Source organism: Pelodiscus sinensis, chromosome 6 (genome assembly GCF_052426305.1).
Source record: "Pelodiscus sinensis isolate ZL-2025 chromosome 6, ASM5242630v1, whole genome shotgun sequence".
Classification (NCBI taxonomy): domain Eukaryota; kingdom Metazoa; phylum Chordata; order Testudines; family Trionychidae; genus Pelodiscus; species Pelodiscus sinensis.
The window spans coordinates 19,548,035-19,808,149 of record NC_143057.1 but is presented as its reverse complement, the minus strand read 5'-3'; the positions used below and the strand labels follow the sequence as shown (position 1 = coordinate 19,808,149).

General features: G+C 43.8%; 1 protein-coding gene across 1 annotated transcript; it reads left to right on the top strand.

Annotated features, from left to right (window-relative positions):
* The first annotated feature begins 25,691 nt into the window (after nt 1-25,691).
* Nucleotides 25,692-256,823, top strand: FOCAD (focadhesin). The gene is made up of 45 exons (XM_075931485.2): nt 25,692-25,839; nt 26,218-26,267; nt 35,299-35,388; nt 37,640-37,714; nt 48,756-48,910; nt 54,114-54,218; nt 69,348-69,449; nt 76,643-76,847; nt 80,124-80,330; nt 81,234-81,321; nt 82,041-82,243; nt 91,898-92,155; nt 112,491-112,595; nt 113,049-113,150; nt 120,167-120,297; nt 125,557-125,683; nt 155,888-156,022; nt 157,389-157,439; nt 158,012-158,095; nt 159,103-159,232; nt 162,864-163,052; nt 163,584-163,705; nt 176,508-176,600; nt 182,650-182,738; nt 189,910-189,951; nt 199,922-200,030; nt 204,873-204,989; nt 207,446-207,684; nt 209,895-209,984; nt 220,622-220,769; nt 224,100-224,219; nt 226,674-226,796; nt 228,726-228,803; nt 229,166-229,237; nt 229,447-229,549; nt 234,529-234,609; nt 235,557-235,685; nt 240,200-240,315; nt 246,947-247,204; nt 247,887-247,976; nt 249,189-249,366; nt 250,529-250,626; nt 251,524-251,775; nt 253,623-253,698; nt 256,441-256,823. Exons 3-45 carry the CDS (start codon nt 35,332-35,334, stop codon nt 256,512-256,514), a joined length of 5,406 nt encoding a protein of 1,801 aa, XP_075787600.2. The 5' UTR covers nt 25,692-25,839; nt 26,218-26,267; nt 35,299-35,331; the 3' UTR covers nt 256,515-256,823.
* The last annotated feature ends 3,292 nt before the right edge of the window (nt 256,824-260,115 follow it).

Below are 260,115 nucleotides of genomic sequence, written 5' to 3'. Positions count from 1 at the left end.
TTATAGTCTGGTATTTTTTAATGACCTATACCTAAAGCCAATTTGAAATATCCTCTCTGGGAATTATACATAATACCAGCAGATGGCGCAATGTGACCTTGAGCTGACGTCCTCACTTGACCCCTTTTTTTAAAAAACCTAAATAATCTCATATCTTTTTTATCCTCCTCTATATTCAACCTGAGTTAACTACATGCATATCATTAACAATATTTTACAACAAAAGCAGATAAATTTACCATATAATCAATATAAAGTTGAAACGAGTAGCTAAATAATTTATATTCATTATTTAAATTTTCACATACACATTTAGAAGGAAAAGTAAAAACAAAAACTACCACTTGCTAGCTTCATTCTAAAATGTACTAAAAAGATCTTTTAGCTGTAACAATGAAATAGTAAAATCAAGAGTCAAGAAGGAAATAGATTAGCTAAATCACACTAACCACAATATGGATGATGATAATAATATAACATTTATTTATCAACAGTACATACATATTTTGAAAATTACACTCTTTGTACTGTGTTATATCTATTCTATACTGTTTGAAGAGCTGGATCAAGGGGTGAAAGTAACTTAAAATTTCTTACAGGTACTGTCCTATTGCAACCCGGGTCCCTACCAGATCTTTAAACAGCTTCCTGCTGGCTTTTGCCACAGCTCACCCAGCTCTTACTGGAGCTGAGCACCAGGGCGCACCCACTTTCACCCTCTGGCTGGATCTAGCAAGCCATCCTAGAAAGAACTCTCCCTGATATCGGTAAAGTGCCGAATTCGGCAACCTGCCTATAATGCCAGTGATCCTTGCAAGAAAGAGACTACTCATGTGAGTAAGAATTCTTAAGCCAATGAATTTGATGAGGCTTTACATGAGTACAATGGCCCATTTGATTAGATAACATTGCAGGCTTAGGATCCTGGATTGTAAATCTTTTGGGACAGGAGGTCCTATGTATTCTACATGGTGCAGAGCATCCCTTCCAAAGTGCTAAGTACCTCCATTGTCTTCAATGGGATTTGGAGGCACATAGCACCTCCCAGAAGACACTATTGGTGGAATCCATGAAGAGATTTAGAAGGTATAATGCTGAGCATCACACTGCCTAACTTTCAGATACCTAGAAAAATCACAGGAACTTCATTACTATCTACAAAGGCAAATTAGACACCTAACCTCCCTGGGCAATGAATGGGGAGAGATAGGTGCCTTAGGCTATCATCCACACAGCCAATATTCTAGGCAATTCCCTGTCTAAACAAGCCAATGGAAGATGCCAATGTACTAAGCCTCATTCCTTTCTCAGAGATCCACTCATGGCTTTGCTAGTGATCCATGACCAGGAAACCCTCTCCTGACTTAATGCATTCCCATAAGAAATTACATAATTGTCTAATTGCCTACCTCATTCCACACAAAACAGCTGACAGAAGTAGTGGTAGTGCCAATCTTATAAATTTTAGGCCAGAGATCTCATAAGGGGTATGGGAGACTGAACTTCAATTGCTCCCTTTTTGCCAGAGAGGGAGAAAGGATTCAAACTGGGGGGGGGGGGGGGTTCACACTTCCCAGAAAGGGTGGTCCAATCACTGAGGTATGAGATAGTCTGATGTGGGGCTATCTAAGTGTCTCCTGTTGAAGCTGTTCTACTGTGAGCAAATAATGGAAAAGTTGTCCAGGGATAGGTCATCCACCTGGTGGACAAGATACCCATTCAAATTCTCCTGTTTCACTCACTCTTTTACCAAACTCTGTAAGCACTAAGGGTGCATCTACACTGCACCCTTAGCTCAAAATAAGCTACACAATTTGAGCTATGCAAATTACGTAGCTTATTTTGAGTGTATTTCAAAATAGCGTATTTTGTAATTTGGCGCTGTCTACACAGTGCCAAATTTCAGAATACAGTAAATGGCTATTTCGAAATGTCCCTTAGTCCTCATGGAACAAGGTTTACAGGGACATTGGAATAGCACGCCTGTTATTTTGAAAGATATTTTGAAACAACGGGCTTGTTCAAAAGACACGGAATAGCTATTTTGGGATACCAGAAGTATCCCGAAATAGCACCACAGTGTAGATGTACCCTAAGTTGAATTTAGGCACCTACATGGTTCAGCAGGAGTTGTACGTATTTTTCCCTTCTCTCCCATATTCATTTTCTTAATAGAGAGGATTCTTGAAGTCTGACACTATCACAACAAACATATATTATAAAATATAATAAATCATACAAGGAAAGAAAGAGTTCTTTCTGTTCTAAAAATACCGTGTCTACGCTAGATGTTTCACAGAAGCTCACCATTAAGGAGCTTAAATCAGCTTCAAGTTTTTTTTCCTGAAAGCCATTAAACTATAACCACATTGATGGTAGATTGGTCTGCTTCCTATTTTATGATGCCTTAGGTATTATTTGCTTTATGAGGCATGGAATGTAGACTTATACAGCACTTTTTTCATATGCAAGTCACTTTACAAGATAATGAATTGGCTTCTGTGTAGGCAAACAGACTAGCAATTAGGCATTCAACAATAGCTTCCACACGGTCTGGAATATCTGAATCTGTTTACTGAGAGGAGTATTACCAAGACACAGGGGATATCTTCAATCCTTTTTGAAAAGACCCTTGGGATATTTAATTTCTACCCATAGAAACAATAGAGAGGTAAAAAGGAATCTGAGTATCATGTTTCACTTGAAGAACAGTGAGCTTTATTTCCAATGATTCCAATGTTATGTGTCTTCTGTCAGGATGAGCTTGGGTTGCTAGAGAAGAAGATGAGCTGAAGTAAAGATGTGGAGCATTGGGAAAGCAGTAATTGAAATACTCACTGGCTGTGTCTAGATTGGCCAGTTTTTCCAGAAAATCAGCCGCTTTTCCGGAAAAACTTGCCAGCTGTCTATACTGGCCACTTGAATGTCCGCAAAAGCACTGACGATCTCATGTAAGATTGTCATTGTTTTTGCGGAAATACTGTGCTGCTCCCGTTCGGGCAAAAGTCCTTTTGCACAAAACTTTTGAGCAAAAGGGTCAGTGTAGACAACCCAGATTTGCTTTCCACAAAAAAGCCCCGATTGTGAAAATGGTGATCGGGGCTTTTTTGCGGAAAAGCACGTCTAGATTGGCACGGACGCTTTTCCGCAAAAAGTGCTAATGTAGACGCTCTTTTCCAAAAATGCTTTTAACGGAAAACTTTTCAGTTAAAAGCATTTCCGGAAAATCATGCCAGTCTAGACGTAGCCACTAATTTTAATGGGTATTAGTGAAACAATTCTCTTTATGGCATCCCTTTAAAAGATACTGTACCAGGGTGTCTTACTCCCATGGTCTGGAGAGCAAGGACCTAAGCCAACCCTGATTACAGAATGAATTCCACGTGAGAGGAATCAAGTGATGTCAGTATAAAAGGAGCGGGAAGTTACACTAAAGGGAGAAAGTCCAGAAAATTACATCTATATCTGCAAACACTGACGGGATTGGAAAGAAGCCTGCTGCAGGGTCCCAAATTGGTGTTGGAAAGTCACCAGCTAAGAAAGCTGTAGGAGAAAAACCAACTCCAGGAAACGGGTGCAAGAAAGCAGAAAGTCAGTACCTCAGGGAAGAGGAGTTGTGCCCACTTGAAAGTAGGGATAAAGACTGTATAAGTTAATGTTCTATTGGAAAGACTTGTTATTTTTGGAATACCTGGAGAGACGCTGCATCAGGGTCAGCCAAGAGGGCCAATATGTTCCCAAGTACAATAAATTGAACCTCCAGGAGGGCCCTGTTCTGAACTACCTTAGAACTGAGGGTAGGTCTACACAACAGCGTTATTTCAAAATATCTTATTTAAAAATAACGTGTCTAGACACAAAATGTAATTTGAAAAAGCGTTTTGCTATTTCAAAATAGCGCATCCACACTAATTGGATGCTGAATCGCATTTAAGGCCGGCTGGAATGAGTTCTAGCAGGGCATCAGGTCAGGAGTTACCTAGTGTGGCTGCTACCTGAGGCTGAGGCCTATGCTTAAAGGGACACCCACCCCCCGCCTACCTCCCACCCCAGACAGCCAGTTCTCAGGTTTCCCTGCTTGCTTGCCTACCTTGCTTAGGGACAGCAAAGCATTTTTTCTCTACGTGCTCTGGTTGCCCTCACTCAGGATAGCACAGCACTCTGCAGCATGGAGCCAGAGCCACTCCTGGGCCCTCTGGTGCTTCTCCTGGACATGTTGCTGTGAGCCTGGCAGCACATTGTGCAGGCAGTAACAGTCTTCCTGGTGTGCCCCACTGGGGGCTTATGCCTCATTCCTCCCTCACATCCTTCCACTTACCCCTCCCTAGCCCCCTTTCCTGCTGTACAATAAAAGACACGTGTTCATTACAACAAAGTCTCTTTATTGAAAAAAACTGGGGTGGGGGGGAATGAAACTAAGGTGGGACTGGGGAAACAAGGTGGGAGAGGGAAGGAGGGAGGGTGGGAGAGGGGAGGGGGAAACCTGAGAGGAGGGAGCTGACAGGGGAAGGAAGGGGGAGGAGAAGCTCAGGGCTCAGGGTTGGGGGTCTCGCCAGCCCAACTGTCTCCCAGCACCGCGGGTGCGGGGGCCTCGGCATCCCCGGGGCAGTGTGGAGGGTGTGAGGGAGGAAGCAGGTGGGGGATAAGGAGTGGGATGATGAGCAGTAGCAGGGGGGGCAGCAGGGGCTGGAGTGGCAGGAGGCTTCAAGCTCTGCACCAGGGTCTTCAGGTGCTCGCAGATGGTACGGCCCTGGGCAAGCTGCTCCCGCCAGAGCTGCAGGTCTTCCTGCACCCAGTGGTCAAGGGTGCAGTGCAGGGCTTGCAGTGCCCCCAGGTGCTCCTGCCGGTACCCCTCCACTGCACGGATGGGCCTACGGAGTCCTCAGGTGTAGGAGGATGTCCCAGGTGGTGTGGTGTGCCCTGCACTCGCAGCTGGTGCAGCTGTGGAGAAACAAGAGAAGTGGTCAGTTCTCCCTGGGACATAGGGGGTGAAGCCCAACCCCACTCTGCAAGGCGAGGACAAAAGTTCTCCGCACCATCAGAGCTGATGTGCTTGCACAGAGGCCATGTTCAGGATGTCCTGCTTTCCCCAGGAGTGGGAGTTGCCCAGGATTGCACCCATGCCCCTGTGCTGTATATAGTATGGGTGTGTGTGGGGAGCAAAGATGTCCCCTGCCTCTGTGTAGAGGGGGCTTGTGGAGGGAGAGTGTCCTGCTGTGTCCCACCCCGGGGTCAGGAGCATGTCATTTCTCTTCTCATATGCGTGTGGCTAACAGGCCAAAGCCCCTGTGTGGCAGCCAGCTGGGGCCACGTGCTCAGGGGTGGCACAGCATGTGCTTGCACGTGTACAGGTTGCTGCATGATCCATGGTCAGCAAGGCCCACACGCATGGTCCCTGGTCTCCCCTTCCCCCCCCATAAGGAGACAGTGATGGCACTCACATGTTGTTGCCTCCCCAGATGACACCGACAACAGGTCCGCTGGGATGGCTCGGGGGTCCTGGCTGCACAGCATGCTCCCTCCAGGCTCCTGCGGCTTCTGGTCCTCCTCCTCCTCCTCCATGCCCTGGTCAGGGCCCTCTGCCTCAGGGTCGATGACCACCTGGGGAGGCACAGACTATCCCACCCACCCAGGATGCAATCCAGGGTGTTAAAATAGGGGCAGCAGTCTGGGTCTGCCCCTGTTTGGGAGCTGCCCCTGTGACCCTGGCATAGGCCTGCCACAGCTCCTTAATTTTCATCCAAACCTGTTCCTGGGTTCAGATGCGGCCTTTGGTGGCCAGGCTGGCAGCCATCCTGCCATAGACGGCCACGTTCCTCCATCTAGTGTGGAGATCATGGATGTTGGAGGCATCCCCCCAAACCTCAATCAGATCCACGATCTCCACACTGGACCAGGAAGGCGCCCGCCTTCTCCGGCCCCTGGCAAGCTCCTGGGAGCTGGGGGACTGGCCCCGGGGAGTGGTGGAGGGCTGACTGGCACTAGCTGCCTGGCTCATGCTGGGGCCACTGGGTCAGTGGCAGTGAATACTGGCTCTGGGCTGGCAGGCCTGGAGCTGGCACAGACACTGTGGCCAGACTCTACCCCTTTAAGGGTTCCGGGGGGCGGAGAGGGGGAGGAGAGGAGTTTTCCTGGCTGGGGCTGGAGTGGCCAGCAAGGCACCCTGGGAAGGGCTGGAGGCCTCCTATTTCGAAATAGCCCCTATTCTGCATCTACACAGCACTTATTTTGAAATAGGTGCTATTCCTCGTGGAATGAGGTTTACAAAGTTCGAAATAACCCCTCCGCTATTTTGAATTAATTTCTAAATAATGGTTGGCTTGTGTAGACACTGGTACAGTTATTTCAAAATAATGGCTGTTATTTCAAAAAAACTTTGCTGTGTAGACATACCCTGAGTTACTAAGGCTCCTTGGCCTAGGCCCTTAAAGAAACAGTAGTGTCAGCAGGATCTGAACCAATGCTTCTGTTACAGCCAGCTGGAATGGGAAAGAAATCCTGGCTGTGTTTAAGTAAATACAGTTTGCCCTTGCTTTGCTTAGATGTGTTACATAGTCAGCTGTTACAATGGTGTTTTGCTCATTGTAATCAACTTGGCTGGTGTTGGGACATAAACTGTGTTAATACTAATTGTAATGTTTGTAATTATTGGGGAAATACAAAAGAAGAAAGCCTGTGCTTAACCTGACACTAAAGAGGGAAACATTCTCAGTTTAAAGAATGAGACTCTGGGAGTGTGCATGTAAATACAGTTCACTTAGTTTACTTAGGCCTGCTAGCTGTTCAACTGTTACAATGGGGTTGTGCCCATTGTAACCAATTTGGCAGCTGTGGGGTCACAAAGGGTACATCTACACTACAACGATATTTCTGGATACTGGAGTATCCTGAAATAGCTATCCCGCATCTTCACAGCAAGCCCGTTATTTTGGGCTTCCTATTCCAACTTTATAAACCTCATTCTACAGTAAGTAAGAATGTGAATGACTAGTCAACTATCCAATAAGCAAATGCTTATCGGATAGTCGACAAACTAGTTGACTAGTCACTTCCCCCGCCTTTCAGCAGGGGGGAAGAGAAGGTGGTGCTTCAAAGCGGTAGCACTGCATGGCGCTTGGGGATTCCCCCGCTGACCCTGGGCTCCATGTAGCTCTTCTGCTTTGAAACACCGTGTGGAGCCTGATGCTGGGCTCTCCACAGTGTTTCAAAGTGGCAGCACTGCATGGAGCCCGGGGGCAGTTGGGGACTTATTGAGTCCCCTGCTGGCCCTGTGCTCCCCGCAGTGCTTTCACCTGTGAAGTGTAGCTACACTTCAAAGGTGGAAATGCCATTATCAACTAATCGAATAGTCGATGCAAATTGCATCGACTATTTGGTTAGCTAAATACTCAAAATTTTACATCCCTAAGGAAGAGTAAGGGATGTTTCGGAATAGCACTTCATTTCGAAATTTGGCACTGTGTAGACAGCGCCAAATGATTAAATAAGCTTTTTTGAAATACCATCGAAATAAGATACGCAATTTGCATAGCTCAAATCGTGTATCTTATTTTGAGTTACAGGGCAGTGTAGACACACCCGAACTGTGTCAACACTAAATGCAGGAACTATGAGATATGATCACCAATGCTTGCAGTTATTGTGGGAATGCAGAAAAGTCAGACTATGTTTAACTCAGTTCAAAGGAGAGAGACTGTCAGGCTGTGTCTAGACTGGCAAGTTTTTCCACAAAATCATCTGCTTTTGCGGAAAAACTTGCCAGCTGTCTACACTGGCCGCTTGAATTTCCGCAAAAGCACTGAAGATCTCATGTAAGATTGTCAGTGCTTTTGCGGAAATACTATGCTGCTCCCATTTGGGTAAAAGTCTTTTTCCGAAAAACTTTTGTGCAAAAGGGCCAGTGTAGACAGCAGAGTTTTGTTTTCCGCAAAAAAGCCCCGATCGCAAAAATGGCGATCGGGGCTTTTTTGAGGAAAAGTGCATCTACATTGGCCACGGACGCTTTTCCGCAAAAAGTGCTTTTGTGGAAAAGCGTCCTGCCAATCTAGACACGCTTTTCCGAAAATGCTTTTAACGGAAAACTTTTCCGTTAAAAGCATTTCCGGAAAATCATGCCAGTGTAGACGTAGCCTCTGCGTAAAGAACCTCAAATTGACAAGGGTTCCCCTGCCAAAGCTCTGTGCAGTGGGGGTGGGAGGGGCAGGACTCTGAATCAGCAGGCTGCATGCCCTGCAAGCATGAGCTGAAAGGCTGGTTCAACCTGTTTCTCCCCCCTGTTCTAACGATAGAACTAGAGCAGACTCCCTAAGGAGTCTTTTTATAATTTAAAATTTACTCCAGTGGATGGTGGAATCTCTTGTGGCTGGACTGTGCTTTGGGCCAAGAGCTGAAATCACTGAGAGTTGAAATCACTAGGTTTGGCCCAGAGGCAAATCCACCACAAGCCAGTGGAAGACGCAACGAGTGGCCAGCAGGGTGGCTGCAGCACAATGAGCAGAGAGACGACAGAGGCAGCGGCCAGCAGGGCAGCGCTGGAGAGGTGCAATGAGTGGTCAGCAGAGTGGCAGGAGTGAGGTAAGACTGCCATGGAGTGCGTGGGGCCACCGGGCTCTGCGCCCCCATCTGCAGTCAGATGTGACTCTCAGCCAGCAAGTAGAATAGAAGGGCTATTGGTTCACAGGGACACAGCGGAGAACAGACGTGTAGTTACAGGAACCAGGAGCATTCATTACAATCCATCTTGAGGATAAGGGGGCCCAGAGCCATGGCTCTAGACCCCTGCCTGACCCCCCCCTCCCAAGCCAGCTATACTCTCTTCTCCCGAAGCCACCCAAAAAACTAAACTCACACACCCAGCAACTGGTCACAGCCTGGGGGCAGCTCCATCCCCTCATTTGTTCAGATTCCCAGGCAAGGTGTTGCTCCCCTGCCCTGACCCAGACTCAGGTTACAGGAGAGCCTGAGCTATTGTTATGTATGTGCCAAGATGGGGCAGCCTTGGACAGCCTTCCCTCAGTGAAAGCCACACCCAGTATTCCCATCCCCAGCCGGGTTCCAGTGCCCTGCCCAGGGAAACTGAGGCACACACAGCAGAAAAGTACAGGGAATCACATATAGCAAAACAAAGCAAAAAGAGTGAACACAATCCCCACTATGTCACAAAGACAAATTGCCAGCAAGGTGGTAGCAGACAGCAGCAAGCAGGAGGATGGCAAGTGCCCAGCAGAATGAGTAAGATGCCTCCTTACCTTTCCCCCACTCAAGCTCAGAGGTGAACTCTGCAGATGCACCTCAGAACTCTGGATCTGCCCTGGCCAAGGGCAGCAACTGTGAGGGTATGTCTAGACTACATGCCTCTGCCAACAGAGGCATGTAAACTAGGCTACCCAATAAAGTCAAAGAAGCCAGGATTTAAATATCCCCGGCTTCATTAAAATAAACATGGCCGCCGTGCTGTGCGGGCTAAGCTGATCGTTGGCACAGTGCGCGAGTCAAGACGTGGATCAGTTGACAGGGGAAGCCTTTGTCGACTGCTCCTGTAAACCTTGTTTCACGAGGTTAAGGGAGCGGTCGACAAAGGCTTCCCCTGTCGACCGATCCGCGTCTTGACTTGCGCGCTGTGCCGACGATCAGCTGAGCCAGCACAGCACGGCGGCCATGTTTATTTTAATGAAGCCGGGGATATTTAAATCCCGGCTTCTTTGACTATATCAAGTAGCCTAGTTTACATGCCTCTGTTGGCAGAGGCATGTAGTTTAGACATACCTTGAGTGGGGTGCAGAAAAGGGTGGGGCATGTGAAGAGGGCATTTACATTGCTGGATTTAAGAACCTGAGAGGAAAAGGACATTACCTAACCTACTTGGGGTGGGACTTTTACTCATGGTTTTGGTTATGAACTCTGTTTGTGGTGTTTTCCCAAATTAATGTCACATTACTTCACTCCCCTTTTATTAAAGATGTCTTTTCTACACACAGACGCTGTGCTTGTGACTGGAGAAGGCATGCAGGGGTATTGTGTGAATTTCCAAGTTACTGGATGGGTACTTTAACCACTTCTGTGTTGGATGGATGAAGAGGATATTGAACCTGGGCCTGGCTGATGCCGGAGCTGACTGGCAAGAAGGGTTACATTAGCATAGATTTTTTTCAAGCACTATTTCCCCAGGACATCTTCTCTTCAAGTACCTTGTCTCTGCCCTTTCTTTAGACTTTGTCAATGCAAGACGTCACAGGAACTTTAAAGGGAGAGACACACTATTGTCCAGGACTGACTGACCTATCAAAGGCCTACACTGCGGAAGTTTTCTGGGATACCAGAGGTATCCCGGAAAAACTTGGCTGTGTCCAGGGAACACGTTTGCTCTTCTGAAAAAAAAAAAGTGCAAACGCACTCTTTCAGAAGCCCTGTCTTCCTCATTCTATCAGGAAGAAGGGATCTTCCGAAAGAGGGGGATTTTCTGAAATTTGGCCCAGTGTATATGGGCCAAATTTCAGAAAAGTCTCTTCCAGAAAAATAATCAGAAAAAGCTGTAGTGTAGACCTAGCCTCAATGAATGTCTGTTCTGTTCATTCCCTCCAAAGAACTTGGCATTGGCCCCAGTTGGAAGACAGGATACTAGGCTAGACAGACCATTCTGACCCACTGTAACTATTCTTATGAACCCAAGTCCTTACTAGCCTGCAAGGGATCAGTCACCCTGTTACAATACAGTAGTTAACTCTGGCATTTAAAAGAAACATGAAATGCCTTTTAAAGATATAATAACGGATTTTTCCCATAATTTAGATCTTTGATTCCCTTATACAGACTACTTGTAAATTCACGGACTGGTCTAATTACAAACCAGATACTTTGATTATAGAACTAAGACACTGCCTTATGAGCCAAAACAAATTGAACCTAAAGATTCGATCATACATATAAAACTAAGAATCTGTGTATATTGTCACTGCCTGTCAGGAAGTAATGGCAAAATATTCTAAGAGGCTTGGCTCTTCCTTTAATTCGGGGGTGGGGAACCTGAGGCCCAAGGGCTGGATGTGGCCCTTCACTTGCCTCTGGACCCCAAGGCTCATGGCCCCTCCCACCTGCTACTAGCATTCCCTCAGCATTGGAGAGCCTGCACTGGTGCTCCAGTCCCACAGCTGCCCCATGTCTGGGCTGGAGCACACATAATCCACTAGACTAGGCCCCTTAGGGGACACTTTTTTTTTTGCTTCGCTTTTCACTTGTGCCCGGCCCCCAACTGATTTTTTTCTATGGGTCAGCGGGTTTTCTATGGGTTTTCTCTGCCCCTGCTTTAATTAGCCACATTTACACACACTGATCTAAATCCAGATAGCCTGGGCCAGGCTTTGGGCCTGTTTAGAGGTTTTATTGGCTTGTCCACTTCTAATCATAAGTAAAACAGAAAATTAACATGTTAGTTGTTAACATTTAAACCACTTGTCAATGGCAAAGACTTTCACAAATGATATCTGGTTATTTAAGAAAACAATGTAAAACGGTTTATAACTCACCGCCAACCACTTGAGAGAAAAGACAACACTTAAATGCAAAAGGAAGTCATAACTATGTATGATAACACATTATAGATTGTAAAAAAATAAAACTGTTAGAGGACTCAAGGGACATATAAGGAAACCTGTTCAGAGTAGAAAGTCTTGTTGAGAGACCTACAAGGAAGTATTTTGTTTTTGGTTTCCTCACAATGGTATAGACCTAAGAGGAAGTATTCTTGTTAAACAAATAAAGGAATGCAGGGTGAAATTCTGCTCTCAGTTGAACCACTGAAATACCTGAATTCAAAGGAGTGATTGAATTTATACCAGCGTAGATAGGCCTGATTTTGGTAATACTGGCACTGAAGTTAATGTAGGGTAACTACACTGAAGAATCCTTGATTCTGTTCCACATGGAAATCTTCCCAGTTCTGGAAAGAGGAGAGAATGCTGGAAAGAGCTGGATACAGCTCCCTGATTATCATCATAAATCTATGTCAGCCCATGTCCTGGCTTGCCCTTACTTAGAGCTGTCTTGGGGCTTCTCTAAATTTGTGCCAGCTAATATTGTTCCATATGGAACTGTAAACCAGCTGAAGATAACTGGAGTGGTGTACTCTGGCCTCAGCCTTTATATTCTTTCTTTGTTGGGGGATATCACAGGGACTGGGTACACTGTCTCTGATCCAGGTAAGCACTCCTCTGTATTTCTGAAATTCTCAACTGGCTAGTCCCAGATATTTTTCTGCGCCACTGGAGCAGGACTATGGGAGTACTGCACAAAGAAGAATATGGCTTTCTCGCATTACACTGGTATAAAGCCAATCTGGGCCCAATGAAAGTAGAATTTTGCCCTAAAGGAAAAAAAAGTCAAGAAAACAGGTACAAACATACAACAAAAATTACACAAGGAAAAAGGTTGTACAATGGACTATTAATAAAAATCTGTCAAATACTGGATTAAAAAAACATTGCAATAGTTGGTGAATATGAATTTGTTATGTGTTTGCAAGATCAGGGCCTCAGAGTTTAGAAAGGCACAATTCAGAAATTTAAACATAAATCATCAGAATGGAAAATAGCTGCATTTACATATGAATAAGCTATAAAGCAAGGCTGTTGAACATATGGATGTTTAGGAGCCAGTTTGGAGTCACAGCAGTACAAGAGAGCTGGAAGTAATTTTATGAAGGCACAGAGGGGGGCAAAGCAAAATAATATGGGATGGAAATGCTCTGCAAACTGTTGGAAGGGGAATTGTAGCTCTGCAGCATACAGATTTCTCCCTGTCCCAGAGATTTCAGCTCTGTGTGGTCCATGAAATCCAGTGGACCTTGGGAGCGGAGCAGCTGCACTGAGTTTACACTACTCCTAATGGTATGCACCTTCAATGCATGCTAGATTTCCTGTCAGAAGACTTCCCTCACCACATGACTTTAATTCCAGGCACTTTTCCATATATTAATGTATTAAAACACTGGAGCTAACAAGATACAAATGTAACTAGCATGAGCTCATTGCTTTTCCCTATTATAACTCATTCTCCAATACCCCCGTCTCCTTTTCTTTGTCATCCCGCACCATCTAACATCAGATTCAGATTTGGAACTGCTCAGAGCAGAAGCCTGTCAATTGTATTTGTCTGTTAAGTGCCATAAATGCCTAAGTTACTACATAAATAACAATGGCGATAATTAGAGAACCATTCATTCCTTTGTGGTACCTGTATCCTTCTTGGAGAGAATGGTTCTGAACAGTGGCGACAAGAGATACCAAAAGGTAGCACTGTTCCTAAGGAATCTGGGCTGGCAGGATGAGAAAAGGGAGGAGCTAGGCAATATTTTGAGGTGGCTGCTCATTTGAGAGTATCTGGTATCAGGTGTTCCCTCTAAGATTTTCCATTCATGAGTGAGTTTTATCTTGTGCACCAATATTGAGGTCATGTGTGTTTGTTCAGATGTGTGCCACTGTGGCACCCAAGTTATTAACAAATATATATGTTTTGTAAAATGTTATGGAAGAAAGAATACTAAAACAAGGGATAATTAACAAAGCCATAGCCAGCTTCCTCTGTTTATAGCCCACTCCCAGGCCCTCCCCCAGATAGATGTAGATTGGATGATCTCCCTTCCAGTGCTATGATTCTATGATTACTGTTGGAATTCAAAACACTAAAAGGATGTCACCAGGGCCTGATGAAATGCATCCTAGAATACTCAAGGAGCTGATAGAGGAGGTATCTGAGACTCTAGCTATCATCTTTGGAAAATCATGGGAAACAGGAGAGATTCCAGAAGACTGGAAAAGGGCAAATATAGTGCCCATTTATAAAAAGGGAAATAAGAACAACTCAAGAAACTACAGACCAGTTAGTTTAACTTCTGTGCCAGGGAAGATAATGGAGCAAATAATTAAGGAAATCATCTGTAAACACTTGGAAGGTGGCAAGGTGATAGGGAACAGCCAGCATGGATTTGTAAAGAATAAATCATGTCAAACCAATCTGATAGCTTTCTTTGATAGGATAATGAGTCTTGTGGATAAGGGAGAAGCGGTGGATGTGGTATACCTAGACTTTAGTAAGGCATTTGATATGGTCTCGCATGATATTCTTATCAATAAACTAGGCAAATACAACTTAGATGGGGCTAATATAAGGTGGGTGCATACCTGGCTGGATAACCAGACTCAGAGAGTAGTTATTAATGGTTCACTATCCTGCTGGAAAGGTATAACTAGTGGGGTTCCGCAGGAGTCTGTTTTGGGACCGGCTCTGTTCAATATTTTCATCAACGATTTAGATATTGGCATAGAAAGTACGCTTATTAAGTTTGCAGATGATACTAAGCTGGGAGAGGTTGCGACTAATCTGGAGGATAGGGTCATAATTCAAAATGACCTGGAGAAATTGGAGAAATGGTCTGAGGTAAACAGGATGAAGTTTAATAAAGACAAATGTAAAGTGCTCCACTTAGGAAGGAACAATCAGTTTCACACATACAGAATGGGAAGCGACTGTCTAGGAAGGAGTACGGCAGAAAGAGATCTAGGGGTTATAGTGGACAAGCTGAATATGAGTTAGCAGTGTGATGCTGTTGCAAAAAAAGCACACATGATTCTGGGATGCATTAACAGGTGTGTTGTGAGCAAGACACAAGAAGTCATTCTTCTGCTCTACTCTGCGCTGGTTAAGCCTCAGTTGGAGTATTGTGTCCAGTTCTGGGCATCACATTTCAAGAAAGATGTGGAGAAATTGGAGAGGGTCCAGAGAAGAGCCACAAGAATGATTAAAGGTCTAGAGAACATGACCTATGAAGGAAGGCTGAAAGAATTGGGTTTGTTTAGTTTAGAAAAGAGAAGACTGAGGGAGGACATGATAGCGGTTTTCAGGTATCTAAACGGGTGTCATAAGGAGGAGGGAGAAAACTTGCTCATCTTTGCCTCTGAGGATAGAACAAGAAGCAATAGGCTTAAACTGCAGCAAAGGAGGTTTAAGTTGGACATTAGGGAAAAGTTCCTAACTGTCAGGGTGGTAAAACACTGGAATAAATTGTCCAGGGATGTTGTGGAATCCCCATCTCTGGAGATATTTAAGAGTAGGTTAAGGAATGTCTATCAGAGATGGTCTAGACAGTATTTGGTCCTGCCATGAGGGCAGGGGACTGCATTCAATGACCTCTCGAGGTCCCTTCCAGTCCTAGTATTCTATGATTCTATGTTGTAGAGTTTGCCAGCAATATCAGAAGTATGAGATCCAGCAGAAAAAATTGAACTACAGCATCTCTCAACTTTAATTAGGATACCAAGGCATGACCACAATGCATCAATGCAGGAATGCTGAAAGGTGTTGCTAAGCCCCCTTTGTGCCTTTTGTATTTTCCATCTTGCCTGAAGCAAGTCCAGCTGCTGCTGTATGTTAAATTAGCCTCAAGGCTACTCTAAGTCTGCATTGCCCATAGTTTCATCGAAGTCATAGGAGGCCAAGAATAAGCACAGTGCAGCACTACTCCAGTTTCCCTCCAAAATGTCCCTATTTTGGGAGCTTTATGGAGTGAGGGGTACTACAGAACCATTTCATTGGCTCTAAGCAATATAGGGAGTCCCCTTCCTACACTGGGGGGTAAGACCCAAGTAGAGAAGTGAGATCACTGCTTTTAGAGTACCTTTGTGCCACTGGAGTGCAAAATGGCCACACTGCATAATGCTGCACAATGGACACTCACTGGTACAACAAGGAGGAAGCCAGAGCAGGGCGCTCCTTTCCCGCCTCTGCAGCGGTGCTGGGAGCCTGTGGCACGCTGCTGCGGGAGTCGACATCACTCCCCTCTCCCTGGTTGGGACCCTGCCCTGGTTACCTCCCACCCGGTGTCTGAGCCATGTTGTTGCCGTCTGCACAGAGCAGCAGCATTCAAGCAGTAGAAAGCACTGTGTGGGCTGCAGTGGGCTCAGGTGCTGAGCAGTGATGTTATGTACCTTTCCCTTGGGAAAGCTTCGCACCCCTAAGGCAGAAGGAAAGGCAACTCAGTCAAGGGCTGGGGATGACCCTCCATTTTTTAGCTGTTTTGCTTATCATTTCAAGCACCAATTACAGCCAAGTTCTGTCTGTCCTCTATGGCCAGGACCAATAGAATTCTATTTTTGGCATCTTTGCTGAGATTTCTACCTTTTTGATTGCTAGCTCCTGAATTTTTGGGCACCTGGCTCATGATTGTTAATGTCTGGGTTGGGTGATACTGTGCCTGGTAAGAGGCACAGATTCTGGCCTTGAAAGTTAGAAAATCTGAACCATTCCCCCATCCCTCAAGTCATGGCACCCTGACAGCACGTGCTAGATCACCCCAACCATGTACATGGCTTTTGCTGTGTTTCCTTCTCCAGCCGTGAAAGTAACTTAACATTTCTTACAGGTTCTGTCCTACTGCAACCCAGGTCCCTGCCAGCTCTTTAAATAGCTCCCTGCTGGCTTTTTCTGCAGCTCTGCCAGCTCTTGCCAGAGCTGCACACCAGGGCGCATCTGTTTACTTTCACCTCTGCTCTTCCCTCTGTCTGTACATTGACTGCTTAGATTGTCAGCTTTTGAGGAGAAGGACCTGCTCTCTTTTCCTGTCTATAAAGTCCATGCATGCTGTCCATGCTATACAAATAACATAGCAATGTATTCATAATTCATGTTTTTTAGCATTCACACTCTTCCCGCGTTAGCCTTTTATATACACACTTCAGCCGAGTGTACCGAGCACATAAATGGGAAGATAATAATAATTACTATTGTTATAACATAATAATAGTAATGATTACAATTATAACCAACTTCTTATAAACTTAGATGCTCAAAGTGCTTTACAAAATATAATTAATTAATTAGTGGTTGCATCATTGTTATTATCTTTATGTTTCATTTTTTAAAACTGAAGCATTAGTGCTAAGGATTTTAGCAGAGCTGAAAATAGAATGGCAGGGTCCTGAGTTTGTGTGGTTTGATTTATTTTAGATCGGAGGGAAACCAGGACACTGCAGAGAGACTTAACCACTTTCTTCTTTATTGTAAGCTTTAAACAATGAATATAGTTGTTTAAGTTTAGGAGTAAATTGCCTAGGAAGGTTGTGGAATCTCCATCTCCAGAAATATTTAAGAGTAGGTTAGATAAATGTCTATCAGGGAAGGTCTAGACAGTACTGGGTGTAGCCAGACAGGAACCCCCTGCCACATTCATCTTGCTTGCCCCTCTAAGATGCCTCAGAGCACACAGTGCACACTAAGCAGTAAAATCAGCATAGTCTTTGATGCCTTGACAGAAGGCCTGGATATGCTGGCTCATCATGACCTTGGATAACTGTAAACACAGATAAGAGGGTGATGAAGCCAGTCGTCGACCAAGAGGCTGCAGAAACTGCCCTTGGCTAGCACTGATATTGATAGAATCACACAACCGTCCCGGGAGAGGAATCTCCCGCTGAGCAAAGAATGTCCAGTACTCCTAATTTAGTTATGTCTCTCTTACAAGTGTAAATTACGTTCACAACTCCCTTGTAAGAACTGGTGTCACAAAGGCGAACCAGTACAATTTGGCACCATAGATAAGAAAGAGAATACGTGACCCCACAGGTATAAAGATGGGCCCAGCAGCACACTCACTTTGAGGATCAATCCATCAGCTGCCTGCTGGTCAGGCTGGGTGATTGACTCCCGAGGTCCACATGGGGATGCCCTGCCTCATATTCACCTTTCCGAGGAATTGAGTGACAGATCCTGGCCTGATACGCTAGAATCAAGAGACGCAGAAGGGGGTAAAAATTGTACCTGTATATGTCCTTTTCCTTTGTCATTGTGCATGTATAGCATTAGAGCTCTATAAGGCTAAGTTGTCATTTTGGTACCATTATTTTGGTGTGTTTTGTTTTCCCTCCTTCCCTTGTAACCATTTAAGACCTGTATTTGCTAGCAGTTAAGAAGTAGAGCAATAGCCAATACGATTATAAGGATCTACTGGTAGATCTTGGAGCCTCTGTCAGGTGATCCTGACTGGTCTGACCAAGAGACTATCAAGTGCCAGCACTTCATCTGGCCCTTCCCCTACTGCTGCTCATCTCCTGCCCTTTGCCTTGGAGCTGCCTCTTCTCACTTCCGGGAGCCTCCTGGTTGCTGTGCAGGGCAGAGGAGAAAAAAGAGAGGCACTGATGTCAAGGTGTCCCTCTCCCACCTGTGGGAGAAAAATCAAATAACTCCAATTGTGTCTAAAGGGGGGACTGTACAGGAAATCAAAACTCTCTAAAAGAAAACTGCTGTAAGGGTTAAAAAGTTTTCCAGGCCTCTCTCCCTGTAACAGAGAAATCAAATTAGCTCTAATCAAGACCCTTACAATGCCTATCTCAAGTTCATGGATACTCCTAGTCTGTCACAATTTGTCATGTAAACCTTTATCTTTGTCACAGTTTGCCTTGTAGACTTCTCCACTCCACATTCTCATGTGCCTTTGTTTTGTTAAACTTACTTCTAGCACTCCTGGGGTGAACAGAAGTCTCAGAGTACTTCTGCTGAGACTTTGATATGTTAAAGAATAACAATCAACAACTGAACTGTCTAAGCATTCTGTATATAGGATACCTAAATCTGTCTCTCAGCGCTTTCACTCTTGGTGTGACAGCCTGCATGCATGCATCATAAAGTTTTTCCTTCTAGATTTCTCTCCTGCCTCACTGCTTTGACCTCCGGCCTCAGACCCTTCTGGGGGCTCTGTACCCCAGGGGAGCGAGATTTCCCCCTCACACCCTGTATTCTGTCTTCACAGAGCGGGAGGAAGAGGGAGGGGCACAACAGGGCTTGGGATGGAGTTCGCTGGCCGCTTTTGGGAGTGGTGCAGAACCAGGGCAGGAGTGAACCTGCCTTAGTCCCACTGCACCACCACCCAGAAGCCACCTGAGGTCAGCAGTGCCCAGTCGGAAACCACATCCTGAAACCCTACCCCAGTCATGAACCCCCTCGTGCACCCCAAACCCCTGCCCTACACCCAAGCACCCCTGCATCCAAACACCCTCCCAGAGCCTGCACCTAGAACCCCCTTAAACCCCAACTGCCTGCCCCAAGCTCAGATCAGAGCCCCTCCTGCACTCCAAATCCCTTAATCCAAGACCAGAGCCTGTCCCTCCCCCCCTCCCCCCACACAACCTGCTGTCTCTTCCTGGTGAAAGTGAGGAAGGATGAGGGAGGGAGAGAGGGAGGATGGAGTGAGCAGGGCAGGGCCTTGGAGAAGGGGCAGGAAGGGGGTGGGGCAAGGGTATTTGACTTTGAGGTAGATCCTGGACTGCACTTAAATTCAAAAAGTGATTTCATGCTTTAAAAGGTTGGAGACCCCTGGCTTAGATAGTAGTAAATGGGAAGAGGAGGCATAGAATCATACAGAGCAATTCAAACCAAACCACAAAATACAGAAAAATTACCCTGAACATGACTGAAATCACATTTCCCCGGTAGTCACTTCTAATTTTCTCTTGTTTAGTCTGCTCCCATGCCCTGAATTCCATGGGGGTGGGGGCTTGGTAATCGTGGCTGGGTTTAAATCATTCTGTGTGTCTCAGCTCCTGGTGTGACTCTCTCCCACAAAGAAAGCAGTCAGGGAACCTATATCCAATTCAAATTTCAACCCTCTATCTTGATTGGCTCTCCCGGCCCCCTGTCTGACACCTGTGCTAGGTACCTGAGTTAACCTCTTAGTCACCGGGTGCTGGTCAGCACTCCCCCTGTTCATGACAGGCTGTATCTGGAATTTTGGCTTATCAAAAATATAATGTACCAGGACAAGGTATCTCCTGATATCCTTGACGTGGTCTCATGTACCATGCTGTAGCTGCATGATGAGACAAAACATTCTTGCCTCTCAAAGCTTCTCCCTCAAGACTTGCCTGTGTGCTTACAAGCATCAGACTTAAGATAGCCCTTGGTTTTGCTTGTTAGAGATCCGCACCGTGGACAAGGCCGACATTATTGTCAAGGCAGGTCCGCCAAGGCGCCCCTAAAAAATAATTAGTAGGACTCTGTTTTGGGAAGGTTACCTAGATAGTCGGAGAAATAGCTGTGGAAGTACAACATCTTTGAAGTGGCTGCTGCTCTGGTGACTGGGTGCAGGACCACATGTCAGTGGTGGGTGCTCTGGCAGCCGGAACAGTCACTGTGGCCATGCACTCCCGGCTGACCCTAGCCACTGCAGTGGCCATGCAACCCCGGTCCCAGCCCCGGCCACCAGAGGAGCAGCCGCTGTAGCTCTGCTGCATTCTCTTAACAACTTGAAAACTGTTCATCTGAAACTGGATATCTGATCTTTGACTGGAATCTGGCTGTCCATTGAAATTCAAATTCAGCCCAAGTCACAAAGATCCAATACTGTAGGACAAACTCTGTAATAGTATCAGAACATCATTCCTCAACTTTGTGGTTCTCTATAGTTACCCACAGATTTGATGATGCTTGATATCTAAGGTTTTATAATAAAAAGTTGTAGTGTTTCTTTACTCGTATGTGCATTCTTCCTTTTCTCTTCCTTTTTCTACTTCTTGCTTGCAACTGGAAAGAAATAAGTAGTCATGTCCCCAAAAATTTACTTCTTAAGCTGCTTGTAATGTATTTTGGAATTAATGGGATTAGACTATCATTAATATTTGAAAACTCGCCACTTAATACAATACTGTAACAAGGGCATGGCAAGTGGGGTGCTCCATAATCAGGGCTGCAAAGATGCAATAAATTAAAATAAGCTGCAAAAGTAAAGAGTGCTGCACATGCCAGCCTAAGTCCCAGCTTACATGAGTTTGTGTTGAGGCCTGACATAAAATGAAACAAGCATGCTGAAAAGGCTTGTAAAGTCTGTTTACATGTTTTCTTTAAAGCCATCAGGCTTTGGCTTGCTTCACTTTAAGCTGAATTTACATGGAGCGTTGGGCATGTTGAGCATTACCAACACTGAATCCAGAAAACAGTTTACAGTGGACGCAGTGGTTTTTCAATGAGCGCGCATGCGAATACACTGTCAACAGGTTCAACACTGCATCCAATTATTAGAGGTACTTTGGGGCTGGCATAGATATTCGATCCCCTACAGAACTTTTCCATTCATAGGCAGTATAAAGAGTTTGGTTTACTTCAAATTCCCTAAACAAATGATGTATTCAGAAACTTCTCAGTTACCTGTGAAAAGTAACTTTCAAAATTCTAAAAAATATTAAAACAATATAAATTAAATAATATTTTTGGTAAATTTGTGTCTAAATTTAATCTATTTTACACAAAAACACTTATTAGTAAGTTAAAATAATGTTTTAAAGGTGTAGCCATATTCTGAAATGTAACAATTTATATTTTATTAATGTGTAATAAGTATATTTTATTAAAATACCTCTCAGACTGATGGTGTCACAGCATCCATCTGGACCCAAGTTTCATAGGAGAAAAAGGGCAAAGGAAGAAGAAAATAAAGAAAAATCAAAACAGTGGACAAAATGGTTGACTAACAATGTGAGTACTAGTCAGCAATTGGGTGAAATCAAAAGATGCAACTGCAAATACAATTACTTGAAGCTGAAGATAAAGATCCTGAGGTATATTTGGAAGAAGAAACCAAAGATTGTTTAAAAAACAACTTGGGAAAACAACAGAGTTCAAGAATCTTTGCAACACCAACAGGAAAATACAGATTAAAAGAATCAACATGTTACGCCAAATTTTATTTACAATAATCACACATCCTGGCCCAAAATTAATGATAAAATAAGATGGTGGCTTGTTGAGCATGGTCCCGATCAAGGGAAAGATGCTGATTTTTAAAATTCAGTGTCTGAAGATAGACAGCAGTTTTCACTACACTGGTTTTTGAAAAAACTATCAAATGGAGAATCTGCAGAGCGAAACTGGTTAATATATTAAAAAACGCAGAATTCCCATTTTTGTTTTTCTTTTATATTATTTGGGAAAGTGATGTCAAACATTGCTAATTCTCAAAAAGGTTTTACAGACTGGAAACATTTACAGGCAGTCCCCAAGTTACACGGATCCGTCGGATCCGTACTTACGAACGGGGCTTTTCTCGCCCCGGGAGGACGCGGGCGGCGGGACTGCCCAGACGCGCCGCAGTCCCGCCACCCGTGTCCTCCGGGGCGAGAAAAGCTGCTCTGCGTCTCCCTGGTCTGCTGGGGGCCCCCTCCCCCCAGCAGACCAGGGAGACGTGGACCGCCCAGACGCGCTGCGGTTCCGCCGCCCTGGTCCTCTGCGGCGCGGTCCCTTAATCCGAACTCCGTGCCCGCAGCTACACGCAGCACAGAGTAGGTAGTTCAAATTAGGATCTCTAATTCGAATTACCGGTACACCTCGTTCCACCTCTTAGTATATTACAATTATTATATGACTACTCACTTGTAGAGTCATATCCAAATTTATCACTTGCTCTCAGGATATCCTCACTTTGCCAGTAGCTATGGCTAGCAATGAATGAAGCTTCAGTAAGCTACAGCTCATAAAAAATTACTTAACCTCTGCTGCCCAATACTAGAATATATCAGGACCGTCAGTTCTCTCCATCGATCATGAAATATATCAAATAGATTTAAATGATATAATTGAGTTTGCTGCACTAAAAGTGTGTAAAGTAACTTTATAATAAATATTAGAATTATTTTGTCATTTACATGTTCCTTTATATTGTTAAGAATTATATTTTATTTATTGTGATAGAAATGTAGCCGTGTTAGTCTGGTGTAGCTGAAACAAAATACAGGACTATGTAGCACTTTAAAGACTAACAAGATGGTTTATTAGATGATGAGCTTTTGTGGGCCAGACCCACTTCCTCAGATCAAATACAGTCAGTCCCCGGGTTACGTACAAGATAGGGACTATAGGTTTGTTCTTAAGTTGAATTTGTACGTAACTCGGAACTGACTCCAGATTCAGCCGCTGCTGCTGAAACTGACCAGGGGCTGACTACAAGAAGCCGGAGGCAGAGTTGCTCTGTCCCTAGTTTCCTGGAATCAGCCACTGATCAGTTTCAACAGCGACTGAATCTGGAGCCTGGGACAGAACAGCTGGGAAGCTGCCAGGTAGGTCTCCCCAGGACCAACCCGGCAGCACCCCAGCTGCTCTACCCCAGGCGTCCACAACAAAAACCTGGTCTGCTGGGGGGGGGGGCAAGCTAGTGCCCCCCCCCCCCCAGCAGACCAGGGAGACCCGGAGCAAAGCCGCAGAGGCGGCGGAGTCCCGCGCCTCTGCGGCTTTGCTCCTGTCTCCCTGCTGTGCTGGGGGAGTCTCTACACCAGGGAGACCCGGAGCAGCTTTTCTCGCCCCGGAGGACGCAGTGGCAGGACCGCTGCGGTCTGGGCGGTCCCGCTGCCCGCGAGCTCCAGGGCGAGAAAAGCCCCATTCGTAAGTGCGGATCCGACTTATGTCGGATCCGCGTAAGTCGGGGACTGCCTGTAGTGGAAGAAAATAGTCACAACCATATATACCAAAGGATACAATTAAAAATCATATGTGTTCTCCTTTTAGTTAATTGGACCCGATGTCATGGAGACCATTCTCCTCCTGCCAGAGGTCCAGGAGGGTCTCCAGCTCCCTGGGGGTCCAGGATGGAGCCTGCCTTTCGTGGCCCCTGGGGGCCTCCTCCGCTGGGGGTGCAGGGGGCTCACCAGCTGGAGCTGCCATTGCTGCTGAGAGATGTGGCTGGGCAGCACAGGGGTGCCGTGGCAGAGCTCAGGCTGCAGGGTCTGAGGCATGCTCCTGCCACGTGCGCCCAGCAGCCTGCGCGCTCTTTAAGCGCTCGGGTTACCAGGAAGTCCAGGGCTCCTACAGGGTCTCCAGGGGTCCAAAGCGCTTTTTTCCATTTCTTCTGCTTTTTCAGAAAAGCTGTCTACACTGGCCCTTTTCCGGAAGAGTTTTTCCAGAAAAAGGACTTTTGTCCAAACGGGAGCGGCAAAGCTTTTCCGGAAAAGCAGCTGATTTCATACAGTAGATCGTCATTGCTTTTCCGGAAAAGCAAGCGGACAGTGCAGACAGCTTGCAAGTTATTCCGGAAAAGCAGCTGCTTTTCCGGAATAAGTGGCCCAGTGTAGACATAGCCTAGGTGAAGTGGGTTTTGCAGAAAATTCTGCACACAAAGCTTTGCAGAAAATTCTGAGTTGAGGGCAGGCTTGTCCCATAAATGGAATTATGTAGTGCAGTGGTTTTCAACTAGGGGTATGTGTTTAGTTCTGAGTCTTGTCTCTCACAGTGGCCAGTAAGGTCTCTTTTTTACAGTACAGAGTCATGGTTTGTGGCAATCCCCACCCTCCTGTGATCTCGGTTCTCAAATTCCCCCTGATCTGCATTCCCCTCAAGGTCAGATGTTAAAGCTCTCCAAATCAGTGGCAGTATTGGGTGCTGCAGAGGAAGAACCCAGCAAAAGGCAAATGGTGGATCATCTACCCACGTCATATTTTGCCCTGACTTTTAAGAGAGATTGGCTTGCTCCCTGAAAGTTTAATATCCCTTTCAAATGTTTGTTATATAGATTCCTCTGTAAATTTTTGGACCTTACAGACATTAATGTAAAGGTTGCTTCATTTTGGGAAAACGCTATAAAATAACTTTTAAAATATATTTTACCTATTGAGGGATCTGAACCATAAACCTGGCTAAAAAAAAAATCCAAATTTGGGAAAGTTTGCATCTGGTTCACCTTTTTTGGATACTGGTGAGGCCACATCTGGAGTATTGCGTCCAATTCTGGGCCCTCTGTTGTAGAAAGAATGTGGACACATTGAAAAAAGTCCAGTAGAGGGCAAAAAAAATGATTAGGGGTCTGGAGTACATGAATCATGAGGATTTGGGCTTATTTAGTCTACAGAAGAGAAGAGTGAGGGGGAATTTGATAGCAGCCTTCAACTACCTGAAGGGGAGTTCCAAAGAGAACAGAGAGAGGCTGTTCTCAGTGGTGACAAATAACAGAACAAGGAGCAATGGTCTCAAGTTGCAGTAGGGGAGGTCTAGGTTGGATATTATGAAAAACTATTTCACTAGGGATATGTCTACACTCGTGGCTTCTTGTGCAAGAACATCTTGCGCAAGTGTTCTTGTGCAGGAACTCTTGCACAAGAAAACGTCCACACTGCCATGTGCGAGCTGTGCTTTTGCGCAAGAGCGCCCACGGCAGTGTGGACGCTTTCTTGCACAAGAAAGCTCTGAGGGCCATTTAAGCCATAGGGCTTTCTTGCACAAGAAATCCCTTCTGAGCGTCCACACTGCCCTCTTGTGCAAGAGCTCCTGCGCAAGAGGGCTTACACCTGTCAAAAAAGAGCGTAGCTCTTGCACAAGGAGCCCTCTCTTACCGCGCCGTACTGTAAATATACTTGTGCAAGAGCGGGCGGGCAAGTGTGCACGCTCTGCAGATTCTTGCGCAAGAACGGGCCAGTGTAGACGTAGCCAGCCAGTGTGTGGCGCACACACGGCAAAGCTGAGTTTGAGCGTCGGGCGCTGTGTGGACGCACCCTCCGGCGCTGCAGGTCTAGTGCTTGCTGTCAAAGCCACCGACTAACACAGCTACCCCTCTGAGCCTTAAAACCCGGCGCAAGGACTGTTACCCAGGGCAGCAGGGGCCCTTAGGCTGTAACTCCCAGGCAGGAAGCAGAGGTTCCACCGCAGACACGCTCCGCCCCACGCGCGGCTTGCGGCCGGGCAGAGAGTAAGGGCAGCGGCTTCATGGCCGCACGTGCGCATGTCAGGCTCTCTGGAGTCGGCGGAAGGCGCTGACGCTGCGGCGTGACGCGCCAGGGCCACGTCGGCGAAGGAGGCTGCTGCCGGGCCGGGAGGCCGAGTCAGGTAAGCGGCGCGGCGGCCCGAGTGCTGGGGCAGCGCGGCCAGGTCCCTGCCCCTTTGGCGCGTTCGTCGGAGCGGCCGCGGCCTTCTCAGGGCGCCGCGGTTGGGGCGGAGGCTCCGCCCCCCCCCCCGGGCTGTGCGCACCTTGCCCGGGCGCGCGGCGCTGCCGGGGTGCGGGGGGGGGGTTGCGCCCCGGCTCTGACGGGGGCGGGCTGGGGAAAGGCGGCTCCTCGGACGGGGCTGCATCCCCGCTCAGTTTCGCTTGTCAGCCTGGGGGGGGGGGGGGGGGGGGGGGGGGGGGGGGGGGGGGGGGGGGTCCCGTCGGGGGATCGGTTCGGCTGCGGGTGGCTTACGGGCGCTCTTGTCATCTTCCTCCTGCAGGTGGCCACGTGCCCAGACGCCACTCGGGCAGCGGTGTCGTTGGTACCCAAGTGAGTGCCCGACCCTGGAAATGTGCGGAGAGGCCTCAAGTCGGGAGCCAGCACTTCCTCTGCCAGGCCCGGGTCCCAAATCCCGTTTTCGCAAATTGCCAGTAACAGGAGGAGAGCACATTTAGCCTAACCACTAGAAAGCTTTACTATTGTCCTGGGAGCAATCTTTCTGTTAACCTTTTTGTTGCTGTATTCCCTAGTCCCATCCCACCCTACCCCTCTGATCAGGGCAAGCTGTCAAAGTCAAAACTATTAGCACTCTGATAGATGCTGTGGGAAAAACAGTGAGCAATAAAAATCACTCTGCTTTTTAGAAATATATATGACTATTAGTTAGAAATATAGCTGGCCATTCATAGTGTTTTCTCCCTTTCCCTCTCTGTGTTGTATGGCTGAGGACATGGGACCTCTTGAGTGTTTTTGAAAAACTCACTTGTGGCTGTTACTTATTGTCCATCCTGTACCTGTATTTGTGATACAGTCATTTCCACAGCAGTGTTGACACATGCGGATTGTGAGTTGGAGTGAGGAGCAGGTGACCGGAGCAAACAAATTTCTGAATTCTGAGTAGTCGAGACTTGAGAATAAATGGCTCTCAGCAATGGGTTCTATTGAGCTGGAGTTGAAAATGGCTTAGCTGAACAGTAGATGGGACAAAATATATGTTCAGCATTGTTTGTGAAACCATGGTTCAGACTTGGAGATGGATCCTCCACTGTGATAGGGCTGCTTTGTGATACTCTGCTGGTAAACCCCTTTAAACTAGCTACTTGGGGGTTTCCCTAGTACAAGGAGAACTCCCCAGATGGCGCACAACCAGTATAGTGCTTCTACACTCCTCACATCCACAGGTCTCTTAACATAAGAGTGTTCATATCAAAGAGGGACAATCACAAGTGTTGCATTTTTTTCTTTTTTTTCTTTTTAAAGCCAGAAACAGATGGGCACAATTTTGCACAACCCTTGGTTCTGGTTTACTGATGGGTGCTGGCGCACATCCTCACCTGCCATGGGCAGGGGGCTGCTCCTGCCCTGTGGGACCTGCCATGGACAGGGGCTGTTCCAGGTGTTTGGAGCAGCCCATCTGTGGTGGGCCCAGGCGTGTCACAGGTAGGGGCTGCTTCGGCCAGGCTGCATTTAATCTGGAGTGACCCCCTTCTTAATCTGTTAAACTTCACATTTAATTGGTTAATCAGTTCAATGGGATTTTACATCTCTAGTGGTATCCAAAACTACTTTTAAACTTTATTTTTAGATCAACTGCTTTTCAAGTTGTTTGTGCCACTAACTCAGGAGCAAATCACTGACATGATTGTAGAGTAACCTTGTAACTCCGTATTGCTCAAACTGTGGGTCCCGACCCCCCAAGGGGTCACAAGCAACTTAGAAGGGGGTTGCGGTATCACAGAGTTTGAGAACCCCTGTTGTAACTTCTTTTGAAAGTCAAATTGGACTCCTTATTGTTTAAGAAATGCAGGACTGAACTTTAAAGTAATAAAGACCTTGATTCTGAGTTTATTCAAATACTCCCGGTAAGTAGAAAGCAGTATGAGAAATAACAGGGGAACTACTATTGGAATGGTTCAGATATAAAGTTTTCTAAGATGTCATTTACTTTTATTTAACTTGCATACTGTGGTATTTATTTTTCAAATAAAAATCCAGGTCTAGATGGCAGAATCCTCATTTCTATTAGAGCTCCTCTAGTATTAGACGTCCCTCACAGTTCTACCAATGTGCTGATATATTAAATATTAGGATACTTCTCATGCAAACTGTTTCTCCTAATGAAGCCAAACAGGAATCTTTCCTATATCCTGTGTTCTTAATTTATCTTTTGTTCTTGTGGGAGTTTCTTTATTCCTGCCCTCTAGCTGCTTGATGTGTGTAAAGTGCCTCTTCACTAGTCAAGATTAGGAAAAAAATCCCATTGTCCAGTAGCTAAGGACAAACAAAATCCTAGTCAAGCTGGTTGAAATTTAAAGTTACTGCTAACAGGACAGACTCCTGCTGACTTGCACTTAGGAGGCTTGGGAGTGTGTTTAGTGCCCCATGTGTCTAAATTGAGACAATTTTGGGTTTAAATTGCTTTTCCTCCTTTTATTTCATTAATGTAAATTATGCAAAATTACCTATTTTTAAAAGAATAGTATCGGGAAGGGGAATACTTCTTTGTGTGTAAAATAAGATGGCATTTTTGTTTCCATTTTCTGGAGAAAAGCATGGGAGGACAGTAATTTACAACTTGGGCAGATGCTTTATTGGAGCTGAGGTGGATTTGTTTTAATGAACTTCTGTTCTCTTTATTTTAGTATTTTTGTGAAATGATCTATGCAAGAATTGAGCATATAATGTGATGGGATTATAAATTAGATAGCATTTATGGTATTTTCAAGATTGAAACAACTGAGTCATTCTATTCATTTGAGGTGAAATGCTGCCCCGAAGGCATAGTCTGAAAACCTTGAGTGTGTGTTAGTACAGAGGTTGTTAAATTTGTTGGTCCACAGAGACCTGACAAATCACTTGATGTTGGTTCTCTTACTTTCTTCCACATGAGAAGGCAGCTAAAATATATTAAACACTTTTGTAATGTTGTTTGGCCATATAAGCAATTGCTGTAGTTGCCATGTAGATGTTACATTATTGGAAAAGGAGGAAGTAGTGGTTCATATGCACCAAAATGAGAGGGGAGTGAAGGTGCACTCTGGGAAAGTGCTGATTAATTCTTATGCTAACATGATAAGTGAGGAGGAGGGAATCCTTGGCCATGCAGTGGTAGTGGAGCTGTTCTGTGATCTTAAGCGTAGCCATCATCCTGTGGCTACAATATGCCCTCATGGCTAGCATGTGGGTATGGAAAGTAACTCTGATGCACATAGTTGTTACTTAACCACAGAGTGAAAGGGACATATTAGATTGCTATATATTTTCATGCTCATTGGCCCCTTGATAGCAGTGGTAGATGATGAATGACTGCAGTATCTGATATGACTTATTTTTAAGCAGGAACCACATGATAATGCCTATACACAAAGGAAAGTGTGTGTGTTAGGGATGTAATAGTGCAGTGGTCTCCAACCTTTTTACACTCAAGATCACTTTTTAAGTGTCAGGGCAAGCTAGCCCCATCCCTTGTCTGAAGCCCCAGCTCTTTCTTGAGGCCCTTCCCTCTCCAAACCTTTCCATGGACTACCTGTTCTTAATGGAAACTCACTGTTAATTACGTAACTACACCGGAGCCATTTTGCTAGGGCTGCAGCTGGGGAGAACAATGTAATGTAAATTATTAAACAGATTAAGCATTTTAACTGTCTCATGTTAGTTTATTAAACTTCATTTTAAATAAAGTAAAACATTATGTCCAACACACAGGTTTCAATGTTTATTTATGGCAGGTGTTGGGAACCTTTTTTGGGTTGGGGGCCACTGACCCACAGAAAAATGCGTTGGGGACCACACAAATGAGAAGCAAAAAAGCTCCTCCCCTAACCCTCACTTATGTGACCCCCCCCAACTGAGTCACCTCATTCTTCTGGCATTCCAGCCCCTGTAGGGCAAGGGGAAGGGACAGAGAGGACTGAGGTTTAGGGCTTCCCAAAGACCAGATTTATTTTTCTGAGGTTCCACAGTGGATTTTGTGGTCCCCTTAGGTTCTGGGGTGGGAACAAAAACGAAGGGCTTGATGTCTGGTGCATGGCTACCAGCGGGTGGGATAGGGATGAAGGATCTGGGTGTGAAGTGGGGTGCAGGATGGGGTAAGTAGGGCAGGGTCGAAAAGTGGCGACAGAACAGGGTGTGGGGTGGGTGTACGAGAGGGAGTTTGGGGGCAGCAGGAGTAACACAGAAAAGGTGAAAAGGTGAGAATGCAGCCAAATGGCTAGTTGGAGAGGGAGTCAAAGTGGGGAGTAAAGGGAACTGCAGCTTTTGCAAATTGTATTACCCCTCACATTTTCCCTTTGCTCCAGCCTCACTCCGCTGAACCCCATGACCCCCCCCAGCCTGATCCCCTGCATTGCCCCATGCTCCTAAGATGAATTCCTGCCCCTTCCCATCCTGCCCCCGCATCCTCCTTCACCCTTTTCCTTTCCCCACATCCCTGTGCCACCAGCGTGAACACCAACAGAGCAGCAGCGATGGAACTCTCAGCCTCCTGGAAGTAGCACTGGGGAGAGGAGAGCAGGGGGAAGTCTTTTCCCTGCCCAGTCCTTTGCCTGGGGTTGGGGCTGGGACAGGCCGACTCTGTGGCTGCCCAGGGCTGTCTTCAGCCTGGCAGGGCGCAGTGGGGCTGGGGAAGCCCGTGGAGAACAGTGCAGCATAGCCTAATCTCCAGTGCACTCCATGTGCTGGCTCATTGGAGCAGGCGCAGCCCTGCCCCACCCGTCCTGGAGCAGAAGAGAAGAGGTGGGGCCGTGTGCCTCTTTTCCCCCCCACCCCTGAAGCTGGCAGGTTAACAGAGGGGCAGCTGCTCCTCTTTGCTCCAGCCCAGCTGGCTGCGGGTATTCAGCCCTCCGCGGCTGCATTGCTCTCCAGTGGGGTTGGATCCAAGACGGGCAGCTGAGAGACTGCTGGCTGGGCAGCTGCCCCTGTTTAATCCAACCCAGGTGGAGATGGGCCTTGGTGGGTTGATCCTGTGGCCAGCTGGCTGTGTGGCTGCCCCTCTTTGCTCCAACCCAGCTGGCCTTGGCATTCAGCTTGCGGAGGCTGCTCTGGGTTCCAGCTGGGCTGGAACTAAGAGGGGCAGCTGCCCAGCCAGTTGACTGTGGCGATCAACTCCTAGAGGCATTGCGATTGACTGGTTGATCGTGATTAGCACGGTGGCCACCAACCCGTCATATAGTTGAGAGAGTTTGTCTGTCTGTTCCCGAAGTCCTAAATGGTAAGAGTGAGGACCATCAAATTTGGTGTACAGCTTTCTCTTATCATAACTTAAAGCAACGTTGTGCCAGTAAAATGGGATGTTCCTGGAATGGGATTGCTTCTCATAAAACCATGCAGAAAAGAGACAGTTACCAGGCAGGTGAAAGGGGCTGCCTGGGGGCACCTCCCTAACCCTCTGTATGGGATTGCCCCAGCACCAGTCCTCCCATCCCCAGGCACTCTTTACAGAAAATGTGGGGACTTAAGCTCTCTCGTTTTTGCCCCCCCCATTCGGATGGGGAAATTGCTGGCTGTTATCTTTTGGGAGGGAGTGAAGGAAAAGTTCACAGATTGCTGCATTCCTCACTCTGGTTGGGGAGTGCAGGGGACAGATGATCTGTGCGCTTTGCTCTCACTCCCTGAGGAGGATAGGAAGGCGAAGAGCAAGCTGAGGCGGATATTCGTGGCTCAGTTTTGCAGATGCACATATGGATAAATTTGGTTTTATGCAGGACTTGAGTGATTAGCTAGAAGTAACATTTCAGTGTTTGAAAGTGAGGCAGGTTGGGATAAAATCCATTTTTTCACAGAATGTTAAAATTTAGCACAGAATTAAAAAAACTCGGAACCTTACACTGCATTATATAGCAGTGGCCTTATCCTCAGATAATATTTTTTCTAAGATAGCAGCACAGCAGTGATCTCTTGACTGGAAGAATGAAAATGAAACTTAAGTCTCATACTTAACTGAAGTATTTTTGGCATTTTTCCTTATGAAAGATGCTAATATGTTTTAGAGACTCTACAGGAGTGCTGGTGTGTGTGTGTGTGTGTGTGTGTGTGTGTGTTTTGTCATTCCAGTTGTTTCTTTGGTCACTAGAATGACAGAAACCCTAGAATGGATTTGCAGCTTAGCTAGTCTCTAGTAGCACCTATCTCTCACCTTTGAGGAGGTGTAAACTGATAGAAAGTTAAGTTAAACTCTTAGTTTGGTAGCAGATAATTTCACAAATTAGAATTAGGCCAGGACACCAAGGTTAACAATTCTATGTGAATAACAAACTTCATGGGATCTAGAATGGCCATAGATGGCTGGCAAGTTTTAAATTTAATTTGAGAATTGAAATCCTGCCACCTTCTAGAATGCTGAGATGTTGGCTTAATACTAAGAAGGAAGAGAGCCATTAGCTGAATCACTGGTACCCATTGTCTTTTAGTCTGATATCCCAGTGCCTGGTAGGCTTGACCTTGCTTAACTGGTGAAATCTGACAGTGATGCTGGGGAATAATTTGGTGTAATTGTTATCGTCTAAGTATGCTGTGATTGTACTGGGCACAGTGTAGATAAGGCCTAATTGTGGTGTTCGTGTTTGCAGGTTGGTAGTGACGCTAGTGATGTATTTTGCTATTGATTTTTCTAGCGTACTCCTCCTTTCAGTTACGTTTTCTGCTTGGTGTCCCAAGAATGCTAGTGGGTTTTCTACTTAAACTTTGGAAAAAATAATTCATTTTTTTGTCAGTGCCGGGAAATTGGCACCTCAGGGTTACAGCTGAACAGGACTGCAGTCTCCAGAGCCCTTAGTCCAGCATCTATCATACTTAGTACAGGTTGAACCTCCCTCGTCTGGTGCCCTTGGGACCTGACCATTTCCAAACAAGAGTTTTCTGGACCACGGGAACTCAATATTTTCTAGCAGCGTTACCAACACTTTCACTGTTTATTGTGATGTTAGAGGACATCTAGGGTTAAATTAGAGTTAACTATCATAACACTATGAAAGCCAGGACTGGTGGCTGTAAACAAACTTTCTGGGACTGCAGGAAACATGGCCATACCCATGAAAAGTGGACATCCAGCTAACTAAAATAATTCTAGACAATGGGGCTACGTCTAGACTGGCATGATTTTCCACACATGCTTTTAACGGAAAAGTTTTCCGTTAAAAGCTTTTTCGGAAAAGAGCGTCTAGATTGGCATGGACGCTTTTCCACAAAAGCACTTTTTGCGGAAAAGCATCCGTGGCCAATCTAGACGCCCTTTTCCGCAAAAAAGCCCCAATGGCCATTTTCGTGATCCAGGCTTTTTTGCAGAAAACAAATCTCAGCTGTCTACACTAGTCCTTTTGCACAAAAGTTTTGCGCAAAAGGGACTTTTGCCCGAATGGGAGCAGCATAGTATTTCTGCAAAAAGCACTGATTTCTTACAGTAGGAAGTCAGTGCTTTTGCGGAAATTCAAGCGGCCAGTGTAGACAGCTGGCAAGTTTTTCTGGAAAAGCGGCTGATTTTCCAGGAAAACTGGCCAGTCTAGACACAGCCTGGATGTTTCTGGACAAGAGAACTCTGTATTAGAGAGGTTCAACCTGTAACTTTTGAAACTTGATTTCCTGAACTGTCCATTTGGATAAAGCATTAGCTTGGGATTTGAGACACCTGGGCTCAATCCTTCCTCCACCAGAGACTTCTTGTATGACAGTGGACTTGTCACTTAGGGTAGGTCTAGACAGCGGAGGTGTTTCGGAACAAGCCCATTATTTCAAAATATATTCAAAATAACAGGCTTGCTGTTGCGACGTTCTGGTAAACCTCGTCTACACAGAGCCAAATTTTGAAATAGACGGTCTTGAAATAAGGTATGCACTTTGCATAGCTCAAATTGCATAGCTTATTTCGAGCTACGTGGCACTGTATAGACATACTCTTAGCCTCTCTTTTCCTCAGTTCTCATTGGTAAAATGCGAAGACTAGATTTCTACCCCCCATAGGGGTGTTGTATGATAGAATACGTTGAAGATGGTGAGGTACAAATACTACAGTAGCGGGGACCATATAGGAATAGAAATTCACTTCATCAGCATGGCTTGATTCTGAGAATTCCTGAGCATCTACACTTCTCACTGTAAAAGAGATATGTGCTCAGCACTTCCCAGGGTCAGGACCTTCACACTTTGAAATGTGCAGATGCTTGTCATGATGACCTGTAATCTGCAGATAACTACACTGTGGGCTACTGGTTCATCCAGGGGGTAGGAAACTGGGACATCCCTCTTCTGCTATTCACTCTTAACCATTCCTGTGACCATGACATAGTTACTTATCTTTGTTGTGCTGCTCCTTACACATGTGCCAGATGAATAAGGTCCTACCAAATTCATGGCCTGTTTTGGTTCATTTTACAGTCAAAAGCTTATAATCATCCATCGCATGGTTTGAGATAAAGTAGTTTTTCATGAGTCGTGATTCCACAAGTCTCGGATATCTCAAACCCCGCCCCTGTTCGCTCCCACTGCACCCCAGCCTCTGTCCTGGGCGGGAGAAGGTAGCCTTTGGGGAGAGGGGCTTATGGTGGGGTGGCAGTAGCAGTCAGTCCTCCCCTCCCACCCACTCACACTCTGCTTCCTCCCCATCCGCAGAATGGTGATTTTCACCATTTGTGCTGTGTGGGTGTGTGGGGTGAGAAATATATCCACTGTGAATCATGAGTGTTTACTGCATTGCCATCTGATATTTCAAGGTATTATAATCCAAATGAGGATTGTGGGGAGGGGTCATTGGGCCTTCTTAAGAGGCTTGTGGTATTGCCACTCTTATTTCTCTGTTGCTGCTGATGGAGGCACTACTTGCAGAGTTAGGCAGCCAAAGAGTAGAAGGCAGTGCAGATATGAGGGTTTCATGATATGGAGGGTCTTTACTTTTCTGGGGTGCAGGAGTGGCACCATTGGTACAGAACAAAAAGGGTGTCAGAACCTTTGCATACATGGGGGGCTCACCAACAACAGAACCAGGGAGGCTGGGGTCATGCCAACCTCTTTTTAATATGGGCATAGTTTGGGAGGCAACGGGCAACATTGGCATACACCTTCTCCCTCCTAAAGTGTAGAACATGGTAGCCCTGTCAGAACTAGTAGCTCGAGTATGACACATGATAGGACCCCCAGCCTTGGCTCTCCTCAACAGATTTCACATGGGAGAACAGATAGATTTTTTTTTTTCGTGGCCAGAAATTTGATAGGTCCCTACAAACAAACATACTTGTGGTTGATGTTTGTAATCCTAAGTGATCCTTAGATCTTTCAAAGTGCAATGTTATACATTTGTAGCACTGTTGATTCCTTCTGTCTAATTTGCCTTCTTGCGTACTCCTAAACAGCATGTGTTTATTCTATATTGCAGAGCCTAAATTAATATCATGTGAAAGAACCAGAAATGTCAGACGATATTAGGAAGCGGCTGGAATTTCCTAACACGCTTATTCAGATACAGGTAATTAACTCAATACTAATGTGATAAATGTTCACATTGAAACTTCTCATTTTATACAAAAACTTTTCTCCATACACCCATGTAGTAAAGAAATAAGAACATCCCCCCCTTTTGCCAGTACAGTATAACTATAAAACCAAAGCCCAGCAACCCTTTTTCATATACATAATGGCTAATCAGCCTGACTGCACAATCCAAACATCAAATCTAGTCACCCATTGCTGTAAAGAGAACTCCTCTTACTTTGTAGAAAAATCAAATGAACATGACAGGAATTCTCCAAGTCTGCAAACTCTGTGAGGCTAGGTGACATTAACCACCCTATAGCCATGACAGAATTTGCTCCTTCTGGATGCACTTGTAACTCTGGAAATCTTTGGGGATATTTATTACTAAAACCAGATCCTTGCTATACCTGGCAAGTTGGTGCTAGTGGAGAACAGCTAGCTGCCCCTTTAAGATAATGTCTGAGAGTACTGATTATCAAAAGTTATATTCTGATTGGAAAGCCTCTCTTATCATGTCACAGCCACAAATCAACTGCCAATGATGTAGAGTTGAAATCTCACCATGCAGGAAAAAAAAATGTCCCTATGCCCTTTATGTTTAGTGGGTCATTAGTAGTAATAAAATATTAGTTAATGGCACAGGCCATTAAACCTAAAACCAGCTTCTGCCATTACTTTTGCTTTTTCTCTTCTTCCCACTGTTCTGCCTTTAAAAATTGAAATACTATGCAAAATTCATAATTTTTGTGGCAACCTGCTTCCTCAACAGGACAGTTGACTGTGAACACAGTCCATACAACTTTAAGCTTCTGCATTTAACCCCCCCAGCCACTGATTTACAGTACCACTATCTGAAGGAAATGTGTTTAGAGCCATGTGGCTAGATCTTGGTGTTGAAGGAAAGGGTAAAGTTACCTAGCAAACTGGAAATAGAGGGAAGAAAGATATTTTTCATCACTGAGGAAACCAGTTCACTGAAACTTAATGAGAAATCAGACATGATCCTGACTCTTTGAATTACCTGATGAACTAGTAGCAGAAGTCAATGGAAAAGGACAGTATTCTTGTTAGTTCTGCGTAGTATTTTCCCATTTGAAACAGCAGTTAATTTGTTCTCTTCTGCTATCCATTGACATGGGTGAGTTATTTTCTAAGTTTACTAGGATTGTGTTTGTGCTGTTGTTTGATTAGTCCACTAGCTCCCACTTCGCTTTTGTTGCCTGTTCTAGAGCTTTGATCTGATATTCCAAGCCATAATCAATCCATTAGGAACCAGCTTTCAGAACCCAACTATAGAAATAACCACATCTGTCTGTGACTCCTCAGAAGAGCTGTGAAATGAGGCACTCCTCACAAGAGCTGTGCCTGTGAAATGATGACCAGGAGGAGACTGTTGATTCTTCCAATTATTTCCAACCAATATTGTACGCTGTAAAATCTTCTATTACTGAGAGCGCTTTCCTATCATACACAGTGTCATTTGGGATCAGTGTTTCCTCTAAGCTGGGCGGCAGCCCTGCCCCGTCAGAGGCTTAGGGTTCCATGCACGTGGTGCTGCTGCTTTTAAATGTTGCGAGGAGCCTGATGCCAGGCTCCCCATGACGTTTCAAAGCAGCAGCGCCGCACGGAGCCCAGGATCAGCGGGGAAGTACCCACCTGATCCCGGGCTTCATGTGGCGCTGTTGCTTTGAAATGCTGCATGCAGCCTGGGGTCCGGCCCCAGTCTTCAAGAGGTGCTGCTGCTTTGAAGTACCTCCCCCCCCCTCGCTTCCTCTTTTACTTAGAGGTAGCAAGGGAGGGGGAAGCAGCTAGTTGACTAGCATGTCGACTGTCCAGAAAGCATTTGCTTATTGGGTAGTCAGCTAGTCCTTCACATCCCTAGAGATGATAGTCTAAATATCACCAGCTCTTGCTTAGATGTGAGAGTTTAAGCCCCAGACATACATGCATGTTCAACGTGGATAGACCCTCATGTCTATGCAAGCCCTACTGAGATTAATTTCTATTATGATAATAGTGAAAGGTTATATGGCTGCAGACTGGAGAGTGACAATTCTGTGATACACTTCAAATTCTCTAACACATGGTTGTTTGGCATGTCTTTCTACTCTGTTTCCTTAACAAGCTCTTTGACTATCCTAGAAGTACACCTGCAGCTTTGATATTCGTCTCCTTACTAAATGATTGTGCCAGAGTGAAGCTTTAGCTGCATATTTTAATTATTTTCATGTTTTTTTATATAGGCTGCGGGTCATCTTATTGCTGCAGTGCTAAAAGAAAATGTTTTATCAGACAAGATCAGACAGTCCACTAACCAGGTCTGTGTTACTTTATTTTCAACTTCTCTCCCACCTCAGATTCCAAGTTTCTTCTGCTGTCTCCCATCCTCAGTGGTTTAATAAAGTTACAAATGTTAGACAAATGCTGTGGTATGTTTCAGAGCATACAGCTGAGTCATAGAACAATAGAATCCTAGGGCTGGAAGGGACCTCAGGCGGTCATCAAATCCAGCTCCCTGTCCAAAACAGGACCAACCCCAACTCAATCATCCCAGGCAGCTCTTTGTCAAGCCAAGACTTGAAAACCTCTAGGGATGGAGATTCCAGCACCTCCCTAGGTAACCCGTTCCAGTTCTTCACCACCCTCCTAGTGAAATAGTTTTTCCTAATATCCGAACTAGACCTCTCCCACTTAAACCCTTGCTCCTTATTCTGCTATCTGTCACCACTGAGAACAGCCCCTCACTTCAGGTAGTTAAAGCCTGCTATCAAAGAAGATTGTAAATCTTTGTGATCTGAAGGATACCTTTTTCCATTTTGAGACTCAGTGGCTAATAGTAACCAACAAAAGAGAGATACTATTTGTCTGCTAAACTCAAGCTGAAGACGCTTTTTTCTAACGTTTTCATCACTGCAAACAAGAATTTCATTGTGGGAATTGAGAATCTAATGAACTTTTCAAACAGATCATCCTGTAATGGCCCCGCAAACATCATTACTATTTGTATATTAAAATCTTGCAAGTTAGAATGAAAATGGTCAAAGTTAAAATTGTAATACATATGAACTTTTAAATCTCTGTAGCTAAATGTTTCCTTTTGTAGTAGCAAGTTAGGGCTCATAATTCCTTGTGGGACAACGTGACTGAAGGCCATAATTTATTTTTCAGGTTGTCCAACCATTTGTTAATTGAGCAGCATATAAAATGCCAGTCATGATGAGTGTCACAGAGGAACATAGGAGAGGGATCAGTTTTGGTATTTCCTTTTCTCTGAAGGTGGCCTGTGAAAGTGGAGAAGGAAGGAATGAGTCTGTGGGGGGTTTTTAAAGTTTGTTTTAGGATATATAAACACCTGAAAGATATCATTTAAAAAGGTGGGGTTTTATGTGTTTTCCTTTAAGCTGTCAGGAATGTTAGGGTTTTTTTTTTTTTTGAGTTCTTAAATGACTAAAATGTTTTAGTTAAATTGCTCTGAAGAAATAGGTAACAGAATCTAAAGAGTTTAATAACCTGAATAAAATGATTTCCCCTTTCCTTCTCCCATAAGACCCTTATTCAGGAAGTTACTTAAGCATGTTTATAACTTTAAGCACATAGGTAATGCTCATAGGCTTAAAATGTACATATGCTTAAGTAACTGAATCTGCGTAATTTAAAGGAAAAGACACTACGGAAATGGGGCTTTAGTCAAGGTTTGCTTGCTCTTAATTGTAGTTGTGATGACACTATATTGTTAGATATCCAGCCAGCCATCCATAGAAATTTCTGTAGTAGACAGTGAATGTCTAAAGCGTAAAAAACCAAAAACAACTTTTTATTTTTAGTCTCTTCCCTCTCATTTGGAAGCATCTTTGTTAGAGAAGAAACAGGTGATCCAGGAGCGGATGGGGTAAACGCAACTGCTTATTGCCTATGCATGTTTACCTTGGACACTCAACACAATGTCCAAGTGGCCCTGAATTGGCAATAGTCATAACCTTTTATCTATTTTCCCTTAGCAAGGTATCTTTAAAATGAAACAGACCTTCAGAGATGTCAACTGTTTTTTTTTTCAGAGAGATCTAGGGGGATTTTGATGGATGTATTCCTTTATTTTATGCTAGCCCGTGTATCTTGGGGCCTTAACTTATTTTTTTCTTTTTTGAATAAAAGGAAAATGTACATGCTTTATTTAAATGATTGTGTTTTTCAGAAATACAGTGTTATTTTTATCGAGTTAATTTTTATTTTGGATTTCTTAAATTGGATTATTAAAATGTCTTCATTTAATTTTTTAGTTAAGTTTAAAATGAGAATTGCATTAAGTATACTTTTTTCTTCATCCCTATGAACTCTTAACTTTCGCTAAGTTCTAGCAAAAAGGGGTATGATCAATTTGGTTTCCAATAACATTGTCTGATAGTTTTCAAATATTAAGCATTAATTTAGCTGTGCCAAAACAGAGCACTGCTCCAAATCTCTCCATTTTATATCTTTTCTATAAAGTTTATTGTGAAGTAATCCTATTCCATGTTCACTCTGTGTATTTGGCTCATCTTGGTTCAATTTCTTTCAGCATTTGCTCAGTCATGTTAATTTTGAGGACTGTACTTGATTTGGTGATTCTCTCTTCTGTTTTGTTGTATGAGAAGCAGTCCCATTCCAGGCACATCCCATTTTCCTGTCACAACCAACCCCTTATGTTACTTGAACTTATGATAAGAGGAAGCTGCATATTGAATTTGGTGGTGCTAGCTCTTACTGGTTAGGACAGGGCAGTAATTTTTGATGGGAGGGCACTCCACAATTTTGGTAAGTGATCAAGGGCTGCACTTTTTTATGAAGGGAGTGTGGAGTCTGAGACAGAGGTTGGGTGCATAAGGAAGTCTGGGGTAGAGGATAGGATGTTGGATATCAGTTAATTCAATAATCCTGTAACTGCACAAAATCTTAGCGGTTATATGATGATTTGATTGTCCCTGGGGGTGGGGCCAGCAGCCAGTGCATTCCTGGACCCACTCCTGGGGGGTCCCTGAAGCCATACGCTGCTGCCTCTATATCAGAGACAGCAGCATGGGGCAGCAGGCAGGAGCTAGCTTGCAAGGGAAGTCAGTTGGAAAGCTGGTTCCCTGTACAGACTGGCTATTGCCTGCTGCCCCATGCTGCAGTCTCAGATACAGGGGCAGGGGTAGAGAGCGGCAGCAGCCTCTGTCCACGGGGGGCCCGAGCTCCCCACAGATGGTGGCTGCTCCGGTGTCTCATGGAGGGGCAGATGGCTCCATGGAATTCAGTGCTTGTGCAGAGGCAGCAAGGGAGAGGGGGAGTCCATGTAGTCAATAGGATTAACCGATAAGCACAGACTTATCGGTTAATAGGCTATTTGACTATATGCTAACATCCCCAGTAGAGGACTGGGGTGCAGGAGAAGGTGTGGGGTCTGATAGAGAGTTTGGGTGAAGGAGGGTGTAGTGACATGGTGCAGCGTCCAGGAGGGGGTATGGGTGCAGGAGAGAATTCTGGGGGAGGGGTATAGGAGGAGATACAGGGAGTGTGTGTGTGTGTGTGTGTGTGTGTGTGTGTGTGACACACCTGGGGCTAGAGGGGGATTCTGGCTTTGGGGGAAAATATAGGAGGGGGTGCAGAGTCTGGGAGGGAGTTGTGACTTGGGAAGGGGGGTGCAGAGAGTTGGGGTGATGACCTGGGTGGGGAGTTTTGGGGTGGGAGGGTGGAGTGTCTGAGGTAGGTCTGGCCGGCAGGCAGGTCACGGTCAGCAGCCTAGCGGAATGCTCCAGCCCCAGGCTCAAAGAGGCTGGCTGCTTCATGTGACTGTGCAGTGCCCTAACCCCAGCACAATCTAGCTCCCATTGGTCAGTTTCTGGCCAATAGGAGCTGAGAGATTGTGCTGCGGAAGGGATAGCACATGAAGACACCCCCCCTTGTGTGCGGTATAGAGAGCCACATGGGGCTGCTCCATACCTGAGGGTCCAGGCAGGGCAGGCTGTGGGCTGGTTTAATAGGTTTGGACGGCCAGATGTGGCCCATCGGCTGTATCTTGCCTGCCCCGATTTAGGAGGAGTTCTTGATCAAATAGACAAACTCCATAAAATATATAGTATATTGATGATACATATCTGATTGCCATAGACTGCTCTGAAAATGTGCCTCATGTGCTACTTTCTGTAGTCTTTACACTTTTATAAGCTTACTAGAAGATTTACTCAGCATTGGTGAGGTCCTTCTGGGCTGGGGCCTGGTGGTGTAGGGGGTGATGTAGGAGTCTGCGGGGGTGAGGGGGAGAAGCAGGGAGAGCTCAGGATATGGGGTTGGGTGTGGGGAGAGCTCAAGGTAGGGGGTTGGGTGTGGGGAGGGCTCAGGGTATGGCGTTGGGTATGCAGTTGGGGTTTAGGGCAGGGAGTAGGGGTGCAGGAATCAGAGCAGAGGGGCAAGTCTGTGTGGCCCTGACCCTGTTGTGCTCTTCAGGGATAGTGGCACCCAAGGTTTTCCTTGGGGAGGGGCTGTGCAGCCCAGCACCAGCTCTGGTGGTGTTCTTGGGAGAGGGGTGGCCCCAGCTTCCGGTTTGTTTGGCATGGGCTGGGGCTCCTGTGCTTAGCCTCCAGGGCGGTGGGGATGCTGGCTGGTGGGACTGACTCTCCCTCTCCGTCTAGTGCTGCAGCCAAGGGCTGAGAAGAGAGGGGTTTGAGGCAGAGAGGACACTTACCTGGGCTGGTAGTCAACTGCATGGAGAACTCTGGCCTCAGCTGGCCATTCTCTTTCTGGTACAGCTGCCCTCCATGGTAAACAGGAGGAACTGGAAATATTAGTACATAAACTACATTCTGACTCAATTGTAATGGCAGAGGCTTGGTGAAAGAAATCTTATGACTAGAACATTGGTATAGACTCAGAGAGCAGCTTTTTCAGGAAGACAGGCAAGGTTAAAAGGGAGGAGGTGTTAGATCAGGGGTCGGCAGCCTTTTCAAACCAAAGAGCCAAACTACAGTAAAACACCAATGGTCCGGCATCTGATGGTCGGGCACTCCTGATGGTCTGGCATCATTAGGAACCCGGAGGTGCTCCAGGCAGCCGGACCATTGGAGCTGCTCTGCCCCCAGCTTCCCAGATTCAGCCGCTGCTAAAACTGACCAGCGGCTGAATCGGGAAGCGGGGGACAGAGCAGCTGGAGTGCTGCCGGGTAGGTCCTGTATCGCTGCCCTTCGGGGCTGTGGAACCAACCTGGAAGCACCCCAGCTGTCCCTGATTCAGCCGCTGCTGAAACTGACCAGCGGCTGACTCCAGGAAGCCCGAGGCAGAGCTGCTCTGCCCCGGCTTCCTGGAATCAGCCCCTGATCAGTTTCAGCAGCAACTGACTTGGGTACACCTGGGACAGAGCAGCTGGGGTGCTGCCGGGTTGGTCCCACAGCGCCAAGATGCGGCACTGCGGGGACCAACCCGACAGCGCCGCAGCTGCTCTGTCCCAAGCGTCCCGATTCAGCTGCTGTTGAAACTGATCATCGGCTGACTCCAGGAAGCCCGGGCCAAGCAGCTCTGCCTCTGGCTTCCTGGAGTCAGCCGCTGGTCAGTTTCAGCAGCGGCTGACTTGGGAACACCTGGGGTAGAGCAGCTGGGGTGCTGCTGGGTTGGTGCAGTAGCGCCGCTCCTCGGCGCTGTGGGACCAACCCAGCAGCCCCCACAGCCGCTCTGCCCCTGGCGTCCCGATTCAGCCACTGCTGAAACTGATCAGTGGCTGACTCCAGGAAGCCCGGGGCCAAGCAGCTCTGCCTCGGGCTTCCTGGAGTCAGCCGCTGATCAGTATCAGCAGCGGCTGACTTGGGGATACCTGGGGCAGAGAAGGTGGGGTGCTGCCGGGTTGGTCCAGTAGCGCTGAGGAGTGGCTCTGTGGGACCAACCCGTCAGCACCCCTGCTGCTCTGCCCCAGGCATCCCCAAGAGCAACTGGGGTGTTGCCAGGTTGGTCTCGCCGCGCCAAGGGTCGGCGCTACCGGACCAACCGGGCAGCACTTCAGCTGCTCTGTTGCAGGCATCCCCGATTCAGCCGCTGCTGAAACTGACCAGCAGCGGCTGAATCAGGGACGCCTGGGGCGGAGCCGGACTATCAGAAGGAGGGGCTATGAGGGCTCTGGGGTGGCACCCCCCTCCACCCCAGACCCCTCATATCCCCCCCTTCTTATAGTTCGGCATATCTGATAATCCGGCACCCCCTGGGTCCGGATTATTGGAAGTTTACTGTACATCAAAATTCAGAACATGTGGTCAACAAAGAGCCAGTATAAGAGTGTATTTTCAGTCATGCAAATGGACAACTTAATATTACTAATAATTGACATGATGATTAATAATAGCATAAATTAAATATTGTACTCAAGGACTTTATTTAATGGGACTTCTGCTGCGGCATCTTTTCACACATTTCTTTGAAGTTTACATCATAACTAGCCAAATTCAGCTTCATGCACATATTCAGGCTGTCTTCTGTCAATCTTGAGGGCAAATTACCTTTGATCTGATTCAAATGAGAGAGAGAGAGAGACTGCTCACACATATAGGTTGAGCCAAAACTTGAAAATAAGGCCAAGCTGACATTCTACATGGTGTTGTATGTGACAGGAAGTTCTTTCCAGGTTTGCAGAATCAGATTATCATTATACTCCAATTTCTTCATGTCAGTCCATTTGTGCAGTTTCACGTTGAGTAAGGCATTGTAAATCAGTATTCAGCTTGACGAATTTTTCCACCCAGATATCTGACTCATCAAAATCTGCTATTTTAATTTCCAAATTACTGACTGAGATGTCTGGAATGACGGTCAAATCCAGTTTTTCAATGGACGTTTTATGTGGATGAATTATTAATTTAAATAGAGCACCATGTTTTCAAAAGTCAACAAAACGAGACTTGAATACCATCAGGAGCTCAAACAAACCCAGCAAACTGCTGGAAATCAAGGCTGTTACTTGGATTTACTCTGATACGAATCATGAAACATTCATGATCTTTCAAAATGTGCAGTCTGCCTGTGTCGATATTTTTGATGAAGACAATCAGTTTTGACTCAGATCCAAACACTGCCTGCTGCAGAGTCAGGACTGTATTTCCTTACCCTTGTAGCTTAAGGTTCAACTCATTCAAATGACCGGTAATGTTGATGAGCTAGTAAAACTTGAGCAACCAGTCAGTCTGAAAGCTCGTTGCATTTGACATCCTTCATATCCAAAAATGACTTAATCTCATTAATGCAGGCAGTGGTGGAAAAAGTACCAAATAAAGTTACTTGAGTTAAAGTACTGCTACTTTGAAAAAAATATGTGACTAAAAGTCAAAGTATCCTTCTGGAAAACTACTTGAGTAAAAGTACAAAAGTATCGCATCTTAATTGACTCAAGTATCTACAAGTAAAAAGTAGCCATCATATGGAAATCGATGGTTAACCACCTGAGTTATCATAAGGCACCATTATTTTTCATACACGCATGCACACATGTGCATTTATATAACCTCATATATACTTATATGCGTGTGTGTGAGACAACAACAGCCGTTGATGAAGAAGATGCTCCTCGGGGGTGGGGAACCTTTTTTGGTTTGGAAGCCGCTGACCTATGGAAAAATCAGTTGGGGTTACACAAGTGAGAGGCATCTTCCCCCCCCCCCCAAAAAAAACCCTCACTGATATGGCCCCGATAGCTAGCCAATGGGAGCAGGGGGGAAACTCTCCCACGAGCAGGGCAAAGGATGAGTGGCAGTGTGCAGCGCTGTGCTACCTCTCCCCCACATTCCAGATCTGTCTCGTGAGGCTCGGGGTTTCCCACTCCTGCAAACGGGGCTGGCCTTAAGGAAAATGGTGCCCTAGGCAAACTTGCATTTTCGTGCTCCTGCTCTCCCTACCCCGGGCATAGTGTCCCAGTCCATTATCCTTGGAACCTGCTCAGTCCCATGCTCCCCTGATTACAGGGCTATTGTCTCTCCCCGTTGCAAAGCTCATAGTTCTCTTTGGCCAAGCCCTTCCTTTAAGAGCTACATAAAGAATGGATTATTTTAGCTGAAATCAGAGGTGGGGAACCTAAGACCCTGGGTCTGGATGTGGCTCCCAGCTTGCCTAGATCTGGCTGCCGAGGCTCAGGGCTTTCCTCCTGCATTGGGGAACCTGTGCCAGTGCTCCAACCTCCTCCCATTCCTTTCCCCCACCCATGGGGCTGGAGCACACAAAATCTACTAGCCTGGGCCCCCCACGGCTTTAGTGTGTGAGGGGAATGTCTGTTGTCTGCTCCATAATTTTCCAATAACTGTGAAAATTATAAAAAGACAAAAAGCTTAAAACATGACACAGTTACAAAACATAAAAAATGCATTCCACCAAGCCTTTTTATAAGCCAGAGCAGCAAGGATGAAGCATTGCAGAGGGGATGGGGCAGAGCACAGCCTATATTCCCACTGAGTTCTTCTGAGTTTAAGTGCCTCATTGAAACAGCAAGTTACAACAATCACATCTTGTCTTCAGATTCTCACACTACGAACCCCTGTGACTTGCAAAGCATAAAGAAGGTTTGCAGGTTAAGATGGGAGCAAAGAAAATTTCCTTAATATTAATCTTGATGCAAGAACATCACTGCTCAAAAACACCTTCAACAAGGCCCCCGAGCAGAGAAATTCCGTCATACTGATAAGTACAACTTGTAGTGAAAACATGAACAAAACCTCAGGTTGTGGATAGGTCATTAAGAATTGAATGGAAGGTAAATATGTTTCAACCATCCAGCCAGACATCATCCATTGTGACTCTTTTCCTAGGCGGCACATGGGAGAGCTGATTTCAGTAACAGTGCTGATGTGGCAGTTAAAGGCTTCTTCCTTGGCAGGGTCATTGTGCTAGTTGATGGTTATTTTTTTGGATGATTGGGATGCTTGCACATGTAGCTGTGCTTTAGCAAATTATAATGATGAAAGTAGTGAGTAACTAAGTGATTCTGGAAATGGTAGTGGAGTAAAAAGTACAGTATTTTCTAAAAATAAAACTACTTGAGTCAGGTATCACAAAAATAAATTACTTGAGTAAAGTACAAATACCGAAAAAATGTATTTGAGTAGTGTAACAAACTATTTCTACGTAGTTACTTTTCACCTCTGAATGCAGGCGGCAAAGCGAAACACAACTTTGTCATGAGATAACCAGCGAACATTGTGCATTGGTAGATCGGGGTATTTGGAATCTACTTGGTGGAGCAGTGACTGAAATTAATGGTGATTAAGAGCTGGGCAAGAATCCAATTTACAATAACAACCAATCCCATTACATTTTCGAGTTCAATTCCACAAGATTGCACACAGAGTGCCTCCTGATGCACAATGCACTGAAAGTTCAAATGTAGGCAATTCATCTGTTCTGACGAGTAAGAAATCACCTGTATTTTCCAACCGTGTTAGGTGCACTGTCCATACGTACAGACACAAGATTATCAAACTGTATTTCTTTCTCGTTTACAAAGTTGATTACAGTTTTACGAATGTATTTGCTCCTTGACTGATTTTTTTTATTGGTAATATCTCAATCATTTTGTTATACACAGCATTTCCACAAATATATTGTCCCAGAATACACAACTGATTAATGCCATGTATGACAGTTGTCTTGTCCAAAGCAAACGAAAAGCAAGTAGCTGTACTCAGATTGTGCATTTGTTCCTTTTCAAGTTGATGGGCCATTTTCACAGTTTTTGTCATGAATTATTTTTGCTGATGACGGCATGTAAGATTTTTGTCCTTGTTGTGAAACTTGTCAAATAGTTGACCACTTTTTAGCATGCATCTCTTCACGTAATCCCTGCCAGTGAAAGCTTGAATAATGCTGTATGAGCCTGCAAAACTTGTGGAGTTTAACTCCCATCTTTTTTTCACTATGCCAGCAGGCTATTTTGTCCATTGTTGATTTTTCACTGCAGCTCCTCACGGGCTTTTTTGTGCCTCCTCCTCGGGGTATCTTGTAGCAAATGCTGCAAATTTTTGTCATCAAATTCGATTTTGTTCGTTTGTTTGAGAACAGTCTCTCACTACAAATGAGACCATGTGGAAATCCAGACCTATTCACAAATGTATACAAATCTGTCCACTCCTTTTGAAAATTTCAATACTTGTTATAGCTCATTGTCTTTGCCATTTTTATTGTAAGGAGATTACAGAGTTCACCATCACGTATGATGATGGAAGGTTTTCTTGAGCAATTAAATAAAAAGAGAATCTGCATAACCCCCAATGCTGAAGAGGATGGATGGTTGTTCAAATGAACAGTTAAAGGTGAAATAGACCAAAAAAAAAAAAAAATCTTGACATGAGTAATTACACGTTTATAATTTTTTAAATTAATTTTTCATTTTAATTTAAAATTGTGTGTATTTTGGGAATGACAAAAGAGCCATATGTGGTTTTATAGGTTGCAGACCCCTGTGTTAGACTATATACCCAGAAAATAAATACATAACTTAAATAAACACACACACACATATATATGTATATAAATATTAACCAGTTCACTCACACTCTCTCATACACGTATGAATATAAATATCAACCAGTTAACACCTATACTTAACTAAATAACAAAGTGCCTGATCCATAACAATAGATTTTGGATTTAGAACTCCAGATTGAGAACGCATTTTGCTTAGCACTGAATTTTAAAGTCACTTCTACAGAAGGATTGTTACCAGTCTGTAAAAAACAAAAACAAAAAAAACCCCAGACATTTAGAAAAGCAGCAATTCTTAATTCAGTGGTCCCCAAACATTTCCCATTATGTTGCCTCCTATAATGGAACCTGTCCATGCCCTTCCTCTATCTCTCTCCTCCCCCTGTATTGAACTGAAACTTTTCATGGGAAAATGTTGCTTTTAACAATTTTTGAACAGGGATTATTCATTTGAAACTTCTTATGGGAAAACAGACTACACTGGTAGCAACACATACCTCACACTTTATCAAAACTTTCCTGATTTAGCAGTCTAAGATAGTAGTAGTAATGCAGATAAGGAAAATGTTTAAGACAGTAACATGACAATGTTGTTTTTGAAGTTCGGCATTTCTGTGGGTTTATTAACAGAAAGTAAAATGTTTTTTTTATAAATGACCTACTTTGTCAGCTTCATTGGATAACAAAGGTTTGGTTGGCTTTGTCTTGTTTTTCTGTTTACTAAATGTGGTAATATCCCAAGAAAGCAGAGAACTAGATCTTAGTTTGACTTACTCTCTGTGTTAAGCTCCAGGTCTGGGAAGGGTCTGTCGGGCAGGATTTTTACTAATGGAATGCTGGGAATGAATAGTATTTAACTTTGGTCATCATCCTAAATGTTGTTCCCCATACTTTTGATTTCAGACTCCTGCATTGAACTTGCTCTGGGAGGCATGCTGCAGTGAGAATGTAGCTGTGCGGACAGCCTGCTGCCAAGGCCTTGTGGCCCTTGTTGCACAGGATTATGCAGAATTCAATTATATTCTCAATACAGCTCTCAATCTGATTCCCTCTGCCAGGTAATCATTCATTTATATATATTTGTATACGTATTTGGGATCTTTGGCTTGCCTGTAAAGTTGTAGGTCTCATCTCTTGTCCTGTACTTAAAGTGTAAGTTTCATGGGCCAGGGACTGTCTTTCTTCTGTGTGCACAGACATGGTTTCCCGATACAGGAACTCTGAAGCAGGGTGAGGTCAAGGTAGGGTAGAAAACATGGAACCAGTGTCTGACTGGTGAGAGATGTCATATGCAACAGTCCTGCAAATGATAAAGCTCATATGAAATTTGACCCATGTGGTAGTCCATTTATTTTATATGCAAGAGTAATTTTGCATATGTGAATAATTCCACTGCAATGTTTAGCATCTTGTCTGAAAATATTGTTGGGGAAGTAGGAGAGCTAGTTTATAATTCTAGTGCTGCTTCACATTTTCTGTGCAACCAAGGGCAAATCAATATACCTCACTGTGTTACTACTTTTCTGCAATGGGAATAATAAAACTTAGCATCTCTCGAGGGTGTTTAAGGATCAATGTGTTACATGATGCAGAGGTATTGTATTGCTGAGCATCCTAAGAACTCTGCAAATAAAAATGTGTGAATGTAATCATGTACATGAGCGTAATAGTGTTTGAAGATGTATTTTGTTAGTCTCCTAGCCTTGTGAAGTTCAGTGAGATACTATTTTGGTATAGCAATTGTTTGGTTTTTAGCACTAAGCCTTTATGCGTAGAGAAAACTATTTTCTTGCTTAGGGCTACATTATGAGGCCATGGTAGCGACCCCATAGTCAAGATTGTAGGAACTATGCCATTGAAAACATTTCTAAACTCTTCTAACTTTCACAAAATTTCTTTTAGGTGGAAATTTCTTGTGCTTAACTCAAGCCAATGGTGATTTTAAGTTTGTGTAAAGTCAGCTAAACCTTTTTTGAGTTCTTTGGGCCTTTTAAATCAGAAGAATTCATAAAAAATAATTCATTGCTTTTAAAAATTACATTTCAGTCATTCCCAGCAGATAATTCAAAATCAGTTTATTCTGAAAATTTACTACAAGGATGTTTGTTTAATAATAGGGATGTAAAAGAGTAGTCAAATAATTGAGTCAACTACTTGAATTCCTCCCGCCCTGCTTTGCTGCCTCTGTATCTTTGCTGCCGGTTCCTTCCCAGCACCATCTCCATGGTGCAAGGCACTGGGAATGCAGAAAAGCAGCAGGGAATGCAGCACAAGCACCTCCCCCGATTGACTAATCAAGTAGTCGATGGAAATTCCATTGAGTAGTTGATTAACTGATTCATCAAAATTTAACATCCCTACTTTATACCAGGTTTACAATAGTTTTGACTGGAATTCTTGGACAAAAATATTGTAAGTATGTATTGCAGTAAATTAGCTATTGTAGGTACATGCTGCCCTCAACAGTATAGAAGCTGAACAACTCAGCCGTGTGTCATAGCTAACTAACTATAACTGTGCTTTTGGAACATGATGATCTCAGTCCAACTATGGCTGCTACTATAAAGTTTTCATTAGTTGTGCTCCACAATCTAGTGACAACTGTGAAATTCCTATATAGTTGTGAGTTTGCTACACTAGCAATAATTTAAGGGGAATATAAAATCATAGAATCTATAACACTAGAACTGGAAGGGACTTAGAGAGATCATCAAGTCCAGTCCCCTGCCCTCACTGCAGGACCAAGAACCATCTAGGATGATCCCTGATAGATGTCTGTCTAACTGACTCTTAAATATTTCCAGTGATGGAGATTCTACAACCTCGCTAGGCAGTTTATTCTAGTGTTTAACCACCCTGACAGGAAGTTTTTTCCTAATGTTCATCTCTTTTTGAACCTCCCAGAACTTTGGCCCATTGTTCCTTCACTCTGATCCCTGACAGATTTGTATTCAGATTTGTTGTGGGGTTTTGAAACACTGAGGGTATGTCTAGACTACTTGGCTCCGTCGACGGAGCCATGTAGATTTGTTTGTTCGGCAAAGGGAAATGAAGCCATGATTTAAATAATCGCGGCTTCATTTAAATTTAAATGGCTGCCCCACTCTGCCGATCAGCTGTTTGTCGGCAGATCGGGGCAGTCTGGAAGCTCCCCTGTCGACATGAAAGCCCTTTATCGTCCTCCACGGTAAACCTCATCCTACGAGGCATAACGGGGAGGTCGATAAAGGGCTTTCAGGTCGGCGCGAGAGCGTCCAGGCTAGCGCGCTGAGCCGACCAACAGCTGATTAGCTGTTGGTCAGCTCAGCGCAGCAGCCATTTAAATTTAAATGAAGCCGCAATTATTTAAATCGCAGCTTCATTTCCCTCTGCCGATCAGCCTAATCTACATGGCTCCATCAATGGAGCCATGTAGTTTAGACACACATTGAGTGTGCTGTATCTTTGAAGACATGTCAATACAAAATTGACTGCGAATGGGAGCCCAACATAAAGATCATCAAAACTCTGGGCCTCCTCCTAAGTCTGCTTAAGGAAATGTGTATTGTGACAGTGGAGAAGGTTATTTACTTTCTGCCTTTTCAGCAACTCTGCATCTTCTACAGTGATCTTGGCAGGGGTTTAGCATAACCTGGTAGGAATGTTAAATTTCAATTAACCAGCTAATTGAGTAGTCAATGGAATTTCCATTGATTACTCGATTAGTCAATAAGGGGTTGGGTGGGACGCTCACTATCCCAGCTGTGCCTCTGTCTTTTAAATGTAGTAAGGGCTGCCTGCGAGGCTCTTGCTACATTTAAAAGGCAGAGGCACAGTCCCCACTTGCCCTGTTTCCCACTGTGCCTCTGCCACTGCGCCTGTGGAGATAGTGCTGGAGGAAACTGGTTTTTAAGGTGGCTCCTGCTTCCCCTTGTGATGGGCTGGGCTGGGCCGGGTCTGGGCACATCTGAGGGTGTCTGCTCAGGGCAAATTGCTCAAACTTGGGGCTCCTTACAGCCCCAGACTGGAGGGGTTTTGCTCGTGAGGCTTCAGGCTGGCCAGATTGGTAGCTGAAGCGCTCGGTGTGACTGGTTTCTGGCCTATTTGGGAAGGTCTCCAATCTGGGGCTGTAAGGAGCCCTGAATTTGAACAATTCACCCAGAGAGGATGCCCTCAGCTGTGACCAAACCCAGCCTGGTCCGTCATACCCCTCCCTTGCTGCCTCTGATACAGTGACTCTGCCTGATATACCTGTGTTGTTTATCAGCTAGTCAACTAGTCGCTTATATGCCTAATATCTGCTGGTCGTTCTACTGTGTTATCCATTTCATATACCATGAAGGGCAACCTCTGATCTGGGATGGGCACTCCAGAGCTCACATGATTTTGTATTTTGTATGTGACACCTAATCAGTTCATTCAAATGATCATCCTCACTTCCCCATAAGTTTCCTCCACAATCAGATTTAAAGCTCTGCTTATTGCCTCTGATCCTTTAATGCTACCTCTCTTGCAGAATACTCATATGGAAATTCATCTTCAAGATTTTTTTAACAACATGGAAAAAAACTCGTTTTCTTGTATGGAAATCTAAAATGGGCCTAAAAAAACACTCTTGAGAGACCTATCAATGCTTCACAGAAAAACCATTAGGTTTTAGACCCTTTTGATAATACATAGTGCTATTCAGAAAATATAGTCTTTACTAGGAGTCTGAACTTCATGGACTATCTTGAGGTTTCGTAAGAATATCATTGTTTTACAAGAAATATTTGTTATCCCAAGTTTCCTTTCCCTTCCCTCTTTATGGGGGAGCTCTTTAACTGTTGTATGTTGTCATAGCTCCATTGACATTAGTGGAAGTAAAATTATTACACCATCTGAAGATTTTCCCCAATAACAGATGAAATTCTATGGCTTGTATAGCACAGGAGGTCAGACTGTGATCGTAACGGTCCCTTATGGCCTTAAAATCTATGAATCAATGCCATTGTTGTTATATATTTAGGAAATTATTGTAAATAAATACTTGTTTGCATTCTTTTACAGTTTTTTTCTCACTATAGGATTAATGCACACAGAACAGAACCTTCCTTTTTACATTATTTAGTAAGGAGATCTTTTGGCATAGTTCATAAATTACATACACATCTGTCCCTGAATCCCAAGTTGAATGTAAGATTGGATATTGTTGATATTTTGTTATGAAAAGAGAAGCCTGCCATTAGATTTTGCTCAATCACTTCACAGTTATTGTCATTTTATTCCTTTTTTCTTATGACTTTAATTTGTCATGAATTTGCTATTCCTTCTCTTTCTACCAGTGGATATTTACTTATCTCATAATAACTGAAGTAAGATGTAGCTAGGGCACCTGGAAACGTTGGTTATTCATTTAACAATTTTTTCCTCCCCTGCTTTATTTTAGTCAAGCACTTAACATTAATTCTATTTACCTGAGATGGAATCAGGTTGTTCCTAGCATATTCTTGTTTTGAAAACTCTGGAATATTTATTACCCAAAAGTAACCAAATCAGTCAGGATTACCTCTCTATAGAACTCAGCCAATGGGCTATTGAAATCATGGCCTAGTATATGTTTCTGATTGCATGGCCAGTTTACTTGTTTGGTTTTTTCCCCCTCTAGTCTAGATTATAGCAGCTTCCATTAGAATTTTTCAAACAGCTCTTGGAGATTATAGGAAATCCTATAAGCCTTCCAGAAATCCCATTGCTGGTCAGTTGATTTCAATGACTAGTAAATGAGGTAAGGAGAATAGAAGGAAATTAAACAATGTCATTGAAGTACCACTTACTGCTCCAAGCAAAAATCAGAAGAGATAACCCGTTGTCTTGAGATTGTCTTGAGTTAATTTTTAGTTCGTGGGATTTAGATGCATGATAGTTGACAATTGTAGTTGCTTGGTAAAATCTGTGTTTGCCATTTTGAATACCTTACCTTTTTATTCTTGCAGTCCATCAGGAATATATGTTGTTTTTAACATTAGAATAAATTACATTATTGCTTTCAGAAGGGTTTTCATCTTCAAAGTACTTCAGACATGGATTAATTCTCCATATAGGTGAGTAATATCTCTATTTTGCATATAGGTGAAGTGGCTTGCCTTGGAGGCAGTAACTATCAGTTCAGGGAGTGGAACTCTGGAGATCTGAGATCTGGGTGTTGTGCTTGGATCACTAAATCATACTTCTCATAGCAGACCAATGAATCCACTGTCCTATAAATGATGATAATGTTATCTATTCATTGTGTTTCAACAGAAATGTACATGGTTTGATCAAAATTATTGGGAAATTACTACAGATGCAGGCCCTTACAGTGGGCAAAAATGGAGACGAAGCTGTTTGGGATTTGTATGCAATCAGGTGAGATTCTTGTGCATGGAGTTATGTGCATTTTAATAATCGCTGTTTTTAAATGACAGACGCTTACACACACATTTACTAACTTGTTTATTGGCGACCTTTTTATGCAAAAGTAGCGAGTTCGCCACTGAGGCTCAAGAAGACTTCATATTTAGCTAACGAGTAGTAATAATCTTAAAAGCAAAGGTTTCAATCCTTGGTCAAAATCTTGAAATAACATCAGCCCCTTTCTTTAAAAGGAGAAAGCACAGTAGAAGCTTTAGAGAGCTTAATGCAAGAAATGCATAGTAATCACTGAAAGAACAGGAGATGAGACATTCAATGCCTCTGAGAGAATCATGGAGAAAATCTCACTTTATACTCACTAGTCCACATAATATACTAAAGCCAATATATGTGTGCTGTATTGCTGCCAGAATTGGTATTCCTAGAATATGGTCCCACAATAATAATAGTTACTTCGAGTTTCTAGAGCCATTATCAAGTAAATCATCTTATCTGATCTACTGTATATTTTGGAGAGTTTGTCTGTGTGTGTGTGTGTGTGTGTGTGTGTGCATCTGTCTTTTTTCAAGAACTCCTCCTAAAAAGTAAGAGCTAGAACCACCAAATTTAGTATGCAGCTTTCTCTCCTGATCATGTAAACCAAAGTAAGGGTTTGGTTGTGCCAGGACAATGGGCTGTGCCCAAAATGGGATTGCTTCTCATGAAACCATAAAGAAAAGAAACGGAATCTCCTGGGAGGTGGAAGAGGTTGTCTGAGGGGGGTGCCCTCCTCCCCAGTCATCTGGGACTACCTGATCCCTGAGCCTCCCAGCCCCCAAGTGCCCTCTAGAGGGGGTTTGGGAGGAGTTGAAGTCCTCCCCCTCACCCCAGTTCGTATAGGAACATTATTGACTCTTAACCTTTGTCAGAGAGCAAAGGGAAAGTGCTCCCTGCATTCCTCACTTAGGCTGGGAAGCGCAGGGAGCAAATCAACTTGGACCTGCCCCCACTGGGTGACATGCACCCCTTTCCTGGCTGTGTCCATTGCAGCTGCAGCAGGCATGGACGGGCACTTCTCACCTGTCCCCATACTGTGATGCTAAGTGAAGGGTCTGGGGTTCTCCTCTCTCCCTGGCACAGCCTGCGTAATGAACCCTCATCCTCAGACCCACCCCAGAGCAGTGATTTCAATGAAGAAAAACAAAACTTATATAAAAACAATAAGCAGTCCTGTGGCACCTTAAAGACTAACAAATATATTATATGATGAGTTTTTATGGGTGAAACCCACTTCATCAGATGTGTTGGAGTGGAAATTACAGAATCCAGAGGATATCCCTCTAAATTTATTTGTGTTAAGGAATCCGCGGAGATCTTCTAGTACATATATAAAATGCTTATAGCCATTAAAGTGTAATAATGTGATTGAACAAAACTGTATCTATAGAATCATAGAATTGGAAGGAACCTCAAGAGGGCATCAAGTCTAGTCTGCTGCATTCATGGCAAGGCCAAACACCATAGAGACTGGAGTCAGCGACCTTTCAGAAGTGGCATGCCAAGATTTAACTTACTCACTTCTATTTATGGATTTGCGTGTCATTGATACTTTTTAAAGCATCCTACTTACTTTTAGAAGCTTCATTAATGCATAAATTAAGATGCACATCTTACTGCTTAGTGTGATCCTTAGCCTTGCTTTCCCTTGCTGAGTTCTCCAATCTTGGGCTCGTAGTTTGATATTTTAAGCAGCATAGAAGCCTCTGTCTTCAGCACCACTCCTCTGGTGATGATGGTAGAAGAATGGCTGCCTGATTTCACACTGGAGAAGCAGCCACCGCCACAGCAGCTCCCTGACACTCCCATGCCACACTGCAGCCTCCCCCAAAAGCCACTACTGAGCACCTAGCCCAGCTCCAGTGCTTCGCCAGAGCTGAAGCTGGGCCTACGGCCGTGTGGTGACTTCCCAGCTATCCTGGGTGGTGGCCCCGGCCGCCCTAGGAGCCATTATCACAGCCACTCAGTCCAGATGCTGGAGGAACCACTGAGGAGCTGCTGCCCCAGCGCCGCCACCTCCCATCGCTGCTGGGCATGGCATAGCCTAACCTGCGTCTGGGGAATGCGGGGGGGAGGTGCTGGCTGCTCGCACACCATTAGAGTCCCACTTAGCCCAATCTGCAGCCTCTCTGCCTGAGCCCCGGAGCAGATGCATGGTAGAGGAAGAGGGGCTGAGCTCCCGCTATTGACCATGCGAGTACCACTCAAAATTGCATGCTGTATGTTGCTGACCCTGATCTAGACCATTCCCGAAAGGCATTTGCCCAGCTTACTCTTAAAAGTCTCCAATGATGGAGATTCCACAATCTCCATAGAACATTTATTCCAGTGCTAAATAACCCTGACAAGAAGTTTTCCCTCGTGTCCAGCAGGGTTCCTTGTAATGTGCATGCCTGTGCAAGAACTCCCGCACACCACCTTAGGAGAACTGCACAGAGGTTGCTCAACTGCCTTGGGGTTCAGCTGCCTGGTGGGCGACTGCCCTGCCCCAGAAGCAGCTGGGCAGCCAACACGGGACCTTGGCCCTAGCTTCAGCTCTTTCCCGGGGCTGGAGCTGCAGCCAGGGTGGGCCATGTGGCAGCTGCAAGAGCTGGAGCCTGGACCGTGGTACTAAAAATAGCACTGTGGCCCGAGCTCCAGTCCTGGCACCCGGGGAAGCCACCCACCATGTGGCCATGCACCATATGCTGGGACTGGAGCTGGGGCCATGGTGATATTTTAGTACTGTGGTCAGGGCCCCAGAAGTCGCCACACGTCCCCGGCCCCAGCAGCTCCTGGGAAGGGATGGCGTGGCTGGTTGCTCGTGGCTACCCCATGTGTTAGGACTGGAGCTGGGACCTGGCCCTAGAAGCTGGCAGTGCTTTTGGGGCCTCCCACAGAGTGCTTCTGGGGTTGGGACCATGGTATTAAAAATAGCACTGCAGCTCTGGCTTCAGCCCCCCACATGAGGCATCTGCCCACCAAGTTGAAGGCAGAATGTGAGGGAAGGGGCTGGTAGAGAACCAAAGGGAAGATAGGGGTAAGGTAAGGAAGGGGCTTGTGCTGAAGGGAAAGGAGGGGGCCATGGCAGGAGAAGAAAGGGGAAGGGAACAGGGTGGAGGAGAGAGAAATGCCAGGGGGCCAAGAGGAGACAATGAGGGGAAAAGGCGGTGGAAGGAGACAGGGTGATGCTGGGAGAGTCAAGGGGAAGAGCAATGGGGGGCAAGAGGGAAGAAGAGGAGAGGGGATGAGTGGGTGCCGGGAAAAGAGAGGTTGGAAGGAAGGGTGGGCATGAGGAAGGTGAGAGATGGAGCAAGTCATATGCGAGGGCTCAGAGAGGTGTGAAAAGAACTGGGGCAGAGGGTAGTGAGTGGGGTGGTCACCAGGGAGGAAGAAGGCAAGGGGGGCAGGTGTTGAGAGGGGAGGGACAGTGAGGGAATGGGGAGGCCCTAGGAGGGTGCAGGGGGTAAGGGAAGGTGCAGCTACCAAGGGGATTGTGGGGTTGAAGCAGAAGGGCAGACAAAGAGAGTGGAGTGGAGAGGAGGACCTGGCGCCAGAGGAGAGAGGCAAGGCAGGTGGGTAGAGGGAGATAGAATCATAGAATCATAGAATAATAGGACTGGAAGGGACCTCGAGAGGTCATCGAGTCCAGCCCCCCGCCCTCAAGGCAGGACCAAGCTCCGTCTACACCATCCCTGACAGATGTCTATCTAACCTGTTCTTAAATATCTCCAGAGAGGGAGATTCCACCACCTCCCTTGGCAATTTATTCCAATATTTGACCACCCTGACAGTTAGGAATTTTTTCCTAATGTCCAATCTAAACCTCCCCTGCTGCACTTTAAGCCCATTACTCCTTGTCCTGTCCTCAGAAACCAAGAGGAACAAATTTTCGCCTTCCTCCTTGTGACACCCTTTTAGATATTTGAAAACCGCTATCATGTCCCCCCTTAATCTTCTTTTTTCCAAACTAAACAAGCCCAGTTCATGAAGCCTGGCTTCATAGGTCATGTTCTCTAAACCTTTAATCATTCTTGTCGCTCTTCTCTGTACCCTTTCCAATTTCTCCACATCTTTCTTGAAATGTGGCGCCCAGAACTGGACACAGTACTCCAGCTGAGGCCTAACTAGTGCAGAATAGAGCGGCAGAATGACTTCACGAGTTTTGCTTACAACACACCTGTTGATACAACCTAGAATCATATTTGCTTTTTTTGCAACAGCATCACACTGTTGACTCATATTCAACTTGTGGTCCACTATGACCCCTAGATCCCTTTCCGCCATGCTCCTTCCTAGACAGTCGCTTCCCATCTTGTATGTATGGAACTGATTGTTCCTTCCTAAGTGGAGCACTCTGCATTTCTCCTTATTAAACCTCATCCTGTTTACCTCTGACCATTTCTCTAACTTGCTAAGGTCATTTTGAATTATGTCCCTATCCTCCAAAGAAGTTGCAACCCCACCCAGTTTGGTATCATCTGCAAACTTAATAAGAGTACTCTCTATCCCAATATCTACATCATTGATGAAGATATTGAATAGTACGGGTCCCAAAACAGACCCTTGAGGAACTCCACTTGTTATCCCTTTCCAGCAGGATTTAGAACCGTTAACAACAACTCTCTGACTACGGTTATCCAGCCAATTATGCACCCACCTTATCATGGCCCTATCTAAGTTATATTTGCCTAGTTTATCAATAAGAATATCATGCGAGACCGTATCAAATGCCTTACTAAAGTCTAGGTATATGACATCCACCGCTTCTCCCTTATCCACAAGGCTCGTTATCTTTTCAAAGAAAGCTATCAGATTAGTTTGGCATGACTTGTTCTTCACAAACCCATGCTGGCTATTCCCTATCACTTTATTACTTTCCAAGTGTTTGCATACGATTTCCTTAATTACCTGCTCCATTATCTTCCCTGGGACAGACGTTAAACTGACCGGTCTATAATTTCCTGGGTTGTTCTTATTCCCCTTTTTATAGATGGGCACAATATTTGCCCTTTTCCAGTCTTCTGGAATCTCCCCTGTCTGCCATGATTTTTCAAAGATCATAGCTAAAGGCTCAGATACCTCCTCTATCAGCTCCTTGAGTATCCTGGGATGCATTTCATCAGGACCTGGTGACTTGCTGACATCTAACTTTCCTAAGTGATTTTTAACTTGTTCTTTGTGTATCCTATCTTCTAAACTTACCCTCTCTCTGCTTGTATTCACTACGTTAGGCACACCTCCAGACTTCTCGGTGAAGACCGAAACAAAGAAGTCATTGAGCATCTCCGCCATTTCCAAGTTCCCTGTTACTGCTTCTCCCTCCTCGCTAAGCAGTGGGCCTACCCTGTCCTTGGTCTTCCTCTTGCTTTTAATGTATTTATAAAAGGTCTTCTTGTTTCCCTTTATGCCTGTAGCTAGTTTGATCTCATTTTGTGCCTTTGCCTTTCTAATCTTGCCCCTGCATTCCCGTGTTGCTTGCCTATATTCCTCCTTTGTTAGTTGTCCTAGTTTCCATTTTTTATATGACTCCTTTTTTATTTTGAGATCATGCAAGATCTCCTTGTTAAGCCAAGCTGGTCTTTTGCCATATTTTCTATCTTTCCTACACAGCGGAATTGTTTGCTTTTGGGCCCTTAACAACGTCCCTTTGAAATACTTCCAACTCTCCTCAGTTGTTTTTCCCTTCAGTCTTGCTTCCCATGGGACCTTACCTACAAGTTCTCTGAGCTTATCAAAATCTGCCTTCCTGAAATCCATAACCTCAATTGTGCTGGTCTCCCTTCTACCTTTCCTTAAGATCATGAACTCTATTATTTCGTGATCACTGTCCCCTATACTGTCTTCCACTTTCAAGTTCTCAACTAGTTCCTCCCTATTTGTTAAAACCAAATCCAGAACAGCTTCTCCTCTGGTAGCTTTTTCAACCTTCTGAAACAGAAAGTTGTCTCCAATGCAGTCCAGAAACTTATTGGATAGCCTGTGCCTCGCTGTGTTAGTTTCCCAACATATGTCTGGATAGTTGAAGTCCCCCATCACCACCAAATCTTGGGCTTTGGATAGTTTTGTTAATTGTTTAAAAAAGGCCTCATCCACCTCTTCCACCTGGCTAGGTGGCCTGTAGTAGACTCCTAGCATGATATCACCCTCGTTTTTTACCCCTTTTAGCTTAACCCAGAGACTCTCTACACAGCTATCTCCTACGTTCATCTCCACTTCAGTCCAAGTGTGTACATTTTTAATATACAAGGCAACCCCTCCTCCCTTTTTTCCCTGTCTGTCCTTCCTGAGCAAGCCGTACCCTTCCATACCAATATTCCAATCATGCGTCCCATCCCACCAGGTTTCTGTAATACCAATGATATCATAGTTGTATTTATTGGTTAGCAATTCCAGTTCTTCCTGCTTATTACCCATACTTCTCGCATTTGTATATAGGCATCTAAGATACTGATTTGATCTTGCCTCCCTGTTGTGCCCTGACCCTCCTTTCTCCTTGCCATTATAGGCCGTAGTCCCCCCCATTTCCAACCCATCTCCCAGTCCCGCACATTCAGCACTTACCTGTGGGCTTTGCTCACCTGCCCCCGACAAACCTAGTTTAAAGCCCTCCTCACAAGGTTAGCCAGTCTGTGTCCAAACAAGGCCTTCCCACTCCTGGAAAGGTGAACTCCATCTCCGCCAAGCAGTCCTTCCTGGAAGAGCACCCCGTGATCAAGGAAGCCGAATCCCTCCTGGCGACACCATCGTCGCAGCCAGGCATTCACCTCCAGGATGCACCTCTCTCTGCCCGGGCCCCTACCTTTGACAGGAAGGATAGAAGAGAATACCACCTGCGCTCCAAACTCCCTCACCCGTACTCCCAAAGCCCTGTAGTCACACTTGATCCGCTCAGTGTCACACCTGGCAGTATCATTTGTGCCCACGTGGATGAGTAGCATGGGGTAGTAGTCAGAGGGCCGGATAATCCTCGACAATGCCTCCGTAACATCTCGGATACGGGCCCCTGGCAGACAGCATACCTCTCGAGATGAGCTGTCAGGGCGACAGATGGGTGCCTCCGTTCCCCTCAGAAGAGAGTCTCCAACCACCACTACTCTACGTTTCCTCCTCGCAGTGGTGGCAGGAGACTGCTCAACCTTGGTGGTGCAAGGCCTGGTCTCCTCCACTGTGGGGGGTGACTCCTTGTCTCCTGCTGAAAGTAAAGAGTAACGGTTATGTAACAACACAGTGGGAGGGTTAGGAGCAGGGGTGGAACACTGCCTGCTGCCGGAAGTAACCAGCTGCCAGTGCTCACCCTGCACCACTGCCTCCTCCATAAGTGGCTGGTCAACAGTCCCACATCCTAGGACAGTGACCTCCGTGGACTCCACAGGAATACTGTCCAGGAATTCCTCATGGCTTCGAATGCTCCTCAGCCTGGCCACCTCCTCCTGTAGCTCTCCCACCTGCTGCCTGAGAGATTCTACCAGCAGGCACCTTTCACAACGGTTGTCTCCCCCAGCCTGGAGATCACTCAGTGGGAATTGCAAGCCACAAATACAGCAAGACCACACCAGGACCTGGGTAGAGGCATCCATGCTCAGGTTCTCTGTCTGGATACAGGCACAGGTGGAGGAGACAGGAGAAGTACTGGCACAAGCGCTACGGGTCTTCATCACCATTAGTCACTCCCTCTGCCCAACTCCCTCTTCAACTCCCCTGTCTGCAGTCCCCTGTCCGCTTCGCTCTGTTAGGAGAGAGGATGGGGAGGGATAGCTGCATATTATCAGAGTGGGGCTAGAGGAGGGCTTGGCACAGGGGGAAGAGAAGTGCAGGTGTAAGGGTCAGAGAGGAGGTGGGAGGGCAAGTCCCAGGAGGGCTGAGGGGAGTGATAAGAGCAGGAGCCAGGATAGCAGAGAATGGTGAGGAGCAGCAGCACACACCAGGGTTGTAGATGGGGTGAGGTAGAGGTGGGTGCTAGGCAGCAGAAGGGGGATGAAATGGTGGGAGGGCTCCAGGGTGCAGAGGGTGTTGGGGAGGGAGCAGGTTTCAGGAGGGCAAGGAGTCAGAGGGCAGAGTGGATGTAGGGTGGGGACATGTACCAGGGAGGCCAAGTGGGGGACGGAGTCAGAGACCCAGGAGAGCAGAAAGGATGAGAATGGGCAGGAGGGAAGGGGAGGGGAAGGATAGAGGCAGGTACCAGGTATGAAGGAAGAGTAAGGAAGGGACAGGAGCCAGAGAATCTCTGTTGCTTTGGGGCTGTGTGGTGCTGGTTTGTTACTAAGAGCAGACCAGTGTTGGCCCTACACACACTGGATGGGCAGCTCTGCCCCAGAGGCATAGCTGTGACTCTTGCTCCCAGCTGGCCAACAGACACCACCTGTCAGTCAGGTGAACCCCACAGCCAGCACCTTCCCTCCCCTGGGCCAGTCCCTCCCCTAGGGCACAGACAATATGTTTGGGCTGGACTCACTAGGAGGGGAATAAAGTAAAGAATATTACTTGTCACCTTTCTTATACATTATTTTTAATAATAGACATTCGAGCTTTGAAGAATGCTTATGAGTGGATCAAATCAGACAATTAAGGGAAATCTATATTTGAGTCATTGGAGAGTTTTAGCTCTGATTGATGTCTTGTGTGCAGAAAAAGCATTCCATGTAACTACTTTTTGTAAGTTTGTTGGCTATTGATCTGTAATAAAAAGAGCTGTCTAAAAGTGTACTGGATTGACTTAACCTCTGATACAAAATAAAATATAGCCCTGAGACACAATGTGAATGGGTAGAAATATTCAATACATTGTTGTCTAGGTGTACAATGCAGTGTATCCCACACACGCTCAAAAAGGCCAATTAATATAGTTTCCTGAAAAGATAGCCAGATTTAATTGAAGAGGAAGCTCAGGTGGGTTAGGGATTGGGGGAGGGCTATAAACAGAGGATGTTGGCTACTGAAAAATTTTCAGTATTAATTTTCTTATTTGACTTTGTATTAAATAAACATTTAAAGTCATGCACCTTGTTAATTATCCCTTGTTTGAGTATTTTTTTCTTCCATAACATTTAAAAAATATTTGGAAGATATTTTTTTATAACTTGGGTTCCGCAGTGGCACACATCCAAACAAGCGCACAAGACAAAACTCGCTCGGCTCATGTATGGAAATCTTAGAGAGAACTGAGGTGTCCAGCCTAAACTTCACTTGCTGCGATTTAAGCCTATTGCTTTTTGTCCTATCAGAGGTTAAGGAGAAACATTTTTCTTTCTACTCCTTGTAATAACCTTTTAGGTACTTGAAATACTGTAGTGTTAGTGTAGGGAAATGCTTTAAGATTTCATTTAGCTGTGTAGTAACACTAACTAAGCGTGCGTCTACACAGCAGAGCTTAACTCAAAATAAGCTACGCTAATTGAGCTATGTCAATTGAGAATCTTATTTCGAAATAGGGAGCATCTACACAGCACTTATTTCGAAATAGAGCACTCTTCCTCTGACTTCCCTTATTCCTCATACAATGAGGGTTGCAGGAGTCAGAGTAAGAAGTCCTCCAGCTTGACAGTATTTTGACACTATGGCTACGTCTAGACGGGCATGATTTTCCGCAAATGCTTTTAATGGAAAAGTTTTCCGTTAAAAGCATTTGCAGAAAAGAGCGTCTAGATTAGCACAAGCAAAATGCAGGACAATGTAGCACTTTAAAGACTAACAAGATGGTTTATTAGATGATGAGCTTTTGTGGGCCAGACCCACTTCCTCAGATCAAATAGTGGAAGAAAGTAGTCACAACCATATATACCAAAGGATACAATTAAAAAAATGAACACATATGAAAAGGACAAATCACATTGCAGAACAGGAGGGGATGCGGGGTGGGGAGGGGGGAAGGAAGGAAGGTAAGTGTCTGTGAATTGATGATATTAGAGGTGGGGAGAGTGGGATGTTTGTGAGTTAATGGTATTAGAGGTGATAATTGGGGAAACTATCTTGGTAATGGGTGAGATAGTTCAAATGTTTGTTCAGTCCTTTTTGGAAAGTGTCGAATTTTAACATGAATGACAGTTCAGAGGATTCCCTTTCAAGTGCAGATGTAAAAGGTCTTTGTAGCAGAATGCAGGTGGTTAAGTCATTGAGAGAGTGTCCTTTCTGGTTAAAATGGCAAGAAACTGTTTTTTCTTTGTGATCTTGTCTGATATCTGTTTTGTGGGCATTAATCCTTTGGCGAAGTGTCTGAGATGTTTGTGATGTTTGTCCAATGTACAAAGCACTTTTTGTGGAAAAGCGTCTATGCCAATCTAGCCATGCTTTTGCGCAAAAAAGCCCCGATCGGCATTTTCGCGATCGGGGCTTTTTTGCGCAAAACAAATCTGAGCAAATTTTGCACGAAAAGACTTTTGCCCGAACGGGAGCAGCATAGCATTTCCGCAAGAAGCACTGATTTCAGACAGTAGGAAGTCAGTGTTCTTGCAGAAATTCAAGCGGCCAGTGTAGACAGCTGGCAAGTTTTTCCAGAAAAGCGGCTGATTTTCTGGAAAAACTGGCCAGTCTAGACGCAGCCTATTAAGAAATAACTATCTGCTGTGTAGACATGCACTAAGTTATTTCAGAATAGCGCTAGTTACTTTGAAATAGTGTTGCAGTGTAGACCTACTCTAAATGTTTTTCTAGTGGCCACCACTATATCTGATTTCTCAGACAGGGATCTTGGGTTTGTTAAATCCTGTGATATGTGCAAACTCCTTTTGTAAAGAAAGTAAGATGTTGACAGGAGTTTAAATCAGGAGAGAGCTATAAGGGATAGATGTGGCTGACCTTAGAAAATTGATTTGCAGCTTAGTGGTAATTGGGATTATTGCATGCAGATGGAGAACACTCAGTTCCCAGTTTCTTTGTCCTTAGCCAGCTATAGTGACGTTGTCCAGCCCTGAAGCCTCTTGGGCTAAAATTATATTAATGTAAATTAGTGTGAGAAGTGATGGTTATAGCTTCTACAAGAATGTAGAGCCTACCTCTCTTCAGGCGGGAGGACTTCCAAAGAATTAGAGCTGCTGACAGAAGTGTGGTATTTAAAAGTAGTTTTAAAGCTGTTTAATTAAGAACTCGAAAATAGGTATGACGACTCTTTAATTAAGAACTCGAAAATAGGCGTGATGACAAATCAAGCCTTGCAGACTCAGCTAGCATCTTGCAGCAGGCTTTTGTTCTTGCTAGTTAATTTCTTGGAGAGGCAGAATCAAACAGGAAAATTGGATCTGAATTTTGAACACACAGGAGTTCAAGGTGTTGAGATTCTGGTTTTTGGTCTAAATCCCTTCTGTACAGTAGGAATGAACTTTTTTTTAAAAAACTGAAATACTTGCCAGGTTATGTTTTCAGCTGCACAATTTTATCAAGTGCTATATTATATTTCCAGCTTGTAATTATTGTGTTGCACTTGAGATTAATTTGAAGCTGTCACAAGGCTTAATTTCTTAAAGAAATGAGAGATGATACTGAATAACCCCTGAAGGGGTTTAGCTGTCAGCTATGCAAAGATATTCAATGCTAAAAATCACTGGAGGATTGATGGAGTACCAAAATGTGAAACATAGTTGTCCTCTTTTTTGGCATCTTTTTGAAGTAATGGCACAAGTTAAATAAACTTTAGAGCTTATGATATTTTCTGGTGACGAGGACCAACTTATGGCCTTGCTTAGAAACATTTCACTGTGAAGAGTTCTTGGAAGGAAATTGAAGAACCTGATGGATTGCAGTTACATTTATTTTGTTTCTTTATTGTTTAATGTAACCAATCTGATAGCTTTCTTTGATAGGATAACAAGTCTTGTGGATAAGGGAGAAGTGGTGGACATGGTATACCTAGACTTTAGTAAGGCGTTTGATATGGTCTCGCATGATATTCTTATCAATAAACTAGGCAAATACAGTTTAGATGGGGCTACTATAAGGTGGGTGCATAACTGGCGGGACAACCATTCTCAGAGAGTAGTTATTAACGGTTCACAATCCTGCTGGAAAGGTATAACAAGTGGGGTTCAGCAGGGGTCTGTTTTGGGACAGGTTTTGTTCAATATCTTCATCAATGATTTAAATATCAGCATTGAGAGTATGCTCATTAAGTTTGCAGATGATACCAAGCTGGGAAGGGTTGCAACTGCTTTGGAGGATAGGGTCATAATTCAAAATGATCTGGACAAATTGGAGAAATGGTTTGAGGTAAACAGGATGAAGTTTAATAAGGACAAATCTAAAGTACTCCACTCAGGAAGGAACAGTCAGTTTCACACATACAGAATGGAAAGTGAATGTCTAGGAGTACGGCAGGAAGGGATCTACGGGTTATAGTGGACCACAAGCTAAATATGATTCAACAGTGTGATGCTGTTGCCAAAAAAGCAAACATAATTCTAGGAAACAAAAAAAAGGACTATGTAGCACTTTAAAGACTAACAAGATGGTTTATTAGGTGATGAGCTTTCGTGGGCTAGACCCACTTCCTCAGATGAAATAGTGGAAGAAAGTTGGCATGACCTTATATACCAAAGGCTACTATAAAAAAAATGAACACATATGAAAAGGACAAATCATACTTCAGAACAGAAGGGAGATGAAGGAGGGAGGTAAATGTCTGTGAGCTAATGATATTAGAGGTGATAATTGGGGAAGCTATCTTTGTAGTGGGTAAGATAATTAGCATCCTTGTTAAGACCTAGGTGTAAAATGTCAAATTTAAGGATGAATGACAGTTCAGAGGATTCCCTTTCAAGTCTGGTGTTAAAATGTCTTTGAAGCAGGATGCAGGTAGTTAAGTCCTTGAGACAATGTCCTTTCTGGTTGAAATGGCAAGTAACTTTTTTTTCCTTTGTGATCCTGTCTAATATCTGTTTTGTGTGCATTGATTCTTTGGTGAAGTGTCTGAGACGTTTGTCCAATGTACATAGCAGACAGACACTGTTGGCACATGATAGCATAAATTATATTTCTGGATGAGCAAGGAATATGTGTTCTTGATCTTATAACTCAATTGGTTAGGTCCAATAATGGTATCAGCAGAGTGAATATGTGGACAAAACTGGCAACGGGGTTTGTTGAAGGGAAAGTTCCAGGGTTGGTATTAGTGTGGTATGCCCTGTGGTTGTTGGTAAGAATCATCTTGAGGTTAGGTGGTTGTCTATAGGAGACTATGGGTCTGTCTCCCAGAGCCTCTTGGAGTTTAGTATCCTGTTCCAGTATAGGTTGTAGTTTATTGATAATGTGTTGGACGGGTTTAAGTTGGGGGCTGTAGGTGATGACAAGTGGTGGTCTATTGTTGGTTTTCTGGGTCTGTCTTGAAGTAGATGGTTTCTGTGTATTTGTCTGGCTCTTTCAATTTGTTTTTTTATTTCTCCGGGTGGGTAGTTGAGGTTTATAAATGCTTGGTAGAGATCCTGAAGTTTCTGGTCTCTGTCAGTGGGATTAGAGCAGATGCGGTTGTATCGAAGGGTTTGGCTGTAGACGATGGATCGTATGACGTGTTCTGTATGGGAGCTGGAGGCATGTAGGTAAGTGTATGAGTTGGTGGGTTTTCTGTAGAGAGAGGTATCTTATTTACCATTGGTGATATGTACTGTAGTATCCAGGAAATGGATCTCTCGTGTAGAATGGTCCAGGCTGAGATTGATGGTGGGGTGTAGGTTGCTAAAATCTCTGTGGAATGTCTCCAGTGTTTCTTGGCCGTGGGTCCAGATCATAAAGATGTCATCAATGTAGCGTAAGTAGAGAAGGGGTAAGAGGGGACGGGATCTGAGGAAACTTTGTTCTAGGATGCATTAACAGGTGTGTTGTGAGCACGACACGTGAAGTCATTCTTCCACTCTACTCTGCGCTGATTAGGCCTCAGCTGGAGTATTGTGTCCAGTTCTGGGCACCACATTTTAAGAAAGATGTGGAGAAATTGGAGAAGGTCCAGAGAAGAGCAACAAGAATGATTAAAGGTCTAGAGAAAATGACCTATGAAGTAAGACTAAAAGAATTGTGCTTGTTTAGTTAGTTTGGAAAAGAGAAGATTGAGAGGGGACATGATAGCGGTTTTTAGGTATCTAAAAGGGTGTCATAAGGAGGAGGGAGAAAAATTGTTCTTCCTTGCTTCTGAGGCTAGAACAAAAAGCAATGGGCTTAAACTGTAGCAAGGGAGGTTTAAGTTGGACATTAGGAAAAAATTCCTAACTGTCAGGGTGGTTAAACACTGGAGTAAATTACCCAGGGAGGTTGTGCAATCTCCATCTCTGGAGATATTTAAGAGTAGGTTAGATAAATGTCTATCAGGGATGGTCTAGACAGTACTTGGCCCTGCCATGAGGGCAGGGGGCTGGACTCGATGACCTCTTGAGGTTCCTCCCAGTCCTAGTATTCTATGATTCTATGATATTGTTGGTTTTAAACCTGCTATCTATTAATTTCATTTGGTAGCCCTAGTTTCTTATTGGAAAAAGGAAATAACTTTTCCTTATTCACTTTCTCCAAACCTGATGATTTTATAAATCTCTATCATAACTCCCCCTTAGTCTTCTCTTTTCTAAGCTGAAAAGTCCCAGTCCTTTTAATATCTCTTCATATGGCACCTGTTGCAAACCCCTAATCATTTTTGTTGCTCTTCTCTGAACCTTTTCCAATGCCCATATATCGTTTTTTAAGATGAGGCGACCTCATGGAGGAGTTTTGCCTCCTGCGGACGGGAGGTAGTAGGGGTTGGCAGTGGCGGCGGCACCCTGGCTGTGGAACTCAGGGTCGGGCCCTAGTTTCCACGGCAGCTAAGGAGCTCCAGTCAGGAGAGTCATGGCTGGGCAGCAGCAGCAGTGCCAGGCTGGAGCCCTAGCTAGGGGAAGGAGTTCAGCACAGACCATGTTGGGAGGAACCTCCCCTGGTCCTGCAAATCCCCTTATTTGGGATTGGTCAGGTCCTGAGGGTGTTGGAGGAGGGAGGTCCAGCCTGTGGTTTGATGTATAGTATTTTGATGAAACTAGTGAAGGAAGTTGATAGAGGCTGGAGTTCAACTTTTTATGTCTCTAGTTATTGTTCTGAAGATAGTTACTTTACATGTTTGCCTCCTGAATTACAGATCCAAAGTATGATTTCTCTGCTTTTCAGGTATCCTCCTCATCCACTAATCAGTGTACTTGAAAACAGACCTGATTGCTGGCCGGTTCTTCTGCAGCAAATAACAGTATTTTTCCAGCAATGTCCAGAGAGGTAAATTAAATATCATTCAGTTGTTTATACGTGTGGAATGTGTATCAGTTCCACAAAGAAGTGCTTCCTGAAGTGATAGGATAAAATATATGATTGTGTATTTTTAGAAAAGAACAATAAAATTTCTTGGGGTATGTTGAGACACAAACAGAAAACCTGTGGTTCTAGCCGGAGCCCTGACGTCTGCACAGCCAAGAAATAGCCTAAGTTAGCTGACTTGATCTAACCACAGGTTTTTCTTTGCTATATAGACATTCCCTTAGACTTCTTTGAATAACATATACTGTCAGCTAAACCTGGTTGAAAAATGAATATTGTTTTACCCAAGAATTATATTTTTAAAGTTTGTTTCCAGGGGTTGGAAAATTTTGAAATATCTAAAATTGCTTAATTTTTAACTTGGTTATTGTAATATTTATAATGCTTCAGAAATAGTACCTGAATTTTTTTTATAATTTCAGTGTTTTGCATGATGTCTTCAATTTGAAAAAGTTACTAACTTTTCACATGAAATGTAATTTCTGAAAAAGGTCGTTGTTGACTAAAAACTCATATAATTAAAAACTTCATTCAATTCTGTGGTATACTAAATAATAATAGAAACCAAATATTAAGGATAAATTTGGAAGAATGTAACGAATGGTTTATCCCAGACAGGAGATCTACCTTAGCGAGGAGATTAATGAAAAAACTAATAGTTCACTAAACCCACCAAAAGTTATATTCCTCTGTTAATTGGTTAGTTGATTTTTGAATGGATACTAGATTTGCTCAGGAAGGTTTTGATTGCTTAGTTTAGAAAGGAGATGAGCAGGGACATCCATTAAATAAAATAGTGAATGACGTAGATACAAAGAGCACAGGAGAACATTAAATTCATTAAGATTTAAATGAGATAATAGGAATTACTCATTTTTTCCTCAACACAATGAATCTTAGAACTTCCTGTCTAACACCATCCTTGAGTCCAAGAGCTCCGAAAGATTTAGAAAGAGTAGCTCTTCCTATGACTAATGAGAAAATCCTTTCCCTTAGATCAGTGTTGCCCAATTTTATTTGGCCACGGAACCCTTTTAAACTTGAAAGAATTTTGTGGAACCCCTAATAACAGTCTTATATATGGAGCTGACCACAAATAAGTAAGGATAATAATAAACAAATGCCTAACAAGGTCATGAGATCGACATTTAGTTTAATTGCACATATTTACGCGGATAAATAACAGGCGATCGCACCACTGACTGTGCACGCAGTGCAAACACAAATAAAAATAGTTTTCAATACAATTCATAAATGCTTAAATATTAATAATTATTTTTTAAATCATAAAATGTTACTGTAATAGAATTTTCTCATGGAACCCTTATTTTCACTTCCCGGAATCCCAGGGTACCATGGAACACCATTTGGAAAACACTGCCTTTGATACTTAGGTAGAATTTGGAATTATAAACCCTCAAGACAACTGCCAATACCAATGCATATGAGTAGGTCGGTTTTCCTTTGAGGCATCTGGTATTATTGTTGCTGTTAGAGACAGGATATTGGAATAATATCCAGTAATTTTCACTGTGGGTCTGGACCCCATTTTAATGGGGTTGGCTTGGCAGGGCTGGTGTTAGATTTGCTAGGGCCCAAAGCCAAAGCCTTAGGGCTTCAACTCTGTGCAGTAGACCTCAGGGTATAGATCCCCTTATCTGGGGCTTAAGGCTTTAGGTTTTGGCTTCAGCTTTCCTTCCCAGGATATCATGGCTCAGGGTTTGGCTTTGGTCCCCTTTCCTGGGGTCATGAAGTAAGATAGAAATACATATCCACTGAACAGCAGGACTTTCTTGGGAACCACAGTAGTGAAAGGAGCAGAATGCGGAGCTGCTGCTCCTGGGTTAGGAGCTGTGGTTCCTGGGATTGAAAGCCCCACATTCTGCTCCTTTCACTGCTGTAGTTCCATGGAGATCCCTGTAGTTCAGCAGATACCGATTTCTAACCACAATTGTAGCTGTAGATAGAAATTTGTATCCATGGAGGACTCTGGTTATCAGTGCTTTTGGAAGTTCCTTTGGATGTTCAGATGATGAAAAGTCTCAGTTGATTTCAGATGCTCAGCAAAATCCAATTAAGCAAAATTGAGACCAGGGAACCAGAACTTCTTTTCTATAAGGGTATGTCTACACTTGTACCCTAGTTCGAACTAGGGATGCAAATGTAGGCATTTGAAATAGTAAAGGAAGCCGGGATTTAAATATCCCACGCTTCATTACCATAATTTCAGCTGCATGCTGTTTCGGAACCCAACTGATTCGAAAGTGAAAGTGCGCTCCGGGCCATGCTGGTGTGAGTCAAACCCCGTGGTTCGAACTAACGTTACACCTCAAAAAATGAGTAACGTTAGTTCGAACCAAGGTGTTTGATTTGCACTAACGCGGCCCAGAGCACACTTTCACTTGCTAATCAACTGGTTCTGAAACAGCGCGTGGCTGAGATTATGCTAATGAAGCGCGGGATATTTAAATCCTGGCTTTATTTACTATTTCGAATGCCTACATTTGCATCCCTAGTTCGAACTAGGGTGAAGGTGTAGACATACCCTAGGATACATTTAGTTTCATGAATTTTAAACTTGTATTTGTACCGTTAGCCTATATGGAAAGTAATGAAGTCTTTTTACTGTCAAAGAATTCTAATTATATCTAGGCCTCATCTATGGAAAACATTTCAAGGATCATAAAGAACATTCAGGTAAACAGGTAAAGCAATACATACATGTGTTCTCTTCTCAGCGTTAGAACCATGAAAATCAGGTTCTGCCACTGTCTCACTTACGGTTTGGCTACACTGTGGGGAGTTTTTTTGGAAGAGGTATGCAAATAGTGCTCTCATTTGCATACCTTCTTTTGTTTTTTTTTCCCCCCAGAAGAGGCTTTTTTGCCTTTTGGTCCCGTCTACACCAGGCCAAATGTCAGATAACTTCCCTCTTTCGAAAGCCCCCTTCTTACTCGTAAAATGAGGTTTACAGGGGTTTTCGAAAGAGGGGTTTTTTTCTGACATTGGTGGAAAAGACTCTTCCGGAGAAAAAAATAGCGAGCGCTATTTGCATACCTCTTCTGAAAAGCCCCCCACAATGTAGCCATACCCTTAGTTTTTGTTTGTTTGTTAGAATTGGTAGGGGAGCCAGTACTAGTTTGAGGATTGTTCACGTTAAATGCACAGCCGCCATTGTCCAGTGGTTTGAAACTCAGATCTGTTAGCTCAAGTATTTCAGTCACTGCAACCCCACTGACTGAGGCATTTCTTAGGAACCTAAGGACCCAAATTATTTAATAATTTGTAGCTCCAAGTCAACACTTTTAATTGCATCTGGAAGCAAACAGGGAGTCAGAATAGTGTTTAGCATAGAAATGATAGTATGCTTTATTTGGCTAACTCTGCCAAGCAGCTGCATTCAACTGTAATTCTAAGTGGTCTTTGAGTCTGGACCCATACTGTACACATCACAGTAATGAAATCCAGAAGTCACATAGGCATGAATCATCGTGGTATAATCCAGCTCTAGTAATACATCTTTAAACAAGAGCAGTTTGTAAAATGATCGTTTGGTCCCCTGGTGCCACATGTACATCCAGGTTTCAGTGAGGATGCAGCAGCACCTGGAAATCTTAAATGAAAGAAAGGTGGGAAAGACAGTCATTCCACTTAAGACATACTTAGTGCCTCTATCTTGTCCAAATTAAGCTTCTACCAGCTTGCCTTTTTTCTAAGCATTGCAGTCCCCCAGGCACTAGGAAAGCTAGGATGCTACACCATCTGGGTTTGATAGATATAGAACTATGTGCCATGTGCATTTTGATAGAACTACAACCCAAGTTGTATTGTTTTCCTCAGCATGACATACAGGAGGGGCACTCAAAGTCAATCTGGAAGAACATACATGAGAACTATTTGGACAGATAAGCAATTGATCAAAAAGTCACATTCTTTAATGACTTGGAGCCAAATCCTATTCCCATTGAATTCAAGACAAAACTCTTGTTGATTTCAGTGGGAACGGGCTTTGACATTTGGAGAGGAAAGAGCAAAACCACTCAAGAAAGGGCTATGTGGCTCACCACAGGTATCAAAGGCTGCTGACTCATGAGAAAGTCAGTGGACATCTGATGTTGCAAAGGAGAGATCAGCAATCAGTGAGCCTAGAATAGTCTCTGTATCATGTCCAACACAGAAATCTTTCTGCAGAGGATCAAGGAAATATGAAAGCTCCAGATTACCGTGAAGTTGTTTGATCACCATCTTCCTTCTCAAGGGTACTAAAAAGGGAAAATTAGAGACAGGGTGTGTCTGCAGGATTGTACTGGGAAGCACAGTAGTGAAAGGAGCAGAATGTATGGCTGCTGCTCCCAGGAACCAGTGCCCCTAGTTGCCAGCTCTGGCATAGTTATGTCAGAAAATTTCAAATGAAAAAGCCCTCCAGCAGGATTTTACAGACTCTAGACAGAAGATGCAGCAGTAATGGAGGAATAGAAGGCAGGTCTGGGAGTGGTTTGGCTGCATTATAAGAGCTCATGGCGTGAGGTGCTGACTCCTGGGAGCAGCAGCCCTGCTTTTTGCTCCTTTCAATGCTATGGTTCCTGGGAGAGCCCTGTGGTTCTGAAAATGTCTCTCCGGTATGTTGTGCTAGCAATAAATGTCTTAATGGTACCTCATTGTACTGGGTTACTTGCACTATTGCTTGTGATGATGGAAGCTAAGGAATTTTCAGCCAGAAGTCTGAGTTTTAACATATGAAATGAAAAAGGTGGGTTCATCTTAAAGCAAAATATTAGCAAGCCAGATCTTCCAGTCACCTTGCAGTTCTGGAGTTCAGAACTGTTCAGAATCCTTCCACAAATGGGTATAGTATAATCTGTCATTGAATAGGCTGAAATCCCACCCCCAAAAAACGCTGCATGAAACCGTGACCCTACTGAGGTCTATGGCAAAACTTCCTTTGACTTCGGTGGGACCAGTATAGATACAAGACCTGTCTGTTTCCTTGAGTGTGAGCCTGCACTTATTAAACTAAACAGGACTTCTCACATACATAAAGCTGAGGGGGTGTTTGTGGAATCAGAATATTAGTGTTAATATTAATGCCTACTTTTATAATTCATAGAGCTGGTCAGAAAACAGGGAGATATTGTGAAAATTTCACATTACTTGTTTTTTATGGAAACTTCATTTGAAATTTTCTTAAGTGCTGTAATAACATTTAGATCTGGTGCTAGAGATTTATAATTAAAACAAAGTTGTTGCATGCGAATAACTAAAGGAGATTTCAAAATGCTACAAGTTTTGGTCCAATCCTTAATTAGGCGAAACTCTTACTGAAGTCAAGGAATAAAATCTAAATAATGAATATATGCATTATTCACTACTGAGATGATAGTATAATATTTTAAGATTTATTTTTATAAAGTGTTTAGAATGGAGAGCAACAGATAGCTTTTCATAAACAGGGAGTCAAGTCCTGATTTTAAGTCAATAGAGAAATTCTAATTAACTTCAGTAGGATTTAGGTTCAATATGAAATAATTATGGCCCTCCCACTGAAGTCAGTGACAAAGTTTGCAGTGACAATGGAGGGATCCAGAAATGCTTTCTTTTATATGGTATTTGGTATATAGGTGTACAGTAGGTATTTTATGTGATGAATGGGAAAATTGAGTGATAACTGGTTACTTTTTTTAATAGCTGCGTTCTTGTCCTGGCCTTCCTGCCACTTTTGTATCCAGAGTCTTTTACAGTAATTCCTGATTTAACACTATAGATATGTTTCAGAAAATGATCATGTTAAGTGAAAACATGTTATGCGGAGTCAATTTTCCCATTAAAAATAATGGAAAAGATGGGGGTTGCATTTCAAGCAGTGTCGTCTGTTGGGACTGGGACATAAGGTTGGGGAAAAAAGGGGACTGGGTTACAGCAGGGAGGGGAGGTGTTTGGCTCTGGAGAAGATATGGGGAGAAGAGGGGAGGGGGATTGGTTTGGGAGTATGCCTCTGTGACGGGTCTACTGGGATCCACACTGTGTCCTGCGAGGGGGGTTCGCCAGGGAACGGTGCGGCGAGCGGCAAACCCTCCACCGCTTTGCAGGGAGGCAGGGGAAGCCCCGCGCAGCCGCTGGTGACGGGATGACTGGGGAAACCCAGCCGCCGGCCTGCAAGCGGGGATTGAGGAGAGGAGGGCAAGGCGCCAGGCAAGGGGGAGTCAGCAGGGAACGGCGCAGCGAGCGGTGAACCCTCTGACGCTTTTCAGGGAGGCGGGGGAAGCTCCATGCAGACACTGGCAACAGGCCGGCTGGGGAAATGGTGTTATTCCTGGGACGGTTGTGTAATTTAAAAAATATTCCCTAAAAAAAATTGTACTATCGTGAAAACGTGAGGAATTACTGTATAGCATAAAATCATAGCTCTAGAATGTAGTCATCTAGATGGACTACTGACTTTGAGACAAGAAATTGAGGGGAAAAAAGGGTTTCTGAAGATACTTAATGCTTTGACTATATCCAGGTGTTAGGACGAACATTCTGTCTGGAGACAGTCATAAAGGAATCAGCAATTATTTTTTTTAACAAATGTATTGAGCTAGCTAAATGAATCCAGTGAAACAATACAGTGATGCATTCTTTCCCAGACAGCAACCTTGGGTTAAGCAGTGCTTTGTTCTGAACACTGTTGGTGGTGTAGCTTTCAAAGGATGAGTTGTTTTTTTATTTGGTGTATAGTGATAAAATGTCAGATTTTTATAATCGTATTTCTGAATAACATTGTGTAGATACTGAATGATCTATCATGACGTAGCACAGAAAAAGTCTTCTAAATTGTTGAAGAAAAAATGAAATATAAAACGCCATTGCAATATGTAAGAGTATCAAGTGAGGAGGTGGTCATGCAAAAGTACAGGGTTAATATATTGGCAGTGCACTTTGATTGCACTGTTACTATAGAGGAGCGTATTATACTCTTGTATAGCTTATTATTATGATGCCAGTAAATCAAATTGTTACTGCTTATTGTGAGATTTAGCAATGACTCTCATGGTGCCTTTTCATAATTACTATACATGCTGTATAATGTTGATACCGATAGAGGCTGTGAATGTTATATTACGTGGGTTTCATTGTTTGCTGGCTTTTACTATTAACTTCTTTTTGAACTGCAGGGCTCAGAGTTCATGTGTCTGTATAATGACCCCATTTCTAAGATACCTGTATTGTGAACCATCACAATTGCGGGAGAATGCTGAACTGCGAATGGGTCTACTTAAAATCATACTTGAGCCACGTGGTTCTGAGAGCAGAGAAGCACCCTCTACACTAGAACACCTTATTCTTCAACTGCTTTGTGACTTCATTCCACATTTTCAGGTAAAAGTTAATTCACTGCTTGGACTTGCCATTTGCAAATAAACCTTGTCAGAACATTTTTTGTTGTTGCATTTTTGTGTGTTCACACACAATAGTGTATTCCAACTCTCACAAAGTAGATTTGATCAGCAGCTTGGATATCCAGAGCCACTAAGTTTGGTGTTCCCAAGGAAGGTGATATAATGTTATAAAGTGATTAATTCTGATCATGCAAGGTCTAAGTGGAAACAAGTTTTCTGTTGAGTTAGTAATTAATAATACTGATGACCTTTTATGTAGTTCAGGTGGGAGAGTTAAACATGGAAGAGCTAAACTAATGTTGTTGTCTTCAACCAGTCACAGTCTGCTGTTATGGTCCGTTCTCAAGATTGAGCTTTTTTGAGAAAACTCGTAGCACTTGAATTTGGACGAGAGGTTTTAAAATATGAAATAGGCTAAACAAAGTGCTTGTGTTTTAATAAGATAATTTGGGGGGCAAATTCTGCCCTTACTTAAGTGTGAAGCGGAAGCCAGAGGGACTGTATACCTGAAGGTGGAAGTAGACTCTGTTGAATTAGGGTTGTAGCCTAGGAAAGAACTCTAGTAAAATGTGGGTGAATAAGGCTCGCCAATCTGACCAGAAATTGTAAATTCCTCCCCTCTATCCCAGGTTACAATGTGCTGGAACCGTAAGATTTCCCCTCGTGAGGGTCTGCCAACGACCGACAACAAGTAAACTTAAATTCAGGAAATGAAAGAGAAAACAATTTTATTGCCAAAGGGAAAATAATGGTAACAACCACAATGAATATGGCAGTCTGGACAGAGATTAACTGGATACTTCCCCCAGATGGCATTAACAAAATAAAACTAAAACTTATCTAGGTATACAGAAATTAATCATTTAGCAATATCTCATACCCACAGGATCTTAATGCTCCCAAGGCAGGGCATGAAGAGCCAGCCTCCCTTTGCCTAAAAGGCCTTGGAGCAGGTGGTATGTGAGATATGTAAAGCAAGCTTAAACAAAATTTAAGAAGCAAGAAGGAAATACAAAGATAGATTAAATATAAGTATATGATTTCTGATCTTAAGTACTCCAGAGTTGGCGCTGTCAGCAACTGTTGAAGCAGCAGCTCCGATTTCCCAAGTTCCTAGGCCTAAATACCCTTTTTGGCACCAAAATGTTCAACCACCTGCCTGTAGTGGGGCTTGGTACCCTAAGATTTCTGTGGGTGCTATCTCTAATTGGAGAAAATACTGGGGAACTCATAAATATGTATCAGATATAACGGACACTTTCTTGGGCTCCATCCCAGAATTACTTAAGAAAAGGCGGGAAATTGCGGATTTGACTTGGGAATCTGTTAGCTGTTTATATAGGAAGTACGGAATGGCAGTTACCAACAAGTTAGCAGATTTTATTGCTGATTCAGAGAAAAATTAACAAAATAACTTATCACACCAACTGCAGACTCTTCCCTCATACATCTTTTGGAAAATAACAGAAAAAAACCATAAATCTTAACCATATCAGCTCAGCTAACATTTTCCTGCTAAAAGCAATCCTACAGAAAATTAATTCTGCAGGTACCTTCTGTTGCTAGCCTATTTAAATCTATATAAATACAGAATAAAATAGGACAGGTGCAATTTAGCAGGCTACAGGCTGGGCTTATGAAAGGAGCTTATCTCTCACTGAATTTCAATGCACATTAGAGTGCCTAATTATCTTGGGCTGCTTTCAAAATATGGGTTATAGCTCACTGGTGAGAAGAGGGGAAGAATGTTCCAGTAGTTAGATTGCAAGCCTGAGACTCAGGAGATGCTGGAGGGACTTCTCTGCTCTGTCCCAGACTTCCTGAGGGAGCTTTGGCAAGTCCCTTAGGTCGGATCTGTGCTATATGATTAGGTCAACATAGACTGTCTTACATTGACCTAGTAGGGGAAGTGTCTTCACATGCATTTGGATCCCACCATGTATATGTCTCTTTGTGCTGATGTAGTAACACCACTTCCCTGAGTGGTGTTGTCACTATCAGTGCAATTAGATTGACAAGCATCAGTGTAGACATAGCTTCAGTGTAGTTTACATAGAATGTTACTGACTTTCAGGAGCCATACCACAATGCCACGCATTGACAATATAGTTGATACAAGTGCTCCTTTTATCATGTACTGCCAACACAAGGCGCCAAATGTGTACATACAAAAAATGTAATAACTGCAGTGGATGTATGCCAACAAATAATTCTGTAGTGTGAACATGGATGTTGTCTCTGTGACTTAGTTCCCTTTCTGTAAAATGGGAATATTAAGTGTGGAAAGGATTTATGGGATACATTCATTGTGACACGGATGTGGGCAGCTCTGCCCAGTACGGGGTGAATGAGCCCATCTCCCTTCTTTGACTCTCGTGTAATTTTTAGCTTTTTCTGTACCTATAGCTCTGCCCACAATTCTTCAGCTGAGTGGCCTACCCACCGAAGTCAGCAAACTCAGCCTCATCCACAGGGCAGGTTTTCCCAATGTCTGGATTCAGCAAATCTGCTTCTATTTGTAGGGTAGTGGGACACAATAGAGAGAATCAATGACTTGCCCCTATTCGCAGGGCTGTGCAGCACAATAGCTAGGGCCAATAAAATGCCCCTATTTGTGGGGGGAGGAAGGGGGAACTTGATAGCAAGAGTCAATAACTCACCCTTATTCACAGGGTAGTGCGGACCTATGGCTATCCCTCCCCCTCCTTCCTTTTCTGATCCCCAAACCCTTTTTATCCTTTATTTAGCCACTCCCTTCGTCCTGCTACTGTGTATTACATAAATGTGGAAACACTTTTTGTCTTATTATGGTGGCCTCTGCTGGTGAATAGTTCACTGGTCACCTGCAGACTTTGCTCTTGATACATTCAATAGACACAAGGCTTCTGATTAGAGCAGATAGTTCATTGTTCTTAATCCCTTGGAATAAATGTCAAGGTGGGAGAGATCAAAACCTTATCCATAACACTAGCTCCAAAATTTTCCCCCCTGTTTTTACTACTGAGTTTCCAACTGCAGCCAGACAGATCATGCCATCAGCCATTCAATGTTAGCATTGGTTGTTTATCCGTGAATGTGTTTCTTGCAAACTTCTTAAAAAGTTTGCAGTGAAAAGGTTATACAACTGTTAAGGCCAACTCTAGAAATGAAAACTCTTCCGTGTGTGTGTGTGTGTGTGTGTGCGTGCATGCACGCGCGTGTGCGCTTGTGTGTACATGCTTAATTATGTATATAAATTATCTTTTTTTTCCTTCAGATAAAGGACTTGCCACAAGTAACGGAAGCATTGTTCTTTCTAGAAGAATTATTCCGGAGTTTGCTTCGCTACCCTGTATTTTGGAAAGCCCAGTTATCTCGGCTTTGTCTGCAGATGTTGTGCTTCTGTGAGATTTGTCTGAATATGACAGGGGAATGTTCATCTACAATTTGCTTAATAGAGCAAAATGTGGAGATCTTGCATGAAGTAAGAATTTGAGAAGATACAAAAGCTACATTTAAATGCTAAGTTTGTTGCCATTCTAAGGGTGGTTTATCATAATGCATGTAGGTACTCTTGTTAAGAATCTCAGATTAAAAAGAGTTTCATATAAAAAAGCTCATTCTGCATTGAAAAAGTGAAAAGTGCTCAGTATTGTTCTCATGTAGAGACTAACACATACTTAATACCAAATTCACAAGCGAATAGCATCCTCTATTTTTGCAACAAGCACCAACTTTCAGTACAAATTAAGAAATCTGATGTGTTTGGATCAGACTGTAATACTCCTTCAGGGTTGGCAGTTGCAAATCAGAGGGTCTTGTGCCTCTAAGTTGCATAGATGCTTTTTAAATCTCAACCTTCACTGTCTGTATATGGCCGCAGGAGCCTAATGGAGTTTTGAAAAATTTGATCTATATTTCTAAAACAGTTCCCAGTTAACTTTTAATGTATTGAAAATGTAAACAACTTTTCATATTAATGCTGAAGTAGTTTTATTTTGAAGTGACACAGGTTTTTTGCCATCTAGAGAAAATTGCTTTAGATGAAATCTCCATATATCAACAACTATGTTTTAGCACTGACTGGTTGGATTAAATGGAGACTGTAATGTAAGGAACTTGGCCAGTGTAGCCTAAATCAAACTGTAGAAAACTAATCAGAATCTTGTGGCTATTTAAAAAAAGAAGACTTAAATTGTATTGAAGCTCATGCTTTCCAGTTGATTACCTTTACTGAAAGGTTGCTGCTTTTAAATTTCGAGGTTTGATCAGGTACACTGTGTTCAGTGTACTATGTGCATTAAAAAGATCTGTAATATTGATGTTTTATTTTGACTCCATCTGGCTCAAAACTAAAGTCTTCAAACATTTTTTATTGCCTATTTAGGACTTTCCAGTTGAACAGGCCATAATTGGATTGGGTTTACTTCTACTCCAGAGTCCAGCATGTCAGCAGAAACCCATCTTAAACCTAGGTAAAGTCTTATTTAGAATCTCCAGTTTTCAAAATCCTGGTTTCTTGTTAGTGTTTCCTTAAACTTAAGATATTGTCTTTATGTAGTTGATGGTCTTTGAAGTTAGATGCAGAGATTGGAATGTTTATTGAATTAAGCTGTAATTTTTTGTTAATTAAAGTAAAAGTTTGATATGGGGGAGCCAAAGGTGCAAAGATCCCTCCTCCCCTTTTGTTTCCTGTCATGTATATTAGCATCTACTGTCTTGTTCTTTCTTTGTATCAGGGTTTAATTTTTTTATGCCATCTGCAGAATAGTCTTAGCATAGGTTTCAGGCCTGCTGTACCTGTTATTTCTGACAGTTCTTCTGATCTTGTGTTTGATAATCTTGAGAGCACAGAGTATAGCTTATTAGTTAAGCTGGGATTTTGACTTATTGTTTTGGAAAGAGAGCATAGACGTTTCCTGCTGATATATTAGAAAGGAGTTTCTATTGCATTCTATTTCCATGCTTCTTGATGTAAGATAGTCAGGTAGTTTGGTACAAAGGAGACATGAAATGTACATTTGGTGATGGAGTCCTTACCAGGAAAGTAATTTGCACTGTGGCGGTACAATGTATATTGCAACTCTTTGCAATTGTTACTATGCTTGACCAGGTTGTTGGCTAGAAAATACATATGTCGTGTTGAAAATCATAACTTTTTTTTCCATCTGTTTTTTTTCTCATGCTCAAATAGGCTGCAAGCTTCTTTCCTGTCCAGAAACTCAGAAGATTCCAGCCATGGCTATCATCTTAGTGATGCCTGTGTTGCAGATCTTATCGTCAACAGCAGTTGAGGATTGTATATCAGAGGAAGAATCTGCCCCCACGAGGCAACAGTTGGCTATAAATCTTTTGGAGATGGTGCAGCAGGAAGGCATAAAGGATAAAAAGAAACAGGTAAAGGTTTAATTCAGGGTTTTCCCTTCTTTTGGGTGCAGGAGAATGTAACCGTTTTTCTGCATCATTACATGCAGTAATAGAGATTATTAAAGGTAGTGTGTATTCTTTTTAAATTTCACATGAAAACTGTCACAATGTGCATTAAAGGTAAGTAAAATCGAAGTGCTAGGAAGGCTGCAAAAACCACCTCTAGGTTTTGGCATTGCTTCTACCTGTATGGTGCGCTTTTTTTTTCTTTTTTTTAAACAACTTTATATCTGCATATACAGTTTTAAGGGTATAAGTACGTTTTCATCCTGTGTTGCTTTCCAAATAGATACTCTCAGTACATCAATAAACTTTGGTCTCCTTCAGATTCCTGCTATGGTATTCTCATTCATCTGCTTCCTCCCAGCAATATAGTCGCATTAATTGCTACTCTTTTCTTCTCATTCTGCCTTGTTGGGGATAGGGAAGGAGAACAAAGTAAAAAGGGGCATAAAAGTGCTACATATTATGGTATCAAATGAATCTTTTTGTTAGTTATTGTTGCTCCCCTCTTATTTACTGATGCAGGATCTTGAGCCTGAGAACTCTCTTTCTCCCTACCCCCACAGAATCGGAGAAATGTAGGGCTAAAAGGAGCCTTGAGAAATCAAGTGCAGCCTCCTTCACTGAGAGAGAACCAAGTAAACCTAGTTAATTCCTGAGAAGTATTTGTCTAGCCTTTTTCTTAAAAGCCTCTACTGGTAAGGATTTCCATCATCTCCCTGGGAAACCTATTCAAGTACTTTACTTTCTAACTATATGAGCTGTTTTTCCAGATACCTCACCTAAATCTGTCTTCCTGTAGATTCAGGCCATGTCTCCGCATGCAGGAAGGTGGATGCTGGAGCGGTCAATCTTTGGTTGTTCAATTTAGCGGGTCTAGTAAGGACCCACTAAATGAAACACTGAAGGTGCTCCTGTTGGTGCCAGTAGTCCTACTTTTTGTGAGGAGTAAGGGAAGCAGACAGGAGTGTTTCTCCCTGTGATCTCCCATTGTGAGGCCAGTGCTGAAGCTTGGTTTTACGTAGCTAGAATTATGTACCTTTAGCCAACCTTCCCCTGTAGTGTGGGCCTGACTTAAGCCTATTACTTCTTGTCCTATCTTCAGTGGACATGGGAACTGACTGTAAAAGCTCTTAATGTATCTGAAGACTGTTTTCAGATCGATCCACAGTATTCTTTGGTCAAGATTAACATGATGGGTTTTTTAACCTTTCCTCATAGGTCAGGTTTTCAAAATCTGTGTCAAGATGCAGAGTTTGTTGTCTAAATCATTGAAGGCAGATGATGATCCAGTCTCCTTTTGACAACTTCCATCCAAATGTTCTAAGGATAGGTGAGAGTTGTCCGTCTTTTCAGCATTGTGCAAGTTAGGCTCCATGTGCTTCTTGACAGCTGTTTTCAACTCTTCCTGGAGGTTAATCGGATTGGTGGTGCATTTGAGACACCAAAACATAGCATTTTTTTCTCCTTGTTTCCACATCTAGAGTCCAACTCCCCGTTAGTGGTTTTTTTTCTTCAGAAGTCCATAGATGTCAGCCCACAAAAGGTAAACCATATTATAGGATGGATAGATGGGAACTCCTTAAATGAAGGCACTGTGATGCAATATTAAAGTACATAATTGTGAGTTTAAATGCTTATCACTGCACCAGGTAGCTGTCTTCTGGTCATGGGGATATAGGGATCAAAATGCTATAATTTCAGTTGTCTGTAAAGGAAGCTGTACTATCTAGTCATTCAAGTTATCTCCCAGGAGCCCAAACTCCAAAACGTGAAGGCTTTTCTCAAGTTGAGCTAGAGATTTTAGATGTTATATAGCTTTTACAGTCTTTTATTTCTAACTGTTTAATCTGGGTCCCTCAATCTTCCTAGGGAGATGTGTTTCCAGGATTTGTATCCTAGGTTTCCCCCTCAAAGTTCTGGAAACCTGGTTACTGTAGTGACTCATGAACTATGAAGAGGTGTGGTAACCCATGGTTCTGAAAATCACAAGAACAGCCATACTAAGTCAGACTAGTTGTCTGTCCAGGCCAGTATCTTGTGTTTTTAATAGTGACCTGTGCCAAGTGCTTCACAGGGAATGAAGGGTACGTCTACACAGCAGCATTATTTCAGAATAACTGACGTTATTCCGAGATTACAAAAAGTGCATCTATATTACAAGCCTTTATTTCAACATCATGTTGAGCTGGAGGACTTCTTACTCTGACTCCTGTAACCCTCATTTCACAAGGAGTAAGGGAAGTCAAAGTAAGAGTGTTTTTCCTTCGACTTCCTGCTGTGTAGACAGTGCCAAAAGCTGAAATACGCTGTTTTGAGTTGAGTTATGTGTAGCTTATTTCAAGTTTAGCTCTGCTGTGTAGGCGTCCCCAAGAGAACAGGGCAATTATCAAATGATCCATTTCCTTGAGTCCTAGCTTCTGGCAGTCAGACACTTAGGGTACGTCTAGACTACCGCGTTTTGTCGACGGAAGTGTTGTCGACAGATACTGTCGACAAAACTTCCGTCAACAATTTGCGTCCAGACACATGGAGTTCTGTCGACAAAGCAAGCCGCTTTGTCTACAGAACTCCGTAGTCTGGACGCAGTGTTACAGGCAATAACACCTGTCGACAGAGTTCTGTCGACAGAAAGTGTTATGCCTCATAAAATGAGGTATACCAGCGTCGACAAAACCGCGGAGTTCTGTCGACGTTATGTCGACAGAACTCCGCAGTAGTGTAGACGCTGGTATTGTTTTGTCGACAAAAGTGGACTTTCGTCGACAAAACTAGGTAGTCTAGACACACCCTTAGAAACGTCCAAGTACAAGGTTGCTAATAGCCATTCACAAGTCTTTTTCCCATTGACTTGTCCCGTTCTTTATAGACCCTATTTATTGTTTAGGCCTTCACAACATCCTTCAAAAAGTTCCGCAACTTGACTGTGTTGTGTACAGAAGAACTTCTTTTTTGTTTGTTTTAAAGCTGCTGCCCATTCATTTCTTTGGGTGACTTTTGCTTCTTGTGTTACGTCAAGGGGTAAATAACACTTGCTAATTCACTTATTGCACTCTGTTCATATGATTTTATAGTCTTCTATCACATTTCCCCTTAGCAGTCTCTTTTCTAAGACAAACAGTCATCTGATCACACCTTCATAAAGTATTACACGATTCCACCATGCTCCATAATCAATACTGTAGTAGTCACTGCGTTTCTCTCCGTAGTCTGTAGCAATTAACTGAAGCCCACCTTTCATCTAAATGGGCACTACTGCACAGTCACCAACAGTGGAGCACCCACGGGAACATCTCTTTCTTCGATTGAAGTTACTCATTCTGTGCAGTAATGATTGTTCTTTGAGATGTGTGTCCCCATGGGTACTTGATTACCTGCCTCCCCTCCCAACTTATTCAGGCAATAATAATAGCCCATGAGGGCGTCAAAGAAGAAACCGAGGGGAAATGGGCTGTGCACACTACTTCAGAGGTGGAAACACCACTCTCTGCTTGTACATGCTCAGCCCTCCCTATCTCAGCTTCACAAGTCTCCCATCTGTGGAGCCGGGACAAGCCCAACACAGCAGTGGAGCACCCGCAGGGGGACACATCTCGAAGAACAATTGTTATGCACAGAGCGAGTAACTTCTCTTTCCCGGCTCATACCCAGTCCCCACTACTCCCCTATCTCCCCTGCCCCTCACGGAGACTGTACTTTTAAGCTGACTCCCCCCTAGCACCGGCTCCTGTTCTGCCTTCTTTCTACTTCTGATAGAGGCAGCAGGGGGGCAGGAAGCGACTAGTTGAGGGACTAGTCGACTTTCTGATAAGCTTTTGCTTATCAGATAGTTAACTAGTCACTTACATCCCTATGGAGAGCTGCCGAATTAATTCTAGTCATAACTAAACTTTGCTGGCAATTTGTATACGAATAAACAATAGTACTCCCAAATATATGGAAAGGAAAAGGGCATGATTCTTTAGAGAGGGAAAGGGAATTGTGGTCACCTACACTGCTATAAGAACCTTGTGTTTTTCTAGCTCACTGTATGCAGTTAGGATGTAGAAATTATTAACACCATACTCGTTCATTTCACTAAAATGCACAAATACAAATGAAGTTGTTCCGGTTAAATACTGAGATTCTCTCCCTTCTCTCTTCTCAAAGGAACAATGTGTCAGAAATGGAGTAAGTCATTGTAAAAGAATGTTATATGCCTGTGTAGGTTACTACTGTACCTGCTGTTTAATGGTAAGGAAATTAAACCTATCTCCACAGAACAGTCTCTGAATCTCACAATTCAGTGGAATACATGCCTGAACTATTGTTTGAAAAATGCAACAAAAAAACTGATCTGTCTCTGCCACCAAGGGATACATTTTCTGTCAGTGCTGGCACAGTTCCAGTGGAATTTGCTTGGCGAAATTTCTCTTCAGGACATTTCTCAGACTGGAATTGCAGTGGTTATGTGTTTTTCCTTTGTAATCCTCAAAACACTTATGGTGTTGCAGCTTTTTCTCAGCATTTATTTTCCTTTATTCATGTTGCAGTAGTAAGACATTTGAAGTGTAGGTGTAACCAACCTCAATTCTAGTAGTGGTTTCAGCTATGTTGAAATTACCTCTTAGGGACTGATCCTGATTTTCAGATGCCAGAGAGAGCTGAAATAAGCCACTATCCTGCTGGATAAGACCTCTAGCAATACCACCTAAAGATCCTGAGCTTATTCATCTGCCCACATTCTGATTACATTAGCCTTTCTCTGACAAACGGACAGTGGATTGCAGGTTGTTGAGTTTTTCACATAGGTGTTGGAATCCATATTGGAATAAGAACTAATTCTAATTTAAATGCTATCCTAAAAAGGTCATTTAAAGTATAGAGACTTTATAGTTCTCATTAATCAAAATGAATTTGTTACATTCAAAATACCATAAAAATTAAAGTTGAAGATTTATTTAGAACTGCTATGACTGCTGATAGAGAATCTCTCTTGTGCTTGGAAATTTAAGAATGAATGTCCCTGACTAAGAAGTGTCACTTTCTACTTTCCTGCTGGAAATCTTTCAAATTCATTCCTTACTTCATCTGTAACACTAGAAGATTTACTTGGTGTTCCTTGAGTCCTTAACTCATTTTTTTTTCATGTAAATTGTTGCTCTGGGGTGAGGCTGTGGCAATTGATTGCTGCTGAGCGAGAAGGGACATTCAAAACAGGGCATTTGAGTTATGTTGCTCTTTAGTGACAGAACCGATGTACAAGCAAATTAGGGTTTTGGTGATGACTGAATGTTTGTTCTTCTTCGCGGAGTCTCCCTGTGAGTGCTCCACGTTAGGCGTTTCAGTGCCTTGTACTTACAATCAGAGATTTACAGCAGCGGTGCCCCGGGTGGTGACATGCGCACAGTGCCATCTCACAATTCTGTGAATGGTAATGGATGCATGTTGTTAACTATCCCTCAGATCCTTCACTACCACCTTTGGCATAGGTTGGAACACGGCAGTTCTCTTTGTTTCATATTTCAGATAAGATTCCCTTATTCTTCAGACCTACCCATGGTCTCTTCTTTTCTTTTTTAATACCCCAGTTGATATTCCTTCTTGGAAAAAAAATCCTTTTGTTATCCTTTTCTCAACAGGATTTTCACTATGCCAGGCTCACCTGGTTTTAAAAGATGCTTCACTTGCAGGCTTTCCATACCTACATCATATGGCCAAACTCAGAAATGCCCTAAATGTAAAAATACAGGCAGTCCCCAAGTTACGCGGATCCGACTTATGTTGGATCCGCAGTTACGAATGGGGTTTACTCCGCGTCTCCCTGGTCTGCTGGACTCCAGCAGACCAAGGAGATGGGGAGCAAAGCCTCTGAGGATGCCGGCAGTGGGACAGCCACGGCGCGTCTGGGTTGTCCCGCTGCCCGCGTGCTCCGCGGCTTTGCTCCGCGTCTCCCTGGAGACCAGCAGACCAGGGAGACGCGGAGCAAAGCCGCAGAGCACGCGGGCAGCGGGACAGCCCAGACGCGCCGCGGCTGTCCAGTTGCCGGCGTCCTCAGAGGCTTTGCTCCCCGTCTCCCTGGTCTGCTGGTCTCCAGCAGACCAGAGAGACGCAGAGCAAAGCCATGGAGGACATGGGCGGTGGGACCGCGGTGCGTCTCGGTCCGCCGCCCGCGTCTCCCTGGTCTGCTGTGGGGGGAAGCGCAGCTAGTACACCGCCCCCCCCCCCCAGCAGACCAGGCTTTTCTCTGGACGCCTGTGGTAGAGCAGCTGGGGCGCTGCCGGTTGGTCCCGCAGCACCGCTCTGGGTGCTACTGGACCAACCCGGCAGCACCCCAGCTGCTCTGCCCCAGGCGTCCTGATTCAGCTGCTGCTGGTCAGTTTCAGCAGCTGCTGAATCAGGACGCCTGGGGCAGAGCAGCTGGGATGCTGCTGGGTTGGTCCAGTAGTGCTGAGGAGCGGTGCTACTGGAGCAACCCAGCAGCACCCCAGCTGCTCTGCCCCAGGCGTCCCCAAGTCAGCCGCTGCTGAAACTGACCAGCGCTGACTACAGGAAGCCCGAGGCAGAGTTGCTCTGCCCCGGGCTTCCTGGAATCAGCCGCTGATCAGTTTCAGCAGCAGCTGACTTGGGGACACCTGGGGTTCTTAAGTTGAATCTGTATGTATGTCGGAACTGGCATCCATATTCAGCCTGTTTTAACTGATCAGCAGCTGATTCCAGGAGCAACTCTGCCTCGGGCTTCCTGTAGTCAGCCGCTGGTCAGTTTCAGCAGCGGCTGAATCTGGACGCCAGTTCCGACTTACATACAGATTCAACTTAAGAACAAACCTACAGTTCCTATCTTGTACATAACCCGGGGACTGCCTGTACCTCAGTGAGGTCTCTTAGACTACAATTAAAATAGGTCCTCTTGGAAAAATCTTTGAGACCATCTTCAGAACCAGAAGCCCAGACTCTGCAGCCTCAAAAAACACCCACAACTTCGGATTAGGGTTCCTGCCTGCAGGACCCTTCAACTAAAAAAACTTCTAAACAAAAGTGTGTATTCTCGCCTGGGAAGGATTTCCCCTCAAAGTGTTCACCAATGCCAAAGTCCACTTCGATGCCAGCATCACTGTCACCGTCCCTTGGACGCCGGGCACAAAGGTTCTATTAGTCAGGAGTCATAATTTTTCCATATCTAGATGACTGTCTAGTAACAGCAATACAAGGTACAAACTTGACACTCAAGCTCCAAATAAATGATCAAGACACAGCAACTGGAGTTGATAGGAGCTATCCTAGACTACACACAAGCATACACCACATTCCCACACCATCACTTCTTCGCTCTCACCACCCTGGCCACTACCGTCAACAGTCGGCAAGTCTTGGCCAGAAAATGTGTTCAACTTCTAGGGCATGTGTCAGCATTGATTTGCATAGTCAAACTGGCCAGATATCACATGCATTGTCTCCAGGATGGCTCTGGACCTGGTACATTTCACACAAACATTGTGTGGACAAGTCCCTTGGTGTCAGCAATCACACCATCCAAGGCAAATGGCTGCTCTACGAGACATCGACCCACATCAGTGTGCTTGAGCTGTGTGCTGTCAGAGGTGCATGTGCGTATTTCCTTCCCCTTATTTAGAACATATCAGTAAAGATACATATTGTGTACAGTATGTATATTCTATTTAAACTGCCAAGAAGAGGGCACTTAATCACCTATGTGCAGAAGCCATCAACCGGTGGCAATGGTGCATAAATCATTAAATAGATATTTCAGCCGCTTACCTGCCAGGATGCCCAAACACAATAGCAGATCACCTAAACAAGCACTTCCACTACAAACACGAGTAGGAGTTGCACCTGCAGGTCCTTCAATACATATTCCAGGCCTGGATCTATCCACACATAGACTTATTAGCAACTCATCACAATTCAAAAGGCCCCAAATATTGCTCCAAGGCGGGACTAGGGATGAACTCCAAAGGAGATGCTCTCCTCATCAAATGGGACTATCCCCATATGTATGCTTTCCCCCCAGTCCCACTATTCAGCAGGATCCTTCAAAAAATTATATGGGACAATTCATGAGTGATACTAATAGCACAAACTTGGCCAAGACAAATGTGGTATCCTTACCTGAATCAACTAGCCATAGTACTTACCTTTAATCTTCCTCACACTTCTCATCTTCGTACCCAAGACGAAAGGTTAATCTGCCATCACGAGATTCTGCTCTTACACCTCAAGGCATGGCTGCTGAAAGGCTAGCTACTTCTCATCTGTCTGCCTCAGAAAAAGTGAAACAAATAATTCTTAACAGCTGTAAGCCTTGCACAAGATATATTTACTCCCAAAAATGGAGTCATTTCCTTACCTGGAATCCCAATCCATCTCTCCACATTCTGCACCACTTCATAAGATTCTGGACTACATACTCTCCTTAAAAAACAAGGCCCTGACTAGCCCCCTCAATTAAAGTACACTTGACTGCAATCTCTGGAGAACATAACAGGGTAGATGGCCATACAGTGTTTGTGCACCCGATAGCTAAGCTATTTCTCAAGGGACTGAATAACATCTTCCCTCCAATAAAGCAGCCAACATCATTATGGGATCTTCACCTAGTTCTCAGAAATCTTACAGGACAATCTTTCAAACCCACAGCCACTTGGTCATTATTGAATCTTTCACTGAAGAATATCTTACTCGTCGCCATCACCATGGCCAGGAAAGGCAGTGAGATAGTTGCCCTTATGGTGGATGCATCCTCTACCATGTTTCTAAAAACAAGGTCATCCTAATGCCACATCCAACATTTTTCCCCAAGTGTCTTCTTTCCACCCTAACCAACTGTTGTACTTACCTGTCTTTTATCCAAAGCCTCCTTCCGATGCCAATAACATGTAAGTATACAAAACCCTTGAGAAAATCACCCTTACTTTTTATTTCGATATCAAGAATGTTTCATGGGCCAAACCATATCTAATCAAAGACGATTGAAATGGATTTCATCATGCATTCGCCTCTGCTACCCTAAACATAGTATTCCTGTACCTAGAAAAATACAAACACACTCTACAAAGACAATGGCTACTTCTATAGCATTCCTTAACAATGTCTCAATTCCAGATATATTCAAAGAAGCCACATGGACTTTCATACACACATTTATGAAACATTATGCCATAGACATATATGCCAACCAGGACACACAGTTCAGCATGTCTGCACATTGACAGCCTCCGAAGCCCTTCCTTCCAGTCCAGTAAATTACTGCTCCATGGTTACCTACAGTGGAGCACCCTTGAAGAAAAAGAGGCATTTATTCTCTTTGTGCAGTAACTGACATGTATCGGTTACCATTTATAGCATTGTGAGAGAACACCACGTGCACATTGCCACCCATGGTACTGCTGCTGAAAATCTCCAATTATAAACACGGGGCTCCACAACACCTGCAGCGGAGCACCCACAGGAACAGTCATCTCAAAGAACATCAGTTACTGCAGAAAGTGAATAATCTCCCCTGTTTCTTCAATGAATAGGGTACCTCAAAGTTCAGTTGGGCAAAATTTGGATTTATTGCATTTTTGGTTTTCAAGCTTTAGATTTGATCTTTCATGATACTAATTTGTTTGTGTTTTCCAGTCAGCCTTGAAGGTCAACTTTCCTATAACCAGTACATACAATTTATTGTATACAACGTGGAGGATCCTAGAGCACATGGAAGAGAAGTCTGCAGTGTCTGCCTGGTTATCTTCCATTAAGTCAGTATTACCATTTATGACTCAAGTTCCCACTCATGTTTTCCTTTTACTGGCTTATCTCCTGGTTCAAGAAAATGGAGAGAGTCTTCGTGGAGTACTGAGTGCCACTGTGGACATAGCCAAGTCAGATTGCTCTCAGGTAAAATCTTATTATTTTTGTATTCTATATGGGTGGTATGCTTCAAGGGCTCTTAGTGTAAAATCCCACATTAGCCTTTTTTATTTAATGTTGGTGTAAAGAGAAATATTTTACTGCTGTGCAGTGAATTAAGAATTATTAATTTTTTTTTTCAGAATGTTTTTCAGGGCATGGTTTGCAATAACATAAGGGATAGTTATTTAAAAAAATAGCACTCATTTCAAGAATGAAAGAATTTTGAGAGTTGTGATTTTTTTCATTCTGATAGCTGCACAGTCAGGGCCGGCCTGAGCCATTCGTGCACCCTGAGAGTGCGGCGCCACCCCCGGGAGTGCGACGCATGTGTGGTTCCGCCCCCGGGCACGTGGCGTCACCCGCCCCCAGATGCCCAGCGCATGCATGGTCCTGCACCCAGTGCACGGTGCATGCGTAGCCCTGCCCCCGGTGCGTGGCGCATGCATGGCCCCGCCCCTAGGTGCCCAGATCATGTGCCGCCCCTGCCAGGCCTGACAGCCCCATGGGGCGCCCCGGGTGGTAGCCTGGTTGGCCCGTACCTTAGGCCAGCTCTGTTCACAATAGTGACAGTATTGATTTTGTCCATCGGAAGTGTTGAATCATTGAGGCTATATAAGTATTTAGTTATTAATGTGTAACTGCGTTGAAAGTAATATTATGCTTGTCTAACATGGGTGTGACAGAATGGAGAATTAATGTCTGTTTTCACTTGGTTTACTATTTCGAGCATATTATGGGGAAGTGGAAGATATATCTTCTATTCCTGGCTCTGTCGTTGACTTTCTGTACGAACTAGAACTGCTGTACTTTTTCTAGTCTGTAAAAGGGAGCTAATAACTCAGCGGGAGTGGAAAGGATTAACTAATTTTGTGAAACATTGTGAGACTTTTAATAGGAACTGTTATGGAAGAGCAAAGTAGTAGTACAGGTATATGATTTTAGGTTGTCTGTGTGAATTTTCTGGTGAGTAAGCCCAAAATAGTTTTAAGCATATTCCTGTGTAGCTTTTAAAACTTTTATTAGAAAAAGGTTCAGCCATTACAAAAAAGTGAATGTATATCTCTCTTACATTGTTTTTCTCTTCTTTTTTTAGTTGTAAGATGTACAAGTTTGGAGAGAGGACCTATATTTGTGGTCTTACCGTGTGTGTATATATATATATATATATATATATATATATATATATATATAAAGAATACAATGCAAGAAAATTGAGAAAAGTCTATTAAGCCATTTCTGGCATCTCATGACCTGATAAATCAAAGCCTCCCTGTGGTTGCCATGCTGGTCTCAGAATCTCTTGATGTCTGTAGACTTAGATTACAAATTTACCTGAATAGTCTATGCTATCTTTTTTGTCTGCTTCACTCTTTCTAAATTCAAGGCAGATTTTTCACACTCCCTCTAAATTCAAGCCATGTTTTTCATGGGATCCGTATATCTATATATATTGAAAGACAAAGATAGGTACTGGGCTCTACAATTTAGCAATCCTAACACTAGATAGTTAAGTGTCCCTGACTTATTTATAGACGTATGACTAAGATAATACAGTAGATTATAAAATATTCATATTTATTTTGGACAAAATGGGTCACTCATGCTGTCTCAGCTTAATTCTTACCAGTTCACTTAATTTAGATAGGGAACTTGATGCCCAAATCAGCAAAGCTTAAGTTAACTTGGGCAAATTTACCTCGTGTCTTCATAATAATAAATTGCTGACCCTGAACACAAAGATGTCTGTTTATCAGGCTTGTGCCCTTAGAACCTTCTTTCATATTTGTGAAAGGTGGGTTGTATACCTCAAGCGGGAGCAGGGAATGAGCAGTTTCACTCTCCATCCTTGGAGTTGCTTAGTATCAACAAATGACCAATAATGAGATCTTTGAGAGAACCTTCTTCAGTCTCTGCAGACTATGCTGTCCTTTTGCAGGCTTTGGTGGTTGGGAGTGTGGAGTGCAGCCTCAAGATAGTTTCCCCAAATTGAGCTCTATTGCCAACTTGAGAGCTGCCTGTGATGCAGAAGAAGGTCAGCAAGGCCACAAGAGTAATAGAATACTAGAACTGGAAGGGACCTCAAGAGGTCATCAAGTCCAATCCCCTGCCCTCATGGCAGGACCAAGCACTATCAAGATCATCCTGATAGATGTCTATCCAACTTGCTCTTAAATATCTTCAGGCCACAACCTAATAGGCAGTTTATTCCAGTGTTTAACCACCCTGTTAGGAACTTTTTCCTAATGTCCAATCTAAACCTCCCTTGCTGCACTTTAGGCCCATTTCTTCTTGTCCTGAAAACCACATTCCCACTGACAACTGGGAAAATCCTGCTCACAGTAGTTCATTTTGGAGAATCTGGGTTAAGACTGGTGCAGTCCCTGTGGAGAGCAATCAGAGAGCCTAGGCTGAGGCTCTGTGGTGAGCCAGGAAGCAGAGCATGCTTTAACTTCAATTTGGCAAGTGGGCCAGATATGGGAAGATGTGCCACTAGGGAAAAACAGGCTCTTCTCCAATACTATTGCTAAGTGCCACTGATACACCAACTTTGTCTCATCTCCTTTCATCCGTTAAGAAGCTGGGTGGCCATTTGTTGGACAGCAAGGGAGAATCCTTAAAAGTTTGAGACAGTCCTGTAACAGAAGACCAGTTTTATTTGCCTGTTTATTAAATGGACTTCTCTTCGAAGTGCTAGATTGCCCACTCTTTAGAGCAGGAGTTGGCAATGTGTGAATAAGGAGTGTGAGATTGGGTTTTTTTTGGTTTTATTTTTGTTTTGTTGTTTGTTTTAAGGTGCTGGGTTAGAATGTGAAAGGTTAACCAGTTAACATCACACTTACCAGGGGCCCATCATGGACAAAGGCTACTCAGGCATTCAGATCAGCCTCTGTCCATGCTGATCCAGGTGTATCACAGGCTGGGGCTGCTCCAGACGTCTGGAGCTGTTCCTGTCCACAGCGTCCCAGACTCATCACAGGTAGGGGCTGTTCTGAATGTCCAGAACAGCCTCTGTCGATGTTGGGCCAGGTGGAGGCATAGACAGGAGCTGCTCTGTCTGGGCTGGAGAAGCTCCTGTCTGTGGCAGGGAGCCGCTGCAGCCTGGCCATGGCAGGGTGATGTCAGGGGAGTACTGCAGTGTAGTTGGGAATTGGTTAACAGATTAAACTTCACCTTTAACTGGTTAACCAGTTAAATGGGATTTTATATCCCTAGTGCTGAGTGCTCTGGACCTGATCCACTGAAGCTTTAGTTGGACGGAATTTATTGGGATTATGAGAGTGCTTTATTTGGTCAGGGCCATCATGCTACTTGCACTGTGTTGCCAATTGAACTTCTGCTACTCATTTTTTCCTCTCCTTTTTTCAATGTTCTGTGTGCTTATGGCTTTTTTTTGTGAGATAGTTGGCAGTGGGGCTGTATATATACATGGGTTTGGAGGATATGTATATAATTTTTAATTTTTTTAATTGAGATTTTCCTTTGTTTCTAATTTTCCTAGCATTTTTATGAAACTTTCTTTTTTTAAAGTTTAGGCTATTGTTCCTCATTTTTAAACAGGCTTTGTTTGTTTTTTTTTACAAATTTAACAGCATTGGGCCTCAAATATACTGCCCAGGTAACATGGAAATATTAGTTCAACCTTTTTCTTATCAGACATATAACAATGTAAGATCATAAGAACGGCCATACTGGGTCAGACCAAAGATTCATCTAAGCCAGTATCCTGACCTCCAACAGTTGCCAATGCCAGGTGCCTCAGAGGGAATGAATAGAACAGGTAATCAAAAAGTGATCCTTCCCCTGTCACCCATTCCCGGCCTCTGACAATGGCTAGGGATACCATTTTTAGCCATCCTGGCTAATAAGCATTGATGGATCTATCGTCCATGACTTTATCTAGCTCTTCTTTGAACCCCGTTTAAAATCCTGATCTTCACAACATCATCTGGCAAGGAGTTCTACAGCTTGACTATGGGTTGCATGAAAAATACTTCCTTTTGTTCGTTTTAAACCTGTTACCTATTAATTTCATTTGGTGACCCCCTCGTTCTTATGTTATGGGAAAAAATAAATAACTTTTCCTTCCTTACTTTATCCACACCAGTCATGATTTTATAAGCCTCTATCATATCCTCCCTTCTCCCTTTACTTAGGCTCTTCTTTTCTAAGCCAAAAAGTCCCAGTCTTCTTAATCTCTCCACGTGGCACCTCTTTCAAACCCTTAATCATTTTGTTTCCCTGTTTTGAACTTTTTCTATGCTAAGCTATCTTTTTTTAGATGAGGCAACCACATCTGTACGCAGTATTCAAGATGTGGGCTACCAGGGGTTTATACAGAGGCAATAAGATATTCTCTGTCTTACTTTCTATCCCTTTTTAAATGATTCCTAACTTTCTGTGTGCTTTTTTGAGTGGATATTTTCAGAGAATGATCCACAAAGACTCCAAAGATCTTCCTCTTGAGTGCTAGTTTAGTCTCCATCAATTTGTATGTATAGTTGGGATTATTTTTTCCAATGTGCATTGTTTGCATTTATCAACATTAAAATTCATTTGTCATTTTATTGCCCAATCACCAACTTTTGTGAGAACCTTTTGAAATTCTTGAGAACCTTGGAGGGAGGCGGGAGCTGAAAGTGGAAGGAGAGGTGAGGAGAGTCTCGGGGCTGGGAGTGGCACCTGACTCCAGTGATCCCACCGCCACGGGTGCGGGGGCCATGGTATCCCTGGGTGCATGGTTGGGGAAAAAGCTGGAGGATCAGGAGCTGGCACAGGCAGCATGCTGGCAACAGGGATTGCATGGCTGCGCATGTGGTGCAGCCCTGCTTCAGCATCTCCCAACAGGATTCTTGGTGCAGTGGAGCTGGATATCTTCCTGAAGTCTGCAGTCCAGAGTCAGCTCCATGAATCGGATTCCACAAGGTGCTCCCTGTGGAACTCGTCCATGTGTCTCCAGTGCCTGTTCCATGTGTCTCCAGTGTCCCCGGTTCCTCGGGATCAGGAGGCTGCCCCGGGTGGTGTCAATTGCCCCCCTCTAGCTGCTGCTCCAGCTGTGGAAAACAAAGAGAGACAGTCAGTCATCCCAAGAGACACTGTGCCTGGAGCCTAGCCCTCGTCTCTGAGCCAAGAGTGACAGTTCTCGGCTCAGATGAAGGCGATGTGCTTGGAGGAAGGCCATGTGCGCCCTAGCCAGTGGGCCTTTGCCTGCAGGGATGCAGGTGTCCAAGGGGGGGAGCCTCACTATTCCCTATGTCTAAGGAGGCATGTGAAGGTGCTGGCCAGACTGGTCCCCTGGGGGTGGGAGGGAGGCCATGGGGCGGCAAGGCTTCCCTCTGTGCCACGTACATGCCAGGTTTGGCAATGGTGGTGTCCCGCAGGGAGAGAATTTGTATCCCTGTCTGCTAGAGGAGAGGGGGATAGGGTGTTGCAGGGGAGGTTTGTGTGAGTGGCAAACGCACTGCTCCAAGAGTGCAGGCATGTCCATATATAGGACTGCGGAGAGTGTGTGTGTGTGCGTGCATGCTCATATTTCTGCATGTCCCCAGCTGTCTTCTAGTGGTGGCTTGTGGAGGGTGTCCCACCTCCCTGGTGTCATGAACATGGCCTTTCCAGACACCCTCTGGCCAATAGCACAAGGGTCCTCTGGTGCAGCCTGCTGCAGCTGTGTGCCCAGGAGTGACGCTATATGTGCTCCCACATGCGCAGGCTGCTGCATCAACCCTCAGGTGGCAAAGTCCGAGTGAGAAGTACGTCCCAGCCCTTCGCCCACCAGTTCCACCCTCTGTGTGCAGAGAGCGTGATGGCACTCATCTGATGGGACTTCCCTGGCCTCATATGATGCCTGGGACACATCTAGGGCGTGCGGTACCAGCTCTAGGCTCAGTATGATCACAGAGCTGGCCTCTTCCGGCTCCTCCTCTTCTCCTCCTCGTCCTCAATGGTTCTGTCCTCCTGGGCAATGGCATAGCGAGAGGGGGCCGTGGGGAGCAACTGCCCCCGGGCGCCACCAATTTAGCCCCCCTCCGCTCCCTCTGTCATCTCTCTGCTCACCTGCTCCTCCTCTGCCTGCTGCCCCCAGCTGGAGCCTTCTCCGCACCCAGTATGACTCTCGTCCATCTCTGCCAGCAGGTTTGTGCATGTGGGGGCCTGGCCCCAAACTGGAGGGGGTGGGAGAAGACGCAGTACAAGCTCTCCCCCCCCCCCCCCCCGGGGTCGGGCTCAGCCATGCGCCATGTTCAGGGCCTCGCTACGCGGCGGCAGTGGTGGCAAGGGGGTGCAAATTTTGCCATTGCCCTTGGGATCATAACACCCTGTCTATACCTCTGCCCCTGAAGAATGACAACAGGTGTCTTGAGCACTGAGTCCACTACTGGGGAGGGAAAGGGACACCCCCACCCTTAGGATGCAATCCAGGTCCTCATAGTAGGGGCAGGTGTGTGATTCTGCCCTGGAGCAGCAGCTGTGCTCTTGGGCCCTAGCATATGCCTGGCAGAGCTCTTTCACTTTGATCTGCACTTGCTTCTAAGTGCGGATGTGCCCCTTGTTGGCCAGGCTCTCAGCCATGAGGCCATACACATCGACATTCCTGACCCCAGTGTGCAGATCTGGAGGTTGGTCTCATCATCCCAAACCTCAATAAGGGCCAGGATCTCCGCACTGGACCAGGAAGGTGCACATCTCTTGCATCCCTAGACTAGTGCTTGGGAGCTGTCTGACTGCACCCTGGGAGCAGTAGAGGGCTGGGTGGGAGCAGCAGACTGGCTCATTGTGGCCCATGGGGAAGCAGTGGCAGCTCTTGAGTGGCTCAAGGCTGTCAGGGCCTCCTGTCTGACACAAGCCCTTCCCCTAAGGCTGCAGCTTTAAGGGTTCCTGGGGAAGGTGGGGAGGGGTATTACAGAGTTTTGCTGAGTGTAGACAGAGCGGCCAGCAAGGCATTGTGGGAAGGACTGGTGGCCCCTTATTTCAAAGTAACTTCAGCCGCTCTGTCTACATAGTCACTGTTCCAAAATAATTATTTCAGAAGAGGCGTTATTCCTCATAGAATGAGGTTTACAAAGGACGAAATAAGCCACCTGTTGTTTTGAAATTATTCAAAATAACGGAATTGCTGTGTAGACACTTGCATAGTTATTTTGGAATAATGTCGCTGTGTAGACGCACCCATAGAGGCTGTGAGTAGCATCCTATGTTTATTGCTTGTAAAGTCTATGCTACAGCTACATTAATCTCTTCCATAGGTTCTGTATTTATTTTAACTCTACCTCATGAGTGGCTCAAAAACAAGTCTTCTATTTCAGTCTTTAAATATCTTTTTTACACAAAACTGTAGTGTCAATAATAAATTAATGGAGCATTACAGAAATTTTCTTAGTAAAAAATATTTGCAATAATTTGGTTTTGCACATAGCATCCCTCTTCCCCTCCACCTATGGGGAAGCCTATGGATCACTTTTGTGTTGGCTTTTTCTGTTTGTTTCCCCTCTGCCCTAGTGCAGAAGCCTGAAAGCCTGTTTTATTGTTCAAGATGAGTGATTGTATTTGATCAGTTTTTAGCTATTTTACCAGCTGAAGAGTGTTAGAGTAATAGTCTGAAACATTATGGAAAAAAGTCCAGAAATCTTTTTAAAAGGTCAAAGAATTAATAGCAGTGCATATATGATCAGGTTGTCTTAAATCAAGTCATTACTGAGTTACATTGACACATGCTGTTCATGAAAGACTTTATACAGTCCTTTTAATTGGATGAATTGTCTTGTTGTGCAAAAACTGTTTTTATACTGTGTGTGAAACCACCCGTGCTGCAAGGGGAAAAAATTAAATGGTCTGACTGAGAGTTCACTTGTGAATAGTAATACAAGATCTATTGCCATTATTAGGGGATTATGAGGCTCTAGAGGACATTCAGTCTTTTATGGGTTTCAGCTGCTGGAATGAAATATTTTAGTGGTAAGTGACACCCTTCTGGGAAATTAATCTGAAAATGCATTATCTTATGTCTTTGGGAGAGGGAAAAATTTTGGGGCGGAGGTGGGAAGATGACTAACAGCACAGTGTGTTCGCCTTATTCATCTAGAAGTTCTGTGTAAAAATCCAGTGAACTTTATTTGGCTCTCTGAAAAGTGTCTTAAGTAATACTTGATGGCACTATTTGACGGCACTATTCTGTTGCTCATATAAATACCAGATAATGGCCTTAGGAGAATGGGTATGTTACAGTGCATTCGGTGGACAGATTCTTGGAGCGATGTTTGCTACAAGTTTATTAGGATACTTAAACACATGCAGTTTTATAGAGCATATGTGGGCCAGATTCTCTTACATGCTCAGAACTACTAATCAAAATCCCCACTTATGTAGGCACCCAGATGAAGTGGCCAGATTGCTCAGCCTCCAGCAGCTCTCGTTGTTCTTCTTCGAGTGCTTGCTCATGTCCGTTCTGATTAGGTGTATGCGCGCTGTGTGCACGGATTCCGGAGCTTTTTTCCCTTAGCAGTATCCATAGGGCCAGCAGGGAGCCCCCTGGAGTGGTGCCGGTATACTGGTGCATATTATACCCCTGCTGGCCCTCCCACCTCCTCAGTTCCTTCTTACCACCCGTGAGGGTAGCTGGAGCATGCTTCAGGCTATCTCTTAGCAGCTTATTTCTTATCTGTTGTATTATAGTTCTAGTTGAAGTTTTTATCTAGTTAAGTAGTTGTCAAGTGTTGTAAATATTTAGTTAGAGAGGGGAGCAATGGAACCCTCCCATGAGGGGAGGGCATGCCAGGGCCCCAGGGCTTTAAACCCTGTGCTTCCTGCTCCAAACCTATGCCCTGCCGAGATCCCCACTCCGACTGCCTAAAGTGTCTGGGTGAGGCCCATGGAGCTGAAAGCTGCTCTATCTGTAAGAGCTTTAAGCCCCGGACCAAGAAGGAGAGGGACTCCCGGCTGAAACTCCTGCTAATGGAGTCAGCACTGCAGCATCAGAGCGAGGAGCGGCCTTACTCTGCCCGCAGCACACCGTCGGCAGCACCCCCGTCGGACAGCACGGCACCGAGGCACAGATCGCAGTCCCCGGTGCCGAGGGCCTCCAAGAGCTCGAGGGGACGCTCGGTAGAGAGGAGTGCCCAGAAGGTGTACCCTAAGGAGGGGCACCTTTCTTCTAAGTCCTCCAAAAAGAGGTGTAGCCCGGACAGGGGCAAGAGCCCGGGGCAGCCTGTGGGGCTAGGAGAGGTCCGTCGGCCCTCCACCCCAGAAACTTTTGAGGCAGCCCGGGACCTCATTCACGTGGCTGTGGATGAAGGGGAGGGCTCAGTGCCGCAGGAGTGGACCGCGCCGGCACCGGCCTTAAGTGCCCCCCAGCAGGCTATGGCCGGGTCGTGGGACCCTCTGGGCGAAGGGCAGGCCTCGTCCAGCAGCAGATTTTCTCGGTGCCGGGAAGAACACCGGCACCGGAGCCGGGATGAACATTGGCACCAACCCCGGGCCCCTTCCCGACGGCAGCGGCACCGGGAGCGAGTGCGCTTGCGGCGCCGACGGCACCGGCACCAGTGCAGGGTCCGGTGCCGCAGACGGCCCCCTGGACGGTGCAGGGCCCCGCACCATACTATGTGCCATCTGCGGTGCCGCAGCAGGCACCCCACATGGCACCGACGCTGATGCCTCTCCCAGCACCGATCCCTGCTTACACCTTGGGAGCGCAGCAGCAGGGTGCGGCGCCGCTGCACATGTTGGCACCGGAGGGTTATGTACCGGCCTATCAAATGCAGCTGGGCGCGGTACCGCCGCAGCAAGGACCTCCACTCATGCCCCCACCGGCACCGTGTGCGGTGCACAGGGGCAAGCCATCGGCCATGGCAGCCCAGCGAAGGGTGCAGGCTTCATCGGCCCCTCCCTGGTCAGCATCAGAGTACTCTTCGGAGTTGGAGGCCGTGTCGGTGGCATCGGCCAAGTCTTCATATAGGTCGCGGCCCCGTCATAGGTCCCACTCATCGGTCAGATCATCTCACCGGGAGCCGGTGGACCAGCAGCAGTGGCAGGGGCAACCCCAGTGGGCTTTCTGGACGCCCTAGGCATACCACCAGGCCCAGGGGCCTCCCCCTATGGGGCCGGCAGCGGAGTCGTCCCGAAGGAGTAGCACTCCGTCTGCCACCCCCTTAACAGCCCCCCTGCCTGGAGACAGCTCGTCTATGGTGGCGATGCCAAGACCCCCGGTTATTGGTCAGGGGCAGGGGGCTATGTCCCAGCCGGGCTCAACCTATGTGGACATCTCTGCCTGGGGGGAACCAGGGGCACAGATAGCTGAGGAAGAGGCAGTTCCCTCAAGGGAGTTCTCGTCGTCTTCACCAGACGAGGCCCTGGCCGACCCCGCGCCCCAGCCCCCGTCGATGGACTCCAGGGCGCACCAGGAGCTGCTCCGGAGGCTGGCAGTCAATCTTGCGGTCCAGCATGAGGAGATTCATGAGGACCTAGATCCTATGGTGGACATCATAGCGGCAGCGGGCCCTGGTCAAGTGGCGCTCCCACTGAATAAAACGGTGGATAAGCTGTCTAAAACTCTGTGGCAGATGCCGGCTTCTATCGCGCCGACCCAGAAGGGGGTCGAGAGAAGGTACTATGTACCCCAGGAGGGGCATGAGCATCTTTTTACCCACCCGGCTCCGGGATCCATAGTGGTTCAGGCTGCTGGGCAGAAGGCGCGCCAAGGGCCTCCAGGTCCTACTCCGAAGGCGAAGGAGCCTAGGAGATTGGATCTACTTGGCCGGAAGGCCTACGCCGGGGGCCTCCAGCTGCGTATAGCTAACCAGCAACTGATGCTGGGACGTTATGCTTTTAACACATGGGCATCTATGCAGAAATTTGCCAGCCAGCTTCCTCCCGAATCCCGCCAGGAATTCGGGGCCCTGACGGAAGAGGGACAAGCAGTGGCGCGTACCTCTCTCCAGGCGGCCTTGGACGCAGCTGATTCGGCAGCCCGCACTATGGCCACAGGGGTTGTTAGGAGGCGTAGTGCCTGGCTGCAGGTGTCTGGCATCCCACCCGAGGTGCAGACCACCATTCAGGACCTGCATTTTGAGGGGCCAGCCTTGTTTTCAGAGCAGACTGATTCCAAGCTGCATAGCTTGAAGGACTCGAGCGACCCTGAAGTCGCTAGGGATAGATACCCCAGCACCTCAGAGGCGCTCTTTCCAGACTAGACCATATCCTAGAAGGGGGCAAAACAATGATAGGGGTCGCAGGAGAGGCCGCAACAATAGCCGCCCTGACCTCCTCAGGCGTAGGGGCCCTCAGTCAGACTCCAAGAGAGGCTCAGGTCCGTCACCCGGTCACCAGACTAAGCCCTCATTTTGAAGGTATGCCAGAGAGCAGAGTACCAGTAGCGCCTATCTGTCCACCCTTTGGGGACCGTCTTTCCCTCCTTTACCAGGAATGATTAAAGATCATGTCGGACCGTTGGGTCTTAGACCTGGTGAAGCAGGGATATACTATCCCCTTCCTTTCCTACCCTGCCTCCCACCCTCCATCCCCTTCCCTTTTCAGGGACCCCTCTCACGAGACACTCCTTCGGCAGAAGGTGTCCAACCTGTTGACGCTAGGGGCCATAGAAAGAGTGCCCCCAGACGTAAGGGGAAAGGGTTTCTACTCCCGCTACTTCCTAGTACCCAAGGCGAAAGGGGGCATGTGTCCCATACTAGACCTCCAAAACCTGAACACCTTTATAAGGAAGACAAAGTTCAGGATGGTGACGCTAGCCTGCATCATCCCATCGCTCAGAAAGGGGGACTGGTATACTGCTCTCGATTTAAAGGATGCGTACTTCCACATTTCAATTTTTCCAAGTCACAGAAAATTCCTACGGTTCACGGTGGGACAGGACCACTTCCAGTTTACGGTCCTCCCTTTTGGACTGTGTACAGCCCCGAGAGTCTTTACCAAATGTATGACGGTGGTAGCCGCGTTTCTGCAGCAGCACAGGGTCCAAGTGTTCCCATACCTGGACGACTGGCTCATAAGGGGCAAGTCTCGAGAACAGGTGTTGGATCATGTCTCAAGGGCCAGGGTTTTGTTCAAGGGTCTCGGCCTCCTCATAAACGAGGCCAAATCACTGCTAGAGCCCACGCAAGTCATAGACTTTGTGGGGGCCCATCTGGACTCGCCTTTGGGCAAGGCGTCCCTACCGAGAGACAGATTTATGACCATTCGCCCTCTGGTAGTGGGGCTGCAGGAGTTCCCGACTACGACGGCGAGGACCTGCATGAGGCTCCTAGGCCATATGGCGGCGGGCACTTACGTGGTCCAACACGCCAGGTTGCGCATGCGCCCATTGCAGGGGTGGCTCAAGGTAACGCACAATCCCTTGAGGTCGCCGCTAGACGCGGTAGTGACTATCCCTCAGGACATACTTCGTTCGCTGGACTGGTGGAAGGACGAGGGCACGGTGTGTGCGGGGGTCCGATTCACCAAGCCGTCCCCGTCAGTGCAGCTGGTCACGGACGCTTCGGACGTGGGATGGGGCGCTCACCTGGGCAACCTCAGGACGCAAAGTACGTGGCCAACAGAGGAGGCTCACCTCCATATAAATATCAAGAAGCTGCAGGCGGTCAGGTTGGCCTGCAGGGCGTTCGTTCCCCACTTACAGAACAGAGTGGTGGCGGTGCTGACAGACAACACTACGGCCATGTTCTATATCAACAAGCAGGGTGGGGCGCGTTCCTCTCTCCTGTGCCGGGAAGCCCTAGATCTATGGGAACTGTGTATAGCCCACGGTATTTTCCTGGAGGCATCTCACCTTCCGGGAACCAAGAATGGGCTAGCAGACAGGCTCAGCCATTCGATCCAGGCGCACAAGTGGGTGCTAAGGTGGGATGTACTTCACCGGGTCTTCCAAAGGTGGGGGTTTCCCCGCCTGGACCTGTTTGCAACTCTGAGCAATGCCAAGTGCAGGGAGTTCTGTTCGTACATGGGGCATGGTCTGGGCTCTCGGGGAGATGCACTGCAGGTCAGCTGGCCCAGGGGCCCACTCTATGCCTTCCCCCCCGTTCCCTCTGATCCACGACACACTCCTCAAGAGTGCAGAGGTTCAGGGCCCGGATCATCCTGATAGCGCCAGTATGGCCTCGACAGTACTGGTTCACCACCCTGCTGGATCTGACTGTGGAGGGCCCGCTCAGGCTACCCCTAGTGCCAGATCTAATCACTCAGAGCTGCGAGGCCAGGGTGGCGCTCCGCCCAAGCCTTCCATCTCTCCACCTAGCAGCATGGCTTCTCAGTGGCTCTCAGTGACGGAGCGAGCCTGCTCCAGAGCAGTCCAGGAGGTCCTCTTAGAAAGCAGAAAGCCGTCCACTAGAGCCCTTTACGAGGCTAAGTGGAAGAGGTTTACTTCCTGGCTGGAGGGCAGGACGCTCGCTCCAGGTGAAGGGGCAGTTCCGACTGTCCGGGAATTCCTTCTCCACCTGCGGAAACAGGGCCTGGCCACAGCCTCCCTAAGGGTGTACCTGGTGGCCATAGCGGCCTTCCATGCCGGGGGGGCCAAAGGTCTACCTTTGCCAATCCCTTGGTTAAAAGATTTCTAAAGGGAGTCGACAGGATGATGCCATATGAGAGACCTCCAGTACCGGCTTGGGACCTTAACCTGGTCCTGACTGCCCTTATGAAGCCCCCGTTCGAGCCCTTGGCTTCATGCTCTTTGATACATCTGTCCTATAAGGTAGCTTTCCTCGTGGCCATTACCTCGGCCAGACGGGTGTCAGAGCTTAGGGCTCTCACCTCAGAACCACCTTACATAGTGTTTTTTAAAGATAAGGTGAGGTTGTGTCCACACCCAGGGTTTCTTCCCAAGGTGGTCTCGCACTTCCACATGTCCCAAGATATTTACCTGCCAGTGTTTTACCCCAAGCCACACGCGTCGCCCAGGGAACAGGCTCTGCACTGCCTGGACGTTAGGAGGGCATTGGCTTTCTATATAGATGGGACACGAGAGTTTCGTAAGTCAACTCAATTGTTTATTTCAGTGGCGGAAAGTATGTGTGATCAGCCAGTCTCGGCGCAGCGTATATCCTCGTGGATTACTTCCTGCATTCGACTGTGCTACGAGGGTGCGGGTAGACCACCGCCGCGCATACCAGCACATTCCACTAGAGCCCAGGCAACGTCGGCGGCGTTCCTGGCCTGCGTGCCGATCTTAGAAATCTGTAGGGCAGCAACCTGGTCATTGGTGCACACCTTTGCCGAGCATTATGCAATCACTCAGCTGGCCAGGGAGGATGCTGCCGTCGGGACGGCAGTTCTGTGCTCTGCAGAATAATAAAATAGTAGTTAGTCACCTTCCGACCCCGCCTCCGGAGGGGGGACACGGCTAGGGACTCACCTAATCAGAATGGACATGAGCAAGCACTCGAAGAAGAAGAAGAGGTTACTTACCTCGTAATTGTAGTTCTTCGAGATGTGTTGCTCATGTCCATTCTGCATCCCACCCACCTCCCCGTGTCGGAAGGAGCCGGCAAGAAGGAACTGAGGGGGTGGGAGGGCCAGCAGGGGTAAATATGCACCGGTATACCGGCGCCACTCCAGGGGGCTCCCTGCTGGCCCTATGGATACTGCTAAGGGAAAAAAGCTCCGGAATCCGTGCACGCAGCGTGCGTACACTTAATCAGAATGGACATGAGTAACACATCTCGAAGAACTACAGTTACGAGGTAAGTAACCTCTTCTTTTCACTGGAAACTGCTGCCAATTTGTTTAAATGGGAAACATAAAGGCGTGAACTCTGGAAAATCTAGTTCTATGAATCCATTGTTGTAAACTTTTGAAGTACAGGTTGGACCTTCCTGATCTAGCACCCTTTGGATCAGATTGATCCCGAACGAAAGGATTTTCTGGACCATGAGAGGGGATCTCTTCCACCAACCCCATGGCCTTTCCCAACCTCTAGCTTTGCTTCCAGCTGCCAGTCCAGGCTTAGCTTGCTGGACACCAACCAAATCTGCCACAGGGCTCCAGGTTGTGCTGCAGGGTTCCCAGATATGCCACCATCCACTCTCCTCTGCCTCCCCCTCCCGCTTCTGTCACACCGCCGCCTCACTATGGGGTTCACAGCCATGTTGCTGGCCCCCCTTGCCACAGGGCTTTCAGCTGCACTGCTGGCCCGCCTGCTAAGGACTCCTGGCTGTGCCATGGGGATCCTTGCTGCCCCTGGGCCTGCCCATGGGCTTTCTGGTCCAGGAATAGCCATGATCCTGCTGGACATGGATGTTGCCAGATCAGATTGTCCTGGTTTACGGAGGTACAACCTGTAACACCTCACTGCGGTTCCATTTGCTTTTTGTTTGGAGGTGATGAGGGGATCTGACTCTCTAATATTGCATGATTAACTTCAGTGAGTTTTCTCATGCAATATGTGTTTAGGGTAAGAAAGTGAGACATTAACACAAGTTCAGGGTTCTTCAACGAGGTTGTTAAATTGAGAATTGATTTTTTTTTTAAATTGTGGATTGTAATCTTTGTAAAGTGTTGTTCTGGTGGGGTATAATTTTATTATTGAGCTAATCTTAAGATATTTTTATTAGGAACTGCTTGGGGAAAAGTCTATGTAAAAATTTCAGACAAGGAGAAAGGGAAGAAGGCATCATGGATTCTGTTTCCTCTGTAGTCTCTCCAGTCAATTACAGCATCTGCTTTTGTAGAGACTAATTGTTTTGTAGGTTACAAATAAATGACCAAATTGCAGGTGTTGTGCATGTAAATCCTGTTGGTTTGGAGAAGTGGCTTTTGTTAGTTACATCTTTATAGCGTATTTAAATTTATTTTTAAAGGAGGGGTTGTCGGGGTGTTTGAACATGTTTTTCAAATATAATAATTGAAACCCGAAATAAACCAACCTGGAAACCTTTTGCATGGCTGCTAATGAGAGGCTTAACCCAATGGCTGCATCTTCTGGGATGAAGGATGTAAAATGCACTGTTGCTAGGCAACAGATTTGTATGCTTTCTAAGCATGTTCATATGCACTAAGAGTTAATGAATCTTCATGTTGGCTTTTTGAAACTGTTCAACTAATGAGTTAATACTTATTTCCAATGGTTACCCAGGCTGCTTTATTTATTTATCCATTAAATTAGGTTGTGGGTTTGTTATACCAAAGCAGATTGTTTCTCTAAACTCACAGTGTATAGCGAAATTGTTTAAGTGTAAAAAGTTGAACTGGAAATAGCAATAAAGGATTGTGTCAATTATATCTATATAGGTATGTTAGCAAGTGCTAAATATTTTCCATAGCACTTCAGACAATGCAGTATTTCAACAATTACTAACAAAAAAATCATTTACTGTGAGGATCATAATTGTCACAGAACACAGTCTTCTCCAGTTCATACCACTCAGATAATGAGTTGATATCAGACTCATCAGTTAATGAGTTAATGCAGATGCTGGTACTGAAAGTCAACTTCTCCTGGCCTCTGCAGAGTGAGGATGGGACAGAGGAAACTGACCTTTCAGAACTTGTATACTACTGTAACTGAATGTCCTGACTTGTATGAACAACTAGATGGGGCTCCACTATGGATGAATAACATGAACTGTAATGATGATAGAGAGTCATCTTCCAAGAAAGGGGATGGATGGTCCAGTGGTAAAGGCACTTGTTTTGGACTTGGGAGGTTTTGGATTAAAGTTCCTCCTGCATCACAGTGTTTCTATGGGCACATCTATGCAGCAGCGTTATTTCGAAATTACAAAGAGCACATCTAGACAGCAAACGATTATTTCAAAACATTTTTAAGAGGGAGGACTTCGTACTCTAACTTCTGTAACCCTCATTTCTTGAGGAGTAAGAGAAGTCAAAGGAAGAATGTTCTTCCTTTGACTTCCTGCTGTGTAGACAGTGCCAAAAACCAAATTAAGCTATTTCGAATTCAGCTACACAATTGATGTAGCTGAAGTTATGTAGCTTAATTCAACTTGAGTCCTGCAGTGTAGACGTGCCCTATATATGACTAAGGACATATAGCTTCTTTGTGTTCGTTTCCCAGTTGTGAAAGGAGAATAGTAGCTGGCTCTCTCAGCAATGTTGAGAGTAAGATATATGATGAAAGACTATAGGGTAGTGGAGTCATATAATTATGACAGATAGGATGTCCATTCCAAATTTCCTTTTCAGTTTTTCATAGCTTTCCCAAACAAATTCCTCTGAGGCTGCAATTGACCAGACCTAGAGTCATCCCTCCTCAGTCAGTTCAGTAGCTCTGAACTGTGCCAGGAGCGGTGGGAGACAGAAGCACTGCTGGAGAGCACAAACAGTAGAGACACTGTTACAAACCAGAAGGAAACCCTGTAGGTACAGAGCGAGAGGTGGGTAGAGCCCTGTCCAGGGAGCACCCAAAAGGGCCCCAGAAGTCTGAGAAAATTAAACCCCAGTTAGAGCAGGAGAGACTGAGTTAGAAAAATTCACTCTGGGTGTCTACACATAGGGAGAGGCCACAAGAGACTAAGATTTATTTCCCTTCATTTCCCCATGATATGCCAGTGATGAGAGTGGCTAAATCAGACTATGAAATAAAGGAGTTAGTCGCTCACTACAGAGTTCAGTCTAAGATGAGCAATTAGACTGGGAGTTGCTGTTCTGTCCAGATGGAGATAATGCTCAGCCTACTGCAACCTAGAAGTGCATCATGACACAGCAGCTGTGTGGAAGTAGGAGCCTCATCACAATATTTTAAAATTTTGATTAAAAATTACCCTGAAATACCATATTTTCAAGATCTAGTCTATGCAAGATCTCATTTACAGCAGAAATAATCGTGCATGCAAAAAGTGAGATTGTGAAAATGAGGGCTAAAGTATTAGTTTGCACCAAATCAGCACAGTTCTAGCTTGCTATCTGCCTAAGCCTTCTCCCTTCGCTTGTTCCTTTTTCTTTCTGTTTCACTCTTCTCTGCTACCTTATTCTACATTACAATTATTTCTATTAAAAACATAATTCCTATAAAAGATGAAGAGCTCTTCTTTTAATTTTTACAGACAATTGAAAGCATAGAACAAGGGAAAAGAATATTATCAGATTGGCACAGCAATCAGAAAGAGAACAGCGCACTAGGAAACTTGCATTACGAATGCCCCTTTGGGTGACATTCTACTCCAGGGGTCAGCAACCGTTCAGAGGTGGTATTCCGATATTTAACTTATTCACAGATCTGTGTGCTGGGGCAAGGCAGGGGGAAGGGAGGCAAGGGCAGGCTGGGTATGATGACCTTATTTTCTTAACCAGCTGCAGCTAGAGAGAACAGTTTTATTTAAATTATGGAACAGATTAAGCATTTTAACTTTCTCATGTTAGTTTATCAAACTTCATTTTAAATCAAGTAAAATATTATGCCCTACACAAAAGGTTTCAATGTTTCTTTTATTTTTGGCAGTGTTGGGTTGAGGTCACTGACCCACAGAAAAATCAGTGGGGGACCACACAAGTGAGAAGCAAAAAAACTCCTCCCAAAATCCCGAAGGCTCACTGATGTGGCCCTGAGACGCCACACTCCTCTAGCATTACAAATACTTTCTTACACTCTCAGCAGAGCTATTTTTATGTCTTAACTTATCTTAGGTTTGCTTTCTTCATTGGAGGTGGGTCCTCTTAAAATGTAGGAGAGAAATTATAGTACTTCAGTTAAAATCGTGAGAGAAAACTCTTAACAAAAGGGAACATTTTGTTAAAAGATTTCAGATAAATCATTTGAGTTGTCTTTCTAGGCCAATTTACTCATTGCTAATAAGTATTGGTTTGAAATTATCTTCCTGTTTCCAGCCAACAAAATTGCCCTACTTGGCATCACTGAAAAGTTCTGAGGTTACCTTAAATTTCTGTAACAGAAAATAATTCAAACAGTGATCCACTGTTGAAGAAGCAAATACTAAGACTGAAATGAAGAATGTTGTGTACTCCAGTGAAAGTATAATTAAAATAATTGCTTAAAATTCAGAAGACTTGGAAATAATCAAGTTCAGAGAGGAAATTCAGTATTTTGTAATAACTTGCCTTACTATTCTAGGAGCATGATGGGATTCCTTGATATAGTTTGTTACATGAAAGGCAAACTCCTGTTATTTAATGTAAGACAGTATTTTATGGAAACCAGAATCTGAAGGAAAGGGGAAGTGAGAAGAGTTAAGTAACACTCCTTTTCTTTATCGGTCACTTTGTAGTGGTAATACTTAGATGAATATTATCATCCATTTAAAAATGCAGTAAATTATGTTCTGAACTCTCATGTTTAGAGCTGTGATATAGGGCCATGAGAATTCTGGTAGAATGATAGAATCAAACTTCAGTTCTTTCTTCATTGATGTGGTACGTGGACTTTTTTGACATAACTTCAATGAAAGTTTGGAATGAAAGTTTTAAACTAAATGAACGTTAAACTAGATGGAGGGGAAATTTCTATGGGTTACTCTAGATCTTTGTGTTCAAGATATCTAGGCCATTTTATTGTAAGAAAACAATGGGAAGTCTCTAAATCTTGTGATCAACAAGACTGTAAATCTGTTACGAAAACAATGAAATATAAACTGGTGACCTTTAAGCTTGCTAATTTTGATGTAAATATATTGCTACCGTTACCTCAGTATTTTCAGTATTCAGAACACAGATGTATTGGGAATATGAAGAATACTAAGACCTCAGCAGGTGTTCAAGACTGACCTATGTAAAATGTTGTGCTATGTAGTATAATATAGGTCATATAATATATTTCAGCTAAGCTTTGCTTTTGGAAATGATAGGCTATAGTTGAGAAGCATTGTTGTCAAGTGGTTGGAGCATGAGATGAGGAATTGAGACATGGCTTCAGTTCTTGTCACTTTCAAGCTATGTGACCTTGAGCATGAAATTTAACCTCATTTTACAGATGGGGAATTCAGTTTCCCTCTGTAAAATGAAGCTTATTTTCTACTTACTACCTCATCAGTCTTTAAGCCTTTTTAAGATCTATGGATGAAAATGGCTGTGTAAGGGTTGCTTGTGATTCTTACTATTTTATTATTTTGTCCATATTACTCAATTTCTTAGCATAATATTTATTGCTAAGAGTTGGATTGATATTTTCCCCCTCTGAAGTCAGCAGAAGGTATATATGTCTTGCAGGTTCCAACAAGGCAACAAAAAGTACTAAAAGAATCCTGTGACGAGCCAGTCGTTTTGATTCCTTTCCCTTTTGCCCATTAACTTAATTTGAATGCATGGAAAGTGTTGGGGTCAATGTCAATTTATTACAGTTGTTTACACAGATTATTAACAATGTCATAACAATTGGCTGCTTTAATATGTATTCAGTGATTTCCATTTATTTTAGGTCCCAAATCTAATCCCAGTTCTAATGTTTAAGTTGGGAATGTCATTGGAGCCTTCTTTGTATCGGGATATTTTGTACACTTTGCCTGCTCTGGCTGTACACAAGGTCAGTATGACTACAAATCATATTTCATTCCATAAAAGGATTATTTTAATAAAGTGAATATTGTTTTAGTAATTATCAAGTTAAATTGAATGAGTAAATGTAGACATGGACACCCATAACTTGCTTAAAATTATAAGTGATTTGTGAGCTTCTGTGTAACTGGGTCCTTAATATTTATGATGGGAATATGCCACTAATTTTAAGGGATGAATTGTGCAGTGTGCTGTAACTGTATTATATTAATATATCTCATGATGAAAATTTCCTTAGGATCATTATGCACCAACATTTATTAGAAAATGAATCCCTATTTCTTCTTTATTCTGTAATGAGCTTTGAGATATTTGACACAAGTGAAAGCGTTGTCTTGTTCAGGGAGACCTTTACTATTAAATGTTGTTGTTATTAACTCTTTGCTACAATAACAAATGCATGTGATGAAAAATCTTTCAGATCTGCATATCTCAGATTCTACGTGTGATACAGGTGCTGGGGAGCACTCCAAAGCTTAGACCTGTTACTTTACGTCTGATGACATCCTTATGGGAGAAACAGGTTAGAAAAATCATGCAGTCTGATGTTTTGGAGATCATCCTTACTAATAAAGGGTTCTTTCACTGTCTGCCTTACGTTTGTGTGATTAATGCTGTGATGCTATGGCTGAGATCTTTGACACCATTAGCCAGTCTGTAAACATAAAGATTCACTGTGGCCTCGGCCAGCCTGTTTACTCCTTGCAGGGTGACCTCAGCAGCCCTTCTCGTCCCAAATTTATCAGCCCTTAGTTCTTAACCACAAGACCCCTCTGCTTTGTCAACCATCAAGGAGGGAAACCTGCTTCAGTTACCTGTACACTTGAGAAATACACTCTACAGTTTGCACAACAGAGATCTGCTTGGGGGTAAAAATAAATAATTGTTAATTTAACAGAGAAATCACAGACTCCATGATAAAATAGCAGGAGAAACATATAAGTTACTCAGAAAATCAACATAAAGATGCGACTTCAAGTTTTACACTTCTACATTAGATATTCTCCCCTTTCTAATATAAGTTACATATTGCCTTTGAGCAGTTTCCCTGTGAGCCCCCAGTCACAGAGGGAATCCAGCACTTCACAAACTGCATCTTACATAGGTGTTGGCCCACAGTTTCTAGATGCCAAAGCTCTGATCAGTGCCGGACCGAGCCATACTTGCGCCCCAGGCAGCGGGCATATGGCGCATGCGTGGCCCTGCCCTGGGCGCGTGGCACATGTGCATCCCCGCCTCCGGGCACCAACCTACGGGGGGTGCCTGATTGAAGTGGTAAGGGGCGCTGTGTGCCCGGGTGTGCGGTGTATGCGTGGCCCCGCCCCTGGGCGCGCGGCGCCCCTTACCACTTCAATCAGGCGTCCCCCATAGGTTGGCGCTTCAGGCAGCTACCCGGCTAGCCCCCCCCCCAATCCAGCCCTGCCTATGATACAAGCCTGCTTTAAAAAGATTCCTTCTCCCTTATTTTCCACTCTTATTGGTCTCACTCTAATGAGTTATCCCACTTCCTTCCTTTCATATTTATCCCAGGATGTTGTTTTCTTTCCAGTTTCAGTGTCTTTCCATTAATTTTAATGCTCTATCATTTGCATTTTCCTGGATTGTACAATTCTAGGTGCTTGGAGCTAATCTTGTCTGCTTGGGGAGGCAATCTTTTCTGCTTGGCTGACAACCTCACTATTGTGAGGAGGAGCTGAATGATAGAGCTCAAGTTATGAATGTAGTTATTTATCTACACAACTACATAAACTGATTACCATTGTCTTATATCTATCTCATTATGACCGTCATGTTCAGAACATTGCAAGTTTCCATGAAAGACCATACTTGACACATTTTAGACTCAATAGCATTGCATTTAACCAGTTGGATTCTATTGTTTTTCTTCAAGTGCTATGCCTCTGGGTGTTCCACTTCAGATCTCTGCATCCCTGCGTTCATAGTTGGAAACTTTTGGTAGCAGTACCCATTTAGATTGCATGAGCATGTTCCCTGCCTCATGTTGTTCAAGCAAAACCAACACCCCCACAGTAGAATAGTTCCTTCTCTACTGCCCTGTGCTGTGAATAGGAGCACTCAGCAGGACCTTGCTATTTTGTAGTTACAGTAAACTTCCGATAATCCGGCACCTTTAGGACCCAGGGGGTGCCGGACTATCAGAAATGCCGGACTATCAGAAGGGGAGGCTATGAGGGGCCTGGGGTGGGGTGAGGGGATGCTACCCCAGACCCCCTCATAGCCCTCCCTTCTGATAGTCCGGCTCTGCCTCAGGAGTCCCTGATTCAGCCGCTGCTGGTCAGTTTCAGCAGAACAGCTGGAGTGCTGCCGGGTTGGTCCGGTAGCGCCGACCCTTGGCGCTGCGAGACCAACCCATCAGCACCCCAGCTGCTCTTGGGGACGCCTGGGGCAGAGCAGCTGGGGTGCTGACGGGTTGGTCCCGCAGCGCCGCTCCTCGGCGCTACTGGATCAACCCGGCAGCACCCCAGCTTCTCTGCCCCAGGTGTCCCCAAGTCAGCCGCTGCAGAAACTGATCAGCGGCTGACTCCAGAAAGCCAGAGGCAGAGCTGCTCTGCTCCGGGCTTCCTGGAGTCAGCCCTGGTCAGTTTCAGCAGCGGCTGAATCAGGACGCCCGGGGCAGAGCAGCTGGAAGGCTGCTGGGTTGGTCTGGTAGCGTCAAACCTCGGCGCTGTGGGGACCCACCCAGCAGCACCCCAGCTGCTCTGTCCCAGGTGTACCCAAGTCAGTTGCTGCTGAAACTGACCAGCGGCTGATTCCAGGAAGCTGGGGCAGAGCAGCTCTGTCTTGGGCTTCCTGGAGTCAGCCGCTGGTCAATTTCAGCAGCGGCTGAATCCGGGACAGCTGGGGTGTGCCGGGTTGGTCTCGTAGCCCTGAGGGGCAGCGCTACTGGACCTACCCAGCAGCACTCCAGCTGTTCTGCCCCCTGCTTACCGGATTCAGCGCTGGTCAGTTTTAGCAGTGGCTGAATCAGGGAAGCTGGGGGCAGAGCAGCTCCAATGGTCCGACTGCCCGGACCATTGGAGTTTTACTGTAATTGGTTTACAGTTGTTACTTAGCTCCCTTTTAGCAGATATTTAGGTCTGGTCAACACTAGGAGTTTAGTCCGAATTTAGTTGCATAAGATTGATTTTTTTTTTTTAAACAATGTATCCATAATACCAAGCCTACTCTGCCAACGTTAAAAGCCGCTGAAGTCAATGCCATGTACTTCTGCTTTTATGAGGACTAATGCAATTTTCAACCTTGCTTAGTCGAATTTATGGTAGTGCAGACACAGTTTTGGCAAAAGTTGAGCTTCTTGGTCTCTGGGAGGCATCCCAAAGTGCACTGTTCTGGCCAGGGTTTGTGCTTCTAGTGCCGACAAGTTAAACAGGAAAAGCCCCAGGAAATTTTGCATTCCATTTCCCCTATGGCCAGCATTGTGAGCACACCTGAGAGTGAGCAGCACATGTGGCTGTGACTTCCATGACTTCAGTTCCCAGGGGTGTCAGCATGGAGTGTGCAGGAGGTCTTTGGACCTCATTAAGGTGGAGAGAGAGAAATCCATTCTTTCTGAGCTCCAAATCAGCAAAAGAAATGTTGATGTCTATGCAAAGATCGCAAAGGCCACGATGAAGAAAGGTTACTTCAAGGACCCCCAGCAGTGCAGAGTTAAAATAAAGGAGCTGAGGCAGTTCTACCAAAAAACAAAGGAGGCCAACGGACAATCTGGTGCATCACTGCAAACATGCCATTTCTACGATCAGCTGTATGTGATTCTACGGGAAACCCGACCAGCTTCCCAAACCTGACTATGGAGTCCGGCAAGCAACTCCTGGCATCAGTGTGGAGGACAGCATGGTGGTGGAAGCAGAGGAGCAGAAGGACAAGGAGAATGGCCAGCTGATGATGGATGAGAACCAAGAACTTTCTATAATATTGGAGTCAGTTCCCTCCTCCCAAGATGTCTCTCAGGCAAGCACAGATCCAAAGGAGGGCACTTCTGGTGAGTTCACGATTTTTTTTTTTCCTTTCTAAAAGTGGGTTAAGGCAAATGTGTGTGATGCACAGCGTGCTCTGTGCCTACACAGCAGGGAGGGCTCAGGAAAGCTTGTTAAAAACATGTCTGGAGATGAAGTGAAAATCATCCCTGAACATCTCCAGGAAGCTTTCAGATAGGAACTCTTTGATCTTTCTCACAAGGCTTCTGAGGAGGCCTGCCTTATTCTGTTCTCCAAGGTAGGACACCTTCCCACATCAACCCAGCAGTAAGAGGTGTAGTGTCATTGAAAACAAAGCATTGCAGCATAAAGCCCAGGTTTATGCCTATATTCAGCCAGCATATGCTCCCTTAACACACTGTATGATTTGAAGAAGACTGATGTCTCACATGGCAACCTAGATGATGGAGAACAAGCTATTTGTTGCTGCCTTTGCTGTTAGCATGGTTTCAGCCTCTGGCACCGTCTCCTGCCCTCCCTCACACAGGCTCCTGCAGGATGGGGAAGTAGCACTCTCCCAGGAAGTTGTGTATGTCGGATGCTGAGGGAAGACGTCCAGCCCTGTCGGCATGACCAGATCCTGTCCCCACCCCCAGCTGCAGAATCATGCCCTGGCAGGCTCCTTTACCATGCCTGCCTGCCAGCTTCCGAACCACATAAGTCCAGATGCTCTCTTGAGAACTCTGAGTACCTGCTGTGCAGTGGCTACTTGAAAGCAAAACTTTGGCTTTGCTGAGAAAACATTTCCATTGTCTTTACAGAGACCTGCACTGCATGTAACAGATATTGGTTAGGTTTAACACACTAAATCTTCTGTACTGTGTCGCCTGGTAACTTTTCTTGCTGAAAAGGCAGGAGTTCCGAAAGATGTGCATGTCATGCACTTTGCCTGATGATCCCACATTGATGTTGCTGAAATGTCCCTTGTAATACACCAGCCACTGCAGAACCATCAAGAAGTACCCCTTGCAGTTTATGCACTCCTTTACAGGGTCGTCGGCTTCCAAGATGGGGATGTGCATTTTGTCTATTGCCTCACTACAGTTAGGGTACCCCATTGTGGCAAAGCCATTCATTATGGTATTTACATTTAGATGTGGGTTCTGCATTTATAAGGTAGTAGGAGCTAGGGATGTGAAAGACTAGTTGACTGTCCGATAAGCAAATGCTTATCGGATAGTCGACAAGATAGTCGACTAGTTGTTTCTCTCCCCTCTCCCCCCCACTGCCTCTGTCAGAGGCAACAAGTGCAGGGATATTGCAAAGTGGCAGCGCCACACGGAGCCCGGGGTCAGCTGGGGCCTCCGTAGCTGACCCCAGGCTTCGGTACTTTCACTTGTGAAGTGTAGCAGCAGCCCTAGGGGCAGCAGTGGAGAAGAGGGGGAGCAGGCAGCACCGCAGAGCTGGTGCTGTAGGGAACTGACTTTTAAGCTGGCTCCCTGTAGCACTGGCTCTTGGTCCTCCCTCCCCCTTGCTGCCTCTGATACAGAGGCAGCAATGGGGGAGAGGGGAAATACGAGTAGTTCATTCAACTATGCAGTAAGCCTAGGATTATTGGTAGTCAACTAGTTGGCTACTCGCTTACATCCCTAATTGATTTCTTTGGCTCCTATGTGCTCCTTGCCCCATTTTAGATTTTCCCACTCCAAATTGATTCCCAACTGATCAGTAGCTGTCGGGCATTGCAAGCTTCCACAGGGCAATTGCCATGTGCTTCTCCATGATTAGTCCGGCTCTCATTCTGGCATTCTTGGGCTTCAAGATGAGGGAAAACCATTCACAAATTACAAGCAAATGTGCTTGTGCAGTCAGAAGTTTTGCTGCCACTGCTGATTGCTCCGGACCTGCAGCATGATGTGGTCCCACCAGTCTGTGCTTGTCTCACTGAACCAGAACCAGGATTCCACTGCGTCAGTAGGATTGAATGCCAGCTACGTTCCATGTCGCTCAATGCAAGACTTGCCTGTACAGTGTGCCTGTGGGACCCTGAGATGGAGGAGATTGCTGCTGCTCCTCCTCCTCCTCCTCTTTCTGGAGTGCTCTGCTTACATTTTCAAAACACTGTGCCATTAGACTCATCAAGATAGACGTCAACATCAAATGGTTTGATGCAAAACAGGATCCATGTTCGTGTTGCTATGGTGTCTGTGCAGGCAACCCAGGGCCAAAAACGGTGCAAAAGGACATTTTCCTGTTGATCTCAATCAAGAGGGGAGGTAGTGGATGAACAGCGTTATGGGACACTGACGACATGAACTCAAAACCATCCGCTGCAAAGTTTTGGTCCCAGTGTGCACTGAGAGCATGACACAGAGTGCAAAGTGTGGGATAGCTTAGAGACTTAACAGATTTATTAGGTCATAAGTTTTCATAGGTGAGTCGGAGTGGAAATTACAGAAGCAAAAGTATATATAAGGAAGGAGTGGAAGTGGGTCATTGCCAGCATTTGGCGTTGAGATGTGAATATCCAGAGAGAGGAAGTTGTAATGTGCTAACCAGTTGAGATCCTTAGTCAGTCCTAAGTTGATAGTGTTGATTTACAAATGAATTCCAGTTCAGTGGTCTTAATTTAACTGGTTTTCAGCTGGTTATGGATTCTGGTGGAGAAGGTTGCTTCATGCTCTTTGTTCTCCCCCATGTGTGCTGAAATGCAGATGTGCTTTATATCCTGCTATTTAACCTCTTGTCTCAAAAACCCATTTTGCTAATTGTATGTAAAATGAGATGAACACACAGTCCTTTGTTTAGGATAGAACTTTGTAACCACTTTTGTGTAGTCAGGGCTGTGTCATGTGAATGTATGGTTACCTCATAAGAGGGAATTCAGAGCTTTACAGATACTATTGCCACATATATTTTATTATGATATTATTGATGAGCAAGTTACTAGTTTTCAAATAATACCTCAGTGCATATTTTGTACAAAGATTATTATAGTGGTGGATAGGCTATGGATACTGGGGTGCTTTTGGTCATAGATGCGTGGACTCTGCTTGACACACAGCCTTAACAAGATAAACTGCAGTGGATATCATTTTACATGTGTCCCCTTGCTAGGTAAAGTACATCATTTTGGATGATTGATTATACAAGTGCCTATTTGTTGGCAGGAGAAAGCAAATTCTGTCAGTGATGCATTTATTAATTCTGATGTATTGAACAACTTGTACAGTTGGTCTTTCATGGAGACTGTTGTACATGTCATTGAATCTTGGAATGACATTATGAAATAATTAATTTCTGAAGGATATATTTATGCTAGTTCGCATAATGCATTGAAAGTATCAGTATCAATAAATCTTTTCTATTTGGTTCCATATTCGTAGTTTCCTTTTAGTTTATGCAGGAAAAAGTATAGATTCTGTGCAAAGAAATGACTTAAAGCACAGCATAGTATTCTTTTCCATTGGTGAACCAAAATGCAATGTGCTTTGCAATGTAATTGTTCTTTTACAAGCTGTGTAAACGGTTTGGCAGCATAAAATGTTACCTGCATTTAGAAACTTAATTGTAAATTTTAAAAATCAAATGTTATTTCTAGGATCGGGTTTACCCAGAACTGCAGAAGTTCATGGCAATGTCCGATATGCCCTCTTTGTCCACTGGGAAGGATACACAGTGGGAAAAGGTGATAGCTAAAGCTGCATCCATCAGAGATATATGCAAACAGAGGTAAGAATGCGAGTTCATTATCCATCTTAAAGAAGGTGCAAGGTGTTTAAAGGAAAGCTGTACTGGTTACTTCTGATAAGTCTGTTATTTAATTATGTGGTGTGTGGTATTGATGACTGTAATAGATACACATTTTCTTAGGCAATACATAATAAATGTAAAAGTCATAAATGCAGTGTGTATAGAATAGAATAAACTACATGCAGCAGATATAAATAAAACACCCTGCATCAGAATTTACAAAGACATTTTGCTTTTTCAGGCCTTTCTGTAACAGAGTTTACTTGAGGCATCCCATTTGTGCAAAATGTACTTGGAGTCCACAATGGAAGAGCCAGAATCATATAGCTAGGTTCAACTGTGTTTTGTTAATACACTGATACAGAACCAGTGTTTGAAGGTCATATCAGATATGGAAATTATCAAGCCATGCAGCTAGCTGATACCCCAGCTGCCCTCTCAGGCCTCAGCCTAGGTCTATTCAGAGTTCTCAAACTCCTGGCCCGCAGGCCAGTCCCAGTTGGAGTGATTGCGCAGTCTGGCCCAGGACTCTAGGCATCCCCCAGTCCCATCTTTTTTCGCTTTTGCCCCAATCTCTCTCCCCATGGCACCCTGTCCTCTGAGCATGTGGCTTTGGGGATCACTGGGAATGGTCTGGCACCACATGGTGGCAGCAGTTGTGTCCCCCACACTCTCCACATAAGTAGGAATCATGTGGGAAGCATCAGGCCCTCCAGTGATCCCCAAAGCTGTGTACTCAGGAGGGAGGGGCTAGGGAGGAAGAGGGCTGGATGAAGGTGGGAAAGAGCAGGGCTTGGTGGCTGGTAACTGGCAGCCTCCTCCCTTCTCCTGCCTCCGCCTGCAAGAATCCTGGGACAAAATTGTGCAATTGCTCCAGCTGGGACTGGCCCATGGGCCAGGAGTTTGAGCCCTCTGGTCTATAATGTTATACTAAGGCTGGGCTCTATCTCAGGTTTGACCCCACCCTCCATTCTATGCACACATATATCAGTCTGACTTGCTGAGCTTATTCTGAGGACCGTCACTTCTGCGTTTCCTGATTAAGTGGACAAAATTATAATCTAACATTGTATCAATGTAAGATTCTGATTGCATTGTATTCTTTTATGTCTGCATAACCAGCGCTGTAAATGGGAGTTATACATGGAAGAATAATTGTATTAAAAGGCTCCTTCTTAATCATTCCTACTTGGTATGTAAATTTAGACACATAGCCGCTTACTTCACTGACTGCAATAAGATTTTAATTACTTTTGATTTTTAGTTGCACTGAAGAGCCAACACAGTTTTGGAAAGTGAGATGGATTCTATTTTGGCTTAGGCATCACATAATATATTCTGTTAGTCCAGTGTCTGAGTCCGTAACGCCGAAATGCTGGCTGTTCCCTCTGGGCGGCGCTGTTGCTGAAATGCAGGCGGTTCCCTCTGGGTGGCGCTGTTGTCCAAAATGCTGGCTGTTCCCTCTGGGCGGCAGTGTTGCCTCCTTGGCTGTTCCCTCTGAGTGGCGCTGTTGCCTGAGTCACGTTCTTCGCCTCCCACCTTGGCACTCGGCTGACTTCTGCGCTGCTCAGCTGGGCCGCCGCGAGGGAGCAAACAGCGCAAGCATCCGTTTGGGCGCCGCGGTCACCATGCAGCATGGGGAGCGTGGGGCCCAAATGGCCTCTTGTGCTGCTTGTTCCCCCATGGTGGCCCGGCTGAACGGCGCAGAAGTTAGCCGAGCTCCATGGCGGGAGGGAAAGAGGGCGGGGCAGTGATGTACACGGCCAGGGGGCAGGGCCTTCCCGTGTATGTCACTGCCCCGCCCCCTTTCACATTCCCCTTCCCCTTTGCCTGCTGCCATGGCGCTCTGCTGACTTCTGTGCTGCCCAGCCAGGCCACCGCGGGGAAGCCCAAACGGCCGCTTGCTCTGATGCCTCAGCCTGGCTGAGCGGCGCAGAAGTCACCTGAGCGCCATGGCGGGAGGTGAAGGGGGACAGGGCGGTGACATACACGGCCAGGGGGCGGGGCCTAGATGAGTGTTCATCCCCGACAGAGACAGAGGAGAGCCGGGAGAGAGTGAGAGGCAGGAGGGGGAGAAGAGAGAGAGAGACTGAGAGATAGGCAGAAGGCGGAGGAGAGCTGAGAGAGAGAGGGGGAGGCAGTAGGAGGAGGAGAGAGAGAGAAAAAGACACAGAGTGAGAGACTGGAGGCTCAGGAGAAAAGACTGACATGGAGGAGAGACCTGAAAATCCCATCTTATGACGGGCTAATTGGCTAGTTGTCAATAAAATAATGAACTAAGTTGTGATTGGAGAATCTTTAGCAAGTTGTTTTATCATAAACCAGAAGGATTCAATTTTTTCTGTCAGGTTCCACGGTTTTTTGACAGGTCTGACAATTTTTAACTTATAAACTGATAACATTAGATGGAGAGACATTTTCAGACATAGGACCTGCACAGGGCTATTTTTTAAAGTCACATTTCAGGGTAGAGCCACTCTCCTTGGTTCTTCAACTGTGTGACATTCAGAACGTACGTTTAAAGTGACAGAGAAAGACATAATAGAACTAACGGCTGGAAACTAAAGCCAGACAAATTCAGATTAAAAACAAGGCTCCCAGATGAGGTGGTGGTTTCCTTGTCTCTGGATATCTTCAGTCGAAGACCCAGTGTGTTTGTGTAAAATTTGCTTTAGTCAAGCACAAGTTATTGGGTTCAGTACAGAGGTAACTGGGCATATGTCTACCTGAGCACAAACTCAGGGGGTTGCGTGGGCTTGGATTCAGGTGGCTAGCCCATGCACCATCAGTGCTGCATCTTCCATGGTGCTATTTTTATTGTGCCAGCTCAGGAAGAGCTATTGCAAGTCTGTCTACCTGAAGTGGGAATCACGCCTCCCAGCTGCAGCAGAGACATTCCATGGGTGAATTTCTTTGGCCTGTGTTATGCTGGAGATCAGAGTGGATGATCTAATAGTTTCTTCTGTCCTTAAAATCCATGAGCATAGTATTATATATTTACATTATTCCATAGTCCTGTAAATATTTGTCTCTAGTCTAAAGTGGTTTTTAACTTCTTCCTGCAAAACTAGTTTCAGTTGCTTCTAAGCTTCGTGGTCTTTTCCAATGTGGCAAATAAGCAAAATTTCTTATCAGTGGAGGAAGGGGGACACAACTGTTAAGGGGGGGACCGCATGACTCTCCCCTGCCACCAGGTCAGGACTCCCATGCTCCTCCTATCCCTGTCGCATGTTACTTGGGATGAGGTGGGCTGGGGGTGGTAGGACAGCCAGCAGTTCTGCTCCTTTCCCTGCTGCTCTTGCCACCACAACCCTAGGATGATGCCTGCTTCTTGTGACATTCAGTATTGTCTGAGTTATGAGTGCCCAGGAAAAACAAAACAAACCCTTACTCTTTGTAGACGAGAAAATGTGTCATCTGTTTTGATCATGATAAATTTCAGCCAAGAGAATATTTTTGAAGTTACAAGCAGGTGAAACCTGGGTTATAAAAAGCAGTCTCAATGTAACTAACATTTTCTGCCAAATGAGCACTATAATTAAGTTTAAATGGGATTTGTAAACCACAGTGGAAATGATTTAGAGCTGGGATGGGCAAAAGGGCTTCACCAGGTGGGATCTGGCCCACCAAGCTGTTTGATTAGGCATGGGAGGCCCTGTCGCTCCCTGGCTTCCAGGCCAATCAGGGCCTTGGGGAGGAGGGAAGCACACAAAGTTTCCTCCACCCTGCCCCCACCCTGCAAGGAGCGCACGGAGCTTAGAAGTGCCGTGCGCTCTTGGCAGGGCAGGAGGAGGCTTCGCATGCTTCCCCACCCCTAAGCCTTGATTGGCCTGGGGGCAGAAGGGGGAGCGCATTAAGTCTCCTCCCACTGCCAGGGGCACGTATGCCTGGGGAGAACCTGGGAGGGCAAAGACTTCACACACTCCCCCATCCCCAGACAGTAATGGTCTGTGGATGGGAAAGCAGGGAAATATCCTGGCCACGCCCCTTCTGCTTCAAGCCCCACCCCTTCCAGTACTTCCTGGAGCTACTTCAAAAATTTCTGAAGTGGCCCCTGGCAAAAAATTGTTGCCTACCTGTGATTGAGGCATAGAAAGAAACTTTAAAAACTTAAACAATGAATAGTCTTGCAGCATCTTAAAGACTAACAAAACATGTAGATGGCATCATGAGCTTCAGATGAATGGAGTTATTAAAAGGTCCAGTTTCTAAATAAATAGGGGATGGGTGGGGGAAGAAAGAAGGAAAAAGAAGGGGGGAAAAATAGGTTTAAAAAAAGTCAGTTAGGCTATGTCTAGATTACATTCCTCTTTCGAAAGAGGAATGTAAATGAGGCAAATTGAAAGTGCAAATGAAGCACAGATTTAAATATACCATGCTTCATTTGCATATTCGTGTCCGAGCATTTTTTCGAAAAAGGGTTTTTTGAAAGTGAAAATGCAGTCTAGACGGGGTTCTTTTGGGGGGAAAAAGCCCTTTTTCGAAAGACCCATACTCCTGAAAAAATGAGGAGTACAGATTCTTTCTAAAAAGGTTTTTTTTTTTTTTTTTTTTTTTTTTTTTAAAGAACCCTGTGTAGCCTGCGCTTTCACTTTTGAAAAACCTTTTTTTGGAAAAACGCTCGGATGTGAATATGCAAATGAAGCGTGGGATATTTAAATCCGTGCTTCATTTGCACTTTCAATTTACCTCATTTACATTCCTCTTTGAAAGAGGAATGTAGTTCAGATGTGCCATTAGAATGTCCATGCTACATGAAGCATCTTCTCTATCAGTTTCATGTAACATGGCCACTCTGACTATTTCTTTTCCCATCTGTCTTCCCCCATCCGCTATTAATTTAGAAACTGGACTTTTAATAACTTCATTGAAGTGAGTTATGTCACAAAAGCTCAAGATACCACCTACATGTTTTGTTAGTCTTTAAAGTGCTGCAAGACTTTATTTGTTGTTCAAGTTTTCCCAGTTATAGACTAACTTGACTACTCCTCTGAAGAAAGTTAGTCTAAATGTGCTGTACTTAAATCACCTGGCCAGATGATGCATTAATCCAAATTACTTAAAGAAATACAAGTTTAAAAATTAAATGGTCATGTGGAGAAGAATACATTCTTCCAAATCATGACTTACTTAGTTAATGCCTATTACGCCTGCTGGCGTGTAGGGCAAGAACGAATACATGAGTGGAACTGAAATTTTTGAAGTACTCTGCTTTCATGCAATGTTGTTTTCCACTAGGCCATATCAACATGGAGCTGATATGTTGGCTGCAATTTCCCAGATATTGAATGAATGCACAAAAACTGATCAAGCCACACCAGCTGCTTTAGTGTTACAAGGTCTTCATGCACTTTGTCAAGCTGAGGTATGGTTAATTTGGACTGTCCTTTTTTTGTTTTTTTAATACTGTTTGCATTGCTTGTTCCATTTCCTCTTTCTAGTAGGCATTGCTATACAAATGTATCATGTTCCTTCTAAATTAAGCTTCTGTCTTTTTCAATTTATTAACTATTCACTGGAAAATTTAAATCTGAGTGTTTCTGTGATCATTTGCTATGATATCGCTCCAAGATGAGGCCAGGAGTTTTAAATCACTTCACAGCCCACTACTAGCTCGAAACATGCTGAGCTCTCAGGGAGCTAACTCCCCACCTTGGGCTATTTCCTACTGAACTCACTGAAGGAGTCTTTCTTCTTTGTGACTTTGCTCTGGACTGGAAGCGTCTCCATCCGTTCCTCATGGCCAGACCTTTGTGGCTTAGTTTGTTCACAGCTTTAACTCCAAAGCTCTGGCAGCACCTCCTCCTGAGCTGCTCCAAGGCTGTGGGGGTGGGGATCTCTTGGCCAGGTAACCTTGGTTAACCCTTATAGATCCAGTCAAGGGTCAGTGCACCCTTTCGCATTGTTGCTTTGTGCATTGTCCTGATTGGCTAAGTAGGGCACACAACTTATTATTTTTGTTACACTGTGCCCTCCTTTGAGGTCCGGTTGTCTCATTTACTTATGTTGTTCATTTGTTACAACTGTATGCTCTTTTGGGCCAAGACTGTCAGTTCTTGTGTTTTTATATAAAGCCTAGGATGGAACTCTGATCTGGGTGAAAACTCTAGGCTCTACTGTAATAGGTACATGTTAAATAATACTGTCAGCAGCCTTCATTTTAATTAATAAACACCTTGATAGAACAGACTCCAGACTGCTGCTAAGAACCAACATCTGATTCAAGAAAACTCTTACAGTACTGAGTTTTCTGTTAGTGACCCAACGAACACATGTTCAACATTATACTCAATTACTATTCAAACGAGCTTGCCTCTTACTGAAATTCTTAAATCGTTTTTCTCTTATGATTTTGAGGCAGGAGTTATGAATAGTGCTGGGCCATGCAGGATACAGAGTCTCAAAACAGACCTGTGACTCTCTCTATGAGAAGTGCTCCCCTTGACCCATACAGGCTGCCCCAAAGGGCAGCTATGGGAACCAGAAAGCACTCTTGATGGTTTGCCACAGCTGGGAGACGGTGGGGCCATGATACTGCCGGGTACTTGAAAGCGAATGCATTATTTTTGTGGAAGGAAACATTGTGTGGCACACTGAAATCTTCCTCTCTGCTGTTCTTATTGTGCCTTGGTCCTGACACTTAAGTTAGTCTACACTACCACTTAGGCTGGCAGAACTTACGTCGCTCAGGGGTGTGAATGACGTAAGTTACACTGACCTAAGCACTGGTTTGGAGAGTGCTATGTTGTTGGGAGAGTTACTTCTGCTGATAGAGCTTCTGCTACTTGTTGCTGTTGATTAATTAAGTTGACGGGAGACCTCTTTCCCATTGGCTTAGAGTGGCTTCACTAGAGAACTTGGAGCAGTGCAGAGGCACTGATGCAAGATCTTCAGTGTAGCCAGAGTCTTAGTTTCATGAACTTCACACGAGTGTCATGGATTGGGGAATCATAGAATACTAGAACTGAGAGGGACTTGGAGAGGTCCGTCGGGTCTGGTGATGGTGGACTTCCCAGTGTTGATGGTAATAGAGGCGGGCTTTGACCTTCTCTCCATACTGGACATGTTTGAAGTTGTGCAAGACCTCACTGAACTGATGGCGACAGCACCACTAGAGGTGCAGCACATTCCTTTAATGACACCGGCAGCTCTGGTCTCAGTGATGTCAACAGTACTGCCTTCCGCACCCTGTTTCTGCCACCAGTAGGTAAGTGTACGGGCCCTACCAGGCACTGGGCCTGGCACCAGTGGTGCTACCAGTCCTGGAGACAGGATGCTGATGGCGTTTCCACCACTGGCACCAGCTATGGCTCCACTGCCTGTCCCAGCACTGGCGTTATCTTTGGCACCTCAGCACCATGGGAAGCTTGCAGCCATGAGTGTCCATGTTTGCTCACCTTGATACTCATCTCCAGCACCGTTGAGGTCAGCCCATCCATAGCTGGTGTTGGATTATAGTTGGGAGTTGGAGGAGAGTCCCTCATGTCCAGGAGTGCATGGTACTGCTTCCGTTCCTGGGACTGCTCTCTGTACCAACATCGAGGCACTGATGGTGCCAATGCAGGCCTGGCCTCCTATGGGCCCCATGGGTCTATCAGCAAGGCCAGGGTCAGGAACTGCTCTCTCGAGCTATCTTGGTAGCATCTTTAGGTTGAGGAGAGTCTATCCCAGATCAGTCTCCTCCATTTGGGAACCATCTATCCCTCTTCTACTATGCCTGGGCCCAGATTATCTGAGCCCGCGGGTCCTGAGCCTAGTGGGTGAGGGATAGTCTATCCAGTTCTGTACCTTCCCTGTCTCCTGCCCCGTCTTACCTGTCCCTTTTCAGGGACCCATCTCAGGAGCAACCCTTGATCTAGAACATGAGATGACTCCTTGCTATGGGAGCTCCTTCAGGAATTCAGAGCAGGGTGTTTTACTCCGTGCACTTCTTATCTTGAAGGCCAAGGGTGGTCTGCGCTGTATACTAGATCTCAGAAACCTAAATGCGTTTTTACGTAAGCTCAAGTGTTGCATGGTGTCCCTGGTCTCTCTCATCCCCTCGCTGGATTCAGGGGACTAGTACATTGCCTTTGATCTTAAGGACACATGCTTCCATATTTCAATTATCCCTGCCCACCACTGTTTCCTCCATTTTGTGGCAATGGATTGGTGTTACCAGTCTGGATGCTGCCCTTTGGCCTGACCATGTTGCCTCAGGTATTTACAAAGTACATGATGGTGGCGGTGGTGGCTGTTTTCAAGCACAGGGACTGGGTGCACGGCTTTCCTTGGTTGGACTACTGGCTCATCAAGGGCAGGTTATGGGAGCAAGTGCTCAGGGACGTGGAACTGTTCATAACTTGAATCTGATCTTCAACATGCTGAAATCATGCTCGTTCCCATTCAAAGACTCAGGTTCATTGGAGCCCTTCTCGACTACCCGGGCAACAGCTTCCCTGCCTAAATTTATGTTCCAGGCTATGGCAGACCTCATCTCTGTGCTACAGCAATGCCTCACCATGACGGTGTGCAATTGCATGCAGTTTCTTGGACACGTGGCCTCCTGCACTTACGTCCTGTGACATGCCTGCCTGCGCTTCCACGTGCTCCAAGCGTTGCTCGTGTCGGAGTTCAAGCCGACCAGGGACCCCTCAGTTGTGTAGTCACCTTGTTATTGGTGACTCCGCAGTCCCTTGACTGGTGGATGCAGCTGCAGATGGTATGTGCAGGGTTCCCTTTTGCTGGCTTGCAGCCAGAGATCACCCTGATGCCTCAAACACGGGATGAGTGGTAATAATTTGTAAATACAAGTTGTGTCGTCTTGCAAGAAACTGACATTGAATATCAGTATCAGGGAACTCAGGGCAGGCAGTCTCACTTGCCAGGTGTTCAGTTCAAGTGTGTCCTGGTGATGATAGACAACATCACAGCAATGTTTTGTTTATATCGATCAACAGGGTAGTGCTCGCTCTTCTCCGCTGAACCTGGAGGCCATTGCCCTGGGAGACATTTGCATTGCTCACGAGATTGATCTTGTACCTGCTGGGTATGCAAAACAACCTTGTGGATCGCCTCAGTTTGTCTTTTCAATCCCACAAGTGGTCCTCAGGGCAAATGTAGCTCTCTCGTCTTCCGTGAGAGGGGTCATCCCTGGGTGGACCTGTTCACAAGCTGCCTAAACAAGAAGTGCCTACTGTTCTGCCCTTTTCAGGGCCACAGCCAGGAATCCCTGTCAGATGCTTTCCACCCGTCATGGAAGGAACAGTCTCTGTGTGCCCCTTTCCCCTTGTGTTGTTGATACCCAGGATCCTTCTCAAGATTCGGCAGGACAAAGTGGTGGTGATACTAATAGCGCCTTTGTGGCCATGGAAAACTGGTTCACCACACTGCTGTCACTGTTGTGGCCAAGCCCAGGATGCTCCCTTTGGTTCCCGACCTGTTGACACAGGAGTTCAGCAGGCTCCGAACCTGGAGTTGCTCCACCTTCTGGCATGGAAACTCCTTGGCTGAACCACCTTGAACTCCAGTGCTTTGAGTCAGTCAGGGAAGTCTTAATGGGCAGCCATAAGCCTTCTGTTAGGGCTTCTTATCTTGCCAAATAGAAGAGGTTTTTCCCCATGGTGCGTCGATGAGGGAATGCTCCCCCCCTCCCGAGCAGGTCACGGTTCCCCTGCTTCTGGACTGCCTCTTTCTAAGTGTGTTAAATAGCGACTAAATGACTATTTGTGTACTCGATACAATTGGTATTGAGCACATGATTAGTCGATAAGGGGTCGCTGTGGCTTTGCAGTTTAAATAGGAGTTTAAGTAGGAGCTGGTGGACCTGCAGGCAGCCTGGCTCTAACTATATTTAAATATCAGAGCCACAGTGAGGGAAGGCCTGGAAACCAGTACGAGCTGGGACTGAAGCAGACTCTTACTGTATTGAAAAGGCAGAGTCGCAGCACTGCAGCATCTCTGCCTCTCCTGCTCTCCCCCCCCCCCCCACCTCCGCACCACAGAGACAGTGCTGAGGGAAACTGGCTTATGAGTGTATGAGCAATCACTCAATGAAACAAAAGATTAGTAACCCTTCCAACTGTTGTTCTTCAATATGTGTTGCTCACGTCCATTCTAGACGTCCGTTTTGTAGGATTGTTCCAGCAAGGAGCTGATGTGGGATTCAGGTCAGCAGGGATATATACGCACCACCACGCGGCATAACACGGGGCACCACAACTGACCTGATGAGTACTGCAAGGGAAAAGTCTTCTGACAATTGTGCATAGGGCGTACATACACACACATTAGAATGGCAATGAGCAACACATTTTGAAAAATAACAGTTACAAAAGGTAAGTAATTGCTCTCTTAAGTTGAGATGAAACTAACAGCTGTTTGCTGTACTATGTATGCAGATTTTTTTTTATGTAGTTCTAGTGCATTAGGTTTGCATGTGGGTGATTTATGAAGATGACTAAACCTTTTTTTTCCCTACTTTTGTGTAACAGAGACCTTTAACTGAAACTGTTGCATGTATTGACTTGTGTGTCAGAATTGTAAAATATACAATGTAGTACTTACCAGGCCAAATATATTAATAATGGGCAAATCTTTTGTGTTTTCTTTGCCAGCGTGATTTCAACAGAAGCCAATATGCTTTCTGTGAGACCACGCTGGTTTCTAATTGATTTCATGTGTAAAGGGTTGTATGCAGGCCAAGAAAGATTCAAGAATGAAAATGCTAAGCATAGTTCTAAAAAAGCAAAACTCATCTGGAAATGGTTTTCTTGCTATTTGTTCCATGATCCCACATTTATCGTCTGTCTTTGACCAAAAAAGGGAACTGGCAAACTGGAGCAGTATAGTGAAATAAAAATTATGTAGATGACAAATTACACTGACCAGTGTATTTGATGGCTAGTGCAAATGGTAATGTTGGACAATTTTAAAACAATGTGAATTAATAACTTCTCTATTAAAACTAAGGTTAAACTTTTTTATACTGAATGCATAGAGAAAGTAATCTTGTGGTTTGAATATTTCCCCTTGGGTTAACATTTCCCTTATGTCCTTTATCCAATCCTTTTGATTCATCACAACCACTCAGTTTTTCTTCTTAGCCTTATGTTCCCAACCACATGAGACTTGCATTACTGATGTTTTAGATAGGCTCTGTTCCTTTAGTCAGGAGTGTACGGATGCCATTTCTTAATTGCTTAGAATGGTTGCTACCAGGGTGGATAAAAATCATTGCTTTAAAAAAAAAAAAACTACTAATTTTCTAAAATTTAAATTGGATTTTTTGATATTTTTAAAATCATCAATAAAATATTAAATTTCTCATTTAACAATAAGAGTTACAATTGAATCTCATCACAAACATGTTACGCTTACAGTTTCATAAAAATGAATTAATGGGTCTTGTCTGGTCAGCCTAACTACTAGCTCTTGCTTCTTGAAAGTTCTGGGCTTTCCATTTCTGTTGCTCAGCAAACTAAAGTAACGTGCAAAGAAAGACACAAGATGGATAGAATTGTTTTTGTTCTGTGCTTATGTGTTGATGGATCTGGGCCAGGCATGGCAGAGGAGTAAATGAAGACATTGTCTCAAAGACAAAGAAACAATATATAGGAAAGGATGGAGGCAGCATAGAACCGAACAGTGGAGTGGATTGAAAAAAGAAAGAGAAGGTATTATTCAGCATGCACTCAGCTTCCCATATTCTCCCACACTTTTTCCAGAGAAAAATAGTTGTGGCTTCTGGGCATAAGAAAGACACTATCTGGGAATATTTTGAAGAAATTCATTTTCTGGGTGAAAAAGGAAAAAGTGTCAAGTGTTATCAGTGGAAGATGATGATGCGGGGCCTAGTTGTAAGAATGTAACATTGTACGAGAGCTAGTTGTAGAAATTTTAAGGACACTGTACGTTTAGTGTTCTGAGGACTTCTGTTGGAGATAATAACATTTGAAAATTAAAAAAAAATATTAAGGACAGCCATCAGCCAGAAACTCAGGAGACAGCTGCAATTGCAAATGTGAAAGATTTATGTAACATTTAAGATTTAGTTGAATAAAATGTAAGTTCTGTTGTGTTTGTGTTTGATTAGTTCTTACCAGTGTTCCCGCTAAGAGTTTTCCATTCATGAACAGAGTGAATTTTGTCTTGTGCACCAATATTGATGTCATGTACACTTATTCAGATGTGTGCCAGCAAGGTACCCACCAGTTGCTAACAAATGTCATATTAATATATTAAATATTATGGAAGAAAGAATACTAAAAAAAACCCCTTTCCGAGTCACAACGATTAAAAAGAGCTGTTAAATCAGAAATTTCACTCAAGAATCTTTATTATTATGGCTGACCCAAAGTGCCAACTCTATGCATCAAGCCATCAATTACAGATAAGGCAAAAGTACATCACCCCTTCCTCCCTTCCCCACACACCTGCAAAGTTTGAACAATGAACTGTTTTTCTTAGAGACCCATGCTGCACTGCTACACAACACCAGTAATAAATGGTGGCAGGCAATGTTCCCTCTAACTTTTTCCATACATGTGCAGAATAACTTTAGTTATGTTCACTGATGTTAGTGCTGCTACATCTGCAGCTTGACATAGGCAATAATATTCTGTACTACTACTACATTTACCTGGCATTGCTTGGGTATTTAACTCAATTATTTTTTTAAAGTAAAAGAAAAATGTGTACCCTTTCCAGTCTCTGTCAGGGAGCAAGAGCAAAGTGCACACTTTGTCTGCTACTTGCGCTCACCAGCCTGAGTGAGGAATGCAGCAAACTGTGCACTTTTCCCTTGCTCCATGACCAAGGGGAACAGCCAGCAATATCCCTTTCTGAATCTGGGGGGGGTTGAGGCTCAGGGCTGGGGCAGCCCCTTTCACCTGCCTGATGATTGTTTCTTTTCTGCATGGTTTTATGGCAAACGATCCTATTCTAGACACATCCCACTTTCATGGAACAACCAGACTTTACATTGCTTTAAATTATGGTAAGAAGAAGCTCTATACTAAATTTGGGGGCCCTTGCTCTTACAGCTTAGGAGGAGTTCTTGACAGAAAGAGGGACTGACAAACTCTCTCAAATATATAGTACATTTCCTAAATTATAAAAACAGATTAGCTAAAAAAAATTACACAAATTATACCCTCTTATATATTGTAAATTTCTGCACTGAGTTGTAAATTAACATGTTTTAGTGGTCATATTTGCACTGTTTTTAAGAAATATGTGAAGACGTAGCTATAAAACTTGATTTAAATCAATTAATTTGTGCTTGATGATTTAAATTGTGATTTAAATGAATTATTTAAATTGTCTCAATTTAAGTCATTCTACCCTCATTACTCCTGAGAGATGCAAGGTGCTTTCTCCTCCTCACCCCAGTTTCAGCCCTCCGAGGGTCATGTGTCCCCTCCCCAGCACTCCCATCTCTCTCAGAATGAACGAGGAATGGTGTGACTAAAAATCATACTTGCATGTACCTTACCCAGGCTAGTATGAAGCACTTGATTAATTGTGTTGGTGGGAATGTTTACCATCTGAGACTTTTTGGATAGGGAGCTGTTAGTATATTTCAGCAAAAACGAGGAATCCGGAGGTACTTTAAAGACTAACAAATTTATTAGGGTCTGTAAGCCAACCAGTTTAGTCCTGGGGCTCAGGCCTGTGTTTGGGCCAGCACCCACCCATTCTCAGTCCGTGTAAGCGCAGTCCCTGGGCTGGGCCAGGCACATAAAACAACCACCCATGGTCCTCTTTAAGCCTATGCCCAAAGTATAGGGCAGTGGTCCCCAACCTTTTGGGGCTGCCGGGCGTGGGGCCATGCGTCCAGGGACTGCGCATGCGCCGCGTGCCTGGGGTGGAGGCCGCGCGTGTGCCGTGCACCCAGGGTGGGGGCTGCGCATATGCCACGCACCTGGGATCCAGGGCGCAAGAATGGCTTGGGCTAGCCCTGTTCACTCGGCCGGCGCACATAAATGCTCCGGCAGGTACCATGGCACCCATGGGCACCGCACTGGGGACCACTGGTATAGGGCAAGGCAGGCAAACTCAGTCTGCAGTGGTTACGGTATCCCAGGCCTTAGTGAAGGGTGGGGCAGATAGTCAAAGCACAGTTTGTAAGGGAAAGGTGAGCCCAGGCCCTAGTGTGTGGATAATCCAAACGCAGTTTGTAATGCAAAGGGGCAGGCTGCCACCCAGGGATGCAGGCCCGCCAACTCCACTGTGTTCCTGTCCAGAGCCCTTGCTGTGGCAGGGTTGACTTGCCATTGGGGTCAGCGGGGATCTGGCCAGCTACATGCTAACTCTCATAGACTTTCCAGGGCCACTTCCTCTCTTCCCCCTCGGCATATACCTGAGGCCATTCCTGGGGGTTGTCAGGGTCTGAACCTCAAGTACGACTGACAGGGTTTTCCTCTGATTGAGGGCCCAACAGTCCGGGCCAGTCCTCCGCATCAGCAAGGTCCTCAGCAGCTTCCCAGCTTGGGAGCATAGGGCAGGTCTCTGCTTCCTCTAATGGCTGGGGCCTGACTGAGCTCCTGGCTTGAGATTTTATACAGCTAGTCCAGCCTCCTGACTTCTGGGCAGATGCAGGGGCAAGGCTAGGCAGCTTACCAATGCTTGGAGAGGGGTTCTTCCCCTTCTTGGTCTGTGAGCGGTCACCCCTGCTCACTACAGGGTATTAAAGCATATGCTTTACGAACTACAACTCATTTGTGCAGATGCTGAAGAGAAAAAGGAAAAGACAGGATGTTAAAGATTTGCTTGACAATCTCCATTCTGTATAAGTCTGTTTCTCCAACTAATGTGTGTCTGCTTTGTGAGAGCCAATTACCGCCTTCTTTTCAACACACATATCCACAAGTGTGTAATTATAATTGAGGTTGCATAGTGAAGCACTTGAAGATTAGAAATGACCAGAATTAAGTTGGCACTGAAGATTAGAAATTACCAGAATTAAGTTGGCATTGGTGAAGTGTAGATGTATGTGTGAAAAACAAAAGATTGGTCATTCAGTTGACTGTGTAGGAATAGCCTAAATCTTCATTCAAATGGATGCATTTGTCTCAAGGAGTAAATTTCCCATTCTCTGGTCTCTTCCTCCCTCCCCCCAGGTTAGTACACTCACGATACCCATTCCTTGAGATTAGTAGTTCTGAATAACTAAAGCATTCCTTTCCAGCAAATATATTTCCAAGCAGTGTTCTGTCTAGCAGTGAGAGAGGCATTTTAAAGCTTAAAAAAGCCAAGACAAAAGTGACTTGTCCAGAAATCCTGAAAGCCTATTAAATGATAAAGATTAATTTTTCAATATGGAAATGGTCTGTCAATCTAAATCAATCTATACTCAAAACAATGAGTATAAAGACAAAAACAAATGTACAAAGAACTTGCACCTACTGCCTTAGAGTCTGGATTTATGGATATGCTTTTTCTAATTGGCAACAATTCTGTTGTGGCAAAAATTAATAGGTGCTTCAGCATGGAGAAGAAAAGCTCTTTCATCTTGCTAAAGTTCCTAGAGGGTGTTGTATTTTCAAAGAGAAGCTTTGTACAATTGAGCAATAACTATTGAGACACAGGTCATTTCCTGGGGATTCATGACTGTCAGAGAGAGTTTACCTCAGGCTTTTTCACAGTCAGCTATCACTCCGGAAATGCGCCATGCCAAGGTTATTGTTGTTATAATCGTTTTATTTACTTTTTTAAAAATGAAGTGTTTGGGGCACAAAATACCTCTTCCCTCTCTTTGTACTCACCATTGTTTCTTCAGAACTCTACAGGGTGTATGATTTTCAGTGAGGCAGCTGTTGCCAGACAATTCTAGACCATTATTTCCTTGTAAAAGGAACCAATCAGAATTCTAGATTTTAATGTTTTTTCAGGGTTGTAAAAATAATTGATTATGGTCTTTTGATGGTGTAGCTGGAAGCCTATAAATGCTGGCCGGCATGCACAACTGTGTACAGTATGTTTTTTAGTAGACTTTAACTTCTATATTGATTACATTCCAAAGATTTGCTAATAGTGTGGTTAAACAATGTTACTTTTTTTAAAATCAGTTCATTTGGTGCTACTTCCCATTCAAAAAAATCACTAGATCATCTTTTGCTCAAACAAAATTCTAGAGTAAGTATTATTTATTGTGACAAAGTTCCTACGGGTAAAACTGAAGATACAGATTCTCAGTATTGTAAAGATAGTATACCAATATGTGGTGAAAGTAAGAACTAAATATCTCTTTTAAATAAAATGTGTGGTTTGTGATGTAAAATAGTTCAAGTCAAACAAGATGACAATCAGATGTTAGTTGGGTATTTATGACAATGTAAGGACATAGTGTATGAGATGTTCATGTGTCTCTAAAAGTGCAGCAAACAGTGCACGTATTGTACTTTATTGTTTGATAAATGGTATCAAATATTGTATTATCATGCATATGTAGACGAGCAGGTGCTTGGTTCCTTATTATCTAGATAACTATTAATTGAGCATAAGAACGGCCATACTGGGTCAGACCAACGGTCCTAGCCCAGTATCCTGTCTGCCAGCAGTGGCCAATGCCAGATGCCCCAGAGGGAGAGATCACAACAGGTTATCCTCATGTGATCCTTCCCCTGTCACCCGCCTCCAGAGAAACAGAGGCTAGGGGTACTATTCCTACCCATCTTGCTTAATAGCCATTGATGGACCTAATCTCCATGAATTTATCTAGCTCTTTTTTGAACCCTGTTAAAATTCTAGCCTTCACTGCATCCTCTGGCAAGGAGTTCCACAGGTTGACTATGTGCTGAGTGAAAAAAACGTTCCTTTTGTTTGTTTTAAATCTGCAACCTCTTAATTTCATTTGGTGACCCCTAGTTCTTTTATTGTCAGACTTAGTAAATAACTTTTCTTCTTCAATGATTGCTCATGTCCATTCGAACTAGGTGCATGCGTGCCATGTGCATGGTTCCTGAAGCATTTTTTCCCCAGCGGTACCCATCTGGCTGGCAGGTCGCCCCCTGGAGCGGCGCCGCTATAGCGGAGCATAAGTACCCCTGCCGGCCTCCCCCTCCTCAGTTCCTTCTTTCTGCCTCTGATGGTCATTGGAGCTGCTCTCGCGTGCTGATCCCAGCATCTTTTCTCTCGCCCGTTGGCAGTTATCTGTGTACATAGTTCAGTGTTAAGTAGTTGTTAAGAAGTTGTTAATTAGTGTTAGGTACTGTAGTTAGCTCTCCCTGAACCTCCCCCTCATGGGGGATGGTGATGCCAGGCCCGCAGAGCTTTAAACCTTGTGCGCAATGCACTAGGCCCATGCCCAAGCAAGACCCCCATGAACAGTGTCTTAAGTGTCTGGTGGTCACCTGCAAAATCTGCAAGGGATTCAAGCCACGTACCAAGAGGGAGAGAGATTCCCGCCTTAAGTTGCTCCTCGTGGAGTCGATGCTACAGCCCGTGTCCTCCGGAGAAGCCTCGGTGCACAGCCCTCAACTAAGAGGGCCAGCCCCAGTGGCCATCCGGACCTTGCTGACCCAGGGGCAGGAACCCTGCAGCAGTCCAGGGGGCCGCAACAACCAGCCCTCGTTCAGGGTGCGGTGGAGCAGCCGGTCCTGAGTCAGGAGTCAACATCTTCATCGTCCCCTGATGAGGCCTTGGCTGACCCGGCCCTGGTTATGCCAGCCATGCACGCTAGATTCCAGCAGGAGCTGCTGCGCTGGCTGGCTGCAAATCTTGGGGTACCGGTGGAGCCCGTGACCGAGGAGTCCGATCTGATGGTGAACATACTCATGGACGATGCTCCAGCAAAGTTGGCGTTGCCACTCAATAAGACGGTGGCAAAGATCACCAGTACTCTGTGGCAGACGCCGGCATCTATCTCCCCGATGCTCACCTCTGTTCGCATCCTGTACCGGGATCCATGGTCGCTCAGGCAGCTGCTCAGAAGGAGAGGCAGAGGCAGCCGGGCCCGTCCCCTAAGGCTAAAGACCCTAAGCGATTGGATCTGATCGGGCGCAAGGTTTACGCGATGGGGGGGTGCAGCTTCATATCGCCAACCAGCAGGCCATGCTCAGTTGCTACGCCTATAACGCCTGGCTAGGGATGGACCGGTTCCGCGACAGATTGCCCCCAGAGGACAGGCAGGAGTTCTCCGCCCTGGCCACAGAGGGCAGAATGATCGCTCACACTGCCCTGCAGGCGTCTTTGGACGCTGTCGACTCTGCAGCCCAGACGATGGCGTCGGGCATGGTAATGAGGTGCAATGCCTGGCTGCAGGTGTTGGGGATCCCGTCAGACTTGCAGGCCATGATCCAGGACCTGCCGTTCGACGGGAGGGCCCTGTTTGCAGAGAATACCGACTCCAGGCTCCTCAGCCTAAAGGATACAAGGTCGACTCTTCAGTCATTGGGTATCTACGTTCTGGCCCCCCAACGTAGGCCGTTACTGAGTCAGCAGTCACATAGGGGCCCCCCACAGGCTGCACAGCCTGATTATTGGCGGCGTAGACCTTGTGGTCCGTCTGGGAGTTTCACCCAGGGGCAGGGCCTGAGGGCTCGCAACAGGCGCCACCGGCCACAACAGGAGGCAGCCAGGGGCCCCGCCCAGCCCCCTCTCTCTCTCTCTCTCTCCCTAAGCAGCAGTTTTGAAGGTGCGCTTGGGGACCACATACCGATGGCCGTTATCTCCCCCCCGTTTGGAGACAGGCTGTCCCACTTTGCCCAGGCCTGGTTATCTGTCACCTCGGACAAGTGGGTGCTGGACATAGTGTCCCGGGGATACTCTATTCCCTTCCTGGGGCCCGGCCCTTCCCTTCCCCGTCCCTCTTCAGGGACCCGTTTCACGAGGCCCTTCTAGAGCAGGAGGTCCTCACGCTCCTGGAGAAAGGGGCGGTGGAAAGGGTTCCTCCTCATCCGGAGGGCAGGGGATTCTATTCTCATTATTTTATTATCCCAAAACCGAAGGGAGGTGTTCGGCCCATTCTAGACCTCAGGGCCCTCAACACGTACAAAAAAGGGAAAAGTTCCGGATGGTAACCCTGGCCTCAATTATTCCGGTGCTGGACAAGGGCGATTGGTATGCAGCCCTCAATTTGAAGGACGCCTATTTTCATGTGGCAATGCGGGCAAACCACAGAAGGTTCCTCTGGCTTGCGGTATCCCACCGACACTTCCAGTTTACGGTTCTCCCCTTTGGGCTGTCTACGGCCCCCCAGGTGTTGACGAAGTGTATGGTGGTAGTGGTGGCCTACCTCAGGCGGATGGGAGTCCAGGTCTTTCAGTATTTGGTCAACTGGTTCATCAGAGGCCTCTCAAAAGAACTGGTTGCGCACATAGGATTGGCGCGGTCCGTTTTCGACAGACTGGGTCTCGTAGTGACTGAGGAAAAGTCGAAATTCGCCCCTACACAGAACATAGAGTTCATGGGGGCAGCCCGGTGAGCCAAGATGGGGTGTGCTTACCTCCAACGATCCGGTTCCAGGTGATAAAGACCCTGGTGTCTGCCCTGCAGCAGGCTCCGCTGACAACGGCATGGTCATATATGAAACTACTGGGCCATGTGGCAGCCTGCACCTATGTCATCAGGCATGCCAGACTGAGACTCAGGCCGCTGCAGGCGTGGTTGGCGGGGTCGTTCAACCAGGTCAGAGACAGGTTTGGACCGGATTCTTACAGTGCCGCAGGGAGTCCTCGCCTTGCTCAGTTGGTGGACATTGGAGAACGAGGTATGTTCGGGAGTTCCCTACCGTGCGGAGCTGCTGTCTGCCCAACTCATCACGGACGCCTCCAATGGCGGTTGGGGAGTGCACTTGCAGTGCCGAAGGACGCAGGAGTTATGGATCCCCCAGGAGAGGGGTTTGTATATAAATGTCCAGGAACTGAAGGCAGTCAGGAGGGCCTGCGAAGTCTTCCGGGCAGTGCTCTCGGGGAAACTGGTGTCAGTGCTGCTGGACAATACTGCAGCTGTCTTGTACATAAACAAGCAGGGGGGAGCCCGCTCTTCCCCGCTGTTTCAGGAGGCGGCTCTCCTATGGGAATTCTGCATAGCCCACCGCATCCAGTTACAGGCGGCATACTTGCTGGGGTGCGCGAATACATTAGCAGAGTCACTGAGCAAGTCCTTTAGAGTTCATGAGTGGTGCCTGAAAGGGGAGGTGGTGGCGCACCTTTTCCGGATGTGGGGTCGTCCCCTAGTGGATCTTTTCGCTAACAAGGGGAACAGAAAATGTCCCCGCTACTTTTCCCTCCTGGACCTGGGGGCGGACTCAAGAGGGGATGCCCTGACCTGTATGTGGCCCCGGGGCTTGCTCTGTGCGTTTTCTCCCATTCTCACTAGTCCCCAATGTGCTTACCAGGACCATGCTGTTCAGGTCTCGGGTGATCCTGATAGCCACGGATTGGCCCAAGCAGTTTTGGTATCCCATCCTGTGGGAGATGGTGGTGGCCTGCCCTTGTCGCCTGCCGCTGACCCCGGACCTAGTTACTCAGGTCGGGGGGGAGGGACATCCTGTACCACCCCGATATACAGTCCCTCCACCTGACGGCGTGGCTTATCCATGGCTGAAGCCCCCTGAGAGGGCTCTGGTTCCGCTGGTTTTGGGCTGCGACAGGCAGGCCTGTCCGCCCCGTCGGTGCGGGTGCATCTGGTGTCTCTAATGGCATTTTATGAGGAATCGGGGGGCAGGTCTTTGTTCTTTGTCCCCCGGTAAAGAGGTTCCTGAAGGGCCTGGATAAACTGTATGCCACGTACAGGCCCCGGTGCCGCAGTGAGACCTCAACCTGGTGCTAAGTAAGCTTTTGGATTCCCCCTTCAAGCCCCTGGCATCCTGCTGTCTCAGGTTTCTGTCATTAAAGGTGGCTTTTATAGTCGCCATTACATCAGCACTTCTGGTTTCTGAATTGCATGCCCTGACGGTGGAGCCCCCGTACTTAGTGTTCTCTATGGACAGAGTTCTGCATCCCCACCCTGCGTTCCTCCCTAAGGTGGTGTCGGCCTTTCATATGTCACAAGACATATACCTCCCGGTTTTCTTTCCCAAACCCCACGGCTCCCCTGGGGAGCGGGCTTTGCACTCCCTTGACGCGAAAAAGGTGCTGGCATTTTATATAGACAGAATGAAGCCGTTTTGCAAGACTTCTCAGCTGTTTATTGCTTATGCTGATCAGGTGAAGGAAATGCCGGTTTCAGCCCAGAGGCTGTCGGGGTGGATATCCTCCTGCCTTAGGGAGTGCTATGCTCTGGCGTGTAGAGAGCTGCCTCGAGTGTCGGTACATTCCACCAGGGTACGTGCTTCGTCCGTAGCCTTCGGGGCCCACGTCCCGATTCTCGACATTTGTAGGGTGGCTACATGGTCCTCGGCCCGTACGTTTACAGAGCATTATGCTCTCACCCAGCAGGCGTGGGAGGACTCGGCTGTGGGTGCAGCTGTGTTGGGTTCTATCCTGTAAACAAAGCAAAGGGAGGTGGTTGAGTGCCACGGCGTGTCATGTACTACTCTATCGCTCTGTCCAGTTGCGTTGTTGTTCTTTTCTATTCTGCATTAAAGTTATTGTTGTTGGTGAATATCGGTGTGAGTGTTCTGTAGAGTGGCTCCGACCCCGCCTCCGGGGTAGGGGTAGCTTGGTAGTCACCTAGTTCGAATGGACATGAGCAGTCACTCGAAGAAGAAAACAGGGTTACTTACCTGTAACTGTTGTTCTTCGAGATATGTTGCTCATGTCCATTCGAGTACCCCCCTGCCTCAGAGTTTCTGGCAAGAAGGAACTGAGGAGGGGGAGAGCCAGCAGGGGTACTTACGCTCTGCTATAGCGGCGCCACTCCAGGGGACGACCTGCTGGCCCGACGGGTACCGCTGGGGAAAAAATGCTCCAGGAACCGTGCACACGGCGTGCATGCACCTAGTTCAAATGGACATGAGCAACACATCTCGAAGAACAACAGTTACAAGTAAGTAACTCTGTTTTCCTTATTCACTTTTTCCATACCAGTCATGATTTTATAGACCTCTATCATATCCCCCTTAGTCTCCTTTTTTCTAAACGGAAAACTTCAAGTCTTTTTAATCTCTCTTTATATGAGACCCATTCCAAACCCCTAATAATTTTTGTTGCACTTTTCTGAACCTTCTCCAATGCCACTATATATTTTTTGAGATGAGGCAACCACATCTGGACTGTACGCAGCATTCAAAACGTGGGCGTACCATGGTTTTATATAGAGGCAGTAAGACATTCTCTATCCCTTTTTTAATGACTCCTAACATTCTCTTGCTTTTTTCACTGCTGCTGCACACTGAGTTGATGTTTTCAGAGAACAATCCACACTGACTCCAAGATCTTTCTCTTGAGTAGTTGTAGCCAAATTAGTCCCCATCGTATTGTATGTGTAGTTGGGATTATTTTTTCCAATATGCATTACTTTACATTTATCAACATTAAATTTCATTTGCCATTTGTTGCCCAATCACTTGGTTTGGTGAGATCTTTTTGAAGCTCTTCATGGTCTGCTTTGGTCTTAACTATCTTGAGCAGTTTGGTATCATTTGCAAATTTTGCCACTTCACTGTTCACCCCTTTCTCTAGATCATTTATAAATAAGTTGAATAGGCTGGGACCCAGAACAGACCTATGGGGGACCCCACTAGTTATGTCTCTCCACTCGAAAAACGTACCTACTCTTTGTTTCCTGTCTATTAAACAGTTATCAATCCATGAAAGGATCTTCCCTCTTATCCCATGAAAACTTGCTTTACTTAAGAGGCTTTTTTTGAGGGATCTTGTCAAAGGCGTTCTGGAAAGCTAAGTATACTATATCCACTGGATCCCTCGTGTCCAAATGTTGACCCTCTCAAAGAAGTCTAGCAGATTAATATGGAATGATTTCCCTTTACAGAAACTATGTTGAATTTCCCCCAACAAATTATATTCATTCACATGTCTGACCATTGCATTCTTTACTATAGTTTCAACTAATTTGCCGGGTACTGACATTAGACTTACCAGTGTGTAATTGCCAGGATCGCCTCTAGAGCCCTTTTTAAATACTGGCATCATGTTAGCTGTCTTCTAATGATTAGGTACAGAAGCCAATTTAAAGGATAGGTTACAAACCGCAGTTAATAGTTCCACAATTTCCCATTTGAATTCTTTCAGAACTTTTGGGTGAATACCATCTGGTCCCAGTGACTTGTTACTGTTAAGTTTATCAGTTTGTTCCCAAACCTCCTCTAATGACACCTGAATCTGGGACTATTCCTCAGATTTGTCACTTTAAAAGAATGGCTCAGGTTTAGGAATCTCCCCAATATCCTCAGCTGTGAAGACTGAAGCAAAGAATTCATTTAGCTTCTCTGCTAGGCTTTATCATCTTTGATCTTCAGTTTAGACACCAGCTTGCTGTTTGTTGAGCTACTCTCTTAATTTGCCAGTATGGGGGAAAATAGGGGAATCAAAACTTCATTGTCTTTGTGGCCCCTATCAGTGGTACATGGTAGGTCATATCTTTGTACCAAACCCAGTCTCTTTCTACTACTGAAATGGGGAGTGTGTACTGAATGGGAGAACTTGGGCCCCCACTCTCTAATGTTTCTGGTAATAGATGTGTAACAGCTACAAATCCTTGGTCCACTTCCCCACAGTCTTTTCCAGTCTTCCCCAGCATCTTCCTTACCACAGGAGGTTCTTCCTTCTGACGCTCACATGTGCTTGTTCCTCCCAGATTTTCTGCAGCTTCTTCTCTCCTCATCACACTGAGCTACCAGAAAGGAAGTGCTTTTTATCCAGTCTCAACTGGTTCTTAATTGGCTCCAGGTGTTTTGACTAGTTTGACTCACTTGACTCTGGAAACTTCCTAATTGGCTCCAGGCACTTCAACTGGCCTGATTGATTCTAGCAGTTTCCTGCTGGTTCTGGGTTAGTTTACCTTGCAAATAGGGACTTGTTTATTCTGGAACTAATATGTTTCTCTTCCACCAGTGTTCTGTAGCCTCCTGGCCTGATTGTCACAATGGGTAAAAGAGCTTGTTCAGTTTGAAGCTGTGATTAACCTGTAGGTGTTGGGACAGGCATTGTCAGATTTCTTGAGGTTTGTGCAAGAAGGGCTATGAGTGGGACATGCTGCACTGCAGAGCAACAGTAAAGGAGCAGAGGCAGACATATCATGAGGCAAGGGAGCTAACCATTGCTCTGGTGCTGTTTCTCTAAGGAGCTGAACACTATCTTAGGTGGTGACTCCACTGCCAAGAACCCTGAGGATACGTAAGAGAACACAAAGGCAGCAGAAAGAAAACCTAACAGAGAGGATGAAATTATTTATGAAATGGTTTAGCTAGATGGAGGATGTGGAGGTCCCCTGGGGTTGCCCCAGTGGGATAGGCAGCCAGAAACTGTTCTCCACTCCCTAGGTGAATAGCCAGTTGCAGCAGCTGCTCTCCAGGGAGCAGGAGATGAGACTCAGAGTGCAGAGGTGAGTGTAGAGTAATAAAATGTGGAAGTCAGGCTGTGTTTATATGAGGTGGAGATTACCGTGTATAGCTATTTAGTATGGCTATACAGGGTGTTGATAGACACTGAAATGTCAATGGAATCCTGCAGAGAAATGCTCTGGAAACTGTCTGAGGTACTTGTTAATTAATCATTTGCTGCAAGCTTCATGGCAGTGCAATTTTGTTCCTTTCCCCATTGTATATAGTGCCCGTCTATAAAAGGGGAAATAAGGACAACCCAGGAAACTACAAAACAGTCATGGAGAAAATAATTAAGGTGTTCATCTGGAAGATAATACATTGAGCATGGATTTGTAAAGAACAAATAATGTTAAACTGATCTGAAAGCTTTCTTTGATAGGAGAACAAGCCTTGTGCATGAGGGAGAAAATTATAGGTGTCACATACCTAGACTTTAGTCAAGTATTTGAAATGGTCTAGCATCACCGTCTTATCAATAAACTAGACAAATACAAGCTAGGTGGGTGCATAACTGGATAACCATTCTGAGAGAGTAGTTATTAATGTTTCACCATCATGATGGAAGGGCATATGTGGGGTTATGTAGGGATCAGTTTTGAGACAGAGTCTGTTGAATATCTTCATCAACAATTTAGATAATGGCATAGAGAATACACTTATAATGTTTGCAGATGGTACCACACTGGGAGAGGTTGCAGGTGATTTGGAGGATAGGGTGTGACGGCGCGTTGGGGGTCCCCCGTCTCCTGCACTCCGAAATGGCACAAACAGACTGCACCAGCCGGTGGAATAGAGGAAGTTTATTGCCTCTCCAGGATACAGCACAGCACAGATGTAATCTGGTCACAGAGCTGGGCTAGGATGCCTCAGGCCCCCTTGAGATGGGGGAGACTGGGCCCCTAAACTCCAGCCCCTTTCCCTAGGCTGTCTCCTCCATGCTCCCAGACAGCCAGCAACTAACTAACTCTCTTCCAGCCCTGCCCCCCAGCCAGAGCAGCATTCCACCTTCCTTTGTTCCTTTCCATGGGGGGTGTCTGGCCACTGGTTTGCATAGTGACTCATCCTGTTTTGCTGGGTCGTGGTACCCACTGCAGCCAGTGGGGGTTACCCCAGAGCCAGCAGCATAGAAACCAGCCAGGTACCCCCACTACGTCACATAGGGTCATAATTAAAAATGATCTGGACAAACTGGAGAACTGGTCTCAGGTAAATAGGATGAAATTTAGTAAGGACAAATGCAAAGTACTCCACTTAGGGAGGAACCATCAGTTTCACACATACAGAATGGGAAACGACTGTCTAGGGAGGAGTAGTGCAGAAAAGGGGCACGGCATCACAGTGGTGCACAAGCTAACTATGAGTCAGCAGTGTGACACTGTTGCAAAAAAACCCAAACATTCTGAGATGCACTTACAGGATTGTTATGAGTAATTAAAAAAAAAAGTAATTCTTCTGCTCTACTCTCCCTGACTAAGCCTCAATTGGAGTATTGTCAGGTTCTGAGCACCACATTTCAGGAAAGATGTGGAAAAATCGGATAGGGTCCAGAGAAGAGTAACAAAAAGTATTTGAGGTCTAGAAAGCATGACTTATGAGGGAATTCAGTTTGTTTAGTTCATGAGGGGGGACATGATAACAGCTTTCAGATACCTAAAAGTGATGGATAGGAGGAGTGCTGGCCAGCTCCTGGTGACTAAGGGTTAAACTCCGGTAGCTAGCAAGGATGTTGGCAGGGGGCCAGAAGAACCAATGGAGATAAGCTGCTGAAATTTGAATTGAATAAGATACCTTGCCTGCTTTCTTTGTGTGGAGCAGATAAGCCAGAAATCGAGACACAGAATGATTTAAACCCAGACAGGAATACCATGCCTCCAAGGAATTTGAGGCATGCAAGTGGACGGAACCAGGAAGAGATCATGAGTAAATAAAGGGAAACATATTTAATAGCGATTAGGGTATTTTTCTTTATTTTTGTGGTTTGGTTTAAACTGTTCTGTGTGAATCTCTGCCTACTCTCCTCCATTCACTATCTAACAGTTGTTCCCAGAAATTTTTCTGTTTTAATTTGTTTTACTTGGTTGCTCTGTAACACCTAGCAATCAAGTATGCTTTATAAAGTATATCTTTTGTTTTGTTAATAAAAATCACTTTTTAAGGTGATGATTTGATTCTTCAAGTAACAGAGATGATCTGTGCATGTATTTGCCTGCCTGAGACTGGGCAAACTTAAAAAACAACAAATAGTCTAGCAGCACCTTAAAGACTAACAACACAGGTAGATGGGATTAAGAGCTTTTGTGGGTACAACTCACTTCTTCAGATGAGTGGAGTTATTAAAGGTTGGGAGGCCGGGGGAGGGCGAGAGAGAAGGAAAAATAAGGGAAAAGGGGGAAAAAGTCAGTATTCATGCTACATGAAGCTGATAGAGAAGGTGCAAATTGTTGCTAAGTACCTATTGTTTGTTTTTGAAAATCATTAGGATGTGGAAGGCAGTGTGCTAGCCAGGTAATGTCTTTATTCATACCTTTGTGATGGGTCCCAAACTTGTAAATGAAATTAAGTTTCAAGGCTTCCCTGTGTGTTTGGCTTATGGAATTGGCCTGAAACAACACGGTGACTTGGAGATCCACTACTGAGTGCCTGGGCAGGTTAAAATGTTCTCCAACAGGTTTCTGTATGTTGCCTTCTTGGATATCTGATTTGTGTCTATTAATTCTATTCTGTAGAGACTGTCCAGTTTGGCCAATATACATGGCAGAGGGGGATTGCTGGCATTTGATGGCACAGATCACGTTAGTGGATGTGCAGTTAAATGAGCCTCTGATGTGGTGGCTGATGTGGTTGGGTCCAGTGATGCAGGGCTGGGTTCCTGGATAATTATGTTGGAGGTGTGCTATGTGGCTAGTGGAAAGAATTTCTTTGAGGTTAGGGGGTTGTCTATAGGCGAGGATTAGCCTTTCCCCCAAGGCCTCTTAGAGTGAGGGGTCATTTTCCAGGGTAGGTTGTAGATAATGTGTTGGAGGCTGTAGGTGATAAGTAGAATTTTGTTGTTTTTTCTTCTTGGCCTGTCTTGAAGTAGTTCATGTCTGGATACTCTTCTGGCTCTTTTGATCTGATTTTTCACTTCTCCAGGTGGGTATTTCAGTTTTAAGAATGCTTTATATAGATTCTGTAGGTGTTTGTCTCTGTTTGTGGGATTGGAGCTAATCCGGTTGTATTTTAGGGCTTGGCTGTAAACGATTGAGGAATGTGTCTTGGATGGAAGTTAGAGGCATGAAGGTAAGTTAGCGGTCGGTAGGTTTCTGGTATAATGTGGTGGAAATGTGACATATGGGTCATATAATTGTACTGTAGTGTTAAGGAAGTGGATCTTGCATGTGGACTGATCCAGGCTGAGGTTGATAGTGTGGTGGAAATTGCTGAAATCCCTGTGAAATTCTTCAAGAGTCTCTTTCCCATGGGTACATATGATGATGTCATCTATGTAACATAAGTTGAGTAAGGGTGCTAGAGGGCGAGAGCTGAGGAAACATTGTTTAAGGTCAGCCATAAAGACATTGCCATATTGTGGGGCCATGCAGGTGCCCGTAGCTGTGCAGTTGACTTGAAGACAAATTATCTCCAAATTGGAAATAGTTGTGGGTGGGGACAAAGTCGCAGAGCTCTGTAACCAGGTGTGCAGTGGCATAATCCAGGATGATTTTCCTGATAGCCTGTAATCAGCCTTGGAGTGGAATGTTGGTGTAAAGAACTTCTGTGTCCATGGTGGCCAAGATGGTGTTTTCAGGAAGATTACTGATATTCTGTAGTTTCTTCAGGAAGTCAGGCTTGTCTACCCCCCTGAAACTTGTGAGACTGGGCAGTTAGTTACGAGAGATGGCAGCTGGTTTCTTTCTTTCCTTTTTTCAAGCTCTTTGGGGTAAAAGAGCTTGGGGTCACCTGGAGGAGGATTTCAAGTGTCCCCCTCCTGTTTTTTAGGGTAAATCGCTTGATGGTGGCAGCTTTTGTTTTGTTTTTTTCTCAGAGCCAGAGCATCTATGACTCTGGGAATTTTTAGAAGCACGGCCTAGAAGCTAAGGTATTGAAGGTCTTTGCGGGTCCCCATCTTCTGCACTCAGAGCACCAGAGTGGGAAACTGCCCTGACAGGGTGTCACGGGGAAGAGGGAGAAAAAATATTATTCTTAACCTCTGGTGATAGAGACTAGAAGCAATGGGCTTTAATAGCAGCAAGGGAGGTTTAGGTTGGACATTACAAAAAACTTCTTAACTGTTAAGGTGTTTAAACACTGGAATACATTGCCAAGGGAGGTTGTGGAATCTCCATTATTGGAGATATTTAAGAGCAGGTTGGATAGAAATCTATCAAGGATGATCTAGATGGTGCTTAGTCTTGCTGCGAGGGCAGGGGACTAAACATCATGACCTCTCAAAGTCCCTTGTAGTTCTAGTATTCTGTGATTCTGTGGTTCCCCAATCCACAACTCATGTGTAGTTCATGGAACTAAGGGTTTGGCTACACTGAAGATCTTGCATTAGTGCCACTGCACGGCTCCAAGTTCTCTAGTGAAGTCACTCTAAGCCAATGGGAAAGAGGTCTCCCATCAACTTAATTAATAAACAGCAACAAATAGCAGAAGCTCTATCAGCAGGAGTAGCTCTCCCAACAACATAGCAATGTTCAAACCAGTGCTTAGGTCAGTGTAACTTATATCACTTGCAGGAGGGGCCTTATTCATACCCCTGAGTGACGTAAGTTCTGCCAACTTAAATGTCAGGACCAAGGCACAATAAGAACAGCAGGGAGAGGAAGATTTCAGTGTGCCACACAATGTTTATTTCCTTCCACAAAAATAATGCATTCGCTTTCAAGTACCCAGCAGTATCATGGCCTCACCGTCTCCCAGCTGTGGCATACCATCAGGAGTGCTTTCTGGTTCCCAAAGCTGCCCTTTGGTGCAGCCTATATGGGTCAAGGGGAGTACTTCTCATAGAGAGAGTCACAGCTTTATTTTGAGACTCTGTATCCTGCATAGCCAAGCACTATTCATAACTCCTGCCTCAAAAGAGAAAAACGATTTAACGATTTAAGAATTTCAGTAAGGTGTAAGCTTGTTCAAATAGCAATTACCGGTAAGTATGATGTTGAACATGTGTTCGTTGAGTCAAGTTAAAAAAGGATACTGCCCCACTTTAAAAGAAATCTCAGCACTGTAAGAGTTTTCTTGAACCAGATGTTGGCCCCTCAGCCGCTGGCAGGGATTGTTCCAGCTTGGTGCTTCTGGCCCCGTGTGGGACTGGAAGCAGCAGTCATCCGTGGGGCCAGAAGCAGCAGCCCCATGTAGGAGCCCAGCAGGGCTGCTGTGGGTACTGGTTAACTGTTTTCTAGTTACCTGTTAACATCCCTAACTCTCACAAATATTATGGAGCACACAGCAGGCTTCCACCACAATGGGATTGTTAGGTTCTCTGAGGTCCAACCTAATTAGTAGACAGGGAACCTTCCTTTTAAAATTCCCAAAAGGACATTCTGACCCCATTCTGCACTTGCTCAGCCTGTAGTTGAACTGCTCCTTATTATGTTCCAGGCAGCCTGTGTATGGCTTCCCGAGCCATGTGAGCAAGGGGTAGGCTAAGGCACCAAGAATTCCCTTGGTGTTTCAACATTTCCAGTGGTCATTTTCTAATCTGGGAAAAAAGCTTGCAGCTTGTCCAAGAGGCAAGAATTCCTAAACGTGTATATCATGCACCTTTCCTGACCATCCCATGTTGAAGTTGGTGAAACGGCTTTGTGGTCCACCAGCCCATACAACTCCATCAAGTTGCAGTTAATGTACTCCTTAGTTTTGTGGTCAGATGCCAAGATGGGGAAGTGCGTTCCATCTATCGCTTCTCCACAGTTGGTGAATCCCAGCGCAGGAAAGCCCTCCACTATGTTTCCTACGTTTTCCAGAGTCACTACCCTCCGTGGCAGAAGGGTATTGATTGCCTTGGATACTTGGATGATAACAGCTGCACACTGTAGATTTCCCCACTCCAAATTGATTCCCAACTGACCGGTTGCTGTCCCATGTTGCAGGCTTCCACAGGGCAATTGCCACATGCTTTTCCACTGACAGAGTGGGCCTCATTCGGGTGTTCTTGCACTTCAGGGTGAGGGAAAGCAATTTAGATAATTCCATGAAGCAGCCTTACACATACAGAAGTTTTGCAGCCGCTGCTGATAGTCCCATACCTGCATAACAATGCAGTCCCTCAAGACTATACTTGTCTGACAGCACCAGAACTGGCGTTTCACTGTGTGCAGAGAATCAAAGGTCAACAGCATATGCCAATTGCTAAACTCATTTGCTTCAGAGAAGAGTATGTTCATGGCCTCCTGAGATTCTTCCTCATTCCAATGGACCCTCGATATGTTCAGGACGTACTCCAGCATTAGGCGCACCAAGGTTAAAATCATTTTCATAATGCTTTGATGCTAAATGGTATCCATAGTGGGTTCCATGCTTACACTGCTATGGCATCTGCACAAATATGAAAAGGAAAAAAGGGGGTGCAAAAATACTGTTTGTTGTTGGTCTTAAGCAGGGGCAAGGGAGAAACAAGTGCCTTTATGGAAACGCCGACTACATAGCTTTGGACAGTGTGTGCACTGGGTACATAACCCAGAATGCAAAGGGGCTCAGGCACTGTTGGATAGTTATCCACAGTGCATGGCTCTCAAAGTTGATGGTAGCCACCCTACTGGGGATGCACTACTTTGAACTATGTTGACTTGTGCACAGTGGGGACATGCATCTTTGACTTTTCAAAATCAGATGCTATAAAGTTGACCTTAATAAATTCGACCTTTTCTCATAGTGTAGAAATGGTCTGAGAGTGTATCAGCTATGGCTGTTAAACCCTTTTCTGGCTTCCAATTCCAGATATTTATTCTGATAAAATTATTGGGGTCATACCTTTACATCTTTTTGCTACAGTTAAAATAACTGCACAAGATCATTAAATTTGTCCTGATGCTAGTGGTCAGTGGAGGTCTGAGGAATAGATTGCAGACATTCTGCACAAAGGTAAAAGATTAATGCAACAGGAATTAATAGTACTTTTAAGTAATTCAAGTAATTCTCAAATGTAGCAGAAGTTTCCTTCTTTCTGCCCTTGAGGATCTTCATTTAGTGGAGATTTGAAACACAGCTCAGTTTGTTCTCCAGGATGGACATTTTAGTTTGCAAAACTTCAGATGTCTTAATTGAGAACATGGAAATGCCATTCTTCTTCAAGGTCTGCTTTCTGAATTTCTTTATCTTGCAGCATTGTGTTGTATTCAAGTTGCTTATTTTCTCACATATGCTGAGAGAGCCTGCTCAAGACGCAGCCTTCAACGAACTGGAGCATGTAGGCCAACTTTCCATCTAAATTCACCTCAAGTGGTGTAGATGATTTGGATCCATCCTACTTATCCCGTGTGCCACTTTTTCATACCAAATAAAACAAACACTTTGTAAATGGGCAGCAGGGAGATGAAACGTAACTTTTCTCCCATTTCTTAACTTTTTCTTTCTCTCTCTCTTGCATCACCAAGAAAACTCAAAGAGAAAAAACCCCCCAAAAACTAAAAACAAAACTGAGAAAGCTGAACAATACTTGAAAGTATATTTGACTATATGTACTTGTGAAAACTAGTCGTCATTCCACACATTTTATATTATATTTTTTTATTTTTACTCCAGGGAAATGTTCATTATTTACTCCTATATCAAGATGTGTTTTGGTAGTATACTAATGCTGAGAGGACATTTATTCTAAGCCAAGTATTTATCATACTTATTACAAACCATTATGGTATGTCTGTTTTAATGGGTAGCAGGTTTAAAACTAATAAAAGAAAGTTCTTCTTCACACAGCGTGTAGTCAACCTGTGGAACTCCTTGCCAGAGGAGGCTGTGAAGGCTAGGACTATAATAGAGTTTAAAGAGAAGCTGGATAAATTCATGGAGGTTAGGTCCATAAAAGGCTATTAGCCAGGGGATAAAATGGTGTCCTTGGCCTCTGTTTGTCAGAGGCTGGAGAGGGATGGCAGGAGACAAATCGCTTGATCATTGTCTTCGGTCCACCCTCTCTGGGGCACTTGGTGTTGGCCACTGTCGGTAGACAGGATACTGGGCTAGATGGACCTTGGGTCTGACCCAGTACGGCCGTTCTTACGTTCTTATGTTCTGTTAAAACTATCCTGGTGGTCTTTTGGTACTGAAGTATAATGCTGCCATTAGAAATCCTTACAGTGACTCCATATAGATCTGTCTTTGTTTTCATGGATTTTAGTCCTGATACAGATGAAGAGGAGTAAATAGCAGAGGAAATACCGGAAGTGTTTTGTTAATCCAAACAGGATTTTCACTTTTTACTTTATCTTGTTTTTATATGGTTTGAGTTTGACACACTCTTCTGATGCCTTATACAGTGGTACAAGGGTTCCTAACACAACATGAAACAAACCAGTCCTTGGTAGCATAGTGTGGCCCATATTTTATGAATATTTTACTAGGAACTAAGCTAAGTACACTTGGTGCTGCTCTGGATTCTGTGGGATTTTTCACAGCTACAGGTTGACCCTCCCAAATCCGGGACACACTGTTATCTCAACATCTGTGATTTGGAAGGTCTATGAATGTTGCTGCACTAAAGAGAACTAGTGGCAAGAATCATGAGTCAGATAGAATCCTGCGGGTACTGTGGACCCCTGGCTGGGCCAGCAAGGGCTGGGCCTGTGATGGGTGGAGAGTACAAGCCCTGGCTGGGAACTCCCGACAGCCGCAGGGCTAATGGCAGTTGGGGGAAATTCCTGGCTCCAGCCGGGAACCCCGGTGAGAGTGGGGCTGGTGGCCGCTGGAGAGTCCCAGGCCACAGAGGCCAACCCCAAGCACCATGACATGGGACCACCATCAGAGTGGGAAGCCAAGGCTCCGGGGAACCCCACAGCCCAGAGACATGCCTTAATTTCATCTGGTCTGGCAAACTCCCTGCTTCAGAACTGCTCAGGTCCTGGGAGGTCCAACCTGTAGTACTGGTGTCTTGGCTATGCTATAGCGTGTAGAATAAATGATACTATAGACTTCAGTTTTCCTGACTAATTTTTATTTCAAAGACTTTTATGCGTGTTTATTGAGGAGGGCAACGCACATTTCAGGTGAACAGCAAAAAAGCAATATATGCCCTCAAAAATCCACTTGGCTGATAGAGGAACACATTTCTTATATATCTTTCTTTCAGTCTTTGCTGCCTTGTTCTGTCTTGGCGTTCCACACAAAACATAACTAATATGTCTGGTTATTGCATGTGTTCTGTCTTTGGACATGAATGTGGCTCAGTTACATGCTAAACTGAAGCTGCTTTCAGGGTGCCGTCCCTGTTATGGTTTAGAGGAACTGGAGAGTTTAAATGATTCATAGGAAAGTCAACATGAAAGTGTACTTTGATGTATTTTTCAGTTTCGTACTTGAGCAGATTTAACAATATATATATTATTTAATTTGTTTCTTTAGAAGATGTCAAGATGCCTTGTTTCCTAAATAACTAGCACATAGAAAATAAATATACCCCTTCAGAACCTACAAGTTTTTTGTCTGTCTTTTTGAACATTTAAGTAGTATTGGGCTTCTAATTCTTGAGTGATTTTTCTGAAAATGTGGTTATAGCGTTGTTATTTTCACTCAATATGTAGTGAGATAACATTTTGGTAGGTGTCAACATTAGCTGCTATAAAAATGTAGGCCTGTTCTTAGAATGGACTTAATAGACATTAGTAAAATTTCATCTTTGCAGATTTGAAATTGTTCTTTAACCAAGTTCAGACACTAAAATAACTTCTTGTTTCAACAATAACTTTTGGTACCCAGCATGCTAATTTTCAGTATCAAATGACGAAATTGTATGGCTCAATCCTTTTTACAGAAGTGGTTCTTAACAGTCCCATTGGTTCATTTCGTAGGACTGATGGATACTTGATTCTTTCTGTTGGCTGAGCTTTCTATTGCTTTGCTTTTCAGTTTGTACACATCATAACCTTTAGTTTGTTTGGATAAAGAAAAATTTAGGTTGACAGCTCTAGCATATTTTCCCCATACTACTTTTGTTTTAGTCTCACTCTGTACTGGTTGATATTTTATTCTTTGTTCTGGATTTTGGCTCTAGCTTCTGCATTTTAATTATATTTTCTACATATTTTTCTAATGCCAGCACATGATTGGTGCAGCACAGACCTGAAGAATAAATGACAACAGCAGATAATCAATCCACACAGATATGGTGGCAACATCTGAAGGGTGGAATTCCCTGCAAGGAGTTCTGTGAGGTTCTGTCAGATACTGCAGGGAAATAATTGAAGTTTTCATTAAAATACATTGCTCCTGGAGGAGAAGTTTTGGGAACCTGTAGTGTCTCAGGGTAAAATAGAAACTGAAGTCACTGCAATGGAATTCACTGCCTGAATCAGTGACTTTGACTTGGTTCTTATGTCTAGTCTTATGCACTGACTCAACACCTTACTATTTTTTCTGAGGCCCAAGGTGCCATAACATAAGTTTGTTGGGGTGATAATCACACATCTTAAAAGATGAAAAGACTCACCTGTAGGAAGTATAGTTGAATAGAATCAATAAACTGGTCAGGAATCATTGATAGTTACAATGCTATAATTAGAGTTGTACTATATGTATGTCTCTTATTTTCAAGATGATTTACATCTATGGCAAGTGATCTGCTAGCTTTTCCCTTGTGTCCTGGCTGACTTTCAATTTCGTAAAATTTAAGTGGATATTTAAAAAAGTCAGTGTAAAGCACAATGTTTCTAGCCTCATGATTTCCAAGTAAATCATTCTGAATATTGAATAAATAGAGTGGTATCTTCCTGAGCCTGCATTTCAAACAGCTATGTTATCTGGAGAGTTGTTATTTGCTATTGTTTACATGTTATTGCTTCATGTTGTTTGAGTTATTTAGTGAAGTCTTAGCATTCTTGCCATATTTATAATGGGTCCTGTATTAATTTCTGCTCCAGCATAGATCAGAAAAGTTCTCAAACTAATATTGTGAAATGCAAATTGTGACCTCCACTGTTAATGATGAATTTATTTCACTTGCAGGTGGTTTGTATTCGCTCAACATGGAATGCACTCTCACCAAAATTGAGCTGTGACACACGCCCACTCATATTAAAAACATTGAATGAATTGTTTGGCCTGGTTCCCTCATTAACAGTGAATACAAATGAATATGAGGTATGCATCTCAGATCTAAAATGTATTTCTCTCTTAGTATGAGCTTTAAATGTGTTTACTTATTTCAGGATGTTCCAAGTCACTCTATTCACTGATAATTAACTGCATCTTTGTATTTAAATAGCACTTTATGTTTGTGAAGGGCTTTACAAGCATTAGCTACTTAATCATGTGAGATAGGTAATTAAGAACCTGTTAACTGCAGGGCTGGACAGAGGCTTCCCTTCCCTCAGAATCCTGGCCAAATAGTGAAAGTTCTTCTCTTTATAGTTCAAATATATATTTTTTTGCAGTAACATTTTCCATTGTACCCACCACCCCACTGCCTTTTCCCCAAGCTGATAAGTAAATGAATGTGAGGGTGGCAGTCATTTCCCTTTCGCAACTGAGTGACACAAAACATGGCTTTTGTTTCCTGGTGGCTACAGCCTAGAGAATGAGTGAGGGGTTGGGTTTTTGTCCAGATGCGTGTGTGCCTCTCCGCTTATCGTGATTTTTGTGGCAGAGCATGAAGACAAACAGGATAGAGATCCACTGAGGATTGAAATGGGGCATAGTATCGACTGCACTTGAATACAAATGTGATAGGTGACCTAAAAATGCTTTTTTAAAGAAATACTCAGTTCAGTATGCTGATGATAAACAGGTGTGTATCTCTGTCCTACAACACTTGCTAGCTCAATCTACCCCAGAACAGTGCTTTGCTTCTGCCTCTCAGCTCTATCCCCATTACAGCCCCTGGAGAAACAGATCTCAGTAGCAGTAGGTAATTCTAGACTATAAGAGATGATCCTCATCTCCTTCATAATTGGTTCTGAGGTTACAGGGTGCTTTATTTTTAATGTATGCTATTACTTTCATTGTATTTTATCACAGTTTTTCTTGTATTAACTTTAACATCCCACCAGAACAGGTTTGAGTTAACTCTGAGCTATTTAACAGGCTAAGTAATGAAAGGATAGGTATGAAAATCCACCTGGAGTGTCTTGTTGTTGTTACATTTTTTGCTAAACTATTTTTATTTGTGCGCACACTCCCTTTCTCTGTTCTTCAATACAGCCAGACTTTAAAGATGTATGTATGCCTCTTAAAATTAACTACATCAGTAATTATTTTTAGGACTGGAGTCTTGGGTTTGTATATTCATAGAATAATTTCTACCACTTAAGTAAAGATGGAGCTGATGTTGCCTACAGTATCTAGATATTTTTAGTACACCCATCTCCACAATATCTAAATTCCTCACTGTGAAAGACCGTTAATGCTGATGACTCTTTGCTTCAGTTTTGTCCATATTACTTAATGAAATAAAAATGTGAATAGCTGCCTATCTTTAATTAAATATTATTTTTTGTTAATTTTATAGACATTCAAAACTCAAATTGTCAGCTTGCTTTGGAGCCATACTCAGAACAAGGTGAGGTCCCAGGAAAATGTTGATTAAAGTGGGCAGTGGGCATATGTTCAGAATTCACCTAGTCCCTCTTGGAAGATATTGGCATTAGTGTCATTTATTCATTTTCTGCAGTATTTTCTTGTCTGTCAGTTCTGAGTTCTCTCTCTGAGCTTGGTGTTTTGTAAAAAGGTAGATTGACAGCCTTTGGAGACCATTTTTTCCCCTGCTGCTTCTCAGAGCCAGTATAATGCAATCCAAAGCCCAGTTGAAATTTTGCCACAGTGCCTGTATGTCTCAGCTTTGGCTTGGATGCGATCTCCCTTTTTAGGGTGCAAGGATTTCCGTTAATATTAGATCTCTATGCTGAGATCATCAACAAGGATGTCAGTTTTGATAGTTGATTTCTCCCAGTTCTGCTTTAGTGTATAAAGAAAATAACCGAGTATTCACTGGAGAATTCAACTATAACAAAAACATTCAAAAAAGGATTCAGCAATCTCTTAGGGGATAATCCCTTATATTAGTGGATAGCCAAATGAGTTTTGTCTCCACTATGCAGCACTAATGCCTTCTATGATGTGATTTTTTTCTAGGATCCCATCGTAGCAATTTCAGCATATAGATCTCTGTCAGAATTTAGTCGTGAAGAACACACCATCCTTCATCTTCCTGAACAGGTAGATGTTTTAAAAACTGAGGATGTGCCAATTCCTTAGAAATGAAAAGGAAAGAGCAAATCTACATGAAAGGAGGAGATGACTTTTGGTACCTGTCTTGTTGCATATTTTCATCAGTGATTTAGATAATGGCATAGAGAATATGCTTATAAAGTTTGCAGATAATATCAAGTTTGGGGCAGGGGAAGGCTGCAAGTGCTTTGAAGGATAGGATTACAATTAAAAATTACCTGGACAAGGTGGATAGGATGAAATTCAATAAGGGAAAATGGGAAGTACTCCACTTAGGAAGAAAAATCAGTTTCACACATGCAATATGGAAAATGACCCTCCAGGAACAAGAACTGCAGATAGTGATATAGGCACCATAGTAGTCCACAAGCTAAATATGAGTCAACAGTGTGTGACACTCTTGGGGGGCGGGGGGAGAAGACTATCAAATTGAGATGCATTAAAAGGGATATGGTAAGTAAGACATGAAAAGTGATTCTTCCACTCTACTCTATGCTGATTAGGCCTCAGCTGGAGTACTGTGTCCTGTTCTGGGTGTCACATTTCAGGAAAGATACGAAAAAACTGGAAAAGATCCAGAGAAGGACACCAAACGTGATTAAAAGTCTAGAAAACATGACCTTAGCTTTCAAATACCTAAGGAGGAGGGAGTAAAATTATTGTTCTTAACCTCTCATGACAGGGAAAGAAGCAATGGGCTTAAATTGCAGCAAGGGAGGTTTAAGTTGGACATTAGGAAAAACTTCCTAATGATACCTTGGGCTTACAAGGTTCACTGCTTTTGTAAGCCTTTTGTGATCTACATATACTGTTCAATCTGGTAGAAGAAAGATATTCAGTTGATCAGTTTGAAGGCTTAAATTGATTAAATTGTTCCTTACTGAAATAGGAAACTTCACCTTTGTTACACTGGATCTTGAAACTAAACATGGATTAAGAGGCAGTGTTTTTTTCTCTTTTTGCTTCATTTTATTGCTACCATTGTCATCTTTCAGGCAAGACCAGAAATTGTTCCATCAGAAGAGATGGAGGCAAATACAGAGAAGGAGACGGAGGTGGATCTTTCTGTTCCTGGTTCTTCCTATATCAAACTGTTGTCTCTCACTTTTCCTTCTGTTTTGCCAGGTAAAGCATTTTCAGAAGGGGAGGCAATTATATACATATTAAGATAGACTATTAAGAATTCTTAAATGTTATTCATTTGTTCTCTTTTCTGTAGCTATATAATTAGGCCTGCCAATGGGAGGGCGGGGGAAGGAGGGCACAAAGAAAGTAGTTGCTCTGGCACCTGGTGATTCAAAGTGACCCTGGGCTCCAGCCACTGCTGCAGTTGAAGTACCAGCAATGGCAGACACATCCCAGGGCCCGTTAAACTGCTGCCAGAGCACTGCATGCTCCAGGCAGCACTAAAGGCGGGGGAGGAGGGCAGCACTGAGGGCTAGCTGCCTTTGGCCCCACCTCATCTGCCCCTGCCTCTTCCAGGATCACAGAGCCGGGCCCCTCCCTACTTTGTTTACGAGTCCGTGGAAGCTGTCTGCTCTGCTGAGTACTTGGTTTGCAAATACTATATTTCAAATACTAGTTTGCTAATCATGATATAGGTTTGACATAGAGAACTGAAGGAACACATTTTAAGGCAATTCTTATTTTTGAACATAAGTAAAGCACAGGGAACTACAAAGTTACAGGATATATAAACATACTACAGGTTGAACCTCTACAATCCGGGATACTCTGGTCTGGCAACATCCCTGGTCTAGCAGGACCACAGATATTGCTGGACCAGAGAGCCCTGGTTGGCTAGGTTAAGAAGCTGGACCAGAGAGCCCTGGGCTGGGCTGGTGGTAGAAAGCACATTCCTGGCCAGGGCTGATGGCAAAGAGCATAGCCACAGCCAAGGTTGGAAGCAGCAGGGCCAGCAGCCAGGGGCTCAGCCCTGCTGAAGCTGACACAGTGGAAAACAGCCTCAGTCGGGCCTGGCATGGTGTGAGGTGTGCAGCCTCAGCCAGGGTTGGAGGCAGCAGGGCCAGGAGTGGAGACCACAGCCCCTGCTAGGGCTGGAGTCAGTGGGGGCAGCAGTTGGGCACGCAGCCTGGGCTGGCACCTCGGGAGGTTCAGCCCCGGCCAGGGTTGGCAGCGGGTCCAACTGCTGTCCGGTGTTGGCTGGTAGAGGACACAGCCCGGATCAGGGCTGGCACGGTGCAGGGCTGAAGGCAGCGGCAGACAACAAGGAAGTGCAGCTCCAGCCAGGAGCAGAGCCTACAGCACCGTAGGGAGCCTTGACCTCTCCTTGTCCAGCAAACTCCATAGTTCAGGACCACTCAGCTGATCTGGAAGCGCTGCGGTCCGGCCCGGGTCCTCCGCCGCTTTGCTCCTCATCTCCCTGGTCTGCTGGGGGGGGGGGGGGGGACGCAGCTAGTGCCTCCCCCCAGCAGACCAGGGAGACGTGGAGTAAAGCCCAGGGCCTGTGGTAGAGCAGGTGGGGCGCTGCCGGTTGATCCCACAGCACCGCTCCTTGGCGCTACTGGACCAACCCGGCAGCACCCCAGCTGCTCTGCCCCAGGCGTCCTGATTCAGCTGCTGCTGATCAGTTTCAGCAGTGGCTGAATCAGGACGCCTGGGGCAGAGCAGCTGGGGTGCTGCTGGGTTGGTCCAGTAGCGCCGAGGAGCGGCTGCACTACTGCTCTGCCCCGGGCTTCCTGGAATCAGCTGCTGATCAGTTTCAGCAGAAGCTGACTTGGGGACGCCTGGGGTTCTTAAGCTGAATCTGTATGTAAGTCAGAACTGGTGTCCAGATTCAGCCGCTGTTGAAACTGATCAGTTTCAGCAGTGGCTGAATCTGGACGCCAGTTCCGACTTACATACAGATTCAACTTAAGAACAAACCTACAGTCCCTATCTTGTACGTAACCCGGGAACTGCCTGTATGCAGTTTAGAAACTTGCATCTTTTTAAAAAGAGAAATAACTTCATCCCGTATAACACAATGTGATATATGTATATCTTAAAGAACAGCAGTTTAATCAGTTTTTTCTTTATTCCATGGTAGATGGATATACAGAAGATAAATATGTGTCTTGGTTCATAATACATTCAGTAGTGGTTGCCAGATTTGCACCAGACCTTAAAGTATGATTCATTATCATTACCCTCAGAATTAGCTGGTCTTTTATGAAGTTCAGCTAGGTTTCTCAGTTTGGTTTGTGCATGGCATTCTGGATCGTTAGGTTGCATTTATTGCCATTGTGATTAGAAATAGCAAACTCTTAGGCATCTTGAAAGCAACAAGTTTTGTTATAACTAGTTAAAAAAAAAAAGCTTGGAAGAAATCTATGGAAAGACATGGCAATAATGATTAGACAATGTAGCCCCGGGCAGACACACAGAAGCAGATATCTAGGGACCGTGGTGGTGGATGTATTATTAAAAGATTCATAGAACCAGGAAGGTAGGTAGGTGCAACTATGCACAGATCCAGTGTATTTTAGTGAAGAATTCCATCTTCTTTTGCCTGGGCTAACCAAAGCAACTCTCCAAAACAGCATAGGTGGATAGAGTTTCCCTGTCATTAACATTCAGGTAATTTGAAAAATGATATGTCTTCTGAATTCCATGGACAAAGATTTATAGTCCTGCTTCTGAATTCTCCAGTACAGTTAACTTCTTTTTGAGAAGTGTGTTGTGTGCATATGGCAGCCTCTAGCGATATATGAAAAATAACACATTTATTTCTACAATTGGGCTCTCTTTATGACATTTTGCAGTCTTTTTTCATGTTTATACTGTTATTGAAATAAATAAGAAATGAAAAAGAAGGCAGCGCTGCTAAAGTAATGATTAGTGACTGGAAATGACCCAAGTAAGGAAGTTCCAGGATAAGATGTCTTTACATTAACTTGTTCAAAGATGCTTTGGGTATTGCTAGGATCGCAGAAGAGTGGATACTTGTTATTTCAACCCATATGTGCTCCAAATCCTAGGAAAATGGCATTGCATCTGGTTTGGAAACTTTTATGCCCAAATTTCAAGAGTAATGTGCAACAGTTGTTATAAATCCTTTTAAAACTTGGTTATATGATGAAAGCACTAACAGTCTCTTAAATCTTTCAGCATTGCCAGGTGCTGATTTAATGTTGGGTTCATGTTGGGATGCAGTAAAACTGCACATACCAACTGTAAAGAGCTACTTGAAACTAAATTCAAACCCAAACAATAACATTCCATTATTACTTTACACTGTTGAACCCAGATAAAATATAAAAAGACCAAATTTGAGAGAGTGTCATCATATAAACAGTACCTACCACTGTGTTCACAGAAATTGTAGTACCAGTTGTTTGGGGGTTTTTTATGGTGAAAAAAAACCTATAGAAGGAAAAAACCTAATTTGTGAGGAATTTTTTTATTTACATTGATAAATGTAGATGTCAGCTTAGTTTCTGTTTGTCCCTTACTTCAATTTGTGACATTGGCATAACAAACAAAGAGCATGTTGATCAACAGCACCGAGAAGAGTTCAGGATATTTTTCTTCTGAGTAGAGCATCTGACAACACTTATTCAGAGGATCCTGAGCTGAAGTTTGAGTGGAGGCGAACATAGAGTCAGAAAGACTTGACATGATTTTTATGTCCCTAGCCTTGGAGCTTTCATCTGAATGTATAGTCTAGTTTAGTTAAGCATAACTGCCCCGAAGCAATGGTTTGGGGTTTGTTGGGATTGTTTGGCTTCTCTTCAGCCCCGACCTTTTTCTCCAGCATTTGAAGAGTTTGTGACGTCACTTGTGAAACAGGAGATGGCCAGCATGCCCCGTGGTGTGTATCATTCTGCACTGAGAGGAGGGGCCACACGCTCAGATCAAGGAAAAACTGTAGCAGGAGTCCCAAACTTCATGCTTCAAATGTATGAGAGGAACAAGCATCCAGGCCTGAAGCCTGGCCTTGCAGGTATACTTCTCCAATCATTGATCAGGTTGACTGACTAATGTTTTACAATGTCTTGGTGTTGTGTGGTAGTTTTTTCTCAATCTGGTGTTGCCCTGATTCAGAAAAGCTTGTCAGGACATACTGAAATTAAAACATTTCAGGACGGTATTTTAGCACACGATTAAAGTTGAGCATGTGCTTACATACTGTCCTTCATAGCAGTGTTTTCCGGATGAAGATCCCAGGGTGGATCAATTTAAGCAACAGTTGTATAGTGTGTAACACTAACCTTCCCTTAGGCCTTCTCCTTGCCTCTTTCTCAAAGTCTGAACGCATCCTCTAAATGATGAGTCTAAATAGCAGCATTGGAAGCATGAATCAAGTGACTCCAGAATCCTCTTCCCCACCAGTCAGTCTCACACGCTTGAAAATGTAACTTTAAAAATATTATATGAACTTCCTTAAAATTGGTATGGAGTTGTTGTGCATGAAACTTTTTCTCTATTTAGCAGTCTTTAATGTTGATGCATTTATATGTTCATTTTTTTAAAGCTGGCATGTTGTTATGTTACGACCTTCCAATCCACATGGGCAAAGATGGCAAACCTATAAGTCGTTTTCTGGCTAGTAGAGGGCGCAATTTCCCGCAGATGTTAATAGCTCTTATTCACGAGGTAAGCATTCTCGGCTTTTTCAGCTTTTCAGAAATTTTGTGCTGCTTTCTCCTCCCTACTCTGCACAGAGTCACATTCACTTAATTTAATTTAGAAATGCTAGCTAATTTGGAAATGCACCATAATTAACTAAATAATTAACACCATGAATTAACTAAATTTGAGTGAAGGACAATTGACGTGACTAGAACATGCTGTAAATTGAAACTGACATTGTTTTGCTGCTTCTCCTTGCAGTAGTGGAGCATAATCAGGTTACAGAAGTTTAGTATTTTAGTACGCCTGAACAACAATTATAGGATTCCAACATAGGGAGTGGCGTCTTCCTCCTCCTTAGAATAGTAATAACACAGCTTCTCTCAATTTTTCAGAGAATTGGAAACAATTATGCTGAGGTGGCTGATCTTATGCAGTGAAATTTGGTATAAGTAACATCCAGATTTGTGTGGTTTAGGAAAAGGTACAAGAAATGAATACCCAGTTAATAATAAAAGAAAATAATCAAGAGCTTGTTATCAAATCTTACAAGAAGTTCAGAATTATGATATTGTAGTTGATATGAAAACTGATCTTTGGAAACTGCAGACACTGGGAAAACAAATAAGTAGCTCAACAGGCACTTGGGAAATGAATGTTCCTATTTCATTTTTCATGTCAGTTTGAGCATTTGCTAGCACAAATAGATGTGTGTTAGTCTAAGATTTCATAAAAGAAAAGCATTAATATGATCAGTTTGCTTTACTAGCGAGGTTTATCGTGTGACTCTTAAGCATAAGATTCTATTCACAGGTCATAAATGAGAAGGTCAGAACTACACAAATCTATTCTGTTAAGTGTTAGACAAGCAGGAGAGCATACATCTCTCTATATATTAAAAAAAGTTTTTCCTGTGGGATGACAGGGTTATGTAATCACATCACTCTGCGTCCTGCCTGCCTCTTCCCAGCTCGAGCCCAACTTAATTGCTTCCCCTCACCACTTGGAATTGCTATTTTAAACTAAGCCCCTACTCCCCTTCCTCCATCTCCCACCCCACAGGTCTCTCAATGCCAAGAAACGTGGCACAGTAGCCAGCAGACCCCACATCGCAGCTGTGATAGCCTTGATGTGGGGGAGGAGACGTGGTGCTTGGGACAGCAGCCGGGGCACAGGCATGGGGAGGGGGATCCCAGCCAGGCATATGTGCCAGAAGTGGACTCTTGGGGACTCCTTGCCCCCAGGCTCTTAGGGAGCTAGAGAGCGGTGCTCAACCACCCGGAGTCCGGCTGCCCCCGGGTTCCTTTTCTTAATCTTTATTTGAAATCACATGGTAATTATTACAGTATTTTTAAATTAAGGATGTCAAAGAAGAGATCGTAATGTTGTAGTTTATAATTTTTGAGTCAGGATAATTAATGTTAATGGTATTAGAAAATCCCCAGCAGCAGCAATCTGCTCACCAGCCTGTTGCCTTGGTCCCAGTGGCAGCCTTGGCCCCCGGAGGCAGCGGCAGCGACCTGCCAAACCTACCACAGGGACTTGGATCCTGGAGGCAGTGGCAGCGGCAGCCACCCACCAAGCCTGCTGTGTGACCTCCGCCTTTGGTGGCATCAGCAGCCACCCGCGACAGTCGCCCGCTAAGCCCACAATGCAGCCTTGGCATCCGGCAGCGGCAACAGCAGCCACCTGCCAAAGCAGCTCCGGCTACCGGAGCAGCTGCCCAATCAGCCAACCCCCCTCCCCCTCATGCAGCCCATTCATGCCCCCACTAGCCACATGGACCAGGCTCTGGGAGCACCTACGCCACTCACCTTCCAGGTTCAGGAGGAAGGTGAGTGCTGCTGAACAGCTCTAGGAAGGAAGTGGGCAGTCTTAGAATTTTGTGTGTGTGGCCGTGCACACCTTAGAGGGAACAGTGGTCAGGAAGTGTCTGAAATGAGAACTGACATCAGAACCATGCTACACTATGCTCTGTAAGGAGAGCTCAGGCCTCACCTAGTATTTCTTTCAAAGGTTGTGTTAGTTTCACTTGAACCAGGACATATTTTTGCCAGGAAACAGAGAACGCACTCTCTGGACACCTGCAGGGCATTGGTCTTTTCTGTCAATAGAACAAAGCCATTCCGTAAATAGTGCAACTTTTCATGGCAATTGCAGGCAGAATGAAGGGCCATCCAGTGTATCTCATCATCAGTTGTGTTCTGTATTTGGGAGCGCTACAGGCTAGCAGGAGTTCTGGCATCTCCACAGTACACTCTTCCAGAGTGCAAGCTTCTTCCACAGCTGTTCTCACTCAGGTCCCTACTCATAAGATCTGTAGAGTGGCAACATGGTTTTGATCCACATGCTTACCTTGCATTTGGCCATTACACAGCAGGCCAGAGAGGCTGCAGCTTTGGGTGGGCTGTGCTCCAATCAGTAGTTGGCTCCAACCTCACCTTCTAACTTTGTGCTTTTGAGTCACCTAATTGGAATTGGCCTGAAAAAGCACTCGAAGAAGAAATAACTGTTTTACGTAACTTCTTATAACTGTTCTTTGAGATCAGTTGTTCATGTTCATTCCAATACCCACTCTCCTTTCCTCGGTCAGAATAGCTGGCACGAAGGAACTGAGGTAGGATTGGGTTGGCAGGGCTCTATATTAGGTGCCATGAAGGCATGACTCCAGGGGATGTCTAAACAAACCATACAGGTATGACTATGGGAAAATCTTCTGGCTGCTGTGCATGTGTGCCTGCACATACCTAATTGGAATAGACATAAACTCATCTCAAACAACAGTTTCAAGAAGATAAGTAACCATTTTTTTGTCTTGGGTACCTGTATAGAAGTGCAAAAAACCTGGGAAACAAACAGGAAAAATTGGAAGTCCTGACGCAATGAAAGAACTATGATGTGATTGGAATAACAGAGACTTAGAGTAACTCACATATTTAGAGCACTGCTGTGGATGGGTATAAACTATTCAGGAAGGACAGGCGGGGGTGAAAAGGTGGAGGAATTGTACTGTGTGATTGCTCAGAGCTCCAAAGTGGGGAAAAAAGAATCTGTTGAGGGTCTTTGGGTTTTAACCCAAAGGTGAGAGCAACAAGTGTGATGCTATGATGTCCGTCTGTTATGGATGACCAGATTAGGCGGCTGAGATAGACAAGGCTTTCTTCAGACAACTAACAGAGGTTTCCAGATCACAGGCTCCAATTCTTATGCGGGACTTCAATCACCCTGACATCTGCTTGAAAAACAAAAAGCGGTGCATCTCAATCCCTAGAAAAATTGTGCAACAGATTCTCAAGAAATCCATTTTGAAACACTTGGAGAGAAAGTTTATCAGGAACAGTCAACATGGATTCACCAAGGGCAAGTAGTGCCTGACCAACCTGATTGCCTTCTATGATGGGTTAACTGGTGCTGTGGATATAGAGAAAGTAGTGGACGTGACATTAGCAGAGCTTTTGTTATGGTCTCCCACAGTAGTCTTGCCATCAGATTAAAGGAGGGTGACTTGTATGAATGGACTATAAGGTGAACAGAAAGCTGACTAGATCATCTGTCTCAATTAATTACCTGGATGACGGGATGGATTGCACCTTCAACAAATTTGTGGGTGACACTAAGCTAGGGGGAGAGGTAGATACGCTGAAGGATAGGAATAGGGTCCAGAGTGACCTAGACAAATTGGTGGAGTGGACCAAAACAAATCAGATGAGGTTCAACAAGGAAAAGGGCAGAGCCCAACACTTAGGCTGTGTCTAGACTGGCCAGTTTTTCTGGAAAATCAGCTGCTTTTCCGGAAAAACTTGCCAGCTGTCTACACTGGCCACTTGAATTTCCGCAAAAGCACTGACTTCCTACTGTAAGAAATCAGTGCTTTTTGCGGAAATACTATGCTGCTCCCGTTCAGGCAAAAGTCCCTTTTGCGCAAAACTTTTGCTCAAAATTGCCAGTGTAGACAGCTGAGATTTGTTTTGCGCAGAAAAGCCCCGATCGTGAAAATGGTGATCAGGGCCTTTTTGTGCAAATGCGCGTCTAGATTGGCCACGGATGCTTTTCCGCAAAAAGTGCTTTTGTGGAAAAATGTCCGTGCCAATCTAGACGCTCTTTTCCGAAAATGCTTTTAACGGAAAATTTTTCCTTCAAGTGGAAGAATCTCATGCACTTCTATAGGCTGGGGACTGAGCTGGCTGGGATGATTTCAGCAGATGTTTGGCCTAGATGATCTCCTGAAGTCTCTTCCAACCCTTATCTTCTATGACTCTGTCAACACAACTATAGCCAGAAGGGGTCAAGATTGGGGGATAAAGGGGCAGAAGGCTTTGTGCCCATTGGAGAACACTCCAAGATTGGAGTGTCTTGTCTTCCTTTGCTATCAGCAAATAACAATGTAACCCACTCCTAAAATTACAGCCCATGGGCAATATACAGTCCACGAAAATATTTCATAAGGTCCACGTCCTGCTTCAACACAATATCCTACTGGCTGATGAATTAGCCTTTTTTTGTCACGTTTACATATTTTTTGTTTACACAGGTGTTTCAGTAAAGAAGTGTACATAGAAACTATCTGTCTAAATACATATAAAACAAGCTGCAAGGCCACACCCTTTATTCCAGTACAGGGAACCTGTGATAGCAGCTGTGCATAATGTCTTCAGTGTCAGCTGTGACACAGCTACAGTTCTCTGGGCCACTTCCCCACAGCCCTCCCTAGCACCTTCCTTACCACAGGATCTTATTCCTGATACCTGCTAGTGCTCGTCCCGCCCAGACCTTCCACAGGACCTTCTCACTCCAGTTCTTTGCATGCAGTCAGCTAACCAAAAGGGAGTCCCTTTTAACTAATATCCACTGGTTCTTCATTGGCTTTCGGTATCTCAGTTGGTTCTGGAAATTCCCAGTTAACGTCTGGTATTTTAATTGGTATATCTGCTCCAAGGCTGTGTCTAGACTACAGGGTTTGTTTTCGAAAAAAGTAGCCTTTTTTCGAGAAAACTTCACCTGCGTCTATACTGCAGCCGCATTCTTTTGAAAGAAAATCAAAAGAATGTGGCAGTTTTTTTGATCACCGTAAACCTTATTTTACGAGAAATAACGCCTTTTTTCAAAAGTACTCTTTCAAAAAAAGGCGCTATTGAATGAACACTGCTTTTTCAAAAGAGAGTGTCTAGACTCTGTTTCAAAAAAGCAGCGTGCTTTTTCGAAAAATCTGCCTATGGTCTAGACTCTCCTTTTCAAAAGAGGCTTTTTCGAAAATTTCTTTTGAAAAAAAACCTCTTTCGAAAGAGGCTTGTAGTCTAGACATACCCTAATTGGTTAGTTTACCCCAGAAAAAGGGACCTATTGAATTTGGACCTAATATACTTTTCTTGTAGTCATCTGGCTTGACTCTGTCACACGTTCCATTGGTATTAATACAGGAATCTACCAAGAAATTTGTTTATCTGTTTTCTTTACCTCATGTGAATATTATATTAAAAAAATAACCATAGTTTTCTACTGAAGTGCTTAAAATCTAACCTATGAAGTCTGCTACTCAGCCTCATAGAACCTCCAAAGATACTGTCCTTAGCCACCGTTAAAGACAAGACTTAAAATCAGGGTTAATTTGGGCACAGCAAATATGAATTCATATTATTCTTTATTGAAAGGATCAACCGAATAGCTCTCCATGGCAGCGATGGGCAATCTGCGCTAGTGAATGGGCTGAATGAGTGGCCTTCCTTCATCTCAGTGGGCCACAAGATTATTGTAACCAAGACAATCTCCTGAGAATAGGCAAGTTTTGGTAATAGCTCTCGTGTAACTAGCTTGTGGGGTGTGCCCATTAAACTAAAGCAGCATTTTGATTGGATACAGAGGGAGCACATCGCTCTCTCAGTCAATGTTCTATGCAATCAACGTACAGCTTACTTCAAGTGCCCTTGCTAATACTGATAGAAAAAAGAACTGCAGTCGAATTTGGCAACCCTGCACATGGGCGGTGATAAACAAAATGTCTCGTGGTCCAAACATTGAATCCAGATGGGCCATAAGTTACCCACCCATGCCCTGTGGTTCTCTAATTGATTAGAGATTAGAGGTTATGGGTGTAATATTGACAGTGACACGCTCAGGTTTGTCACTTTCTAGAGACTTATTCTGAGCTATGAATATTTGCTTGGGGAATTACAGTAATTGTATGGGGAAAATAAGTTGTGCAATTAAACTTGTTTTTTTCCTTTTTTTAAAAAACATGACTATTTTATTCAAATAACTATCATATTTTACTAAAGAAATGTATTATGAAAAGAGGGCCTTCAGGCCACCAAGTTCATTGTGAGACTTATCCAATACATAGATTAATGAGGCTCTGCTTGCTGCATGTATATCTAAGCAAAAGGTATAGGTTATGTATCCAAGGAGGCGGAATCGTTCCATGTGCTAAAATATTTATAAAACAAAAGCAAATTAAACCCCTGTTCTTAGCTACAGTTTAAATATAACTGTAGCAACAGCACAAAGGTAATTAGCTATTAAATCTTAAGGGACTAGGTCTTGTCTCCTAGCTGAGGCATTGGTTTCAGGTATATGTCAACCACAGTAGATTAAGATGCATGGATTTTTTTCCCCTCTGTTATTTGAGCTGGTTTCTCATGGGAAGCAGAACTTGTCTTCAATAAACAGTAGTGTGTTTAAAGAATCATATTGCTCTTACACTAGTGACTTGAAGGAGCAGCTTGTCCTTTCCCCACAAGTGATGGAGCACTGTTTTTGTTGTTTGACAAATGAAGTTTGGCAATGTGCCTTTGAACGAGCATTCGAGTTACTGTAGTCACATTGGTCAAAAGTTATTTAAATCACGTGTATCTACTTTACTATTTTCTAAAGAGCCCACCTCACATGCATCTGGGCTGGTGTTGTGCAAGAAATCTCTAAGTGTTATTATCATTTGGACTAGACTGGCCAACAATTACTACCTGTTACTATTTCTGCAGTTTGGAATCATCATATATGATGAGCTTACAGGGAATAATTCTTTTTAGGCTTCACTTGCCTTTATTATGAAAATGAATCAGTAGAAAGAGTCACATACATTCACATTATGGCCCATATGTTTGATGGTTCTATAAATGTATGCTTTGGGTTAGATGCATTAAAGCTGTTAAACATTTACCCAGCTACTGATCTTTTATTTCCTTAATGGAGATGAAGTGAACTGTATTAGTTACATATAAATGGTATCTGAGGCAGTCTTCTTTTGTAACAAAAGTATGTGAACAGTGATATCTGAATTCCTCATTCCTGGGGCATTTTTAAAACGAGTAAGATCTATTAGAGCCAAATTCTTTAGCATTATTATCTGTTATGATTTTTGGTATTTTTGTGATATTACGACAGGATGCAATCAGGAGTGGGGGCCCCATTTAGACTGTAAACTCTTTTAGGCAAGGACCACATTTTTGTTGTGTTTCTACAGCAACAAGCACCTTGTCTTGACTGGGGGTTGTAGGACGAGTCCTGTGTGGGACTAGTATAAAGCCTCAGCAGAACTAGGATCCCCAGGGTCCTGTGGGATCCACTGCTGTAATAATGAGAGCGAGTAAGTGAAGGATTAAAAATAGCTCTACCAGTAGGCACTCTCACAGTACAAATACTAAATTATGGTGATGCTTAGGCACCATGCATATGGACATAGTTCTAGTATGTCCTTTTGTGCCTACACATTGTACTTACATGGTTCTTACATTGGACTATGCTGCATGGGATCCATTGCTCCAGTAGTATTCAGTAATTGCATTATGGATGGAGTTTCAGCCTTATCTTTGGATTTTTTCCCCAAATACAATATGTCAAAAGAGAGAGAGTTCTACCTAGGAATAATAGTTCCCATTTGTGGCATTTGGGCCACAAAACAGTTCAGGCTTTTAAATTGGATTTAAGAACATTTTCAAGTCTGTCTTCATTCAGAGCAGCAGTTAGTCTTCGATTCAGGAAAGAATCCACATTCAGGAAGGACACTTAACCATGTGTTTTAAAGCTAGGCCTGGGTTTATACGTCCTGCTGAATTAATGCCACAAATGGGAACTATTATTCCTAGCTAGAACTCTCTCTCTTTTGACATACTGTATTTGGGGAAAAAATCCAAAGGTAAGGCTGAAACTCCATCCATAATACAGAATACTGAATACTGCTAGAGCAATGGATCCCATGTAGAATAGTCCAATGTAAGAACCATGTAAGTACAACGTGTAGGCACAAAAGGACATACTAGAACTAGTTTGGGCTACAGTTCTGAATTTTCCCATTTTTATATAACTCCTAATGTTACAGGGCATTAGGCTGCATAAACTCTTTAAATTATCTGACTATAATAAAAACAAACCAGCACAAAAATGAGCACGAAGTGATCTTCCCTATGTTTCATAAAGATCACATACAAAATCTGGGGCACCTATGTTTCCTGAATCCCAAATCTCTTATTCCTATTGAGATTAAACAGTATCCCTAATACGCAATACATTCCATACTCCAGGCATCTCTAATTTGGGAACATCCATGGTACAGACTCGGGCTGGTGGAGGCAGAAAGGGCTCTGAGTACTGCTGCTCCCCCTCTCCCATCTGGGGGAACAGCAGCGCGGCGATGTGCTCTGTTGGAGGCCTTTTTCCACCGCTCTGATAGTCACATAACGGTGGGTGACAGTGCCTGGGAGCGGTGGAGTGTGTGGAACATCAAGTGCGTGCCCTCCCCCAGCTCCCTTCCTGGTCCAGCAAAGCCTTTAATCCAGCAACCCTATAACCCAGCAAACTCTGTTTCTCAGGGTTGCCAGATTAAAGAGGTTCGAGTGTATTTTCTTTAAAGTGGCATCATAGTTTTAGGCCCCAAATTAGCCATGATAACAGTATTATCCTCATTGCATTTATTTCTAAGAAACTTAGCAAATGAATAGGGTTTATTTTGCTATTCTCATGAAATGTCACGTGCGCCCTCTGCTGGCTATGCATCCACACTGGATGAAGGAACACTGTTCACAAGGGATTGTCCATAGGAGGGTGAGGGCAAATGCTGAGAGAGAAAATGTATCCAAAGCCCCTCTCTGGTATGGGATTTATTGCATGACTTCTGGTTTCACCCAGTTTGACACAAATTGTACAGAAGTCTATAGCTGTATTCTTGCTTCTGCTTTAAAAATAATAAACTAAAAAATGCAAATCCAGAAAAGTACAACACTATAAAGCGTAGCTCTCCTGTATTTTACTAGAGCTCTCTGCACAGCTTCCTTGCTTGTCTTATTTGATAAAGGAAACACCCTTATTTTAAGATGTTAAGCGTAAATAGACTGAGCTACTGCTGAGTTTAAAAGTGTGTCAACATAGCACCCTCAACTCAAAATAAGACACGCGATTTGCACTACGCAAATTGCATATCTTATTACAAATCTATTTTGAAATAGGTTATTTTGAAAATTGGCGCATGTACACAGTGCCAGATTTTGAAATAACACACTATTTCAAGCCATCCCTTAACCCTCGCGCAATGATGATTAACAGGATGGCAAAATAGTGCAACCATTATTTCAAAACATATTTGTGTAGATGCGCGGTAGCTACTTCGGGATACCTCTGGTGTCCCAAAATAGCTGTGCTGTGTAGATGCACCCGAAGCTGTGAATTCTCCAAAACATCAGGCTGTCTGGTTTGGCGTGACCTTCTAAGAACACCACTGAAGCAGGGTTTGGCAGAAATCTGTGGTCCCTTGCAGGGGGGTTGAAAAGATCTGCTCCACTGTTAAATACTAAAATTAAATATTCACAAAGAAATTTACTAGTTTCAGAGCTCATTGAAACCTGTTTATTCTTATAAATCTACACAGTTAGAGGCCATCCGGATGGTACATTCACATTTGAATATTAAATACATCAGTGCTCTTTATAAAAAGGTTTGGTCATAAAGAGATGGAAAAGAATATGTACTGTTTTACTCAACTTTTCGTGTTTCCTTTCCCTTTGTTAAAAATGTATTCATTTGTAAACCTGATATTAAATAACTTATCTGAAATGGACTCCAATGCCTGTTGTGATTTTTTTTTTCATGTTCTTGGTAAAGACAGACTGTAGTTATAATTGAACACAACAAAAAAAAAGCCTGCCCACCATGGAATATTGAGACATAAGAATGCGCAGCAGTCATTTAAATTACAGGACTTGTTTTTGTTGTGGGCCTAAAAACACTGCTATTAGAAAGGGGGTAGTGAAGGATATGTTGTTGTACAATATGTTATTGTAATTAAGGTGCTTAACAGAGCGAAAAGTATTATACCATTTACTTTTTAGTATTTTGTCTACTTGTGTAGTAAATAAACTCATTTTATATAAACTTGTACATTCATTTTTATTAAAAATATTGTTCAAAGGGTCTGGATGTTTTGGTGTGGGTGGTGGGAAACTTACCCAATTTAGACTTACTCAATATTCACCTATATACAAATTCAGACAGAACTATTGTTACTTAACATCTAGACAAAAATTTGATGACAGACAAACAACAGACAAGACAGAATAGGTAAATGGGCTGAACTTATCCCACTGAAGGGCACTGAGAAATCCTTCCATGATGATCATTACCTCCTCTGATCTGCTGGTCTCATCTTTTCCCATTCTTCAGTTTCTGGTGCAGTGTTTCTTCAGTTTGGGTATATTTTAATATTACAGGTTGTTTAATCTTTATCCAGTTGGCTTTTAGCATATCACCACTTGAATTTTTTTTCTATGTGTAAACCATATGTTATGTACATCTTAGCATCAGTTGTGCATTTCTGCGTTTTTCCTTCTGGTTTTGGAATTTCTGCGCCATGATACCTTGTGTCACCCAAAAAAAGGTGGGAGGTTAATCATCACAGTTTGTGTAATCATTTTTTCTGTAGCTCTTACTTACTTCCTCTAATATGGGACATTATTTATCTTACCAGCAACAATATCATTTTAAACAAATCCACAATCTATTTAAAAAAGAATTGGAAAAAACATACTTGGGTCAGGCAAGGTCTTGGTCTAAATGTTACCTTATATATATTAATTCACTATTCGTAATTACATCTGATTTAAAAAAAAGCTTTCAAAGCTCTTAATCTTATTTACAATCTTCATTTTTATTTGTCTGTGTGCATGTTTTCCCCTTCTCTACCATTCAGTCTATTGGGGGATGGGGATATAAGTGGAGAGGACTCTGATTTTTTAGTGTTAACATTTCATTATCTTCTACAAGCATATGGTTGCCAAGGGATAGTTTGTTTGTTTGTTTGTTTGTTTTTACTCAAACTCCCAAACCTTGTATTTGTGTATTGCTAGACCTTGTCAGTTTGGATTTTTTTCTGTTAGAAATTTTGTTAAGCATATACTTAGTTCTAAACATTTGAACAGTGCTATTAGAGTGTAGCGAAGTACTTTTGGAGCAGTACAACAGTTTTAGGAAGCAAACTGTTTTTATGTTGCATGAATGGTTAATGGAAGCAGGCTCTGTGGAGATGAACAGCAGGATAGCAATTTACCAATATGTGGAAAATGAAGTTGCAGTTAAGACAAGTTACCTTTCTTGATTTCAGTTGTGAATTTTCCAATCTGAGTTTTAAACTGGAATATTTTGTTTTTCAGCATGCTCTCAAAATATAATGTAAAGACCTTATTAAGCTATGGTTATGGTACTTACTGAAGAGATTTGAGTCTCCAGTCCCACATGGATAGGATTGCGGGATCAGGTCCTAGTTCTTTCTTCAAAGTGAACGGGATTTCTCCCCCCCCCACACACACACATACACACGCGCACACATTCCTTGTGCAGTTGAAATAAGTTGCTGAACTACTAGCAAATGGCTAGTTTGCTGTAACTGGGAAGATCAGATCAATTTATTTCCTAACTGCAACTAATTATCAAGAACACGGATGTAGGCAAAACTGTTTCTTTGTCTCCTTTATTTCACCTTGATACTGTCTCTAGCAAAACTGCTTTTTTGACTTGTTAATACATTCCTTTGTTTAAAAAATGCTTGTTGATAAAGATTAGGTTCAAAGTATTCAGCAGCTTTGACTAAAGCCCCACTGTAGTTATCTTGGCTAGCAATCCCATTTTCCATCCCTCCTTAAAACTCCCTACGATGATTAGCCTGCCACAGCTAATGTTCATTCTTGTTGTTTACTTCTGTTCTTATGCATAATGTAGCATTTCTAAAACATAACTCGCATTTAAAGAAAAAAACATATTTTGAACTATCAAGTCAAACTACAGTTGCAAATAAAAACCAACTAATTCTCCCTCTTTTCTGTTGCATCTCTTGTTTGTTATATGTTTACTAAATGTGCTTTCTTCTGTGAATAATGCACTGTTCTCATTGGGATCAGTTTATAAATTCAGTAGCATTTCAATATTAAGACAACATCTGTCAGCATAGTATCTAAGTGCTACTGTAAACTAGTCAGCAGTGACTATCGTGCTTGGGTGTTCCTAGGAGTACCTCATTAATTTGTAAACTCTTCTGACCATGGACATTGTATTATGCTTGTAAACACTGTAACATGCATGACACTGCAGAAATTGTAATTGACTCAGTGACATTTCAATTATAGGGCTGAAAGCAGAGTTTGACCCATTAAACTTAGTCATTCTATTCAAAAACTTTCAAGTACACTTTAAGTTAGTTAGTTTGTCTTCAGTCTTAGGGTTTTATTTCTCCTTAAGTACACTATAAAAAGATCAAGTATCTTTATTCTTAAAATACTAGGATAGTATGTAAATCACGTTCTTGCTAAACTAATTCTAATGTAACTTCAGTCTTGTTTGGTATGTCATACAGGTTGGCATCCAGCCTTCTGAATGGCACCGTTCTCTCTTGCTTCCTGAGTGCTGGCTTGGATTTATGAGTAGAACGTACCATGCAGTTTTACAGGTAATTTGAGTTGCTTGGTGTTTTGCGTTTTTACTTTTGCCGTCAACGACGTCTCTACAAATATAACATTTTTTTACAAGGCTGCGTTTTATCTTGAATTCAAGAAAATTACATAAACATAAGCCAAGCCTTCAAGTTAAAGGTTGATATGAGTTCATCCATAAGTAGCATCTGAGGAAGGTAGATTTCACACATGTCTCGTTCCTGCTAAAGAATTAACACTGCTTGCCTTACTCCTGTTCAGAGCCCCATTGGTATCAATGGTTCTGTGTGTCAGTTTTAGAATTTGGGCTTTTACCTTGAATTTTAACCAGTTATTCATTACTGAAAGGAGTTGTATGAAAATACTGGAGTGGGACAATGTTGGTAAAAGAGAAACTGAGTTCCCCTCAAAAAAAAAAAAAAAAAAAAAAAAAAGTTAAATATAGGTCTTATTTTTTTTCTTCACATCTCCTCCCCCTCCCTTTTCTCTTGTTTCAGTCAGGCCTGGAAAGAGAAATGTTATTTTATTGTAAAAACAGTTGACCCACCCCAAAGCAGTACTGGAAATTAGACCAGAGAATCTGTTCCAGTGAGATTACCCAGCTTGATTTTCAGACCACAGAGGTGCCAATCTATAAAATTGTAGCAATACATAGTTTTCCTGTTAAAAGCAATGTATGACTGGCTTTGTCCTGCTATCAGGAATGATTTTCTCCCAGTATATGACAAGCAATATTGGATGTTTTCAGAGTGCGAGCAGCTCAAACTTCTGAGCAAATGCCAAAAGTTTCATGGAAGTATCTTCATGGTGAGATAACAGAATTTAAACATGAATTAGGGATGTCTAGAGATACCATTTAAAAAAAATATTAATTAGTGATAGTGTGTCGGATTTAAACATAGCTTTGTTGCAAAACAGAACTAGCAAACCTACATTTGAAATAGTAATTTTAGGTTTTAACTCTAGTGTGGAGCACTTGCTGCCTGTATTATGCTATCCTCCTCTTTCATCCCTCTACCTCATATACTAAGGCTATGTCAGCACTGGCAGCTTCTTGCTCAAGAACTCTTTTGCAGAAGAGTTCTTGTGCAAAAAATCTTCCACAAGAGCACGTCCACACTGCCATGTGCTTTTGCGCAAGAGCATCCATGGCAGTGTGGACGCTGTCTTGCGCAAGAAAGCTCTAATGGCCATTTTAACCATAGAGGCTTTTTGCGCAAGAAATTCATGTTGCCTGTCTACACTGCCCTCTTGTGAAAGAGCTCTTGCGCAAGAGGGCTTATTCCTTGTGGGGAGAGGAATAACTCTTCCGGAAGAAGCCCTGTTTTACAATGCTGTAGTGTAAATTTACTTGTGCAAGAATGCTCGTGCAGTGTAGACAGCGGGCAAGTTTTTGCTCAAGAACGGCTGTTCTTGTGCAAGAAGCTGCCAGTGTAGACATAGCCTAAGATTTCATGAGAAGCACAGCTCTTACCAGTTTTGCTTCTGAAATGATCTCGAGGATTTTCTGAAATTTACTGGAGTGTTGAAGCATACCATTGTACCTTTTGAAATCTGCTCCCATGTATTTGCATGCTTGTCTTTTCAGAGAACTAGATTAATAATTATACTGTATGCTTCTGTAGCACTTTCCATGTGATGCTGTCAAAACACTTTACTTATTGGTATGAACTAACTTATACTTGTAATGCAGTATCCCTATGAAGAAGTGAGGGAGTTATATCCATTTTACAGATTGAGAACTCAAGCACAGAGAGCCAGGAGTGAGCCTTAAAGATATATCTACACTATAGCTACGAGTGAGCTTTCAAGTCCAGATAGAAAGTCTTGTGCTAGTGGACTAATGTGCAAAAAATAGCCATCTGGATTTTGCTGTACTGATCATGATTCAGGCTAGTCACACAAGCGCAGGCCCGGGAGGTCAAGTGGGCTTACATTCAGGAGACTAATCTCAGCCTTCATTTGTGCAGCAGCATCTGTGTCACTATTTTTAAATGTTGGCTCAGGCCTCACTACTTTGTCTGTTCGTTGGAGCTGGGAGGCACACACTTGGTTGCATTGTAGCTATACAGCACCTCAGCAGCCCAATAATGTGGCATTTAATTTCAGAAAAGGCAACTACAAAACAAAAGGAAGTTAGTTAAGCATAAATGACAAGGTACAGTGACAAAAGTAAAATCTCTGAAAGCTGCTTGGAAACTTTTCAAAGATACCATAATAGAGGCCCAACTTAAATATATACCCCAATTAAAAAAATACAGTCGGAGAACCAAAAAAGTGCCACTATGGCTTGGCTTAACCAGGTACCAGAAGCAGTGGCAGATAAAAAGATATCTTTTAAAAAGTGGAAGTCAAGTCCTAGTGAGGAAAATAGAAAAGAACATACATTTTGTCAAATTAATTGTAAAAATATAAGAAGAAAAACCAAAAAGGAGTTAGCCTAAACAGCTAGCCAAAAACTCAAAAAGTAATAATAAAATGTTTTTTAAGAACATCAGAAGCAGGAAGTTGGCTAAACAACCAGAGGGGTTCTTGGATGATCAAGATGCTAAAGGAGCACTGAAAGATAATAGTCATTGCAGAGAAGCTAAATGAATTCTTTGCTTCAGTCTTCCCAGCTGAGGATATTAGGGAGATTCCGAAACTTGAGCCATTCTTTTTAGATGACAAATCTGAGGAATAGTCCCAGTTTGAGGTGTCATTAGAGGTGGTTTTGGAACAAACTGATAAACTTAACAGTAACAAGTCACTTGGACCAGATTACATTCACCCAAGAGTTTCTGAAAGAACTCAAATGGGAAATTGCAGAACTATTAACTGTGGTTTGTAACCTATCCTTTAAATTGGCTTCTGTATCTAATGATTGGAAGATAACATGATGCCAGTATTTAAAAAGGGCTCTAGAGATGATCCTAGCAATTACAGACCGGTAAGTCTAATGTCAGTACCGGGCAAATTAGTTGAAATTATAGTAAAGAATAAAATTGTCAGACACTTGGATGAATATAATTTGTTGGGGGGAAAGTCAACATGGTTTCTGTAAAGGAAAATCATGCTTTACTAATCTGCTAGAGTTCTTTGAGGGGGTCAACAAACATGTGGATAAGGGGTAATCAGTAGATATAGTATACTTAGATTTCCAGAACACCTTGGACAAGGTCCCTCACCAAAGGCTCTTAAGTAAAGTAAGTTGTCATGAGATAAGAGGGAAGGTCCTTTCGTGGATTGACAACTGGTTAAAAGACAGGAAACAAATGGTAGGAATAAATTATACGTTTTCTGAGTGGAGAGAAGTAACTTGTGGTATCCCCGAAAGGTCTGTCTAGGGGCCAATCCTATTAATCTTATTTATAAATGATCTAGAGAAAGGGGTAAACAGTGAGGTGGCAAAATTTGCAGATGATACCAAACTGCTCAAGATAGTTAAGACCAAAGCAGACCATGAAGAGCTTCAAAAAGATCTCACCAAACTAAGTGATTGGGCAACAAAATGGCAAATGAAATTTAATGTTGATAAATGTAAAGTAATGCATATTGGAAAAAATTATCCCAACTACACATACAATATTATGGGGACTAATTTGGCTACAACTACTCAAGAGAGAGATCTTGGAGTCATTGTGGATTGTTCTATGAAAACACCCACTCAGTATGCAGTGGCAGTCCAAAAAGCAAATAGAATGTTAGGAGTCATTAAAAGAGGGATAGACAATAAGACAGAAAATACCTTATTGCCTCTATATAAAAACATGATATGTTCACATCTTGAATACTGTGTACGGATGTGGTCGCCCCATCTCAAAAAAGATATAGTGGTATTGGAAAAGGTTCATAAAAGGGCAACAAAAATTAGTAGGGATTTGGAATGAGTCCTATATGAAGAGAGATTAAAAAGACTTGGACTTTTCATCTTAGAAAAGAGGAGACTAAGTGGGGATATGATAAGAGGTCTATAAAATCATGACTGGTATGGAAAAAGTGAATAAGGAAAAGTTATTTACTAAGTCCGACAATAAAAGAACTAGGGGTCACCAAATGAGGTTGCAGATTTAAAACAAACAAAAGGAAGTTTTTATTTAATCTGTGTACAGTTAGCATGTGGAACTCCTTGCCAGAACTTTAACAGGGTTCATAAAAGAGCTAGATAGATTCATGGAGGTTAGGTCCATCAGTGGCTATTAGCTAGATAGATTTATGGAGGTTAGGTCCATCAATGGTATCCTGGCCTCTGTTTCTCTGGAGGTGGGTGACAGAGGAGGGATCACATGAGGATTACTTGTTTTGATCCCTCTCTCTGGGGCATCTGGTATTAGCCATTGTCGGCAGACAGGATAGTGGGCTAGATGGACCTTTCGTCTGACCCAGTATGGCTGTTCTTATGACTAAGCAATATGTACAAATATATGCTTAGGTGCCTTGTGGAACTGGAAGGGACTTAAGCATATGCTTAAAGTTGAGGATGTTTTTAGAATCTGGATGATAGGAATCAGTGGCAGAGCTGGGAATGGAATGTAGAGTCTTGACTTCTGGTCCTCTCTTTAAGTACTATGATCAGACTACTTTATTTAGTCTTAGTGCTTGTCTATGTGGCGTTCTAGTGCATAGTAAGACAGAATGGCATGATTTTCTGCAAATGCTTTTAACGGAAAAGTTTTTCCATTAAAAGCATTTGCGGAAAAGAGCATCTAGATTGGCACTGCACTTTTGCGCAAAAGCACTTTTTGCGGGAAAGCATCCGTGCCAATCTAGATGTGGTTTTGTGCAAGAAAGTCCCGATCGCCATTTTTGCCATCAGGGCTTTTTTGCGCAAAACAGTCCTCCCTTGTCTACACCGGCCCTCTTGCGCAAATACATTTGCACAAAAGGGCTTATCCCTGAGCGGGAGCATCATAGTATTTGCGCAAGAACACTGACAATCTTACATTAGATCGTCAGTGTTCTTTCACAAATTCAAGCAGCCAGTGTGGACAGCTGGCAAGTTTTTCCGCAAAAGCAACTGCTTTTGCGGAAAAACTTGCCAGTCTAGACACAGCCAATGTGAATTTATAGCAAGCCAGCTAAACATTGGACTTTGTTACCACATATTGACTGTTCCATAGCATTCTGGATGTTATTCAAAGCATACTATGGAGTCCTTCGTTGTTCAGTAGAAGTTCCATGATGTGCTTTGAGGTACTTCCCTTTTAAGTGCATTGTGGAACTTTTAGTGCATAGCAGAAGCAGTGTCCACACAGTCAGTCAGTCTGTGTGGCAAGCTAGCACGCTGAAGATTCACACCATGGCTTGCTATGCACTAACTCTTTGTATAGACATTCCCTGTTTTACTTTTTGCAAAATCCAAATGTAATTCACAGAGATTACTCTCATGGTTTCAAGTTTTCATGATAATCCCACAGAAAGAATGTTAGAAAAATGTTTGTGCTTGTGTATTTTTTCCATCAAACGCATTAAAATCAATGGTTGTCTTGGGGGTGGAAGTTAAACCTGCACTCCAGTTCTGAGTCTCTCTGAACAGATTTGCTTAACACTTTCCAATCAGTCCTTCTGGGATCACAGCAGCATCCCATAAACTAGAAAGAAATCCAACAGCATATCCTTTGAGGCACAGCTAGAATTGGTGTGAGGGATTGCAAAAGAGGATAATCACAATGAGTAAAGTTTGAGAAATTCTTGTTTAAATTATGCATGAAGTAAAAAAGTTTTGATGTAATTATTCCTTTGAGGTACTTGGTTTCCAAATCTTTTCCCCTGTGAGAAACAAATTTGTTAATCCTTTTTGTCATAACGGAATAAGTTTCCTTCCATCATTGAGAAGGGCCATGCAAGTAGCTGAAGCCATTATTTCTATCTGTGACAACCACTCCGCACTTCCTAGAATAAAAAGTTGCAATTCTTTCACTTAATACATTGAATCTTTCAATGGGTTATAGTATCAAGAACAATTAGGTCAATCATGATATGGATCTCCAGGGAAAGGTTACATCTGCTACACAAGTGTTCCCCACAGAAATCTCAGAATTATTACTCATGCAAGAGCTCCTTTTGATTTATGTTGTGATTTTGCAGGGGAGACAGGCAGAGCTGGAGATGCAGTTAAAACATGGAAAAGAGGATCCTGAAGAGGTGCAGTACAAACAATTTACAGCCTGGCTCTGGTAAGGGAATGACTGCTCCTTATCACTTGTAACTGCAAGTGATGGGGCAAAAGGGCAAGGCTGGTTCAAAGGCTTTAATGTTGCAAGTTCAATCATCAGTATGAGTGCTAATGAGAAGAAACAGACTTGGTCTCTAATTTTAAAAAGGAGATGAGAGTGTAGGTAAGGATGTTTATATTCACAGGTAGCTAACCCAGTTTATGGAACCTACTAGTGACAGTAGTGTAAAGGAATTGAAAACTGTAGTTATTTTATATCATGTTATATGAAAACCTTTTTTGCTCTGTGCATAATTTAATAAAATGATGATTGTATTGAGTATGACTTTATATCTTGTCAAGGCTTATATTTCTAATAAGCTTCAGAGGGGTAGCTGAGTTAGTCTATAACAGGAAAAACTTCAACAACAACAAATAGTCTAGTAGCACCTTAAAGATTCATAAAACATGTAGCTGGTATCATGAACGTTCGTGGACACAACCCAGTTCTTAAGATGACTGACGGGGGTGTTAAGTCCAGGTCCAAGAATAAATAAGGGAAGGAGGGGGAGAAGGGAAAAAAAATGGAGGGGAGGAAGAAAAAAAAGAGACAGTGAATAGATAAGCTTCAGAGGGATAGCTGAGTTAGTCTGTAACAGGAAAGACTTAAAAAAACCCAAATAATCTAGTAGCACCTTAAAGACTAAATAGTTACAAGAGGCTGATAAGAACCATTAGTTTGCACTTGGAAAAGAAGATGGCCAACACCAGATTCTACACAGACATCAAGAACCATTAGCACCTTTTTTGTTAGGTTAGTTGATAATGTGCGAGCCATGTTAGGTTAGTTGATAATGTGCGAGCCATCGGACATCACAATTCATACCACTTGCATGAGAATTAAACTTGTGAATGAAATTAAGTTCCAGTCCTTCTCTGTGTGTTTGGCTTGTGAAATTGGTCTAATACGGACAGTCATGGACGGGGAAGGTTGGTGGATGTTCTGAGAGAGCATATGTGATGGGTTGGATTCAACTCTGATCCTTGGCTGGGAAGACCAGAACTTCTGGAACAGCAAGACTGGGTGCCCCAGAAGGCAGGTAGGTGGGCTCACTGACATGACCAACACAACAGGTGACTGCCCCAAGAGGACCCATGTGATCCAACCTGTCTCACCATGTTGATGGGCATAATGTATGTGCATCTATGTATTTTTAAAGATGAATACTCTCATCCAGCTCTGCAGCTGGAAGAGATTAGTGTAGTTCCATTGAAATAAATGGAATGACACTGCTTTTAGAGCAGATGAGGATTTAGTCATGTTTGTATTACAGAGATCTCTCCCTTTCTCTGGCTGTAATACCCACATTGAGAGAGAGAGAACATTTCAGAACTGTTCAACATCCCATTTGGGCATTAAAATTTTTCATTTATTTGAAATGATTTTTCATTTTGATGTTTTAATTTATATCAAAACATTAAACACTTTTAAAAGGTTAAAATCAACACTGAACATTTTGACTGACACACAATCCCCCTTTTTATTATCCATTCACAAACATATGAGATTTTGACTTTTCATTTGATTGTGTGACCAAAAAAAAAAAAGCGATAAATCTCAAATGCCCTTGCTGGATGAAAAAATTGTTTCTTTTCCTGTTCAACACTTCTGAGGAAGGCACAATCATTTCTCACTAGCAATAGATTTCTTGAGTATGACAAAGGGATTCTGGAAGTGGTGAGAAGAAAAATTGATGCATCACTGTGTATATCTACCCTATAAATGCTGCAATTGCACCATTCTTGTGCCGTAGTGTGGATAGCTGCTGGAGCGACAAAAGACCCTATTCTGTAACTGTAGGAAATCCATTTCTTTTCTGCTGCTGATCTAATGCTGTCAACATTGGGGCATAGGTCAGCTTTACTAAATCTCTGATAGGTATGAATTTTTCCTATCACTGAGTGACATAGGTAGAGAGGCTTAACTGTCTAGTGTAGACGAGCCCTAAAGGTCTGCCTGAAAAATTCCACTTAGAGACCAAGAGAAAATTACTTTTATGTGTGAATCAATTGAAACGTCCAGATAGTTTTGCACTGATATTAGATGGGAAAATAAACAGCTATCTACAGTATCTACACAACTTTATCAACACTTCTAACTGCACTTCTAACCATTCCACATATCTTTCTGTAGAATGCTGTATGAAACCTCAGTTCCAGAGGCCAAAAACTTCACAGTAAATGCTAGACCAAATGTGTTTAATCCATACAAAGAGGCTCTGAGCATGGTCATTTCATTGTTGTATATGTAGAGCAGGAAAGGCTCCAGTTTGCAATGTGCTGAGAGCACAGAGCTCTTACTGACTTTAAATGAAGTGACGAGTATTCAGTCCATCACAAAATCAGGCTCTAAATATACATGGGTTCTTTTTTTTTTAAAATATAAAAGATCTGGTCTTATTTCACTTAGAAAACCAAATGAACAATACAAAGTGATAATAAACTTCCAGACTCCTATGCTCTTGGGCATCTTCTAAGAAACTAAATAGAGAAGAGTAGAACAAACACTGGGGCTTAGGTTTCATCTAAGACCCTCTCCGCTCATAGGGTGCATGTGGCCCTTTGGGGTTCTATGTGTGGCCCACAAAACATTTTGCTTCCTGTTACCAACATGCAGGATTGCCAGATTCCTCTAGTTTCCATTCACATAAATTGTTTTCCTACTGATATTACTAAAGTGACACACATGTACAGCATATGTACGTGAAGTGCAAGTTGATTGCACACACTATTGACTTTAAGAGCCACGTGCTCCCTCTGTATCCAATCAAAATGTTGCTACAGTTCAATCAGTATACCCCACAAATTCTAAATATAAAAGCTCAGTTAGCAAACTACCCTATCCTGGGAGACCATCTTGATTACAACAATTCTGCAGCCCACTGAGATTGAGAACCACTTATGTGGATCACTCAGTTTTCTAGGTGGCCCATCACTGTCACGAAGTGCTGTTTGGTCGATCTTTTCTATAATGGTTGCTCATTGCTTTCCTAGAACTTCTGAGGTAGGGTGTGAATATAAGACATTCTTGCAAAATGGCTTTTTTAGGTCAGGAGAGCAAAGAAATCTGCCTTAGCCTCCTCTTCCCAGTGTTTATTATAATTTAACTTAAGCTGTGAAATTAAATGATGTTTGAAAAATTAATTTAACTTCGTATGGGTGCAGATGTAACTGCTCAGTCAGCATAGGAACTAGGAGCCCAATTGTAAGGTTAAAAGTCTCTCTGGGCCAATCCTCATTGGTTCAATCCTGTAAGGTGCTGAGTTCCAGCAGTTCCTATTCACTTAAAGGGACTTGAGGGTGCTGTGCACATTGCAGGATCAGGTGAAGCTGAGAGGAGGGACCAAAACTCAGAGGGCCTATTAGGTATTTACCAGTGTTGCCCATCCTTAAATCTAACCTTGACTTTTACTACAGCAGAGAGGGCAATACAGAATATTACTGTTTAATGCATTTTTTCACCATTATATTGGAAATTTCCATGAACAGTTGTGCCATTTAGTGTAAATGTTTCCTGTGTAGGTTTTTTTTTTTAGTGACTGGAAAAATAAGCCTTGTACTTAAAATGAAACATTGATTTTGTTCTTTAAAAAATGAGTGACCTATACATTCTGTTTCATAGCTATAATTTCAAGTATTTTATTATGTGTTGTAGAAATGTGATTGAAGGATAGATATTTTTCAGGTTAGATGACAGTCTGACTTAAAATTTACTACTTCACGCTATAAATTATGCGGTTTGAGATTTAGATATTTTAAAAAAACTTGATTTTTTAAAAAGATTTTTGGCAGCTCATCCTCTGGATATGAATACAAAACTAAATAAATGCAGTTGAGTAATATGTTCTGAATTGGTCACAGTAACTTAGAAAGTATTTCAAGTGAGACTATAGCTTTCATTTCAATACATTTAGACTATTGCACTACCAGATAACCACATGAATGTTCTGGACAACAGTAAATGTTGGATACATTGTTGTAGTTAGTTCTCCATTGTAGAATATTTCATTTTATTAGCTTGAGACACAGAACATTACCTGAAAATCTATCTGCAATTGGTAGGTCAAATTTATAGCTGCTGTATGGACTTTTAATTTTCACAATGTAATATAAAATCAGATAAGAGGCTTTTTATCGGACAGTCTTAATGGATTTAAGGATGTGAAAAATGTAATGTGGTAGTTGACAAATTTTATGAAATAAGTTTTATACACAAGTACTAGAAGACTTATTTGGTATTGTCTAGGTCCTTCAGGGCGGGGAGCTGGCGATGGAGGAGTGTGAGAATCAGGCAGGGCCCTGGGAATGTTGGGGTGCAGTACAGGAAAAAGTTAGGAGGCTGGAGGGCAAGGTTCCCTGTAAGCTGTGCAGCAGTGTGCCTGTGCAGCTTTTAATGAGCCCTGCCCAGAGGCTCAGCACTCCTGCGCAGGGAGCTCAGCTGACCTCCTGGGGGGAGGGGTCCTCTCACTGAGCAGGAGCAACTGCCTGTTAGAAACGGAGGAGCCCAGATAGCAGGTAGGAAAGGAAGATATGGAAAAGGGAAGGAGGGAAGAAGTGGCTGGGGGGAGTTGGAGGGAAGTTTGGGGAGTCTTATCTCCTGGCTGGGCAGCCTGGAGAGGAAAGAGGCACAGGTAGAGGCAAAACCCACCACTCTCCTCAAGCCTCCTGGCTGGGAAGGCAAGGGAAAAAGCAGACGGTTTGGGGAAATAGTGGGTGGCTGAGTGCTGGCATATAGGCGAGTTGGGGGTGGAGAGTTTGTGCTGCGTCCTGTCCTGACTCCTAGCTATGCTGCTAGTGTCTCCAAGTCTGAGAAACAGGATTTTATCTCAGCACCTGGCTGGGCTGGGGGAGCAGATTGTATAGGAGTAGGTGGGGGAAAGAAAGGGTGGATAGGTGCTAGCATCTGTGCAGTGAGGTGGAGGCAGGGGGGAGTTTTTTGGGGTGTCCTGACTTACCTGCTGCAGTCCAGATGGGAGAGGGAGACACTTTCTGTCAGTCTGGGTTGGAGGGGGGTGGGAAGCAGGCTGTATGGGGGTGCCAGGACATTTGCATGATTACATTTCAAACAAAGTTTACATTGGTGTTAATGGCTTAAGGCAGTGGTGTGCAACCTTTTTTCATTCACGACCCTCACGGGGGCTGCCAAATTTGGGTGAGGGGGAAAAAAAATAAAAGTAAGCGGCTCTTTTCATTGTCGGGCAGCTCTCCTGCCACTCCTCCACCCCCGCCGCATGTACGTTGGGCACCAAACTGGGAAACCAGGAAAAGCAGCTGGCTGGATCCAAGCTCTGCGACCCCCAAGGGGGTCGCAACCCACGGGTTGCGTACCACTGCAAGGAAGGAAAAGATTTTTTGCAGTGTTGTAGATATCTAAAATTCTGATCTTCATGATTTAAAAAAAAAATCTGTGTTACTAATTAGTACGTGGTATACAGTATTGTATTGAATTAAGACTAGACCTTTGCTAGGTAGTAGAGTTCTGACTCTTACGAGTTAGAAGTAGCAAGTACTAGATGTGATGCTGGTTGTTTTATAGGATGAAACCTTATTTGTAAACTATTTGAACATGTGTCTGTCTACAAATCCTGAAGTCACATGTTAATTTGCTCTGGGGCTTCTCTTTTGAGTTGGTGATAAATACGGGGTGAAAGTTTCAAACAAGGAGAACTTGCATCTGTTTTTACAGGTCTCAGTTTCACTTCTTCTTGTATAGCATGGATCGTAAACATTCCCCAGAGAAACTGTATAAACCTGCATGAATGTCTTTTACTCTCCCTTCTTGTTGACTCAAAGATTTCTTTAGCATCTTAAAGCCACGTGTGGATAATATGCATTTTGGTTTGTTTACTAGCCTGAGTTGTTAGAAAGGATGATGATGCATGTACTTCAAGAGTAGTGCTAATTTTCTTTTTATTTGATTTTATATTAAATAAACCTTGTAAGCATTGCTCCTTGTTAATTATCCCTTGTTTTAATATATTTTCTTCTATACCTACGGACTGTTTAAAATATATATTTATATTTAGGATTTTTATTTGTGCTGGTGGTGCACATCCACACACTACCTTAATATTGGCGTTGCACATAAAAAATTTCAACCCCCACAAAATAAAACTCAACCTGCCCAAGGATAGAAATGATTAGACAGAACACTGGGAGGGGGTAGAGTTGCCAGATACTTCACACACAAAAAAGCGGGGGGTAAACAAACTTGTTGAGCAACAAAAAAAAAAGTGCCTTTAAATTCCCCCACTCCCCTCGCCAGACGCGGCAGGGGAATAATGTCATTCCCCCCCGCATCCCCCCCCGCCGGCCTTCTGTCGGAGAAAAAGCAGAAAACATTTTACATGTCTGGTATTTTCTGTTGTTTTTTTCTGGACAGAAGATACAATTACCAGACTGTCCGGGTGAAAACCGGACACCTGGCAACCCTAGCAAGGATGTGTGTGCAAGTGTGACAATTGTGGGTGACGACAGCTTCAGGGAAAGGAGCCCCATTCACACAGGCCTTTTCTCTGCCCCCAGACTTCTCCCTCTGTCCCCCGGCTGCCATGGGCCTTTTCTCTGCCCTGGCCACCAGGAGCCTTTAACTCCCAGCTCTGGCCACCAGGGGCCTTTTTCTCCTCTCCCACCCCTTGCCGGTCTGCTAGCAAGCACAATAGTGGAGCCCCAGCTCTGCTGGCCATTCCCTTGATGGTACAACTGCCCCCAGTGAATACTCTGCAGGATAGCTCTTCACTGCTGGCTCGTTGTCCCAAGTGGCCATTCTCAGTGTTGTGTCCTTCCAAACAGTTTCTCCCCCCACCCCTTTCCATGTAATGGAGAATAATCCCTTTCCTGGTGCTTCTGATTGTCTTGGCACAACCAATTCCTGACCTTGCTTTAAGTTAGGATAAGAGAAAGTTTTTCATACAAAATTTGGTGGTTCTAGCTCTTACCATTTAGGAGTTCTTGAACAACTGGATTTGCACACAGGCACACAGATCTCTGATAGATTGATAGATAGATAGATAGATAGATAAGACACTAACATAGAATGGTCCCTTGGAGGATTGGAAGGAATGTGAGTCTTGGTTAAGTTCATGCTGCATTGTTGAATCTAATGTTAACTTCACTTCCTGTGTCTCTTACAGGGTCAGAGACATGCTGACTGATGTTATCAAGGGTGCTTCAAAGTAAGAATTGTTCCTTTATTAGAATCTAGAAAGTTATTTCTGCTGCATTTTTTTCATTGTGCATGAAACAAGCCATATTTCCTATACATGTTTGAATGATTTCAACTCATAGCCACAAGTATAAGGATGGGAGTTTCTCTCTGTGTACTCCCATTGTGCTGTTGGCTAGGTGCATTATCTGAAGCATTAGGCATAGGCCGTTGGAAAGGTGAAGTACTATACTATACATTTTGTTCACTCTATTGGTCCAGTCTTTTATGGCAAGTGACTTTCCTTAAACCATTGTTTTAATTATTTTATTCCTCTCAGCTGTGTTGAAGGTGGAGCATAACTTCTTCAAAGCTAACCCACTGGCTCTCGTTTTTGTGTCCAGACCCCTCTCCCAGCTGACAGTAGATGCAGACATGTTTTCATGCCCTCACTCGTGTGTTAGCGTATGGCACTGCATTGGCAGTGAACATGCTGGTTCCGCTCTCAAATGCCTTTGGAGATCTTTCGGGATAGTTGCTAGTGGCTTGAGTTCTTCCTTCTTTGCCCACTCTTGATCAACTTCACTCTGCTCTGTGCAGGGGAGTCTGTGCTTCTGGAAGGGGTAGAGGCCTCGTGGAAATGGGAGAGGAGTGTTGAGGACAGCTGCCTCTCGAGGCTGCCTGAACCGTGGCACCCCCAAGCATTGCCTTCCTGGTGCCTTCGGCTCCCCAGGAAACTCTAAACAGGCTGGAGCATGCTGTGTGACAATTTAAAAGGCTTGGAACTCCAGCTGCCACTTTGCCCTCCTCGATGGCAGGCCCCCTTTGCTCTGCCTGTTGCTGGGTCGGTCTGTGTGGTTGGTTAACATGGATAACAGCTTCTTATATTCAACCTGTGGTGCCACAAATCTGGGTAAAAATAACTCTTGATTGTCATGGATATTTGCAGCAGTGCTATTTTGTGGGTGGTTCCTGCTGGAGTTACAGAGAAGGTTAGATCTAAGTATATTGGGAAGTTCAGAGTTCTGGCAGTTTTAGGTACTCACATTTTCTGCAAAGATTTTGAAGGTTTTTGCATCTTTAACCATGAAGCTGTCCTGGATGAATGCTGCAATTAGAAATGTTCACATCCATATGCTTTCCTGCAAATCCACCTTCAGGTAGCTCACTTCTGTGTGGAGAAGGGGAAGATGGAAGAGGAAAGGAAGAAGAAGGAACTGATTAAAATTAAACTCTAAATTGTTAGCTATTTGTTAAATACCTATGAATAGTTAGAGAAGTAGAGGTTGAAATCCTTTGTGTGAGTACTATGAAGAGTAAGATACAAATCAGGAACATAATGAGCTCTTACAGTGTCATTTCCTGGTTCCAAGTAACAAGGCCTAATTTACTGAAAAAAAAATTAGTTCATGGGTCAAATTAGTTCATTGGTAACTTGTCACTATTGGTTCCTGGGATAAACTCTTTTCATGGCTAGCTGCAAGGGAATTCTTCATAGATAGACCATGTCTCTAGAACTTTTTCCCTGTTTTGTGCTTTTTCCCAGTCTAACTGCAATACATTCCAGGATAGAATGGTCTGGGTTTTGAAACATTTTTCGTTCTTCTCATAGAACCAGGGCTAAGAGAGAAAATCCTGAGGAAGGGTGGAGGATAGCTGCAGGTCCCCCTGGAAAGTACGAGGTTTGGGGCTAGCTTCCCCTAGCCAGCCCTTCAGAGCTGCCCAGACCACACTGCCATGGCTCCAGTAGCAATTTAAAGACCCCAGAGTTCCAACCTCCCCTACTGCCGTTGTCAATCCTGCATAGAACCTAGATGGTTTTGGGGTCTGAAGTTGTTGGTTTTTATGTTGACAAGCTGATAGTTTGCTTGATAGCAGATTATGTTTTATGAATTTAATGACAAGATGGGGTGACGTCAGTTGTAAAGTATCTAATTAGCTTGAATCTTTTAGAGTGTAACCAACCAATTAGTAATGGACATCAACATAAATGACTATATCAATAAATTCTGAAGTCATTTGAGGTAAGAATACTCTGAGAAATGAACTTACCACCTCATCAAAAGCTTCAGAGGGGTAACTGAGTTAGTCTGTAACTGGAAAAACTTAAAAACCAACAAATTGCCTAGTAGCACCTTAAAGACTAACAGAACATTTAAATAGTATCATGAGCTTTTGTGGTCATCTGAAGATGTGAGTTGTGCCCACGAAAGCTCATGATACCATCTACATGTTTTGTTAGTCTTTAAGGTGCTACTAGTCTATTTGTTGTGTTTTAAGTTTCACCTAATCAAAATTATTTTAGCTATCTCTGATACAAAGTGGTCTGGATTTAGTGACCGAGAGCTGAAAGGTCAATGGCATTCCATTAAGATGCTCTTCTGCTTTCTCAAAAAATCATTTTTAGATGTAAAATGAAATCTCTTAAGACAGGAAAATAGGTTTGAGCTTCCAGAGTGATAGATTAATAGCTATAGTAGTAGCTAAGCAGTCTTTCTGAGCATGCAATAAAGTGATTACAATGTATTAAAAAAACAAAATTAAATGTAGACCGTTTCACCAAACTAGTACTGTACATGACACAAAATTGGTGGTACTTCATATAATCTATTCTACATAATATCTCAAAAAAAGTAAATCACAGGATGACAAATAAATTCTTGGCACCTATCTTTGCAGTCTTTTTTCTGGACATAATTTAAATCCCAATGTCTTTGTTTTAGGAAAATTTTATAAAATATATCTGTAGGAATTTAGCAGAAAAGGTTCACAAGAATGCCTGTTCCCTAGAAATTTTCAAAATCAAGATAATTCATGGGAAAACTTGCATATGAATACCCTGTTTCTACTTCTAGTGTTTGCTCATGTCCATTCGAAATAGGTGTATGTGCCTGCCATATGCACTGGTGCTAGAAGATTTCCCTAAGGCCGTGTCCAGACTCAGGGTTTTTTCGGGAAAAGTAGCCTTTTCCCGAAAAAACTTCCCCTGCGTCCAGACTCAAGCCGCGTTCTTTCGAAATTATTTCGAAAGAACGCGGCTTTTCTTTCAATGGCGGTAAACCTCAATTTACGAGGAAGAACGCCTTCTTTCGAAAGTTCCTCTTTCGAAAGAAGGCGTTCTTCAATGTAAATAGGCCGTCTTCGAAAGAGAGCATCCAGACTCGCTGGGTGCTCTCTTTCGAAAAAGCGGATTTCTCTTTCGAAAGATCCGCCTGCAGTCTAGACGCGATCTTTCGAAAGAGGCTCTTTCGAAAGATGCTTTCGAAAGAAGCCTGCAGTCTAGACATAGCCTAAGTGGTACCAGTAGGGGCCAGGGTCCCCTGGAGGAGCGCACACATACCTCACTATATAGGGCGGTCCACGGGCCTGCACTCCTCAGTTCCTTCTTACTGCCAGTGACAGTGCTTGGAACAGCCTGTTCCTGCCTTAGCTGCAGCAAGCACTACTATTGTTGATTATTCCAAAGGAGCTGCTAAAGTACCTGTAAATTGTTGAACTTTCATTCTTTCAAAGATACTCTGCCTGAGGAACAGGGCATGTCCCCTACCCTGGCTTCAAAACCTGCACTGCATGCCCCAAGTTCATGCCAGTTAAAGATCTACATGCTGCCTGCCTGCGTTGCCTGGGGGGGAAGGACATGTCTTGGACAAGTGTCACATTTGCAGGTCCTTCTGTCTCACAACTATTAAAGAACGAAGCATTCCTCTTGGAGTGCACTTAATGGCATCTGCACTTGCTCCGCAGGATCAGTGGTCAGACTCGGCACTGAGTATTGGTGCCTCGATGTGCAGCACGCCGCTGGCATTGATGGCTTGGCGCTGGTCATCAAACACAGCCCCGGCTAGACTGGCTAGGAAGCCAGGCAGAGACAAGTCCCCTCATAAAAATAATGGAAAGAAGTGTGACCAGTCAGTGGACAGGCTGGAGAAGCCCCACAAGGCACCAAGTCCCATGTCTGAGTCACCTTCATTGGTGTTGTAGGTCTCTCTCTGCTCCATGCTGGAGGCCTTCTAGCCTATGCAGAATGTAAGTGCCATGCCAATACCATCCCCAACACCAATAGGGACTCGGGACAGGGGTAAACTGCTATTTGGCCCCCAGTCTCTTGGCATCATCCAATGACGCTCTCCTCTGGTGTCCGAGAGGAGACAGCTCTGAAGTCCCCATCGGTCTACACATGAGAAATCAGGGCACAACGTGTGATCTCCTGCGTTGCCAGAGTTGGTGCACAGACCTGTGCAGTCATATACCCCCCATGCCAGCACAAGGCATATCCTGCTTCTCCCAGTCCCCATCCCGGCACCATGGATCCTGTTCCCTGGACTTGAGGAGTGGTTCTTCGGGGCGCTGTAGCTCCTTAAGACCCTCTGAACGTTTCTGGTCTCCAAGGTCTACATCAGTGGCGGAGTCCTAGCGCCAAAAGAGTCGTTGCTCCCGCTCCTCATTTTGTGTGTAAGAGAGCTTCCATTCCTGCAGTGTGGTTTCAAAAGGAATGGAAGCTTCCTTACACACAGCATTTCAAAGGGGCAGCATTGCATGAAGCCTTGGGTCAGCAAGTCCCCAGCTTACTCCATGCGCCACATGGTGCTTTTAGCTGGCTGTTGCTAAACTTCAAAGGTGGAGGTGCCCTATCGACTAATCGAATAATTGATGCAAAATGCATAGACTATTCAGTTAGTCAAATACTTGATATTTAACATCCCTAATGCAATATAGTGTCCATCTGTTCTGCGAACAAGGCACCAGTGTCAAAGGGGAGGTCCTGTATGGAGTTCTGTGCCTCTGGAGGGAGATAGGCCCGACAGTAGGAGGAGATGGCAGAAGCCATAGAGCGAGCCACCGAGTCTGCATCACCTGACGCCACCTGCAAGGCCGCCAGGGCCAGAGACGACACCTCTTCTAGCAGGGCCTTATACTCACTTATATTATTCATATTTATATTGTATACTTATTTCTTTTATGTATTAATTGTTTAGGCCTGTATTTGCCTGTAATACCCATATCTAATTGTGTATCTGTATTTATTAAATATTAATTAGTAATTAGTATTAATGTAAGTTATACAGTTATGTATATTTACTTAGCATAATTATGGAAGCCTTTGTTCACAGACATCAGCCTTTGTTAGACTGTAACATCAACATAATTCCCCTCTCATTGAATATGGTCCTGGGCCTAACATTCCCAGGCCTGCTATAAGGAACCTAACACTATTGGCAAATAAAATCTGTCTGTCAGTCGTACAGACTAAGGGACAGATGAGGCATGAATGTGTGGTTGGCAAAGCAAGATGGTCACATAACAGTGTTTTGCCCACTAGATCACCTTGATTATGCTTTTCCGGGACAATGGGTAAACATCCTCCCAGAAAAAACAAAAGTACGGGAGGGTAGAAGAAAGAAAGAGCCCGAAGTATGGGCCTGGTGCTTGAACCAAAGTAAGCAAGAGTTATACTAGGAGTAATAGACAGGCTTTGTCAAAAGCCTGTGTTTGCCTGCAAGTCAGAGTGTCTCAGCACTAGAATTGCTAGCACTGATAAAAGCACATGAAATATGTAAATACATTCCACCAGTATAGTACAAGGACACCCAACTGACTACATAATAAGATAGTTTAAAACAACAAGAGTGAAAGCATAACGGGAAGTAAGTACAAGGGGAGGTACCAAACGTGTCATTAATAAGATGATACATAAGTTGTGTATCATAGATTGTCTATCTCTGTCTATAAATTTTTGGATACCTTGACTTAACTCTTTGTTTGGCCTGGGGACAATAATGAAATCCATGCTATGGATTGAGCCAACTCCATTGTCACAGGTACAAACGCATAGGGGCTCGGAGGCCATCCAGCTGCATTGTCGACAATTAATCTGACTCGGTGCCTTCATATCTTACCTGAATCTGTGGTCTTTGGGGGCTTATGTGAAGTCTGTTATGCTAGCTACCTGCACAGAGCTGACATGATAAACTGAGGCAGCATACAAAAACACACACAGCCGAACGTTTATCATCGCTAAGCTAGCGGGAGACCTGTCAGGATGCCTCAACAGTGAATCCTGAATAGACTACATCAATGTCCTGACCTACTACAGTTGGAACTGTTATATACCCGGCTTTAAGGATAAGGTCCAGCTGCATCCTTATCGGCCTTTCCCCCTAAAGTGGTCTCCACCTTTCATGTGGACCAAAACATTTCTCTACCGGTCTTCTACCTTAAGCCTTGTGTGAACAATGAGGAAAGGTGCCTTCACGCACTGGATGTGTCGGGTGCTGGCTTTTTACCTGGAGAGGAAACGTGCCTTTCACAGATCCATACAGCTTTTCGTGGCCTGTGCGGAGCATGGGAGGGGTTCCCCGATTTCCTCTGAGCAGCTGTCCATGTGGATTAGTTCCTGCATCCATGTGTGCTATAAATTAGCAGGGGCTTGGCACTGGAGCTGATTAGGGCCCACTCCACCAGGGCTCAGGCTTACTCACATGCTTACCTTGCGCATGTCCTGATCCAAGACATTTGCCGAGCAGCAATGTGGTCATTGGTACGTACATTCACGTCTCATTATGCCATCACACAGCAGGCCAGGGATGATGATGTGTTCGGGAGGGCTGTTTTGCAGACTGCGTTCTCCTAACTCCTGCCCACCTCTGCATACACTGCTTACAGTCACCTGTGTTGAATGAACATGAGCAAGCATTGGGAGAAGAAAGGAAAGTTACCTATTCTGTAACTGGTGTTCTTCAAGATGTGTTGCTTGTGTCCATTCAACCTCCCACCCTCCTCCCCTCTGTTGGAGTTCCAGCAAAAAGGAACTGATGAGAGAGGGGCCATGGGGCACCCTATATAGCAGGGGTGGGCAATAACACTGCTCTACAGCCAGAATGCTTCTGAAATAAATGTAGTCAAACTTTACTAATTCTGGGTCACTGAGAACGAAAATGATGCTTAAAATTGTTGATTGGCTCTAGTTTTCAAGATATGCTATTGGGTCAGTATATACGACCCTTGACTTGCGAATGGTGGAGGATAAGTGAGTCATAAAGGGAAGGGATCTCAATTTAAACCAGAAATGACTAAAATACATCTTGGACTGGATCTATGAATAAATCTATGACTGGGTTTGGACAGTACTTGCTTTTTAGGCAAAACAATGAATGATGCAATCTGAAGCTGGTATTGCGTCATACATTATATGAATTGCATCATGTTATTCCTAGAAGTCATGGATGTTTTGCTGCATAATGGCAATGTTTTGCCATCAATTCCAGTTGGTCATGCAGTCCATGTGAAGGAAACAACTTTTGAGGTGCATAAACTATGACCAACATCAGTGGCAGCTTTGTGGTGATTTGAAGGTTGTTGCTCTCTTGCTTGGTCTGCAGACTGGATACACAAAGTAATGCTGTTTTCTCTGCAAATGGGACAGTCATGCAAGAGATTCCCACTACATCAAGATAGATTGGCCACTCCGACAGTCATTGGAGCCTGGGAGGAAAAGTGTTCAGCATCCACCACTTGTTGAATCAAGGAAGATTTTGTTACCACCCTTAGACATCAAGCTGGGTCTGATGAAGAACTTTGTCAAGGCCATGGACAAAACACAAGCAGCTTTCAAGTACCTCCGTGGAAAATTTCCAAGGTTAAGTGAAGCGAAGATAAAGGAAGGTGTCTTTGTTGGTCCTCAGATTCGTTAACTTTTTCGAGGTGATGCATTTGACCATGCACTGCGTGGCAAGGAAAAGACGGCATAGAAAGCCTTCCAGTTAGTGGCAATAAATTTTCTCGGAAACAACAAGGCAGACAACTACAGGCTGTTGATGGAAAACCTCCTCAAGTAATACAAAAGCCTTGGTTGCAACATGTCACTAAAGATACATTTTTTGCACACTCATCTAGATTTTTTTTCCACTGAACTGCAGAGCAGTGAGCGATGAGTACGGCGAGCGATTTCACCAGGACATTGCAATAATGGAGAAACACTATCAGGGCAAATGGAGCCCATCAATGCTTGCAGACTAATGCTGGACAGTGACAAGAAATGCTCCATTTAATGAATACAAGAGACAAGCCAAGAAGCGCCAAGTAGACACTGAATAGGACTAAACTATGTACATAATAGTTTTTTGCCTTTTGTTTCATAATAAATTTTATTTATGTAATCCTTTTGCTGATTTTTAAAGTGTTACATAAACAGGACAGGTGAAATATTATCATGTAAAGCAACCATAAACACATGAAAAGACCTAGGTTTACAATTTATGATTAAAACTCTACTATCTACACAATATACATAGACGTAAAATGTAAAAACTTAAATATCTTGGAAACAGTAGCCAGTCAGTTGTTTTAATTGTCATATTTGAATTCAGCACATCAAAATACATAATAAATAGCACATTTTATCTCTGAAGCAGACGACTTCTAAAAAAATTGTAGACCAGTGTAATTTTTGGCCTGGGGCCACTTCAAAATTTTTTGAAGTGGTGCTGGGCCGTTCCAGAAGGGGCGGGGCAATGATGCTTCCAGGCTTCCTCACTCTCAGACCATGATTGGTCTGAAGGTGGGGGAACCCCTTTGCCCCCCCATTCCCACTAAGTACCCATGCACCTGGCAGGACGGGAAGAGGCTTTGTGCATTCCCCCACCCCCAGACCAATTAGGGTCTGGGGGTGGGGGAAGCACGGAAAGTTTCCTCTGCCCTGCCAGGAGCATATAGCACTTTGAAGTGCCGCACGCTCTTGGCAGGTCGAGAGGAGACTTCACTTATTACCCCGCTCCCAAGCCCTGATTGGCTTGGGGGTGGGGGAATGCACAAAGTTTTCTCTGCCCTACCCCTACCCTGCAAGGATCACGCGGCACATCAAAGTGCTGTGCGCTCCTCACAGGGTGGGGGCAGGGCAGAGGAAGCTTCGTGCGCTCCCTCACCCCCAAGCTCTGATTTGCCTGGGGGCGGGGGAGCGTGCAAAGCCTCCTCCTACCTTACAAGAGCACTTGGAAATGCTGCGCGCTTCTCGCAGGGCAAGGGTAGGGAGGAGGAAACTTTGTACACACCTCCCATCCCGAAGCCTATCAGGGCTTGGGGGTGGGGGAGCACGTGAAGTCTCCTCCCACCCTGCCAGGAGTGCGTGGCACTTCAAAGTTCTACGTGCTCCTGGCAGGGCAGAGGAAACTTTGTGCACTTCCCCAACCCCCAGTCCCTAATTGGCCTGGGGGCAGAGGAGCGGCAGGGCCTCCATAGGGCTGGGCTGGATCTGGCCTGCAGAGGCTCTTTTGTCCACCCCAGCTATATACTGTGGCATGCATGCACCACTCCAGGGGGTGCTGGGGACCCTGGATCCTATAGGTATTGCTTAAGGAAAAACTTTTGGCACCAGTGCATGCGGCAGGCATGCACTGCTATGTTGGATGGACATGAGCGACACATCTAGAAGAACACCAGTTATAGGACAGGTAACTGTCTTGTTTCTCATCATTGTGTCTATTAAATAAGCAAACACAGAGTAAAGATCAAAAAGTGCAAAAATGCTGCTTTATTGTAATGTTTAGATAATTCATATTTACAAGTGCCGGTGCTAGCTGTAGCTGCTAGTTAATGCTTGATATCTCCCTTGTTTTGTGGTTATCTGTATATTTACATGCTGCTGCCTCTCTAATAAGCACCTGTCTCTCCAAACATTGAATACTTTTGGGAGAATGTGGCTATTAAACTCAGCCATGTTAAGATTTTTGCAAGTACCACCAACAGAGAATTTTATATATTTTCAGCAAAATCAAATTATCTGACTGATATGAGACAGACAGATTTTCTTTAGTTGCTTGAATGCCACAAAAGTCTCTCTCTGATGCATCCATTTGTGTAAGGCTTTGGATGAAAAAGAGGAAAAAAGAAAACTATTGGAACAATTAGTTTAGTTTCCTTCCATCTCACTGTGTGAGGGTGAAATGTGGGGCACGTCCATCTGGATCTTTTATGTCTTGTTAATTACTGTTTCTTCTTTTCAATAGGGAGAGCCCAGTGGTAAAAGGAAACTCTCTCTTAGCTTTAACTGGCCTTGCAGTTGCTGTAGCAAAACATGAAAATAGCCTTTCTTTAGACACTGAAGTAGGACCACAGGTGAGTTAAACCTTAGAAACACTGTTTTGTTACCTTAATGTGACTTCAGATCAAAACAAAAGCACTGGGAGATGGCATGGTTGAGGGGGCTGATAATGGAATTCATAGCCCCTTACTCTCTCATCCATTCATATCCAGTCTTGCTCAGTAGTGACCATCTACCAGCTCTCAATCTGAATGTGTCCTAATCACATAAAATGCAACAGTTGACAAATTTGTTGTCAGTCTTGTCAGAGAGGAGAAAGATCCAGTAGATATTGAGCCCCCCACCACCACAGCTGCCTTCTCTCACTCTGGATTATATTTAATAAAATGTTTTGGGAGAGGTTGCATTGCCACTTCCTGCGCTCTACCTGCCCTGCAGCTCAGTAGAGGAGTTCACCACTTGCCATGAGCTCTACATTTCACACATGTAAAAGATGATTTGTTTTAGAAATAGATATATCCATAGTATGTGTTACCCAGAAATTCCCACTGGCCGCCACCCAGTATGGATTTATTGATTGAGGAATTAACACTCCACCATATGCACTATATGGTTAAACTAAAGAGGATAGAGCTACCACTAAAGGTTTAAACTAAAGAGGAACCAGCTCTTCCCCCCCCCTTTTATTCATTCACTCACACACATTCATTGCTGCCCTCAGGCACTCTCACACTTACACAGGCATATGGATTGCAGAAGGAGCCAAGGCATGTTGATTTTGGAGGATCTGTCTGCTGATCATGGTTGGGGGGGAGCAGGTCAGAAAAGAAAGAGAGTTTCTGGCTGCAAAAAGAGGAGCTTCTCAGAAAAAGTGTCAGTTTATTTCCATAAAAATCCATATGTAAAATCAAGTAATAGCTCAGACAGAGGCTTCTGGGCATGCTCCCTGGTGACGAATGTGGATGAGTCACAGGAGTTGTACAGAGGCAATAAAAGGAGAGAGCAAGTGGCAGAAGCCCTTTTTCTGAGAAGCTCCTCTTTCTGCATCCAGAAGCTCTCTTTCTTTTCTGACAAGTTCCTGCCATGATTAGCAGACAGACCCTCCAGAATCAGCATGCCTTGGCTCCTTCTGTAACCCATATGCCTGTGTGAGTGTCTGAGGGCAGCGGTGTGTGTGTGTGCGAGAGCAAGAGTGAGCTGGTTTCCCTTTAGTTTAAATCAGTGTTTCTCAACCTCTTTTTATAAAGTACCCCTTTGTGTAAAAAATAAATAAATAACATAAAAAAAAAATTAAGTACCTCCAGTACCTACAATTTTCAGACACAAATCTTTTTCTACCATTGCAACACATTTGTTTAAACACTCATCAAACATTGCCATATAGTAACCCAATGCCCTCTCCCAGAGCCAGGCACCCACCAGCCGCCCCCCCCCCCCCAACTCTAACCTAATGCCCCTTCCCTACCCCTTTTTTAGTGTATGTATTTATACTAAAAAAGTAAATTTTCTAGCAACAGTAACTGTGATATGGGCACAATACTATCAGATGAAAAATATTGCATGGACTCAAAACTTGGTTTCCCTAAATAGCATATCTCAAAACTCAAGTCTGGGCACACAAACTAGAATCCTGACACAGTGACCCAGAGCCACCTTCCTGCAGGGAAGGAGCGCAGTAGTTGGGCTCATGGAGGGGGCTCTGCAGATTGGGCACTGACCTGCATAGTGGGGGCAGCAGCAGCTCCCGAGCCAGGGGCACTGGGTTTCCAGCAGGCATTTGAAGTGCCTGTTCCTTCCACTCAGCACTAAGGAGCAAGTGGCCTGCCAATGCCGGGCTATGTGCTTGCACCCTAGCCCGGCACCCCCCTAGCGTGGTGCCCGGGGCAACTGCCCCCCCCCCCCCCGGCACTCCTTGCTATACCCCCGTCGCAGAGCCAGGCAACCCCAGCTTCCCCCAACCCAATTCCTGGGTTTCACCAAAGGTATTGCAGCCACGCTCTTCTCCCTCCAGGTGCTAGAGTGCCTGTAAAGAGCGGCTGTTAACATCCAGGCTTGAACATTCAATTTTACAGGCACATGTGTTGAGGTACCCCACAGACTTCTCTTGTGTACCCTTAAGGGTACGCTTACTACAGTTTGAGAAACACTGGTTTAAACCTTTAGGCTATGTCTACATTGCGTATTCTTGCACAAGAAGATATGCAAATGAGGTGTGGCGATGAATATTGTTGCACCTCATTTGCATACCTGATGAGCCACCATTTTGGGGCAAGAGGCTTTTGAAAAATAAGTGGCAGAATGGCTCTTGGGCAAGAGGGGGGGTCTCACGCAAGTGGAGTGTAGACTGCTCCTTCTTCCACAAAAGCCCCTTGCGTAAAATGGCGGCTCATTAGGTATGCAAATGAGGCACTGCGATGCACATTTGCATATCTTCTTGCGCAAGAGTGAGCAATGAAGACGTGTCCTTATTGTAAGATGTATCTTTTTTAGTAACCATATAGTGCATATAGTGGAATGTTAATTCCTCTATCAATAAATCCATACTAGTGTTACCCTGGGTGGTCTCCAGTGGGAATTTTTGGGCAACAGTATGTATGGGGGTATGAATTATGTATAGAAATAATTTAGTCTCAGAGGGGTAGCCATGTTAGTCTGTAACTTTAAAAATCAGTAGTCCTGTGGCATCTTAGAGACTAACAAAAATATGTCTGTGAGCTAATGATATTAGAGGTGATAATTGGGGAAGCTATCTTTGTAATGGGTAAGATAACTAGAGTCTTTGTTGAGACCCCTGCGCAGTGTCGAATTTTAGCATGAATAACACTTCAGAGGATACCCTTTCAAGTGCAGTTTTAAAAGGCTTTTGAAGCAGGATGCAGGTAATTAAGTCGTTGAGACAATGTCCTTTCTGCTTGAAACGGCAAGAAACTGTTTTTTCTTTGTGATCCTGTCTAATATCTGTTTTGTGGGCGTTGATCTTTTGGCGAAGTGTCTGAGACGTTTGTCCAATGTACATGGCAGATGGACACTTTTGGCACATGATAGCATAAATTATATTTCTGGATGCGCAGGAATATTTGTTCTTGATCTTCTAACTCACTTGGTTAGGTCCAATAATGGTATCGCAGAGTGAATATGTGGACAAAGCTGGCAACGGGGTTTGTTGCAAGGGAAGGTACCAGGGTTGGTATGAGTGTGGTATGTCCTGTGGTTGTTGGTAAGAATCATCTTGAGGTTAGGTGATTGTCTATAGGAGACTATGGGTCTGTCTCCCAGAGCCTCTCGGAGTTTAGTATCCTGTTCCAGTATAGGCTGTAGTTTATTGATAATGTGTTGGACAGGTTTAAGTTGGGGGTTGTAGGTGATGACAAGTTGTGTTCTATTGTTGGTTTTCTTGGGTCTGTCTTGAAGTAGATGATTTCTAGGTATTCATCTGGCTCTTTCAATTTGCTTTTTTATTACTCCGGGTGGGTAGTTAAGGTTTATAAATGCTTGGTAGAGATCCTGAAGTTTCTGGTCTCTGTCAGTGGGATTAAAGCAGATGCAGTTGTATCGAAGGGCTTGGCTATAGATGATGGATCGTATGGTGTGTTCTGGATGGGAGCTGGAAGCATGTAGGTAACTGGATAAGTCAGTGGGTTTTCTGTAGAGAGTGGTGTCTAATTTTCCATTGTTGATTTGTACTGTGGTGTCCAGGAAATGGATCTCTCGTGTTGAATGGTCCAGGCTGAGGTTGATGGTGGGGTGTATGCAAGTATAAATATGCAGGCCAGAATCAGACTAGAGATGACGAGGTGGATCCAATCAGGGAGGATGAGGCCCACTTCTAGGAGCTACTCATCTTCATCCTCCCTGATTGGATCCACCTCGTCATCTCTGGCCTGCATATTAATAGCTGCCTCTGAAAATTTCCACTACATGCATCTGACGAAGTGGGTCTTTGCCCACGAAAGCTTATGCTCCAACACTTCGGTTAATCTATAAGGTGCCACATGACTCCTCTTAATGTATCTCAGAATCATGTTTGCTCTTTTGCAGCAGTGTCACACTGTTGACTCATATTTAGCTTATGGTCTACTAAGACCCCTAGATCCCTTTCTGCAGTACTCCTTCCTAGACAGTCATTTCCCATTCTGTACATGTGAAACTGATTGTTTCTTCCTAAGTGGAATGGAGTCTTAAGTGTCATCAATGGCACACTTCAATCCATGCATCATTTATTGTGCAGGTAAATTGAATTTCCTGTGTCATAGTGACACCTCAGTTTACTGTTTATTTTGTGTGTGCATATTCTGCTTCTGTCTTTATACTACATTCTTTTCTTGTTAGAGCACAAATATTAAACAGAATGTGAAAAGATGCCTTTTGACTGATCCACTTAAGCTGTGGTCTTGTGTGCCTGTATATAGTGGCTACCCATGTAAAATTAAAGATCCCATATCATTTTCAAGAGAGCAAAAGATTTAACTTTAGTGTCCTTGAAGAAGAGCATGTTGTTCATTCAAGCAGACTTTTTTCCCCAAAGTTTCATACATGATTTCTGTATCCACGTTTAATTTATGCCTGTCTTTGGGAGAATTGATACAGCCAGCTGCTTGCCATAAAAGTTTAGGGCTGTGGATTTTTCCCTCTGCTGCTGCTGGTTTGGGGCCTGATTCAGCCATCTGTGCTGTCACTAAATATTACCTTATCCTGTTAGCTTTATGAAATGATCTGTGGGAATAAAATGTGCCACTTGTGAGTAAGAATGGCAGAATTAGGCCCTTGTTAAGCAGTTAAATACATTATAGCTGGCACATCAGCTGCTAAATCTGTCTTCTATTCCTAAATGTGGCTTGGTTTAAGAATAGAAATGGATGAATATTTGGAAGCTGTTATTTAATGTTTATTTGATTGTCATTTTTCCTGCTCTGTAGACTGAACCTGATTTTCTTCCCACAAAACACTGGATTTCTATGGTGATAGAAACGCTCCTTAGTATTGTGAACAGCCGCTATCGTGCCAAAGGTCAAGTTTTCCCATGGTTCTACCAGGTATGGGCTGAGCTTCAGTCACCTCGTCATTATTTGTGTTTTTATGTTGTCCATAGGGAAAGCAAAGAAACCAAACAGCTTGGGTTAGAAGAGAGCAGTGAGCTGGATGTAAGTCATGGGATGGAACACTCTCTCTCTCTCTCTCTCTCTCTCTCTGTGTCTTAGAGGTCTCACAGAAGGGGGGTAATAGAGTAGTTCCTTCAAGAGGTCTCTCAAGGTGAATGAGCATTTGTACAAGAACTCTGAAAGGAACTGATCCATCCAGCTACATGAACAAAATATCAAGGTAAACAGTACTAAAGACTGAGAGATCTGGAAAAATTAATATCAACCCTATACCTCTGTTATCCCCAGTAGAGGCCCCAGCCCATTAAAACCAATGCAGTTTTATCACACTTGCCAATCTAATGCCAGATCACAGGAGCCATGGAAGTCTAGGAATTCGGTACTAGAGTTACAATGTTCCAATATTCCAAGATACCTGCTTCCAAAAGTAGTACAATTTAAAATTGCATTGTATTTTTGAGACCGAGTCCAGGACTTGATTCACAGCAGTTCCCTCTTTCAAAAATACAGTGTATTTTAAAATGTTTATTTTTCTTTCTCAGTCTGTAAATTCAAAGCACAAAGCCTTCTGTAGAAAAAAAACTACTTTACTTTACGGGGTACTTGACGTTCTGATTTGAACATTTTTCTTCCCATAATAATATATAAACTAATACACATATAGTAGACTATTGCATATAATAAGTTTTCACGTATAGCTCTGTGAATAGAGGCAGTTACAAGGATTACAGCTTTTAAAATGGAAAAGAATTTAAAGCGTTTGTGGTGAATAGTCTGTCTCCTGGGAAGCGTTTCCATCAGAAATTTTTGCATCATCTGCTGATGATTCTCCACTCTAGACTTGATGCTTCCCTGCCGTTAAAGAAGCATTTTTTCTTCTTGATAAATTCCGGGCTTTCTGTAATTACAGAATCACATGCCTGTTTCTATTTATACATAGATGAGTTGGAACACACTACTTAATATTTAATGACAAAGCTGAATATGAAAATAGATCAATGTATTTATGCTCAGACTAGCTATCAAATTTCTGTTTTCCTCACCTGTGTTGTTCTTAATTCCATATTTACTTATCCTGTTTTCTTTCTAGAGGTATATTTCCAATTACCATGTTGTTAAACTCCTTGTGTGGGGGGGAAAGGAAATGTTGCTGGAGGCAAAGCTGTGAAAAATGCTGTTTGCTCCGAAATAGAAAGGCAATTACAGTACTATATGCTATACAGGCAGTCCCTGGGTTACATACAAATTCAACTTAAGAACAAACCTATAGTCCCTATCTTGTACGTAAGTCGGAACTGGCTCCAGATTCAGCCGCTGCTGCTGAAACTGACCAGGGGCTGACTACAGGAAGCTGGAGGCAGAATTGCTCTGCCCCCAGCTTCCTGGAATCAGCCACTGATCAGTTTCAACAGCGGCTGAATCTCGAGCCTGGGACAGAATAGCTGGGCTGCCAGGTAGGTCCCTGCAGGACCAACCCGGCAGCACCCCAGCTGCTCTACCCCCAGGGTCCACAACAAAAGCCTGGTCTGCTGGGGGGGGGGGGGCGCACTAGCTGCGCCGCCCCCTCCCCCCAGCAGACCAGGGACACGGGGAGCAAAGCCGCAGCGGCGGCAGGGTGCTGCGCCTCTGAGGCTTTGCTCTGGCAAAGCCTCAGAGGCGCGGCACCCCGCCGCCACTGCGGCTTTGCTCCCGGTGTCCCTGGTCTGCTGGAGACGGTCCCCAGCAGACCAGAGGCACCGGGAGCAAAGCGGCAGCGGCGGCGGGGTGCCACGCCTCTGAGGCTTTGCTCCCGGTGTCCCTGGTCTCCTGGAGATGGTCCCCAGCAGACCAGGGACACCCAGAGCAAAGCCGGGGAGGCGGAGGGGTCCCACGCCTCTGAGGCTTTGCTGTGGCTTTTCCGCCGCCGCTGCGGCTTTGCTCCCGGTGCCTCTGGTCTGCTGGGGACCGTCTCCAGCAGACCAGGGACACCGGGAGCAAAGCCGCAGCGGCGGCGGAGTCCCGCGCCTCTGAGGCTTTGCCAGAGCAAAGCCTCAGAGGCGCGGCACCCTGCCGCCACTGCGGCTTTGCTCCCGGTGCCCCTGGTCTGCTGGGGACTGTCTGCAGCAGACCAGGGACACCCGGAGGAAAGCCCCGGAGGTCGAGGTGGCGGGACTGCTGCGCTCTGGGCAGTCCCGCTGCCTGCGAGCTCCGGGGCGAGAGAGCCCCGTTCGTAAGTGCGGATCCGACATAAGTCGGATCCGCGTAACTCGGGGACTACCTGTAGTATATTTTTATATTTCTAAAAAACTGAGTATTATTTTCTGTAAGAAAATAATTTTTCTCTCACAAATTGGAAAAAAACAAACAAAAATCTTTTGTTTTTGTGTTTTTTTTTTTTAAATGTGTCCTAGAAATCCTATTCTGGAGAAAATACGGCCAGTGCTATTGCTCGCTCCTGCGCAGCCACTGCTTTGTCTCTCTTGGTGCCAGTTTTCATTGCATCCTACAAGGAGAAGGTTGAGGAAGTCCTGAGTGTACTGACTGCCAGGTTACCTGGGAAACCAAATGCTGATGAGTCTCAAGCTGTTCAAATCCACATAGGCCTTGCTTTGGGGATGTTTATCTCACGTTTGTGTGAAGAAAAAGCCAGGTATGGATTACTGACATGTAAATAGCTAACTTCCTCCCCTTCCTGGAATGTGGCATTTAAGTTTGCTGAGTAAGTTTGCAGAAAGTGCTTACATTTTGTAGTCAAAAAGATTTCCAAGATCTTCTGCAAGATGAATTAAAACATTTTATTTCTTTATTATCTCTTCTTCCTCTTCTTTGTTATTGTTGCCATACTATCCTGGGTGTGTTTGTTTACATACAGCATCTCACTCTTGTGATTAATGATGCTTTCTAGTTTTCATAATATGGCGGTATTAAGATTCTCATGTGAATCACTTAAGTGATAAGCCACACAAAAAAAGTGTTAAGGGAATTAGCTACCTTTATTTATAGCATTGCATGATGGTACTGATAATTGAGAGAATGTTTGCCACTGTTAGTGTTAAGAGATGTGCTGCCAAAGTATGACATACAGCAAGAATGGGTACTTGAACTAAAATCTGTATTCATCCAGTGTAACAGACCTTCTTGAAAGTGTGTTGTTACTCTCTGGGGAGATGGCAACATTCTCGGGGACACTTTGGTTGAACATACCATGCCCTATAGCATATCTAAGCAAGAGTGAAAGGAGAAGCTCCAATGTGTTTGCTTCAGATTCCTGAATGTTGACAGGAAATGAAGGTACTCACCTTAGGCTACTGACATCCTTAAGTTCATGACATTTAAGGTTTGTATGCTTATACCCATAGTAAAGTGCAGGGACAGGGTGGACCTCCTTGGTCCAGCACCCTCAGGACCTGACTGGTCCCAAAAGAGGGGATTTGCCACACCAGGGAAGGTCCCCTCCCCACCTGGGCTGTGCTAAACCGCTGCCCCCGCCTCCTGGATAGAGCTCCAGCCTGCCTGCTGTCTGGTTGCTCCCTGGACCAGAACTCTCTAGCTCCTGCTGTCCCTGCTTTGTGACCAGGGCCAGAACTGTGCAGCCTGGGCCAGACCCACGTGGCCAGTGCCAGAGGTTCCTGTCTGCCGCCAGGGCCAGACCTACATGTACACGGCTGGATCCAGAGGTCCCCTGATACTGCCCAGCTGTTGGGGCCAGATTTCCCTGCTGCATGGCCAAAGTGAGAGAGACAGAGAGAGAGAGAGAGACACACACACACCCCCACACACACCCACGCCAAAGCTGAGTTGCTGGCCCCCCGTTGCACTCCTGTCCTGCAGTCAGACCTCCCTATACCTGGACTCTGTGGTCCTGCCAGACCTTGGATGTTGCTGGACCAGAGTCCCAGATAAGGGAGGTACAACCTGTACTTGATTCAGGTCTCGATGACAGCTATTATTTTTAGCTCTTTGAGCTAAAGGTTTCTGAAGAACCTCCCTTGGCATTTTGCATTAATACACTATCCTGAGACTCAGTACTAAGGGGTAATGGGAAAACAAGATTGCCCTGCTTTTTAAAAATCACCTGCACAGTTTGAGGGTATTTTGCCTCTTGATGATTAGTCAGTAGTGACCTATAGAGAATCCATAAAAGCCTTCTGAGGAAACACGATTAACTCATCATACCAGGGGACCTGAACCATAGTTGGCTATTTTTTAAGAAGAATAGCAAGAAGTGACATTTTAAAAAAAAATTATTACATTTTAAGGCACGTCAGTTTTTGCTTTTTTGTCCCCAAATTCTCTCTTGTCATAGATAGTGCTTAAATTCAGCTAGCCAGTTCTGAATTAGGAACGTATTCATATTGAACCTAGAAATAATGTACACAAAAAGCTTTCCTGCTCTTTAAGAGGATTTCAGGAATATTCTGTAAGCAAGAAATCCCTTGAGGGTTAGTTCAGGATGTTTAGGCCTCTTTCTCCAATTAAGATCCAAAATCCTGAAGTAGCTTCATGAACTTCAGCCTAACATGTGTTTGCGTGTTCAATTGTTGTGCTTTCAATCATGCACTTACGTACAGGGGTGAAAGTAAGTGGGTGCGCCCTGGTGTGCGGCTCCGGCAAAAGCTGGTTGAGCTGCAGCAGAAGCCAGCAGGGAGCTATTTAAAGAGCCTAGCAGGGCTCTGGGTTGCAATAGGACAGAACCTGTAAGAAATTGTAACTTACTTTCACTGCTGCTTATGTAGTATGAGAATATATTCTATTTTAGCAAAAGAAACAACCTTAAATGGTTGGTTCATTTTTACCACTATCACAAGCAGCTTGAGGAGCTGAACAGTATCTTTTCTATTTTATTTCTTTTTTTCATAGTGATATATCTGGCCAGCAGATGAATCTACTTCTAATGAAGTCCCTCGATGCATTGGAAAATTGCTGCTTTGACACCAGTCTTGAGTACAAGTAGGTTTATTCCACTAGTGATGTCAGTATTTACTATGACTGATACCATTCTTATATAGATCATTAAGGCCACAGGTTCCAAATTTAATACCACAAACCTCCTGCTATGAGGAACAGATCCTGTCCTTGGATACTTCTGTCTGTCTTGTATTGATTACCGTGCTTATTTAACATATAGTAGAAGACTTACCCATAGTGGTCTTGGTTGGGGTGGGGAGTGGGGCATTGCAATGCCTGCCCACTGGCTTTTCTCTGGGGCCAGGGCAAGAGAGGGGCCATGCTGGAGCCAGCCCCAGGTGGAGCTGCCCACCCCACTGGCTTCTCCCTGGTCCAGCCTGGGGGGCAGTGGAGGGTTGCACAGGACACCTATTGGGTTCTTTTCAGGGTTGGCCCTAATTCCAGCACAAGTGAGTCAATCTGACTTCCCAGTGAGCACTGTGGCTTCAGTGCATCGCATCCCAGTAATACCATCTAACAGCCAGCACCACACCCATTAGCGCCCATTAGCGGCTCTGCTGAAGAAGACAGTGCGGGGTCATGGCTTCAGTTGTGTCAATGAGCAGGGTGTCATGGTTCCACCTTTCTGACTTTTCAGTGGAAATGATACACGCTGGTTTCTCGTCAGGTCGTGTAAATCTTTCTCTGCAGGATCTCCCATTTGATGATCAGGCCCTGTTTAAATAACAGATGTTAAGTTCCATGGCCTTAAGAACTCACACATGATATTGAAGACACTAGGTCTCTGTCCTGGCCCCAGTCCACACTAAATTCATGCCCCAACAGTTTAGAGCCAGGCAAGCCACTGTTGCCAAGAGCCTATGCATATGAAGTAAAGGGGCTATAAAAAGTGCCCCTCCTGCCAGGCTCAACAAGCCTCATTGGATCATCCGAAGGCAAGTAGGCTAGCAAGTACCCAATTTGATGGGCTGCTCAGGGGCGACGTACCAGTCTGCACTGTGGATCCAAGTCTTCTCCAACCTCCTCACCCAGGTTTTTCCCTGGGTGGTTTCGATAATGTTGAATCACTGGGTCCTCATTGTCATATCCTGGGACTATACTCTCCAGTTACTCTCTGCCCTCCCTGCGCACCTCTTTTCCCCATCCCTCTTCAGGAACCCCTTTCAGGAGCAGCTTCTCAAACAACAGGTGCAAGGGCTCCCATGTCTGGGAATGGTGGAAGTGGTTCCCATGGAGCACAGGAAAAGATATGCACCTACTATTTCCTTATCCTCAAAGTCAAAGGGAGGCCTCAGGTCTTCAAAACCTGAACCAATACCTAGCAGGTCTAAAGTTTTGCATAGTCTCTCTGGCTTCCATTATACCCTCCCTGAATCCAGGAGACTGGAAAGCTGGCATTGATCTCTGGGACGTGTGTTTCTACATACTATCGTCAAGAGCCACAGATGCTTCCTGCAGTTCGTGGAAGGTATAGAACACCACCAATTTGCGGTCCTCCAATTTGGCCTGTCTATGGCATCCGGATTATTTGCCAAGTGCATGTAGATGGTGGCAGCTTTCCTCCAATGATGGGGTATCCATATCTGTAGCTCGACAACTGACTGTAGCATTCCTTCTGTCCATGTGTGGCATGCTAGGTCTGTTGGTGATTGACAAGAAATCCATGTTAGTGCTGGTGCAGAGGATAGAATTCATCACAGAGGTAGACGCCATTGCTACCAGGGCATTCCTCCTCATGGAGAGGTTCAAAGTCCTAGCAGACCTCATCAACAATCTCTGCAGGTTTCTCATGACAATGGCTGACCTTCACCTCTTTGTGCACATGGTGGCATTTGCCAAATGTCATATGCCATGCCTGGCTCTGTAAGCAACCTCTACAGCTATGGCTGGCCTCAGTCTTCTCCCACTTCAGAAATCATTTGATGGTGAGCCATCCCAATGAACACCCTACACAGGGTCCTGTTCCAGAGTGGGCCTCTCACCGTCAAGCTGCTGACAGACGTGTCGGATCTCAGTTGTAAGGCATCTTGGGGTCATCAAGGCCCAGGGTCTGTGGTCGCCATAAGAGATTGTGCTGTACATAAACATCTGAGTTCAGACAGTCCATTTCAGCTAGCAGGCAGAATGATATGGGGTTGTCAGAGACAACATGGGCTCAATGTTTTACATTAATAAGCAAAGGGGAGCCATTCTTCAGCCCTCTACAAGAAGGCCCTTAAGTTGTAGAAATTCTGCATCAGCCACAAAATTAACTTAGAAGTTTGTCACCTTCCAGGGGTCCAGAATTCTCTGGAAGATCATTTAAGCTGAAACTTCTCACCATGATTGGATTCCACACATGGAAGTGGCCCTTGGAGATGGCCCTCGCAATCTTCTGGAAGTGGGGCACTCCCCAAATTGATCTGTTTGCAACCAGGCAGAACAGGCAATGTTTTCATTTGGGGCTTGAGCAAAGACTGCCTATCCAATGTCTTCATCTTCTTGTGGATGAGACACCTGCTGTATGCATTTTCCCCAATCCAGCTCTCCACCAAGGTCATGCAGAATATCCACAGGGACAAGGCCAGATTTGTTATGATTGCGCCAGCAACACTGGTTTGGGATCCTGTCAAGCCTAGTGGTGCTCTCCCTGTGACCACTGACAGACCGAAAAGACCTTTTGCTCCAGGACCATGGTTGCCTCTAGCACCCCAACCTTACAACCCTTCACCTGACACAGAAGGGAGGTTGCATGGCAGAACCCTGAGTAATACAACCATCAGGTCCTCCTTAGAGCAGGAAAAACTCTGACCTGTCAGATTTACCTGGTGAAATGGATGAGGTTCTCACATTGAGCATCTGATTGTCATCTCCCCATCAGAGGCACAAATCCAATCAATCCTGGATATCATGTTCCTTGCTCAAGGTGCATCTGGCAACCATTTCTGCCATTCATTCACCTGTCCAAGGTCACACTGTTTTCTCTCATGACATGATGGGCAGATTCCTAAGGGGCCTGGAATGACTTTTCCCTAAGGTCAGGTCACATGTTCCCGGTCCCATCTGTGGCTATAACATTGGCTAGATGAGTCTCTGGATTTTGTGCCTTGACCTCCAAACCTCTCTACATGGTCTTCAGTATGGACACAGTTCAGCCTTGCCCACACCCAGCATTTCATCCCAAGGTGGCTCTTTTAACATGAGCCAGGACATCTTCCTGCCAGTCCTCTGTCTTAAGCCTCACACATCAAGTGAGGAGAGATGCCTTCACACATTACATGTGGGAAGGACCCTGGCCTTTTACCTAAACCAGACTAAACCATTCCATAAATCTACCCGATTGTTAATCACTACAGCTGAGCAGATGAGAAGCCAGACTGTTTCCCTGAAGAGGACTTCAAACTGGATTACCTTGTGCATGTGCAGCTACTATGACCTAGATAGGATTTCCCGGCCATTGATTGTGAAAGCCTATTCAATCATGACGTAGGCCTGTTCAGGGGCATTCTTGGTTTACATCCCAATCCAGGACATCTGTCGGGCTCCACAGTCATGAATGTATGCATTCGCTAGGCATTATGCCATTGTCGCCCAGACTAGGGAATGATGCTGGGTTTGTCAGCTGTGCTGCAACCTTCTTGTTCATTAATTCCTACCCACCTCCAAGGGGTCACTGTTCGGTAGTCACCTACTGTGGAAGGCACATGAGCAGTCACTTGAAGGAAAAAAGTTACCTGATTTCATAATTGGTGTTCTTCGAAATGTATTGCTAATGTCCATTCCGCATCCCATCCTCCTTCCCCACTGTCCAAGTACCCGGCAAGAAGGAACGGAGGGTGTGGGAAACACACAGCACCCATTTATTGCACAAGGCAGCAGGCACCATTTCAGGAGTCACTAGAGGTGCTCTTCTTCCTCTCCATGAGCATCCGGTACCCCAGGTGGGGGAAGGTATTGCCTTCCCAAATTGCCAGACATGGCCAGGCCCCCACTCCACCCCCAGAACACTTGCTGTGGAGTTTGGAGCATGTACCCTTCTCCCTTCCAGGTGCTCCTGGCTTGGGAGACTGGAGCCATGCGGCCTCCTCCTTCCCTAGAGCACTGGGGGTGGGGAGGCTTGGACTCTGTGGCCTCCTCCCTCCCCGGAGCACCAGGACCGGGGAGGCTGGCGCACATGCACTCAGTGCACTGCACTGCCTCCTCCCTTGCCTGTGGGGGGAGGGGCCTCAGTAGAGGGGGCAGCGCTGTAGGTGGGACCCGGGTCTTGCCTCCCCCAGCCCTAGCTGCCCTGACCTCCTATGTTCCTCTCCCCCTTTGTACCTGAAAAACCCACGAGAGGTCGCAGCTGCACTTCATTAAGCTATGATCTTGGAAAGCTTAGTTTGGATTCTGATCTGATTTTCTCTACCCTTGGCTGGCATAGAAGGCACAGGATGCACAGGAGGTTGTATCAGCTGCATCACTTTGTACCATTGCTGCTTAAGATAAAAGATTTCCAGTAACATAGACCCGCACACACCTGCCAGTGGGAACACAAAATAGAACAATGAAGTAGAGGAGAGGAAAGATTAAAGCCTTTTCCCCAATTGATGTAATTGTAAAGCTCATGTGGGAGGGAAGGCTTAAACTAGTTTAAAAATCAGTATGCAGTGTGAATCCTTAACTTGAAACTGAGCACAGTAGTAATTTTAGGCTTTAGTGGCTATTGACTCTTGTCCTACTAAAACATTAGCTATTTTTAAAGTGAAGTCTCTTTAGCCCCTGTAGGTACTTTTAAATATGTGGTGTCAGTAGTATGTTTATATATGCTTTGATCTTCATCTGCTGGAGAATGGCTGAAGATACTTTGGTGGTCTGTTCCTCGAAAAATATGCTACAAACTGCCTGCAGATTAATACAATATGTTACATAAATTTTAAAAAGGTTCAGTTTTACACCTAAAATATGTTTCCTCTAATGTTGTTGGACTAAAGTGGCTTCTGGTGATAAGTCACCAAGAGCAAATTCATCATGCTGGCCTGATTTAAAGGTATGCAGCTTTTATTAAGCGATCTCTGGCTTTCTGAGCTTGCCATCTGTTTGGAGAGAGTCTTATATCTTGCTGCCATCTAGTGGGAAAGACATCTTACTACCATATTTGTTTGCTGTTGTACAGTACTAGATGTTTTGAGGCGTGTGTGTGTGTGTGTATTTGCAAACAAGTAGTTCAGTACTGCTTTTTGATATATGATAGCACCATTTAGAAGATGCATGAGACATCCTACATATCAAAGGGCATGATAGGTTTTTGCCTTAGGTGTTTAATAGACAGTGCAGTGTGTACATAACACCATACACTATTGACTGATGTGTTGACTGTGTTTGTTGATAATAGTATTAGTCACACTAATCATTGTTGCTCAGTTTAATTAGAATAATTCTCTTGCAGTTTTATTCGTGTATTCTTTAGTATATTGAGGGGAAAAACAAAGATAGAGAGCTATTTCAAATAAACAAATATTACAATAAGCAGCAAGTTTACAAGATTATTTAAAAACATCTGTCCAACTATAATTGCTGTACTATTACAGACCTGCAAGTCTGCATTAATTACAGAAAAATGTTGCAAAACCTTTCTCTTTGAATAGGCCATCTTCAGAATAATATAGTATTAGCACTCCCTATTACCACAAAGCCCTCAAGCAGTCAACCAAACATACAACAAAATTCCAACCCTGAAGCAAAACAACTTTAAGGAAGGTGGGGGGAAATGTATTGACATTTTAGAAAACCGAAAACTTTATAGCCATAAAGGATACATATCAGAGACTCCAGGCAATCAGCTAAGGATTTTGTTGATCATAGAATCATAGGATTGGAAGACACTGCAGGAGGTCATCTAGTCCAACCCCCTGCTAAAAGCAGGACTAATTCCAACTAAATCATCCCAGCCAGGGCTTTGTCAAGCCAAGACTTAAAAACTTCTAGTGATGGTGGCTCCACCACCTCCCTAGGTAACACATTCCAGTGCTTCATCATCTTTCTAGTGAAATAGTTTTCCGTAATACGCAACCTAGACCTCACCCACTGCAACTTGAGACCGTTATTCCTTGTTCTATCATTTGTCCTTGCTGAGAACAGCTTCTCTTCTTCATCTTTGGAACTCCCCTTCAGGAAGTTGAAGGCTGCTCTCAAATCTCCCATAATCTAATGTAAATGAGCCCAAATCCAACAGCCTCTCCTCATAAATCATGTACTCTAGCCCCCTAATCATTTTTCGTTGCCCTCTGCTGAACTCTTTACAATGCGTTCACATCCCTTCTGTAATGAAGGACCCAGAACTGGACACAATGCTTCAGATGTGGCTTCACTAGAGCCGAATAAAGGGGAATAATCACTTCCATAGATCTCCTGGACAGTGCCCATACTAATGCACCCAAATATGCTGTTAACCTTCTTGGCCAGAAGGGCTGTTGATTCATATCCAGCTTTTCATCCACTGTAATCCTCAGGTCCTTTTCTGCACAACTGCACTTAGCCAGTTGATCCCCAGCCTACAGCAGTACTTGAGATTCTTCTGACCCAAGCACAGGACTCTGCACTTGTCCTTGTTGAACCTCATCAGATTTTTTTTTTTGGACTCATTCCTCCAATTTGTTCAGGTCACCCTGCACCCTATTCCTACCCTCCAGCATATCTACCTCTCCCCCTAGTATTGTGTCATCTGCGAAGCTTTACTAATGTTAAGATATATCATGTCCACTGCCTTCCCCGTATTGACAGAGCCAGTTACCTCATAATAGAAGGCAATCAGATTGTTAAGGCATGACTTGCTGTTAGTGAATCCATGTTAACTATTCCTGATCACTTACTTTCCTCTCTTTTAGTAGATTGAGGATTTCCTCCATGATATTTCTGGGGACTGAGGTGAGGCTGACTAGTCTATAGTTCCCTAGATTGTCTTTCCCTTTTTTTAAAGATGGGCACTACGTTTGCCTTTCTCCAAATGTCTGGGACCTCCCCCAGTCACGACAAGTTTTCACAAATAATCTTATGGTCAATGGCTCTGCAATACATCAGCCAGCTCCGTCAGCACCCTTGGGTGCATTAGTTCCGGCCCCATGGATTTGTATATGTCCAAGCCCATACTTTGCTGCCCAGTGCAGTAGTCTGGGAGCTCACCTTGTGAAGACTGAGGTAAAAAAATTGAATTCTTCAACTTTTCTCAGATCATCTGTCACAAGATTATCTCCCCCCTTCTGAAGGGCCACACACTTTCCCTAAGCACCCTCTTATTGCTAACTTGGCTGTTACCCTTCATGTCCTTTGCTAGCTGCAATTCCAATTGCACTTTGGCCTTTCTGATTACTCCCCTGCATGCACAAGCTCTTCCTAGTTATACTCTTCCCTAGTCATCTGTCCACGTTTCCACTTCTTGTAAGCTTCCTTTTTGTGTTTAAGCTTGCCAAAGATTTCACTGCTAAGCCAAGCTGTCGCCTACCATATTTGCTTTTCTTACTGTGCATCGGGATGGTGTGTTCCTGTGTCTTCAGTAAGGCTTCTTTAAAATATAGCCAGCTCTCCTGGACTTCTTTCCCTCTTAGGATCTTGAACTCAAGCATCTTATGATCACTGCTGTCTAGATTACCACTCACATCTACTTCCCTGATTTTACATCTACTGATTTTACATAAAAGATGCTCAGATACATGATGGGTGGTAGTATAAAGATTAAATAAGTAACATTATGGTTGAGCATCTATGTATGAGTAAATGTATATAAAATTGGGGATTTTGACAACTAATTAATTAACTCACCAGTAGAGCCATTATTGACACACAGATGGTTCACTATGCATTTACATTCATCGTTATGGAAAGTCTTTTTCTGTTATTGATGTAGTTTATATTGAATATGTTTCTAAACAAAATCAGTTCTACAGAAATCACCGAGAAAGTAAGGTTAAAAGAACCAATCCAAAGAGAAGATCCAGTTTCACCCAACTGTTACAATATGCACATAGTGAATATATTGTGCTACATTTGGTCCTTGTTTTATATGCATTGAGTTGGAATTATTTTCCTTTTCAAAGAAAAATGAGTTTTGAGATGATGTTGAGTCTGACCTCTCTTTGGTTTATGTATGCTCCAAATGTTGAAGTATGTCAAGATAAGTCACAAATAAGTGGTAGTAGACCAAATATATATTTTCCTTCATTAGGGCATATCCTTAGTGTTGCTATATTGATATATAGCATAGTTGAACTAGTCTACAACTTCTTGAAGAACAAACATGATAAAACAAAAAAAGTTTGTTGGGGAAAAAACCAAACCCCTAAATGTTTGTGTTCAGTACATATGCAATAATGAGCCTGATAAATATAAAACTTAGACGGTATTAAATAGTATATATTCAAATAATCATTTAGTATCTATCAACAGTAAATTGATTTGCCTCTGCAAAATACTTAATATGATCAAATAACTGTTTGAAATCAGCACAGGGTAAGTTTCAAGCATTTTCAACATGAAGCACTGTCATTTAGTCTTATACATTATTGGTTCTGCTGTAGTCAACTCTAACTTTCCCATTGCCCACAGCGTTCGGACGTTCCACGTTCTCATTGATAGTATACGTGTTAGTTGTAGTTTCCTTTTGGTAGCGTTCGAGAGGAGTTGTTATAGAAAGATCCTGAGAATAGGATGGATACAGAAGGTCACCAACGAGGAATTATATAGGACGATACAGCCGAAAGAGAACCTACTGCAGAAGGTTATACAATGGAAGTTACAGCTATTCGGGCATATCTGCAGAATGAATGATGAGTGAAAAGTTAAGACCCTGGAATTCGGCATAATGGATGGTCCGAATAGGAGAGGCAGACCCCACAGAGAATGGGTAGATGATATAGTAGATTGGTGCAGAGCTAGTCTACAGAAACTAAGCCACTTTGCACTGGACAGGGAAAGATGGAAGGAAATAGTGAGGGAGGCTTCCGACACCAACGGGCATTGAGCCCATAGTGGTTGATGATGATGATGATGTAGTTAATTGAAAGAAAAAAATTCACATTAACATCAGTGCTATCAGGATTTAGCCTGTATGCATAATATTGGCCCCTTTTAATATTTATTTTTCTATTAATGATTTCTGGAGCACTTTTTGGTGCACTATATTCTACAGTATTCTATATGTGTTTCCACTGTTCCATTGAGAAAAAAGCATTATTGTCATTGTCAGAAATACCACAGTAAGAGCCCATAGAGCTTGCTGTTGCACTTAAACTGATTTTTTTAATAGTCAATATAGTATGAAACAAGGAGGGCCCGTGTTCTGAGGACTCTTGTTAAAACTTGGGATAGGTAGGTAAAATTATTGAGATGCAGGGTGGCTACTGCATTCAAACTAAATAAAAATGTGAAGAAAGAATTTTGTCTTATCTTTAAATATTTAAGCGTTTCTGACAGCAGTGATTATACAAAGATCGGAGACATTTTCCCCAGTGTCTAATCTCCACCTCTGATGACCATGAAGATAACATTCAATAAAAGATACTCCTATGTATCGCTGGGACATACGAACTAGTGAATGCTTAAAAAATCAAACAGTATTTTAAATAGCAGTAAAGACACAATGGGAGACATAAGAATGATCACTAATTAATTCACTGTTTTCCTCACAAAACTTTATTCCTCCTACAGTCTCCTATGAAATGTAAATTATTTTTAAAGCACTAGAAATTGTTGTGATTGAAATCTAACTGTATCAAATGATTTTTTTCTTTTAGCCAAACTTAAGCTATAATTTTGTATATTTTATGGATAAATTATAATATAAATGTATATATGATAACTTGTGATAATTGTAACTGTTGTAAATTGTAAATGCCTAACCTGTCATGTCTGGAGTAATTGTCCTGATGGTAGTTGTGGTCCTGGAGGTGGCTCCCATGTCCCTGGGAGAGTCAGCAAGAGGGGGGTCTCCATGTGCTGTCTCCTTGCCTGCAAACATCGCTCCTGCAGTTCCCATTGATCAGTAATGAAGCACTGTGGCCAGTGGAGGCTGTAGGGTTGGGGCCTGTTGTTCTTCGATCCCAGTAATATTTAGGAGTATCTGTTACTGAGGGTTATCTTCATTGTCCTTTGAGATAGAGAGTAGAGACTGGGAAAAATGTCTCCAGTTCCTGTAATCACTGCCAGTTGTTGTCGGAAAGTCTTAAATATTTAAAGATAAGACAAGTATTTCTTGAAGTTATTTTTATTTCATTCGAATGCAGTAGCATTAATTAATTAATTTTGAATGGCTATCCCAAGTTTTAACAAGAGTCTCCAGAACATGTGCCCTTATTGTATATTGACTTTTCACTTTAACAATTGATATTGCTAGTGACCTCAGTATAGTACATTATGTGCCTTGGGGTGATGGGAGTAGTTCATCTCTAAAGGCAATCTGTGTTTCTGTATCAGAGGGGTAGCCATGTTAGTCTGAATCTGCAAAAGCGGCGAGGAGTCCTGTGGCACCTGTTTCTGTGTCTCTCTGTCCAAAAAAGAGAGAAAGCTATCCTTTAAAGATGTTCGTGGAATTTATGCAGTTGAAATGCCATAGGTTCAAATTGAGTTTCTGTAGCTCAGTATTCTGAGTAGTATTGAAAAATAGATCCAAAAGGAGCCTACATTGTCTTAAGGGTCCTCCCCATTTTATATTTTCTCTTCCTTTTAAGCACTGGATGTATCTTGGGTGTAGGACTTGTTCTTTCATTTATGAGTCACAGCAGCGAAACAGAATCACGGGTTCATGTCTCTGCCTCTCTGAGGAAACTCTGTAACTACCTGGATGACAGTAAAGAGCAAAGCAGAACATTCCAGGAGGTAAGACTTTTTTTTTAATCACAACTTTCTGTCCGCTCTCAAACTTCCTTCCATCTTCATGCATAATAAATTTTTAGGAAAGATATACTACAACTATCAGACTAATGATATATAATTCCAAGTTATGTTCCTTCTATGTATGAATCTTCGACTTACAGGTTTTTTTATCATAACATTCTAGCTTTATATATATATCAAACAAAGCTTATTTGATATGCCAAGTTTTTTTATTTAATATAGCACAGGCAATAAGAAATAACTCACCAAACTCATTTTAGGCAGCCTAAAAAGAGAGACAGATTCTGTGTCTCCACTTGCACTTGATAGACAAAACTTTTATTGTTCATAGGTGCTTAAAATGCCTCCCCACCTTCCCTGTGAACAACAAGGTTTTGCCATGGCAAGTGCACTTGCAAAGACTTCTTTGTCTGCAGGAGCAATCTTCTGCCAAGAAAGTGAAACCTGCTCATTGGGGATGGAAGTATTTTGTCAGAAGCCCTGACAAACAGCGTTCACATACGCTGACTTCTATCAACAAGGCTGTATCAATACAATCTTGTCACTAAAAACTGCACAGTAGAGTCTTAGGTAGAGTCTTTGCTTCAGAGAGTAATCTCCCACAAAGCAGGTTTCTGATAAATAACGGTAACCTTCCTTTAAAGTGGTCTCTGTTCCTTTCCTTGAAAGTTTCTCTCACTGGCTCCCATGATAGTAGCACTCAGGAATGTTGTTGGGCCTGTGTTGTCAGCATATCCCATTGTAACTGTTAGTAACTTGACTAGAGAGACTGACATAACTGGGGAAAAGTGTAATGGAGACTGAGAGAGCATGAGCAAATGAGGGCATGTGCTTATATTTTTAAAAAGCCTCTTCCTGTCACATTTCAGCCCATTGTAGGCTGAATAGTTGGGGATTATGTAATTCCCTATTTTTCCAAGGGATTTATGAAATACCAGCATTGCTCAGGTCCTTCAGGTCAGGGGGCTGGTGTGTGCAGGTTGCTGGAATCAGGAGTAGGGGCGGGGGACTCAGGGTAGGAGGTTGGGGGTTCAGGAGTCAGGGCAGTCAATTGGGGGGTCTGGGAGGGCTCAGGGCAGGGCGGGGGAGGCTACCAGTGGCTGCCCCCTGGGCGACGGGAGTTGCTCTAGCCAGCCCTTCGGTGGTATTGCTCCCTGGGGTAGTACAGGTGCTCATGCTTGCTCCCCCCTGTGGTCTTTCTGGAGTATAAATGTCTCCGCTGTTACAGTTCTCCCATTTTGTTTGAGAAACAATTGCATTCTAGGCACATCCCATTGTCTTGGCACAACCAAACCCTGGCCTTGCTTTAAGTTATGATAAGAGGAAGCTGCATATCAAATTTGGTGGGTTTAGCTCTTACTGTTTAGGAAACGTTCTTGAACAACCAGACTCACGGACAGACAGATGCACAGTCTCTGAAACGTATGGTAATCAGTACTGAGCTCTACTAATCTAAGTAGCACTAAAATTTGTTTCTTTTATCTCTAAAAAAATAAAGATATAATTTTGTATAGTTTGTTGCTGGCAGTCAATATACATTGTGGATTAGCCTTCCACAGTTTTTGGTTTATGCAATAAAATGTTTTATAGCTATAAAATTTTTCATCCCTTCTATAGATTCACTTCTGTTATATTTACTTTCAGGAAGAGTAAGAGAACACTTCGGTATCCTGACCAGATTTCCCCTCTCAGTAGTTTCCACTATCACAGAGCTGTGGGAGCACTGTTGCTGAGTACATAATGGATTCTGCCTGGGTTTCTGCCTGGGATACTGTACTGTCAGAGAAGCTAGATAATTTCATGGAGGTTAGGTCCATAAAAGGCTATTAGCCAGGGGATAAAATGGTGTCGTTGGCCTCTGTTTTTCAGAGGCTGGAGAGAGATGGCAGGAGACAAATCGCTTGATCATTGTCTTCGGTCCACCCTCTCTTGGGCACTTGGTGCTGGCCACTGTCGGTAGACAGGATACTGGGCTAGAAGGACCTTTGGTCTGACCCAGTACGGCCGTTCTTATGTTCTTATGTTCTAATTTAGTTGCTCTATAATTCTCTTCTGGATCCCTAGAGTATAAAATGGTCCTTACAGACTCTTATAATCTTCTGTAAAGTTTCTGTTCATTACACTTAAGGAGTACCCTCTCCAAATGGACAATAAATGCAACATTGTATTAACACTGTATTGAATAAAATATACAAAAGCAAAGGACTCCAGAGTTAAGGCAGCTGTTATAATTTACTATTTTGGTTTAGATACAGTCTTAATGACTGTAGTATTTGGGCACTACGTTTGGGTTAAGGGCATATGTCTAGCTCCCAATCATGGATTTCCTTAGGTTTGAAGTATGAGACAATCAGTAGTGTAATTATAATGGCCTTTTGTTGGTTTGTTTAATGGTCAGATATTGTAAATTTGAGCATTACCACAATCCTGACATGTAGCTTGCAGCAGCATTGGAAACCACATGAAAAGCTTGTATTGGTCTCTGTATTTTATAATGAACAAATTGCTGTAGTGAATGACTATATCCACATTTTATTTCACTTGTTTCCTATAATTAGATATTCTTGAAGACATTTGGGGTCAGGTTACTCATTATCTAATATGGGTTGGGGGAATGAGGTGTCTTGGTGTAGAACTACAGTATACAATATAATTTAAAGAGTTTGTGTGTGTATCTATCCATCCCGCCTTCTGTAAGTCTATTTGTTCAAGAACTGCTCCTAAACAGTAAGAACTAGGACCACCAATTTTGATATCCTCTAATCATAACTTTAAGCAAGTTCAGGATTTAGTTGTGCCAGAACAATGGGGTGAGTGTAGAGCGTGATTGTTTCTCATCAATTGGAAAGGGAGGGTTATGATAGCAAAGGACAGTTGTACTCCAGAATGACCGCAGGGGGTAGTAAGAACAGCAGCCCTGGGGAGGGGGAGCAGCCGCAAGCTGACAGCACAGCCCCTCCTCCAAGGAGCAGCTGCCAACCAGGCAGCACAGCCCCTGCTGCCCCTGTCAGAGCCACCACACAACTCCAAACCCCCTGCTCTGAGCCCCCCACACCTTCCAACCCTGATTCTTGCACTCTTCACACTGTCAGACCTCTGCCCTGAGCCCCCCACATTCCCGAGCCCCTGCCCTGACTCCTGCACTCCTCTCCCCCTCCCCCCCCCCCCACACCTAGCCTCCTGCCCTGAAGGACCCCAGCAACAGGTAAAACTTGTAGTAGTCAGTAAAAGCAGTTCCCATTTGTTTCCACCCTGGGAAATGTTAACCTGTCTATTTTTTTAAAGCTGTATTTTCTCTTTCCCTTTATTTAGATCCTGGCCTACTCTGTTGCCTGTTCCTGCATCTCTGCTTTCAGCATGAAAATTATAGAGGCAGTGGAGGCTGAAGAAATCATGCACAAGTTGCAGATGTTAGCGGAAAATAATCAGCAGGTTATATCCACAGTTTTGGGGCCTTTTCTTTCATTATATATTTTGTTTTTTCTGTGAATCTTTAATACTACAGTCATGTCAACATAAGATGGAAATTCCTTGATCCTTCTTGGGTATTTGTTTGAAATAATGTGATATGAGAATGCTGCTATGAAGGCCATTTGTTTGATTTGTACATTCACTGTAATTGCATTTCCAAAGGTGAGATGAAAACTCAGTTTGTATCTGCTGACCCTGTTTAAGGGGAAAGCTTACATTTTACTTTCAGGGTGTGTCTGCATCTTGAACCTCCCAATTAATACCTTCTTCATAGCTGTATTCTTGAGACCTTGTCTCCCTGGGGAAATAGTCTTTCTCTGTGTTCCTCTTGAATTATAGACAACTGGATCTCTACTCTTTCTGTAGCTTCCATACAGTAGATCACAAACACAACCCCACAACTTCCTGCAAAGTGTCCCTTTCCACACAGCAGTCTGTATTCTGGGTTCTCCATCTACCAGATGACCAAAGCAGCATCCTTTGGTTATTTCGGCATTCTTTGGCTGCCCTTCTGTCACAGTATGACCCCCTTTGCTCCAACAGCTTCGTTTCAGTGCTGTTGCTTCTTCCTCATCTAGTTAATAGCTACCAATGGGAAAAGAGAAGAAGTGCTGTCACAAAGAGGAAATGCTGTCTCAGGACTGTACACAGTCAAAATGCATCTTCACAATAATGAGCAGCCTCGTAAATTTATCTGGAAACAAGAAGTCAAATCATTTACTTTTACGTCCTGTGAAAAGAGGCTCCTGCACTTCGGTCCCTGAAGCACTTGCTGCTGGGCTGCAGATAGGAGTCTAGTCATATGACTTTGGTGTCTTCTTATTTCCAGCTGCTCATTTGCATTAAAGAAGCTAAGCATTCTTTCCTAATATCATAGTTTCATGTAAGCAATTGCTGCAGTTGCCACAAGGGTGTTGTGTAATTGTGAAGTTAGGTATTCTGTGAATGAGAAGGAGACTTGATGTAGGAGATTATGTTAATGTTAAAATGTGATCCACTCTGAAGAATTTTGAAAATCCTTTGCCCTGAAGCACAGATCTTGTCACATGAAATCTAGGTGTTAAAACTAAGAATGAGAATCCAGTCTGATCATGAGTGTGTCTACTACTGCTGAGATCCTAGTATTTGCGTTAACAACTCATTTGCTTTCCACTGGCTCTTGTCACCAGGTTAGGCCAAGACAGGCCATGATGTTGTCTGGTATATATTGCAAATAAAAAGCATGCCTAACTTTAAGTGTACATGTGATGTTACTGGTTTGCAGGGAATTAGCATGTGCTTCAGGTTTTCTCAGGTACTTAAGCTTTTGCTGATGATGGCCTAATTGTGTCTCAGAACTACAACATTTATTCTTCAGCTGTCAAAAAAAACTTGACCCTAAAGAAGTCCGTTTGATTGATACCACTTAGGGATGTTAAAATGCGATTATTTCCCCAATCGAATAGTCAATAGATTTTCAATTGAATAGTCAATAGATTTTCTATCAACTCTTTGATTAGTCAACAAGGGAAGGCAGTTGTGGCACTCAGTCTGGCTCGCACTGATTCCCAGCATAACCACCCCAGCTGCCGCTCTGCATTAAACAGCCCAGGGAAGCCTCATGAAGGCACTGGCTTGGTCCATGCTCCACGGATCTCTCTTTACTCATCAATCTCCCCTCCCTCACATGTACCCCCAGCTGCTGCTCTGCATTAAACAGCCCAGGGAAGCCGCGCGCAAAGGCGCTAGTTCGGCCCCTGCTCCACGGGTGTCTCTTCATTCTGAAAATGAAAATTCTGGTCTGATGAATAAAAAGAGACCTGCAGACCAGGGACCGAGCTAGCACCTTCGCACGCGGATTCCCTGGGCTGTTTAATGCAGAGCGGCAACTGGGTGCGCACGCGTGTGAGCGAGTGAGAAGTCTGCTGAATGAAAAGAGACCTGCAGAGCAGGGACTGACAGCACATTCACGTGCTAGCTTCCCTGGGCTTTACAATGCAGAGCAGCAGCCGGGGGTGGGAGAAGCAACTAATCAATAGTGGACTAGATGCTAACATCCCTAATACCACTAGCAGCCTCTATTCTTTTTGTAGGCAAGTCTTTAGAGGGCAACATCATTCCCTAATATGTATACGTAAGACATGCACCAAGCCAGTGTAACACAGTGTCAGGCTTCAACATCTTACAACTAAATGCTTCATATAATTGGATTTCCTGAAATTGATTCTTATAGTTTTGTCTCTTTGTTTGTCAACTATTCATTTTAAAAGCACCTGCTGTTTAGAATGATGATGTACTTGTGTTGTTGAAAGAAAAAACAGTGGAAGTACTGCACTTGGCAAATGTGGGATGTTTTTCTTTTGAAGAAGTAATACATGTGCTTTTGGGAAAACTGTTTTGTAACCTGTGTTTTTGACATTCTTATGTTTTCTACAGACATCCGGGTTTGCTTTGGCATTGGGTAGCGTAATTCATGGTTTGTCAGTCTGTGGACATGGGAAAGCAGAAGACTTGAGTAACAGACTGCTTCCTGCTTGGATGAAAATTGTGCTTGCAGAGGTAGAGGAGCTATGTGTCCTTATACAAAAAAATCACTAATAAGTTTTTCATTAAGGAGAAGGAAGTAGTTAAGGATAGTTTGAACTATTTGAGCATGTGATAATGTTCACATTTAGAAGCAGGAATCTCTCTGAAGTCTGTTTTAAAAGACAGTTATATATTCTTCTTTGAATGCTTGCTCATGTCCATTCCACAGCCGGGGTGTGTGCACAGTCCCTGGTGACTTTTTTCTCAGTGGTATCCCTCAGTATAAGGGGCCCAGCTGGCTCCACAGCCTCTCAGATCTTTCTTAGTGCCTTTGGCAGTCTCTGGAACAGCTCCTCCTGCTTTGGCAAACTGTGACTCAGTTTTGGGGATGTAATAGTGTAGTCGATTAACTGATTTACCGATAAGCAAAAGCTTATAAGTTAATGCTATAGACTACACACATTTCCTCCTCTCTCCCCATCAGTACATTTTTTGGCAGGATGGCCAGCAGCCTGGCTCAGTCATGGCTTGCAATGGATCCAGGACCTACCCCTGCTGCAGCTCTGCATTTAAAGTGTATTGGGAGCTAGGCAGGCAAGCAGCCCAGCTCAGTCCTGGTTCGCACCAGGTCTGGGAGCTCAGATCTCCCCTGGACAGTGGCTGCTGCCACCCCACACTGCATCCTCTGTATCAGAAGCAGCAACATTGGGCAAAAGGCAGTCGGTCTGTGAAGGGAGCTGTTTTTTAAAGTGGCTTCCCTTGTTGGCCAGCTCCCACCTGGCACCCTAGGTGGGAGCTGGTCCACGAGAGAAACCACTCGTGGACCAGCTCCGTTTCATCCTTTGCAGCCAAGGGGAGCCACGAGGCTCTGTGGCTGCAGCGCCGGTACATAAACAACCCGGGGCGGCCAGTTAAGGTGTTTCTGAAAGCGTTTCCGCGGTATGCTTTCAGAAACACTGGTGTAGTGGATACATCAGAGGGAAAAATTTCTGACAACTGTGCAATCAGTGGGTGTGTCCCTAATGTGAAGGAGACATGAGTAGCACATTTCAAAGAACAACAGTTACAGGAAGGTTTTTTTTAAAATAAGCCACAAGGTAATGTAAGACAGCCATCTAGATAAAAATATTCTGGATGGTCTCTGAAAGCTTAATTCTGCTTTCTTTACTCACATTGAGTAATGTCTTAGTCCATGTCTAGTCACACTGGTATTGAAACAAGTAAGGTAATATTTAAGAAAAAATTAGACTGGCAAATTGGAATTGTTGTGTTTTGCCTTTCACTGTAAATTTACTATAAATGTATATTTCATTAAGTAATAAATGGCTCTAGCTCTGCTTTTATCAGCCTGTAATTGCCATCTTCATGGCTAGTGAATACAGAAGCTACACTGTGATGCTTAGATTGCATTTAGTGTAAGTGGAGCCAAACAATTCTAGGCCTACTGAAAGTAGCATTAATCATTGGCATTATAAGGGAATAGAGAATTGTGTAAAATGTTATTAATGTATTATGCCTACAATTCCATAGTAATGATGCATTGTACCAAAAATTACATATGAAAAGTCATTTTAAAAGGAGATCCTAAATGAATTTTCGAAGATGGGATTTCAAGGTAAATATTAACAGCAACACAACATTCTGATAGTCTGTATAAAGACTAGGTCATCTGAGCATGATGAACTTCAAAGATGTTAAACTTGAACATACTACAGTGAAGTGCTACACCAATGAGAAATATGCCACTGTTTGACTTTGAGAAAAGGGTAACTCCCCAAAATGCTATTTATTTCAGAGACATGGTAACATAGTTGGGTCTAGCGCTCGGAGGTTAGCATATGAGCATGTCTGTATAGTTCACAATTAAAATTAAAGTCTTTTCTTGGAGAAAATGCCTTTACCGTTCAATATTCTGCCACCTTCTACCCCTTTGTCATGTGTTGATTTTGCTTGGATCTATAGGGATCTCCTACTATGCAACGTCTGGCTGCTGTCAATGGACTGGTTGCTTTGGTGGGTTCTGAAGCATCCATAATACAGGTAAAAAGAAACAGGCATATGTTACCTATTTCCTTTAGAAATAAAGCTAAAGAATCAGGCTGGGAAACAGAATCTGTATAACACCAGAATAGGATGGGGGGATTGTGGTTAATACACTGAATAATTGTGTAACTAGTTTTATTAATTGTGTAACTAGTTTTATCTACTGTGTTTTGAATTAATTGTACAAAAATGTATTTCCTTTATGTGAATGATATTTTCCAAAAGAAAATATGGTCCTGAAGTTGCTTTCAACAATAATTTTTAAGTATGAGAACTAAACTTGTTCTTCCATCGCCCATTATGCATTTCAGTGTTTTGCTTTTCCTTCAGATGTTCATATACTTTTTTTTTAATTGCAGCTGAAATCTGAAGCTATCCAGTCCTCCCAGTTTCAAAATAAACTTAATGAAATAATTAAAACCCTGACTCAGGTGAGAGAATCACATCTATCTTGTATAATGTGTGATGCACACTGTACTACAGTGCTTTGTGTGAAGGATCCAGATTTATTGATTTAAAAAAGAACTTTTGTTCTTATGTCCAGCTTGCTATTGCAGCACAGAATGAAGTGAGTATCATTGATGAGACTCACCTACAAGTTTAGCTAGCCTAGTCTCATGTCTAGTTATTGCCTTCACAGATCATCAGTTTTTCTGGGGTGATTGGTCTTCAGACAAATGCAGCCTGGCTTTTAGGACACCTTCATCAATCCAGTTTGTCCTCAACCCAGAATAGAATGTCTGGTAAGATGTTTTAGTTGTTGTTTAAGAATACATACCAACTTTTTGGTTGAACCTTTTATGCTAGAACACTGCACCCACATAAAAGGAAAAGAAACTTTGGCTCCAAGAGCTCACAGTCCAAAAGACAAAACCTTCAAGTGGTAACATTAGGTGACCATATTTCCCTATAGCGCATATGGAGCGTCTGGTAAAATTGCTTGGATTTCAGCAAGTTCAACAGCAATCAATCAGAATTATGCAGTACAAATGTTCAAAATAACATTAAACTGACTGAGCCCCCATTAAGAAGACATACTGCATTATTATAACTAATAATTCAAAATATAAAAATTAAAAATACATACTTAGAATTAAGTGGTTTCTGCTCTTCAGAAGTGCCTGCCTTTTCCTTATTGTGCTTCCTCCACAGTATGGTGCTTCCTATTGACATAAAGCAATTTTACAAAGGATCCACTTGTTTTTCAGCAACTCATCTTAAAATGTAGCACAGTCTAGGTCAAAATTCATTTGCACAGACAAAATAGCCTTCATGATAGGAACACTAAGATATGATTTTTTTCAGGTGACCAAACTGCATTCATTATTGAAAAGACATGTACAACATGGGTTTCAGTGCCTGGCAAATACAAAACACTATTCTGTTCTATTTCCTTATTATCCTTCTCTTGAAAAATGTTCCACCACTTTTCAGAAGTGGGGTTTTTCTCAGGGTTCCAGTCAGACATGACAGGATATTATGGGTTTGGCATTTGTCTGTTCATCAAAAAGGCAATTCTCATCTATCAAACTTAGGGTGGTATCACATGGCTATGTGGATGAAATTTTTCCAGGTGGGTGATGGTGGTCCACCTTGCCCCTATCGCACTTATCCCCACTCTTTCTTTCCCCAGCCAGTGACTCTATTCCCTCCCCCAAAATATGTTCTTTCCCTTTAGTCCCCTTGTAGGGATCCTATGCACAGGGCAGCATAGTTCAATAGTCACTATGTGATTCAATAATCACAGTCTATACTTCACTTTTATTGGCAGGGTAGTATTGTTCAATGGTTACAGTCTGTAATTTGCCTCTATTGGCCGGGTAGCATAGTTCAATAGTCACTACGTGACCCAATGATCACAGTCTCTTTGTGGGGGAATATATAGGGAAAAGGTTTACATCCCCCTGCATGGGGGTCCAGGCCTTCCCACTCCAGTGTTAGTGGGGCCTGTTAGTGGCTTACTCTCGCCACTGAGTCAGCAAGGAAATCCTAACCACAACCTACTGACTCCTTAACAGCGACTCACTCACCAGGTAGCCATTGCCACTCCAGGGCTGCTTCCTGCTTCCATGGGTCTGGGTCCTTTGGTGAGTCTCTGTTCTCTAGAGGTGTCTGGTCTCTAGTCTGGATGGCAGTGTCCCAACCTTTAGGTAGTTGCTGGGGTTTGCAGGGAGCTGGCTCAGCACATCTTCTCCCTCCAGCTGCCAGCCCCAACTGAGCTGAACTGCTTCTTTTATAGCACTACAGCCAGAGCATGCCCAGTAAGGTACAGGGGGCATGGCCGCCTCTGCTCTTGGGGCTGAGTTAACCTCCTCCAGTGCGGGGGGAGTACACGCCACCACAGATGGGAATTCTTGGGTGGCAAAAGCAAGACTGCTTTGTGTATTATTCCATACAGGTATGCTTCTTGAACAGTGTTGGGCATGTGTCTTGTATGCCTTGTGCCCATCAAAAATCAGCAAAATTCTGTCTAGCATAGGTCCAAGAGAAAGGAATCATGTGCTGTGGTTCCCTAGCAATTTAAAATATGCAAGGTCAACAAATCACAAAAGTCTTTCAGTTTGTCGATGTGAACAGTGTAAATGTGAAAGTATTTATAAACTTCCATGACAAAGGACTCCAAAACAATTGGAAGACAGTCAGCTGCTGTTTGCAAGCAGTTATGAATGATGTCAGCACTGCAACCAAAGCCAAAGGTATCTTCCCTTAGTTTGACTTGCAGTTCTTGCCATATGTTTTTCCCACCACCAAAATTTGTATTGGCATTGTGTACCGAAAGCCTAACAAACTTTTCATGAAGAGAAATCCACACTGCATGTCAGAAGTTTCACATGGTAGAGAACTTAATGATGTTTCTGTTTACCCCCATCAGAGGGAGTAGCTAGGTACTGTGTGCAGTCAGAGGGTGGCTCAGAGAAGAGGTAACTAGAGCTGGAGGAAACTAGGGGCTGTGTGCAGACAGGAGGATACCTCAGGGTTCAGAGAAGAGGTATCTAGAGATTGTTTGCCAGGAGGACTTTCTGGTCCCACTGGTCCCTCAGGGCTTTTTCAGCCATGGAGCTGGGTCCCCCACTCCTGCAGCATTTACCAGCTGTGTGAGCAAAAGAGCTGAGGGGCAGCTTTCAACCCTTTCCCAGTAGCAGAGGAGGGAACACCACTGCTGCCTGTGCCATGGCACCATTGCCTGCTTGGTGTCTGCCTTTGACCTGGCAGAGGGCAGGGAGAGAGAGAGCTGTGGAGCTCTCCCTGGGACTGCATTGTGCTTGCTAGAGAGCCTTGCAACTCTGCCCATCCGCCTTGAAGGCTACTCCCCACAGGGAGTACTGGGCATGCAGGACACAGCCCGGCCACTCCCAGCTTGAGCCCCAGCACTCATGGCTTGGAGGTTGGGAGGGGGCAGGGATCGGGGCAGGGGAGTGTTCTGGGGATTCAGTGGGGGCACTGCAGATTGGGACTCCAGCCTGGAGGGTGCTGGGAATTCAGAGGGGGCACTGCAGATAAGGTCTTCAGCCTGGGGGGGGGTTCTGTGAATTCAGTGTGGGAGGAACTCTTGGCGATTGAGATTTCAGCCCCACAGCAAATGCCGGGAATCAGGGCTTCAGCCTCATGGTGTGAAAGGTGCCTTTCCTCATTGAGAAACCCTGCTTTAGGATGCAGTGGGGAGAGGTGATACACCCCTCCCTCACCCCCACACATGCAACCTTACCCCTCTGTCTGTCTTCCTACTGGCTTCCTGTCTTTCTGCCTCTAAACCCTGCCTGAGAGCATCATCTGCTGGCCACTGCCTGGCCACATTTATCTGCCAGATTTAAACATGAGGCTTCTGTGGCTGCGTTGATGTTGACTGACCAGCAGGGGGCGCATCGGAGCCAAAAATACAGGACAATTTGCCTCCCCCCCCCCTTTTTTTAAGGGGTACATCGGCAAGAGGACTTAAAGATTAAAAATGGGACAGATGGTCACCCTAGACATGCATTCGATTCCATGTCCATGGAGAGCCCAATTGAAGTCAATGGTGTTGAATGCAAAGGTCCATTAATATGTTTCAGCTTGCAAAATCTGAATCTAAGAGCTCACAAGCTAAGTTGTTCTAGTCCAAGCTGTATTTTAAAATAAACTTCAGAAATATTGTGTAAATTAAAAATTGGAAAATAGTGTATAATTGTTTTAAAATTAGATTTGTGCAGAAGGGCCTTCACCTGTGTTTTGTAAGGCTATGTCTAGACTGCAAGCCTCTTTCGAAAGAGAGCGTCTAGACTGCACGTGGAACTTTTGAAAGAGCAAGCCGCTTTTTCGAAAGAAAGCACCCAGTGAGTCTGGATGCTCTCTTTCGAAGAAGCCCTATTTACATTCAAGAACGCCTTCTTTCGAAAGAAGCACTTTCGAAAGAAGGCGTTCTTCCTCGTGAAATGAGGTTTACCGCCGTCGAAAGAAAAGCCGTGTTCTTTCGATTTAATTTCGAAAGAACGCGGCTGCAGTCTAGACGCAGGTGAAGTTTTTTCGAAAAAAGGCTACTTTTTTCGAAAAAAACCCTGAGTCTGGACACAGCCTAACTGAAATATTTATAGCAGGCTCTGAGAGCTAATTGGATTTCCATATTTGCTGACTTCTTATTTCAGCATCTTTTCCCCTTAAATATTTTAAACATTTAAAAAACAACCAATACAAAGAAAATAATAGACTAAATTTTCATAATTGTACTCTTACGGGTGAGCTATTCTTTGATTAGCCAGAAGGCATAACTCTTCTGTTTTCTAAAGCAGTCTAGTACAGCAGTTCACAAAGGATTAAATTCATCTCTGTTCAGAGGATCATCATGAGAGCTATGCACCACTTAATTTCCACTTACACCTGCAAAAGAGAGCTAAAATGGAATTTAAACAGTACCTAGACCCTTTACAGGCCCTCAGCTCATGTGTGAATTTCACCAAATGGTCACAGTGACCAGCTATAACTGCAACAGACACAAAATGGTTGATGAAATATAATTCAGTAGAGGTTATTCATTTCAATCTGACTCAAATTGTGAATGAGTCAATAGCATCCAAAAGGGTCACAAAAACAGCCCTCAGTCCTCTCGACAGCAGTATCGGCAGAGAGCACAAGGACTTAGTGGGTATAGAAGATAGAGATGTTGAAACTATGTAACTGCTGAAAATTTCAGCGGTTGCATTCATGTGGCAGTTGGCTCCCTGGGAGCCGGGGCACGCAGGGAGCTGGCTCCCGCTAACACTCCCCCTACATACACATTCTGTGCTTCTGCCTCTGATAAGCATTTTAAAATCCCTGATACAGAGGCAGCAGCACGGCGTGGGAGGAAGGGGGACAGGCAGCTGCATGTAACTGTGAATGGTAAAACCTTCACATCTGTAACAGAATGTAACCTGTGCTATATCCGTAGCAGATTTCCCTAAATGTTTGGGTTGAACCATAAAAACTTGGGTGTGCGGAGAAGTTTTCACACTATAGGACAAAAGGATGAATCCATTCTTCATTGCTGTCAGTCCAGAACTTTTCTTCCCCATTAAATTTTCATGGGAGTGGGGCGTCCATTTGATAACATATCTGTATCAATCTTTTGATCTAATAGAAAAAGTCACTGTTACATTAACTGAAGATCAATTCATAAAAACCTTACTTTTGCCTTTGAAGGTATAGTTTAGTAGAGAATTATTTTTCCTTCCGCGTTGTTGGCTTGTTTCATATTTTTTTGTCATTGCAGTGCCTCCAGACTTCAGATATTTGCCTGAAAACAGCTTTATCAGGGCAGCTATTGACTTTGCTATTGAAGGAGGGAAGAAAGGTAGGATGGGGATTTTTCCGTAATGATGTAAAAAAAGTGCTGCTGCTGAATAATGTGATTTAGTATATGTTTTTATCTGTCATAAACTATAAAGAATCACTATTTAATTGTATTAGAAATTTCAGTGAAGAATATTTTAATATAATCCATGTTGGAACCTTTTAAAATTTGTGTAGAAAATCAGAGTAAAGGCCCAGATATTTTTTTATACAGGATAGCTACTTGACGCAGCCCGGTAGCTCTAACCCTGATTTACCTCAGCTGCCTGTGCCTTTTTCTCCAGTTACTTTCTATTGAGATAGTTAATGTTTAAAATAAACACAACTTCTTTGCGGTGAAAACAAAGTCTTAGATTTGGGCTTGGATAGAAGTTAAATAAGGACTAGATTTTGAGTTGTAAATGTTTGTTGGATGGAGCTAGGAGAGTTAGCAGAAAGCTTTGCTCTGTTCCCAATTCTGGTGCTGATTTCCTGTGTGAATCTGAATAAATCATACAATCTTTGTGCCTGTAAAATGAAGACAATAATATTTACCCACTTCAGTGAAACAATATAACACTTAATTCGTTAATGTGTATAAAGTGCTTTGAGAGTCTCAGATGAAAATTGATGTAGCAGTACAAATTATTTTAATGTTTGTATTCACTTTAATTGTAAACGTTAATTTTAGAATAACTCCCCTTGAGCAGTGGCAAAGAAATGCTTCTGTAGCAAATTATTCTTTGTATAATCCAACAGCTTCATTCCAAAAGGTTTGCAGCATATTTAGCCAATTGCATGCAAAATACGTGGCACAATATTTTAGGTGCTTATTATAAAATCTGTTTTTCATTACAAATGGTTTTTCAGCCTAGTATATAATACAGTAAATGCATATGTCTTACGCTTTTATGTTTACCCAATTTGCTCATCATGAATTTCGAGTGATGGTTGGTTTTTCTGCGGCAGGCCCTGAATCCATTCCCCCTCAGTTGGTGAAAGTAGCTTTGGCACCTATAGCTTCAGTCGGTGAAAGCTATCAATATCCACCTGTGAACTGGGCTTCAGTTCTTTCTCCTTTGATGAGACTAAACTTTGGTAAGTGTAATGACTTTGAGTCCTTTGGATGAGTTTCATGTGTCTTGTGTTCAAAGTATTTACCTTTGCCCATATTTCTGTTTTTCTTCAAATTGTCCACATTGCTGTCAATATCTTAATGGTGCTTTGAATATGGAACCATTTGTGACAAATTTTCCAATGTGTGTTCTTTTTAAACCAAGAAAGAGGAGTTTCATGTTTTTGTAAACCACAGAAGTTTCAGAAGAAACTGTACATCTGTTGAATACCCTCCTTTTAAATGAATTTACATGGTGTTTGAGACTGCTCTGTCTTTGTCTCATTGTGTTTGGGTAGAATTATGGAAATTAAATATGTGCATCAAGGAATGAATAGAAGTCCCTTTGTGTTTGTGGGTGGTTCCTGAGCAGTACTGAAGTTGGACTATAGAAGGAGAAAGCAGATTAATTGTATTTTAGCCTGACATCCAAACTGGAAATGTGAAACCCTGAAGTAATTTTCAAGAAACATGATCATGAATACTTTTGTGACACATTCAGAGTCCAGTCATTGTATTACTTAGTCATGAATATTTGAATGAGGTATGGGTATTTGTGACTATGATTATGAATCCTGAAAATTTCATACATTCTTCCATGAATGATTTATTCATCCATAAATTGATAGCAGCAGCAGATTATTCTCCTGTTTTAGACAGTTCAGTGATGCATTTGTAGAGCAGAAAAATACTGTGTGGTTTAGGATAGTCATAAGTCTACTGACTAAACAAATAGCTTGAGTGGCCAGTTTGCAGACAGTCTCTATCCAAACTATTTGATGAATGCTTACAAATGACAAAGGCTTTTGTAATAATCTGGATTAGGGTACCAAATAATATACTAAAGAGAGAATAAATTTCTAAAACAAAATTCTCAACTCATGAGCCTAATATTTGTCTAAATATGGATTTAGAAGCCTTAGAAGTGAATAACCTTATTTCAGAAGTAAAACTATTCAACATCATCCATTCCAGTTGATTTTTGGCTTCAATTTTTGAAAATCTTAGCCCAAATAAATAAAAATAAGAACAAATGGTTCCACTTTCAAGTATTCTGGAAATTTATATAAAGATCAAAGTTAGAACATAAGAATGGCCATACTGGGTCAGACCAAAGGTCCATCTAGCCCAGTCACCTGTCTGCTGACAGTGGCCAGCGCCAGGTGCCACAGAGAGGGTGGACTGAAGACAATGATCAAGTGATTTGTCTCGTGCCATCCATCTCCAGCCTCTGACAAACAGAGGCCAGGGACACCGTTTCTATCCCCTGGCTAATAGCCTTTTATGGACCTAACCTCCATGAAATTATTTAGCTTCTCTTTAAACTCTGTTATAGTCCTAGCCTTCACAGCCTCCTCTGGCAAGGAGTTCCACAGGTTGACTATGTGCTGTGTGAAGAAGAACTTCCTTATATTAGTTTTAAACCTGCTACCCATTAATTTCATTTGGTGTCCTCTAGTTCTTCTATTATGGGAACTAATAAATAACTTTTCTTTATTCACCCTCTCCACACCACTCATGATTTTATATACCTCTATCATATCCCCCCTCAGTCTCCTCTTTTCTAAACTGTAAAGTCCCAGTAGCTTTAGCCTCTCTTCATATGGGACCCATTCCAAACCCCTAATCATTTTCATTGCCCTTTTCTGAACCCTTTCCAAGACCAAAATATCTTTTTTGAGGTGAGGAGACCACATTTGTACACAGTATTCAAGATGTGGGCGTACCATAGTTTTATACAGGGGCAGTAAGATATTCTGTGTCTTATTTTCTATCCCTTTCTTAATAATTCCTAACATCCTATTTGCCTTTTTGACCGCCGCTGCACATGGTGTGGAAGTTTTCAGAGAACTATCCACGATAACTCCAAGATCTCTTTCCTGATTTGTCGTAGCCAAGTTAGCCCCCATCATACTGTACGTATAGTTGGGGTTATTTTTCCCAATGTGCATTACTTTACACTTATCCACATTAAATTTCATTTGCCATTTTGTTGCCCAATCACTCAGTTTGATGAGATCTTTTTGAAGTTCTTCACAGTCTGCTTCTGTCTTGACTATCTTAAACAGTTTAGTATCATCCGTAAACTTTAACACCTCGCTGCTGTTGAATTAAGATGACTCATGATAAGTGAGTTAATGGTATGATGAAACTGCCTACGATTGCATGTGGCCTATCAGCAATTGCCAGTACAAAAACTCCCAGTGACAGTAGACCAGACTCTAGATGGGGAAGGCTCAAAGTTACTACAGAGAATTCTTTTCCAGGTATCTGCTTCATGGGTCTTGCCTGCATGTTTGGGATCTAACTGATCGCCATATTTAGAGTTAGGAAGCAAGTTTTTTACAAATCAGATTCACTGAGACCCTGGGAATACAGGTCACTTTCATATTTAAACTAGTATAAATAGCAAATTCTCTGTAACTTGAAACCATGATTTGAGAACTTTAGTAACTCAGCCAGAGGCTAGGGGTCTATCTTAGGAATGAGTGGGTGAGGTTCTGGTCTGCAGTGTGCAGGAAGTCAGACTAGATAATCACAATGTTTCTCTCTAACCTTAAATCTGCACTACAGGGGAAGGTCAAATCAAGATACGTAGCTGAAGTTGACATACCTTTATTTGAATTTCCCCACCATCCTCTCAGCTTCCCTTACTCCTCACAGGAGCAAGATGACTGGCTGCCAACAGGGGTGCCCTCTGAGTTCAAATTAGCAGGTCTTAACTAGACCCACTAAGTCAAACTCTGGAAGTAAAGCATGGCAACAGCGGTCTTCTGCTTAGTGAAGACATGGCCTAACTTTCAATGATAGTATTAAATTTGAAACCCTGTCCTTCTCATGCAGTTACACTAGAATACCATTTGATTGGGCAAAGGGAACTCTTTTCAGAGTTTTATGCTTAGTTAGCTTTATTAAGGGAGAGACAGTTTTAGTTTTGCGGGAATCCTGCACAAAACCCACAATCAGTTCAACAACACACATGAGAATACTATTCTTTGGAAATATCTCCTGTGTCCAGACAACCAGAATGCCTGTGCCCATGCTCTAGGAGCAATAATGGCCATTCATCTGAAGCTATGTGAAGTTGACGTTTACAACAGTGCACTGCACACTGAATGTAAATAGCTGAACTTAACAGAAAGGCATATCAATGCTTTGTCCCCTTTCAAGGAGTTCTTTAATAGCTTGATTATTCTTTCCATTTAGCATAGAAGATTTTTCCTGCATGTTCATATTTTATTGCTTTTCTTTTCAATTACATTTGAGTGAGTGCTCCATGCTTGGATTCTGGACACATCTAAGGGGTATAAAGAAGTTACATAAATAGCGAGAGATCTTTTCTAAATTTTATCAGTGGTGTTGTAAGTACATACGTAAGTACATAAGAATGACCATACTGGGTCAGACCAAAGGTTCATCTAGCCCAGTATCCTGTCTTCCAACAGTGGCCAATGCCAGATGCCCCAGAGGGAGCAAACAGTACAGGTAATCTAATGATCCCTCTCCTGTCATCCTTTTCCAGTCTCGGACACACAGATACTAGACACACCATTCCTACCCATCCTGGCTAATAGCCATTAATGGACCTAACCTCCATGAATCTATCTAATTATTTTTTGAACCCTGGTAAAGTCCTGGTCTTCACAACATCCTCTGGCAAGGAGTTGCACAGATTGATTGTGCACTGCGTGAAGAAAAACTTCCTTTTGTTTGTTTTAAATCTTCTATCTATTAATTTCATTTGGTGACTCCTAGTTCTTATGTTATGGAAACAAGTAAATAACTTTCTCTTATTCACTTTTTCCACACCAGTCATGATTTTATAGACCTCTATCATATCCTCCCTTGGTCTCTTCTTTTCTAAGATGAAAACTCCTGGGCTGTGTCTAGACTGGCCAGTTTTTCTGGAAAATCAGCCACTTTTCCGGAAAAACTTGCCAGCTGTCTACACTGGCCGCTTGAATTTCCACAAAAGCACTGACGATCTCATGTAAGATTGTCAGTGTTTTTGCGGAAATACTATGCTGCTCCCATTCGTGCAAAAGTCCTTTTGCGCAAAAGGGCCAGTTTAGACAGCCCAGATTTATTTTCAGCAAAAAAGCCCCGATTGCGAAAATGGCGATCGGGGCTTTTTTGCGGAAAAGCGCGTCTAGATTGGCATGGACGCTTTTCCACAAAAAGTGCTTTTGCGGAATCTAGACGCTCTTTTCCGAAAATGCTTTTAATGGAAAACTTTTCTGTTAAAAGCATTTCCGGAAAATCATGCCAGTCTAGACGTAGCCCTGGTCTTTTTAACCTCTCTTCACATGGAACCTGTTCCAAACCCCTAATGATTTTTGTTGACCTTTTCTGAACCTTTTCCAATGTCACAAGAAACCAAACCTATTTCTTCTAGAATAAAAACACTTATCTTCATTTTTTTCTGCATTATATCTTTAGAACAAACTGAGAGCTTAAAAGAATTGCATTGTAACCTGTTTACTTTCTTCCCCTTTAGGTGAAGAGATTCAGCAACTATGTATTGAACTTTCAGTGACCCAGGCTCAATCAGCTCAGAGTGCTGCAATGCTCTTGGGGAGGTGGATAGTGCCACCTTTAGTCTACAGTCTCAGTGTACGTATTAGATCAGCATTGAACTCTAGAAAGCTTATGAATTCTGTATCCTCTTTTTTTGTGTACAACCTTGCTTACACAGGGCAGCATATCTTGATCATGTGCACTTAAATGCTTACTATTCCAGCCCTGCATCTCCACCAAACACACAGTGACATTTGTGCAGAATTTTCTAAAAGTTCTGTTATATCTGCAAATGGCTTTTAGTGGCTCTGAAATTACTTATGCCAGAGATTTCAAATTCAAGGCAGACTTAAAACCTTCCATCATCTATGTATTTACTTATTTGTTAGTTATTTATCTTGTTTTCCTTCCTTTTAGTTTCTGTAGATTAATCCTTATATATTTGAAAGGATTAGTACCAAAATTGATGTTAACTTCAGATGAAAAGTGGGAATCAAGTTGTGGAATCAGTATGGGCTCTACAAGGCCCTCCCCAAATCATGAAATTAGTCCTGTAGAAACCCTGCGAAATTCCACATCAGCCTTACCTAGGGTGAATGATGTAGCTCAGATGACTTTGAAGGAATCTATGCTGATCTACATCAGCTGAGAAGTTGGCCCAGAATCATTAAAAGAAAATTTTGCTTGTTTTAGTATATAATCTAGGGGTGTCAATGTGTAGACAACTACAGGATTAACTAATAAGCCTAGTCTTATCTATTAATCTTGTTGACTACCTGCTTCCCTCGCCCCCTTTGCTGCCTCTGTATCAGAGGCAGCAAGGAGGGCAGGTAGCGGGAGCCAGTGTCCATGAAGAGCTGGCTTAAAAGCCAGTTCCCCACAAGCACTGGATCCACCTACTCCCCCCACCTCTGCGCTGCTGGTGAGGGGCAGGCAGAAGCCAATACATCTGGGGAGCTGGCTTTCAAGAGGCTCCCCACAGAGGCTGCTTTGGCATCCTCTCTCTCTGATAGAGTCAGCAGCGTATGTTAGTAGGGGGCTCCCTGGGAGTGGAGCCAGGAATGCACTGGCTGCCATCCCTGTCAACTATCGAATAGTAGTGTAACCCTAATATTTCATGTGGTTATATGATTATTCAATTCCATGTTATGTGACATCCCTAGTATAATCTTCCATTTCTCCATGGGTTAGTGCTGTGTTTCCCAAATGGTGTTCTGCGGAACTCCGGGGTTCCATGAAGTAAAACTGAGGGTTCCCTGAAAAAACTCTACTTCTCTGCCCCCTGCAAAAGTAGGAATCGAGTTGTGGAATCAGTATGGGCTCTAAAACTCTACTTCCCTGCCCCCTGCTCCCATTGGAGCTTTGCCGGCGGGGGCGGGCGCACCACTGCGGCTGGCCCCTCCCCACCCCGCAGGATGGCCCCCGTCCCATGGAGCCTCCCATGTTGGGCAGCCTCCTTCTCCTCTTCTTCCATGTGTGCAGGCGACAGCTTTTTCAGCGGCAGCTGCTGCTCCTGGGAGCGGGAGGGGTGGCTGGAGCCAAGGAGCTGCTCTTGGACCTTGCAGTTTTTAAACTGCTACCTGCTTCAAACCCGGCTTGGACTCTGCCGCGTGTCTCCCCCCCCCACACACACACACCTGAAGCGCGCTCGGGCTCTGCTGGCCCCCCCCCACCTGGGGTGTGCTCTGGCTCTGCTGCTCCCCACCTCCACGTGGGGCATACTCAGGCTCTGCCACCTCCCCCCCCCCCACCTGGGGTGTGCTCAGGCTCTGCTGTCCCCCCACTTTGGGGCACTCTCGGGCTCTGCTGCTCCCCTTCAAGACACCCAGACCCTGCACCCAAATCCCCCTCAGTCCCCTCCCTCTGCCAAGACCCTGCATTCCCAGCTTGCTCTGACACTCTGCCCCAAGACCTCTCCTCTACCCTCCCTCCTGGCCAGACACCCTGCCCCAACTCCCGCCTGTAATGTTCTCAAGCTTTCTCCTGTACTCTTCCTCCTGACCAGGACATTGCAGATCATCTTTGTGATTTATACACAAACATCATGAAGTATTTTCCAACCATAAATGACAACAGTAACTGGATTTGAAGTCCATTAAGTATAACAGGAAAACCAGTCATTTTTTCTACACAAAATTATTAAAACCTAATCAAAATCACTTCAGATGACCAATTAATACAAAAATTTAAATAAATTTATCTGATTATGTTTTGGGGTGGCTTATGTTCAAGAATATTCAGCTTTATCAAGACTTGCAATTCATCAGTTGTTACCCTTCACCAGCACATACAGGCAGTCCCCGAGTTATGCGGATCTGACTTACGTCGGATCCGTACTTACGAACGGGGCTTTTCTCGCCCCGGAGGATGCGGGCGGTGGGACTGCCCAGATGCGCCGTGGTCCTGCCACCCGGTTCTTCCGCGGCTTTGTTCCGCATCTCCCTGGTCTGCTGGGGGGCCCCCCAGCCATAAAAATGTTGGCGTATTGTGGGGCCATGCTGGTGCCCATAGCAGTGCCACTGGTCTGAAGGTATTTGTTGTCACCAAATCTGAAATAGTTGTGTGTGAGGATAAATTCACAGAGTTCAGCCACCAGTTGTGCTGTGGCATCATCAGGGATACTGATCCTGATAGCTTGTACTCCATCTGCATGTGGGATGTTTGTATAGAGAGCCTCTACATCCATGGTGGCTAGGATGGTGTTTTCTGGAAGATCACCTATGCAACTCCTCGCCGCTTTTGCAGATTCAGACTAACACAGCTACCCCTCTGATACTTGACACCATGCAAGGCACTGCATTTAGCCGTATGGAGTGGAAATCTATCAATCTCGTGAAGAAACTTGCACAAGTGCAAACAGATATAATCTTTCTCTCCAAATGCAAATGGATGGACATTATACTAAATGGACTGAAGGTGAAAAATCCATTGCTATCTACATACTGCACAGACTACAGTGAGAGATTATGCCATATACTATCAAAAAAACTGAGGAACCACCTGATCAGCATTCTGTACAGCAAACAGGAAAACATCAAAAAAGAGCTCTCCAATCTGGAGTCTCTCATAAAACACCAACCTTCCGCACAAGTGGACTTTACTAAAATAAGACAGGAGATCTACATTACACACTTCACTTCTCTACAGAGGAAAAAGGACTGTAAGCTGTCTAAAATCCTACCTACCACATGAGGCCACAACAGTGGTACCCCTAACTCACCCAGCAATATCGTCAATCTCTCGAAGTACACACTCAGCCCGGCAGAAGAATCTGTTCTATCTCGGGGATTCTCTTTTTCCCCGCCACCCCCACTAACATGATACAGTTCTGCAGTGATCTGGAAGCCTACTTTTGCCGTCTCTGTCTCAAGGAATACTTGCAACACAACACTGAACAGTGCACTGACACACAGATACCTTCCCACCAACAGCACAAGAAGAACAACTCCACATGGACTCCTCCTGAGGGCCGAAATGACAGTCTGGACCTCTACATAGAATGCTTCTGCCGACGTGCACAGGCAGAAATTGTGGAAAAACAGCATTGCTTGCCTGGTAACCTCGGTCATGCAGAACGCAATGCCATCCACAGCCTCCGGAACAACTCTGACATTATAATCAAAGAGGCTGACAAAGGAGGTGCTGTTGTCATCATGAACAGGCCTGACTACCTAAAGGAGGCTGCCAGACAACTCTCCAATATCAAATTCTACAGGCCACTTTCCTCAGATCCCACTAAGGAATACACTAAGAAACTGCACCATCTGCTCAGGACACTCCCTACACAAGCACAGGAACAAATAGACACACCCTTACAGCCCCGACCAGGGTTGTTCTATCTATTACCCAAGATCCACAAACCTGGAAATCCCGGACGTCCCATCATCTCGGGCATTGGAACTCTCACTGAAGGACTGTCTGGCTATGTGGACTCTCTGCTCAGACCCTACGCCACCAGCACTCCCAGTTACCTCCGTGACACTACGAATTTCCTGAGAAAATTACAATGCATAGGTGATCTTCCAGAAAACACCATCCTAGCCACCATGGATGTAGAGGCTCTCTACACAAACATCCCACATGCAGATGGAGTACAAGGTGTCAGGAACAGTATCCCTGATGATGCCACAGCACAACTGGTGGCTGAACTCTGTGAATTTATCCTCACACACAACTATTTCAGATTTGGTGACAACATATACCTTCAGACCAGTGGCACTGCTATGGGCACCAGCATGGCCCCACAATACGCCAACATTTTTATGGCTGACCTGGAACAACACTTCCTCAGCTCCCGTCCACTTACACCCCTTCTCTACCTGCGCTACATCGATGACATCTTCATCATCTGGACCCATGGGAAGGAGACTCTGGAAGAATTTCACCATGATTTCAACAGTTTCCACCCCACCATCAACCTCAGCATGGATCAATCTACACGGGAGGTCCATTTCCTGGACACCACGGTACAAATAAGTGACAGTCACATCAATACCACCCTATACCGAAAACCTACTAACCGCTACACTTACCTGCATGCCTCCAGCTTCCATCCCGGACACACCACATATGCTCCAAACCCTCAGACAGAGACCTACACCTACAAGATCTTCAACAAGCATTCTGTAAACTGCGATACGCACACGAGGAAGTGAGGAGACAGATTGACAGAGCCAGACGTGTACCCAGAAGCCTCCTGCTACGGGACAAACCCAAGAAAGAAACCAACAGAACACCACTGGCCATCACCTACAGTCCCCAGCTAAAACCTCTCCAACGCATCATTAGTGATCTACAACCCATCCTGGACAATGATCCCTCGCTTTCACAAGCCTTGGGAGGTAGGCCGGTCCTTGCCCACAGACAACCCGCCAACCTGAAGCATATTCTCACCAGCAACTACACACCGCACCATAATAACTCGAACTCAGGAACCAATCCTTGCAACAAACCTCGGTGCCAACTCTGCCCACATATATACACCAGCAACACCATCACAGGACCTAACCAGATCAGCCATACTGTCACTGGTACGTTCTCCTGCACATCTACCAACGTAATATAGGCCATCATGTGCCAACAATGTCCCACTGCTATATACATCGGCCAAACTGGACAGTCCCTACGTAAAAGAATCAATGGACACAAATCTGATATTAGGAATGGCAACATACAAAAACCTGTAGGGGAACACTTCAATCTTCCTGGACACACAATTGCAGATGTAAAAGTAGCCATCCTGCAGCAAAAAAACTTCAGGACCAGACTTCAAAGAGAAACTGCTGAGCTACAGTTCATCTTCAAGTTTGACACAATCAACTCTGGATTAAACAAAGACTGTGAATGGCTTGCTAGCTACAAAAGCAGCTTCTGCTCTCTTGGAATTCACACCTCCAGATCAGCTGCTAGAAGTGGGCCTCATCCTCCTTGATTGGATCCACCTCATCATCTCCAGCCTGATCCTGGCCTGCATATTTATACCTGCCTCTGGAAATTTCTACTACATGCATCTGACGAAGTGGGTCTTTGCCCACAAAAACTTATGCTCCTACACTTCAGTTAGCCTATAAGGTGCCACAGGACTCCTCGCCGCTTTTGCAGATTCAGACTAACACGGCTACCCCTCTGATACTTGTTTCAACTAGTGTTTTTAGGTACTATGATAATACAAATAATTGGCAATACTAAAGAAGTGGGAGAAGCATCTATCCTTTTTTTGGGATAAAAAAATTCAAAAGGGCCTCAAGTTCCAGTCGGTTTTGGAGGAGGGAGGGGATAGTTACGAAAATGTTCCCTTTTTTCTATAGCTGAGGGGCAACAGAGGTTTGGGTCTAAAACTAAGAGGGTGGAGTCCAAAATTTTTAGCATAGAAGAGAGAAACTAGTTGAGTTGCTGGTAAATCTCTTCTGCTCCCTGCTGTAGATCATATGGGAAGATGAAGTTTTGTGCTGTTCTGTGTACTGTATTCTAGAGCAGTGGTTTTCAAACTAGAAGTTGTGACCCAATACCGGGTCGCGGAATGTCAGGCACTGGATCTCATTGCTGCAGGGTAATCAGGTAACCAGCGGGGATGCTAAGGCAGACTACATGCGTGTCTTGGCACTGCAGACTGCACTGTGCCCTAGAAGCGGCTAGCAGCAGGCCCAGCTCCTGGCGGTGGAGGAGGGAAGGGAAAGTGCACAGGGCTCCTCCGCACATTGCTCTTGCCCTAAGCACTAGCTCTGAACTCCCATTTGCTGGGAACCTGCTGCTGGCTGCTTCTGTGGCGCAACATGATCTGTGGTGCCAGGAGGAGCAGGAAGCTGCCTTAGCAGTCCCCCTGCACTGCTGACAGGGAGCCGCCCGAGGTAAGCCCCTCTAGCCCCAGCTCTGACCTCCCCCCACACTCACACAAAGTGTGAGTCCCCTCCTACAGCCCAAAGCTCTCATCCTCAACCCCACCCTGGAGCCTGCGCTTTAGTCCAAATTATGTTGGATCGTGCACATCAACAATTTCTTCAACTGGGTCATGAGAAAAAAAGTTTGAAAACCACTGTTCTAGAGCCATTTTAAACTTCCCAATTTTGGCTCTAATAACTAGTTAGTTACCTCAATGTTAGTAGTATTCCCTATACTTATAAAAGGAAACACCTTGAGAACAGTGAGACAATAGCATTTAATTATATAAGTCAGTAAAAAAGACTTTGAAAATGACCAATGTCCGGTAATGCTCTATATTTCCTTTCAGATGAAAACCAGGAAATATCTTTTTAATTCTTTGTCCCTGTGGATGAAACATGTTGCAGAAGACAAACTACAGACTTTTACTGAAGTGTTTTTAGTACAGCATTTTGAAACTAAGCATTCAAAAAATCATGAGCTTTGCCAGAATATTTTACAAGGACTCAACCAAGCTATGAAACTTCCAAGCCCTGCCCAACATTGTTGGACCCTTCTGTGCCAGGCTGTGGAGAAGATATTTGAGCTTTTACCAAATGAGATTCAGGTAAGAGATGTAAATACTCATATTCTAATACAGATTGTTAAGAATGGGTTTATGGGTAGGGAAGCTTTAGGAAGCAAGGCTGAATGGGAAGGATAAAAAAGCCACTATAAGATGTTTGCCTGATCTTTCTGCTGTTGGCAAAACATTTTATTTTTTTCAGTAAATCTACACTGAGCAATTGGATTTAAAATTTGAAAGAGGAGTTTTGGGTAAATAATACCATTCCAGTGAACATTTCTTCAGATATTCTTTAGCATATGGTGAAATATAAAACCAAAGTTGCAGTGGAATTTGCCTCTCAAAAATTAGGCAAATAAAAAAATATAGAATTTGTACTGAGGTAAAATAATTGTTGGAATGGAAGCAGAGAACAGTCAGTGAAAAGAAACATTTTTAGCCAGAAAAATGTCTCAATCATTAATTCCTTTAGGGCAGCAAACAGAAAATACACCAAAGGAAAAACACTTTCCTTTAGAAGTTTCCATCTTTTTTTGTAATAGTAAAATTGATTACATTCAAATTCAACATAAATGCAAAATAAGTGAGAAATTTTTCGGTTTCATTTTACTTAGAAACTTTATTAAATGAACCATGAATAAAGGCCGCTAGGTTCTTTGTTACTTTAATGGTGTTATAATACAGTTATCCATGTACAAACATTCATGCCTTTTTCTTTTTCCAGAGAAGTGAAGTGGAGATGTACACTGAGGTAGCAAAATGTCTCTCAGAAATGACAGATGTGGAAGTTGGCCGGATTGCCCAGTTCGCTAAGGTAATTTGTGTTTCATTCTAGGCTTCTAGAATTCTCCTAACACATGGTTATGTATGGGATGAAGAGGTACTTTACAGTTTTACACATCACCCTGAATATTTTAACACCTCACAAATGTTGATGAATGTATCCTTACAACAGCTCTGTGTGGTGGTATCATTATTCTCAATTTACAAATGAGAAATGGAGGTGATGGGGAAAACATCTATTGGATTCCGTGGGCTTTGAATCTGTCCCCAAATGACTGCCCCAAATTCATACAGAAAATCTGTAGCACAGTCAGTAACATAAACTAGGTCTCCTGAATCAGTAGTTTAACCACAAGACTAACCCTCTTCTTTAGATTAGCTATAGGATTCTTTAAATAGACTAAATGTAATGTCGTAATCCACTGCATTTGAGCTGATGAATCCTTTACACACTCTTGCAAAATGTAACAAGTGTTTTGCAGTTTTTTGATTTCACACTTGCCAGTATTATAGATTCACCGCACTATATTTCAAATGCGTTCAAAATAGTTTGTTGGTCAGGATGGCTGAGGAGGATAATGAAAGAAGCTTTGAAACTTCAGGTTACTCACTCAAATAGATATGAGATTGACAGTTATCATAAGTTATGATCTGGTGATGAAGTGACCTCTGTGAAATAAGTTGGTGATTTCAGATGAAGCCCCCTCATATGCAAGCATCCATATCACATAACCAGCATGGTACCCTTGGTGGCAGACTCTATTGACAGCTGTCCAGGAATATAAACAGGCTTTTGAAACTGAACTGTCCTCTCATTGAGGTTAATCCTTGGGGGTCAGGATAACTGGAAAAGCAATGTGAGAAAATATGCATTGCTGCAGCCCATGTTGTTCCCGTTATGTACAAATAAGACTTAAAAATCAGGGATGTCACACCTCTTCCATAAGTACTAATCATTGTTTACAAATGTAAGCAGAGTCTGGTTGTACTGACCTATGTACATTTCATGTGCTATTATATGACCCCGTTTGATCACTTGATATGTATTTTTTAATGTCTCCTACCCAATCCATTTAACCTGTCCCCTGCCCTCAATCTCACCCCTCCCCCCCCCCCCCCCAGAAAAGAAAAGAAATCAGCTGGCTTAATGACTGAAGGATTCCTCTCATGTCTCTACAGAGATATAATAGTATCTTTTACAGCAAGAAGAATGTTGTACTTCAAGTTTTTGTTGCTTTTGCAGAACAATGTAGAAAAGGCCACCTTCATCAAAGTTCATTTAGTTTCTCAAGGCCGATTGCCTTTGTTGAGCTTGAATGATGTGATTGGTACTGCAGTAAGATGTCAGCAGAAAGAAACTATTGCATGGATGTTGTTGCATGGTTTCTACCATGCCCGAATTATAAGTCATGAAAACACAGGTAAGGCCACACCGAAGAAAGAAATGAAAAAGCTTAATGAATCTGCACAGATTACTTTAAGTTTTGGTCCAGTCAAATCTTTCTAGATGTGATAAGTATTATTTCTAAAGTATTAGAAATGGATGTGATGATTTAAAGACAAAAACTACAAGGTCATTGCTCTCCAAATTTTAAAATCTAATTTTCACACATACAAAAGGATAGGCGTTTAAATGGAAAGGACTTCAGATGTCATCTCTGAAGGACTTGTAAAGTGGTGGGTTTAATTGAAATAAGGAATGCTAGCTAGTATGTAGGAAGTGAGATGAATGAAAGAAGACACAAAACTAAGAGTAGCACAAAGTGATAAAAAGAGCAACTGCGAGGTAAGCTCAGAAGGAACAGAGAACAAAGTAAATAGTCCCGCTGAAAATACCTGGTGTTTTGTTTGAATAAAGAAGGTGGGGCTGAGTTTGGGTTTAGCCAAGTCTGATTGGTGGAAAGAGCATTATTGATTTTGGTACCTCTAACAAAAACTCAGGCAGTTACAGGGAAGGAAAGTTAAGGCTAGGGTTATATAGTGGTATGCCCTTAATTACTGGGAGGTTCCTTGAACCAATCATTGAGACTACTTGATTAGGCATATAGAAACTATATTGATTTTATTGCTCAAAGGACAAAGTTTTACACACACTTTCCTATACTCCCCAGTTTCTAGCCCAACATGCACTGGACTCAGTTGCAAAGCCTATGTTAGTTTGATTGAGGGAGGGTGATCTTTTATGTGTTAATGTTGGAATGTCATAATTAAGAATCTTTTATGTGTAAGTGTTGGATTATCACAATTAGGAATCCATGTGAGATGTCCACAGAGCAGATCTGCAGGATAGAATTATTTTGAAAGATGTATTTTTTTTCATTATCTTTTTCAGTGTACTGTTGTTAATTTGTGAGTTCTAAGGATTATTACAGCAACATTGCCTGTGTTATAATGTGAGGTTCAGGTGTTAAGGGGATTATATGCCTTTGGCATGGGCTCACAAAAATTAAATGTTATGATTGTTGCTATTATTCCTCCTCTGTCCTGCTGTTTGTTTGCTGTAGTGATTCCTGGTACTATATTTTCTTTGTAAAAAGGGATATATGCTAGCATTTTTGTAAGACACTATTCTTGTTCTTACAGGAGTGTTGAAGAGAATGGACTGGCTGCTAGAATTTATGGGCTATATCAGAAATGTTGCTTACAAGTCAATATCTATACAAAATGTGGATATTAAAGAGGTACATGCTGTTAAGATAATACGTAGTTTTCAGAGGGGAAATGGTTTCTGGTGTAATTTGTCCTTTCCAAAGAACAGGTGTTATTCCCTCACTTTTTCTTTTACAATAATGTCCTCTTATTTCCATATGGAAAATCACTGATTGTCCACACAAGGCTTTTAAAATGTAATATTTTTTTAAATATCTTAAGTAAATCTAGCACCTAACCTGTAAAACCACTTACATAATATAAAGGGGAACAGTATGATGTAGAACTCGGAACACTTAGAACAATTACAAGGGAAAAGCTCCTTTACAGTATTTTAATTGATCTGTGGCATTCATTGTCTCAGTAGGTCAGAGTACCGCAGGTACAGTTTGTACAAGGGTTGGACTGTTTCAAAGCTACCAGTATTATTTACAGTTATGTTTTGTGACGTACTTAAATCTCATGCTTTGGGGACATCAGTTTGTTGCTGCAGACATCAGAGAGAAGCCATTCCTTTGCTATATAGGATAGAACTATTCGCCGTGTGCAGTTGTGGTGAATGTGTGTCTGATCATCCTAGAGCATCAGCTATTGGCTGCTTCGTGAAGCAGGATTCCAGATGATGGAATGCTTGTCCATAAGCATTATTTTCCATTATGGTTTAAAAATTAATAAGTCCATTGCAAAAGAAGTCTGTTTCAGAAATGTTTCTATTTACTTCCTTTGCTTAAGGATTGTAGTATTTAGTTTTTAAATACTGTTTTACTACTTTAAAGAACAAAAAACCAGTCCATTAAACTGCCTTAAATGGACTCTTTTAAAGTTTAAATCTTCAACTGCATAGGCTTTATCCTGGAGAATAAGATATCATAATATTGTTTTTCATTATTGTTGAACTAATGAACTAAACATTCCTGTTTCCCGTTTAGGCTGTGGACTTCTTGTTGTGGGTATTTGCAGCTTCTGTGGTTGCCTGGGCTGACCATGCTACACCACTGCTGCTTGGCCTCAGTGCCAGCTGGTCACCATGGAAACACAAAGAAATACTGCTGGAATTGTCTGCAGATGATTTTGGCAAGCATCCAATTGAAAAGCTTTCTGTGCAGGAGACTCTGACTCTCCTTCCAAACAGCATGCAGCTTTTGCTGGCTAAAGAGCCTTGGAAAGAACAAACACAAAAGGTAAAGCTGCATGTAATTTACTTTCTAAAGGCCTGATTTTGCAAGATGCTAAGCACTTCCTGAAGATGTTGGATCACCCTCAGTCCTCAATGGAGTTAGCTCTGGTCTTATGTGAGACTGGTGATATTTCCTCTATCTGTGCACCTAACTTGAGGTCTAGTTTTTCTTTATCACAGTCAGATATAACTTAATTTAAAAAAAAGTAAGTTACAAGGTGTTAAATTGAGTTACAAGAAGATTAAGAACACTTAAGAGTTGGGTGTGTGAGACAGGGTGTACCAACTGGGCCTGCAGGGGTTAACCAGCCCTGCTGGGCATGGTCCAACTGAAGGACAAGTATAAAGGCCAGTGGAGCAGCTCAGTCAGGGCTGGCCACTGCAGAAGAAGGAACTGCTGCCAGAGCTCGGGAGGAGGAGGCGCAGGTGCAGCAGAGGCCAGCCAGTACAGGGGAAGCACCCACCCCAGAGGACATAAGTGGGAAAGATCCTGACATTTGAAAAGTGGGTAGGAAGTAGTGCAGAACAGGGAGATGGAGCCCCGAGAGCTCAGCATGTTACGGGTGGATTCCCCACTGAGCTGGGGAATAGTACTTTTTCAGAGTGGAGAGAGATAACTAGGGGGTCCCCCAAGTGTTTGTCCTGGGGCCAATCCTATTCAACCTATTTATAAATGATCTGCAGAAAGGGGTAAACAGTGAGGTGGCAAAATTTGCAGATGATACCGAACTGCTCAAGATAGTTAAGACCAAAGCAGACTGTGAAGAGCTTCAAAAAGAGATCACCAAACTAAGTGATTGGGCAACAAAAAATGGCAAATAAAATTTAATTTTGGTGAATGTAAAGTGATGGACATTGGAAAAAATAATCCCAGCTGTACATACAAAATGATGGGGACTAATTTAGCTACAGCTCCTTTGAGAGAGATCTTGGAGTCATTGTGAATAGTTCTCTGAGAACATCCACTAAATGTGCAGCAGCAGTCAAAAAAGCAAACCATGTTAGGAATCCTTAAAAAAGGGATAGAGAATAAGACGGGAATATCTGATTGCCTCTATATAAAACCATGGTATGTCCACCTCTTGAATACTGCATACAGATGTGGTCACCTTATCTCAAAAAAGATATATTAGCATTAGAAAAGGTTCAGAAAAGGGCAACAAAAATAATCAGCAGTTTGGAACAGGTCCCATATGAAGAGAGTTTAAAAAGACTTGGACTTTTCAACTTAGAAAAGAGGAGACTAAGAGGGGATATAATAGAAGTCTATAAAATCATGAGTGGTGTGAAGACGATGAATAAGGAAAAGTTGTTTACTTATTCTCACTATATAAGAACTAGGAGTCACCAAATGAAATTAATAGGCAGCAGTTTTTAAGCAAACAAAAGAAAGTTTTTCTTCATTCAGTGCACAGTCAGCCTATCCCACCCTTCTTATACACAAAGGGGACATTACCGCTGGGACTATTTACTTTGGGCCACCTGATATCCCTAGTCTCTGTTTGTCAGAGGCTGGAAATGGATGACACAGGTGGAATCGCTTGATGATTCTGTTCTGTTCACTCCCTCTGGGGCATTTGCATTGGCCACTGTCGGCAGACAGGATACTGGGCTAGGTGGACCTTTGATCTGACCCAGCATGGCCGTTCTTATGATAATCACTCAGATAATTCAAGTATTGTCTGTTTTAAAAAAAAAAAGTCATACAAAAATTAACTTTCATGGATTTGCCATTGTCTGAGTAGGCTAAATTTGAAGTAGGGTGCATTTCTTAAGACAGGTCATAGAGAATTTCTGGTGTTCTGATATGAACATTTTCAAATATATGACTGCTGTTCATTTTAATCTTAGTTTATTGACTGGCTGATGAATATAATGGAGAGCCCTGAAGAAGTGCTATCTCAAGCCTCCAGAGACTTATTGAATGGTAAGGTATTTCTGATTTTATGTATTCCTACTAGGGGGCGGTACCCCCTGCTCGCTAGCCATGCCATTTCTCATTTGTGGGGGTAGACAGGTTTGGCTCTTCCCCCGCCACCAGGGAGGTCTGGCAGTCACACCAGTCTTGACCTCTCACTCCACCCGCAGCTGGTCCCAGCCTCTGCACACACACCCATTGCCAGGGCCACGCCACCCAGGCTTTCTCCCCTTTGCCTCAGGGGAGCAGGATGGGACATGATGGGGGCCACTCCGAGGCCTCACCAGACTCCATGCTCTCCCACTCTTTCCCTCTGTCACCACGGAGGGCTGGGCTGACCGCACTAACCCGGGCTTGTTCTCCCTCCCCCCCAACCTCCATCTCCCACTGTGTCAGCCCAGGTCCCCTCTTCCCCCTGCTGCTGCCACAGCTGAGGCCTTGCATGCCCCATGCTTGCCTCCTGGCCACCGGGGGTGGGGGCTGCTCCAAGGCCATATGCCCACACGCTCTCCTCCTGGCTGCCAGCACAGGGGAGGAGGGAGGTGTGATGTGGCAGCCAGAACTGGGAGAGGGGGCGGGAGGAGCTGTGGGACGCCAGAGTGATGTGATGACGTCATTGTCATCCCACAGAAAAGAAATGTATAGGTATATTAAGATATTTCCTTGAGCTCAGGAAAACAGCATTAGTCTGTTAAAGAAGCAAGATGTTTGTAGGGTAACAGCACATGTTGTGACCAAAATGCATATTGGTTTTAAGATAACCTCCACAGGTTAAACATTCTTCTCTTTTTAAATCCTTTTTCAGATTGTATGATTCTTCATTTTATCTCACTATCACTTACTCTATGCAACTGAAAGCCTACATAGAATAATGTTATGCTCTCAGGTTTAGTATAAAATAGAGTTAAACACCAAAAACTTTATTAATGTCCAGTTAATCATAGAATCATAAAACTGGACGGGACCTCAGGAGGTCGTCAAGTCCAGTCCCCTGCCCTCATGGGAGGACCAAACACTTTCTAGGTCACCCCTGACAAGTGTTTATCTAACTGGCTCTTAAATATCTCCTGTGATGAAGAGTCCACAATGTCCCTAGGTTACTCAAGTATTAGTGCAAGCTTTGCTCTCCATTTCCTACAGTGGTGTTATCCTGGAAAGACTAGTAATCCAATCAGTTAATGTGGCCATTCGGCTTTGACAGCCAGTTCAAAATTATTTAACCTTTAGTAACCTGGCTAATCCTCAAGTGTGTAAAACAACTTCAAGACTAATCAGTTTCCTACCGTTTTTCCAGTGTGCATTTGGGGATGCTTTTGCAGGACAGTTTTGTAGTGGCCATGAACAGATTGGGTCCCTTGGGAAGAGCAAGTTGTGATACGACCAATCTGCCCTTGCTACAAATTACACTCGCTTCCTTAGCTGATGCCTTTCATGGTGTCCTGCAGTTCACATGGCAGCAACAAGAGGCTGGAGGCAGCACTAGTTGGGCTTTGTCTACAGCAGGAGTTGGCAAAAGGGCCTCCGCAGGCCAAATTCGGCCCACCAAGCAGGTTGATCCAGCCCTCGGAGGCCCTGCTACTCCCCCACCCACGGGCCCTGATTGGCCTGGGGGCAGGGGGAGCACCCGAAGTTTCCTCTGCCCTGCCCCCACCCTGCAAGGAGAGCACAGCGCTTCTAAGCGCCACACTCTCCTGGCAGGGCAGGAGGAGACTTCACTGCCCCTAAGCTCTGATTGGCCTGGGGGCAGAAGCGAGAGTGCACAAAGTCTCCTCCCACTGCCAGGGGCATGGGCACCAAGGGGGAACCTCTGGGGGGAGGTGGCGGCAGCAAAGACTTCACGTGCTCCCCCGCCCCCCTGGACCGATGATGGTCTGTGGGTGGGGAAGCAAGGAAGTATCCTGGCCTTGTCCCTTCTGCTTGAGGCCCTGCGCCTTCCAACATGGCCCGGGGCTACTTGAAAAATTTCTGAACTGGCTCCCGATTAAAAATTATTGCCTACCCCTGGTCTACAGTACCCCCACAACCCTGTCACTAAAAACTTGGCAGTGTGAACATTGTTTGTCCTCACCATTGCCAAAAACTATTTGCACCGCTATAAGCAGGTTCGCATTGTGACAGGAGAGCGCTCCTGCTGGCAATGAAATGTTCACACTGTCACTTTCCGCTGCCAATGTTTTGTCTTTTTGGGAGCCAAGAGGTTTTTTAAGCATCTGTTAATGACCTGTTAAAGTTCAATTGGCAGTGTAGACAAAGCCTTAGTGAGGTTGGAACAAAACTGGAGACTCCAGAAGGCGAAGGACTGAACATAAGTGTAGATGGTGAATGATGATGAACCAGCAGTAAGAGATTCTTGGTCCAGCTGGAGGGTAGGGGACAGTGTCAGTCAGCTCTGCATGGAGCTCTGAGCCTCTGACAGGGCAGGACTGTTTAATCACCTGTGAAGCTGTGCTGCCCTGCAGCTTAGAGAGAACACTGGTGAGGAAGGGAGTTCATCACAGGAAAAAAAGGGGTAGTAACGAGAAAGATCAAGGAATGAGGAGGAGATAGGAGAAAAGTTTATCATAACTACTACTATTTTGTATTATGTTTGTACCTGCAAAAACCTGGCTCAAATACTATCCCCTTGTATAAGCTCCTGTAGAAACCTGATGATAGCCAATTAATATAATACAGAAATAACCGAGATGAGTGATTCTTGTCTTTTACTATATAGTTTCTACATAATCATGTACATTCTTCTTATTTTCATAGCTACACTTCTGGTGTTGAGGTTTCTCCCAGAGTTCAAGAAGAAGGCAGTATGGACTAAGGCTTATGGTTGGTAACCACAAGATTACAGCAGCATCAGATTTGAGAGGTGCTCCCCTTAATACTGATAGAAAAGTGTGTGGCAGAAATCTTCAGTCATCAAAAAGTGTCATTTTAAAAAAAATTGATATTATCAAATATTATGGATTTTCTTCCCAGTGATTCAAGAGTAGAAAAGTCATTTGGTTTGTCTGGTCAATAGGACAGCTCCTATTCTGAGATGTCTTGCCATACTATGTGAGGGTATGTCTACACTTGCTCCCTAGTTCGAGCTAGGGATGCAAATGTAGGTGACCAAAATTGCTAATGAAGCGGGCATTTAAATATCCCGTGCTTCAAAGCATAATCTCGCCAGCGCGTTACTCCACTCAATAGCTGATTCAAACCAGGAAGTGTGCGCTGGGACGCGTTAGTTTGAACCAAACCCCAAGTACGTTAGTTCGAACCAAGGGGTTTGGTTCAAACTAACGCATCCCGGCACACACTTCCTGGTTCGAATCAGCTGTTGAGCGGAGTAACACGCTGGCGAGATCATGTTAATGAAGCATGAGATATTTAAATCCCCGCTTCATTAGCAATTTTGGTCGCCTACATTTGCATCCCTAGCTCGAACTAGGGAGCAAGTGTAGACGTACCCTGAATTAAAAACTTGAATTTCAGAAGTACTTAAAATATGCAATATAAGCTGTAGCCAGCAGAAAGCCTTGTTTCTGTAGTAGGTGGAAGATTGCTATGAATATGTGGAAAAATTAAACAAATCTTGCAATGTTTTGGTTTGACATGGTGTATTTATTTGAAGGCACAACATTTCTTTATTCAGGTTTTTTAATGATTTTTCATTTCAGATGACAAATTTTTGTTAGCATTATGATCCCTCCATATTATAGCATTCATCATGCAATGTTGTTATATCAGGACCAGCATTATTCTTATGATAGCATAGTTGCCAACCTTGTAACAATTTTACCAGGGACACTTATCCTGGTAAGTGTGGGATCTGTGCATCGCTAGATACATTTGATGAATTCCAGGTTAATTTAAACATGAATATTACAGTTTAGGACCTCAGAAAATAGTGATTTTGATACATTTCCAGAAGCTTGGATACTTTTCCACTGTATCCCATCTCCTTTCATCTCCCACGCCAGTAACATCCTTCCCTTGCCTACATAGAAGTCTTCACCTCTGAGAGGGGGCGGGAGCCCACAGGTCTTCTCCACCTTTATCATAATAAAGGAAAGCTGGCAGATCTGTTCTCTCCTCTAGCATCTTACAGTCTCTGAGAGGACATAGAATGTCTCTCCTCTTTCTTTCCCTCTTCTTTTTTTTTAATGTTACTCTCCTAGGTCTGTACCTTTCCATTTGTAAGTCCTCTTTTTGAACCTCATTATTTTGGCCTGGCCCCTCTGTATACCTTTAACCCATTTGTGGGTTGTACAGTTTGATTCCTTCTGTTTCTAATAAAAATAGGTAGAAATATATCCCAAAGCAAAGGTCCACACAAGATAGAGCTTAAAGAGAAACTTAATTGGTGCTTAGGATCTTGAACAGGCCCTCTATTCAGTGGGGGTAAGTTTCACCAGTAATTGAATAACTAATCCCATACAGATTCTTAGTGTGTTGACTGCAGTATTCTCGGTCTGAGCTGTATGTAATGAAGCTATCCTATATATAGTAGTTTTCTCGGTTAAGTATTCATCTTCATAGCATGCCACAGTATCATATTTATTCTCTTACTACTGTTGCCAGTTTAGTATTTTTAACAGCTGGAAGTGACCAATTCCAGCCAAATAAATCTTCTGTGTCTGCTGTTTGCCCCTCTTAAAGAGTGATTATCTGGTATGGTATGAATACCTAGAAACCATCTACTTCAAGACAGACCCAAGAAAACCAACAATAAAATACCACTTGTCATCATCTACAACCCCCAACTTAAACCTGTCCAACACATTATCAATAAACTACAGCCTATACTGGAACAGGATACCAAACTCCAAGAGGCTCTGGGAGACAGACCCATAGTCTCCTATAGACAACCACCTAAGCTCAAGATGATTCTTACCAACAATCACAGGACATACCACACTAATACCAACCCTGGTACCTTCCCTTGCAACAAACCCCGTTGCCAGCTTTGTCCACATACTCATTCTGCTGATACCATTATTGGACCTAACCAAGAGAGTTATAAGATCAAGAACACATATTCCTGCGCATCCAGAAATATAATTTATGCTATCATGTGCCGAAAGTGTCCGTCTGCTATGTACATTGGACAAACGTCTCAGACACTTCGCCAAAGGATTAATGCCCACAAAACAGATATCAGACAAGATCACAAAGAAAAAACAGTTTCTTGCCATTTCAACGAGAAAGGACACTGTCTCAGCGACTTAACTACCTGCATTCTGCTACAAAGACCTTTTACATCTGCACTTGAAAGGGAATCCTCTGAACTGTCATTCATGCTAAAATTTGACACTCTCCGGGGGGGGGGGGATTGAACAAAGACCCCAACTACCTTACCCATTACAAAGATAGCTTCCCCAATTATCACCTCTAATACCATTAGTTCACAGACATCTACCTTCCCCACCTCTAATATCATTAACTCACAGACATTTACCTTCCTTCCCCCCCCCCCCCCCCGCATCCTCTTTCTGTTTTGAAATGTGATTTGTCCTTTTCATATGTATTCATTTTTTTTAATTGTATCCTTTGGTATATATGGTTGTGACTATTTTCTTCCACTATTTGATCTGAGGAAGTGGGTCTGGCCCACGAAAGGTCATCATCTAATAAACCATCTTGTTAGTCTTTAAACTGCTACATAGTCCTGCATACTCCTATTAGGTCTCATTGACCTAGTTCACAATAAATAGTAATGTAGCTGTGGTAGCACAGGAAATGGTGGCATGGATCCACTATGCGGAGGTTTCCGGTGAGTTTCTACTCAGTATCATAGATTCATAGAGCTGGAAGAGACCTCAGGAGGTCATCAAGTCCAGCCCGCTGCCCAAGGCAGGACCAATCCCAACTAAATCGACCCAGCCAGGGCTTTGTCAAACGGAGACTTAAAAACCTCTAGGGATGGAGATTCCACCATCTTCCTAGGTTACCCATTCCAGTGCTCCATCACCCTCCTAGTGAAATAGTTTTTCCTAATATCCAACCTAGACCTCTCCCACTGTAACTTGAGACCATTGCTCCTTGTTCTGCCATCTGTCACTACTGTGAACAGCCTTTCTCCATCCTCCTTGGAACCTCCCTTCAGGAAGTTGAAGGCTGCTATCTAAGCCATGCTGCCATTCTCATTCTCATTGATGAGAGCTGGCACAAGTACATGTACATGAGCTCAGAATCACACCCTTAAGTTACAGTGTAGATGTATTCTTTGTATTATCATTAACATACCAGTAGTGAGTCCTGAGAACCATCCGAATTAGTCATTCTCAATCTACTTGGGCCACACATACGGCTCTTTTTGTGTTGTGGGCCGCATCCACACAATATATATCATACCTTTATAGCCCTGAACATGTCACAGGAGCTGCAGCTGTGTGCTGATTGGGCCACAGGTTGAGAACCACTAATCCAGATCATGAGTGCATGGTTCAT

What these genes read in the sequence shown, in the direction of transcription:
- FOCAD (XM_075931485.2), top strand. Translation starts at nt 35,332, where the DNA reads ATGTCAGACGATATTAGGAAGCGGCTGGAATTTCCTAACACGCTTATT. An exon ending in AAAGCAGAACATTCCAGGAG is followed by an intron (nt 220,770 to 224,099) that starts GTAAGACTTTTT and finishes CCCTTTATTTAG; the next exon opens with ATCCTGGCCTACTCTGTTGC. An exon ending in GGAAAGAACAAACACAAAAG is followed by an intron (nt 251,776 to 253,622) that starts GTAAAGCTGCAT and finishes TTTTAATCTTAG; the next exon opens with TTTATTGACTGGCTGATGAA.